The 260,492-nt window shown below is 44.7% G+C and overlaps 1 protein-coding gene and 1 long non-coding RNA gene across 4 annotated transcripts; both read right to left on the reverse strand.

The window, feature by feature from the left end:
* Positions 1-605: 605 nt before the first annotated feature.
* Positions 606-79,525, reverse strand: BACH2 (BTB domain and CNC homolog 2). Of its 3 annotated transcripts, none has more exons than XM_040550480.1 (5): positions 78,770-79,525; positions 48,565-48,819; positions 18,469-20,013; positions 9,502-9,708; positions 606-4,974 (listed from the first exon to the last, which is right to left on the reverse strand). In XM_040550480.1, exons 2-5 carry the CDS (start codon positions 48,805-48,807, stop codon positions 4,492-4,494), a joined length of 2,478 nt encoding a protein of 825 aa, XP_040406414.1. In that variant the 5' UTR covers positions 48,808-48,819; positions 78,770-79,525; the 3' UTR covers positions 606-4,491. The 3 variants fall into 3 exon arrangements, with proteins under 3 accessions (XP_040406414.1, XP_040406413.1, XP_040406412.1); XM_040550479.1 differs by lacking the exon at positions 78,770-79,525 and adding an exon at positions 76,612-77,256; XM_040550478.1 differs by lacking the exon at positions 78,770-79,525 and adding an exon at positions 76,394-76,581.
* Positions 79,526-80,478: 953 nt separating this feature from the next.
* On the reverse strand, positions 80,479-189,551 carry LOC121066802. The gene is made up of 5 exons (XR_005817963.1): positions 189,457-189,551; positions 148,556-148,642; positions 104,526-104,634; positions 85,722-85,870; positions 80,479-85,271 (listed from the first exon to the last, which is right to left on the reverse strand). It is a non-coding gene; the product is annotated as an uncharacterized LOC121066802 (long non-coding RNA).
* Between the last annotated feature and the right edge of the window lie 70,941 nt (positions 189,552-260,492).

Consider the following 260,492-nt stretch of genomic DNA (forward strand, 5'->3'; position numbering starts at 1 on the left):
CAACAGTAAAGGACAAAATGCGAGCTTGCATAAACCTGGCAAACGTTCACCTTGTCTCACTGCAAAATTCACTACAGGTCTACTCTGGAAACCCATCCCTCTCCTTTTTAACAACCACAGTAGTGGATTACATGACACAAGTGAGCCTGGCATTACAGCGCTTCATCATGCTTTCTCCTAGTGGATCAGATTTTATTTTATTACAAGATTATAGTGATTCCAGCATGCAGATTTGTTTTTTTTTTTTCCTTAGGCAATCATAAACATACATATTAAAAGATCTAACTATCTATCTAGGCATTTTAACTTCTATTTAAGCGCTCTTTAGAATACAGACTTGATGAAGTGCTGAACTCCAGATTAACGACCACACTATCAGCATTAATCATTTCTCTGGCAGCAGTTAATCCGTTTAGCAAAGTTATTTATCTAGTTCCCACTCTCCTTTTTAAAGAGAAGTAGCAGTTAGCATACTAATCACCGTGGCTTGCCTTTGCAGCACATTTTACTTCCTTGGGAAAAAATAATACAAGGATTAGATCCAAAAATATAGTGCATCTTAAAAGCAGCATATACCCTTAGAAAGACATTTAATAAATTACTTGTACAATATATAAAATAATAGTTTTATACTGCAGCATCAAACTCTGACGCCTGAGTCATCATATGTTAGGAAGTTTGTGATATAAATACTGGGATCTCCTGATAACACAGCCAACATTTTGCTTTTGCATTTTGCATGTTTTCTGTTTTGTTTTCTCTCTCTCTGTTTCTGTTTTTTTCTTTTTAATTTTTTTTGCACTACCTTTTTGTTCCAGAATCAGCTTGCAATGAGCTTTAATTGTGTTCAAGGCACCCCCAGAGAACGCAGAGAAACAAACACATTATATAGTGTAGTACTCACCTGACAAAGCATAACGAGCCTAAATGAAATGAGGTTTCCTGGCGATACAAGGATAGCAATGGCAAAGGAAGAGGAGGACTAGGTACAGCCTGGACAAAGCTTCGAGGACTCGCATGCCCATGAGAGCGCTGCAGCGCCCAGCAGGGAGACAGGGGCTCGTCACACCCTTCCCAAGCACTGCCTGGCAGGACAGATGCTGCACGTGTCCTCTTTGACAAATGCAAAGAGATTCTCACTTAAGATCATGGTGACCATTGGCCAAACTCTTCACACTAATAAATACTGCAGTCACCTTTTTTTTTTTTTTTCTTTTTGTTCTTTTCTTTCTAACGGTGTCCTTGTGGTCAGCTGTTTTGACCTCATGATGAGAGCAGCTGGGTATGCTAACTGACGTCCAGGTCTGAAACTAATTCTCCCAATGCCTTCCTTTAAAGTTAGCCCGGTAACAGTTTTGAGAGCCACGTGGTTCAGAATAGCAAAAAAAACCCTCAAGACGAAATAGAAACAAAAAACAACCACCACCACCACCAAAAAAAAAAAAAACCCACTGAAAAACCATGATACATGTAAATATAGGAAGCAATGACACAAAATCAGCCACTTCTAATGGGAAAGAATGAAATCAAACATCCAGAAAAGCTCACGGGGGAGGGAAAGAGAGCGAGAGGAGAGAAAAGGTTGAGGAAGAGACACTTATTTGAGCAGTGGTTTTAAACACCAGTTCCCAAGGTAGAGGAAATCAAGAGACCCAGCACCAGTATGAAGCCAGGTCAAACCTAAGAGCTGCAGCGCAATGGGTTGTGTGGGTGGGTTTTTTAAACCGTTGGAATGAGGTCAAGAGTACCAGTTGCACATGAGTTGTTAGTAGAGTAAATCTTCATGTCAGGAAGCAAGTTAAAACTTGGTTTTACGCTCATAAAACATTCTACCTATTGATATATATAGGAGGTCACTTAAAAATTAAAAAAAAAAGGCAACAGAAAAACATCTTTAAAATACTGTGTCAGTTGACCCTTCCCTCCCTCCGCCCCAGCCCCCCCCAAGTAGCTATGAGTCTATAATGTGATTCACATTTAGTTTTAAATTCTAGCTTTCACCATGGTCTCATAGAAACAAAACTTCTCTGCGAAGCACAGAACTGCTTTGCAACGTCAATGAATCCAAAGGAAAATCCAATCCCCCCGCAAGAGCTTCTCACTCAGTTACCTGCAAAAGGTGGCCGGGAGGGGGTTCAAATAGTTTTAGCTTAAGCTCTTGTAAAAAGAAAGGACGACTCCTCCCCCTTTTTCAACCGTGTGAACTAGGAGTTTATGGCATTCGTATACTTTTGAACATCTAAAGGTAAGGATTTTGTACAGTAATGATTAATACTTAAACATAAATATTCTCCTACATTATATACTAGATTTTCTTTGTACATGCGGGGAAAAAAAGTATTTTCAACAAACATGGCACATGCTATATGCATTTCCTCCTCGGTAGCTCGGCTACAATAGTGTGGGTGCAGAGGGTAAGAGCAAGACTTTGTGGCAAGCGCGCGACGGTCCATGAGCACAGTCTGAAGATGGAAGAAGGGGAGAGAGGGAGCTGATTCCTCCTCCAAGGTAAAGATGCTGATCTACTGGGTGCCTCAAAAAAAGCACCAGCGCACACCTCGAGTGTAAACGTTAGTGCAGAAGACCACATTATCGCCCAGTGCTTCTGAGAAGCCGCTATCCCCCCACACTCTTTTTGTCTTTTTTTTGAACAGGTGTGAACAGCTGGTCAATTTTTTCAGCAAGAACAAACAATATCAGCCAGTAAAGCACACGACAGTCGTCGCCCAGGATAAAGCCACGCAACCTGGCACACGTAGGGCAAAGAACCACAAAAGAAAAACTCAGTACACTTAGAGTAATAATAATTATTAAAAAAGCATTAGGAGGACGCTCTTCTGTCTACACTGTACATACAGCTGTTATGCTCGAAAAGCTGCTGTCTCACACAGTCATAACATGAGTCAACATCGCTTCAGATACAAATCCAATACAGTTACAACTAAGCCAATTCACTGAGTAGTCTCCTTTGAGACCGGGCTCTTTTAGCTGCGGTTTGTGCTGAGGGCAATGCTGCAGGACGAGAGGATCCTGGAACACAAGAACTGGAAGGGTAAGCGACCCGAGTGGGTGTCGACAGACGTGTGATTTGCTCTTAGAGGATACAGTGCTAACTTGACTTCTGTAGGGAAACCAAAGTCAACGGTTAGGGGTCTGATCCTGCAACTCTTCCTACCCAGGCAGGATCTCTGCCTTCGCCAGACCCACCTCTGCAGCTCGGGTCTGGCGAAGGAAACAGGTAATGTCTGAGGAAAGCTGAGGTGAGGCTACAGGGACTACTCGGAGCAGCAGTTGCTTCCATGAGTAAAGGATGCAGACCGGGGCTGGAAAAGAAGCCCCCCCGAAGTGTATTGATGTGATCTCCGTTTACTTTACTTCGTGGAACGTATGATGAACGGATCCAGTTGTCAAATACGTTTTTCTCTAAAGAGTGAAATATACTTTACCCTATAAGAATCCAAAAGCATCATTAACAGCACTTAAGCTTGGTTTGTGAAACAGAAAGAAGTCTGAATATAAAAATAATTCAAGCAGATTCTCTTTACAAATTGTATAGTGAATTCAGTATTTGGCAAGACCGTTTTTTACTACATAATGAGCTCCTGAGTGTTTGTCTATTAGCTAAAACTTTTCTATTTTCTTTAAGCCATAAAGCAAAGAAAACCATATACTCAAGTTATACTGAAGTCACGACTTCATTTATGAAAAGAGGTTTGACCAGAAACTCAGTGCAAGTGGCAAAGTTGACCATTACTGTACAGTATCTGCAAGAAAATAAAATAAATCCACATTGCTCAAGTGGCACGAAATGGCTGTGCCAAAAAAATGTCTATAATAAAATCTCAAATAAGCTTCCAACATTAAAATTTTATAAATAAGTACAAATTGAATGATATTGCTGAACTGAGAACCGAGAAAAAAAATAATCGTGTAACAAGTTACCAAACTAGTTCTAGCATTGAAGACAAAAAGGAATGTTGGAACTTGTTTATACAATGTAAATGAAAGCTTCCAGTTTGTAGGATGAGAAAAATTGAGGCATGCAGGGACTTTTGCATATGGATATATATATTTTATATATATTATATATAATATGTACAGTTTAGCTATAAAACTTTGATGTGTAAAGAAGCTGTCTTCAATGAAAAATTGAACATTCAGAGGAAATTCCTGAGTTAGGGTTTTGTGACATGGGCCACTGAGAAAAAAGCTGCGGTTGGGTCCTCAGAGGTGTTATGTCCATCCCTGTTAAGATTGAAATCAACATACAAAAACAGACAGTGTTGCCACTGTTTAGTTCCCTGCCTGAGCAAGGGATAGCACCATTGTGAAGATAACTCCTGCTTGTAGAGAGGAGGGAATACTTAAAACAGTATTGCTGCTAAGACCACTGTAGTGTGCACCAAATACGTTCTTCTAGACAACGAATGAACACTGCCACTGGCTGACTGAAGAACACCTGACCAGGTGTAACGTTAAGGTTACAAGTCACTAGGTGTAATCTTTCCTAGGCTGTTCATCTGTTGTACATTTATCAGTCATTTCCTGACAGAAGTCTACCGTGACCGTTTGGCTACTCTGCTCTCGCGGAAGCTCTCTCTCGGGGTAAGTACCTGGCTCAGCTCCATCCAAACCCCCGCCGCCGGCCGAGCAATTCTCCGAGACGTTGTTGGGCAGCCAGGGTGCTCCCAGTTGCACCGAGCCTTGCTCCGAGCAGCACTGCATGCTCTCCCCGACGCACTGGGACGGCACCAGGCTCTGCTCCACGCCGGCTGGGGAGGGGCTGATGGTGGTGGCTGTCTGCAGATCCATGGGCCTGAGAACGGGGCAGTATCGGTGGAGGGCTTGGATCTGTTCTGGGCTCTGCATGTCTCTACACACTTCTTGGGAAAGACACGAGAAGTTGTCTAGCAATTCTCCCATGCTTGCTTTCAGCTGGTTCCTTTCTGAGAGCAATTTCTCTTTCTCACACACCTGGAAAAGAAAGAAGGCACCTTAGTTTGATGACAGGCCATCCACTGGCAGCACAGTCCAGACACGCATCCAGCAGCACCCAAGCAGAACTCTAACACGTCACGGTTATTTTTACAGGGTTGAGGAAAAGCCACAAAGCCATCAGATATTGACCACCGTGAGGCCTGTGTGGACTGCAATTTGGGAAACAGCTTCAGAAAAACATTTGAGTTGGAAGAGGGTAAAGTCATAAGTTACTCCCTTAATAATTAGTTACCTTAATAGACTAAAGCTGCTGGATGTATGATATAAAAAACTCTGACAGAAACACTTTGATGGAGAAAAGCCATTATCCATCCAACCAAGAAGAAATCAGGGACTAGTTGATGAAGTTGTGTTGCAGACCACCCCCAGATGCTGGGGCAGTCAGTCAGGCTCCTTTGGCCCACGTCCCAGCTGAACACCCATTCCCACTGCAAGGCATGGTATTCAGAGGAGATGATTGGGGCCAGGGTGGGCTCTGTGGCCTGTGCCATGGTTTGTTTTTGTATGTCCTGGTGCTTACTGGCTTGGGTTGGACCTAACCAAGATATTTTTATGAAGACCTGTGTGAAAACCCTAAAAGTAGGCTTAAGGAAAGGTTGGACTTGGTGCTTAGGGACATGGTTTAGTGGGTGACATTGGTGGTAGGGTGATGGTTGGACCAGATGATCTTGGAGGTCTCTTCCAACCCTAATGATTCTATGATTCTTTCTCATGCACATGCTTGGGAGGCAAATGAGGAAGAGTCAGGCACAGAGCCAGACCCAGTCTGGGGTTACACCACTAAAAACTGGTGTTGACCCAGTGCAGAACAAGGAGGATGGTCCAGCTGCAGAGCAGCCCACCACCCGGGAAGGCAGGCACACAACTCGAGGGAGTAGATTAGATTTGGTAGAGTACAAGAGCTACTTCCAGAGCTCAGGTGGCCCTGACAGCAGCGCACCGTGTACCTCACCTAGTAACACTGCTAAACCCAAGCTGCCTCGGCATCTGAGGAGTGAAACCCCCTTGCTCCGATAATCCAGCTACGGGTGCTTGCTACAGCTGATAGTACTACACTGGGTCCAAAGCCCACACCGGAAGCGTGCAGCTGTGAGAATGAGAGCAGTGTACATGAAAAGAACCAACTGCTGAAATATTGATAAATCTATCAAGAAAACATAAAAATAATAAAAAAATAAACAGATGCTCAAGTACATCTTGAGATAATGAATTATGGAAGAGAATATGCTGTGAGTTTGCAGGGAAAAAAAAAAGTGAGTTGGTAAATGGATGAGTGAAGGAACGCAGGCAAAAACCCCCTATCTATCAAACTCAGAAGATGCAACCATGTCACTCACTGTCTGCTGCGAAACCATCTGTGTCAAGGAGATGGGTGACTTACAGGAAATAAGTGCAGTGGGAAGAAAGGGTCTTTCATTTAAAAACAACAAAACAAAACAAAAAAACAGCAGCCAAGCGAAAACCCCTTAAACCCTAGTACCACTACATAATGAAGGAGAATGGAAATTACCGGTCACAAAGCGGACAGAAGATGACAAAAGAATTTCCAGTGACCACGTATTGTGTCAGGTCAATTGGAGTTTCACTGCTGGTTTTCCTAAGAGTAGAAGTACGGCCTCAAAGCAGACAATTTGCTCGGACTGTATGTGTATGGGGAGAGGGCAGGAGTGCTGGAGAGGCACTATTAAGGTTGCATGAGTTTATTTTTGTCACTTTATACTTCTGCACACCTCATGATTGTCTTTGTTGTGAATGATCTTTTTCAAAATGATGCACCCGAGCCCATTTGCTACCTGGACTAAGTACAGTTTGCTAAATAAAAAATTTAAAATTTCTTTCAAAGACCCCTGAACCTCAAAGGGGTTTTGGTTCCTGAAATTCACCAGGGATCAAGCCCATGAGGTCACTCGTAAGCCTTTCATTCATTTCTCAGAGGTGGGCATGCTGGGGAGGGAAGGGGACTTGAAAAATGTATTTTGCCTATACATGGTTCCTTATGCTAGATAATAAAGGCTATTTCACAAGATTGCATAAACCCCAATGAACCCAAATTAATTTGCAAGTGGAGGCTACAGGTATCAAACCCAAGCCGCCCTTGGTGCTAGTCCAGCCCTTACAGCACCGCCCCAGGTGCTCACTGCTAGAGACGGGTACCCCTCTCCACCAGCAGCCCGGCGTAGAGGGACGTGTGTGTGCAGCTGAGACGGAGCCTGCCTCTCCTGACAACCTAGATTACGCACCTCCTTCTCACCCTGCAGAACCTCTGACTCATCTGCGTGCACCGTGGATTACACTCGGTGAAGGAAGCGGTTGCTCAGTATTTTGTTTATCTTTGATGTTTTGTTTGTTTTGTACCAGTCAAGCTCTACTCTTAAAAACATTTTTATTTTTTTCCCCCGCCAGGGCTTCAGCAGCGTGGCATTTGAAGGCTTCACAAGCCTTGATGATTTAAGCCTCCCAACCAGCTTGTCGGGTCAGTGTCACCTCCATCTTACAGATGGGAAGCAGGCACGCTCAGGCAGTAAGTGACTAACCCGAAGCACTGCGGCTTTGTGCCATTTGTAGGGTGGCGATAACTCAGCTTCCTCCAACAGATCCCTGCCTCTTTCACACTACGCTTGCTACAGCTTGTGCAGAGAACGGAGTACGCTAAAGGCCACCTTCAACATGCAACCTGTTACAATCAGAACAAGAAGCACCCGATTTCCCAGACCCACTGAGTTCAACCTACAGCTGAGCGTATTTCAAATGTGCACATAGGCATTTAAACCAAAAACACTAAATAACCTTTAATTTTAATGGAAACAGGGTACACAGAGAACTCTGAAGGGAAATCAGCTTCAGCTCATTTTGTTTTATTTATGTGAATGAATTAATTTATCACTTGGATATTCAAAGTTTAATGTTGGACTTCTAAATCTCTGCTGCAAAATTAAATCAAACTGCCCGGTCCTTCATGCTACACACGCTGCTTCTCATAATGGCTCAACTGGGACTCTTACCCTGCTTTTGACATCTCAGAGAGCTTTTAGGACTTTTAAGCAGATCAGGAGGTGCCAACCCATTTTGAAGTTAATGTTGCATTCCTCCCACTGAGTGATACCCTGTAGACACATCTTCCTCCCTGACTCTTGTCTTAAGCTTTTTATTTTTGGCCTGTACCTGCTTGCTTTCTCAATGGGCAGAAGGGCAGGGGAAGAAAAGCAGCCCACGTCAAAATGGACAGGAGATTTTTTAGTTAATTTTTCTATGGCTGAAATGTCTGTATCTGACATAGCTCTTCAGGTGATCTTGTTTAGTCGTGGATAGAAAAAGTCAATTCTGGGCTGTACCTCAACTCCTCTGATGCACGATGAGACAAACCAGACTTGACAGGTATCTATTTCCCTTCACCGATGATAAAGGAAAACAGGACAACTAACTCCAAAGTGGGTGTCTATAGTATAGGCATCTGTGTTTAGCCACCTAAACCACACCCGAGGCACCCACGCCATGACTGAAAGAGAGAGGAATTTCCTGAGCAGCCATTTAGCGTTGTTCCAGTCACCTCGCCTTCTTGGATTAAAAAGTGTTCCTGTTGTACGGTGACACCCTGGCACGCAGGAGACCCATCCCCAGAGTGGCCTACTGCCAGAGACACCCATCGAGGAGGGTCAGGGCAAACCAACAGCTGTCACCTAAACCCAGTGCGTGGGATGTGGGGGCTGCGTGGAGTGGGAACAGGCCTCTTGTGTTATATGGCTCTTGCAAGTGGGTTCAGTCCATGGCACAGCAGGAGGGTTAGAAGGAGGGAGGAAGAAAGCAGGAGCAAGGAGGAACATGCCCTTGCCATCCTGCTGCCCTAAACCCAGGGATGTCCACTTGTTTTTTGTTCTCCTTGCCATTTCTGCCATTTGATCAGTGAATGAAAGCACTGAAGAAAAGGCATAGCAAGCTGAAAGATCCTGAAAATACTGAGCTGCTCTCCAGAACACCAAAGAGAAAGAAAATCGTGATGTAAAGATGAAGTTGGCCCAGCCAGAGCAGAGTCTGGACCACATAAACTCTGGAGGTCCCTCCACACCCTAACCCTTTTGAGAACACTATGAATCCATGTCCAATACACTTACTAAGGCAGTGAAGCATGGATGTGGGGCTCGGACGAGGAAATGCCTTTGTGGATGCACTCTAAGTACTGAGGGTAAGTGAAACTGCAAGAAGGGAGCTGTGATACAGACTTCTCTCCCCTTCCAACTCACTCAACAACCTACTTTTGAGATATTAAAAAAAATGTATGTATTTAGGTCTAATTTCACCAGCATTTTGTGTTTTCCATACATGCTGTATATACATACATCCTAATTCACTTTTCTATATTAAATTGTTGCACTAGTGGCTTCGCTTACTTGCACACAACCTTACACACTGACTGAACCAACTAAACTCTGGGTGGGAATAGCTGTCGGTACCCTGCACGTTGCAGAGTGAGGGTGTGAGGTGCTGCGGTGAACGCGTGCCACTCACCAACTTGCGGATTTCACATTCGAGGTTCTGAATACAGTCCAGTTTTCTCTTGCGGCAGCGCTGAGCTGCAATTCGGTTCTTGCTGCGCCGGCGAACATCATGGATGAACTCGAGCTGTTCTGAGGTTAACTTGTGCATCTTTATCATCATCTGGAAATCATTCCTTGGAAGATCTGTGATTTGATCAACAGGAAAAGGAAGTTTCACCTAAAATGAACAAATGTGAGACAAAAGCAGACAAAGAGTCATATTTTGCTTGCTGAGTGCAAGCTGAACACTGAAGCAGAAGGACTATTAGCAATGCTCCCACCCCTTAAATAAACAACACACAAAGTGTTATAACGAGCAAGTATTTAACACTCCCTTGTGGCGCATTGGAGAGGTCCAGCTGGTAAGGATCAGGCTATGATGTTACTGAGATCAGCAGTATTGATGAATCCCACATAAAAATTCTACCCTTCAAAAAAGCCCTAATAACCAAACTCCTTGCGTTAAAAAAGGCTCCTTTCACTATGAGACATGGCCTTTTGGAAACAGTGGAGTGCCTCACCATTATTAATTTCAAACCAGTTTCAGGGAACAGGCTATTACTGCAGCAGGCAACCTGTCTCTGCATGGTCTGCGGGACTGAAACTTTGATTAGGTGTGAGGTTAAAAATGCAACTGGACACCTCAAATGGATGACAGACACCATACCACAATTAGGACAGGTTGTATAAGCAGCATTTCAAATGAGCAGTACAGCACAGAAGAAGAAAGGGCCAGAGAATTGGGATGCAACATATCTTACCTTCCTAAAACATATGCAATTTTAAAGAAATCGGTATATACGAAAATTCCAATACAGTGAAGAGTACCCAAGCCGCATTTCTTGGAAAAACAAAACAAAACAAAAAACAAAACAACAACAACAAAAACAAGCCAACAGTCCAAAACCTCAGCTATTTGCATTAAATAGTTTTCCTTCTGTCCACAATCTGCCATTCTGTTTGAACCACAGACCAGCGGCAGGAGCTACAGGTTGTGACTTCAGATATTCCAACCCCCTCTTGAACTCTTAGTGAACCTGGAGAAAGGCAGATGTGCTCAAAGACTTCGGTTAGATTTTCTTCAGAAACCTATCAGCTCGCTCAAATTAAAGACATCTTGGCTCCCTACAAGCCCTGCTTCACTTATCGTTTGAGATTGATAATACAACTATGCAAAACGCAATGTTTCAAGGTGTGCTGCTGTATTTGGTGGTAAAATAAGACTAAGTTCACAAATCTGAAGGAGATGACAACTTGAGTAACTGGATTGACCCTTTCTTTTTTAGTCATACCCACACTGACCAAAAGATGGCAGTAAATATTTACGTTTCTGTGCTGGTTTGGTACGCTGCAACCTCTTTCAAACAAGGGGACTATTCTTTAGACACGCCACCAAAGAAAATAGATTGAAGTTTCTCCAGCCAAGCAAAAGACTCTGGTTGAAAAGGTCCTTTGATACTTAAAACATGGTTATCGTCCTCAAATGGCGCACTTCAGTCATGTGGAGATAAATAGCAGCACAGCTTAGAAGTCTCTGCAGTTTGTGAAGGACGCTCACCCACCCACCCACCCACCCCAGCACCTCTGGCGGCAGCCAGCTCCCTGCCTTGCTTATCAGCTTGCACTTTCCAGGGCTCCCTTGTTGTTGCTCTGTGTTTCTCCAAGCCTGGGCCACGTGAAACCCGGCGCAAACACCCGCAGTATCCTTTCACACGGTTTCATGCCCTGAACATTGCCCCTCTGTCCCCACCTGTGAAACTGGGGCTCAGCCACCGCTTTGCGGCGCGTTACTTTGCAGGTCAGCTTGTGGCCCTGCCAACATCCCCCCCACGCCTGCTTGTACGCAGAAGTCGACCTTAGACATGGTGATGTGGATGCCTCGTTTACAGACTGCTGCCTAACGGCATGAAACCTCTTTGATTTCCCCGTCCTACCCTTTGGACGGTAAACACAAGCTCGGTGTCAGCTGCTTTTCTCTCAAGCTTCACCCAGGGTCTGAAAATGAAAACAGCCACTGAAAGGCACCACAGTCTCGCTGCAAAAACACTCCTTTCACATTCAGTTTTCGCTCATTTGCTCCAGTCCCAAGCTGAAAGTGATGTTAAACTTTATTCTTCCTTCCCTCTCCCTTTCAAAACATGTTTATCTGCAAGCAGGAAACGTGCCTGCATTTTGAACAGGAATGAAATGGAATTGACTTAAATCTGTCGGGTAGAAGTTGCTGAAGGGAAATGGAAAAATGGAGAGAAACATGTTCAGAAAATAAAAAATAGACTGAAAATAAAATATCTATGCAGCAGGGCAAAGGCTGCTATCAGTACAGCCAGCATAATCCCACTCCTGTCATATGCAGCACTGCACAGGATTAAAAAAGTGAAAGGGAGAGTGGAAGTGAGTCAGACCCATTTCCTTCACCATCCACATAATTTTTATTGCCTGTCTCCCTCTCCTCAATTAGCTGTCAACTGGAAAAAAAAAAAAGCCACTCTTTGGCATGGACACAATGAATAACTACACGGTGGTATTGCTGCAGTGAGAGGCTATCGGCTTTAACGTCGATGCAGGGCAGGCTTCTCAGCCGGTTTTTTATTGCAGCAGAGCCACAAGTCAGTTTACAAGAGCTGATGGCTGAGCCGCGGGTGGGATTTGGCTGAGAGCTGTCTAAAACAATGGGCTGAGACTTGCTCGTGTCCCAGTCCCTGCTGCTGGCATCACGGGCAGAGAGAGCCCCTTGGAGAGCAACGCGCCCTGCCTGGCTTCTCCTTCTCCCTGGCCACAGACGGAGCTGAGATGGGACTTAGAAAAGATGCTTTCTCTTCAGGTATCTGAGTGAGATGAGAGAAGGCTTACCTCGGCTGTCCTGAAAAGGATACTCCATCTTTTCTAAGCTGTGGAAGAAAAGCCCAGCAAGTATGTTTCCCTGTAAACTGTTCTTTCGAATAACTATGAATTATATCCAGGAAATATCTGTGTACTCGGGCTTGGACTATTTCAGAATGAGAAAAAAGTAAGCAGGATGCCCACTCCTTTCATCAGTTACTCCAGCCAGAGCTAACCGCACGGAGAATGGAGCTCTTAAATCTCCACTATCGACACAGTTACACTTTCTCTGATTTTTTACACCAGTAGCAGAGGCTGTGTTTTCACCACACCACAAACAAGCCAGCACTTTCCACTACTGCTGCAGCCTCGGCTGCCCCTGATTCTGGCTGATACACTCCGTAGAGGACAGCCAACCCACCCTGGTGAAAAATATAACTTGTTTATGATTTTGCGGCATTTTTTCCTCAGTGTACTAGTCCCTGCTGCTGTCCTTCCCCCTCTCTTTTAGTTTGGAATAAAGGACCAAGGCCCTGTATTCACTCTCACTAAGATATGAATGTCAAGTGTCAGGAATTTCCTTATCTCATGAGTTACATTAGCTTTTTCACTATTTCTTTATATCTAAATTTCAACATCGTCTTCCGTGAGCTGCCAAGTGCTAGTGGAGATACTGAACTTCCCAAGCCTGGCTTAACATCACAGTAAATAAAAGGATTCATCCAATATGCATGAGAAAAGACAATCATTATGTATCGGGCATGGCAGAACTGAGTGGAACCAACAAGACCTTTATAAATGGTTCAAAATCTTGGCCATTTGCTCTAGAGCTGTAGGAAACAAAGCTGTGCCTTAATGCTCTTGCATTGAAAGTCAGAGCTCTGGCACTAAAAATTGCCCAGCCCTTGGAAAGCTCTCAGGACCCACCCAAGCAATCGGACACAGGGGCTGAATCATAGCAATGCTTTTTTTGACATAAAAGGGGCAAACTGCTCCACAGAGAAGAGCCCAACGCATACTGGTATTTTTCCTTGTTTCTTCCTTAGCATGCAAGTCGTTCTTCCACAAACCCCAGGAAGAAATTCAGCCCAAGTCAGGAACTGAGGTGTGCCCTCCTGTGTCTTAGGGGCTTGGCTGCCTACACACTACTGGAGGCACCATTTGTGGTCCCAGAGAAAAGGGACCATAGCTGATTGAATTTGGGTGGAGACTACCTAGGCAGCACAAGGCAATGGGCCCCACTTTGTGTAACAGAGAGCACAGCCAGGATGTATGCCCACCAGTTTCCTCACCCTGCTGCTTACAGGCATAGGCAAAGCCCTCCAAGCACATCTTTTCAGGTGTCAACCACACCGGCACAGCAGAGGACTGTAAGAGGAAAACGGCGAGCCCAGGCAGAGAGGAACTAGCATTGTGTTAACAAACCAGGCCTGAAAATGCCTCAGTCGGCAGGTCCTTGGGGTCCCAGCGCCGACAGCCTGCCCTACTTGGCACGGCACGACTGGTGGCCACATGCTCACCGGGGGCAGAGTCCGGCCTCACCTCCTGAGGGCCACGAGGGGTGTCTGGGTCAGTAAATGGCTCCCGAGAAGAAAGGCACTGCTGTGCACTCAGCAGAGGCGGCCTGGGTAACCTCTGCATTTGCCACCTGCCTCAGAGAAGGGGACGGTCCCATGGCCAAGGGCTTTAACCCAAGCGTCAGGAGGCTTGGGCTGAGCTCTTGGCCTTTAGCCCATGACTTGGGCTTCTATTCAGATCCCAAACCGCTGGTGCTTAACGTGCTGGGCTGGCCTCTGCCTGGTCCCTGCTCACAGTGTCCTCAGCCTCGTCCCTATGAAGGGCAGGACAACACACCCTCCTGCCCTTCTGGGATCAGGGGTACAGACCCAACAGGGATCAGGTACAGACCTCTGACAGAAGCCACTGGTACACCTGAGAAGGGCAGAGCAGGCAGTGAAATGAAGGGAGGAAAAGTGCAGTACTTCTCTGAAAAATCTGCTTTTGCAGGAAAAAAAAATCAATGCAAAGAGCACTTCAAGAGCTCCAGCAAGGGCTTCAGCTCAGGTCATAACAGAATTGATTTTAGGCTGCGATGAAACAATATGGGGAGCTGAAAGTGTTGAAAAGGACCTTCCTGAAATTTCAGGTTAATAATCGAAAGCTCTCACTGATGTAGCGCAGTAATTCTCTGCTGCCTGCATGGGTACCACTCCTGCTGAAAAGAGGGAAAGAAACAAAACTGCCGTCAAGTTTACCTTGCAAGACTGCTGTTTGACAAGACTGCACTGAACCAGATGTTGCCAAACACAATCCCAGGGCTCTGCTGATGCTGCTGGGGGTCCTGGTCAGGAGAGCATCCACCAGACACAGCACAGGCAACTCAGCACTGCTCGGGTAGGTTTTTGGTACAGCAGCTTTGGTTTACCTTTAGTTTACTCCTCCTCCCCTGTGGCCCTGGCTTACACAGCTCTGCTAACCATCACCAGACAGAGAAAGGGCGGCTGCCTGTCACTTAACATGGACGGTTTTGGACTCTCACTAAAGGTTATTATTTGCCTACCGTACCCTCAGTGGTTCAATTGCATTAGCTCTGCCTTTCTGAAAATTTCCTTTGAAAAGTGAGTCACGAACCCAGGCGGGAAACTCTTTTGAAATATAAATGAAAGACACATTGAATGCAATTCTCTAGGCAGCAATACTTCTTGGAAAGCTCAAGTCTCTTACCTTGTCCTACCCGTGTTTATTCTTTCCCTAAGAAAACTCACTCATCAAATTAGATTGAACAGGGATTTTTTTTTTTAACTGGTTTAGTAGTATGCTATTCTTTACAAGTTTTCCAACAGGAAACAAACAAACGGAGATACTTGAGGAAAATGAATACCAAGAAAAATAGGTAGTGCTGAAATTTCTCTCCCTAACTAGGTTAACAGATTGACAGACTACTTCCTTCTCAACAATTCATTATTTCAGGACTTATTGTTTTGTTGTTGCTATTTTAAGCAGGGTTGTCAGAACCTGTTTGCAAAGCACGGAGCCTAAGTCTTCTTTTTAGTGTTACATCCCAATACTTGTTTTTTAACTGCCACTGGAGGCCTGATAAAGCTGGGTAAAAAGAGCAACACAAGCTCTTAAGCATTTCTGTAAGGTCCCAGCAGCTCAAGTAACAGTTCTGGTCCTGCACCTCTCTAACTTTGGGATTGGGACACTCCGAGTTCCACTTGCTTCTTCTATCACAAAGTGTTCAGGAAGAAAACTATCAGGCACCTCTGGGTGCCTCCTTTAATGGGAAGAAAAATAAAAGGCAAAGCCATCCAGAAGAGGATTTACCAGCGGTGTTCCAGGGGCTGCCACCCCCTCTGATACTTGTGACTGTGGTCTGCAGCACCATATGGGTCCAGGTGCACATCTGGGTCACCTTCACCCACGTTGAAGTCACACCAAGCCCTAGCATCCCTCTCCAAAGCCCATTTTTGGCACCGAATGCCTTGGGCACGTACTCCTCCATGGCACTGGTCTGGAGGAAAGCAGATTGCCCTAAAAAGCAGAGAGACCTTCTACTTACTTTCTCATACACTCAATATACTAGCAGACGATGTTTTGTGACATTAATTCTGGCACTGGCAGCACTCTGGGACCCAAATCAAGACCAACAAGGTCCAAATTCCAGGGGAACTTAGCAGCTTGGTGAGATAACCCAGGGTCAGAGTCCATCAGGGTTGCTCCCACCAAGCTGTCCCACCAAAACAAAAGCCCACCTGCTGCAGTAAGCCTGCACGTCGCTCCCACCTATCTTATCAGGTGCTTTTTGGAGAAAAACCCAGCAAACACAGCAAGGGACAAGGGACCAGTCTGGGAAGCTGTCAGGACAGCAAGGTCAAACCAACAACTTTGTGAGTGGAGATTCACACGCAGCTTTTAAAGGGAGGTGAAGGACAGAAAGCAGCATGTTTCAGAGCACACTGTGTCTCCTCATGTTTTAATGGCAACCAAGCTGTTAAAGCCAGGTAGAGTGACATATACAAGAACTTCCACAAGCTATATTTTCTCCTTACATATTTTCTACTATATGGTTAAACATATCCTTTGCTGAGGATCCCACAGCAGTGGATCTTGCAGGATCACAGGACACACACCCCAAGTTGCTGTATACCACAACAGCGTTTAATGAGGCTGTGGTGTCCTTTCATGTATTGGTAACAACCTTTAAAAATTCAGACAAATTCAGACAAAATCTGAACGGAAGCATTAATGTGATATGTTTACTTTTGGCTTGCTCTGGGTAATGCAGTACCACCTCAGAGAGCATTATTTTCCTCACCATATTTTAACTCATAGCAAATGCCTCGCAAAAGCAAGAAAAAAAAAAAAAAAGGCAAAAAAAGTGTAGCAAAACCCTCCTAGCCCGACACATGTGCCTATCATGGCGCACTGAGTCTGACTCCTGCAGCCCACTCGTTTGCTCCTTTTGTGATTGCTTCTCTTTTTTCCATGCTCTCCTGCACGCATATGCACACCACTTTTGGGAACCACCAAACACAGTCCCCTATATCCTTCTCATTTGACTCCTCTGGGGTCACCGCTGCTGCAGCATCTCCACGCAATTAGCCAATTATGACAGCTAATTAGTCATCAAACCCCAAAAGGCTAACCTCCCGCCCTCCTCACTGTACCCTGCTGTGCATTAGCCCCTGCTGAGCAAGCAGCACACATGGGTGGAAATCCAACGCCTTCCTCAATCCCACCCCCTGCTCTTTTTCACCCCTCATAAACGCAGCACTTCAGGGAGTGCCAGACTGCAAATAACCTTGGTATTTCCGAGCAGAATAGTTCTGCACGGCTGCTGTAGGGCCTCCTGAGTGAGGTCCGACGCAGAATATTCCAGACAGTCTTCCAAGGAGACTCCTCTCTCTGCTGCATGTCCCCAGCTGAGCATATAGAACGGAGAAGAACTGTCCTGCCAGAACTACTGGTGCAGCATGTTAGGGATGAAGGACACCAGAGGCTCCCCAGGCTGTTCAGCTAAGAACAGAAGAGCTAAGCAGAAAAATACCTCAATAAAGGAATGGTACATGTCTGTCTGAAAGGTATCCTCCAGAGCCTGGGAGGCAGTGGGAATAAAGACTAAAGGATAAAGCAAAGTTCCCTCTTCTCACCCCTAGCCCACAGCTAAGCCACCTGGTTCTGCGCTGGCTGCTCACTGCATGTGAACCCCCAGACTAGCTCCCACTGCTCCCTGCACTAAAGCGCAAGCTCTCAGTGAAGCATTTTAGCATTACTGGAGAAGCCAGGCACATGGTTGCACCCAGACACTCTCCAGTTCATGCAGTTTCCAATGCAACTCGATGAAAACATCCAGTCTTTTTTCAGCTTCTGTGCTCCACAACACATCTCCATGAATGAAGAGTTCCCTCACCCTAGTCACTTTACACAGCCCATATTTCCAATCCCAGGTAACTAGTCATCACCACAGGATTTCCAGCTGGCCCATCTCTGGTTTTAAAGCAGGATTCTTTCTCCTCCCTCTCTTGGGAGAGCCTTAAGGAAATTCACAGCACGTTCTTCAGTCCTGGACTGTCTTCCTGCTATTCTAACAGCCCTGTAATATCAAGGATAACTTCTCTTAGGAACCACTGATGCAACAGTTGGTGGAGCTTGCAACCCAAGTGTGGTCATGGCGGGCTGCCCAACCCTCAGTGTCAATGAAGGCACAGCTTTAGGTTGCTAAAACACAACCCCAGTGGTTGGAACCCCAGAGCTGGAACCACCTTGACAAACACTGAGGCTGAAGAACAGTGCTTTGTGTCACGCACGTGGCTAAGGGAGGGAGAACAGGACACTGCCAGAACCCCTCTGCACACAAACTCAGTCTCATCATTCAGCAGTTTGTGATTGCCCAATACTGCGATGCTGATAAGCACTGAACATCTCGGAGGTCAAACAGGCATATTTACGGGAAGTTAACCACGTGGGCTCAGCTGATGAGGGAATAAACAGAAGTTACTCTTTGCCTCTATAAACAAAGAAAGTGCTGGGAAAACGCCAAGACATTTGAGAGAATAAAGGAGCAATTAATTGGGTCACAACGACTGTCATATATGTACTTATCTTAAATCCCTACCTCATGCCCTCTGTCTTGCACAGGACATGATTCACTGTCTGCTTCTGAGAATGACCCAGACTCATCGCTGGAGTTTGTTCCATAGGATGGCTCACATTTAATCTGGGCTCGGACTGGGTTGTACAATCCATCTCCCACCACGCCGGGCTCCTGGTGCTCGGGCGCCAGGAATCGGGGGCCTTGGGAGCAGGGGGAAGAGGAGAGCTCACAAAGACGCAGACTACAGGGAGAGCCGCCGCTGCCGTCCTCTGCGTACGAGTAGGAAGAGCATGAGCTGGAGGTCCTGGTTCTGGTTTCCAAAGGAGGCGAGCGAGGGCAAACTTTAATTGGCACTGGACAGCTGGTGTTCGGCCGCATCCTTCCCGACAAGTGATCAGCTGTCAGTCCGCTGTGGGAATAGGTCTGGGAGCTGGGCAGAGACTGGCTGCCACCAGCCCACAGACCCTTTGGCACAGTCTCAGTGAGGTCTTTGTCCAAGCTGCTCACACCAGAATATGAATGCACCGAAGTGTTTACTTGGTCACAAGCGTTTGAAGAGAATATAACACTCCTCCTGTCCAGTTCCCCTTCTTGCTTACAGAGAGTTTCAAAGCCGGGCCCCCTGAGCGGCGATCCCACTGTGAAGTTGGAAGCATCCTTCTGCATGGCATGGGACTGTCCATAGTTCCCCGTGAAAGGGACATAATCAGTTTTGTGGTCACCCTGAGTTGTCCCTTTTTCAAAAGGGCATGCTGGACTCCTGCCAAAGTGCTGTTGGGAAGTGCTGGGGAAGCCAACCAAATCTATGCTTTTTGTTCTGTTGAAGAAAGACCGCAAGCAAGAAGGAGAGGACCCACTTTTCGGCCTGTCGACACAAGTGGGGCTTGGCTGTTTCCTGTCCATTTCAACATCCCCTTCTTTATCCCTGATGTCAGGTTCATCTCCAGACAGGCAAAGTGTGATGCTTTCTTCATCGTTCTCTTCATTTTGAGGCTCGCTTTTTATCTGCCCCATAGCAAGTCCTGATTTGAGGCCATTTCCAGAGCTCTCTTCGCTGAATGTGCTTGCAAAACCTGAGGTACTGATGTGTGATGTGTTGTAGACATTCTTGGTACAAGCAAGCTGGTATTTCTTGTATCTGGGGTACCGTGTTACTGCATCTTTGTCCAAATTGTCCTTGCTATCTCTCAGCATGTCAGGGTCAGGCAGCATCCCTTCTCCTTTGTCTGCTCCAGCAACAGTGGCTTCAAAATTGAAGGACTCCTGGTGCATTCTCTCTCTTGGGCAAGATATTTTTGACGTCTCCGATTCCATTGTCTCCTCCTCGTCTCCATCCGAGTTCTCTTCATCGTGCATGCGCTGACAGGTGGTATCTTTTTTGCACAGGAACAGGCCATCTTCATTGTTCAGCAGCTGTGTCTGAAGGAAGCTGAAGCAGGAGTCCTCCAGGTTGTGCATGCGCAGGAACTCAGCGCAGTGGATGACCTCCTGGATGTTTTCTCTGCTGAGTAACAGCTTCGCAGTGTAGGCAAACTGTAGCAATGGACCAAATCCCCTGACAGTGACCTGCAAAAAAAAGAGAGGGAAATTGCCAGCATTACTATCAGCTCTTGCTCTCATCCCAAATCCTCCACTGCGTAGTTAGATAACCTAACGTATCTGTCATCTGGAAATAAATACCGCATGGTACCACCTTTCTTCTGTCAGGTCAGCAATGATGCTACATGCAGTAACAAATACAACCACCTTTATTTTGCTTCTGTACATCATTGTGCAGGTTAATCACTGTTTTGCTCAAATAACTTGAAGACCTATGAACTAAGACTCTGCTGTAATAAAAGACTGAAAAAACAGGCTAGTGTGTAAGCTGCTAATTCTTGGATGGATCTTATTTTCACTTTGATGCAGCACGTTACCATCAATGTAGCAATTCAGATTTGATTCTTCTGCTCTGATGGAAGCCCTGGTGAACAACCATTTCAAACTTACGATACCATTTAAGTCCCAAAGGTGTTTTGTGAAGGAAGCATTTAATATTATAGAAAAATGCCTTTCTTTTCGTCCACATTTTTGCAAGCCACTACTTAATAAATAACAGCTAAATACTGGCTGCATAGCTCTTTCTCCATCCCATGGAGATTATTTCTTCTCATATTATTTCTGATTTTAGTGAGTTTAAGGTACAGCTGACAGGAAAGAAATCCATAGTCATAATTCAAGTAATGCAATCACTCTACGTACCACTTCAGTACATAGTTTTCCATCATTTTCTTTGTAGAAAGAGTAACAACTGTTTCCAGGCATGTATGGGTGTGAGTCATGCACCTTTACTTGTCCTTTTTTTTTTTAAATTATACCATCTACACTACATTTACATTCATGCAATATCATGTATAAAAAAAGTGCACTTTCTCCCTCCAGATTTTTTACAATGGTATCTTCACACATAATTACCAAATGATGTGCTAAGCTACGTAGTAAACTATACTTACTGTCAATTTTTACCAACTATGCATTGGCACTGACTTCTGTTGCATTTTTTTCCCAATGGGCAGGAGACAAAGGTACTAGAAAAACTCTATTCCTCATGAAGCAGTGAGAGGTTACTTAGAAAACAGGGCTCACAGTCAAGGATTAAGGTTTCTCCACAAGAAGGAGGAGACTCAGTGGTTTGGCCACTAAGTTGAGATCTGGGACACCACAACTCAATTTCCTATTGCACCAAACACCCCTCACACAACCCTGGCAAGTCACTTCAGTTCACCAAGGCACCTTCTTGCCTTGCTTGCAAGTGGAATTCACAACTCTGGGTTTCCTGTGCCTTGTACAGCGAGGAAAGGCATCGAGATGTAATTTGGAGCAGCCAGACAGCTAAACCAGGCAGCAGCAACCATGTCTGGCACCAATGTGTGTACCTGCACACCCACCTGAGGTTCGGAGGCACAGGCTGCAACCTACTTCTGGTTGCAAGTGTCTCTGGCAGGTGATTCCAGCTCAATTTATTCTTTTAAAGTGAACAAGATGGCACACGCTGCTGCTCCCTTTTTTGTAAAACAGCCTAAAGATCAGAATGCAGACCCGGAAAGTAGGAGACCAGGTCCCTTCCTCAAGCTGTGGGGATTCAAAGTCACATTTCCCAGCTCCTTGGAAGGATATCCTATCCAGCAGGTATGGGATAGCCTGAAGGTGAGCTGCTTTTCCCTGTCCTTCCAACTGAACTAACACCACTGAGCAAGGAGCAGTGTAGAGTGAGAGAAAGGTGCTGTTCAGTCACTGCTAGAGCCACTTGAAAGGAGACACTTGAGCTTCTACTCACTGCTCCTAAATGCTATTTAATGCAAAACACACACAGACTGGAATATCATATTCCCCCTCTCACTTGAAAATAATAATAATCAGTATGCTACAGGACTGCTCTGCCACCCAAAGATCCTGCAAAAGGATTTTCCTCCTTATTTCCTCCTGCAAAAGGACTTCAGGAGGAGCAACAGAGGAGAGCCTTGAGCCCAGTTGTGCCCGAGCTCGTGGCCAGCCCAAACTGAACCACCATCTCTCACCGAGGTCCACCTCCTTCTCACAGGAGATGTGTGACAGGGCTTGGGTACATACAGCCTGTTTGAGAGCTCAGTGAGACATCAGGGCATGCATTTGTGATGGTCTTATTCATGAGCAGCATAAATCTGAGTGAATAATTTGGTTCGTCCCAGTGAAAAGCCTATAAATTCCTTACACTGCCTCAGGACCAGTGGTAGAGATCATAGATCTTTACAGAAAATCCTGACTTCCAGAAACATGCCTTTGTTATTCATACATCTGTACTTGTGATGCTGAATTATGAAGATACCACAAGTGGTGCAGACTTTGATGGGGAGAAAAATATTTTAAAACACCTCTAGAATCACTCCCAATAGCTTTTCCATCCATAATATCGCTCGATCTGCTATTTTAAGGAACAGTGCCTGTTCATGCACACACACACTCGCCTGTTCCTGTTTTACAATATGCCTCTGGTACAGAACTGCCTGGATTTACAGCCGGTTATTAAACTGATCTCTGCTTTATCAGTGTCACACTTTTTGCCTATTTGTTAGATTATCAGCTCACTAAAGCCTATCTGCATTTTATCTATGCAGCATGATTAACAAAATTGCTCGGAAACTTAATGAGCTACTCACAGGCCAATGTTTTTCTTTGATAAGATCTTCAGTGTGGGGGCTCGCACGTTACTACACATCTTGTGAGCTCAGCAGCAGCGCAGGTTCCTAGGAGCAGCCATAAATACCGGCTGGGGTTTTTGGGTCCCTGGCAGGGACTTGAGCACAAACCCAGTTCTCCTGGCAGTGGTGTTCCTTAGCCACTAGGTGGAAGGACTGTGAAGCGCATTAAAAGCGTTTTCTGCGCTGGGCCAGGGTTTCTTTCACCTGCCTCCCCAGGCCCCACGCTGCAGAGGGTGACTCACAGCACTCCAGAGCAGGGCTGTCTCCCACGCTGACTCGGGTTTTCACTCCCAGTAAGCCAAAATGGCAACAAACAGCAGCGAGACCTCTCTTACAGCTGTTCTGCGCTGGGCCTGTTGGCAACGGAGCGCATGACCGTGTGGGGGCTCCCCCGCGATGCCTGGCAGATGCCTCAAGAGAAGGAGGATGAAAACACCAGTCCAAGGTGCACCTTGGCTTCATTACGGCTGATGAGATCGTATGTGGAGACACAGCTCCCCTCCCTCTCACAACAGGCAGATCCAGGGGAGGAAAGCTTCTCTGCAAGCACCAGCACTCGTCATTGCCCTCAGGGAGGAATCTCTCAAGTGCCAATGCTTGAAACTACCCAAAGGACAGCTTTGATAGCACAGGTTACTGGCAAGTGGTAAAGCTAGAGTAACTTCTGTAGCCTGAAGATGACTAAGTAGTGATTTGGCCTGCGTGGCGGGCCCACCGTCACAGCCCCCCAGCTCTGGGACTGCCCGCACCCGATCCCCCCTGACAGGACAGCGGCAGCGGAGGCGCTGGCGTGGGGCCATGGCCGCCGTGCGTTTCGAACAAGGAGGCTTCAGAGCTGGGTGCCTTACAGCTGCACATGCATCTCCGAAGGATGAGGTAAGAGCAGGCTTTTAAAATGATTTGACCTGACTGATGCATCCCAGTGAAAACAGTTAGCGAAACCAAGTTGATCTGTGTTTGTAAAAGGAAACAGATTATTTCTCCGATATAAGTCTTCATTTACATATGAAAGAGACATTTGCTGGATGGGTAAAACACGTGCCTGCAAGAATCTCTGTTTGTTTTTTTCCCCCTATCATAAATAAGATGCCAAATGTCCAGTGTTTATTTGCTTTTGAGCCTTCTTTTCCATGTATATTAATGCTTAAGTAGACAGGTCAATTCACGGGAGCTTCTGCTGTGCACCTTGTCCAAGCATGTATATGCAGTCCCCCCTTCCCTGCCCCTGACCATTTTCATTATTCCTATCTCAACCCATTTCTATTGCAGCACTTATATGAAACTGACTGGCTACAGAAAAAACAGCCATAGAAAAGATAACACGTACACACAAAACAACGCCCCACAGACAAGAAGAGATCAGAAAACATCTCAGCTCCTCAGAGGCTAGCTTCCCTTATCTTTCAAGTCAAGCCAGGAGAGGACTTCTCCTGTGCACTTAAAGCATGCCCCCTCCCCAAAAAAGTTAAGCCTAAGCAGGCATCATTTTATTTTGTCTTGCACCTGCCACTAGCTGGTCTTGTATGCAGTGGCCCTTCCCTGTACACCTAGTGCCCGGGGGACACGAATACCAGAGCGCTACCTCAGATTAGCGCTTCACCTGGGTGAGGTGAAGGACAAGAAAGACCATGCCAAGCTCTCCAGCCATTTATCTGCCAGTTGTCTTACAGACTGATCTAGATGAGCCAAGGGATGTGTTTCCTATGTCCCTCATGAGCTCATGATACTGAGGAACGGGATGGAAATAATGCAGTGATATAATCACCATCAAGAGAGTGGTTAATCAGCATTAGACATATTGAATTTACTGGCAAAATCCAGACAGCAGCCTTGTAGAAAACAAGCATACAAAACCTGTTTTAGTTCAGTCTGACACTGCTTTCTCCTTACAGAGTCCTGTGGAGTGTGATGCTCTGTTTAGTTCTAATCGATTTAAGCGACCAGACTTCCACTACTTCCTTTGGGAGATTATTGCCAGACTCTACTTAAAAACTCCCTGTGAGGAAATCTTCCTTCCCTTATTTTCCTCCATCATTTCTCATTATATGTCCTTTATGCATTCCGGGTAATGCTTCTTCCTTCTGGGGAAAAAGTTGAAGAGCTGTTACACTTTTTGCCTTCCCTTCTTCTTCGGTTGGTATTAAATAATTTAAGAAAAATTGCCTAATTCAAGGAAAATAATACCGATCACTGTCACATAGGAGAATAGGATGCTTGGATAAGAGTCAGCAATAAGAAACACTAGTAAGGATGTCGGCATTGCAGATACAAATATGGAGCACTTTTTGCACAGCATTTTTCTAGTACTGGGCATGCACCGTCCTAAAATTAGGAGGACGGTTAGCTCACTTCTACGTTAGGAATGTCATATTTTCCCAAGGGATTTCTAGGACAGAAATTCTTTTTTTAAGTGCAGTTGTATGCATGCACACCCACGCACGCCACGTGAGAGCCGCACTGCACGTGAACTCTCTTGGGCTCCCCCTTGCACCCAGTCTCCTAGATGACGGCCGATCGAGCACACCGTGAAAGCCTCTGCGTTGTTCTGAACACATGGGACACGGCCTCAGAGCACATGCAGGGCTCTGACATTTCTGCGGGTGGGCTGGACTTGCTGTGTGCTGCAGAGTTCATTAGTGCATGCTCATTAGCCGGCTGCCCAGACTGCCAGATGTCTCAAAATCCCAGACAAACAGACAAAACCCTCCAATTCTGCACAGACAACATTTCTTATGGGGAGGGGGGAGAAAAAAAAGGTTGTTTCCAAGAGAAACATGGATGTCTGGTAACTCTGCTCTGAAGGGCATTTGTATGAAATGCTACATCTGGATCAGGGAAGGTCAACCCCAGCAAAATGCCAGCAAATCTGAGTTCAATTTAAAGAGGGGAAAAGTGATTAAGGGCAAGGAAAGATCACTGTAAACACGTAGGAATGTACAACTTGGCAAGACAATATCTGAAATGGAGCACGATAATGTTTACAGTAATCTGATGCACACTAACATCGAGAACAGAGAACTGTCTGGTTTGCTATGGGATGGTATTGCTGCCTGCAGTGAGAAGAAACTGAAGAAGTGAAAATGTCGGGATCTTTTCCTGACTCTAAACCTTATAGTGAATTCAGTGGGATCTTGGAATGCTTTCCAGGAAAGAGGATGGATTCTTTACGACTGAGTAAAAGCAAAGCAAAGCTAACAAAGCACAGCCTTGTTCTTGTGAGGTGGGCTTTCACAATTTGCTATGCCTTTCCCAGCACTAGTTTCTGCGTTCGCGAGGGCATATTGCCAATGATCTTCTAGAAAACAGCATCAAAGTTGAGCAGCAAATGCACATAAAATTGCTCCTTTTAAAGTAAAGAATATTTGGGGTGCTTTCACAGAATTCTCGCTTTCAAAGAACAGGCCCATTGGTGGTGGGGCGGGAGGGCAGAGTCCTCCCCACACCTCCGGGACACAATGAGATCTGCAGAAAATGAGGTGCTAAATCCCACCAAATTGGGGTGAATTGGACGGTCAGCCCTTCAGCTGCACTGAGAATGCACAAGTCCTGACTGAGCAGCACACGCACAGATTATCATCTCTGTGCATTTGAGTCGTCTTGTTGAAATCAATAGGAATGCTTATGGGCTTTCTGCAAAGCATGCAAGCTGCTTTGTAGGATTATGGATTACATATTTAGTATTCTGATTTTCAGGTTAAATTTATCATCAGGCACCTAAAAACAGAAAACTCTCATCTTGAATCTCCAGACATCGATTTAATTATTAAGCCATTTTGTGGGGAAGGAAGAAACGAAAATTGAATCAAACCTCACATGCTGAATATCAAATCCCAAACTGAATATTAATTTAAAACAATTGGGTAGAAACATATGAGAAACGCGACCATTTCTCGTGGAAGCAGAAATCAATCAGTTAGTCACATACTGCTTTGTAGCAGGCCTGTTGTGGTGCCCGTTTTGTTAACGACTTATCGTCGCTAGTGCAGTCTAAAGACATCTGTGTAAACCGTTTAAACCCACCTCAGCCCCCAAATTTGACTAGTAAGCCTGAGGATGCAGAAAACAAACTACGAGCTGTCTCACTCGGCCAGCGTGTTCCTAACACTACAACTTATATAACCAAACACATGCTAGAAATAGGAGATAAGATTAGTGACAGTTAACTGCTGCTATTTTTTCCTTCCACAGCCTGAAGAAGGTCTCAGGGATTAAACATTAACTCTAATCTTACTTGCTAAAATTAGCGCACGCTATATTCTTTTTTCTTTTGCAGCCAATTGCAAGTATAGCACATAAGTTATTTTCAGCGTGTAATCTGATAACTAAAATCAGTCACCAAGCTGTTATTCCATTAAGAGTTAAGAGACTTCCTGGTTATTTACTTGGTTATTTTTACTTGGGATGGTGGAACCTGGCAGAGCCTGTTTTTCCTAGCTTAAGGTTATTTGGTTTCGGAGAACTGTTTGAAAGATGTAAATACATGGCTAGGCTCAAACAGGTCGGTCGCACGTGCAAAATCCATGGTGCTAGATGTCCCCTATTTGCCTCTGTATGCACACAATAAGCCTGCACACAATCAGAAATTGTTTGGAAACCGTGATCCTTTACACACTGTGGGAACGCAGAAACTTTCCTACAGCAGTGCCACGGCAGGATTTCTCTGCATTTCTCCCCTCTTCAGCTTAACAGTGCTCAAACGTGCTCTCACCAGCAGCGTCCAGATGCATTTTCCCTATCCACTCATAAAACTGGGAAGCTCCTAAAATGAGTAATCACTCTTTAAACATCAACTTGGGCAAGAAGCATCGGATGCAGGCATTTGTAGCATCTGGGCTCATAAATAAGAGAGGAATTTAAAAGTTGCTGATGGAGAAGACTGACAAAGAGAGGTCTTTGTTTCCTCTTTAAAAATACTTTTAAAATTAAGCAGATATCCTGCTGGCCCAAGTTTGACAGACTGCCACCTCAGGTAGTGCTTACAGATCTGGGGAGGACAGCGGCGCGAAGTCTGGCATCTCTCCCACCACATCCCATCACTGGGGTGGGAGGCTGGGGCACCTCCACCACAGCGGACACCTCTGGGCATGGGCGTATGCCAGGGGAAGGGATATCACAGACACAGCTCCTTGCTTTGAGAGGCTGATTTACCTTTCTTCTTTTTTTTTAGCAAAACGTCTCACTGAAGAACTAGCCACCTGGGAAGCTGCAGTGAGGCCGGAGAGCTTCAAGGCATTACTTAGCTCCCTTTAATGGCACTTTTATGAAAGGTGCCAAATTGGAAGCACTGATCCAACTTTCAATTTTGTGCTTTTGAAAAAAAAAAAAAAAAGCCCAGCTGCTCCCCCCCAGCCCTTCCGCTTGAAGTCACAGGTTTTGGCCAGGTGAGGAGTTTACACCAGAAACTTTGACTGCCTCAGTGAGAGCATCCACAAATAGATGGAGGAAAGCAGATGACTTCTTGTTTTCCTCTCTCTGGCATGATGAACACGCACAAGGGCAACCCCCCGCGACAGTTTGTGCCATCACTAGGAGCTCGCTGGGTGTCGGAGCACAAGTTTGGGAGGGTAGCTACCTCTGTGTCCCATCCTCATCTCACAAAAGCGCAGGGGAGATGAACGTGTGAGCGGGGAGGGTGATTAGAGATGGCTGTCCGGCCCGATGGCCTCCTGTGGCACGATGGACAACCAGCCTGGAGATACCACTCCCAGCGTTGGCTCCCAAGGGACTTCACTCGCTTCACCACCGGACCATGGTTTGTCATCTGGAAGATGCAGAAGCCGCACTTCCACCCCTGTGCCTCCTCCGTGCCCGCAGAGCATCACGGTGATCCTCGGTGGCGGGTGCGACAGAGCTACGTGAGCCGGGGAGGAAGGAGAGGTCACCCACTGCAGCTGTGCCCCGGGGGCAGAAACCAACGATTGTAAACTGCGTCTACGGCTCTGCGAGAAGTGCGTCAGTGCCCGGCAGCGGGGCAAGTGGTGCAGAAGATTGCCAAGAGCAAGGATGGCGTAAGCAGCAAGGGGATCGATGCTGGCGTTATTGGTTAGGTCAGCATTCGCCTATGTGCGACTCAGGGAGGGCGTGCAAGAGCTGAGGAACCCACACACCTGGGTTTTTCCAGACCAAATTCACTGTGCTAGTGGCACCAGCCTGGAAGAGCTCTCACCCAGGTCCCCGCGAACGGGGCCAATAATACCAGGTGAGCCAAAGGGGGAGACGGAATCAGAAGATGGTTTAGAAACAAAACTAAAACAATTGAAAGCAATAAAAGACAAAATAAATTAATTTCCGATCCAACTGCAGTGCTTGTTTCAATCTAAGCCTTCAATTTTTATTTCATCGTGGAGTTATTGAAGTCCAACTGAAATTATTTTGACCTTTCAAAAGTGAGATTGGTTTCAAATGAGAACAAAGAATTTACTTCTGGAAATCCTGACAGTATCCTCGGGGATGGTCAGCACCCTCCCCGTCCCCCCACATTTTCAGGGAAAATTCATTTGTTGAATTAGCCACAAGCTTCAGTCTTCCCAAATCCCGCTTTCCAGAAAACACGTGGTTTATTGAGAGGAAAGGTAGAAATCACCATGCAGAAATGTGAATACTTTGCTGCTGAGACGCTTCTGCTCAGGTAACAGGAAGCATCTCTACAGAACACATAGAAGAATACACTTGCAAAACCGAAATGCTACGGGACTGGAAGATGAGGTGCTTTTCCACAGCAGGGGGGCACTGCCTGCACCACACCTGCTCAAAGCATCCATCGGTCCCTGGCAGATGTCCCCTGGCACACCCAGCCCAAGGGCTCTGAGTTTGACTGGCCACAGCTGAGCACTGGTATATACCCTCTGGTATGTGTGGCACGGGGGGATGTTTGCCCACATGTCTGCTCCTCCGAGTCACAGCCCAGCAGATTTTATTGTAAAAACCTCGCTCCGTAACTCGTATTACAGTCACACACTGATGTGTTGAACAATGAATAGTGCCTGTAAGACAAGCTGGAGGAATGACAGCTGAAGTGCTGCTGTCTGGAGAAAATGGCCTGTTTTCACCTTAATGAACACCAGAGGAAGGAGGCAAGATTTTCCTAACTAATTATGCAGTTTGGTGCATGTTGCTGATGCTAGAGTCTGCCCAGGGCGTAGCTGGAGAACACAGAAAATTCAGCAAGTACAGCCAGGAGAGCACCTGCAGGCAGGAATAGGCGAGAAAGCCTGGAGGTGAACTTCTAGGCTGCACGTGGAGGTGTTAGAAAGAAAACCAGAGACAAGCATGTCTCAGATTACTTTCTCCAAAGGACCAACTCAGCTGTGACATGCCTGAATCAACAAAGAACACATAAAAACCAGTGGCACTAACGAGCAGTTTAAACACTCAGGCATGAAGCGGAAGACAAAGCAAAGGAAGATACAGCTCTCGTGTCTGGTGGTTTGCTGTACATTTGTTTTTCCAATGCAGCTTGCACCTTAAGAGACATGGAACGCAGTAACGAAGGAAGGCGCAGGTGAACTGCTCAGCAGAAACGTTCCCTGGATGCACACGCCATCCATGCTGAAACCAGCGGGGAGGAAACAGAACAGATTTTAATGCAAGAGCATCATCAGAAATAAAGTGAAGCTGTGATTTAAAATTCAAATCAGTGCCATATTTTTGCAAAGGGAAAACTAAACTGACCCCCAGACTAAAAAAGAAAAAAAAAAAGAGAAAGTGTTGAGCAGTGAGGAGGGCGAAGGAAGGAGTGGGAAAGCTTTCACAGAATATAAATTGTGACAGAAAAGTCTGTGAAAGATCTGTTTAGGTTCATATCATGAGCCAAACTGGGGAGGAAAAAGGAAAACAAAAGGCAGTTTGAGAACTTCTAGAATGAAAAGAGAAATTCTAGAAGCCTGCAAGTTACATCAGCAAATATCAAAATGGGAGGAAAATGAAGTTAAATGTAGACATTTGTTAATTCAGGGGGTGCTTGGAGGAGTGGTTCAGAGTTTCTGAAGCTGCAATTAATACACACGCAGACACAACAATACAAAGAAATTACAAAGACCTGCAAATGACACAAATACTCCTCTTTCCCAAGCCTGGCAGATTTTATTTATGTGAACAAACTACATAGTACAGCGTACTAAATACACAGCAATTATTTTCACAGCAAGGAATCTCCCCACAAGCCCTACTGCTGTACTTTGCATAGCGTAGGGGAGGAAGAAACAGGCAGCCCGGTGTGTAATTTGGAAAAGCACCAGGTTGCACTCTAAGGAAGGGATCTGAGACAGCAGACAAAGGAGCTGGGGCAGCAGCAGGCTCAGGAGACGGGGCTGGGTAACACCCGCTGCAGTTCACGGATGCTCTGCCGTGCTTCCCCCGGGGCTGGCAAGAGCCGGGAGCCGCTGCTGAGGAAGGCAGCGCTTCCAGCACTTCCCATGAGCACACGCCAGCATGGCACAGTGTGCAAAACCCTGGGCTTCCTCGTGCAGGGAGCAGAGCCCAGCAAGTCCCATAATGCTCTGAAGCCAGAGAGGCTTTTGCTGGGCTGTAGGAGGAACGTAACGTCAAGGGCTTTGCTATTCCGACGTAACTATGCAATTACAATTATTAATTGTAGGCTGAAACCCTGGGTAAATATCCCGGCTTCCTGCAGGCATTGCATTTTTAAAACAAAAACTGCCAAATGCTGCATTTGCTCCAGTCTTCCTTCCCCTCTTCCCCCAGCCTTTTAATTTCCGGTATTCGGACAGGCGTTTTTTTCCGTGTTCACCTTGTTTTTGCTCTTGCACTGCTGCTGACACAGCTGAGGATTATGGTGGCTTTTGTTCCCTTGCTTGGTGTTCCTGTTTCATCAGCGATGCCCGCTTAGCTCGGCTCAGCAGGTTTGTAAGGAGAACAGCCGCTGCTGAGCTGGCAAAGTTGGTCCCCTCTTGTCCTCTGCACGGAGCAGCTAATTCCTCCTGTGGTGGCCTGAAAGGCTAGCTGGGCTCCATAAATCTCACCAGAAAAAAAATCAGAGGCGTTTGCCTTTTTGCTGAGATTTATCTCTGTGAGGAGTGCGGCAGGTTGGGCCTCCAGCATCCGCTGCTGGCTCAGGGTGTTTGGAGGAAGGAGGACAACCTCGGCCACCTTGCACCTCATAGAGGCACTCACACCTGCTCAAAGCCAGCGTTGTGATGTGGCCACGGCATCCCCACAGTGCCACAACCTCGTACCGTCCCCACAACCTGATTCCCTCCTCCCCGCTTCATACATAGGATTTTGAAGACCTACACAGAAAGTGAGGCATAGAAAATGTCACCTGCCCTAAGACCCTTAGAAATGTTCTCCAAATGGAAAAGAGGCGTCATTTCCAGCCTAACTTGCAGCTTTCCTGTCCTGGGAGGGTAGGAGTCAGGACTTTAAAGCTATTTGTGCTTGTGTGTGTTGATATATGCCCACATGCACCCACACAGGATACTGTGAGAAAGAGGCAAGAGAAGGTGAACATGTATGAAAGGGAGTGAATTAGTCCCATCTGCTCTGAAAAGATCATTTTCTCCTTGGATTTCTATTACCGTTGTATTATTGCCACACTAGAGTGCTTCTAAAAGGCTACAGTTCTGGCAGCCAACATCATTACAGCTGCTCAGATTATTAACAGCATAAATAAACTCTCAGAGACACTACTAAGAAAATATTAACTACAATTATCACTGTCTGATAAAATAATGAACAGTAAAGTGTTATTCTGCTGTCTCAGTCACCAGTGCGCATTTATGTGTGCTGTGAGTAATGAAAAACAGTTTATTTGCATACTGAATCAGCCTGGAATTGGTTCTTTCTGTTTTATTTTATTTATTTTTATAAAGACACTTTAAATTAGTGTCTTTCAAGCAGCACAGGCTGAAGCTCTACGTTTGCAGAATTGGATGTACTCTGCCACCTTGCCCTGTTGCATGCAGTCCCATTAACTCTGAGGGCAGAAACCCAGGCCCCTAACCACCACACACTTCTGCCTGAGGTAGGTGGAAGCCACCAGCAGTGGAGTCACAGAAGTCAAACCTGCCTTTGTATGTGGGCAGAAACTCTAAACCCTTCCTGCAGACCTTTATTCTCGGGCCTCACTGCTTTTTACATCCCAGCTGAAGCCCATGCTGTTTGCTGAAGGGAACCTCCTCTGACCTGCCGTGCTTTTGCTTTCTGTGCTCATTTCTCCTGAAGTACCCAGTGATACTCCCAAGGTCTGCTCTTCAATGCCATCAGTGGGGAACTTGGGCTCGTTTTTTAATTAACAGAAGTTGTTATTTCCCTGCAAGCCAAGGAGGGAAAGAGTTCTTAATGACTTGGAGAGAAGGAGAGTGCCTGCAGGGTGGGAAGGGGAGCTCCTGGCTTGTTCCCTCAGCAACACCTTCCTCAGCGGTCAGGGGCGGCCTTCACCCCTTTGCTTCTTGTGGGGGTTGATTTAGGGTGCCCTCATCTGTTCATTAGCAGAGCTCATTAAAATGAAGAGAAATAAGGTCCCTCCCAGGCCCTGAAGCTGCTCACTGTGGGGCAGTCACGCTGAAGCTCCATTTTGAGGATCCTGTTCTCACACGGATGCTGCCCTGGTTCAGGAGAGGTTTCCCTCCCTGAGCCTGGCCCTGTGGATTTGTCACATCTCATTCAAAGATGTTTTCCCACAAAAGCACAAGGCAAGGACCCTGTTTTGTTCAGCTCTTGTGTACCGGGCTGCCACAACCATATCTGACCACCAGCAGGGAGGGACAACAGCGATGGCTGGCACTGACACCCTCCGGGCAGACTCCTGCCGGGGTGCAGGACCGACCTCTTCGCTTTGAGGAAAACCAGCGATGCCTGAACACAATGGATGCAAAACGGACATTTTCCCCATCAGGGCTGGCAGGGAAGCTGATGATTCAGGGTGACAGCAGGGAAACATGGTGAGCAGGAGCCATGTTATCAAGCTCTGCCATTTCTGAGTGTGCAGGCCTGGCCCTGGGTGAGGGTCTGCATCAGGCTCCTGGGAAAGGGCCACCAGCCGGGTAAGAGGAAGATAAAGAGAAAATAAAGACAGGGACAGCAGCAATAAAATGCAACTAGGAAGGTAAAAATGCAATGCTGAAAGAGCATTGAAAGAGGATTTTCTACAATAGCTTCCCTTAATCTGTGCCAGAAACACACTGCAACGTGCCTTCAGTGTTTTTATTCCACAGCCGTTTTTCTGTGTCCCCATCTCACCAGCATCTCATGTTCCCTGCCTGGTCTCTGCTACCCGCTATAAGCCTTTTGTTCCCCTGACCCCACCTTCTGCCTTCCTCCTGTCCCCAAAGAGCTACGTTTCACCCTCTGACTGGGATGCAGGCGCTCTCGCCATCCCCATCAGTACACCGCAAGGGAGACGGAGGCAGGAGGAAGCTCGCACGTAGCCTCGCCTGCCCCCATCTGTCAGCTGCAGGGGAAGGAAACCTCGGAGGAGGTGATCTGCCCCCTCCATGAAAATCAGGGCTAGGATGAACCTCTGCTCATCAGCGGGGAAGAGCCGAGCTGCAGCATTCCTCCGCATTTCCCCCGCAGCGTCCTCCCTCTCCTCCTTCGCAGCAGTTGGCCTCTTCTGGCCGCCTAAGCAGGTTAGACGTGGCTTGCCCTGAATAAGTCACCTACATTAATTTTTCCTCTTTAATTAAAGAGTACTTCTGTGAAACAATTCATGAGAGCTTCTTTGTCGAGGGAAAGAAAACGATGCACTGTTCCACACGTGTTTACAAAGGCAAACACAGAAATGAATTCTGTTCCCCAAGAAGCCCCTGTGGAAGGGAAAACACTGGGAATGGTAAAGGAATTGCTGAAGAAGAACTGAAGTTCATTTTAAATCAGTGTACCATGTACAACTACTGTCTTACAAATAGGATTATTTAATTTAAACCTTAGATCTGTCAAGTTCCATTACTTCAAATGGAGCCTGTTGTTTCTTGACTCCATTATAAATCAGGATTATATTACAATTTATGTTAGGCTAAGTCACTACTTCGATAGGAGGCAGTGAAAAAAAAATTACACAGCAGTCAGTAAATAGAGCAAAGTCATTGCACTGTTCTTGAAAGGCAAAAAGTCATCTTGCTAAATGAGGGTCCAAGCTGTCCTGTACCAAGACTGTTACTAATAAATAAAAGACCTCTGGGAAAAGTGCTGAGCATACGCTGGATCTATTTTCAGCTTGCATCAGCAGCTGCTACCCCTGGGATTGCATCTTTGCTCATACCCTACACCATATGTAATCACTCCAGTGCTGCAACCAGTAAGATAATGAAAGAGCATGGCATAAATCTATACTTGAGTGGAATGCTAAATGAGAAAAATAATGCAAAAAAGAGGGAAATAAACCACATTTTCAAGTCATTAGGAAGAAAGACTTTGACATATGAAGTGTTGCAACCATTAATAGCACTTATCATATAGAGTGGAGACAAAGAGACAAATTAATCAAACTGACAGAACTGGGACATTTTATGCTAATGCAGGCTCCTGGGTTTTAGTTTGTATTCCTCTGTGTCTGGAAAACTGATACCATTACAGGGCAGGAAATTGCATGAATAACATGCAACAGATCATAAAAATTCACACACCAAGTGCAGAAACACTGCCAAAAGCACTGTAAAAACAAGGCTAGAGACCTCAATAGAGGAACTACCAACAGCTAATGAATGCAAATAAGTACAGGAATATTTCCCATTCATGCATAACAATTAGACAGAGACTGTGACTCCACAGTCTCCAATAGCATAGTTAAAATAAAGCCTGGAGAGCTAACATGCAGATAGCTGGGGGGAACTGCTGGCCAAGCCAGTTCTGAATTTGTTTGCAGTGTTGCAGCTAGCAGTGTAAAGCCACGGGGGAACTGGCATGGCCAAGTGCTGTCTCTGTCTAAATGTATTGCTATGTTATATTTAATTTAACGTTGCAGGTAGAAGAGACAGGGTCCTGGGTGGCCATGCTTGAGCAGGGGTTGGCACCAGATGGCCTCCAGAGGTCCCTTCCTACCTCAGCCATGCTGTGCTTCTGTAAAAGAGGGGCAGGAGGACAAAAGCAGAAATAAAACAGACCCACAAAACAGCCTGTAGTCACACAAAGCAAAAATCCCCTCGCCCCAGTGCAAATCCACAGCATCCAGTAAAACCCCTTACAAGTAACGACGTCTTTAACATCGTTCGTTTGGGAAGTACAAAATGCACTTGCTGCCCCAAGCCACAGCCCTGTTGTCAGAGGCAGGAAATGGCAAGAACGACAGGAATGCTGGGCAGGGCACAGTGCAATGCAGGACCTTGCCAGGGTTACTCCACTTGCCATAAAGGCTTCTCAGCGACCTTTAAAAGAACCTGGCACATCCGACCACTGGGGAAGTGCGGAGACCTGATCAGCCATACGAACACCAAATGACAAGTACAGTCACTCGATGCACAGCCACAGCATTTCTTGTTGCCGTCTGGATTTGTTAAAAAGTGACTCTTCTCCCTTGATACCCTTAGCAATAGCTACCTAAGGCGAGGACTAACTCTTGGGGGTAAAAGGAGTAAAGCTGATACCTTTAGGAGTTGTGTAATTCCCAGCACTGCTCTCATCCTCCCCAGAATAGAACGATATGCAACTGATGGCATTGAGCATGGGTATCCAAGTGCCAATGCTACGTGCATACAGAGGTGGGGAAATGCCAGCCTGCCACGGGGTTGCTGCTTTCCTGAAGAGCGAGTAGACTTCCAGCCCTCCCCACGTTCAGTGCTGGAGGGACCCCGTGTTCAAAGGCACCAGGACAGGAGTCCCAGCACAGGGGACAGCTGGCTCCCTGCACAATGCAGAGCCCAAATCCCCCCCGTTCTGCAGCAGAACCCCTGTGGGGACTTTGGAAGGTTTTAGCCATGTGAATAAGGTCTGTCTGCCTCCCGACCCCAAAACAACTTTCTGTTCTTTCAAGCGCTACTGAAGTCACAACAGGATGCGACTGGTACTAGAAAACGGCACAGACACAAAAGCAAGCTGGTCCAGAAACATTCTGTAGACAACGATGGCGCACACCTTGTCTGTGGGGAGAAGGTAGAAACAGACAGTAACTGACTCCTGTAAATGTATATCTAGATGACAAACAGGCAAGGGTTGCAACCTGAAAACAGATCAACTTTCATCCTTCCCTTAAATAAAATAATAAAATAATAATATAAGAAAAAACAACAACACAGACAATTAGCTACAAAAAGGTCTCATGAAAAACTCTGCTGTAAGGAATTTTAATATCAGGAGGGAAACAATTTGGTCAAACAGTTATAACAATGTTGATTATTTCCACTCTTTAAAATAGCAAAGGCACCTTTAAAGTCTCTCAAGAACACGTGTGACACCTGACCCTTTCTCTTCCTCTACCTGCAATCAGAACACTTTGGGAAAGGGAAAGGCTAGTTAGAGGAAAACACCCATTCCCGAAAGTGAGTATTTAGAGGTCTTTAGTACTGCATAAATGAGGCAAACAAGAAATAGAAAGCACAATTACAAGAAATGACTGAATTCTCCCACTCCTTTAGCTATGGCGATTTCTCTTCAGAAAGCCAGTTTCAGAACCAGAGTGTAAGCTCACCAAAAAACTCAGAGTAAAACTGTATGTGAGAACAAAGCTAAGGGTCCAAGGGCAGATGATGCAAACAGTCCGGGTCCCCAAGGCTGGGAACGACTCAAAACCCTTCGAGTGTGCTGTGAAGAGCAGCTTATGGCGTACAGCATCGGTCTGCTCTGCAGACCTGCTTGGAGGAGGTCCAGAAGAGGAGGTCCAGTGGTTCCTGCTAGGGTCACCTCAGCTCTGCAGCAGCCAAAGGAAGTGTCCGAATGCGATCAAATGCTTGTCTTCAACAATTTACTTGCCTGTGTCCTCTCAATGGAGGTTTGCAATTGGAAAGTTCATGCATAATGGTGAAATAAATCCTGCAAGAGAAGGATGAGGCTCATCTTTGAAAAGGACGCAGAACCTGTGATGTGGATTTCAGGCATTTAAAACAGAGCCTTGGCTTGATGTGTCCAGTCTCCTGAAAGCTAATAATTTCAAGGAATAGACAGGAACTGCTTCATGTCCAGAAAAAAATGCCATATAGCATACAGTGTGGAACATGGTTATTTGCAGTCAGATAAAAACAAGCTAAAAAACATCGTTCAATTCAACGTGCAGATAGAATGACAGGAGAGATGCATCCACCTTAAGTCCAGTTTCCCCTACTAGAAGTAGAAATGAGCACTAGTCCTCTGTGGAAAGCAGAAGGGAAGTTGTCAGAATTTGTCTTTACCCAGCTTTTTCCTGTCTTGAAAGGTTACTGGCTCCAACCCTGTCCTTTGAAAGAAACAGGAAATAACTTGAGCTTATTCTGTTTTACTTGAACAAGAATCCCCTGACAGGGAAATTTTCTCTGAAGGCTGCCTGTGCATATGGAGAGAGAGGTGGCTACGCACGGTGTACTACAGCTGTGTGGTCAGAGATGGAAAGATATTTTGCTTTTAGAGTTGTTTAAGACTTGTTTCTTATTAGCTGCAGGCCCTTGAAACAGAGGACCACACGTTTTACTTTTAAAGGAAGAAAAACACACTTACCAGAAGCACGGGCAAAAGCTTTATACAGGCAAAAGTGTGGCCTCAGCCTGCTAGCTGACAGCCTGACAAAAATCCCAGGCTGCTTCATCAAAAGCATTTTTTGCTGAAACTGAGAACCATCCTGGCAACATCTGTGTGGACATTTTTTTTCTTTAAATGTAGTCTTTTTACCTTGAAATGCTAATACTACATCCCCACCCACTCTGGGGGTATATGCATAAAGTAGGGAATTCGGTCCTATCACAGTTCTAAAGCAAGCAAACATACAAGCGGAGTGTTGCAAAGTGTTTGATGCACAATGCACTGGATGCCTACACCCCTTTAACCCATCAGCACTGCTCAGACCCGCTGCTGGGTCGATCCATTTATTTGGATGGTCTCCTTTCTATTTTACTACCCCAGTGAACCCACTGCCTTCAGCAAGTATATCTGACACCGTGGGAGCAGAAGGAAGCACAAAGAACACAAAACCGCTGTTGAATTGATCCCGGGTCACACCTGCCAAACCGCTCTGTGCTCTTTCCAGTAAATCCATACACTTTGATTTCCCTTACTTACTTTCTGGCTCCAGCTAACTGTGCCTCCCAAATGCTGGTGAGGGGAAGAAAAATTTCCGAGGACCTGTTCTTACACAGAACAATAGCTTCAAGAAGCTTCTACCTAAAGCTGAGGTTTGCAAGGTGAGGTGCTGGTCATCCAGTAGCGCTGTCACAAGGAAATGGAGAGCTCTCAAACTGAAGGGACCAACCTGAGGTCTTCTTCTCAAACAATGAGGAGCTGCTGCAGGGAATGATGTGGACAAGGTGTCTTACCAAACCCAAATGCAATACTAAATATAGAATCACAGAATGGCTTGGGTTGGAAGGGACCTTAAAAACCATCTAGTTCCAGCCCCCTTGGCCAAGGGCAGGAATACATTCCACTAGATCAGGTTGCTCAAATATGGTTGCTTCAGCACCAAAACAAAGATGCCTGGTGTTTTGGGGGTCTTGAAAAGCCACAGCTCCCATCTACCAGGACTGAGTCCATCCATCCCCCAGGACCAATCAGACAGATAAGCAGCAGCTCCATCTTACCCCATTCTTCTTGAGAAATACTGCAACTCGTCTTCTAAGCAGAAAATCTCCTCAATGCTTCCTGCACGCTTAATAGATACAGAGGGAAGAAAATAAGACAGAAATCCTCTCTGAGGAGTGATAACCTGTAAGGTCTGGGTTCAGATACGCTGGCTGCTCTCAGAGCAGCAGCTCTGCCAGCTGTGGGTCAGCCCATACGAGGTAACATGAACAGAGAGCTTAGAGAGAGGTAAACGTATCTGAGCGGTTCACACAAGGTGATTTGATCGTCACTGACCTGATGCACAGACCTGTGCTGTAATTCCTGTCTGATGCATCAGCCTCCACCACAGCATTCGCGGAGAGGTGATGACAGTATTTTACTCATTCACAAGAGACCTCAAAAGTCTACTGCTGAAGGTTTTATCTTACCATTATTTAACTTCAGAGCTGATAGCTCTCAATTCCAGCTGTTCGGTGACACCTTGTTTATTTAATGGTTTGACTGCAAGTGCTAGTACTGTGATTCTCTGCCTTCCTCAGACCAGCTATAGCTATTTTAACTGTGGGCCCCAGGCTAGTGGCAGTCCCTGGGTCACAGCAGGAAAATCCCGCTGCCATTTCAGTTGTGAATTAACCTTCTCCACAGAGTCTTCTAAAGCCTCCGTCACTGGCTGACAGAGACTCCGGAGACTTTAGAAGACCCCATCACTGGCTGACTCTGGTGACCCAAAATATGCATCATGCCAACTTTAAGGGGAAAAAAAATAAAGAAAAATAGATTTCAGCTACTCATTTATGCAGGGAACAGACAACTACCTGTAAGCACTCTTAAGGTCAGATTAGGCAAAGTGAAGGACAGAGAGGTTTATTACCGACTCTGATCTGTGTTATCTTAGGACCTTAAATTCCACTCAGCTACATCTGCACTGAGCACCAAACTTCATCTTCAAGTGTATAAAGCATGTCCCTCACAAAGGCAATTGACCTTACTGTTAGGAAAAGATGTGGAGTCTCACATATCACTGAGCAGTTTGTTGCTAAAAACACATGCTGTATTTTCAGTTGAATTTCATCTGGCTTCAGAACAGCTGCCAGTGGCTCTCATGATAGCTTTCTCCAGTAGATTAAAGCATTCTTCCTTGAGATATGCGTGATGCCTTCTTTTTATTAAAGTCTTTAGACAACCACTCAAGCCTCCTCTCAAGCTTTAAGACAATTTAAATCTCATTTTTAAAACTGTCCAAGACTGGGCTAGAAGGATCTGTAGCTTGACCAAGTACAGCTGCTCCCCCCCCTCTTTTTTTCTTTTTTTTTTTATAACTTCTGTAAAGTAAATAAAGTGCCCAAGGACACTGCTTTTAGTAGTGTTAGACTGAGCTGGGACTTGAAGCTGTTTGCTGGTGGTCTCCCATAAAGTGGTACAGATGAAAATTCAGTGCTGCACGAAATACCTGAACTGGAATAAATCAGCCTTTTCTCTGTTCAGAGCTTGCATCGTACATGTAACAGCAAGTGTCTACTTATTCCTGTAAAAAACACCAACAGCCTGCCTATAAAATTCACAAAGAGCATGTCATTCCCAAATCCTAGTAAGGTTCAATTGCCTTCTGCTCACCTAAAGTCTGTATTTCACTTCCAAATTGAACCATACTTCCTGGTCTTCATGTTTGTTGACTGCTGCAATGCATCATTTGAATAGATGCCATATTCCACCTCGTACCGTGCTCAATTTCACTGGTAGCTGAGAAAAACAGCCTGTGTAACATTACTCACCGGGGAATCCTTGTCAGAAAGTGCTGTACAGAGATAAAACCTTATTGTCTTTGGGTCTTGGGAACACTAATGAAGCAAAACTTGGTACTAGGATCAGAAAGTACCTTACATGTTGTGGTCTCAGAAGTGGTGATGCTGAGGGGTGTCTTATCTGGGCTTATCTGCCAGTTTTTCAAATGGCAAACACTCGGTATTTCTGGACTCTTAAAAGAGCAGATACTTGGTTTTCCAACCTTTAAGGAAATCTAAGCTTATTCTGGAGGGAGAAAAGGTAAGAGAACCAAAGGTGAAGGGGGGAGGAGAGGAGGAAATCTTTCAGACCACAGGTCCAGAGCACTGCCAGCACCGAGGAATAACTCACAGTCACAGAATCACAGAATCACAGAACTGAAGGGGTTGGAAGGGACCTCGGAAGATTATCGGGTCCAACCCCCCTGCCAAAGCAGGTTCCCTAGAGCAGGCTGCCCAGGTAGGCGTCCAGACGGGCCTTGAATATCTCCAGAGAAGGAGACTCCACAGCCTCCCTGGGCAGCCTGTTCCAGTGCATGGTTAAGCCACTTCAGTTTCATTCATGCTTAAATACATACTTCAATACAGCAAAACACACCTCCCGTTAATATGCCACAGTGCATGCTTATTGCTTCTGCTTCTGCCTGTAGTGTAGTCTGCCTCTAAGATCCACTTTTTGAGACTTTTTTTGATTCACAGCCAGTCAACCAGGCAGGCTTACACCAGTCAACAGGCACAGGTCTAACAAAGGCAACGAAACTGAGCCCACTTATCACAGTGGTGAATTGGTGAATTTCATTCTGTGCATTAATCTCAATATCCCCTTTTACAGTACATTTTTATATGCTTACTTAGATAAATAAATGAATAGTACAACTACCAGCAAAGGGAGGGAAAAGAGCTATTGCAAGATTTGCTCCCCTTAACAGGCATATGTGTTGTTTTTTTGTTTATTTGTTTTTTTTTAAGCCCCACAACACAACAGAGATGTATTTTACTCTTCTCCACTAAAAAGGATCAGGGAATTATCAACAGCGAGACATGTCTCATCATAAAATAATGGGAGTTACACCGTGCAGAATGTGGCTAGTTTCCTCATCGCACTTGAGGCATGAAAAATCGGGCAGCGCTGGGAGCCCTTGCAGCATGACATGGATGGAATTTCATATTACATCGTGACGGTCTCATTTCTGCTTTATTGCTCAACTGCTAGAAACAAAATACACCATTTGTGTCTCGTACTGTGCTATATATGCAACACAAACAAAACAACATACGTTTCTGTCTCATGGTTTCCTGTGCATTAGTATCATGTCACTTAAGACCTCAAAAAGAACCAGAGTGCTCAGCTTTATCCTTAATACAGATCCACAGCCTCCAGTCACTCTGCGTGGTGTCAGCACTACAAAATCGACAGGAAATGTAACACATTCCCTAGGAGGAATTTAGGCAACCGAAGACCCAACTTCCATCCATATGGACTCACTGAAGCGGTATTGCTGGGGTGAGGCTGAAGCGTGAACGAGTTTGAGGCCTGACGGACACAACTTCTTGCCTCCGATCTACAAAAAGCCCTGCGGATAGAGGTGGGGGTGGCAGCAGAAGGCTTTTGGGTCACTGCCGCCTCCTGAGCCAAAGCAGAAGCAACCCTGACCACTGCTGCCGTCTGTGAGGAACATTGATGGCTGATGCAGGCATGCAAAGAGAAAACCACGTTAACACTCCCCCTTTGCTGAGAAGGAGCCTTAGCTATTGCTAATACTAACCGGGTCCCAAAGAAAAAGGGTCTTTCCTTGTTCCCTGCTGCTAACACCATCCCTCCAGCTGGGAAACGGAGCTGCAGGCAGTCAGTTGCTCCTTGCCCCTTTGCTCGCCTTTCCCACATTTATCACCTCCTTCACTCTGCGCTCCTGTGCAGAGCAATCCCAGCTCAGTCACCGCGTTCCTTGCTGATATTACACTTGTACTTATACACAGCGCACTGAGAGAGGAAAGAGACAAAGTAAGAGAATATTGTTTATTTCTTAGACAGATAAAAAGGAATAGTAATTGCCGTTAGCCAGCGGGGTATGTAATAGCTGACCTCCTGCATCCTGCCTTTGATTTTCCCCTGAACCCAATCATCTTCTGTTGGCTAATTCCCAGCATTTTTTTTTTCCTCAGGCTGGCAGGCTGGCATGGATGGTTAACAGCTGCCAGTATTTCTCCTCCCTGTCAGCGGTGAGCGATGCTAATGTTAGATGCCTGGCTCCGTCCCACCCAGGGTGCCGCGTGCCTTCGCCTTCCAACACTCACAGCTTTTGCCAGCCTTGAACCTGAATCTATCTCCTGTCCTGCCTCTCTCTCGCGAAGATTAACTGTGTGAGGGGGTTAGCCCCTCTCAAACGAAGACACAGATGACAGATTTCACAGGGCTGGACCTCGTGGGGAAACAGCAGGTTTCACAGCAGCCTTTGGTAAGCGGCAGAACAAGAAGGACGCAGAGCAGCTCGGCATGTGGTGTACGCCAGCGTACCTCTACTGTGAACATCAGTCTGCTAATCACAAGGAAAAGCTGTGCAGGTAACCAAAAAGGCTCCACAAGCACATCACACACCCCCTTCCTAAAGAGATGCTGCTTCCCCTTGCCCCTTGGAAGACTGGTAAGCCACAGACAACTCAATTTAATATTAAGGAAGGCATCATTCCTAGCAGACACTTCATTGCACTGAAAAAAACCACCGGTAGCCACTCTTTGAAACAGACTGAAGAAATCCGAGGGTTACATATAAAACTAACCAACCCACTTGAGAAGCATGCTGCTTTTATAATGCACATCACAGTATCGGACCAGTGCCACCGAAAGCTCGGTCAGCTCCTTCAGAAGACCCGCGTTTAATGTCACCGGAGAGAAAGGCGTGCTGGTGCTGGAATAACTGGGTGAAGGCTGTTTCCAAAGGTACACCCCCAAAGTCATGAAAATCCAAGCAAGGTCAGTAATCTCATTTGCAAGCTGCAGGAATCCCACGCAACCGGGGGGCTTTATTTGTTGTTGCCGCCCCTGTGTTTTCATCATCTCATGGCAGCCTCAGCTTTCAGAAAGCAAGGCGAGTACGGATGGTGCTTGTGGACACGGTGCTCCTCTGTCCAGCCTCCGGCTTTCAGCTCGGCCAGCCAGACTTGTTCCCCCCGCGCTCCTATTAGCGAAGCGAGGCAGGTAATAATAGCGAATAAAAAGCCTATTCTGCGGAGCACTGGCTCTTGCTCAAGTAAAGCAGAGTACCACTACAGCATGAATGACTCAATCATCTACTCAAGAGCTATTACTTGCAGCGATGAAGCAATGTTAATTGGATAATGGCCTGCTGCCAGCTAATATTGGCATGACCTACAATACCCTTGGCTGACAGCCGTGTATGCCTCTCTATCACACCTTTTTTTGTAATCTGGATGGGAAGTGGAAACCATTAAAAAAGCCTCATAAGTGCCATTTAACTTCTTATCATGAATTAAAAGCTTAATTAAGTGCCTTGTTAAAGGAAGGAAGACCAGTTTTTGTGATTAAATAAAACAAAACAACAGTTAGGGGTATGGATTGAATGAGTAACTTTACAGCTTCAAACTCGAGTCTTGGAAAATATTAATTTTAGGTTGCATTTAGCAGCAGCTGCTACATGAAAACTGCACAATTGCTGAAAAATACCAAGGTTGAAAATCACACGAGGTTCTAGTTGTTTACCAAAACTGCAGATGAAGAGGAAAGAGTAGAAGTTAAGAGCTAACAGGGTCCTTTTTTATTAGCTGTACACAGCTGCAGCTGACACACTCCATCCCTGACTCTGCTCTGAGTCCTGACACTTCACACGCCACAGCCACATCTGAGCACTTGTTATTACGTGGCTGTTTTTCCAAGCGCTTATCTACACACTAAAATATGTTGCTTTAAAAAGAGGTGTAGTACGAAATCGAATTACTGATGTCGGCATGAAAGGGTTTATGGAAACTCTTCAATCAGTGCAAAATTAGCTCCATACTGACTTAGTTTAAATAAGTTGATCAGGAAAAGGTTTGAACTGAGGCACGTTCAGTCACACTTGAACTGACAAGAAATATCTGACACAAGGTTTTACATTGATTGGAAACACGGTAAGTTCAAGTAGTCACAATTCCGCATGTGTGCAAGGTCCCACCACTGAAATGACGGGCATATCGTAAAGGCTGCACTCACATGTAATTGGATATAAACAAGAAATAATGTAAAAAAACATCTGTTCACTGTTTTGCTAGACAACAGTTAACAATGTCTGGATGCCAGATTAACAAAAAGACCCCAACACGCTATGAAGTGTAAAAAAGGTCTGCAAACCAGTCTTCAGAGGCAGATTTACTGCCTTGAATAATCAAAAAGAAGTTCTTTTGTTTTCATGTTTAGCTCCTTCATGCCAACACTACATGAGTGCAAAAGCTTTACATATGAAGCTTTGTCCAGCACCAACATGAAACCTTTGAGAAATAATAACAAATGCTTATTCTCCAAAATTGCATACTTTAGCAGTTTTCAAACCACACCAGAATTTAAAATGCAATGCTTGTATGTTTGACTTTAAAACATCTTTGTTCGTTGAGGAGTGATTGTCACCTTTTGGAAAGATTTGAACTGCAAAGACTGTATTTAAAAAACGATTTGCAATCTCTGTTTTTCTGTAACAACTGCGTGCCAATGTAAGTCGTCTCTAAGCATGAACAATGCATTGGCCCAGGACACTGGGCCAGACAAAAGTTTAACTTTTGTCTGAAATTTTTCCACTGGTGGTATAAACCCCTATGTGACAAATTAAGTCACTTTTCACAGATACCTTTAGAAATAATTCATGGGCTCCCACAGCTCTGCAGACCATGGACTAAAAAACAACAGCCCTAGGAAAAGCCATTAGCTTGTGAACTGAAAAAGACCCTGCTAACTTCTTTTAATGTAATATAAATAAGGTGGTTCTTCCCTCTGCTCTATGAGCTCTTAAAAACATGAGTGTTTCAGTTCCTTTTGTGAGCAGCTCTGACACTGTTCTTTGTCGGAGGCACTTCACATATCCAAGCACAGGCATCTACCCAACTGCACACTCTGAAGTAGAGCAACACCGGAGGCAGAGGCATGCTCCTTAACCAAGGAATCATCGAGAAGAAACAATCTGCATTTGGCAGCTCTCCTTACCCTCAGTGACTAACATCTGAGAGGAAATTATTTAACTGACCACCTCACACATAGCTATTCTAATAAATTAGTCACTGAGCAAATGAGACTCTGTGGGGTTATCAGCAATTAATTTTCACATGGAAAATATCTGTACAATTAGGCATTAGTAACTGTACATATCCTTTTTGGTAGGCCAGAAGCGTTCTTTTTCAGCATGAAAAAGGTAAAGCCTCGGTGCTCTGCAACTGATTGACGCATGTGACAAAAAAACCCTATTGTTCTCAGGTGGAGCATGACGATTTCAAAGTAATGAAAAAACCTTAGGACCTGGATTCATTGCTTCTGTGAATCCACAGTCTTCGCTGGAGCTGTAATAGCAACTGAGCTGTAACCCTAACTCACTAAGGCTTTTCAATCTTTCATTGAGATATATTCTAAAATGTAAAACCCTGATACTTCATTTATCCTAATGGGATTCACTTAAATAGAAATCATCTGTGGTTGGACTGGAAGAATGTTTTTTATATAGCATGCCATATAAAACACACATAAAGACAAATCTTTGTGTTTTAAATCCTTAGTATCATAAGAACACAGGACTGTGTTATGAAGTCCTGTCTTCTGGTCTCAAAGGCAGACGGAGCACGATCCCTCTATATCGCCCTACTCCTCTCGCTGGCCAGTGGCTCAGCACCTCACTGCTGCTGTGATTAAAAATCTGCTAATTTCCAATCTAGTTTTACTAGAAGCCAGCTGGTACAGACCAATGCAAGGAACTGTAGGTCCCTGCAGTCATCACTCCAGCAGGGTGAACCTGCCGTGGTCTTTTCTCCTCCTTTAAGCCTGTCTCCTTCTTCTGAACATCTCAATCCAAGAAATCACATATGGTAACCAAGAGGTCTCGCCAAGGCTTTGTAGAAGAGGTCTGATGCTCTCCTGTCCCTTCATACCTGTGTACCACTGGCATGTTTTGTCACCTCTCTGCTCCCACCCTTGCTTTGCAGCATGAAAGCTATGCAACACTGCCTGAGACACGATTCTTCCACTGGAAATTATTAGTGGACAGCACCGAATGATAGTGTGCATCTTAGCGTGTCCTCTGCGATATATCTGAACTCCTATGCAAAACGTCTGGGCTGAAATTTCTTCGTGAGTAATATTCAGTGTCAGGACTCATGAAGTCATGCCCGGTGACCTACTTCTTCTAATGCTCTCCACCTTGCATCGTGACGACATCACGATGCCACTGAGGTCTCCAGAGAGCTAAACCAGAGGGGGGAAAAAACGGTGTGTGACACTTCAGGACCTGTCATCACTTAAAAAGGTCCCATACTTCTTCATGGGCGTTAAGCAAATGATGCCAGAAAACCCTCTGCCTCATGCTGTACACCACAATACCTCCTCACCAAGTGACTGCCTTCCCATCCCCAGGGGACATCGCCACCCCCTGTGCCACCTGCACCAGCGGGGGACACAGGGCAGGCAGTGCCACGGCAGTGGGGGATGGCAGCCCCTGCTGGCAGGCGAGCATCTCCCTGCTTGTCACAGCAAAGCCACTGGCGTGCCCTATGGTAGCTGCGATATCGCAGCCGTGGGGCTGTGAGGAAATTACAGTGGGGGTGGAAGCCAGCCAGTGAGATTTTGTGGTAAAATAAAGTGAACTTTCCAGTGAGGTATATATTTTCTACGTCCCTTGGCTTCCTGATGTGTAAGCTGTGGTGCATGAGAAAAATCCTGCTTTGTGACAGAATGTGTTGGTGCTTTCTTAGTGGAAAACACAAGGCCCGAAGCAATTAAATCCCAAACTGCTTGTGAAGGGAAGAGAAAGGGAACAAGGCTGAATGGGATACAGGAAAGGGGGAAGAGAAGAACAAGGATATGAACTGCCAGAGAGGCGGTTCCATGATGAGCGATGAGACTCCAAACAATGTGACAGTTCACATAATTTTTCAACAATAACCTGCTGTCTAACAGCTAAGTGACCCCTTTCAAATTTCCTGTCTGGAAGAGCAGAAGAATATTCGGGTACTGATAACGCGCTGAATGAACAGATAGTAATTAAGCAACCCCTGGTTGGGTAGGACTCTTTCAGATGAAGTGTTTTAAAGCTCAGCTGCTGTAAATGTGAGGAATGTGGGTGAGGTTTGCCCTCTCAAGTGAGGAAGGTTGTGTGAACACGTTCATCCTCAGCCCACCCCAACCCCAAAACGACAGCCGCAGCCCCAAAACCTGCACCCGCCCGCCTCATCCCTGGGCGGTGAAGAGCGGGTGTGTGCTCCGTGCGGGCTGCGGGACGGCGGCAGTACTGTACCTCATCTGGCAGGCTGACAACCAGGTCATTTTCCGTCTGCCCTACCAAGGCCTGCAAGAAGTACTCGCTGCAGGCGGCCAGCACAGCCCGGTGGGCGCGGAACTCCTTCCCCTCCACGATGAGCGTCACGTCGCAGAGAATATCCTGCTTGCGCTGGTCATTTAAGCAGAGGAGAATATTGGTACAGTGCACCGTTGACTCATACACATACATGGGGGAGTCAGTCTTCTCATCCACAGACATGCCGTTCACACCCTGGAGCAGAGAAAACACAACGAGGCAGTGAGGAGCCGCGCTTGATTTAGTCAACGCAACAACATTGCATGGGGAATTTCAGAAGATTTTAGCAAAAATGGCGAGAATGACTGTCGTGTCTTCTAATAGTGAAAAAAGGGGTTTTGTCCTTGCTTCTGTTATTTTTATTCTAAGGGAAAAAACCCGCAAAACCCCAGCCTGCTCTCAGGCGGACAGAGAGCGCCGCATGGTTACACCAAAGACCTCCACTCAAGTGAAAGGCAAGGTGAGACTGTATCTGATGGGGACAAGCTGCTGCCTGTGGTGACCTCATTTCTCAGGCAGAATCAGAGAGATTTTAAGCCTTAAGGGAGAGGGAGACGTTTAGTGGCTTTAGAGGAAATCCACTTCCAGATTTTCACACATTCACTTGTGGTTCAATGTCATTTACAGAAAAGAGCAGTTCCTGAATTCCAGACCCGCAGGCGCAGGAAAATCCCCTGACCTCTGCGGAGCTCCAGCTATGGGCAGCCGGGCAGCACGTGGGCGCTGGGGCTGCTCCTGCCCGCTGACACCTCTCCCCGTGCTGACAACAGACCAGACGCCGGTAGGACGCACGACAGGCGTTACCAGCGTGTGAGTTAGGAAGTTCCCCGTCTGCCGTTCTGCGATTTCTGACGCACGTCGGGCTCACAACGCCTCTGAACACGGGGATCAGGCTTGTGGTGGAGCTGGGGGGTTCGGGTTCCCCAACGCCCGACACCACGCGAGCCTCATTAGCACTCGGACACACTGAAGTCATTTTTCTCTTACGCAAAATTTTCTACTCAGCACCAGACTGAATGCTCTTTGCAGTGTTTTCCTGTTTCAGTTTTTCTGACTAAGAAAGTGAAAACCCTGTGCTGTATCTGAACACGCTAGGTACCCCAAAACAAACTGAACACTTGTTTTAAGGCTTACGTAGGAAAAAGGATTATTTGTATGTATTAGTCTAGCTGCTGCCAAGAGTAAATTAGTGCAAACATGCAAACTTTAAGTATTTTAAGGAATAATTTATTCTCCTTATTGCAAACAACTGCCTCCTGGAAGGCACACAGTGTCAAGGGTGACAGAGCAGGGCGTTTTGGTATAATTCTGCTGCACTGCAAATATCTGACTCCTGTAGGAAGTGGAAGCAAAATTCCTCCCATGTCACTTTTTTAAAGTGGATCTTTGCAGCGTTTTCCTTTGCTAGTACAATATACAGGTAGACAAGTAGACAAAAAACGGCTTCAAACTGTTTCTCTTGCTATGTGTTCAAATAAGGACACCGTTTTCCTAAGGCACTGCTCAAAAGATACCGATAATCTAGGCAAGAACGGACTTAAGAAGACCCGCGTGCTGCTTGCAAATATATACTAGACTTCTCAATGAAATTCCATCATCCCAAGTTTACAGGATTTGTAAGTCAGCACCTATGATGGCTCTTTCTACAAAACAGGTATTTTTGCCAACATTACAGAACTCTAATACTGGAATTCTTAGAAGCTTGCAGCTTCTCTTTAGCCGGTATTTTCAACGTTTACCGCTGACTCATGCTACGTTTCTGAGTATACAGCTGAAATGCCTACACTAACAGAAAAACAAACAAACAACTCGGTACCCACCATCCTTTCACTGACTTCATATCTAGAGGAAAGACACAAATCCACTTATTTATCCGCATACAGGTACGGGAGGGAGAAATTTTTTGTTTTTCTATGCTACAGGCTGAATTTCTTAACCAGAAGAAAATCCTTTTTTTTTTTTTTTTTTTTTTTTTTTTTTCTCATACACTGGCACTACCGAGAAGAATTGACAGCAATCATTTTATTAGTACTACGTTAAGGTACAGAGAAAATGATACTTGGCTCATCCCACTCATAGCGTTCTGTGTAACTGAGCTCTGATGCTAACGATAGCGTTATAATGATGTTCTAAGTGGTCACTCTTGCGTGCTATGAAATGCAAGAGTTTACAAGAACAATCTAGTGGGAAAACCTGAGAGTTGCAAATGACAATGCGACGGGGAAAGCTTTAAATTTTTTTTCCAGGCACGTCCTCTGCCTGTAAGTCTCAGATGGTGACGAAATGTACACGAAACTTGAAACCTGGCAGGTAATGAACAGAACACCAATTACACTTTCAGTGCCTTTTTTTTAATAAAAAACACTGTTTGCCTGAAATCGCGATCCTTTTTTTACGGTAACAGTGCAATTTGTGTGAATCAAACCCTGAATTACTTGGTTACTAATTAGTAATTTCCTACTTTTTAACTACAGCTCTCATCAAGTGCTTTTTTTTTTTTTTGCCTTTTTTTTTTTCTTAGATTAGTTGTATGCCCTGTGAAGTGCTGAAAATACCATGGTGTATTTCCCCACTGATGAGGGAGCCTGCCTCCTGTGCTAGGAAACCTGACCGATGTGTGCTACTGCGATGCTGGGGCTGCACACCATAGCCTCCGCTCCAGAGGGTCCCCAGCTATGCTTGCAGGAAGGACCTCCATCCTTATACCAAACTGCTTATACCACTGCGCTTTCTGGGTGCTCTTGCTGTCCTTAAATACAGCTGTGACTCCATGAGCTCCCCTGAAGCCACGGTCTTCCCAAAAGCAGATCCATGCTGTGTGGATGCCCTGCCTGGCAGCAGCAACCTCAGTCTGGCACAAACGTCCCTGCATGGTGCATTGTGCACGGGGAAGCTGGGGCTGGGCTATGGCTCAGCACCACCTTTTTACCAGCTTTTAATCTTGCAACACAGGTGATTTACCGCCTTCCCTTTTCCATGATCTGCCTTTGACTGAATGACCCCCAGGCACGAGGTGTTTCCTATCCAAGAGGGCTTTATCCTGTAGGACAGAAGCCCTGCACTGGGAAGTGTGTCACCCATTTTCACAGAGAAAGGGTTTAGAGTGCAAAGGGAGAAGGTCACCTTAGGGTTTTGGCATGTAGTAGCAAGAAAATTAGCAGAGTTCATCATTTTTTTTCTTCCTCTCCTTGGAAGGGAAAAGCAGGGACTCAGGCTCTGAACCCTGCAGCAAGCAGCGCTGGAACCCTTTCATACACTGTTAATTCAAAATGCGTAATTTTTAGCTGAATTCAGTATTATGCTGAGTTTGCAGAGCCTTCTTCATGGAAATCATTGTCACGCACTTGCTATTCCTCCATACTAAAGACAGAATGACTTAGCAAGCCTTTCTCCAGCTCAAAAGAACATGCTGCGCATTTGTTTGCATATAGGTCACCATGCTGCCAGAAAAAGCCTCTTTGAAACAAAAGTTTCCAGAAAACAGCAAGACTATTGTGGGCAAGGAAAGCACCATTGAAACCTCACCAGAAAAAAAAAAAAAGAAAAAAAAAAGTTGCAACCTCAGTGAAGTAAACTGGAACTTTGCCTACACAGCACCTATACAGTGCCTGGTGGGAGATGGCACCGAGCCCTGCTGCAGGGGCAGCAAGGAGAGGGCAAAGGAGACCTCTGGAGTGCAAAGAAGTCACTCGTGGAACATCCGAATCCCTCTGGTTTGCAGCACGCTGTGTCTGTTCTGGCTGGCACTTGCCCTGAACTCTCCAGGAACGTACGAACAAGCCGCCTGAGCTGCTACCAAAAATACATTGTCTAACATGAAAACCAGCTCCAGTCGCACAAGAGTAGAGGGCAGGCAACGCCGTGCCTGTTTTGAAAGGGAAATGTTAGGGGAGAGAAAATCTTATCTTGAGAGACCAGAAAGTTCTGCATCAGAACTGGGCTAATTAGATGAGGAGGTACGTCTAGATCATGGCAAAGGTACAGAACACTTAACCAAGCAAATTACCATCATGACAAAGCAGCATGGCTTCTGCACGGGGAAGTCATGTCTCTGATCTGCTCTATTAGTATTCCTGAAGTGTGCCAAATTAGCAGTGAGGAACACTGGTATGTGTAATTAGTGTTGACTTTCAGAAATCCTTTGATAAAACCTTTACAAAAGGCTGCTGGAGAAGCTCGATTGTCATAAGGTGAGAAGTTGCATCAGACTGGAAATAACTTAGGTTAAACTGTATTAAACAGAGAAGGAATACACAGGCAATTTTCAGCAGGTTAACAGTGCACCATCTCCAGAAATGATACAGCATTAGCACCAGCTCACATCTGCCTATGGCCACACCACCTGCAACATGCCCGAGCTCATCTGACCTCCAAAGCTCGTCTCCAGCCTTGGAGATTTTCAAGACCGGACTGGATATAGCTTGGTCTGGTCTCAGAGCTGACCTTCACTGAGCAAGAGCTCGTGCTGGAAACATCCAGAGGTCCTCTCCAGCATGAATTATCTATCTGATGATCCTACATTGATGAGTGACCTAGAAGTCCACATATCATGACAGGGAAACCGAAAAGAGTAAAATTAGTTCAAGCGTCAAAGGTTAATACCAATAATGTTGGGAATTGCAGAAAGACAATATAAAAAAGAATTAGACACAAAGAAGGTGATGCACTAAATCCAGGGCACTCACACACAAGTGGCAATTAGAGGAAAAAAATGTATTTTCATAGAATGGTAGAGGTTGGAAGGGACCTCTAGAGATTGCCTACTCCAATGCCCCTGCTCAAAGCAGGGTGACCTAGAGCAGGACTAGGACCATGCTCAGGACTCTGTCCAGTCAGGTCGTGAGCATCAACAAGGTGGGACACCCCACAACCTCTCTGGCCAACCTGCTGCAGAGTTTGACCACCCTCACTGTAAACCAGGTACTATTTGACCTGCAATCTCTATTCCAATTTGGAGTTTCTCAGGGAAAAGACAGACTGGAGACATACAGACTGTCATCACCTAGAGGTACCTTTAAGGCTACCCAAGAAAGCTAGATGAAAAGGTAGTGTTATGAAAGAACCATTTTAATAAGGAAATGACACATTTTCTAGTCACTGCTGGTGTGATGTACTGTGATGTCTGCATCCCATTGGTGATGTTGAAAGAGGGAGAAAAGAAATCCTCTGGAGGACAATGGAAAATATTATGGGCAAAGAAGGAGAAATAGCCCTCCTCAGACGAAAACATATGATCCATTTGATAAACACTATACAAATAAAACAAAAAAAAGATAAAAGGTCACGGCAGAACTGCTCTTTATTGCTTCTGATGTTGCAAATACGAGAGGACACCCAAGTAAAAGAAGCAAGGCAAACGCAGAATCTGCAAAAAGAAAAGCTCTGCTTCCTGATCACAGACATGAACTGAAATTGTACCTCACACTCTTTAGGAGGATGCTTATTGTGTTTTTCCAAATTCCACTACAACTGCAATAAACCTCCTGTGCAGTTGGCCACTGCTGGCACGTTACTGGGCAGAGAACTCACTGGGTACGAAAAAGGATTAGTTAGACCCAATAAAAATATCCAGGGCCACATTCTGCAGGGTGCAAGCTTACATAGGATGAAAGTTCACATTGCAGTGCACTGGCCAACAACAAGCTGCTTGGGGAAAGGACTGTGCCTGCGTTATCCCCCCTTCCTGACCTACCTAGCACTGTTGCAGACAAAAATTACTTGTTGGATGGCAACAGAGATGAAAACCCAAACCTGGCACCTCCATACGTGTCTCCCAGACTCGCCCTCTGCAGCCTCAGCCCCAGGAGATGGCGATGGGCACGCTGTCGTGCTCTCCTCCCTCGGACAGGCATGGGACCAAGATGTTGAGGGCAAGCAGCAGAGAGCACCCATCCAAAGGCTACATGTGGTAGGTGTCCCTGACACCAGGGGCTCCTGCTCCTGGTGGGTTCAGGACATGAGAAACCAACAGATTTTGTTATGCCCAACTCAGGTTTCGCTTGGAAGCACAGGCTGGAGCTCGCGCTGTATCGTGCTATACAAGGTGACTTGCAGCTTCCTCCCGATCATGTTAAGAGAGGATCAATACTGAACTGTGGCTATTTTTAGTTCCACTTCACATTCTTCAGTAACAGAAAAAAAAAAAGGAAAAAAAAAAGGACACTTAGGGCTAACTAGCAGTGGTCAGCTTGACCACATCTAAGGCTCTTAGACGGTCTTGGACGGTCTGCAAAACTGATTTGCTTGTAAATGTCTGTAAGTATTTCTTTTCAATAGGATGCACAGAGTGTGAAAAAACACCCTTTTGTTCTGAGGTTTTCAATTACTCTTTTCCAATAACCGATCAAAAGGCACTAGGAAAAAAATGGGGAAAATGCTGACAAAATAATGAAAAAGTTGAGTGGAACTCGTACTTCTGACAAATGGCAGCAAAAGCACATCAGATTTGACAGTTTTTAGTGATAAACACGCACTGTTTTTAAGTGGCAAGTGGGAGGAAAATAATTTTCCAGGGCTTCCTTCCTCATCTAAAATTTTTTTCTCTGAAAAGACTCATTTTGTGCAATCAACACCTTGGTTTTAAAGAAATTTATCAATAAGTGACACTTCAGAGCTCCTAAAATGACCATCTTTATAATTGGTTATTACGATCTCTCAATTATAGATATAACAACAAAGGATATGATTATATTGTCACTGCTTTCCTTTAAAAAGAAACTATTGAAAGGCCTAATGATTAATTCACCATTTTTGAGAGCTCACTGTAATGACAGAAGACTATATACAAAGGTCTCTTCAGCGAGCCCATTATTCAATTAATAAATGCTGAATACCAAGCAGTCATAGTCATATGAAACTCCCAAGAATTGTGTGAATTTTTAACCAATTAATTATCAATTACAACATCATAAAACACCAGCACAAAAATAGAAATAATGAAATTTAATTATACATTATTCTTCTTAGTTGCTGCAAATACTATACAAGACTGATTTTGATTAATAATTCATACAGCAATAAAGTATCAGGAAAGATAATTATACTGTGCCACAATTCTCACACTGATTTCTGTAATTACAGATTACAACAGTGTTAGCAATTTAAAAAGGTTAGGGAGCAGTAGTAATTTGCTATGTCATCCTCAGCAATATTAATGCCTCCTTCTCTCAGCACCCCAGATAATTGAAAATAGACTAGCGGACCGCAAGGCTACACGGGCTTGCCTACTGCCAAGCATACTGCGGGTGCCAGGACCATTAGCACGAACATCTTCCAAAATGAGATTTTCGCATTGTTCAAGAAACGTCTGCTCTAAAGCAGAAGATACACAGCCAAGAGGAAAAGACATTATCAAGCATTCTTGGCTGGGCAGCTGATGCTGCTGGCGATGGCTGGTGCTTCTGAGCCTACCCCCTCAAAGCAAAACCTTCATTTGACCAGGAGTGGGAAGGAGGGCAGCTAAAGGAAACTCAAGAGGGGATTTCACCTTGGGCCCTCTGCGGACGCAGGTCTGGCTGGGCATACCGTAGGGCCCTGCAAGCATTTGGTTACTCTGGCCTCCCAAAGGCAAGAACTCACATCGCTGAGGAGGTTGCGCGGCCCCAACACGAGTCACATCAAGTCTTCACGGCCCGGGGGGCTGAGTATAGCTCAAAGGCCACAAACTGGCCCCCAGTTTGTGAGCTACAGCAGGGCAGTGACATGAAGCATTTACCGCCTGGGCTGGCTACAGAGCTGGGGCACGAGCTGTCTCCTTATGGCAAGCTTCATGAGTTTTCGAAGCTGTGACAAGAATATTGAGAATTCATTCCTGAGCTTACACCGACAGGAGCAGGGATGCCTCCTCAAGGCTGTGAAACATCTGCTTTGCACGGCCATACATCGTCACAGCACAGAGGCTCTGATACAGGATGCAAGACCCAGCGCCGAAGTCAGTTTCTGGCTTTGTATTGCTGCCCCTACATCCTACTGCACAACAGGACGGTGACTAGGAAAAAAGAAGGAATGCTGATGCTACACTTCTACAAAGAAGTGCTGAGTATAACTTCAGCATGTAGCATTTTGGTTACTTACAATGATTTCACTATCGGAAGATTGCACACAAGCAAAAATGTACTACGGCTTCAGTTGTGCCACGAAACAACTTTCTTGTTTTTCGCTTGTTTGCCTTTTTTTTTTTTAAGTAAGTGTCAGGATGCCCATAGACTCTGTGATTAATGTTTATTTAAACCCCGTGTGCCTACTCTAAGGAAATTGTGCTTCGGGTTGTTCAGAGATTGGTACCATAAAGAAGCAGGGATTCCCAGTGGAGGCTACTTTGAAGAGTCCAAATAGATTTATGTTCCACATACAGATAAAACCTGTTTCTTGCCTTCAGAGAGTTGTGTTGTTATTGTTTTTTTGAGAGAGTAACCCAGCTGAACAAAGTAATGATAGCTTGCGGTCTTTAGGGACTTTAGCTAACATTCAAATAATGTTTACACATGGTACATGCATAGATATATATATATATGTGTATGTTCTGTTCCATACAGGCTAAGCAAAGTATCCATATGCAGCTTGTTACAACTCAGGAAAAGTAATATAGTCATGCCAATAATTGTCCTAGGCTCAGTAGGTCAGGCTTAGTTTAATATGCATTTTCAATGTTTTTGAAATATAAATGGTGATGTTGTCGTAAGAGGGGCATAGTAAATGAGGTGTGGGAAGATATATAGTGGGTGGAAAAACTGAAGGAACAACAGAAAATCATCTTCTTATTTTTCAGAAGACACTCAACTAACATATATGTATGTGGAAAGTGAGAAACACAGAAGAACTCTTCCCTGATAAAGTCTCTTCCCACAGCTTCCACATGGCTCTTTACAGTAGCTGGCTATGGTGGAAGGGGACTGGAACCAAGTCTGCTACTCAAAATAGCTTATTCAAAGCAGAATGGGGAATGCCCAACGCTGAAACAGTGCCAGGAAACCACTAAGAAAAACAAACACCATATTATGTTTTTCTGAAGTGGTCAAAGGCTTCAAGACCTTGGGGAAAGGACACAACTTTTTGGGTTACTCTTGGTTAATCTGGCTTGCCAGATTAAAGAATCAGAGAGGAAAAAATGAAATAGTTATTTATTTTTATCTTTCCCTCCAGCTTGGTGAACTCTCTGAAAAGGCTGAAGGGGCTGAAAATCTCCTCACACAAAGGGAGCCTAGAGATTCTGGCAAGGGTCCATCAGATTTATGTCCTGCCTTCTTTGCTTTAAATGAGTACTTCAGGGTTTTGTTAAGGAGTGTTAAGCAGTGTTTTTACTCCTTTTCTAAAACTTCAAAATTATTTACATGTATCCCTATGGGCATATGTGCATATGTGTGTATGTTTCATTTTCACCACAAGGCTGACTGAGATGATGAAGTAGAACAGAACAGAACAGAATCACAGAATCATCTGGGTTGGAAAAGACCTTGAAGATCACTAAGTCCAATCATCAACCTGACCTACCAAGTCCCATCACTAAAACCATGTCCCTTAGGGCTACATCTACACAAACATAATAGAAGAGTTTCAGGTGGAAGGGACCTACAAAGACCATCGAGTCCCACTGTCAGACTTCTTTACGGCTGATCCTAAGTGAAAACGTATCATTAAGAGCATTACCCTGCTCAGCACCTTGTAGAGAGCAACGAGGTCATCCCTCAATTTCCTTTTTGCCACATTTGACAAACACGGTGTCCTCAGCCTCTCCTCATAAGACGTGCCTTCCAGCACTTCTACCAGCTTTGTTGCCCTCCCCTGGATGCATTCAAGTACCTTAACATCCTTTTTAGATCATGGAGACCAGAAGCACACACAATATTCCAAATTGCTCTAGCATAAATGGTTGGTCAAGTATCCAGGGCCACTTGCCTGTATGGCATAATACTTAGAAGTAGTAAAGAAAATGTTTCTCCTTTGAAGTCTCTTTTGCTAATATGACTATGAAAATGAAGGTCACGTCGATATTGAACCAATGCTACTATTGTTTGGAAGCTAGAAATTACGAACAACAGTGTTGTTCTGCTCCTTTTTGCAGCCTCTTCATGGGATATGACAAGTTATCTGGGTAAAAGCCAGTCATTTTCCTTATGTTTTAATCTCAAGGAAGCATATCCTTTCAAAACTCTAGTACAGTTCAATGTTGAAGCTTTGTACTTGAAATTTTTGGTTGCTATCAATATTTACAATTGAAGAGTGCCTAAAGTGAGCGTTTGTTGTGAAATTTCGGAATGGAAAAATTCCCTCTCACAATTACATTTCCTGGTTAATTTTTTCCTCACTTCTGAAGCTGTAATAATTACTCTTTTTCCAGTCTATCTGCAGAACTGGCTGAAGAGGTTTCATCTGCATGGGAAGCTATGGTCAAACCCACTGCTAAGATCTTCAACTACTCAAATTGCAATGGTTGCACAAATTACAAAAGCCTATTTTCTCCTGTTGTATTACATACTTGTTATAGGAAAAATCTGATCTTGTTTTTTTTCCCCCTAAAATGCAAGCTCTTCATCTTTGCTGCAACTTAGCAGGTGTTTAGAATATCCTTCATATTTCCTTGGGACACAAACCAGTATGTCCTTTGGAACATGCCTGTTGTGATTAATGTGTGAAGAGCAGAAACACATGCAGTAGGTCACTGGGTTAAACGTGGGACAGAATTTCTTAGGGTATAACTTCACAGCTTCTGCTCCTGGAAAGAATACAGGTGGTGTGTTCTCCTTGGAGTCTGGGCCACTATCTGCTCATGCAGTATTTTCCATAACCGAATGGATACCAGCAATTATGTTCTCCTTTGGTGGCATATGCACTGAAGGAGAAGAGTTTCCTTATCCATAAATCACAGATTTTTACTAATCTAAACATAATAATAAAAAATCTAGTGACTACTGCAGTAGGATCCTCAGATTTACAGCGTCCTTCTGAACCCTGGAAGGCCTATCAACATATGCAAATAACAACTTTCAGATGTCCTTTATAACCATCAAATGATCAGAAGTTCAGTGAAATGACCATTTACAAACTTTCAGAGCACATGCCGAGAGGATAGCAGGACTACACCAAGAGATTCCTAGAACGTTTTTGATCCTGCAAGGAACTGAGAATTGCCGTTTTATTATCAGAAGGTTTTAAGCAAGAGTTGCAAGTATTCTCATTATCTTCACAGCCCGGCATAAGCCAAGATTCCTGTTTAAATTCCCTTTATCCACGCTCCAGCCCTTATTCTGGAACTGAACTGCCTTTCCTGTTGCAGACAATAAATCATCTGACAGAGAAAGGCACATGGAAACAATCACTTATGCTGCCAACACCTAACAGGCTACAGCCGGGGTAAGCGGAGAGGATGTGAGATGGAAATGGGCATTTTGACTAAATGCAACTGCAGCCTGAAGAAGCCTGTGCAGAAAGGAAAGACTTGATGCATTGGAGTGCTGGTTCTGAGCATATGTACAGCTAATGCAGTACCTGCATCTGTGGTCTGGTTGAGGACTGTGAAGGCGGCTGAAGGTGAAGACAAGTTTTACTTCTGTAAGATGATGAGGAGCTTACAAAACTTCTCTGCCATTGTAGAAATTGGGGGATTAAAGTTGCAAACATTGCTATAAGGGGAACTTGGATTTTTTTTTCTTCATTTGAGAATACTTAGATTATTTATTGAGCTCTTCAATGCAACTTTTTGAAGTTTATTTGGTTTCTCTGCCCCACCGAACTGCAACAAACTCGATGTACTAAACACTGCAAAAGCCATCAGATCAAATCAATTAAGAGATTAACATACAAAACTCCAAACTAAGCCACACTGTATCCCAAAGAAGCAGAGCGGCTTGATTATTTCTATTTGAATTAGCACACTCTATCATGGGAATTTTAATCTCAGGGCATTCCTTCGCTGGTTCACAAACCTAAAAGGCGGAAAGGCCCACCTCTTCTAGCCTCCTAAGGGCAGTATCCACAGTTGCCCTTTTTACTCAGACTTGTTTTGTTTGAAAAGCTCTCTTTTCAGCTGTTACTGGAATTATCTATACGTTCGCATCCAAATTCTCTCTCGAGAGATCCTGAAATTGCAGTTCTGCCATTGTTACCCTGGGCCAACGTCAAGCTAATCCAGCCTGTGGTTCCCTGGGACATCCCTTTTATCTTTCTGAAATATCGGAAATACAGTTGGCAGCTCTCCGATTTTATGGAATTGCCTTTGTTTCCTAAGATTTATTACAGATTAACAGACACGTAGGAGAGCTTTTCAGCTACCTCCTTTAAGATTCCTGGATGTAAAAGTTACTAGGGCATGCTGATGTCAAAATGTTTAATCTCAAACATTCCTGCTTGTGTCAGATCCTCCTTTGCTGTAAATAGCAAACTTCTGTCCACCTCACCGTACAGGATGAATACATCCTCTTCCATTGTTTCAAATACAAAAACAATCCAGGGAACATTCCTGCCTTTTCTATTTTCTCTTTTTTTGATATTGGATTAATTAATGTTTTATCATCTCTTCTATTTCTTCATTTAACCAGAATGACTTCTCATTAGAGTAACGTTTTTTGTTATTGATGACAGTATAAAATCATAATTTTCGAGCAGCTGGCAGAAAATTCTTCAACAATTCCCAGTGCGTTCAACACTTTTTACTTTAAATGTAATGTTATGCCAACACAACAGTTTCTAACTTTGGAAAACATCTTTTTTTTTTGGTTCTGAGTACAGTGCATACATACATTTATAATCTACTGGTAGGTGCTGTACTCTGCTTGCGCAAGGTCAGTATAAGGGATTTTAAGCCATGTGATCCAAATTATTGAAGCCTGTTAACAAATAATAGTGTCTGACAAGCTGCTTTCCTACTCTCTTCATTTTCCCTGTTCTCTCTCATGCAGCAAGCTGTAAATGTTTATTTTCCAGTCTGCTCTTAAGTGAGCCATCCATTAAAATTCGATTGCATTTCCGCTCATATGTCACCCTCTCCGATGCCTCTCACATACTGCTAGGACCCCGCATAATAAAAAGTCAAACTGATTCTTGTACAGCCCTAATGGTTTAGACATGTATACCAAGAGCACCATAAGGCTGGTTTATATGGTTACTTTATAGTAAGTTTACAGCCTGCTTACCTTTGTTCATTTATCTTCAGGTAGAACGTACTATTGGCAGACAGGTCCCCAAAAGCAGACATCCCACACATACTCTGCAGACCATAGCTTGGAGACCCACAAAATCCAAAGCCATTCTCCATGTTTACCAACATGGTGACAGCAACCTGCTCCTACCTTCCATCTTCTCTCTCCTTTCACAAGGGGACAGACGCTCCGAGACACCTACCTGTCCCATATCTGAGAGTAACCTAAAACAAATCAATGATGACTTTGACCCCGTGGTGACAACCACTACTGCTACACCACGTGCAGGACCATGGCAGCCTTGCTCAGGGACAAGCTCCCAGCAGCTGTGACCTACGGAAGCTTTGCCTGGCTGATGAAATGTACCTCATACCTACAGTCTGGAAAATCTTTAAGAGATAACAGTATTTGAAATACAGGCAGGTTTTCTTCTGAGAGGAAAAAGGCTGTATGCCTTTTTCTGATGTGAACTGAGAAGCTGTATATTCTCTATAGATCTTGGAGACATGCAATTAAAGACTGTCAAATCTGCATGCACACAGGATCCAAGAGGAGGCTGAGCAGGCTATGTTGTAACATTTCTCTCTTGACTTGACAATCTAAATATTCTTTTAACAGCTTCTGTGCGTAATTTCATTACCTTAAACAAACTAAACATGCTATTGTGTAACCTGACCCTGACGCAGATCAGGAGAATGGGAACCATGAGATTTCTGCTTCCCAAATGGTGGTTGGCTGACCGTCACTGTCCTGTAACATCAACAGCCAAGCAGTCTGAAACATCACACTAAATATGGGTAGAGAGGTCAGAGCATGACTCTGCAGGTTCCCCTGGTTTGTCAGAAACCAGACTTCAGAGACAGCGATAGGCAGAAGCCACCAGTGGCACTGGGCTTTCTTTCCTGCAGTTTGTAACCTGGCTGGTTGGATGGATTTCCATGGGAATACAGCCACAGCCGTACCTGGGGCTCCAAACCCACCCTCCAGCTGCGATTTCATGTCTTTGCTCCACAGCATGGGGGCACCAGAGCTTTAGGAGAGATCAAAAAATTTAAAACATTGGCAAAATCAACACCTAATTTTAAGCTTTATTTCCCTATTCACTTGCCTGAAACGCTTTGGTAGTGGTTTTCCAGCTACAGTCCGAGAGAACATCGGAGAGAGAAAATTGTAACCCTGTGCACCCAAAGTCTACCAAATTTATTGTGGTTCAAAACATGGCTGTGTAGAGGGAAGCTTCTAACAACAGCGGCAAGATACAAGGCAGGCACTGCTACTTACAGTGCACACATACAGTACGATGCACTGGGAGGTCCACAGGCAACAGGACTCAGCTGGCACATTCCAGCAGTTATTTGGCAAGGTGTCGAGTACCTTTAATGAGATTTGAGGGAGCTCCTCAACAAGCAGGATCAATCCGTAAACGCATGAAGACAAGGAGATTAAACTACAGATTAATAATTATACGGTATAAACAATCTGGGATAAAACTATTTCGCTCCACTGGAGACTGACATGTTTATGTATAAAGTGGGGAATCTATAAAGCCCATTGATTTGTATTTCAAATGAAGCTAATCTAAAAGCATTACTTATTATTAGGTAAAATATATAATACAAATAGCAAGCTAGGAAACAATCAATACTTCTCAGTGCTCGCAACCCCCTACAGCAATTTTCATGCTACACAGGGAATAAGCTAGATGGCAAGCTCTTGTGCCTGACAGTGAGTTTGTCTCTCCATATACATCTACAAGGGAAAAGTCTGCAATCTAAAATCAAGCATATTTTTTTCTTGCTTCTCCCCCCTCAACTTTACCCTAATTGTACCTTATCTATATTGCAGGCTGTAGTTATAAATAAATGATTAAAAAAATCACCCCTCAAAACCTCCGACTACATCAATGTACTGCGTTTCTTGGGCTGTCAGAAGAATGAAAACACTGTTATGTGGGACCAAATCCAATATTTATAGATGAACTTGACCACATGGGTGACGTAGCTTCATGAAAGAAGGAGATGATTTTCCACAGTCAGACTAAATGAAAATTTTGCCATTAGCACAATTCAAGTTTTGTAGAAACTGGGTCAGTTCACTTATAACTATCAGAAGTCAAGATCAGGTAGGTGTATCTATAAATTCATGCCATTACTTGGAAGAATTTAAGTCCCAGAAAGACATACCTCAGTTATATACCCAAAGGAATAGCATTTTTTTGAATAAAATACTTGTTGCTTGATGAAATTTGGGATAATCACTACTTTGTTATGAATGACATGATGCTTTTCCATCACAGCATACTATGCTCCAGTATAGAGTCATAAAAATAGACGTGTATGTACATGTGCATATACTTATATGTGTTTATACAGCATGTGTGTGCATCCACATGCACACATAAGCACAGTGTTTAACTAATATCTTTTAGATAATGTGTATTATTGTGACTGCATGTTTCTAGTAAAGTTCATTTTGTCTGGTATGAACTTTCCAAGCATTAACAAATGAAATTAGCTCTACTAAAAGGGTCCTTGGGCCAGCTATGCAGATTTATATCACTAGGAAATACTCCTTAGACTCCGTGCCAATTAGGTGGGTCATTATTTTTTCTAGCTGTTATTCCATTTGTCGCCTGAAGTACATATGCACACAAGTGTTCCTCTCCTCTGCACGTGGCAAGAATTCTTCCAAAAGGAGCATAAACCAGAGGATAAATTAAAATCTTGAAAGAGATATTTGTGTGAATGTTTTCAGTAATAATAAAGGAGAAAAGGTGTGTAAAAAAAACCTTCTGATTAGGACTAGTCCAGAGACAATGGCTAGAAGCTGAAGGGATGGGGAAGTGCCAGGAGCAACATCCACCAGGATGCTAAAAACTGTGTTACTATGGATGAGTGGAAGGGTCCAAGACAGAAGAAAGGAAAAGAAGCAAGCCTGCCTCACAGAGAGGGGAGGCTGGGGGCTTTCACTGAAGGAAACGTGGAGAAGGGCCGGATGGACACGTTTCAAGGGAGAACGGAGGGCAGCAGGCGCTGAGGATGGCAGGAGCCCAGTCCTGCCCCACTGCCACTGGGAGGCCGGAGGGGCAGAGGTGAGGACGGAGGAGCGGAGCAGACCGTGGGAAAGGGCAGCTATTTTCAGTGTTTTCACTGAGCAGAAAGAAACTCAAGAGGCCGGAGATAAAGATAATGCATGCTACAGTGAGTACGTACAGATGCTGTGAGGAAGCAGAAAAGGGCAGGCCGGAGAGAGGCCGCGCTGCCCAGAACAGGGGGAACGGCTGCCAAGGGGTTTGAAAGAGAGGTGGGAATGGGAGCGAGACGGAGAAGAACATTTCTGGAAATTTCCTCTCCTCCAGAGGGATATAGGACAACGCTTTTTGAAAGGGAGGGGAGGGGAAGGGAAATCTCAGGCGCTGAGAGAGGCGAATAGGGAACGTGTCAGAGAAATGATGAGAGGGGAGAGGTAATTTGCTGGTGAGAGGCTGAAGAGTGGGTGAGGACGCCGTGCCAAGAGATGATAATCCAGCTGATTAGAGAATTAGGCACAAGAGATGTCAAGTGAAAGGCAGAGAGCAGAAGAGGCTACAGAGGTGGCAGTAAGAGCCTATGTGTAAAATAAAGCTGACAGCCGAGCGCCCTGAATGTGCGGGCAGCTCACGTCCCCTCTGCCTGCACCCTCTTCGCTGCGCCAGCGGGGCCGGGCGGCGTTACATGGGGCACGAACAGAGATCCAGCAGCCTGCTGGCTGGTCCTGCAGGAGCAGAAGCACAGGGAAGAGTGGAGAGAAGAGCTAGCTGACAACAGCTGTCCGTGGACAAAAAGGAAGCTTTTAGCACAGCTTTGTGGCTGTGTGTGATGGATGGCGGCTTCTCCACTCAGAGCAGAGGCACAGTGCTGCAAATGGCTTTTTAGAGAAAGCAACGTGGACAGCAGCTCCTGCACATCACAGAAGGGAAATGGCAATGTCCTGGGCTTGGCAAGGAGCTCAGGGTCCTTGCTCCATCAGCCAGCACAAGGGCATCTGCACTGTACCATCCCCACACAAGGCACTGCTACACCCAGCACTGTGAGGACAGATGCAAACAAGGCCCTAAGAGCTTTCTTAAACGAGTTTAAGCTTGACATCCCCTTGTAACAAAAAAGCTCGCTTCCTCAGGAAAATACCTACTGAATAACACAAAAATTACATTATTTGTGACAAAGAAGCCAATTTCCAAATTAAGAAACAAAACACAGTACCCTCACTGCACGGTGCGTGTTTTTGTAGATGTTATTTTCTAGTAGCAAGTAATTAATCTTGTGTGAGTCTGAAAAGTCCCTACCAGTCTTTTGAACTTGCAGACAGCTGGAAAATGCCTACTTAGGCTAGTGTGCACATCTTTGAGTCATTCCACTTGCTAATTATTCTTCCAGAAGCTGCCAACAGCTTTTCTAACATTTTGCTAACTAGGGAGGGATACCACATCACATTATCATATATCATGTGAATTAACAACAGGATGCCGTTGAAGCAATGTGATAAAAATCAGGTAGTTGAGAAAGAAATTAAAGCTAATCGATTTGCACAAAAAAAAAAAAATCTGTGGTAAACAAACAGCATTTCAGAAACAAAGGGCATGGCTGTAGAACAATGACAACAAAAAAATGAGAACGGCACTTGCAGAATTTGTCAGAGTCGATTCCTTCTCCTGGTGACAGATTGGATGAGACTGAAGCCCGGGATCCTTACAAATGTGACTTGCTAGCACTCCACTAACCCGCTGCAAGCGGAGCAGCAGTCACCTCTGCAGCGCAGCAGACGTGATTCAGACTGGCAACTGCTCGCACGTGAAGGCACGACACCTCCCACCGCTCTGCGAGGTTTCTGTAATATTCATCGCAGCAGCCCAGAGGGATTGAAGCTCCTGGAGTGCACAAAGCCCTCCAGTGCTCCTGTGCAGACACCCCACACCTGGCCCAAAGCTGGGGTGGTCAGAGGGACACCCTCAAGCTGTGTGGCCCCTGGGGCCATGTAAGGGGCTGACTTGATCTTTAAGGCCCCTTCCAAGCCAAGCCACTCTGTGATGCTGTGAATCAAAGTCTCTCTCCATGTCTCACCTTCAATCAAATGTCTGTGGTCGTCGCTTTGGAGTGCTGTTAGGCCATCTTTAGGCCTACTTAAGGCCATCTAAGGCCTACTTAAGGGAAGGCAAAGAAGTCGTATCCAGCTTTCCCTTCTCACGAGGTGCAAGGTGAAATACCAGCACCTCAGTGCAGGTGACAGAAGCCGAGGTGGGCTGGCAAGGGCCACACTCAGGCACCCGGTGAGCAGCCAGGGTTTTGGGGGCACCAGGCACTGAGCACAACCGTGCTGCCTGCCCATCATCAGCTTCCTGTTCCTGAGAGGTTTCCTTGAAATCCCTCCACAAACACGCTGCAACCCAAGTGTAAAAGAAGCCACTTTTCCAGCTCTGATTGCCCACTTGAACTTTTCAAGAAGGTTGCATTTATTTACCATCGATCTACAGCACCGCGGCGACAGCCGACTTGCTGCGAGGAGATGACAAGCGGCTCAGCCCCAGCAGGGCACATCGGGAGGCATGGCATTACCCCCATTTTGCAGACAAGCCTTGGGGCTGTACCCAAAATACCTGATTTAGGGGCTTGTGCTGCCACTGCCAGCGCTGCCGGTAATAGGGAGTGGGCTACCTTGCCCTGCAATCTGCTCCTGGCTACAAGTCAAGATTTCAAATGACTGTCAGGAGGCAATCCCCACTCTGAAAAGCTTGTGAGAAATGGAGGGGAAGTATAAACCTAGATATTTATTTTTAAAGCGTCAGTTTCCATAAGCATAAAATCACTTGAAACTACTAGCATAAAAATGTAAATACGTAGTTTTACCATTTCTAAAGATTCTCTCGAGTGCCAAATAATGTGTGGAGCAGAGAACTGGTGCAATCAGTTAAAGGACATGGCAATTTTCATTATGGTTATGGCCTAGACAGGAGCTGGAATTTGGCCCAGGCTGATTGTTCAAATGCCTCACTCTACTGGCCCCTCACACAGGGTTTATCATCGCTGCCTTCGTTATCTCTCCCTGGCTTCATCTTGCCTGTGCTATGTATACATAAGCACACATGGACCATGAAACTCATAATGAACTCTTGTAATACCGGCTGTCAGCAGCCGGCTCAGAGTCAGGAAAAACATGCTTTAGCAAGAGGTCGTATCTATAAATATGGCAAAACTAATTATCCCAAGAAGGGTTCCCCTTCCTCTTAAAATTAGCAATGTAAACAGTAGGATAACTCACTGTAAACACATCGCTCTGAATTTCACCGGCTTCACTCCTGGCTTCACTTAGCCCTTTGCCTCACTATGGAAGAAGTTTGACTCCTGTAAGAATCCTCTGCTATGACAGACACTAAATCTGACACGTGCAGAGTTTTGTTGCAGTGTTTTCGAGAGAGTGAAATAGGAGAGAAAGAACATAAAGCCTAAAACCAGACACACACCAGTATAAATGTCAAACTAGTATCTCCACAAGGAAATGGAGAAAATAGCTTTATCTCCCCCTGTGATCTAGGCAGTGGGCAATCTCCAATGAAGGGACACAGAGAGAAAAAGGACTGGTGACTGTAAGAGAGGACAAGTTGATGCCACCTTGGGTTAGAGAACAGAGAGGTTTCCTACAACAACTGCTCTACTTCAGCAACTATCTGCAACACAGAGGGCAAGAAAGACTTTTTTATTTCTTTTGCTTCATTATTTCAAGTCTGGTTTTAAGTAAATATTTCTTTAATCGTTAAATGTATCCTTAAAGCTCATCTGTGTGTCCAGTTTTTCAGAGAAAACAGTACTCCGTTTGCTCAAGTGTGGTTGCCCTTCCTACTGGAGAACGGGACGTCTCCAGCAGTGCCCAGTGTTGCTGGAGAGCTCAGCAGCAACACAGGGCCACTGAGATGCATGTGCTTTTGTATTTAACAACGCAGTCTGTACGAAAGAAATGTCTTCCAGTGACCACTGGTGGGCTGGAAAATCCTTCAGCATGAGATAGGATGGTGGAAAGAACAGCTGAATGAATCATGAGAGAGCAAAAAAGCTGTGGAACGCCCCCACACTTTTCCATCTGAGATGAGTAAAGGTCAGCCACATCCAGGTGATGCTACTGGAAGCCCCAGCCAGACAGAGAACCAGCCAAGTAGGAATCAACCAGCTCCTGTCCAAGAATCGAGCAAAATCCCACGGCACAACACAGGAAGGAGAAGTCACCACATTTACCGCAGGAATAACAAAGAAAGGTGAGGCTGGCAGCCTTCTTCTGAGCAGAGGAACGATCCAGCCCAGTCACTGGGAGGAAAGGTCAGGAAAAACACAGCCAGATTTCATAGCCATAACACAACAAAATCTTAGTTTTCCACTGGTCTCACAAAATCTCCCCGTCCCTTTGGGGGGCAAACACTGCCAGCTTCTGGGGAGGGAGCTGCCCTGCAGCCCGCGGGAATGGAGGTAGGGGACACACCGGCATCGGCCAAAATGTGCAGCAAAGGAGCAACCGGCACCTACCCTATGTCAAATGGCAGCCTCAAATGCTTGTGCAATGATGAAGCATCAGAAAAAGCCAAGTGTGAGATGAACAGAAACATGCTCTCATATCCACAGCCATCTGTCCGTATTTGCTCGTTCTTGTTGTTTCACAAATTGACCTACTGTTCCAAATCGCAGATTTCAGAAGTAGCGCTGGCTGAAGGTATTACCAGGAAAAACGATCCGCGTCAGCTACTCAGTGTCACTAAGGAATTATTTCCAGGAGTCTAATGGCATGATCACAGAAGCTGGAAAAGCAAAATCCCAGGGAGGGGGAAGCCTGGATTTGACTGTGAATGCTGTATGCAGGCCACTGACAGCAGCACATGCTGGAAAGCCCTGTCTCCAGCACGAAAGCCCACTCAGATACAGCAGCAACAAGCATCAGGACAAATATTTGACAGCGAAAGTGATGTTCGCTTTTTCCAAAAGCAAATGAGAAGTTTGGCTGCTCGTAACAAAGACCATTTCTGTTTTCAAGTACAAACGGTGCGTGTCAGCCATCCTTTCCCTGCTCTCCAGACTGGCCTCAGAGCAAACATGACCATAAAACCCAGGAGATCCCTAAAATCTATTTCTGTACCAAATAAACAGCTAATGTTCTCCCATGACCTGAAAATCTCTTCCACTGTTCCCAAAGATTTAGTCTCCCCTCCCCGTACAAGGTAATTTTAAAAATCCTAAGTCAGTCTTGTAATGGCAACCCTGTTAATTTTATATCCCCAGAAACCTTTACCATCTCTCCCTGTTGAGGTTTTCCACAAAGCACCCACATCATTTTTCAGACTTTCGAGCCCTTGATTTCCTTTAAGATAGGCGTGCCTTTGTCGGACTGGCTGGTTTCATTGCGTGCTATAACTGGTGGTCAGCAAAGAGCCCGGTCACGAGGATTTCGGGGTGGATTTCCCCAGCTCTGCCAAGGCAGCAACTTTCCACGTGTCCTCCCCCACCACAACGCTCCCTCTCCCTTTGAGATGGCGAAAAGGAAAACTAGGAAACGCAACAGATGGCCTGACATCCTCTTCCTCCGAAAATCATCGCTGCTGCAGCTAGATTAGGCAATATTTCAAATATTTCCGCGTGTGCCAATAGCGTTATTCATGACTAGGGAAGATTAGGAGAATGCTTTTGAAACTCCCCCATAGGCACGCTGTTTGCTACAGCCTATTCCCGTTGAAAGATCTCTTCTTTTCCCTACTCTAAATCCAATGAGAAAACTCGTCTTTGCCAGATTTAAAGCTGACAGGTGGTACATACATAATTAAAGATGACCTAACATGGAATGCTCTCATTCCTGGCATATTATCAGACACTTAAGCAAAGCAATTATCAGTAGGCAATCTTTTCTGTCAACAGAGATGGGGTGAAACATTTCTTCAGTCATGAAGATATGTAACGATGATACATATGTATTTGCAAATACTTATAGCACGACAACATAGTCTAACATCTCTGTTACCTCGGAGAAACGTCTTCACCCCTTACAGTGGGCTGCGGGCACCTCCCTTTGCATGTGCAGGCTCCCCTGCACTACTTCCAGGGGCTCACAGCACCCACCACATACCTTGCTGCCCCTATTTTCAGCAGCCTGACCTCTTCCCCCAATCCCCCTGCAGTCCCTACAAGCCCTCCCTTTCCTCCCCACCTATTCGTATTGTCCCTTGGTCCTTCCACCTGATCGAGCTGGTACTCAGTTGGTCTGTGCCCCAGGAAACCTTGCTCTCCTGATCTAAAAAATAAAAAATAAAAGCAAGCAAAACCCCACAGACCTTGTCCTCCCTCATTCAAAAGCAAACAAATCCCCCCACTCCTCCACCAAAACTCTACAACCAAAGCCTCCACCAACCACTCCCTCACAACCCCTCTTCTTCTCCCTCTGCAGCAGGTCAGGCGTTGGACACTACCACGCTCTGTTTTTCTCCTCTTACAACTGTGAACACCCCTGGGGAGTAGTTGTGTCTGTCACACCCCACAGCAGCCCGTGCCCGTGGCCAACAACCTCGCCTACTCTTGCATCACGTCCCATGACGGGGACGCTGTCCTCTGGGACCGCCGCGGTAGGTGGCAAGCTCAAGCCGAGATCAGTCGGGAGTTTTACGTGGAAACAACCCAAAAAGCTCTGCTAGAACTAGGAATATCTTCCCCGCTTTTTGGTTGAACAAGCAGATGGCACTGCCTCCCAAAATAGTAATGTCACCCATGCATTGAAAAAGGCAGAAACTTTTTAACCTAAACTCTTAAAATGTTTCCTTCAAACAGTGTTTTGCAATGAATCCAGAAAGTGTTCTGTGCCTTTTTTTTTTTTTTTGGCTAAAAAGGGATTTTTATAGAAGGCTCTTTTGGGGAAGAAAAACAGAGAGAGGAAAAAATAATTAGGAAAAGGGAAGCCTAAAAAACTGAGTGGTTTTCTTAATTTTGGGGAAATTATGATTGTGAGAAGTATTATAAACCGCAATTACACACACACACACGAGACTGCACTTTACCTTACGAAAGAGCTGCTCTTAGGGTATAAAATTGCTTTAATATTGCAGACAAGTGTTTTAAAAAATGGCTTATGATAATGGATTTTCAAAGCAGAAGTAAAGCTGCTTTTCCTTGAGAATAGGGCTTTATAGAAGGGAAAAACTCCACAATGCCAGTGGCGTGCATTTTGCTGCATTTCACAAGATCTCTCATTATTTAAATTCCTATGTATTTATGTCATACGTAGATAAATGACCTTATTGTTCAGAACATGTCTTTATATGAACATCTCTGCTGTTAGAAGTAGTGTTATTTTGTGCTCCCCCCCCCCCCCCCCCAAGTCAGAACAAAAGTCTCTTTTACTGCAGTTTTGGGAACTTCATGCAAATGGCAGTTTTTACACATCAATCGTCAGTTTAATAACACTAATGATAAGAGGGGAATTAACGGTAATGGGCTGGCTTTTTGGCACGTAAATCAGAGTTTGTAGAGGAGTCTCTGCTATATCAAACTTTATAGTCTTGTGTTATCAAGTGTTAGCAATGACAATTAAGACTAAACTATTGACTTCTTACCAAGCTGGGGTTACTGAACCACAACTTCCTAGCACAAAGATTGATTATTTAGAAATCCATTGTGCAAGATAGGAAGAGATAGCGATAGCCTTCTGGGCCAGCAGGGAGCCATTTACAGAGCAAAATAAGTTTGCCAGGGGATACAAATCTGTCTGAACATGCTCAATATCTCTCCCTGTTAGAGCAACGCTGGCTAGCTGCTTTCTCAGTTTTCCCTAAGGTGCAGAGTTTGGTCTTTCTTTCTTCCACCCCATCCTTGCCACAGCAGCATTTGAAGTCCAGTCCTGCACCCGCTGCTCACGAGACCCCAGAGACTTCAGAGGTGCTGTTCACAGGGGCTTGTGCTGCAGGACCAGCGAGGGAAAAGGCAAACAGCACCATACGCACAGCTAAGGCAGCGAGAGCAGGCGGCTCTTCGAAGGGTTGACGGACGAGTATGCAGAGCCACGCTCTGACAACGTGGTGAGATCACCACCGCAGGAACGGTGCTGGGTATGAGAAAAAGCCTTTGCCTTCCCAACAAGCGAAAAAGTAGATAAATCACAAATGTCAGCTTTTTGGAGTTAAGATACCACAGTAGAAGTGAACAATGGCGATTTTTTAAAAAATACACATGGACTAATGCAGAAAGAAACAGACTGCCTGGCTACAAGCACTACGGATGGGTGCTTAACCAGGCACAGAACATCTCATGGCAATGATGATCTAGGGACACGGGCATGACAAATTACATCTCTTCGATCTGAATACCTTCTGTCCAGACAGAGAGACAGACATAGTGCTACACCCTACGCCACCCTAGCCCAGTTCTAATGCGGGAAGTACTCACACCAGGCACGAATTACACTTTGCTTCCTCCCACTCATCTTTTGCTATGATCAGGACCCACCGATGAATTGCTCTGCAGCTGAATCCCCTCCCACATTGGGCACCTTCTTTTCCATGGATGCCTTACTGCTTTTTCACACGGCCTATACATTTGATGCCATGGTTTCTAGATACAGGCTGCAAAGACTGAATCCCATATCCTGAGGAAGATGGGACACTTCCATGGAGGCTAATGCAGGCTACAGGAATACAGATGGTGGACTTGCTCCTTAGGCTGCTATTATAACAAAGGGTTAAATAACGCCAGAACAGACGAACTGTGGAATCTCATTTTTTTTTTCCAATCATGAATTCTCATTTGGACCAGGTCATAAACTACTCTTACAGACATTATTGTACCACTAAAAGAAAAGACACAATTAAACTTGAAACCTATTAACTTTTCCCAAGGTTCCTGTGTGAACTGCAGCCTTCCCAGGGGAGGTACACTTCTGCTTGACCTTATTTCTTGGTTAACACAACTTGAAACAATATTTACAGGTGAAAAAGCCTACGCTGTTGCCTGCAAGTTTAACTGGACTGCTTGTTCATCATCCTGCCGTCTGCAGGGTTTGCTGCGAATCAGAAGCTCTCTGCTCCTAAGAGTTTTGGAGAGGAGAAAGGAAGCATGCTCCATAATCATGCACATTCAGTGGTAGTTTTCATGAATAGCTAAGTGGAAAAGGAAGTTTTTGAGCAGTACAAAGTCTGCTGCACTTTTACAAGAAGCCCCAGGGCAGGCAGGGCTTATTTTGTGCTGCAGGAATGAAACATAGCCTCTTTAGGTAGAAGCTGTTATATCGTAGAGTGCCCCAAAGAAGTGGCATTTTTAGAGAACCGTGGGAGCTGCACTGTCTCATCCATGATAGAACTACGAAATGACAGGAACTTTTAGGTAATGTCTGTGTGTAAGGTCAGCAGCAGAGGAGCAGGTAAGCCCAGTCTCCGGGCTACTGCCCTTGTGAGGTCACTGCAAAATAAAAAAGTGAGAAATAACTATTCCACCCAACATCTGGGGGAAGCAAGGTGGTGTTCATGGTGGGTTTCACGTGGGAAAGGGTGCGTGACGAACAAAACAGAGTGAGGAACACGTGTATGACCACCAGCGCATGGGCGCACAGGCCGACATGGATGATGTCTCTGGATTGTTGCTGTCACCGTGACATTGTGTTCCTAGCTGTCGGCATCTCTGACCTTGCCATGCTGTCCGAGTGCCTCTAAATGAGACCATAAAGCTTGCATCCCATGATCTGTTGCTGCCCACCACAATCCAGCTGGAGCTGCAGAGCCCCTGGCACTGCTAGTGAGGACGGGAACAACCTTCCTCCCTCCACAAACCTATGCCAAAGTTACCTCATAATCAAAATGCAGCTCAGAAAGCAAGTCCTCTGCCAAATGAAGAAACGCACGGAGATCACTGCCTGAGCTAGGAATACATGACTAGCTTTTTCCCAGGTCTGGAAGAGTCCCAATTCCTGCCCCAACAACAGGAGCCGTGTGTGCTGACTCCTTGCTGCAGGCTGGTATCTGCTCTGAACAACAGCTAGAAAAATACTATTGCTTCATCAACACATTTGTAATTCAACCAAAAAATTTAAAAAGCAACTGAAGAGCTTTGCATGGTAAACATCAGAAAAACACTGCCTTCCAACCCTGCAGCCAGTTGTTCTGTAATATCTCCTGCTTTGTGCTGACAACCTTTTTTCCCTCCAATCATTCAGACACAATGCCTTCAGGTCTGTCTAAGTAATGTAATTTACTGGAGTGGAATTCCCTCAGTACCTTCTGCAGCACTCAGTGACAGTATCATTTATACTCTACACTGTCATGCCATGACACTGACACATTGGCTTTCATCCCTCATTCAGCGCAGAGCGTGCAATTTCACCTTCCATTGTGCCCTTTCGCAGACTGCGCGCACAAATTTACTCCATTCATTCCTAATTACAAACCTCTGCTGAAACGCTCTCATTAGATTTGTATTCCTCCCTCCAAACGTCAATCTTTTTTTTCTGAAAATCCCACTTTTCCGGAGGATCCATCCATTAGCAGCAACCTCCCCGGCATTCCTTTAACCGAGCGCATTAAAAGTGAAACCGGCGGAGCGGAGATGCACTTAAAATGCGCCATTATGGTAAATCTCCCTCGCAAATGTTTTTTGTCTTGCTACCCGCTCGCTGCCAGGCGGTCGCCCGTGCCTGCACATCGTGGGGTAAAGCAGAGCCGGGGCGGCTGCTTCAAGGCAGCCTTTGTGCGCTGGCAGAGCGGGGCACGCCGTGCGAGAGCCCTACAAAGGGTTCGCGACGGCGGCAGAGGAGGCTGAGGGCAGGCTGGCTGCTGTGGGAAAGTTAAGAGCAAAACAAGCTCGGGGGTTCCCGAGGTAGGAGACACTCTGCCAACAGGTTGCGAGAGCTCCTCGGCTGGAAACCTCGATCAGTCGCACCGCTTCGGTCTCTCGTGGCAATCCTAACCCGTGCCTACAGGCAGGGCTGCTCGCTTCAGCCGCGCAGACAGCACAAACGTGCAGACCGCACCGAGCAGCTCCGCGAGCGGTTCGAGGCGATCAAAAAGAGAACGCGCCGTCTCTTTCGCAAAAAGGTAAACACCTTAAAAATGTCATCACCATACAAGGGAAAAAACTACCAGCCCCGCGGCGCCTACTGATGGTTGCACAAGGCGTCCCGGGTGCCACCGCTAAAAATAGGCCGCGTGGCGATCCCCCCCCGCCCCGGCGAGCCCTGCCAGCCTCATCCCGCTGGAAAGTGCCGAAGCGACGAGCGGAGCACGAGCGCCGTCGCCGCATGACACACACTCTCCTGGCCTTATCTTCGCAAGCGATCACATCTGAGCTCATCTGCGTTGGGCGCAGCAGCGTGTGTATGTGTGTGTGTGTGTGTGTGTGTGTGTGTAGAGGAGGGGGGGGGAACCACCCCTACGCCTGTGTCAAAAAGGGAAAATTCCACAGAAAAAATGACAACAAACGCTTACGCCGCTTGTCGGCAGCTGGTCACCTACGGGATTGAGATGTGCAGATAATTGTAGCAGATGTAACGTGATTCCCTGCAGAAAACACCACCACGGAAACTAATTATTTCTGAAGTTTTTCCCCGTTCCCCCCCCACCCCACCCCCTCCCCCGAAATATTTAAAACCTTGATTACCGCGTGAGCTCTCGTGCCTTTTGTGCTTTGCATCAAGGCAGGAGCCGGTCCGGCGGGCGGGCGCGCGCCGATGCGAGAGGAGAAAGGCGCATTTCAGCGAGCAGGCAGGAGCGAGGCAGCAGCCACACGACACGCGCGGCGCTCTCCTTCTACGGAGAGGGGGAGGCTCGCATTAAGGTAATTCAGAGGGATTTCGTATTGCATAATGAAAGACTCACCACCGACAGCATCAATATTCCATGGAACAAGCGCGTGTGCCTCTAAGTGCCTCCAGCACACCACATCCTCTGTGCAAGGCGGCGTTACTCAGAGTGAAAACCTATTGTCTTATGTAGCCCAATTCTCAAGTCAAACAGGAACACTTCTGCGACACCGTGAAGCCCGAAAAACCTGGAAACGTCATGAAGCGCCAAGAAAGCTGCGATGCTCGGGCTGACACACAACTGAAAACGAGTTTTGAGCCTCCCTCCGTTACCTTCGGTTCCGTAGCTCTTGAATAGATGCTCTCTCTACTCGTCCATTACACGAATTACATCAAACCGAGAAGCCCGAGATGCACAGGCACACTCATTCTCTGGAAATGCCACAACTGCTTAACGAGTGAGGCAGGGACAGCACCCAACCTTACACCACCAAGTTATGAATTTCCCTGCAGATGCTGACAACGTCTGTCTTTAATGTTTCTCTTGGCCACAAGCTGACATATCAATTAATGTGGTCATAACAGATTTAGTAGCTCAATATATTTCAACTAATTTAGCGAATTCCTAACCGGTGCAACTACCTGGAAAAGCCACTGAGACAGCAGATTTCAGTACCATCACCCTAAAATTAAACCAAAAGGATTTTACGTGTCGAAAGTTAACACTGAGAATTTGTTTCTTAGTGCTCAGCAGATTTGTACAGATTTCCTTTTTATTTTTTATTGTTTTTTCCCAGAAGATTAAGTTCTGGATGAGCAGTTCAAGTTATGCCAGAGACGTTTTGGAGGGCTGATTTTAAAGATCTTTCAGTCCTCTCTAAAGCTGTTTTTTCCAGATCACAGAACAATTCCACTTCCAAAATTCTTTCATCACCACCTCTTACTTATGCACTAAGCCCAACTCCTCTTTTTTCTTTTTAAAAAAAAAACAAAAACAAAAACCAAAAAGCTGATGAATTATAACACAGCTAGACAACACTGCAAATAAACTCTCTCTCTCATTCCAACAGACACATTTACAAGTATTCAAACACAGGACTCACCAGACAGAGATGAAGCTGCATGCAAGCCAGTCATCAGAGCTAACAGAACGATTATGCTTGCTCTACAAGTTCTGAAGCATTTGAATCTTATTTTTAGTTGTACACAAAGGGCAATAAATGGAAAATCTTATTGTAACCACTGCTTCTTCTTGGCCACCCACACTTCCAACACCTACAGCAAAAGTATATAAAAGCAAAAAACCCAGAACTCACGGCTCATCTGAACAAGGGATGCAAACTAGCTAATTGCTGTTACTTTTTTTCCAATTTGTATGTAGAGTGTCATGATATTCTGTTAACCATCACCGACAGATATTCACACGCAGCGTGTATCTCCTACGTCAGGGATCCTGTGGGATTTTCATACTTGTAATTAATTGCTTTCTCTCAGTTATCCGATAGAGTTCCTCTCTAAGTTAGCTAACCACTAATCAATTTTCAAATGAGGAAATACAGAAGATGCCTCTCTCTAACTCTCAGTTTCTCCCCCCACCCCAGCCCCAATTTAATGATGTACAAGGAGTTAATGCTTCGCTTACCTGTGAGAAATTATGCTCAATACTCTACCCAGAAACCAGCAATTAAAAAAAAATCCCTCTACACTCATAATAGTAGAAGAACTTCAAACAAATTGCTGTCAAGGATGATTTCATTATGTTTAAATCCACTTTACTTCAAGTTGCTTTGCAAATTACTTTTTAATTTTATCCATAAAACTCCTATATCTACTACAATGCTGGTTTACCCACCTCTCCTATGCCTGATTCTTTCCGTTTACCCAGCTCTGCAAGGCAACACAAGTATGAACCTAATTATCGTCTGAAAACCTGCAGAAAGCCAACCCAATTAGCTGAGTAAAAAAGAAATAAAGAGAACAGGTCTGTCTTAAGACCAGACTAAATATGAGTATAGGTGAGGCCACGTCTGGAGATGGGGCGAGCTGACAGTCTGCTGTCATTAATTATCTCGCTGTCCCTGGAAATGCACGGCATTGTGGCCAGGAAAGCATCCACTGCCACACTCGCACTTCTGAACTCTTTGCAAATGACAACAGGAAACCTGTCCCATAAGCTCGCAATATGCATTTAACCTCGTATTTTAAGACAACGTGTCAGCTGCAGGGAAATGCACCTTCACCTGCCCTTCGCCTGCTCACCGATGGCCAGCTAGAGACGTCTTCCAGCCCACCATCTTCCAGCGGCCGGCACCAAACTGGGCGTGCAGCCGGCGGCTCTGGGTGCCTGGCACTTTACGTGGCACTGCCGAAATCAGGTAACTGCCTTTCTGGCGACGATGTGGGGCGCAGGAACGCGAGATGGGCGCCGTAGAAGCGCAGGTATCTAAGTATTATGAAAATAAATGGGTCATACACCACTGAGCTAACAACCACACCACCCCCAAGCCGGGCGCGTAATGACTGTGCAGAGCTCTGCCAGAGGGAAAGGAGAGATTTAAACAGCAGTGAAAACAAAACTGATGCGGTGAGATGGATTTTACTTTTCACCGGTTTGGGTTAGAGAGAAAGTTGAGCTCACCGTCACCCTCTCGCAGTGTTTTATATTGAAAAAGCTCGGCGGCGGCAGGTAAGCTGTCCTGCGGGAGGGAGGAGAGCAGGCAGGGTGCTGCCGCCCGCGCCGGGGCTGCGGGTCGTGTCCCCTGCGGCAGGAGGAAGTGCTGGGCTGCGGGCCGTGACTCAGTGCCTCGGGCTGACACACACACACAGACACATACACACAAATGTACACGCACACGCAGCCCGCCACCTGCGGCGGCACAAAGCCAGCCCCACCGCGCCGCAATGCCGAGTCAAGAGGCGGGGGGCACCACACGCCTACACGGCGCGTCCACCTCCGGAGCCACGACCAAGGGCCAAACGGGGACAAGCGCCAAAATAATTCGTCTTCTGACAGCATATCATATTGCAGATATATTATATATATATATATATATATATATATAAAATTAACTGATGTATTAACAGCAAACGCTTATCAAAAGCAGCCTCTGGTCACCCAGGCTGGGCATCCAGGCTGCCTCAGGTCCAGTGACGCTGGCAGTGCCAAGGAGCATCTGGCTGCACCAAGGGGCTGCCGCAGTGATGGCAGCAGTCACCGGCTTTACATATTCTCAAAGGCAGGCAGTAGGAGAATCTGGTTAATTAATCAGATTAATTAGTTGAGAAGTTTTCTCCTGCATGGCAGCACTGGGTGAGTGATGAATGGAAGGAGAGCAGACTCACAGAAAAGGACCTGGGGGTGTTGGAGGATGAAAAACTGAGCATGAGCTGTCAATGTGCACCTGCAGCCCAGAAAGCCAACTGTACCTTGGGCTGAATCAAAAGCAGGTGGCCAGCAGGGTGAGGGAAGTGATTCTCCCCCTCTCCTCTGCATTCGTGAGACCCCCCTGGAGCACTGCGTTCAGCTCTGGGGCCCCCAGCACAAGAAGGACATGGACCTGTTGGAGTGAGTCCAGAGGAGGGCTACAAGGATGGCCAGAGGGCTGGAGCACCCCTCCTATGAAGAGAGGCTGAGGGAGTTGGGGTTGTTCAGCCTGGAGAAGAGCAGGCTCTGGGGAGACCTCACAGAGGCCTTCCAATATCTAAAGGGGACCTACAGGAAAGCTGGGGAGGGACTCTGTGTCAGGGAGTGTAGGGACAGGACAAGGGATGATGGTTTTAAGCTAAAAGAGGGTAGATGTAGATTAGATATTAGGAAGAAACTCTTCACTGAGGGTGGTGAGGCCCTGGCACAGGTTGCCCTGAGAAGTTGTGGGTGCCCCATCCCTGGAGGTGTTCAAGGCCAGGCTGGATGGGGCCCTGGGCAACCTGGGCTGGTGGAAGGTGTCCCTGCCCATGGCAGGGGGTTGGAACTGGATGGGCTCTGAGGTCCCTTCCAACCCACACTACTCTGTGCTTCTGTGGAAGCGCTTTTTGTTGGCTGTGAGCGCAGAGCCCGGGGGTGCTGCCAGGGACGCTGTGGAGGCCCCTGTGGTGGGATGTGCCCAGTGCCAAGCACCAGTGATGGTGCTGGCAGCATCCAGCCCTGCCTCAGGGCTGGCAGGCACAGCCCACCACCCACCATCTGCTATGCCAGCACCATCAAACAGGTAAGAAAGCTCCTTCGCCACCATAAAAATGGCATTTCCTGCTGACCGGTGTCAACCCTTGGACTTCATAACCAGCCCTCAGAAAGCCCGCAGGCAGATTCCAACCTCCAACAAGAAAACATACTATAAAAATCACGACGCCCATGTAGTAACATCACTGCTGCCACCAGTGTGATACAGAAAGCACCCTGATGTGACAGTGACACATGCCAACATGAAAATCCTCAAAACACCGGCAGCAGAGCTCGTCACAAAGAGGAGTTGCCCATCGTTACAGATGAACCCGTGGACGTGTGGCAGCCCCTGCCAGGACAAAGGCCCCATTTTCAAAATGATCTTGGATGTGCTGTGGGAACACCAGCAGTGTCCGCGTCCAGCGCTGAGTGACTGTCTCTCATCCCCATCTCCATTACGCTCCAAGTCAGACGTGGGCACTCCCAAAAAAGTGATCCTGAAAGCCCAAGCTCTGTGCTAGCACACAAAAACACAAACACCAGAGGAGAAGCGGCCTTTATTTTACAAATGATATTTTGTGGCCGATACGACCGCATCTCACACCAAAGGCCAGTGGTGACTGCTCAGTAAGATAAGAAAACCCCCGTCCTTGGCCACAGCCATACTGCCTGGGAACAGCTGGGTGGGATTTGGTGACCAGAGTTACGACTGTTTGGTGAGTAGGTTTTCACAAGTATCTGACATCATCTTCAGAAATTTGATTTCCTTCTTAATTCAATAAAGTTACCTGACCTTTCAGAGCGGATTTTAAAAAAGATAACATTTTTTCCCAGTCCCTGATGGTAGGCGGATGACACCAAAATCTGCATCTTCAAACTTTACATTATTTACATCTGCCTACAGATGGTCGCAGGACAAATTTCAAGAAATCTTTTTTAAAAAAAATTGAAATATTCTGAAGAGCTCGTACCTAGCAGATATGAATTTCATGTAGAGTTTTTCTGAGTTTGAGTTTTGGGTTGGATTTTTTTTTGAACAAAGCACTTAAAGGCCCTCACTGAATTCTCAGCACGGCATAAGTAGTACAAATTAGGACAATTTATTACGCTCAGAATGCCATTGATTGGTATGTTATTTTTGCCGCTTGTAAAGGAAAAGAAAGCTGGGTAAAACAAAGCGAGAAGTGCGAGGGTAGTGTTGAAATCGCTGTGAAGCGCTGTGCGGCTCTGCACATCTGCGGGAATGCACTGCGAGTGCCCGAGCATCTGAGCAGGGCCCTGCACGTGCAGTGCCGCTGGCGATCGCTCACGACCACGACCCAGGAGCCGTGTCTCAGCCAAGAGCACAGCTTCTCCTTAATTCCTGCACTCCCTCATTATGCACACGGTCTATCCTCGCCGTGATTAACTCCCAGGGGACCAAAAGAAATGTTTTTTTTCTTATCTTCGCACACGTACTGTAACGGCGTTTAGCAATCTGCTCTGTCAGAACAAGGGAGAAGACTTCTGCTTTAAATTAAAACATCAAGAGATATTATTTTTACAGAGATCACATCAAACAGAATCCTACTAGTATTATAAAAATGGAATAATCAATGGAAGAGGGGAAAGGTATACGTGCTTACTAAATACGCTGCACCCCGGGAAAAGCAAGAACTATATGACTGTTACAGCTAGGTCAAGCTCTCTCCAACAGGGCTAATTAACAAGGGAAAATTCGGTTGTTTTTTTTCTGTCGGAATTGCTGTAACAAGGTAATTGCTACAAGCAGAAGTTGTTATCAAAAAGCCAGACGGAGGGCTTGTGAATAACACTGGGAAACCAAGGGAGCACCTGACGGCTTGCCCTGCGCCCAGCTCCACCAGCACAGGTCTGCTCGTGCAACCGCTGTAACCCCAGCTGACAACCTACGAGGTGACACCTGCACCTCCAGGAGTTGGAGCACGTGGCATATTCCAAAGTTTTGGTGTACCTTGAGCACACGGACACAGTAAAAATAAATAAGGAAGGCACACAGTTTATGACAGCTTCTAAATCCTTCTGCTTTTCAACTTCATTTGGTTCTCAGCCATGGCTTTACTCTTGGAAATGGAGATTTCTGATTATTCACGGCATGAGAAACAGCAGGACAAAACTTCCTATGCACTTCTACCAGCTTGTTTTGGCTGTGGACAGGGAATGAGTGTTTTTCTCCATTTATGTCCATCCAGTCTCTGTCTGCTTCTTCACATCTGCTAAGAAGGATGCCATTTTTAAAGTTAGTTCCTCTGAAAGGGTTTTTATTAGGGAATTTGCAAGATGCCTCATTACAGGCTTTTCAGAAATCATGAGAAAAGCCTGCAAAATTGTGAATAAGGCTTCCAAGTCCCACGACAATGTTGCTAAGTAGGGCTAATGAACAAAGGGTTGTTTCTGCCTGCCTAGCTGTTACAACTCATATTTTTAAGTTTCCTTCCCTTAAGACAGGCACTAGGAACATGTTTCAAGCGAGATCCAAAATTCTCACACAGTCAGATGATGCCTGCTATTGGGGGTTTGTCTAATAACTGCACCATCTATTGACAAGCCCACAACGAAATGGCAAGACTCTCCCTTTTCCGGAAAACAAAATCAAAACAACACCTTCTCAGGTCTCTTTGACAGCAAATTCTGTTTCTACCAATCCTTTCTCCATTGCCTACAGTTTCACTGTTATTTTTGCTGGTAACACCAGAAAATGTTGTCTCTTCTCTTTAAAAATTGACTTCCCATAAGCATTAAAAAATCCTGCACTCCTTTTGCGATATAATTTTTTTTTGTTTGTTTGAGTGCTACTTGTAGTGTCAGATAAGCAAACAAAGTACCTCATATGAAGTATGCTTCTAACATAAATTCTTTGGTTCCAAAATACAAATTTTTTTTTGAGAAGCAATATTACGAATTGATTCCTAAGATTAAAAATGGTGTTAGCAAGCATTCAAGCAAAACTGGCCAGAACAAGTGCGGTGGCTGACTTCACTCTCCTGCCCTGATTAGTCATTAAGCTGCAGAGCATGAATTTATTACTGCAGTGAAAAAACAAGGGCAGGATGCCAGCCTTGCTGACCAGCACGTCAGTGCTTATGTCAGGAGAGAAAGAAGAAAATGTTCCTTCTTTTACTTTCAGTTGCAATCCCCCATATCCTCCTCCATCTTCCAGTGTTTTTAAAGAAATTCCCACTTCTGTCCTTTTGCCGCTCGGTAGCTGCGGCTTGGAAACCTCCAGACCCCACAGTCAGCATAACAAGATTTAAGATCTGCGCGGTCACTGGACAGCAGATGTCCTTATAGAGGCTGGGGTGAGTCCTGCGCCTCGCACCAGCGTGACCGCTCATTCCCCAGATTCCCCTGTGGTTTTTCTGGTGGTGTTATCCGACCAGCTGCCGGCTGTCACCTCTGCCCGGGCAGGCGGGAGTGCAGAGCAGGATTCAGATGCATCAAGATTAAGGAGCATCGCTGCTACTTAAAGGCAGTGTGGTGTGAGCTGAGCAGCCCCGGCTCTGAAGCTGGGCGACGGGTTTTGTGTCCGATTTCTCCTCCCCTCCATGTTTTCTCTTCTGTTTAGAGTCCTGGATTAAGGCACAACTGACGCTGGAAACTGCTAGACAGCACGACACTGTGAACCACAATTCTGAATCATCTCTGGTTCAGATGATATTTTGCCAAGCTGCTCTATGTCATCATCCAAAAGACAAAAAGCTCCCAACCACAATGGGATTTGCTTTTTATTTATAGAAAAAAAAATGCAGTTGTACTTAAGCCTTTTTCCCAGCTTGGCAGCTCTGGGGTGTCCCATCCTCTGGACTGCACAGCCCACCACATCCACGCCATCCTCGCAATGCTCCAGAGACTCCTTCCATCCACAGATCCCTCCCAGGACTGCTGACAGGTTTAAAAAGGGTCAAGCCGATTTCTCCCCTCTAGAATAGCCCACTGACCCATTCCCAGAATGACACAACATGCAGCCTCAGAGGAAGATTCAGCCATGCTGGGGGTAAATGTGTGCACGGCACCACAGCCACTCCCCATCCTGGAAGGAAACATCCACGCACATAACACACACCAGGAAATACCCACACGGGGGAGGTCGGAAGGGGTCTTCAGCCCCCTCAGCCCCTAGTAAATCTGTGCACGGCTTCCTCCACCCTACCCCAGCCTGTGCAGCCAAGCACAGTTCTTCCCGCATCAGTCACATTTTCTGCGTGCGTTCAGAGGCACGTACAAACATGCCATGCCCATGCCCTGCCCCTCCTGAGTGATGAGCATGCAGGGAGGCAGTGGGATTTCACCAACAATCGCTAACAAAGCTGCAGGCTCCCGAACCATGCTCCTGGACAGGATGACCACCCCGCGATGGCAGTGTTCTTGATGGCTGTTGCTGCTGTGTGTCAGCCCTGGCTTTTGGCGGGGCAGCCAGCTCTGTGCCCCACACGAGAAGCTCACTGGAAGGAGCTGCAGTTGGCAATGCAGGCACTGCTGATGCTTACAGAGCCTTTCAGGGCAGCAGCCTGAAAGGAGAAGCAGCACAGCGCCAGGGCTCCTCCGAGGGAACCGTTCTGGAAACCACAGCAAAGGAGGATGATACGGATTTTATGATGGGAAAAATACGGGGATGCCTACAGTCCCGCTGATGGCATCCAAACTCACACGGAGCACGTGTGCCTTCAGCCCAACACAGCAAAATAAATGCACACAAACGTATCCAGTTGTGGAGAAAACCTACACGTAATTAGGGGGATGGGGTGAAGAGAAGCTATTTTAAGTACTTTTTGCTAAGGTTTACTATGGCAGCAGAACACTTAGAAAAGCCTTCAAAATGACAATCACCATTTAGGTTAAAAAAGCAAGAAACTACTTCAATAACAATTTATTCACCACCTAATGTTTGCTGTTGAATTACAGCTTTTACTGTATTTTTCTAAAGTATGATGTTTACGGCCTCCACCTTGCCTCCCAAAACTCTTTTTTTCTCCTTTAAATAGAAAGGAATTTGAGTCATGACTTACATGTAACTTTTCTAGGTTCTGCGCTGGCTAAAATGTTCTCACGATGCAGGGAACAGGATCAATGGAGAAATTAAGAGGCTACAGCAATCCATTAAGTGGCCCTCCAAAGCTTTGTAGGGCAATGTTCTGGAAACTCAGTCGGTATCAACCTAAAATAAAATAAAGGCAGCCATTAAAAAATTCAAGCATTGACTCCTCACAAAACTCCTCCGTTTTTTCCTTCCAATTCTAAATACATTTAGTGTGGGGGCATTTTTTTAACATAGAAGGTCTTTATGTCAAACATGATAATTACATTACACCCATAACGTACCTCTTACCTTTAGACTGCAGATACCTTATAACAAAGACTATGTTTTTCTTGCATTGGTGTAGCACCAAGACAAATGAGCCCCCGAGAATTATAAAATAGATACTTCTGAGACTATTCTAGCAGATTGTACTGTAGGTATGCGCATTGCTTGTGCACATGTACTACGAGAGCTCTGCACATCACACCAGGATGGAGTTCCAACAAAAATAGCAAGTTGATCTAACGGACTTCAGATTAAATAATACTGGCTTTTGTCAAAGCTTTGGTTTTATCAAGGAATCTAAGTCATTAAGATCATAATTGTCTCTCGGTTTCTAGTCTATTGTGGGTAGCTTCAGAAAAGAAAAGCCACCAGTGCAGTTTGGCACCCCCAGGTTAATGCAACACGTGCCACGTTCCCCCAGCCGTACTGTGGGAAAGCTACTGCAAGCCTGCGTCAAAACAACCGGAGAGGGAGTACAAGGTTCACGTTCCCGCAGGCAATTCAGCGTGCTGCTGCTGATGCACAAGGGCTCGGACCCCGGGGAGGAGGCACTCGTGTCTGGGGAGGCCCGCGGGGAGCAGCGCTGGGGCTGGGAGAGGTGCAAGCACCCAGTGCCCGAGCCTCAGCATCGGAGCCCAGCCCAAATCCCACACACCGCCCGATCCCAAACGCCCCAGAAAAGGCTTCCCTCGTTTACCAAGGAAGCGGTCGTGCTCTGAAGTGGTTGGGGAGGAGGCTGGGAAGGAAATACTTGTGGAAGGAGAAGTAATTAGTTTTAAGTTACAGGGATTTTCAAGCTGAAGTTGCACCAGCGACGGTGCCCAACACTTTACTGCTTTCTTGGAAAAAAAAATGCTGGACTGCTCGAATAGTATTTACTTGACTGAAGGTGCTGATTGGGAGTGAAAAGGAAGACAATTTGCTTTTGAACAGAAGGGGACAGTAGCAGAACAAGCAGTGGCATATATGCATCTTCCCAGGATCACCCTAAGGGTTGTATCTGCAGAATTACCACCAACTCAGGCTAGATAAAAGGGGGAAGAGGCGAGGAGAAAACAAAGAAAAAAAATATGGCTTAGACTTTTTATTAAACTACTACCATTTTTTCTGTGATTTGCAAAATGAACTTTTCAGTAAAGACTTCTGGTTTCTTGAGAAATGTTTAGTGACTCTATAAGCAAGTCAAAAAATAACACAAACTGCGAAATGAAAGTTTTTTTTTTTTAATAAGTATACAGTTCTTGATAGAAAAGTTCAATACTTTCTGAATGCTGATGTGACAGCATTCTACTCCAAGCCTTGTAGAGGACTGGATCTCTTAGGAAAAGCAGGTTATTTCTTCTGGATGGCACCCCTCTAGGTGATTTACAACAGATGCTCAAAATTGTGCTACATTTAAGCATTACCTGTAAGGGCACTTGAAAAGAATCATAAGGCTACTCTAAGAAAACAACGCTTGCATCTCCTCAGTTTATATATAACTGGGCATAACATTCATTGACAGACTGTAAGAGGACAAAATATTTACTGTCACAAATATACATTATCTAAATTGCCTATAAAACTAAAAATATAAACTGCAAATCTGTTCAGTCATAAATCACCCCTAGAACAAAAATAACTGCTGTTTACTCAATAGCCAAAGGAATAAAACCAGGCAAGTGTCTGCTTTTTCAAGGACAAGTTATTTTCTGAGCTAAAATTGCACTTGCTGTGGCATATCAGAAGAGAAGGAGAATAAACAGAAGTGGGGAAGAGGGAAACAAAATAAAAGGAGGGGAGGAGGAAGACTCAGTGCCACACTTTTCTGAGAAGGTGTGATTGATGTCCACTGCTGTAAGAAAGCATGAGGCTGCATCCCAAACATTTCATTCCCTTCTGCAAATGTCTCGCTCTGTATCTCTCCCCGTGTTCCCTACATATCCTTGCCCTACACAGGATGATCCAGACAGCATCAGGTTTTACACATGATCTAAAACATGAAAGCAGGAATCTCTCGGCCGAGGGGTCAGCTTAGGGTAGAATGAAACCTAAGCCCCTGCCTACGCTCGACATGAAGGCTGCTTCATGCTTTCCATTTCATAAAAGCATTTCCTTTCTGAAACAAGCCAATTACTAAAAGCATAAAAAGAATACATGAAAATCGAGCCTATATGGAATGAGGAGCCAACAGTGCCTCTAACGAAGGGAAGTTTCAGCATTTTAGAAAGCTGGCTGGCCAGGCATGCAGCACAGGAAGAGCTGGATGTTGTGCAGGGACAAAGATGCACTCTTCACTCAAACCAGACATGCTTTTTTTTTTTTTTTTTTTTTGTAACGAACTCTTGCTTATTTTTGAACCATGTTACCTTTTCTCCCCCTTTGTTTTTTGATGGCCTGGGGTCTCAAGTTAGTATCAAAGAATGCAAATGTAAAGCAAGATGCACAAGAAAACCATGGCTGTCAGAAGGACAAAGGAGGCTGAAGGACTCTTTACTGCAAGAAAACACTATCCAGCCTGGATTTGTCTTATACAATGGGTGTGTTTCAAAGAGAGGTTGTTGTTAATGTAAAATAACAAGAGCTTTGACGCTTAGGAGGAGGAAAACTGATAAGTTCCTTGGTTTGCAATAAGCAAACCAAGAAAGATGATTTGAGAAGAATGAGATGAATGTACCTGGGTTATTACTCTGGTTAGCAGGGAAGTTTTTTCAAACCCAGAAAATAGTTCAATCACTCTCAAGAAAGCCAGCGAAGTTGGGCAGACAACGAGGAAGGGGAGCACCAACCACACAGTTGGGTTAGCATACACATGAACGCTCACAACACAGGATAAAATTAGGGCTAAGCGAAATGAACCCACGTGACAAGATGTGCTGGTGTGTTTCTTACAGGCAGGAGAAAACAGTATTTAAGGAAGGCTGCACACCAGAGAACAGGAAGAAGCAAGCACAAATGTGTAAACAGAACCCGTGTTTTCTAAAGTTATGCCGCACTTGATAGAGCACAATGTTTGCTACACAAAAGCGTGTAGAAATCAGTTCCAGTAACGTCAAGCAAGGATCCTGGTCTGTTACACACAATGCTACGAGAGATTAGCAAACATGCTTTCTTCACATTTTGTGTGTTTTCAAGTGAAGCTGAAGGATATTTCTTTCTGGTTGAGACAGCTTCATTGTAACATTTGTAGTTTGCAACTGCTTGAAGGATTGCCCGAGGCCGAGAAGGCACTCGCAATCCTCCTGACATCGAACACAGGATCTCCCCTGTAATCTGTAAATTATACCCAAGATGATCTTAATACCTATGTCAGAAAAGACGCACAACCTGCTTCACCTATCAGTGCATTTAATTTCCTCCTGACAGCCCAGGTGGTTCTTCCAGAGAGAAGCAATATGCTCATCCATTGCTCCCGCGCGTGCTCACGTGCACAACGTGGACCGAAGGGGCCGGAGCAGGGAGGTACCCACCAAGTGCGCTGTCCCCATACCTGGGCTGCTTGTGTCACCAGTCAGTGGAGACAAGATCGAGTTGTTTGTTCAGACAATGGCAAAACTGCAGAAGTCAGGCTGGCAAGAAACCACGACCAAACTCGTCAGAAGATGCAGCACGATAATCGCTGCTGACTGGATGAAGGTGAAGGCAGCTTCTGCTACCCCACACTGTAAGGAATCCTTCCACACTCTGCAGGCTGGATTTTCCCCAGCTGCACTTAACAGCACCAGCTGGGCTTAAATGGAAAACCCTCAGAGGGCCTGGGGGGGAAATTTTCCACCCCCTCCTGTCTTCTGGTTGCTGTTATCTCTGTGACACATCAGCCAGGCTGCGCTAGGAGAGGTGGGAGACAGCGGTTCACGGGTGGCAAAGCACGAACTTTTAAGCTTTTTTATGTAAAATCTGACTGACTTCAACACTGGAATATACTTGACTTAAAATAAAGCCACGACTGAAAACATTTCACCTTGGAAGTATGACCCAGCTATATGTAAAAGGAAGTTAAACCAACACATAATAAAAGTCAGTTTTTGATCAAATCCGATGAAAATGCAGGTATCTGGCATATTTCTCCTTAAAGATTTTGGTTAATAAACACGCAAACTGGATAAAATGGGATAGTTCATCAATGGGGATAAAATTGCTGTCACAGAGGCTGGAATCTCTGAAAATGATACTGGATGTGCCAGTGCTGAGTCTCCCGGGTAAGGATGCTTCCTGTGGCAGCAGTAAATGACGCAGTTCACTGGATTTACGCCCCAAAGCACGTGAACCACAAGAATTTATGCCTGCCCTGCTGAAAGGATGCTCCCGCTCAGTGCTCTGAACAATTATCACAGTCAGACTTTTACTGCTAATTTCTTTTTAAAAATGCAAAATGAGAAAACAGTTAACATGCAGAATGAAAGAACGGGCCACAGTCAACCACAAAAACTCCCCATAAGGTTCACCATGTGGGAAACAGATAAGTAAACGCTGTGAAAGATGAACAATATTTAAGTATTAACACAAATGTTTTTTTTGGGAGGGTTTATCTGGCATCTCCACCGGTTTTCCTCTGAGCTCTAATACAAAAATAACTATGTCTGACTGTGACTGGGAAACATGGCAGCAGCTCAACATTGCTTCCTTTTCTCTTTGTACTCAGGAAAAAAAACCACCAGCTCACAACTTCAGGCAAACTGATTTTCAGGTGAAGTCAGAGGAGCGTATGTCAACTCAGAAGGTTCAGGAGGTGGTCTGAACCCATTAGGGAGTGAAATGAAGACAGATGTACTTAATGCGAGGTCAGGAGAAATAAGGAGAGCCTTTCTCCAAGATGTACATCTGGTCCCGCACAGTATCGTATGGAGTGAAGGAATTATATTTTAGCTCATGGAAATGCTGAACAAAACAACTGCACATCAAACTGTCAGGTAGAAGGTGCCCAGTTTTCAAGCTCCAGCAGTGACCACTTCATGTGAGAAGACAGGTGCTACAAAAAGCCGAAAGAGAGCTTGGTTTATTGAGCTTGGATTCCTCCAGGAACCCACCTCCCTTTCAGGTCACCAACCCCACCAAGCAGAGGCCAAATACTGCTTTTCCTTCTCCTGTGGAGGGAACCAGAAGCAAAACGGGCTGCAGCATGCAGAGTGGGCCACAAGCACCTCACACACCCCTGTGCTGATGAAGGCACGTCTCCATGCGCCTGTGGAAGACGTTAGATGGAGAACAGGACGATGTGGTGCCTCACATCAAGGGCCTGCCTCTTAGCTTCCCCATCTTCATGTTCACATCAAGCAGGGGAAAGTCGAAAGGAATTAAAATGTTTTGTGGGTTATTTTCGCTTGCCGTTACAAACAGAAAGGAGAAAGGCAGAATCATATGGGAAAGAGGTTCAAAAATACATTCCCTCTCGTGTGAACTCAAGTCTGTTTAACAAGAAAAGCCAGCAAGGCCATGCACAGTAATGCTGAGAAAAAGGAAATGGTATTTCATGTTCGCCAGAGTCATAAATCTTACCAGTGAGTCTCTAACGGCAAAACGATGAGCAGGGGAATTTTTATACCCAGATAATTGGTTGCAAGTTGATATCAGGTTTACTGTGCCACGCACATGGCACACGTAGCACCAGCGGTGCGCCACCTCCTCAGTGCCCAAAGCACCGCCTGAGGTTTTGGCTGCTGCTGGCTTTGCCAGGAGATGCAAAGCCAAAACTCCCAGCCATGTTAGAAAAAAAAAAAAAAAAAAAAGTTTCAGTGAAGGTGGGTATTTCTGCTCCACAGAAATTCTTTCGTGGGGGACACAGAAATGGGCTTTCAGCAGGGAAAATGAACTACACTTACAATGCTGGCTCCTCTGCCATGTAGGATGTGGATTAAGAGGATGCAGACAGAGGACCTCATCCCACCATTAACATCCTGGTCTCTGGGGTGGGCACGGTCATGGACACTGCAGAGCAGGCAGGTTGGTCAGGGTAAAGGTCAACCCACCACAGCAGAAAAAGCAGGCATGCATGAGGAAATTCATGAGCCAGAAGACGGTGCGGAAGGGCCTCACAAGGACCAAAGTCACCAGGGCCTTCGCGCCACCTCTGGTGGGGATGAGGCAACCTGTCGCACCCCTCTACCAGCTTTCGTTCCTCGACATCTTGTTTTGCTTCAGAGTGTAGCCAGGCACTTCCACTAATGGCAGACATGAGGGAAAACTCCACCGCTTCTCTGTCAGACCCTACTTCCAGTTGAAGAAGATCCTCTTTTCGGTTTCTAGATGAGAGGATATCCAGGGGCAGCTGTGCTGGCAGCTACTTGCCGGTGAGCACCCCAGGCACTCCTGACACTACCTCCAAAGGAACCAGCTTGGTCCAGAGGAGGTCTGGGAGCATTCATCCCCAAAAGACTTCCCTGTGGGGCCCATGTTAGAGAAGGGAACGGAGAGGACAGTGACTTGCTCCTCTAAGACTGGCTGTGAGAGACGTAGCAGAGCAGGGACAGCCCACCCCTTCTGCATCATGATCTCCTTCCTGCCCATCTTCTTCACTCATTTTTTCCCCCCAACCCTTTGCAGATACACCACACTGCTTGGTCACGCTCCTTTGCTGGTTCAGAAGAGCTGGAGACCGGTAAGGCTACGGGGCAGACCAGCTCCACCATGCCCACAAGCTTCACCTGCATGGGATTGAGCAACAGCTCTCCTGTGCAAGGCTTGGTTCTCTTGCTACCATATGTTAAACCGGCAGACCGGTCTGTATTTACTGCGTTAAACTACAATTATCTTTTTTTTTTTTTTTCTTTCAATCCCTCAGCCTAATGGTATGCAGCTGCCACAGTTTTCTTTCAACATATCACTGGCTCTCTTTGAGCTGATTATTTAGATAAGGAACCATAGCCAAAAGACATGAAAAGATGGGTCCAAATTTAAAACTCTCAGCTGAGCAAAGAATTTCATTCAAAGAACTGTACAAAGGGGGAAGGGGGAGGCTCACAACACAAACAAAGGTTTTGTTTACTACTGATATAAACGGCTGAAACACTCTCTGTCACTGGGTTTAAGGATCAACGCACAACGCACTCAAAGCACTGCTGATGGGTATTACAGCTGCCACACAAATCTGTGTGAATGCCAGTATTCGTGTCATTTTTTTTCCAGATGGGAATTGAGGAAAAATCTCCCAATGAATCTAACTTTACACTGAAACAACCTCCTTGTGATGTAGAATAGCTCCAAGACAACAGCCCCTTCAATTGAACTGCTGCTGCTCAGCAGGTTTCTTTGGATAACAGTGTGGTGTGTTTTTTTTCCTCAATTCAAGACAGTTGCATGTATTTGCTTTTATTTCTAGCATAATGTTTACTATTCTAATCAGAACATTCTGTAATCTCGTCTAAATGTTTTATTATTAATTGCTACACCCCCCACCCCACCCTAATAATTATCCTCTGGAGAGGTAAACAATTCAACACAAGTTACTTTAGCTGAAGCCATGAATATGCATTATTTATTTATTTAGGTAAACAGTAATTAAGAAAAATCACCCAGACTGTCTTCTCTTTGAAATGAACACTATTTCACCAGCCTTGCCATGGGAATTGCAAGTCCCTTAAACACATATATCACTTTGTCCTCCTCCGCTGTGATTTTCATTTGAGAGCCTCAGAACACGTAACAGCAGCCAGGGAAACAGCCCCTACGTTATCTAAGGCCACACAGTGCGTCCAGAGCATCCAGACTCGCTCTCAAGGACGAGCAGTAGGTGCCCAGATGCTGGCAGAGTAGAAAGAAGCAACATTTGAGATGCAGAATGAGAACCAGAATGCAAATACTGGCTCCGTACTTACAATGGTATAAGCACAGCTCTCCCTTCTTCATGCTCTCATGCTCTTGGGATATCCATAACCCAATACACTGATTTTTAATGTTTTTTTTTTTGTTTTTTTTTTTTTTCAGCAAGGCAACCTGTATTAACACCACAATGCTGACAGTGACCCCTCTGCGCTGTCTGTGGGGAGGTACAGAGGGGTATGTCCTGGAAAACTGAGGGGCTGGCAGCACCGCTGCCTCTCAGTGCTAATGGGGTGAGTATTCAGCACCAAAATGCAACCAGCTGTGCAGAAGACAGGGCAGCATTTGACTGATGGAAACATTTCGATTTATTCATGTTGGAGAAGGGAGATACCCCCGTATGCTGCATATATAACTTATGCATTAGGCAATAAGAAGCTGAGTTGCTCCATCCAATTCCACTAGTGTGGATTTCTTCCTTAATAACACATGGCCTCAAATATTCCAACATCCTGTCCTACCTAATACTTCTACCAACTTATACTGAATGCCGTGACAGAATCAGACAGCACTACAGGCAATGAAACCATTCACGGGGAACTCATAGTTTTAAACCAAAAAATAGACATGTCAGGCAGTCCTGACATGGTTGATCATACAGCCTAAGGATCCTGATGGCAGACACTACAAGAAAGGAATCAAAATGTCTCCCAAAGACAAAGGGATTTTCGCATATCTAAAATTAATAAGTAAATAGATAAAACTGCGGTCTGGGCTTTGTTTCAGTTTTCAGAGCTAATTTCCGGCCACCGTTCAGAGAAATGCTTTGCATTTCAATTTCTGAGTCACCCACTTTAACAAGTGCACTTGCTGGAATTACTAAGCACGGGATCTGATCAAAATATTTTGCTTTCTGAATCAAAGTTCTTTTCAATTTTATTGATGTGCACGGATCTATGAACGTAATGTGGTGACTGACAACCTGGCTGTGTGTGGCTACGGTCCTGGTGTACGATGCGATCGGTCAGGGAAGCCCTCTCCCAGCGGGCGACCGACATCCCAGCGAGGCACGGGGACGCGTCCTCCGCTCCGCACGAACACTCAGCACACGTTGACGCTGGTCTCTGGGATTGTGATCACAAAATGACACACGCTTCCAGAAACATGTTTGAACATCAGGTATGAATGAAAATCATTCCTGAAAAGAATCTGTTATGAAACCGAAAATCGGAGACCGCTGCAGTGTTGTGCCTAAGTTGAGTCATCAGTTCCCTTTATAGCCTAATAATTGACACTGCCTTGATCAGAATGACTGATCCGAATGTTGCTTTGTGTTTGTGTTTTTTTTGTTGTTGTTTTCTTTTTTTTTTTTTTTAATAGATTTCCTATGTAAACAAGCTGCCTGTCATCTTGCAGAAGTGTTTACGTTTGCCAGATCACGGGAAACATCTGTCAAAAACAGATTTCACTCTCTCCAGTCAACTCGGTACAGTCTGAAACAGACTGTACTACAAAGAAACCAAAAACAGGTCTTGTTACGGAAAGAATACGCTGCCAACTCTCAGTGGAAGCACCAATTTTACTGCATTTTCTTGGCATTAAATGCTGCGAAGATGATTAGAATAGTTCCTTCCTTTCCCTGTGGGATTTCTCCCCCAAAAGAAAGTCCTGGGAATTTAAGAGCTTCTCTTTTCCCCTCTCCCTGCACTTTTCTGAAATGTGGTATCTTATAGGAAGAGACAGATATGAGAAGAATCAAGGTGCAATGAAGTTTCAGACACGGGTACTTGGATAACAGGGTGATTCCCCTTCTGATGCTTCCAGCAAACAAACACTCTCGTGTGTCTGCATTCCTCAGATCACACCTCCCCAAAATAGTCCATTAATTATTATTTATTTTTGCATCTTCTAAACAGGCAAAGATCAAGTGAGACCGCAACTGCCTCTAGTGGTGTTTTCTAAAGAAAAGGTGACATAAAACTGGGTGGTTGCTTCTACCAGGATACGGATGATGCTAGACAGCCATACTGTGTGTCACTGCCATTTAATCTGCCCTGGAACAGCAAAATCATCAGAAACAACAACAACAAAAAACAACAAAGAAACCAACTGGAGAAACAGGCGTGAGATTTCAAAAAAACCAAACAAACTAACAAACAAAACAAAACACAGGATTAGGCTACACCATCAGCATGAAAATGGAGAAGAAACAACTGGGGCAGGAGCATGAGGCTCACTGGGTACCAATCAGGTGTTACGTCTGCAACTAAACACAGACCCCTGTTAAATGGACCAGTAATTTTAGATTATGGGGACTGCTTTATTTGAAAAAATTAACAGCAGACGCATGATCTTATTAGAAATATATCCTTGGATAGGTGATAAATGAATGGCCATGTCTATATTAGCCTCTGTAGACTGAAACCACCAGTTCTATGGAGCTGACATGATGCCCAATTTTTGTGCTTTGCCCCGCGGTAACTCCAGCCTGGTGCAGTAGACTGAGTGCCCAACAGCAGCTGGAACACATCAACAGCACTGCTAGAGCACAACTTTCCGCTTTTATCAGCTATAAAAGCTGATATGGGCCAGCCCAGTATCTCACGGATTACAGAGCATGCTACTGATTCTTAAAAACAAGGCATGGAAATGGGAGAACCTCAATATACTTTGGAGAAGATGGAGGGGGACCCACCTAAACAAAGAGTACTGAGAATAATACAATGGTGGATTTTAAAACAAGAAGATGGAAAAATGCAAAGTTGTGCTGGAGAAAAAATGATGAAACAAATTGGTAAAAAGGGAAAATAAAATGGTTGACTGGCTGGAGATGATGTTAGATTTTATTTCCCTAACTGTGGTATATAGTTGGACTTGAAACTAACAATATTTGCAAAATATTGTACTCTATCTCCTTTGAATGGGGCAGAAGTGTATTTAAATAGAAGTCTTGCTTTTCAATGACAAAATAATCTTAATGCAAGCAATTTACACAGCTCTTTTGAGCTAAGAAATTACTGCATAGCTACATTTATGAAACAAAACTATGAGAATACTAAACAAGACACAATATCAACTGTGATTTAGAAATGATGTCGATAAGCATATAGTTTTAGCCGTATTCAGTACAGAAATCAAGGAGTATCATCAACTTTGCAACATATTTGGAGAATCTCGTATTCTTCTGAACAACACTTTCACCTGCATCAGCTACTTCAGAAAGAAATAGAAACACACACTCCCAAAACGTGAGGAGACATACTATATTGGCAAGATTTGAGAAGACTGCACTTAGCTAGCACTGTTTTTATCTGTCTGACCTAGAATTACACAAGCTTTCAACCACAACTTTTATCAACTCTTTGAAGTTTTATCATTCCAAGGTACAAGGGTGGCAATACTCGGAGGAAGCAGTGAAAGACTGAATGGGAATTAAAAGCACTTTGCACTCTCAAGCAAGCCAGGGAAAGAATCTTATTTAGCTTCAGGAGAGCACTGCCAATACTAACAAAACATTCGTCGTCTGGCACTACATGCCAGTAGGTAGCGTACAAACCTGCACTAGTGTTTTGACACAAGCTAAATGGGCAAAGTTTGAAGCGTCACTTGTATCTGCCATGGTAGCTTTTCAGTTCATTTTGCACCATCTCCTGAATGTCAGGGTGAAAAAAAAAAAAAGGCAGGGGGAGACAAGGCAAAACAGAAGTCAAAGCTTCAAAAAGAAAGGTAACTAAATTAGCAAATACCGTATGTTAAATATCTGTCTAGTTCTCTCTATCAGCTTAACTCAAACAGAAAACTTGGACACTACATTTATTTTTTTCTCCAGTTTCATGCCCTCTGAAAACGAAAGCTTAGTATCAGTATATTCACCATCCCAGTTAAATCTTATCACTCCAAGAAGCAGTATGAACCAACATGCGCTAATCCAGAATCAAAGCCAATTCCATAACCACTACACAGAATAATTCTTTTTGCAAGCTCCAAGCTCCCTTCTCTGCTCTTCAACTCTGGCTATGTCTGCTCCAGGGATCTTGGGCATGAGCCACACTCACAGCTCATTCCTGTAATGAAAATGTTCTCTGCTCCCAGCAACTATAACTTAACTTTGCCATGTAAAAGAGCCTCTCTTTCCAATTCTCATGGCTTTGGGAGATTTTTTTTTCTGACTCATATCACAAAGCCTGCCCATTCTGCCTTGATTATCTTGTTTTATTACTATCTGTAGCCCTGGCATTTGTTTGAAATTTTGTTAAAAATAGGCAGTTGCATAAAGAATGACTAGTACAGCAAATGCTGCACCAAGCGATGTTATATATTTTATTGCATACAAAGTTGGTATGCCAGAACCAACAATATCAATTATTTGGGTCTGAAAGCATATTTTTCCTCTCCTGCTTGCAACAGTGTAATCTTGGCAGAAATAACTGAGAAAAGCAGCATGGTGGTAGGTAAGAACTCCTAATAACATAAGATCATGATTGGATCAAGTGCTGTGCTTTGGGACACATCTCCGGGAAGAGAGAATAACAATGCTTGCGTTCTCAGCGTGTGACAAGGATACTTGGCATACTATCTGCTCGGCCATCATCCCAAATTACTAATTACCTGTGCCAGTGTCCTTGTTGCACTGAAAAAGTCTGCTTTTCCCTGAAGATCTGCAAGAGAAAAATTAAATCAAATGCTTTCCCATTTGTTCAGAGTGGCTAATGAAAAATTCATTAATGAATACTTGGGCAAAAAGGCTCTCTCTGCAATTATAGCACACGGTCATAAAAGCCAATGCATGATGGCTGGTGAATATTTCTCTGCAGAAATTGACCCAACAAAGCTTCCTACTTGGTAGTGAGAGGAAGTTCTGAATAAATATTTGTTTTCCCGTATTTATTTCTACACTGGGCGAGACAAGACAAAAGGATGTTTACATGCTGAACTCATTTCAGGTTTTGCTCTTTGTGCACAATTTGGTCTGTAAGGTTACAGGGCTTTTAATCTCACATACATTGTGGATTGTATGATCATCACCATCATAATGAAACCAGACAGAATTTACTTCCCGTTCCCCCACCCCGACACCGGGACGGCACGCTGAAATGAGAGAGTTAGTCATGTAAAACTGAGCTAAGAACGCTATGCAACATGTCAGCCACTTGGCTCCATCCCCGCCTGAAACGGTGCCACTGGACGCTGCTCCTGCCAACGCGCCACCAGGCTGAGCGGGTCAAGCAGCAGTGTAACCCAAACCAGAAAGATCAGAAGATGTGCAATTTAGCTTGTCTGCAGGAAAGACGGACGACAGTCCCTAGGTGTTTCTACAAGTCCTTTTGCTCTAGGCACAATCAGATTTTATTGAACCGTAATCCTAGATAAGTATACTGAATCTTACAGCTGAAGTCAATTACAGGGTGTTAAATGGCAGGCTTCCTGATTTGCAGGAGGGAAATCACTTCTTCGGTATAAGACCATATTAGTTCAGCAACTAGTTACTTGCCGCTTGGGCATGGTGTTGAAACAGCAGTGGACAACTAAGCATTTTGCCTTACTTTCAGGCACCAGTCTTCCCGAACTGCGAGCAGACCAAATTCCTGGGCTTACCATCTGGAGCACGACAGGCAGAGAGGGGACATCCAGTGACAGCACCACCACGTCTCAAACAGGGCCATGTTCTCTTGGGGTTGGGGACTCTGAGCTAACCAGTCTCAGAAGAGACAAGACATCACTTTTCCTGTAATTGAAGATCCTCGCACTCAGAGGCTTAGGTTAGATGCAGCAGCCAACCCTGAGCTGGTTCTTTATTCATCTAAAATGGGAGTGTCTCAACCAAAATCAACAGGGTTGTTCATGGGTCTCTCCACAAGACAGGGAAAACTAGGTGCAGTGAAATGGTGAGGAAAACAAACAGGAAAGCAACTTGACGACAGCTGAAGACGATGCAACTTGCCCAAGACAAAGACTGACTGCCATTCCGGAGTAAGGAACAAGTGGAGAAGGGAGGACCTGGGAGATGGAGGAGGGAAGAGCACACCTTGTGCCACTTCTGCATCCTACCTGATGCAAGTCATGACAGGGAAGAAACTTCTCGTGAAAGGACCAGGATAGAGAAAACTGGTGGCAGAAAGACGTCTGGGTGAGTATGGGTCTGACAGGAAGGCAGGGGAGATGTTTCTGTGGCCACAGAAAGACTGAAATATAGCAGGGATGGGAGGACAACGCAGGTCCCAGTGAGGAGGAGGATCTCTTATTAGCCCTGGCCACTCGGAGAAAGGTGAGGATCAGGTCAAAGGAAGCTTTAAGAAAACAGGGCCAAATAAAAAAAAAATGGGAAGGCAGTAAGAGGGTGGGAGCACAGGAAACAGAAAGAGCTGTTGTAGCAGAAGTAAAGAGAAAACAAAAAGTGAACATGGTCTGAATGTGAACCTATGTGTACTTTCAAGATCTCATCAATGGCTGGAAAAGAGCATTAGTAAGTGGAGAAGAAAAACAGCGTACAGGGCTCCACGCCCTCTTCCCAGAGAAATAATTCCTGTAAATGCTGAGAAAAGTTTAACTATCAACCCACAAGAGATAAAAAGGACACATCAAAAGGCATGTGACTTGTCATTTCTGATTCCTTACTCAGAATTAGTATCGGCACCATGTGAGATTCATATCAAAATCTCTTAAATGAATATTGCCTATCAGGGGCTGAGTGGAGGAGCAGAGGGACTGAAGGCCAAACGTAGTGCTGGGCTCATGGGACACCCTCAGCAGGTACAACGTACACCTTGCAAGGTGGCCAAGAAGGTGATGGCCAGCTCCCTTGTACTGCCTTCATCAACTGAGTAGTGTCACCTCTGGTAACCTCCTGAACAGGCTCAAGTGTTCTCCAGTTTCTTTCTTACACACAACCATATTTAAATGTCAAGAGATCTCTGTGTAATTCAGGAGATGACAGAAGCTGCGTTTATGATCCAGTTGGGTTTGTGTGGGTCGTGTGTGTCAAGTAGATAGGAATGACTCAAACTATGAAGAGGCAGACCGTGAGGAGAAAGGCGAGAGACAGGGAATATTCCAACTGCCTGCCGCTGCACAGGGAGAGCCAAACTACATGAGAAACAGATCTGAAAGACCCAAAAAAGGGGAAAAAAAAGCAAACAACACCTTCCTAGATCTGGAAATCAATTTCTCTACTCCTAAACAAACGAAATGCAAAAAGCATGGGTAGTTCTTCTCTGTGAGGAAGCTCATCCCACTCACGCAAGTCCCCAGGCTGGCTCTCCCCATTGCAACATCCACGTCTTTCAGAAGCACCAGTAGGCTTCACCTTCCTGACACACCTCTGGAAGGGAGGAGGATGATCTCTGTTTTAAAAATGAGGAAGTTGGTCATGGGGCAGATGAAGGAGGTTGCCTGAGAACACACAGGAAACCTGTGACTGAGGCGGGGAACTGAACCCAGACCATGAGTTCCAGTTGGGTGCCCCGTCCAAGCTGGGTGGCCAACAGACCACCTTTTCTACCAGGGCTTTGAAATTTAAGTTTGGTGTGTTTTTTAATTAATGTGTTTTTTTCATTTGTCTAGCCACTACGTTTCATTTCACTCACACTTCTGCTTTGTGGAAGCTTTTTATTCTGCTTCTTTTTATTTTGGCTTTAAAAAACCCACAAGTGAACATTAAACAGAATTTAACCTTCACTATTTGGTTTTCTCCCCTACCAACATCGGCCTCTCTCTAGGTCTCAGCATTCAGTGTCCTTTGTTTGTGCACTCTGTGCTCATAATTATGGCTTGATCAAAATGTATCAGTGATTTTCAAAAGGAGGTTTCTTATTCACAGTTTCAAAGAATTACAGCAAATGCGTACTGGGAACAGCAGTGTTGTGAGGCAACAGCCCAGACCTGGTGGGAAAACCAGAGCAAGGAGATGCACAAAAAAGGTAAGTTCCCAAGTAAATGCTCCAATGCTGCTAGGAGTTACATCAAAATGAGCAATCAGCTGAAGAAAAGCTACCAGTAAGCCAACGCATGAGACTGCCTAGAATGTTTTAACTGTTAGGCTAATGAATCACTGTGTACATGTGAGCAGTGTACTTACAGTCAGGGTACTGCAGCTAACTAGTCTCTCTGATGGGTGAGAACAGTGTCTCTTCCATTGTCATCGTGACCTATTGTTTAATTGATATTTGAAAACCTCTAAAGATCTTCTAGTGAAAGGCACATAACATACATTTCTAAGACAAAATTCAGTGGTATTATAGTATTTGCAACAAGTCAAACCCTTATTTCATGAAATAATTCACACTGGGTGAAACACAAGAAGTTTCAAGATATGGAGAAGAAAAAAATATCAAATTTCCACTTGTGTGTAATAACCCACATAGTAAGAAAGAAAAAAAGACGACAGACATTTGTGAGAAAATGCTGCAAAACCATGAACTTTCAAAAGTGCCCAGAATGCTATTTTCACCTCATGTGGATGCAGCCCAAACTATCTACAACTAACCAAGGTGCATCAGAAGAATGTCATCATTCCACTTCCACCACAGAGTGTCATTACCTTTTGCCCATTATGCGCCCAAGGCTGACAAGCCCTACAAAATAACCTAAGACTTTTATGCTTAAAGCAGCTGAGCAGCTGCAAAAATAACCCTCTAAAAATATTTAATACTTAGTCCTACTCAGCAGCTGGAAAAACAATTACTGATTGAAAAATTCAGTGCTTGATATTACTTAATAGATGGGGAAAAACTATTTCTGAATCATAATTAACATTTTTTTAACTATTTAAAAGCATGCATCTGCTGTTTGAGGCTTCACAGAGAGACAATACATGGCCTTCTGGCACCATTAAACAGACTAAAGTGGTTGAATTTGAAGGACATGAGGCAGAAAGCCACAGTGGAGTAGGGAATCCTTCAGTGACCTGGTATAACTGAGACTGCACAACTACCTCAGTAGCATGCGCCCTGGGACACCAGGTCTGAACCCGGTCTATGAAGCAAGCAGCGACTACCTCAGGGTAAATTAAATAAACGCACAGCTTCAGCTCCTGGTGCCACAGGGATTCAAACACCGTGACACACGATGAAAGAAAATACAGTGATAACAGCAATAAAATGAGGCTACCCTCAAAATGGCCACGCCACTGACAGACAGCTCTAGGGCAGTGCCTCCCCAGGGCCTGGTCGCAGCGGGACTTCCTGCTGGGAAGTGCCGTGCCACCATGTCGGAGAAGACCAGAAGCTCTTGTGACACCCAGAGGTGCCACCCAGAGGTGACACCTGCCTCCCCTGCTGGAAACACCACCAGCTTGGGTTGGGGCTTACATTCCAGAAGCAGACAGACCACGTACAGGCAGAATGCCAGCCAAAACCAAACTTTCTGTCTTCTAAATTTCTACAGAATTTTCCCCAAGCAACTCCCTGACTAACTGTCCACTAGGCACAGTAGAGGTGTCCCACCACTAGCAGCAACCATGCCCTTTCTAACTCTTGTTCACGTCCACCCATGTTGAATCAAGCCAAGCAGTGGCCCGGTAGGAATTGATGATGAAATGGCAGTCAGGGTACCTGGCAGAACTGAGTCAAGGATTTTTGTCATGCACAACCTCACCTGGAGAGTGATCCAGGTGTGCCAGCTGACTACGGTGAACAGAAATCCAGAAACAAACCTATTCCAAAAAAAGCTCTCAATTGCTTTACCATTCGGTTTCAAGGACTCAATGTTGGAATTAGCACTTTTTTTTTTTTCATTTTAAACAGGTTTATGTAAAGCAAATGTAACCTGTAGGGAATATTTTCCAAGGTGCTAAGCAGTTTGAGCAACCTGTATAATGTCCTTAACTGTAAGTGACTTGAGCCCTGAATCATTAATGTTCCTGCCCTTTTTCTCTGAAGTGCCTGTACTATCAGAGGCCATTTCAAGGGAAGTACACCTAAGTCATAAATACCTCTCATATCATGATAACCTGCATCATCAGCAGCAGAAAAACAAAGGCAATATAAAAAGAAATAAAATAGGTGTAAAATTTCATGTCACAAACACACCTAAATGGATTATACTTTCAAAAGTAACTGTATAAAAGGGCACGATGAGGTTTTCTTGTGTACTTCTTGAAGTTTTCTAGGATGATGTTACTAACTTTAAGAGTAAATGTGTTCTCAATGACATGCAGATGCACTCAATGCAAACGGCTTTTAATCTGAAATTGGGTCTTTTCATTGACATATGGTCATCACTGAGACAGACAGATGACCAAATTCACTGCCATTCACAGTACACTGAGGTTCCCTACCCATACCCACAGCATGTTGGTAGACACAACCCAGTGCTCTTTTCAGATCAGTAAGGGCACCTATCCATGACGTATCTTGAATTCAGGTAGGCAGATCACAGTTTATGCCCCAAAGCTAAAATGCTGAAGCACACAAATGCGGGCAGGGTTGAACACTAAAAAAACCATGTATGCCACAGAGTGAAATACTGCACTGGCAAATGACAAAATAGATCAATATGTACTTTGCCAGATTTGTTTCTAGACTTACAAGTAGCTGTCTATTCTTGGAAATGTTTAGGTACTGTGCTGTGGAGTTTTAAAGCAAGTCACCAAAAAGCCTTTAAAGGATTTTCGATAAATGCTTCAGGCATGGCAGTCTGAAGCTCATGTTCTCATGGGCACTGCTACTGTCTAGTAGATATTAGTAAAATTATGAAATTATAAGCAACAGTCAAAACATCCAGAAAATGCCCCCAAAATAAAGAAACCATTCTATGCTGCTTTTGCAAAAATACTTACTTACAACACAGTTCTGGAAGTGATTTCCAAGCAAGCCAACTGCTGCTTTAGACAGTTTACTGGATGGTGTGGCTCAGCTCTTTCATACAAGAAGCACCTACAGTTATATCTGGAAAAGGAAATAAAACCAAAATTCTTTGTGAGCAAATACGCAAATAAAGTCGTTTTTCTTTCTAAAACCATAATCAGGTTAAAACCAGCTTTAGCAGGACTATATGAAATTCTCATGCCAAGCTTCAAGTGTGTTGTCCATTTACAGGAACAAGCACCAAAGCACAGTCAAAGCCGACCTAGGAGGCTGGAGCTGAGAGCAACCATGCTTTGAGAACAAAAACATGCTGAACGTATCAAAGCAGTGAACAACCTGGCGCAGCTGTTTTTCTCATCTAGTTCTACTTGAAGCATTCTCAGGAAACGCAAAATGAAATACTGGCGTTAGTGTCAAAAACCTAGGTGATTTCAGCAGGGCCAAGAACTCCAGGCACCAACTTCTTTTTCTCTCTTGAGTGGGTGTTCACTTGTAAGTTTTAGACATGTTAGCAATTCAATGACTGAACGAATTAATGTTCAACTTAACAGTCATTGTTAGGCTGGGAGGTTATTACTGCTTGTTCTGTTACAGTGACAGATTAAAATAGGTTTGTATCTGAAAAGTTGTTTTCCACAATACATATTCCCTGACTTTTCGTACCAAATCATTTTCTTCCATCACGTCAACTCCTATTGTGTGAACCATCACTGCGAACTCTGCCACAACGGCTGGGATGGGCAAGGAGAAACAGCACGGCGACAGCCAAGGAAGAGATGGAGCTCAGCCCCTGTTACTTCTCTTTGGGCTGCCATCTTTTTTCCAAGTATTTTATGTCGCTTATACGAGACTTCTTGGCAAAGGAGCACACTCACATTTTCAGGCCACGTTCTACTTTTAAAGCAAGCAAACAAAAGCAAAACCCAAAAGCAAAGAAAGGGCTTGACTTTATCCAGCCACCTAGAGAACAGAGAAACCTGTTCACTATCAGGCACTATTTCCATGCACAGGATGGAAAGCTGTGACTTCCCAGACCACAGACTGGAAGGCAGGTTCTTATCAGTGGAAAAAGCAAGCACCAAATTTCAACGTTGAGCTGACTGGTATGGAAGAAGAAAAAAATACCACTACATGTCTAATTTTTGCAGACTCAGATCCATTTTGTACTAGTAAATGAGTTTTCATCCTTCCCTCCTTCATTTTTTTTTTTCTTTCAGGGTAGATAGCAAGCTGCTGACAACTCACACTGTACTAAGAGCTGTTCACACCGCACAAAGTGTTTACCACTCACAACTGATGCTAAAAATTAATTTACAGCACCACTACAGAAAGCTTTGACAAATTGTCATGTGTTGACACAGTCATAAGTTGTTGGTTAAAAAAAGTAACACTTCCCTCTTCTGCCACCTCATGTTTGAGATCAGGGATGGGCACATTATGCAAAGTTTGAGGGTTTGTAAGCTTCACAAATGTTTGGGCTTCACAAAACAAGCTAGGTTGTGAAACTTTTTTCTCTTACAGTTAGGCGTGTGTTTATTGCTAAAAAGACTCTAGTAAGAAAAAAATATCCTTTCTCATCTACCAAGATCTGTGTGTTGTGCAAAACCAGGAGAAAAGGCTGTAAAATAAATAACCCTGCACGACAGTTGTTCTTCCCATGTGAACGATAAGATCAGACCCGTGACAAATACCCAGCTACTCAGAGCTGCAGACACCACCCACCTACTGTAGAAAGGAAAAAAAAATATAGCTGCAAGTAAGAGTTTTAATTGTTCTCAGCTGTCACACAATGTTATCTTAAGTGAACGCATTTATTTCTCAATTCTTCTGTATTGCTCTATAAGAAAAAAAAAAAGCAGTGGTGTTCATCAGACGAGGTCCAATTCGATTTCCGTGTACTCAAGATAGTAACCATTAGTCAGCACTTGTGCCCGCGGCAGCTCTTAAATTTAAACTCCTCCTTTTCTTGGTCAGGGCAGGCTAAATAATCTGTCTTGTTTACACAGTAGAATTGGTAATGGACACAAAGGCAGTTTTGGCTGAAAGGAGAAGTGTTTCAATAGTACCGTGCTAACTTAAAATGTTAGCCGCACCCTGGACTAAATCATGGCTCAGAAACAAGGCTAAGGCTGGGAAGAACCAAAGCAACAGGAGATGAGCCAGGCATCCACTTGGTCAAGGTAAAATGACCCGAAGTTATCTTCATCTTTCTTTTCTCCTAAAGTTTATCTTTAAGCTGCCCAGCACTTGTGCAGAGCCATCCATGTGAACTGGGGACTTTCGTCCAGCAGCCAAGCCAAGCCGATGTACTCCGACGTCAGTAATGAGCAGGACATGAAGACTGCCAGTGCAAGAGAGAAGAAAGGGAGATAAGCTGGGCCCCACATCAGGCAGGAGTTGGAACACTAGAAATAGTTCAGGGCAGCACGACAGCACAGAGAAAGAACCATTCTCAGCCAAGTGGGCTTCATGAGGAGCACTGAAGAGCCACTTTTTCCACTACCCATCCATCCTTCCAACACTGATAGCTCTCATTAAACTCCACCACCTTCTGGAGCACACACTGCACAAGAAGGCGAAGGAAATTCATTCAGGAAATTAACTTTGCAATACAAGGAATTCATTTTCTCTCCCCCCCTCCCCAACATTCATACAAAGAGGAGATGCTTTGAGTGGTTCCTGACACCCGAAGGGAGGCAACTTTACACCTTCGCAGAGGTGATCCACTCACCCTAGCCTGTGCCTGCAGCAGTGCAAGCAGATGCCTGTAATTTCTCTACAAAACCTGAGGTACGTAATCTCAACCAAAAGGAGCTCCTGCAAAACATTAAGCGGATGAAATTTCATACAGACTCCTCGCTTGCTCACACCTCACACACCTTCTCTGAACTTTTTTTTTCTGCTAAAACGTAGAAATCTCACACCGCACTATTCGACTGGCTTTATTGCCACTGAAACAGATACAGTGTGAACTTGCTTTTGAGACCTTGATTTCATGTTAGCAGTGGACTAACACAGAGATATTTGCACAACACGCATGTAGAAAACTGGTAGCTCCCCATAGACCTACTCGGGCTAGCAGAAGAGCAGCACATGTCCCGGTACAAAATTTCTGTATGACCTGAGATGTTACTCTGAAAAACGACACATTACTCTCTGGTACATCTAATGGAAGCAGAGACATTTACGTCATTACACTCAGGATGGACATTATCTTGTGCTGCTGATTGGAATGATATCATCCATGATTAATTAGCTTAGATTGATGTACATTTAGAAAAGCAATCAAGAGGCACCTCCTGTCCCCCATCGATAAAATCTTGCAAAATCTCATGCAGGAGTACATGCCTGTTCAAACCAAGGCAGGGCCAGTGCAAGAAAATCAAGAAGGGTTCAGCAACTGGGCAATGCAGACGGGGACACTCCTGTGGCCTCCCTAATCCACACCTCTGTGCTGCCCTTCAGGTTTTGGCACACGGAGGATGGATGGCAGTGTCTTGGCCAGTCTACAACCCACTGCTGTTTGCAAGGTGTTAGAAGAAAGCCACACGATTTCAAAAGTAGAAGGGAACATATGAATCTGTCCTGCTCTCTTGATGATTAACAGTTGGACTTGATGATCTTAGAGGTCTTTTCCAACCTAAATGATTCTATGACTTCTATGACTCTGTGATGCACAAATGTTGCCGAAGGGGTAAAGTACAATAAATAAACTGAGAAATTAGTTGTATTGGCACTGCCTGCATGTGATGCAGACTGCATGACACAACATCTCTGCCTAGAAAGAAAAAAAAAGGATAGGTGCAGCTGTGTTATTCCCTGGGCACCACTGTTCCAGCCAGCGAGGACAACGCTGGGGTTTAAGACAGCCCCTCCTCTCCCAAAGCAAGAGATGTCAGTGACTACGACGTGGGTAATTTTCCTGTCTCCGCTCTGCACCCGTCTGTACATCGCTGCAAAGGTCACCGCGTCATATCTGTTACACCGAGGTCTGCCGCCCACCAGCAGACAGGGAAGCAGCTTATCTGGGCAGCCTGGCAGGACCTCCTGCAAGCACTTGGGTGAAGGGGAAAAAACCGTGCAGCTTTCTACTGTGTGGGGGCTTCAAAAATAGCTCCAGTTCTTAAGAAGGGACTGAGATGCTCAAATTACCTCGAACTGAAAGGATCTCAACCTACACCAGCTCTGCTCAGCAAAGCCCAAAGACATCATTCCCTTTCTGACTCTCCCTCCCTGGCGCGGGAGAGCGAGCTCTGGGAAGTGATAGCTCTGTTAGCATGAAATGGTGGGGAAAAGGATCAGATCTTCATTCGTGCCTCTCTGGAGCACACCTTAAGCTTCCAGACCTCTCAAGCAGAAGGAACCTGGTGGCTCTGTGAAGAGTTTAATCACGGGAAAGCCAGCATCCACGTTTCCCCTTTTGTGGGCTCCATCAAAAAGGCAAGCACCCCTCAAAGGCAGTGGGAACTGTCTGCCCCCTGCACAGAAATGTACTCAGACACATGCACACGGGCCTCCCTCTGCTCTCCCTCTCATTTTAAGTCTTTTTCTAACTGCATACATTACTGTATTTTTTCACAACTTTCTTAGCATTACATCTGTTGTATGCTGCGTAACAATCAATGCCAGCATTATCTATAGCATTAGCAAAGAAGCAAAACATGTAATTCATTGAAATAGGACTCTCTTCTTCCCCAACTTCTCATAGCCATTTTTGGCTATGTTAAATAAATCCATCTGCTTTCTTGCTTGACTTGTATCTACTGTGATCAAACCTTTACCAAAGCTAGAAGCATTTTGTTTCTAACGAATATATTCCCATGGCTGCTCCCAAGTCAAGTCTCTACTTCTGGCTTAGACAATGTCATACAACTTTTATTGTAATTCAATGCTTACAAACAAATGAACTTTAAAATTCAGTTAAATGACAACACACAGCTGAGGGACTCTGGAGGCTTAGCTATCTCAGGAGCAAAAATCACTCTTTGTACTGCTTTTGTAGAACTGACAGTAGGATTCTCTGGATGTCTCTGAGCCACCTCATGCCAGGAAAATAACTAGATAACAAAGAAAATCTAGAGATACCAAGTTTTATGAGACCTTTAGCAAAAGTGTTTAAATCAGAGCATTCTGGTTAGCACATACTGAAATCCTCAGATCTACATCACGTGGTGCCGCCTTGCATGTGCAGCCAGGTTATGAGCCAAGAGAAAGAACCAACTCCAGAGATCAGAGATTGGTCTCACCTGCCAAAATACAGCACTGCAGCTGGAAGCTTTTCCTGACCTTTCCATCCCCAGTGACTTCCACAGGAGAAAACACTGCAGGAAAGGTACCAAAGAAGTTAACTAGTAGCATATGATTCATCTTCTATCCCTGCTGATAATGACAACTCAATGAAAAGAAGAACATAAGCCCCACGTCCTCTCAGGTGTGCTCAAGGAGCAAAGTGGTCGGATGCTGCAGGGAAAACCTTTGGCACTTACCCCCAAATTACAAAAGAATCCCAATTTCAGGAGTTGCTGGCCTGCAGTGAGGACATGTTCAACGCACTGTCCGACCAGCAACGCAGCCGCTCATGTTGGTGACACAAATGTTGAAGAGGCATGTGGGTATATGTGAAAGTTTCACTCAATCCTAAATTGGTCCAGTTCCTGTCTTCCCAATGGCTTCCCTCACCATTAGAAATGCTTTGGTTTGGATTTTAGTCAAGTCTGGTTCACAGTGCTCAAATTCAGCTGTTGAAAAAAAAACCCTGCTGGAACGCCTTACTCATTACGCAGCCTTGCAAAAATTATTAGCTATGTTACAAGGCATTTCCCTTTGGGGACCAGAAAGGGTGAAGAAAGGGGATGGAGAGTGACAGTCTGTGGTTTCTAATGCAGCAGCAAGAAAATAAATAAGTAAGAGGAATACAGGATATAATGTGTTTACATTTGTCAAAACAAGTTTCCTGGAGACAGTGAGGGTTCATGCTGCTGAGCTGTCACTTCTGCTAGAAACTGCTGCCTCATGCTATCGGGAGGTCAGTCACTGACCTACTTTCTGATAGAACTGAATTAATTTGCTACTTCTGTACACAAACCTTTTTTTTTTTTTTTTTAAAGGGATACTCAACAAATTCTTTAGAAGTTGCTTTTTAAACCAACTTGGAGCTTCACCTAATGGCGTGCAAGGACATTATGCTCCCTGGCATAGGGCCCACTATGCTCGGTCTGCTTATTCTTTTGGAAAAATCCATACAGAATATTTTTAATGAGTTGACACAACAAATAATGTCTGTCCTTTTTGAACTCTTACACTACACTAACACTCAAATACTTGCGATATAACCTATTACAGACAATAACGGAGGACAGCACTCAAATAAAAAAAAAAACCTCCAGGCTGCTCCTGAAATAGATGCCTCCTTCAACAGGATTAGCTCCCCAAATAGACAGATGGATGACATGGCATATTTATAGGATTAAAACACAAAGTTATTAATAGGAAACAAAATGAGTAGGCGAAACTTATAAACTAAATACCTGTTGATCCGATCATCCCCTGCACAGAGCCACACAACAAACATCTGCACTCACCGGGAGACAGTGGTCCGTCAGGAGCTCTTATGCTACAGCATTATACTCAGAAAGTGAAGTGGCAGAAGTAGGAGCAAAAGAGGTGGCATCTACCTGCACGTTTTGCTTAACGGCTACATGGACACAGATCTAATGGCATTACACTAACCCCGTCATTAAAATAAAACCACAGCTGAGCCAAATCCTTGGACTATCAAAACACCAGAAATCATCTCTTGAAATCATCCTTAGCCATGATATAATAGAAAACTTCACAGCTTGTGTGGACGTGTCTTTCTAGCTCTCACATGGGTAACAGCACTGCTGTTCAGAAAGAGAAAAGCAGTGTGTTGCTCAGTGAAGGCCGGGCCACTCTGCATTGAGGTTATTTGGAAGATGAGGCCCCATCCACTAACACCTGCATCAGGCCTCTCAGGCAACCTGTTCTCATACTTTGGCTCCATCTTCCACCTGCAATGTGACGATAAGGATCTCCTCCAAATGCTTGGCTTGGTTAGTGCTGAGACACTGGGGTAGAGACTTGCACTTTACATTTCCCCAGGGTCCAATATAACAATAAGGGAGGTAGTACTGACTACCAGACAATTGCTAGTATCAAAACAGATTTATGATCACTCAAGTTCTTGGACTTGATGAGGCTGATGTTGCCAAAGATAACTATGCTAAAACTAGCACTTCCAACTGCAAGTGCATTTCTGTCAACCTTTTTAGCTTTCATCTCTGCATATTTACAAGCCCCAAATCTGAAGTTCAAATAAATCCAATAATTCACTCAAACCCACCAGGATTTGAAAACATTAGGGAAGTGTCAAGATGTCATCGAGCTTGTTCTGCGGAAAAGAGTACTTTATAGTTTCAGAAAGAAATAGACAAGGGAGCTATTTAACGAGATGGTGGCATATTGAAACATGGATAGATAAGTAATTAATAGCTACCTTCTCTAAGTGAAAACTCTTCTGAGTGAAAAATCAGTTTATATGAAAAACTACAAGTCAATTGCTGCCATTTTGGGTGGATAAGAACTGTCACACGTTAGCATCTCCATTACCATGAAGAGTTTTACTCCTCTGAAGCAACTCACTAAGCTCTTCACATAAAACAGCAAGTGGGAAGGCAAGGAACTAACAGAAGGAGATACCAAAGAAATGTCGAAGTTCACAACTATAATTCTAAGGAAAAATGTTGTAAGAAATCCATGAAAGTGGAGGAGATTCTCCCACAACAAGTTAAAGCTAAGGCAACAGATTCATTTTAGTCCCTCGGTGAAAGAGCAATTGCATGACTGTATAGACACCATCACTGGGATTCAGAACATTGGCCAAATAACTTCTATAGGTTGGTACCTCAAAACATTTTCCTATTAAAAGGTCCAATATTTGACTAGGATGTCATTTGATTCACAACCCTCTTCATCTTCATGTGTGGGTTTCTTTACCAAATTTCTATACAGATTCCAGTTGAACGCATGGCACCATAAAATAAACAAAAGGGGAGAGAGGAAAAATAGTCATGCTCCAAGAAATAGGAAGTATAAATTCATTAATTAAGCATTTAATTCTTTTTTATCTCTCATGTCTGCCTCCACAGTTTAAAGTCTCTCTCGGCAATCAACCAATTTTGGGATTCACTGCTGTCATGCAAATCATGGCAGTACTTTAGCTAAAAAGGCACTGTCAAACATAATGAAGTTTTCCTTCAGATTGTACCTACACTGGTGCTGCACACAGCATACACACGACTTCGGAGAACTACCTGGTGAGGTGGGACATTGGGCTTTACCCACACGAGCTCACAAAGACTGCAACTTGTCTGAAGTGGCAAGGGCACAACCGTTTCATGTAGGTCGTTGGGACCACATGCCCTAGAAACCATCCTGTAGTGTCATTTATTATGTTACCATTTATTATGTTACCATTAGCACCCAGTCAGCTTTGAAACATATTTGAGAATTTTCAGTCATTTTCTTGCATTTTTTTTTCAAACTTGCAACCACAAGTCCATCTGCATACACTTCAAAGACATACTATAAATATGGAAAAATTTTCCAGCACTTCCCTACTACGGCTCAACCTACTTGCTGAACCAGGTACCCCATTCTCTGTCCCTCAACCAGGGCTGCTGTGCGCCAAGCCCAGGAAGGACAGGCCTGAGGGATGCCAAATTGGGCACATCTCTCTATCTGGTGTTTTAACACCTTGTTTTCACACTGGTCCTACTGCAATTGGTGTTGCAGTAGGCCAAGGATAAATGAAGTAGTCCAGTACACTCGAGGAGCATTTATTATAAGGCTTTGCAATATATATAATGATAGGAATCTGCTGACTCAGGTGAAGGTGGTGCTGATGTCCTCACTATAAACTCCATTTACAATGCACATTTGGCTGCTTCCCTTGACTTCATAGAATCACAGAATGGTTTGGGTTGGAAGGGACCTTACAGACCAACCAGTTCCAAGCCCCCTGCCACGGGCGGGGACACCTCCCACCAGACCAGGTTGCTCAGAGCCCCATCCAACCTGGCCTTGAGCACTTCCAGGGATGGGGCTGGAACTTCTTACTGCTTTACCCATCCCCAGAAAGCTGTGGCCCGGTGGCCAACACTCCTGCTGAGCGAAGGAGGCCGCAGGCTCTGTGGGCATTGGCTGTCGCCCCACGTTGAGGCAGCACGGCCCACTCGGCCTCTGGGCATCGCTGCAACACAAAGGGCGATAACCCAAATGGCAAAGGGCAAACACACAGTCCTGGAACAACGGCATGCTTTAGGCTGAACACCTGGTGGCCCACAGCTCGAAATAGAAATTTGTGTGACAAAAACTGCATGACATGAAAGTCTGAAGCAAAAAGAAACCCAGCAAGCTGTGCTGCTCAGAATCTCATTTTCCAACCCCGGTGAAGTCCAAGCAGCTCAAACAAGGATCTGTAACATCGCTCTATGAGTAAAAGCTATTTTAAACTGATTTTGACAGCTACCAAAAGCTGTAACCAGGATGCCTTCCCGCATTTTTCTGAAAGTGACTGCTGGCCAGCAGCATGTCGGGACAGCCGCCGGCTCTGCCAGCGAGGTGCCAACGCCTCCTCCACCACCCAGACAACGTGCATGGGGTTCCTGCGGCCCAGAGCCTGTCCACACAGCTCCTGGGACAGAGGAAGGGTATCACCTATAAAACCTAGACTCTTCCAAGTTTGAGAAGTTCCCCTTCCTTAAAACGAGTGTTAGACAGAGAATACCTACTAATGAGCTGTAAAGTCCTTTCTTATAGGCGCTTGCTTGAGGTGACCCCCCATAACTCATCCACTTTGTCACTTCAACTTTCCAAACTTACGGCGGTAAAAAAACTTTTACAACTGCATGTGATCATGACACTTCTTAAGTATAAAAACACCTTGTGTATTTTTCCATTTTTCAACAAAAACAAACATCCCAACCCAGGCATGTGGACGGTGATATCCATTTGCCGCCATTTTCTGATCCTGGCCACTTCTGCACCAGCCCCCAGAGACACGTGAGCTCGAGGCAGCTTCCACAAATGCCAGCACACCCTGAATTTCGCTGGAGCACAACTTGCCATTTAGAAGGCCCTGAGGCAACACAAAGCTCCCATCTCAGCTTCCTACCTGAGGATGTGTGATAGGAGGACAAGGTGAAGCCTCACACCACACAGCACAGGCTAGCATGCATTAAACTAAGTATTTCAGGAAAGGTCTCAATAAGCAATAACTAAATTCCATTTTTCCAATGCACACCACAGAACACGTGTATGATCAGAAAGGAGTGGTGTAGTGCATCTGTGTTGGATGGACGGAGGGAAGGAGGTCAAGTAACACAACTTGGAAAGAAAAAGCAGGAGAATTTTACGTGGAGATGGCACTGCAGGAGGAAGTGAGGGGGTTTTGTTTTGCACAACCACAGCAAGGCCTCCGGGGACAGCCACGTGCAGGGGGGCGAGGGGGACGAGCAGGGACATTGCTTACATGGCTTTGCTGGCAGAAGATGAGGTGGAGGTCACGTCCTTCCTGAAGAAAACTTCTGCCTGCACTATCACCCAGGGCAAGAGTGGCTGTCCTACAGAAAAAGAGCAACACACTCGCTTGGTCAGCCTACGCGACCCAGGACTCAGCTTATGGAAAACAACAAATGCCAGGAAGTGAGGCTGCTCCACACAAACCGGACACAGACAGACTGCAGCAGCTGAAATACATAACCAGAGTGACATAATGTTCGAAAATATTTCTGTGCTTACTAAGACAACAACAAACTGAACCCTGATGCTGTATTTTGGGCACAATAACTAAAGCTATCTTTAGACAGGGAAATGAGAAGTATGTGCATACAGATGTTCCAGCACGCATGAAAAGCAGAGAATTGGAAAAAGCGCCGACTTCCAAGGCTCATAAAAACACTTGCTGTAAATAAGGGTGGGAACAAATACACCAGGCAATGCTGAATCAAAACCTAAAAGAGCAGGCAAGAAGCCAGCAGTTGGTCACGGACCGGTCAGGTTTAATGGCTGAACACTTCCCTCAGCTTCTCTGCTTCTGATGGATTTTTGCAGGTATTATTCCTTTCTGTCGACCCTCCCTACGTTTTACTTCTTCTGCCAGCTTTTTCATGCAGCTTTCTGACTATCTCACTTTTGCAGATCCTCTCTTGGATGCGTGATTGAAGCTATAAATTCACATCTACACATCTGTAACAAAAATAGTTTTTCTAAAAGCTATTCTTCTTCCCTATCAATGGTGACACAAATGATATAGAGTCACCAGCAATTCGGGGGTCTTGCTGAAGCTTTAAACACCGACCAAGACAGAGAGTAATGCTCTGTCTCACAAGGAAAACAGCAATAATGGAACTTTTCGCTTTTTCTTTCTTTTTTTTTTTTTTTCTTAATATAAAGCTGTTATTCTTGGAATCATTTCTATTTCTGAAGAATTGAAAAATACAAGAAATAACCTCAAAGCTCTTGCCCCATGGAACAACTATTATTTCTTAAAGCAAAACATAATTATCACCTCTCTCCAGAAAAAAATCTTGGAGTCCATTAAGAGAGGGCAGATCTAATCTACCATGACCACTGCTCAGCTTGCAGTAGTAGAAAGAAGAGGGTAGCAACAAAGTACAATTTACACATCCCTTGAAAAAAAATTTCTCTAAGTAGGACACTAAAGATAAGGATGGATGCTTCCATATTTGCTTGTGACCAGGCCCTGCTTTTAGTAGAAAAGCAGCGTAGTGGTGGCAGGGTGACAGGCAGCCTCAGAAAGGAAAACAAAAATGCACCAACAAAGAAAGTTAGCAGGGAGTGATTAAAAAGAAAAAGCAAAAGAAAAAGCAAAAGCAAAAGGGGGGAAGTGTGGCAGACGGAGAGTGCTCGTAGAGGAAGCTCGCTCATACTACATAGTATTTGGAAATTTTAAAACCAAGTCCACCCCCAGTGAGCGCCTCTGTTAGCCTTCAGGAGAGCCCAGGAGCTTCTCTCAGCCCCACTCCTCTATTTGCACCCAGCAGAACAATGCTCTGCTTGCAGCAGGTGCACGGAGCCACCACGACCACAGCGTGACAGCCAACCCGTAAAAGGATGCCCATATTTCTACTGTTGTGGGGGTATTTGCCATGATCCTTGTTAAGATTTTCATACCTAGCAAAGCCACTACTGGTTTTAATGAAATTCACACACACACACGCACGCACGGTGCTTGGAGCGAGGGGGTAAAAAAGAACATGAAATAAAAGTTCAGCTTCTTTCAAATAAATTTGTTAGCAGGTTCATCATCATTTTCTGACAGAATAATCTTTCCATGGTGAATTATTTCCACTGGAAAAAAACAGGAGACCAACAAATTGCTGGATATAATTTGTGCCTTAAATAATAAAGCAATTAATGGCATTTTAGTAGGAACACATTCTTCTCTCCAGAAATAAAATCCGTATTTCATCTCATCTAAATTGCTTGGTCAGCTTCAAATGAGTGCAATATAAATCTCCTTCCCATACTGCTCCTGTTATCTATGATAAAGAAAAGAGACAGAAGGTAATCCTGTGTTCTGTATTCACTGACACATCATTTTCATGCTACGCTACACTGTAATTTATTTCTAATGGGATAAACCTCTTGTAGTCTTCCTGCATTGTTCCGACACACATACATCCCCAACTGGCACTGAGATGGCGGGACTGGCAGGTGCAGCACCCAGGGACCATGTTCTGTGGAATTATGATGTCTGCTGCACATTTCAGCAGTGCTACAGCTGTGAAAATAAACAGATAGACTGTATAATTAAGGTATGCTTTTATTCTTTCCCACCCACTGCCTCCTGAAAGCAACACAGTCAAAGAATTTGTCAGTTTCCAGTACTTCTTGTAATTGCAAACTAAACTTTTAATTTTGCATCTAATCACTTTGAGACAATCCAAAAAGACATTTGAAGAACGTGGAAGTCAAATGAAACCGAGAAGTGCTTACAGTCTTAGCCGTAACAGAGATACCACTTAATACGAACGAAAAAACCTTTAAGCTCTTTCTGCTGTCCTGACCAAGAAGAACACAAGAAATAAGCAAACCAATGTATGAAAATCACACCGGTGCTCTGAAATGCTGTAAAGGCTATATGTATTATTTTTGTTTAGAAACATTTTCCGCAAGACTTAAGAGAAGAAAAAGGAAATAAAACCCTTTGTTTAGGTTTATAAAAGTTGTCTTTAAATTTAAAAAGTCTGGACTTTGGGCCAAATGGAGGATACCAGTTATTGTTGATGCAATCCTGAAAGAGAGCTTGGTGCAAACAGAAAGCTACCGAAGCTGCAGAAATTAATGTATTTTTAGAAAACATACATGTTCATTTTTAAAACATTTTTCCTGTCAAAATGTGCAAGACTACCACAGAATACTTAATCCGCTGGTAGTTAATAAAATATATTATCAAGCACCACAACTTGAAGAGAAAAGACTCTCAGGATTACTATGCCTTTCACCCCATCTCTCTACTTCAGCTCATCAGTATATTCACATACCCAGTGCATTTTGCAGAGTAACCTAAAATATTAGATAATTAGCCATTCACTACTTATCTAGCTAATTCTGAGGCCCCGTCGCTCCAGCAGTTTCCAACAGGATTAATCTCATGTGATTCAGATGCGATGCAGTGACTTATGGCCAAGACAACCATCTCTCCAGATCTCCTTCACAGGCGATGCAAAGTGACAGTCCCTTCCAGGGCACACTTCACAGCCGTTTCAGGTGCCTGTCCTAAAGGAGGTGAACGAACCCCTTCCCTGCCTACAGAAAGGCTGAACTGCTCTGCTGTGGCTGCATGTACCTGGACAAATCCTGCTCTAGTGCTACAGCAGTTTGGGGTTAAGCTAGGGAAGGAGAGAGGAGAGTCGGATTCGGTCTCCTGAATCCTGGTGACCCACAACAGTGGTTCAGCAGCTTGGCCAACTCCAGCTGGAGAGGGTTCCTTGGTGCACCCCGAGCCCCAGGGTAGGACGGTGGCAGCAGCAGCAGGCCTGCAGAGGAAGGCCAGCAGAAATCTAACACTGCTTCACACCGCTTCTCGGTGCACATTATGAATCTGCCCTGCTAGCTCTGGTTTACCAATAGTTCATGCTTCAAAAATTTGACAAAACACCCCAAAGGCTAACTCCTGCTGAACTCAATCCCTGCTGCCACCATCGATTTACATTACGACTTCGTTCCAGGGACGTATCTGCAACTACTTATGCGAAGGGCCTGAGTGACGTGATTGAGCCGAGCAATGCCGGCAGAGCCGCTCGCCTCTGTGCTGGGTCACGGGGGAGAGCAGCGGTCTCGAGGCGGCTGGCTACCAGTTTAACAGGGCTTCCAGCTGGGATCCGGCAAGCTGAGCTCCCTGCAGAAGCCGCCTTGCCAGATGCTGCTGTGCCTCTGTGGAGCCGGGGAAGCCCCCAGGCATCTGGAGCAGCCCCCGAGCAAGCCCCCGGGTCTCGCAGTAGGCCTGTGCTCTATCCCTCCCTCCCTACCTGCAGGGTTCAGCACCAACCCCTGATCTGATGTCAGCTCCTGTGTTCATATAGGCTCTTCTCATCCCAAACTCCCTCCTAAATGCAATCCAGATGAGCTCCTTGGCATGGGTAACGTATGCAGTGGCTGCCCTGACTACCTGAAGGCTAGTTCAGCAGGCTAGTTTAAAGAGAGAGCAGAATCATTTTAGATAAGACTGCTCTTCACCGTGGTTGGAAAGGGACTCCCTCATCACACTCCCAAGCTCGTACTCTGGTTTCTGAACTCCCCTTGCAAGGGAAGGCAGCATAACTCACACCTATGACGACGCAGGAAAATGCTGTGCTTTTATTTAGCTGCTCGTGATGCTTATCGCTTCTTGCAGGGAAAATGCATAACCTTGAACTCAGAACTTGGCCGACAAAGAAAAGAGCATACTTTGTCACCCAGCAGCTCTATGCATGAAGGATGGCTACAGGTTAGGTGCGTGGGGCTGCTCTGCACAGACTAGGAGTCACAAGGCTACAGAGAAAAACCTCTGGAGGAAGAACAAGGAGGGCTACGCCTGGCCAGCTATAGTCATAGACCAGGTGTGAGCGGTCGTAAATGCCCTCGAGGCATGTGATATTAGACCAGCAGGATGAAATGCAGAGGAAGATGTTGGGATTCTTATTGGGAACAACTCCATGCCAGGGATGTCAGGTTTAGGCACTGAAGCCATCACTCCAGGCATGGGGCTGGGGTCGCCTCACCTCAACCCTGTAAAACCAGGCTGGGTGAAAAGGCTGGTGGGGAGAGCACAAGCAGAAAATTAAATAAACCTTCTCTGTCTTAAATTTCTGACCCGGAAAAATCTGCTCGTCATCCAACAGGCCAGCGACACTGCCAGTAGGAATGGCAATTATGGCTGCTTGTACACTAGCGTAGGTGTCAGAGGAGCAGCAGGGGTGAGCTTGCACAATTGGCCCGGAAAGAGGAGTGCAAACCACTTCGGTTGTGATACACCACAAGGTGCAGAGCTGCAGTGACAGAAGCACAGAGAGCAAACAGGGTCTGATAACTTTTCTATGAAAGCAGAGCTTACGTAAAAGTAACAGTTAGAAAGGTTGAACAGCTGGAGTGCTATTTGTACAAATGAAGAAAGTCTAAATAAAAGTGTTTTATTTTCATCCCCGCATTCTACAAAGTAATCTAAAACTCGCTAACCTAGACCGTGTTTTGTTACTGTAATAACTGCCATCACTTGAAACACCAAGTGAAAAACACAAAACTGCCTTGTCAAACACGCAAGCACCCCATAACTGAGGAAGATAAGGTTTAGCTTTCGCGTCTGAAGATGGTCTGTAGCTACAGCTATATCATCTAAGGTCACTTTTAAATAAAGCTGCAAGCAACTGCTTTGCTCCCACAGCAGCCTGTGTAGCATGTGCTTTTTTCCTATTTCCACAGCAACTTGCTTCACCTACTAGTCCCTGCAGACAGCTGTGAAACCAGAAGAAGTAGTGTGCTGTCCACTGTTCCTAATTAAAATCCCACAGTCTTGTGGTCAGAGAGGTCCAGAGAATCAGTGGGGTCATGTAATTTGCTCAAGGGCAGACGAAAAGCACAAGAGACCAGAGATGACGGATCTTCTGGCTGGTGTGTGCAATGCAGCACTTCGCCACTGTGGCCAGGAAAGCAGTCACTGGGAAGCTCCAGTAACATTAAACACTCTACATTTGCAAAGGAGAAACCACGTAAGTCCTGTCCGCCCAAGTGAACCAGGAGTAGCTTTTTTCCAAATCCTTCTTGCAGCTGCAGATGTTGCTCTGGAACCAAAGACAGCTCCTCCGCTTGTGCCTATCTTTAGCCAGTCCGCGGTTTTTCTGTATCACTGGCTGCCAGTAAGTTTTCACACTCCAAGGAATATCTGGTCTGACCATTTGTGTGTTCCTCCAGCTGCTCAAGAGCCCATCTGCTCGGACAGGCTTCCTGGCTTCGTGCTCAGCACATGACCCAAGTGTTTCCATCGCTTACCCTGGGGAGCTCGGGGAGCACACTGCTGCTAAACTGACAGATCTTCGCATCTGTGACAAATCCACTCTGTCTGCTACCAAGGATTTTGCCCAGGTATTTACTTCTGGAGGCATGAGGTGTCTGCCTTCCTCTGGTGAGTTTCCAACGCTCACATCCACACGTTAAAATGGAAATAACATCTGAGTGGAAGACTCATAGTTTGGTCTTTAAATTTATATTTTCAATGACTAATTTTGTTTAAGTTGGTAAACGCAGCTGTTGCCTTGCCAGTTGGTGACATTTCCTTTTGGACTTCCCCACTGGTTCGCGTGCTTCTGCCAAGTCATGTAAATCGACTCATTCCTTGTATTCTTTTGCCTTTTTATATATGCTTCAATTGGGATTTGCAGAAGTTCTCCTGAAATTTGTTTTTGTAAGTAATTACTAGTCCTGCAATGCTAGACAGTCTTTTGGTCTTTATTTACATGTTTTCTGAATTGCCACTTAAGCATGACATGCTCGGGATGCTGTATCTAAGTGACTTCACTATATTTTATCTAGCTGTATGTTTTTTCATGGTGACTTGGTCATGTCAACATCAAGTCAACAACAATCGTAAAGAGGTGACAATGTGTATCTGTTTTACACCAGTGTTATCCACAACGAACCATTCACTCAGCTCTCCAGTTATTTCAATGGTTACGTTTGTCAAGGCTTAGCAATTATTATAAATGCATACTTGAAAGGAGTAGACTAATCTGAAAAAGGTGATAAAAATACAGACACCACCACCACCCCTAAAAAAACACAAACAACTACATCATACTGGCAGATAATCTGCCACAAGCTAAGTAACTGGAGAAACCTGCCCATTCTTTTATCTCCAGAATTGAAATGGCTGAGCTGAACCTAAAAGAGAAAAAAGTAGATTTTTTTTTTCCACAACGGTACCACTGAAAGCAACAGAACTTCTCTTCAACCGTTGCAATTGCTTGTGTCTCCTTTCTTTTTTTAACTGGAATGCAATTTTACCATCTTTTTTTTTTTTTCCGTATTCCCACATTTCTTGAAGAATTCAGCAACCACTCCTTCAATTGTAAGTTGAGACCAGTAAGCTGGTCTCTACCTGCAGCTCCTCCAAATTTTGTATGTTTTTTCCTATCTGTCGGCACGCTGTGCGCATCTCTAATTCTGCATTTTCAGTTCCTTTAGCAGTCACAGGCGCTCCTTCTGTCATTGTCCCTTTTTTGCTGTCACTGAAGTGTTTCTCCTTGTTAACCTCAGACAGGCCCATTGGGTGGTGGCAACTTACCTGTTGAGCTCATGCAGACAACAGTGAAGGAGATAGCTTTTTCAGCAACTAGGTCAGCTTCTTGGGCAAGGCTATCTGTTTTATTTCTCTTGTGGCCCTCTATTCTTGTTCTGAAATTGACTTTCCTGCTGCTTTTGCTGGCTGTATTCAAACGCCTGCTGTTGGCTTTGACATTCCCACCCTTTGAAACACACTTGCTTATTCACTATTTGGGTTTGCTTAGCTGAAAACCAGTTACATTTTTAGCAACCTAAGCTTTGTTCACTTGGTAGTAACAACAAAAGAAAAGGATTTTTTTTTTCTTTTAGGTCCTGTCAAGAAAATAACAATCACTTCTACTGCATGCTTAGATCCGATGAAGATATGCGCCAAGTTTTCCTCTAATACATTCAAACCACAACAATTCCACCGATTGCTTTAGGGACATCTGTACATAGCAATGCCCACGCACCAAGAAGAGCCTTGATAGCAGGCAGAGTTCTGCCAGATCCCATTTTATTGCTTTAGAGACAGAAGATGATGCTTGGCCACCAATTCCTCCGTTCTATCATCATCCCTAACCCCGACGAGGAAGTCTCCCCATTAGTAAGCAGATGTCAGGCTGAGGAATTTGGTCCAAATCTGCTGACAGCTCTTATCTCATCATAGTAGTTGTCTGTTGGTAACACTGTATAATTGTCATTTCACGTACTGTGTTTGAAATCTAGTTCAGAGCAATTGACTGCTAATTGGTTCCCAGTCTATAAGCTATTTTTCTGCCTTGGAAGTCATAATTAATGCTACTCCCTCTGAGTTATAATCATCTTGCTTCATGAATATATTATAGCTTTGTTTTCATTCTTAGATTGCTCTTTATCAATTCCTGGTCACAGACATTTCACTTACTCAAAGGATTTTACTTAATATATTTGGCCATCTCTTTCACCTGCACCTCGTTTGTTGCTGCAGCTTTTGTTCTAGTGTTCCAGAAACCTACTTTCTTTCTTTTTTTTTTTTTTTTTTAAACTTTCCCTGAAGAACTTCTCAGATGCTTGCCTGGCTCACAGTTTTCACCAAAGCAGGTCGTTTCATTTCACCCGAGACAGAATCTGTTACTTCCCTGGCACATGCTTTCCTGGAACAGCTATCTTGCCATCTTCCTATAATTTGCCTGTTTTCCAACGACAGATTTTTGCCTGTAGCTGAACCCCAAACACAGAATGTCTATTATTGCTTTTCATCTCAACCATGTCATTCGGCCAGTTCGGTTTGGGTCATGAGGCTACACAACTTCACCCTACTGGGTTAGGTTGCAACCTTGGTTTAGGTAATACCCATGCACTTCCAACTGCTAAGGAAACACAGCAGTTTTCCTGTCACATACATGGCAGTTGATAAGAATGCTGAGAGATTAGAAGACTGCAGAGTACTCACATTTTACAGTAGTAACAGCAGCCATTTCAATACCTGGCTTAAAAAAGAAACCACATCTTATATCTCAAAACAGCTGCCTTCTGTTTCCAGAGCTGCTGTGTACTGTTTGTGTATTCTTCAGCACGACATTTTGCATGTGTCCCTCCCTTGTTCCTTCCACACTAACAAGTTAGTAGTTATTATCACTCAAATCTTATGCAGGTTCACATTAGGACTCCCTAAATAAAACGAAACACAGAAACTTAACACCTGCCAGAGCTGGGAGAAAAAATTAAGACTTTTTTTGGCTACTGAACTAGCTCATATTCTTCTATACTTATGGTGTTATTTGGTTCAGCAGATGGAGAATGAAAAGGAAGGTCCCTTTTGCCAAAAATTTATACTACCTCACGTGAAAGATGTTATCTATGCTTAGGTCCCATGTGACAAAGTTGTTCTGAACTTGACGGTGGATAAAATGTAAGAGAAGAGCAGACTTTGCATTGGATGGTCAAAACAGAGACCTGAAGTATCAACATTCAAATGTCAGTGTTCAAGTGTGAGCCCAAACGGACTAGCAGTGCTGAAAAGCATACTAGTTCCTCACTGCAAAAAGACCAGTCCTTTAGGGAGACAGACTCCGTAGAGGGGAGAAATTTAACCCAGATTACCAGTACCTGGAACTTTTTAACTTGCTTTTTTAGAATAAAATGGTGGAGGGTATAGATTGACCAAACGAGATTTAGAAGCTAGACCAAATCAGGATGGTAATGAACTGCTATGTAAACCTGCAGGATAGCCAACAGACTAGGTCACTAGTTGAAAAATCCAGTCCACGTGACAAGTGAAAATCTGGGGGCACAAACAAGCCATCCTTTTGGCCTCTACTCACAACATCTTTGTAGAGCAAAGAACTCCTGCAGCTCACTCCTTCTACTGTATTAGTCAGAGGAACTGAACTGGCACAGGCTGCACTGTCTGTCACAGTGTCCTTCTGGACAAAACGTCCAGCATACAGCTAGAGAAGTATGCGATGCAATGGGTGAACAGTTGGCTGGCGGATCAGGCTCAAAGGGTTACAGCAAATGGGGTTAACATCAGGCTGGTGACCAGTAACTAGTGGGGTTCTGCAAGGCTCCCTTTTAGGGCCAGTTCTCTTTAATGTTTTCATAAATTACCTGGATGCAGGACTTGAATGCACTCTAAGTAAATCTGCAGCAGATATCTAAACTGGGAGGAGCTGTTGACTCCCTTGAGGGCAGAGAGGCCTTGCAGAGAGATCTTGACAAATTAGAGAGCTGGGCAATCTCCAACTGCATGAAACTTAACAAGAGCAAATGCCAGATTCTGCACCTGAGAAAGGGCAACCCTGGCTATATGTACAGACTGGGGGACAAGAGGCTGGAGAGCAGCCCTGCAGAAAGGGACTTGGGGGATCTGGTCGATGTCAAGTGGAATATGAGCCAGCAGTGTGCCCTGGTAGCCGAAAGGGCCAACCGTACCCTGGCTGCATCAGGCACAGCATTGCTAGCTGGTCGGGGGAAGGATTGTCCTGCTGTGCTCTACACTGCTCCACCTCACCTTGAATACTGTGTGCAGTTTTGGGCACCACAGTATAAGGACATAAAACTATTAGAGAGTGTCCAAAGGAGGGCTACAAAGATGGTGAAGGGTCTAGAGGGCGAGATGTATGAGGAGCAGCTGAGGTCCCTTGGTTTGTTCAGCCCAGAGCAGAGCAGGCCGAGGGGAGGCCTCATGGCGGCCTGCAGCTCCCTCACGAGGGGAGTGGAGGGGCAGGCGCTGAGCTCTGCTCTCTGGGGACAGCGACAGGACCCGAGGGAACGGCATGGAGCTGGGACAGGGGAGGGTCAGGCTGGGTGTTAGGGAAAGGTTCTGCACCCAGAGGGTGGTCGGGCACTGGGACAGGCTCCCCAGGGCAGTGGGCACGGCACCGAGCCTGCCGGAGTTCAAGGAGCGTTTGGACAATGCTCTCACACAAATGGTCTGATTTTTAGGTGGTCCTGTGTGGAGCCAGGGATTGGACTTACTGAGGGTCCCTTCCAACTCAGGATCCTATGATTCTATGATTCCACTTCTATAGCCAAAGTGAGTGATAATAGGAACAAGGATTTGAAAACAAAAGCTGTGGCATTATCTACACGGGGGTTATCATCCTTGCCACCAGTCAGATTAGTGAACGGGGCAGGAGACAAGGTGGGAAGAGGGGAGAAGGAAAAATCAGAGTTCAGAGTTAAAAGAGTCTTCTAGTTAAAAAATGAGACACAAAGTCCTATTACCTGAGATATTCTGAAATCATTGTCAGCCTTTTAATCTAATCAAATCAATAAAGAAGATACAAACATGGAAGACAAAAAGGAGACATTCAGGAGAACACAAAAATAGAGATGACTGAATGATATTCACAGGTAGCCAGCTCTTTAGTAGCACAACTACAGACTGAGCAGGTGTAACCAAAGTATAGCTTGCCTTAAAAAAGCCAAACCATTCTCATTTCAACTCTTCTTGTTAACACACTGTAACAAACGAATATTCATGTAAAGACTAAAACAAACAACAAGAGACCTGGGTTGAGTTAAAATAGTTAATACCCACTTCTTGTATAACCCTGCACAACGTCTTCGTGCCTTAGCTTACACACATGTAGAAGTTGTGCATGTTGAAACACGTGTCTGTAAGATGAGCCTGACTAAAATTTGGTGGTCAAAGTATTGTACAGGTAAAACTCTGAGAAAACTTATGTAATTTTGCCGTTTGTGGTTATTGGATCTACCATTCCTCCCTAGAAAATACTGCTATGTACAAAGAGCATAAAATGTGCCCTCCGTTTCTGAAACTGAAACACACCGGTGAATCTACTGATTCATATCAAGACTTTAAAATGCCATAAGCAACCTCTTAGATTTTCTGAAACATGGATCATTGCTTTATGGAGTTACTCTCCATTGAGAAAGAGATTAGCAAGAGGATACACACTACAGCTGATACCTGTCTGTGCTAACTCCCTATGAAGACTCAATGAGAGAGCTTTCGATGTACTTTTTTTTCTGGCAAAGAGCAGGTGTCTGAGTAAATACAGGTGTCAAAAAAAATCTGTAGCTATTAAGTCTCAAATTAAGAAAAGAGGAAGTTTAAGGAAGACTGAAATGACTATTTTGGATTCACAAGAGAACATTTAGCTTCTCTTACTCAAAGTAATTACAATACTGCTTCATTTGCTTTGATTATGAATTTTAATTTTGTGATACCTACCTTTCTTAGCTTGGCCTCATAATGGCTAGACAACAAATCTGTACATAACTCTGCAGCAGTTTCGTTTTTACATCTTGACAACTAGCCCTCTTTGACAGAGAAATGTTTAATATTATCTGTATGTCCAGATAAGTTGGGATATCGCTGAAATGCTCCATAAAGATCAGGTTTGTTGTCACAGCTTATGATTTTATTGCTTGAGAAAAAGCATGCAGATACTGAAGGGCAAGAAGCATCTGTCCAAATAGGACTTGACCTCAAATCATGTTCACATAAGCAATCACTTGAGATACTTCAACTAGTCCGCTTTTGCAGCTTTGTCACCCTCCATTACAGCAAGTGCATCACCACCACAAAGGCACAAGTTTGCATCAGTATGTACAGAACTACCAACTATTCGTGAAGTGCCTCATACTCTATTAAAGAGATGCGCAGAGACTCAGTCCTGAGAAGAGCTGTGGAACTATGCAGACAGAACAAGAAAGACTTGGGGGATGAATGCCAAGTGAAGATTTGCTTGCAGAACATTTTCCTTTCATTCTTCATTACTGGGTGGGCGACAGCCATACATACTGATGTGGGTGAGCACATGCAGGTTTTGTGGAAGACAGAGCACCAATGTTCATTGCCAGGAGGCTCAGTCTCACTTATGGGACACCCACATTCACTCTGCAATCACAACTGCACCAGCAACAATCTTGTTGGAGCCTGTGCTGGCAGGATGCTGGTTAAATATATCCCAAATCCCAACTGCACCTCCCATCATCCCAAGTCCTCTGACTACAGAATCAAACACAGGATCCATCATGCTAATGGAGAGCTCTACCAACTGTTTTACCACTACTATCATCTGCTAAGGAAGTACTTTCATTACACCTTTTAAAATATGTATTAGTCTGATATTTTAGCCTAATTACTTTTTTCTTACCAACTTCATAAAACAACAGCACTAAGAAAACCAGAGATACTGGAGCTTTTGATGTCTGCAAGTTGCCTTCAGGACCCTAGTCTAAGAGACAGCATCAATGCATCAAGAAATGTCACATCAAGGTTTCCAGTAGCTTCAGCGTTTCCCATTTCATTAAATAAAAAAGTGGGTGGAGAAAGGAGGAAAGTTTATTTCTGCTCCACTTATTTGATGAATGCGAGAAACTGCACATATAAAAGATTATCTGACACAACCCCTCTCAATCTTGCTAAGACACACAAGCAAAGCAAGATCAACCCAGGTAGCTATGATTCGCTTCCACGTTTTAGGCAAACGGTTTAAAACCAAAACTTTCTGGATACCTTGGCAGAATGTTTTCAAATAATTAGCAGCTGCACGCAAGTACATTTGCCGATAAAGAGCAGGTTTTAGAATCTGACACACACCTATGTACAAAACTTAAGTCTTTCAGCAAATGAACTCCATATGCCAACTTAGTTACAAGTCTCAGACTGGAAACATCTCCCTCCCCCTTCACCGAAATCATAGTCATAAACGCTCTGAAGGAGATTAGGGAGACACAATTTTGCAAAGCACAAAGCATTGACCTAAATGTGATCCTGTTTAAGTAGGTGAAGGTTCTAAATTTGACTGAAAGGGTAACATTCAGGCCAATGCTTTGTGTTTCTAAGATCTGTGTAAGCTTTTAAAGCCTTGCCTTTCATTTAAAGCAGATTTCAGAACCTCTAGAAATGCTTTCTGCTCTTAGCATGTAGAAAAAAGAAAGGTTTTGTGCTTCACCTGTTAGCTGTATAATATCAACAGTTGCACACAATACATAATCCACTAGCTTGTGCTAGCATTTTGATAGCAGTGCTCCAACATACAGGAGGGAGGACTACTTCACCAAACAACATCTTCTGTAAGCTTTTACGATAGACAAGGAGACATCAAAATATAGGTCAGCTGCATTTCTTATTTTCATCCATATAAAACTGTTAAATCAATGGGATTTGCATGGATTAACTAACGACAAAATTAGCCTATTTTAGTAATGGTAAAATGACATTAAGATTATGACCCATCTCACACTCCCAACACTAATTACTTCCTAACTCAATGTATCAGAAGACTCCTTCTGCCTAACAGAGTCATGTCGGATGAAAATAAAATTGTTCTCTTTTTTTCCCCTTCTTTAGCAGACATGATATATTTTAAAACTGAAGGAATTAATCACCTCATCTTCTTTAAAAGAGTGAAAAAGGAGCAGAGGCTGCCATGCTGCTTGGATAGAAAAACAGGAATAGGAGAGATCTCCCGGCTCACTGAGCACTGAGCTATGCCATTGCGGCTGACCATGACATAATTCCTAGGAGATGAAGTCCCATTATAACCAGTGAGGTTGGTGGGTTTTTCTTCCACCTAACTGCTCCTGAGATTCTCACACATGAACAACAGCGTCTGTATTTTTAACGCTGTATGGGAACACTCAGATAAAATGTCACTGAGGTTTTGAAATGATAATGAAAAAACACACTGTGGTATTAGTTCTGCTAAACATTATAAAAACTTGAATTTTAGTTTTACATTAGGCTCTGTAATGCTGAATTTCCCAGAATGAAGTAATGTGAATAAAAGCAGTTTTGTTATCCTCGTGCTAAAGCTCTGCATCCCCCCACACTGAGACACTTATGAAATGGCTGATCTGAGAGCAACTCACACGTGGGTTTGGTTTTAAGGGACACAAATACAAAGTGGGCTGAAGGATACCGAGGACGATGCAGGGACAGACGCTTTGCATGTGTCAGCACACAGCCCTGCTGCAGTCGTGTAACACGCTGCTCTGGGTGCACAGCCACTGCAGGTCAGCTCAGCTCAGCTCAGCCTAGCCTGCAGCTAAAGCAGGGCCGTTTGCTTCTAATGCATATTACTGAGGACAACAAGCTACTATCACAGAGCCCAAAGACACTCATTCAATGGCCACCTCCCCAAAGACGAGGCCTCAAGTGCAGGTAGGGACCGTAGGGACCCCAGCTGCAGCAAAGCACTGGGCAGCTCGGGCTGGGGGCGCACGATGAACAACCACACGTGGCTTAATGATGCTAAGGTGGGCAACTCCTAATGCATCATGAGTTGAACCCCAGCCTGAGCTTTGGCTCCTGGTAATGCAAAATGTGTCGCTATTTGCCATCATGCTGAAAGGAGAGTCCTGATACAGATTTCTTGAAGATGTCCACGTTTCCATGGGATGTCAGCAGAGCCCTGGCTGCCAGACGTTAAGGCTGAGGATGTTCACAGCATTTTTCCTCCGGAAGGCAGTTTGTTCTGGCCTCTTTGTTTCAGGCTGCTTGCATCCATCGTTCCAGGCTGCTTGCATCCATCATTCCTCACACCCTCAGTAAATGCTACGCTGGTTTTACAGCCTCCGTCCAAGGGACTGCACCTCAGTGGTACTGCACACATGCACTGCACTTTTAGTACTTTAAGACTGCTCAGAGAGAAATGCATAAAATGCTAATGTATTACTAGACTCCTACAATATTTTTAAATAGCATCTCTGGTATATGAAACTATTTTACAAGCAAGTCAGTGTTCTGTGACACCAAAGATTTTTATTTTATCTTTTAAAGTTTAAATATCACAGAAAAGTGGGTGTTGATAGGATCTGCCAGCAGCACAAACAAAATGTAGGAATCCAGACTAGAAGTGAAACGATCTCTCCACAATAGTGAAATTAAAGCAAAACAACAGGAAAAAAAATGATGTGCAACAGCTTAAAACTCTTGAATAAGAAAGTGGAACAAAGATTTCAAAGCATATTTGGGCATTCCCTTCTTTAGGCAGCACGTCAAAAGCACTGTTTCTCCCCTTCCCCTTGACAGACTGTCAGATTGGGCCCAAAGCCACACAACCAAGCTGTGATGCTGGCAAAGCCCATAAGGTAAATAAGGTTGGGCACAAAGCGCAACTGGATGGGAGGCATGTGAACGCTGAAGGATGAGATGTTGGCAATTCAGCAGGCAGCACAAACTGCTCTCAAACAATGCTCCAGCATGATGCCAAGAGTACTCCGGAGGTAAATGCTACATAGCCAGAGCTGTATCTACCTCCAGTTGAGGCCCTCATGTTAAAAAGGTTAAACACTTCCAGTTTCCTGGGCAAATTCCAATTCTGCTGTTTTTCCCTCAAGCCACTTAAAAAAAAAAAAAATTAAACTCAATTATTCAGTTAACATTTAGTGACTTCTGTTTTCATCCATGCTGCTAGCGAGGCATGAAGATGTAAGAGAGTGCTTCCATGCTCTTTTGCAAGACAGGACACACTTTATCGGTAGCAAAACACCTATATATGTGTGCTTTGTAAGAGCAGCTGATGCCCTCACAGATGAAAAAACACCAAGGAGATGCCAAGGCATATTATTTGGGCATTTCTTTTTGTTTTAGCACTTGTAGCGGAACCATCTGCACAAAACCCAATCGATAATCAAAACGAGCCCCAGCCAGATGACAAATCTCTCTGCTTCTGTAGGTTTAAATGTCAAATTACCAGTGCCATTAGAATCCTGGTTTGCTTTTAACTTCAGATCAAAGCTAACAGAGCTGGGAAGACAATGCTTTCTTCCCTCCACCTTCCCCCCTTCTCGCTGCTCTGAAATCATCTGTCTTCAAGCCAGAAGTCTAAATGGAGTGTACAGTGAGTTCAAAACAGAGAAGGTTGATGGGAGTCTACTGCCAATTCCACTCTGCAGTCACAGCTTGCTCCCAGAGCTCCATTAGCTGCCTGCAATCAAGGGCGGCTGACTCAGTCCTGCTTGCTGTCCAGGTTTAATAGGTTCAGCTAGTTAATGAGCAATGGCTAGATTGCATTCCAAGACTTCACATCATTCACAAAGCAATTAAGTGTACACTTCTTGGTCTCCTCCAGCAGCCTGAGAGAGTGCCTCTTTCTACTGAAAGGATAAATGCAATCCACAATTTTCGAAACTGAATAGCGCAACACAGTGGGAAACTGTCAGAATATTCACCTTCTGTAAGTATCAAGACGAATGCATCATTACTCTTCTGTAAGCCTTTGAAGAGCTCCCTTACCTGTACACTTCTGGATTACAGATTGCTCTCACCAGATGAAACCAAGAGCTGTAAACCACTGGGAAGCATCTCAGCGAGCTGCTGACAAAGCAGGCTAGGGAGCCTTCGTATTAACGAAACAAAATATATTTAACTTGAAAGCCACTGCAAAGGCAGTGGTACTTTTTACAAGGATGCTTTTTACATGTTCCCAGTAGAGGTCTGCTAGGCACCCTGCAAACAGTGAAACAACTGCCTCCAAATTTGCAAAGCACAGAAACTAAGTGACTTGAGCACTCAGGAATCCCTCACAAAACCAGGGCCACGTCCCTAGAGAATGAGGCTACCTCGAAGGACAGACCTGGGGGAAAAGCAAGCATTTTCTTTCTCACTGGCACACACCCATTCAAACTGCCCATCACCCCCCTACACTCCTAAACTTACATATTGCTGTAAATCTATGTACCATAACAGCTGCAATGCACCTTCTAAGTGTGTCTTTTTTCAAGTTCTCTCTTTCCAGGCAAAGATCCTACTGTTATGGGGTGGCAGCTTTTCTGCTGGTGCAAGAGATACAGAGCCTCAAGTGGCTGATTCACAAACGGACCAAAGCTGGGTTCCCTCCAGATGCTCTGAAGGACAACTCCTTACATGTGTGGACTGCCTTTTCCATGCTGTGCAGCTGAACCTGGTGGAGAATGGCATTCTGCTGGCAAGGAAAGGTCTTTTCTCTCTGTGAAGGGACTGAAAAGATGCACCGCTTCTATCTGACACCAAAAGGACCACGATCACTGAGCTAGTGAGTAGATGGCAGCCCCATCGAGAGAACAAGGAAAGATATGCTAGTTGCACCTTCTTCTCTCCTCCTCTCACATATAGCCATCATGTATGAGACTTACAAAACCTGAATTCTTAATGGCTTATTACATCATCATTTTAAAAAGAACAACAACAAAAAATCCCAAACACTCAAACTCCCTTCAACAGATATTTCTGTAGAACCAGGAATCAAATAAATCTATCTTGGACTAAGAGATCTTTTGAATTTTGATGAATCAGTTTACCCAATCACTAAACCCACATCAATTCTGTTTCTCTGAGTAACGATATCCACTACTTAAACTGAAGAAGAGTTTAAAAAAATACTCCTTCACTCATGTGCCAAAAACCTCATTGCTAAACTTTAAAGAACGACTAGCACAGTGACACAGACTGGTCTTTTTACTTTAAATGCAAGACTTTCATATGGAAAGGAAGCACAGCTGAAGGGTTATACATTTTTTTTCTTCTATTATTCTCTATTTCCTTAGTGCATGCCAGTCAAAACTATAAAATACTTGTGGGAGAAACGTACAAGGCACGGTTTCGCATTCCAGCAGATCTATTTCCATGTGCTGCGTAAAAGCCAGGCGACCACCCAGGAAAGTAAGGCAAACACGACTTGGCCCACCAGTGTTGCAATCGCCTCTAGCAGCCCTTCTCCATCAACACTTCTCACTGCACTTTCTATGAGATGTAACCCTACGGCTGGCCCAGGCTGCAGCCGGATCACCTCCAAACCTGCCAGTGGGCTGCACGGGCTCTGAAACAACGTGAACAAGCAGCACTGCGTTTTCTTCCTGACAAAGTGATCCCAAGCACGGGTACAGTGCTAAAATAGAATGAATAACCCCTCCATGAGAGAAAAAGAAAGTGGGCAAGCTTAACACAGGAATATTCTGCAATATGAGCAGCTCTTTACTTCTCAGACCCTTTCATCCCCTGTCCCTTTGCCCTCTATCACAATACTTTCGCCTCTGCTTTACTGAGGAGAGCAAAGTTGGGTAATCCCTAGTCTTGGGAAAGGCTACGACCTGCTATTTCCTCCCCTTAGAGCCCACATCCATGTTATTTTTTTTCATAGGTTGATCACAGAAAGTTTTGGTAACTGTTTTGGAATTAATAAAAGGGAATTGGCCCCTTGGAGGCCAAGCTGGTTGAGAAACGTTGCTGGCTGGAGCAACAGAAGTAGGCATGACTTGTCTTTAACAAAGTAGAAGGCATTTGTTTCTAGTTAACTGGGTAAAGGGCAAGAAAACTCAGCCAAGTATTTATCTATTGGACTGAACTGCCTGTAGCGAGAGGAGGGGGAGATGTGCGTAAAGTTACTGTAATCCCAACCTTGGAAGAGAGGCAAGTGGAAGCAAACTTTGGTTTAATAGTTGGGCTAAGCGCACAAAGTCTGTAGTATGTGATGTGGAATCGCTGATTTATAAAAAGGATGTTCTGGGGGGTGTGAGGGCAGAAAAGGAGAAAAAACGTCTTCACAGCTTTTCCAAGACAATACCTTTTCTACATCTGCTCGCCGTTACTTTCTGCCAGTTCAAGACGACTGAGCGCACAAGGAGGTAACAAAGTGCTAGCGAGGTTTCGGCTCGGCAAGAACGACTCTGATCGCAGCAGCGAGGAACGCTGCCTGTACGGGGCTGTCGCTGAAGCGGCCCCCAGACCTCTCCGCTCCAGCAAACATTTCCATCCTCCCAGTCACGGCAGGGCAAAGACACGGCAAGGTCTTCTGCCAGTGACAGCAATGGCACCACCTGGGGAGGGGTCGCAGGCTTGCCGGATGTGTGGCGGGGAGCAAGAAACACCAATAAAAAAGAAAAGCTGGATGACCTTGCACTGCCCAGCCTGAGCTGCCAGGCAACAGTTAACGTTGAGGAATCTTGTGATTCTGTTTATATTCTTTCACCGCAAGCAGGTGTTGGGAAGCCCAGGCTGGGAGGGGCATGTAGATAAAAAAAGAAAGAGGAACCACATTTTTTTTTTTACGTGTGTGATCTGTTCAGATGAATCTTTCTTACCGACAGCCCCTTTTCCTGGAATCAGCGCTGATGCCCTGGTGTCACCCTCCAGCCCTACCATCAGCCGGCCGCGCACCTCACACATTTGGGTTACATTACCTGGTTTTGGTGATGGATGACACGATTTCAGTGGCAGTTCTGGGGAAACCAAGTCACTTTTAACAGAGATATAATTAAAATCTCTGTGCGTTTTTCAAATTTAGATTCATTTTGTGTTTTATGATTATTATTTTGATACTATTACAGTCATGTGCTGCTGTTTACCATCTGAAAAGTGAGGAATAAAGGGAAGATCTCTATTGAAATCCAACTCTTTTTTTTTTTCCCTTGGTCACCTTGCATGCACCGGTGTCTATGATTTTTTACACCTCCACCTTTGATTTTGCACGGAGGAATGCTCTGAGCCACAGCTTTCCCCCTACCCGCTGCTCTTCCTCGACCAGCGCCCCGTCTGCCCTGCGCTCGCCGCTCCCCTGCAGCTCTTTGTTGCTGAACGTCGGGGTCAGCGGTGTCAGCGGCTGACATGATTAGTGCCGCCGACATTGCACCACTGCTCTGAAGGAAGCAGGCAGAGGGCAGGGGACAAAAAACAACAACAACAGAACCTGCAGCCATTTTAGGCAGAAGGAATCGGGCTCAAAGAGACATTTGCAACCTCACTCTTCCCAATTAAAAAGAAGGTCCTCGCACCACAACAGGCGTACCCGGTGTTTAAATGCGCTGCCCTGCTCGTAAAATCAGGACACCTCTCCTGCCCCGACACACATCCTTGTGGTGTGCTCCAGTTCTCTCAGATCGAAGGCAAAGATTAGGGAGGAGAACAAAACAAAAACGATTTTTTTAAAAAAAGTATCGCACAAGAGATAACGCCTAACCTGTGATTCAGCAGATTCAAATGCTCAGAGGTACAGCAATCTGCGCATTATTGAAAGACAGCAGCAGTCCATTACATGTATTGATTTGCAGCACTTTGTCAGCACTAATGATGTTACCTCATTAAAAGAGATAAATGCCCTACTGTTCTACCAAAAGCATCTGCTCCTTCCTCTTTCTCGCCTGTTCTCCAGCAGGGCCCTCTGCAGAAGCATATTGAAATCAAATCCAAATCCAATGCAAAATTTGCTTAGAGCGGCTTGCTAGCATTGCTTTTTTGTTGTTGTTGTTGTTATTGTTTTCTTTATTTATTATCGCTTTAAAAAAGAAATGGGTTGCTCCCTGTTTCGTACCAGGTATTTATTTCTTCTTACCACACTGAACGGACACATCAAAGGAAAACAAAGCCAAGCGCTGGTTCTAGTTAGGGAAGCGTGATCGAGCAACAGCTGCGCCCCGTGTTAACAACGTTCCCGCGGACAAAGAATTCCTCAAAAATAAACCGGTATCTGTGTCCGCAAATGCGTTTATTGCTGGGTAAAATAACAAGGGTTGAACTTTAATCAAAGCGGGTGAAGTGATAGGCAAGGTGGTGATAACTCTGTTAACACCCAACAACATGTTGCCACACAGAATGCGCTGGTTTTGTTTCAACAGATTCCTACTTACAGAAAAAGGTAGCAGTTTACCATAATGAATGTTTTATGCATAATTCCTTTGTGTATAGGGTCTCCAAAGTACACATTACTAAAGTCTATTAAACTCTCTATTTAGCAGAATTACCAACGTGCCTTTTGGGAAATTATTACAATGAAGCTGTACCGGTATTTAAATTCCAGTTGTTTAACAATCTTTTCCTAATCACCAGTCCAGGTATCTACTTTAAAGTGCAGTCAGACGCTGTTCTTCGAGACATCATAAGCCTTTCTACAAGCTCCTTATGGAAATTCACTACAAAATGACTATTTCGACCCGTTTTTCATAATTAGCATCAGACAGGTACTGCTTTTACACAATGGGAGCTCTTCCCAATCTTCTTCACCAAGCACAGCACTCCACAGTTAAACCTAGTTACAAAAACAACTATTTGCAGCCATACAATTCATTTCCATGTGTTAGTATCTGAAAGATAACAGACTTTTAAAGACAAATTATGTCCCATTCTTTATAAATGGCTTTTCTATGAGGAAAGACCTGTCCTTGGGTGAGACAATATGGCTTCATGGATGGAGTGACCTCAAAGCTGCTCAAAGTCAGCACACACCTGGGTCTCTACTCTGTTCCAGCTACTAGACTCTCTGAACTGTACGTAAAGCAACAACAGAACAGCTACTAACTTTTTGTTTTGAGCCCCTCAGACCACTTCCCCTTGAAATACCACAAACTACGGCTACAGCTACTCTCTAAATGTGCCAGTTTTCACGGCAAGGAGCCTTAAACTTGATTCCAAACTTTTAAAACTGCTCCTGCTTCTCCTGTAATAAGAACAGATATCATTCCAATTGGAAGAGTCTCGTGTTTCTCAGGGGAGAGGAAGCAAACTTCATCATACTAAAAATTACAGGATTAAGTTCCTGGGGCGGGATGGTGGAGACCTTGATCCCAACCTTTCGGATTTCCTCCATGACCTTCAATAAATCACCGTGTCCCTGCCTCCATTTCTCACCAGTATGAGGGTGATATTTCATCCTCTTTTAAATGCCCAGAAGCACTCAGGATCTATCTATGGGACAGTCAGGCTCTTCAGCAAAGACAACCAAGCAAGCACCTAAACAGATGTCTTGTCCTTGCCACTACATCATACCGACAGTTTTATAACTCCAATTCAATTCTCAGTTAACTTCAACTGCAAAAACAACACTAATATATCTGAAAAATGCAGACAATTTTTTGAAACCAATGGGCTCAAAACCAGAAAATAAGTAATAAAGAGGCATTGCTCAACAGCACTACTCATCAAATGAATATGTAGAATTTAGGCCATCGTATGACTGACTTGTTTTGCTTTGCCAGAATTCAAAGTTCATGTGCAAATACAGATAAATGGAGGACAAATATCATCACTGTTAACTGGTTCACACAGTATGAGACCCTCTGACAAGTATGAAACAAATATTGCCCATTTTTTGGCTCTAAGGTAAATTCAGTGCCCTCTGGCAGGCCTACACAACAAAGCAGCTTCCATCATGAGCAAAAGTCCTCCAGAGAACAATCCTTGAGAAAAAAAAAAAAAAAAGAGCAAATGGGTGGACCTATTTTAGCCACACACTAATTCCCTATAAATCAATGGACAAAAGTGTTTCCTTTCTCCAGTTACAAACCCTGGGCCAAATTACCTTTGCTGTAACAACCTCATTGACTCTGCTAAAGTTACACATGCACCACATTTTGTCCTTGTTTGCAATGAGGCCAAATCTCCCATAAATAAGAAAGGAAACAATCTGGTCACCTTAAGTGAAATGAGAGGAAGAGCAACCCTTTCACCTTTAAAAAGGAGATAGAAGGAAGAACACTACTAATTTCACTTCTTCAGTTTGCCTCTATGTTAGGAAAGACTCCTGTATGCTTTTAGAAAGGACATGTTTTTCAGGTTTTAAAGGTTATTTTATCCAAGTGCAGATCAAAAGTCCAAGAATATCCGATGTTGGAATAGAAGAGTATCCAGCACTCATTTTACTATCCATTAAAGAAGTACCTCTTCCATCCTGTTTGACGAGGTGGTAAGCCAAGGGGTCAGATCTACTACAACCTGAAGCCATCAAGGCCTTGCTCTTATCTCTTGCTCCTGCATGAGGCAAGATGGCCCTACTGAGCTGCCCCCAAACCATCCATGTCTTTAGTTCAGTCAGCTGTTGGCTGGATTCACCCCATTGGACATCTCATAACATGGCCTCATAAGACTCAATGCTTGTGCAAGAAGGACGGGGGGAAGTCTGGGCAAAGGACACAGTGGACAAACAAAGCGGACAAGTGGCCGCAGCTGTACCTGGGACTGCCTTAGGCTGCCCTTTAGTCCCTGATGTCTACCAGAAGACCCTGTGGAAATACAAGACACTGTGTGCAGTGCTGCACTTAACACGGGCATTACAATACATGTGTCTAATGTTCCCATCTTATGTCTCTGTGTCTATCATACCAGGTGACAGACATCACCTGGCAATACAACTTCACTCTTTATTTTCAGCGTATTGGGTATAGACATGGTGTGGCCTTCATTAATTATTGCGGCATTCATTAAGGCTACCTCAGCCAAGCTGTCACTTTGTCTCTCCTGCCACCTACTGTACTGAAAACCAAAATATGTGTCACCAACTCGCGTTGTGTCCCCACTTCTGTTTGGAAATACCAACCTTAGTTCTTCTAGAAGTACCACTGTCTGCCTGTTGGGAAGCCCCTGTTGAAGCAACTGCTGCAGTGATGCTATCCAGTACTTCTTGATGAAAGCTAAATGCAGTGTTTTGAACGATACCTAACTCATTGATGCTTCATGGTTAAAATTAGTGTTAATAACTAAAATTTCTCCACAGTTTAGGTTATGAACTATTTTCCTCTTTAACCCACAAAGTATTAATCACAGATTTATTTTAAACAGTCAATGGTGAACAATACCCCATAAACCTCTGGCCCTTTACTTGCAGTTATTTCCAATGACAACACTCAGAAGGTGCAAAACCCAGCAGAAAAACAACTTCCCATTAGGTGTGTGACTGGCAGCTCGTGGTTAGGGTTGAAACTCTTGGTTACGCACTTTAGCTGCAGAACCAAACTAGTGTCACCCAAGAACAGACCCATCAGGTGCAAGAGTCTGCTTCAGACCATGGTTTATGGTGGTCTTTTAGCACCTCACTCTCTAAAAGCCCTTCTGAGCAAGCCCGGCTGTGCCATGCCTACCTGCTGCAGCACCACGCTACCCGTGTGAGATGTCCTCTACACGGTCCCTCTGGCTCTGATGCTGTGGACTACAGAAGGGGCTTCAAAATCACACCGCTGCTTGCACCCAAGTGGTACATCCAAAGGAAAAAAGGCTACTTGATCATAACCATCTGGGTTCTGACATCAATCCAAACTTTGAAGCAAGTAATCAAAGTAGGCAACATAGAGAAGGGCAGCAACAAGTTCGAGCTGGTCCAGCACAGTCCAAGCACTCTGCAGGAGCTTCAAACCCATCCACAGTATGATGTGGAAACCAATAAGTAATCAACCCCAAAATGACTAAACAGATAGCCCTTGTTAATTATTTATGCCATCCTCCCAGAAGGCGATGGCATGACAATTTCACTTTTTAGCACTTCATTATTTATTTCGAGAAAGTATTCAAAAAGAAAACAACAAGCTGCAATTCATAAAATATTCTCATTATTTTTGAGCAAGAAGAAAACGTGCAAGTGCGGGTTTATTTTCCATATATGATGTTCCCTTTTACTTAATCAACAAGCAACGTCTTTGGAGCTATGTGACAGCAGCTATCTTTGATGAAAGGAATATTTTGATGAAGGAGAAAGACATTCAACATTAGCATGATCAAGTAAGCTATCAAATTCATTTATTTATGCTGTGACCATAGTAATCAAGAAGTAGTTAATGTGGAACTGAGCACCAGTTAAAATGCATTTTAAACCTCATTTTACACTGGTTTGCAAAAGGAGATCTTTTACTAGCAGGATGCTTTAAGGTCTTTTCAGGCTGCAATGAGAGAAGCAGATACAGAAGATAAATTGGTCTGCTCCTGCAAACAGTCTTGCTTTTACAAGAGGAGTACTAACGTAATAGTGGGCCTTTCATCTCAGCACTTAGAATTTGATCAACTGAGAAAAAAACATTAATATAATTTCACTCACTCACAGATAAACATCTTTGAAAAATGAGGCCATTTCTGTTCCTAAAACAAATCTGACAAGGCTACAACTGAAAGTATTTCTGTAGCACACACACTTTAGTATGGACACAGGAAAACTATCAAAATGAGTAACCAGAGGGTATAATACCAGCTATTTAGCCACCAAAATGCCTCAAGAGCAGTGATACATCCACTTAATGCCAAATATGGCCCACAAATATCTATTATACATGAATAAATGTATCAGTTCCCGTTAATTACACAAAGGCTACAAACAAGTGAGAGGCCTGCAACGTAGGTAAAAAGGGATCTTTTTACAGTGCATGATCAGAAACAGCATTTGCTGACACCAATTTAATTTATAATGGGATCAAGGCAAAAAAAAAAAAAAAAGCTCCTGTTAGCAGTGCTACAGGAACTGTAAGCTAAGATCTAGTGGACTGAACAGAGCCTTAAAACAACTTAGTCCTTTTAACGCAAACTTGAGAAACCTGCTACTACAGTGGCAGTATCAGGGGGTGATTCTATCCTCACTAGAAACTCCTAATAAATTTTAAAGTATCTCCAAGGATGCTACAAGGGAATAAGTAAGCCAATTTTATACATCCTGTGCTGCCTGTTGGGATTGATGTCTCACTAAACCAACAGGCAAAGTTTAATCTCTGGAAGGACTTCTACCTCTGCTGTGCTCAACCAAATGGAAGGGAAAGAAATTTAAGCTTGTTTGGTCTACAGCGGACTGTGGCTTTCTAGCAGAAGTTGGTTGAAGTTTGCTGATGAGTGGGTGATAAGCTGCTCCCAGAGTTTTGCTTGCTTTGGGAGGAGTGAAGTGGTTGGGAGATTTTCAGAGCAGATTCTCCAAGCAAGCTGTTCAGAGAAGCCACTATCCAGAAGGCTCAACAGGAGGAAGAGGAAGCAGGGAAATCACAGTTAATGGGATCTGGCCACAACCAGAAACAGCTAAGTTTCAGAATACATTATGAACACTCTTGCACTTCCCCACTGCACTAGCTCATTGCTGCATGAGAAAAATCTGTGTATATTTAATGCCTTAAAAAGCTCCATGGAAATTTAGATTAATGCATGATTAGAAAAATCTTGCCTCATCTCTGGTTTGCCCTGTAGATGCACACATCAAATAGAGGAACATCACAGAATCATTAAGGCTGGAAAAGACCTCCAAGATCATCTGGTCCAACCATCACCCTACCACCAATGTCACCCACTGAACCATGTCCCTAAGCACCAGGTCCAACCTTTCCTTGAACACCCCCAGGGATGGTGACGCCACCACCTCCCTGGGCAACCCGTTCCAATGCCTGACTACTCTTCCTGAGAAGAAATGTCACCTAATTTCCAACCTGAACTTGCCACCACTACAACATAGTTTCCATGATTTTCTGTAGGGAGAACCTGTCAGTCTAGAGATTTATTTAAGGTACATGCATGCTTGTAAATGCTGTAAACGAACACTGAGATATGAGGAGGTCACTGCCCCACTCATCTTAGAAATCACCTCTCAGCCCACTGATCCCTCCACAGAGGATTATAAAGTTTGCTCAAGTTTTCTGTGGGAGGGAATTGCTATTTGATCCTTTCTAGGGGTATAATTGGAGCTCAAAGTACAGGGTTACCTTGCTCACAGGGAGAGCAGCTCTCCTTGGCACAACTTCAGATTGAGGAAGGTTATACAATTACGGCATAGAATAAGGTCTTTGGAAGGAAATGAAGTTCTCTCAAGCCTGAAGGAAAGAAAGAAAAACTGCCTCTCTTCTGAAATAACAAGTGCTTTGGTGTGCCTTGGCAGTGTAAATTCCAGGAACCAGCTACAAGTTGTGCCACTTTGTAAAGAGCAACTAGGTCAAACCTCAGAGCAGGACCCACATCCCTTGCTGCTCTGGGTAGTGAGGCACCAAGGATCTCCTGCTCATCCTCTGACCTGGATGGATGTGGTGGCAGCCCCCGCTTTGGAGCTGGGAAACAAGTCTGTCTCTCACAGTTAAGAGAGCAGTTGCAGCTCTCAGCTTTGAAGGCTTTCTGTATTCAGCTGCTGTCGGAAAAGACAGCAATAAAGAAAATAACATAGAATCCCTGTGTGGAAATAACATGAGAAACAGAAGAGACAATCTAATGCAAGTGGCTGTAGGTGGGAGGCGAACAGTGCTCCCTGTGCGGGCAGAAAATAACTTACAGAGAGGTTGCCGCAACACCCGATTCTCTAAGACCCAACACACACCTGCCAAGGAATTTACCTTCTGAAGTGCTAGCTAGCACTGTCAGCTCAACTCTGAGAAGAGAGCTGGTTGCAATGAAAGAAAAATTACTTGAGATGCCCTCTACCTGATGCAGTCTGTGCAAACTGAAGCCAAGTGCAGGACATGACATAACATGTAAGCACTCCAAATGAATTCTTCCTTGGATCCCAAAGGAGGCAGCGCCACAGTACGTGCAACAAGGGAAGATGCCAGCAGCAGAGAAATTCCCGGTCTAATCGTGAGATAGAGGAAGCAACAGTATGACCAGAAGAATGGAAGCGATATGAGAAGCGAGATAAAAGAATTATGGAGCTGATAGCATCTTACAGACAACACGATTTTTAGAAGAAAGAGGGGAAGTTGAGCAGCTGCGAAAGAGAGGGAAGGAAGAGTAAGTCTGATTTTCCTGATAGTCAGGTCATGAACAGTTCCCAGAACCTGTCTAGTCTGGCTGGATGTCCGATATCAGAAGCAAAAAACATGTGGCAACCTCAGCGCATAGACAGGAGATATTGAGGAACAAGTTGTCTAAGTGCAATAAATTGAGATGAAGCTACAGACCTTTCAACGAACAATGAATCTGAAAAGTCAACAATCTCTGCATAATTTCCTCTGTTAATTCAGACAAAATCTTAAAAACAAAATAAAAAAAAACCTTTTGGCTTTTCACAACCTTCATTTCTGTTGGAAGTCTTACTGTAACCGATGGGAGTTTGACTTTATTAAGTGGGAATTTAACAGGAATTGCAGCTCCGTGTAAGCTATGGGAAACGTTGCTCACAGCAAGAGAAGATGTAGGATAATGAAGTATTTTGGGAAGGGAGGAAAAAAAACGTTACAGTAACTATGCAAACAGAATAACTAACAATGCCGTGCTTCTCTGGGACCTTCTGGAGGATCTCAGCTCAATCTACAGCCATTCCTCATTATGTGGCCATGGCTTATCACACAGCCTGGGTCTCCAATCTGACCGCACATCTATGCCTTACACTCTTATCCCCTTGCTGCTTCTCATCCCAGACCTCAGCTGTGAGCCGAGGGGCAAGGACCCTGTTGTGGGTTTGTGCAACAGCCAATGTGGGACCCAGACGGGACTCAGGGTGCTGCCAAGTGCTCCTTCTCCGTAATTAACAAGGGACACTGATAAAGAAACAAAAGACAAAGGGTTTCCTCCAAGCGAGAAAACTCTTAAGCAGAAAGCCAGTCTAGCCGAGAAGGCTTTCCCCATGCCAAACATGCTCAATAGCACATCGCGGCACAGGGAGCAGGCTGTGAAATCCAGTGTTCTTTCAGATAAAAGTTGGGGGGAAAAAAAGAAGAAAAAAAAAAGAAAAAAAAGAAGTGGGAGGAGAAAAAGGGAAGAAAAGGTCAAGCAGACCAGGGCAGGCTGCAAGCAAACAATCCCCTCCCGAAAGGAAAGCACCTTGACGGACACCACAGTGTAGCCTGCAGAAGATGCTGCTCTGTGGGAGAGAGGGTCAAGTTAAAATACAAAACCACACACTTGCACAGTCCTACGAATTTCTTCACTGCAGCTAAGAATTTAAGAAAATACTTTGTGTTAAAAGTTGCTTTTTGCAAGTTATTGCATATTATTGCCTATTTGCTCTACCAATTTCCAATTGCAGTTTCTGCTCCCAGTAGAAGTCATCATCAGAACAATACACTGGCATTTAGATATTGCCTTGTTAAGAAATCTAGAGTAACTGGAAGTCGTATTAATATTTAAATGCAGTACATGCCTATTTAAAGTTTGAATACATATCATTAGAAAACGGCATAAATTAACCCAACCTAATTCTCTGGGATGCACGAAGATCTAAACAACCCTAAGTCTGATGTTCTCCCCTACCACCCACTTGAATAAACAAAACAAACCCAAACACGCTGGGGTTAGTTTAGGTTGCAAACGGCAACAACATCAGCATTCAGTCCCTGGGCCTAAAAGCAGTTTACTCCCTGATGCAACGCAGATCGTGCCACAGCCCCCCGCTGCGGCCATGCACCATGCCAAGAGGCAGCCTGCCCGCCGTGTCCACCGCCCCAGCACCACAAAATGTCCCTGGGCAGGCTAGGGGACACACACCGGTGCTGCCACTGGGTCCCCTGTCAGGGCCAGTGCCTGCAGTAGCAGGGGACAAACTGCTTTTCCAGCAACCCCCCCACTGGGAGCCCCCCGATTCTGCAACCCAGCGCTGTCAACAGCGTGCCCTTTGTTGCGTGGGCGCACGGCTTGCTGGTTGTTTTGGGTCTTGGTTGTTTTATTTCAAGGAGAATTCGAGTTTTAAATGAGTAATCTGTTTTCGAGTGATTTCTCCACGCTGGCTCCACCCTGCACTGTAAACTAGACATTACCTTATACAAGAATGAATCTGCTGCATTCCTCCGTCTCGCTGCCGTGCAGCACATTTCCTACCCTCGCAGCCCAACCAACAGCAGCACACACTCCCCCACCCCTTCCCCCTCCGTTTTCTTTTTCTTTCCTTTTTTTTTTTTTCTTCACCGCCTCACTGTGTTTTTGTGTAAATGATCTCACATGACTCAACAAATCCATCTGCCTGGAGCAGGCCGAGTTTGGAGCCTTCCCAGGAGGGAGGAGAAGAATTGCTTTGTGGAAAGGACCTGGAGCTTTGCCCTTTCTCTGGCTCAAATTACCCGCCTGTCAGGCCTGACGGATTTGGCTAAAAATAAAAGGAAGCGGGCCGTGAAAAGGAGATGAATGAGCTCAGCAGTTCCTTAGATAACATGGGCCCGGTGTTGCCCAAAGCTCCCGGCGCAGGAACTTCAAATGCTGGGCATGTAAGTGCAGGGCCGCAGCCGAGGTGAACTTGGCCGCTGCGGGGAGAAAAGCAAAACCCAACCGTACGCCGCTGGAAATAACTGGATTAAAGGCACGCACGCAGAACAGGAAAGCTGCCTGCTGTAGGTTTTAGGCTTGTAAAATGCCAGATTTACGGCGTTTCCACGGCAAGCGGGGTCTGGGGGCTGTGGCGGGGGGACGCGGCGGAGCCACGTATGATGTCAGCCTGCCGGCCGTGCCAGCGCCGCGCGGAAAGTCATCTGCGCGAATGCGTGCCCAGCACCCACAGTGGGTATTAAGCACTTAGTTTGGCAATGTAATGACACACTGTAACAATCTGTAATGCGAGGCAGTCAGCAAAGCCCTGGCTCTGCGAGCTATTCCTCCTAACCATTAACCATATGTTTGGCTCCGCCGCCACCCGAGCGAGCGGGTGTTCCAGCACACCATCTGGTTTCTATCCACACAGGCAACTGCAAAGCACACAGCATTTCCCCCTGGAGCCGCATGTTCCTCCCGGCTGCCCCTCTCCCGCCTCCCTCCCCGCCCGGCCCCCCGCTCCCCATCTTCCTCCTTCGCCCATCTCAGCATCAGCCTCTCCTCCCACCATGCCACCCTGGCCCTGGTGCTCGAAACCACACGTGGCCCCACCAAAAACGCATCCGAAGAGTGGGGACACCGTGGTGTGCAGCCCCCCGTGCGCCCCGAAAACACACACTGGGATGGCATCGCCCAGCATCGATGCCTGATGCGCCATGTTACAAAACGGGCGCTCTCCTGGCCCACCTCGGAGCTGTCACGCCGCTCATCGCATCTCGCACGCACACACCGCTCAGTTTGGGTGACATCGACCCCAACCCAAAACCGCAGGTGGACATCGAGAACAAGCCCGTCAAGTGGAGGACATTAGCAACCTATCTCTTGTCCCCAGTAGGGCTTTCTATAAGCCCATCTGGTTTTGGTCACCCAGCCCACCAAATCGAGAAAAAAAAGAAAAAAGGAAGAAAGAAAGAGGAATGGAATGAGAAAGAACTGAAGAAAAAGGAATGAAAATATTTATTTTCCCTGTGGTAACTAAACAAGCTTTTTCTCTAACTATAAAAAAGCTTTCAAGTGTTGTGTTTTAGAGGACCTTGTACCATATGTTTGCTTCATGATTCTATGAATTCTAACTACTATTTATGTTTTTAAAGCACTTCCATCCTTCTGTTTATTTCTGAAGTCACCTATGGGAGATCAGCAGTAATTTTCCTCCCAGGTTGGCCAATTTAAGATTAATCATGACCTAATGCAAGTATTCAGGGATGCAAGCAATAGGATATTCAGCAAATCCCACACTTGCTCCTTTAAAATAAGTTTATACTCTGCAATGAGTCACACATACAGTGTTTATGCAAGTAACCAGTGCTACAAGAGAAAAAAAGTCCATTACATTTGCGAACACATACGCATCGCAGCTGTAAGCACACAACTGCTTACACTAGGACTCATTTCTATGACTGGATATTGATTTTTCAATAATGTGTCATTATACTGATGTTGATACAGCAACTATCTTCCTGGAGTATGCAATTTAATATTAAAAAGAAGCTGGCTCGAGGAAATATCAAATCCACACCCATTCACATACTATTTAAATGTCTTTCTTGGTCACAAATACAGCAACGCAAAGCCGCAATTGCATTTTTTCCCACCTAGCACCTAACAAGGAAAAAGGAATCATCAGTTAAAAACAGTTCAATATAAGGCAACCACCTCTGCTGATCTGCTCCTTGATAAAATAGTGCAGCACTTCTTCAGTTTGTGCTGAAAACTAAAAGCCTACATCGACAAAGATGCATGCTTTTCCATCTCCTCATACCTGTGAAAAATCAGCGTATGAAAGAGCCACTGTAAACCCTTATCCTGGAATCAAATACACATGGGAAAAACCCTTCTGCTTGTGAAAAGCCTGATGACTTCAACAGGACTGGCTAAGAAGTGTGAGAGTAGGATCCGCCTGGATGCTTTCCTGCTCAGCCTACTGTAGGAAACCTGCTTTTAGCAGGGGTTTGGACTTGGTCTCCAGAGGTCCCTTCCAACCCCTATGATTCTGCAATTTTCTGATCTGGCCACACTCACAAACTCCATCGCAATTAGCACTGTAAATGCCCCCTTCTCCAGCTTCCCCTGTCCCTCAGGAAAATAATTAAATGATTAAAAACATAAGATGCATTTTAGCTAGCAACTTACATTTTTTATAAAACCAGGTCTGAACATATCAGTAGCATTATTTAAACATCACACATTGGGATTCCTACAATTCTTCAACAAGAAATAGTCTCCATTCACACAAAACAAACAGTGGTAGTCCTCTACAGCAATGATCTAGGCATGGGTCTTTTAGCAGATAACTATCTGCTCTGATCCAGAAATCTTTTAAAATAGGGAATTCAAATGAGATAGTCATAGATTCAACATTTTACAGTCTGAAGGGCCAGATAATCATTTGACCCTTCTTCCATAAAAACAGGCCTGGAGCTTCCCTTCTACTTCTGTGCAGTTGTAAGTGGTTGAATAAGAGCCTCTCTCTCAGGGTAAAAAACAAAACAAAACAAAACACTAACACAGAAAACTAAAAAGAACAAGCTCAGTTTTAACAGCCTGACATAACAAAGGAAGATGTCCCAGCAACACTGTCCTATTCACCAATCACCCTTGCTGCCAGAACACTTACACCCGCTTGCCTGGTCGGAATTAATTTAGCAGCAGGCCACTGGGTCTCGCTATACCTTGTCACCTTCCTGTACCGTTCAGTCTCTGACAAAGGGCCACTGTCAACCTGAAATCTAGCCAGTTTTTAAAGCATAATAAAAAGTGGTGTCACATTATTACCTGAATCCACCGAGTCCTCCAGCCAACAATGATGTTTCTGCAATCACATTTTCCTGTTTTTAAAAACTTCTCTCTTGCCTCATCGCTCTGTGTGAAAACCAACACAAAAGAGAAAATTGATTAACTGCAGAAGATTATCTATTATTTGTATTACAGCTGTTAGACTTCCCAGCAGACATTTAGGTCTTTTTTTTTTTTTTTTCCCTGCTGAGTGTCATGAAGATATGAACCAAGAAAAAGTCCTTTCTCCAAAATTCCTTGTTGACCAACCATCAGCAGATTGCAGCTTGGAGGGGGCAGCCTAGAAAGGACAGCAGATCGCTTGTGGAGCTGTGCAAGGGAACTCAGCTCCCTGAGCCCAAATCCTGCGTCCCAGGATGAAAGCCCAGCAGATACTCAGTGCCACCAAAAGCAGACATATGGGGGAAGAGGGAGCTGCTTCTACATTTCTTTCAGTTTCAGCAGTAAATACGTGCCACTAATAACCACAGCAGCAATGTAAAAATAGTACTTGCAAAATTACATCAACAGTAAATTACTTAACTGTACAGTTTCCCTGAACTGTGCACCTACAACATTATCTAGGTAGCGACTTGGCTTAAAATTCTTAAAAGGGTCTTTTTGTGTCTGTACTTACTCCCTGCTTCACAGATTACTGGCTTTATGTTTCAGCGTCAAACCCTCCCACCAATACACCGATGAACCATAATGGACACTTAAGAAATTTCCATACTTAAACAAGGGAGAAAAAAAGCCATATGGTAGAAACCCAAATCAAGATACAGCCTCATAAAAAAACTACCAGCCTCTCTGAGTTGCCTGAAGACACATCATACGTGAAGAAAAAATGCGACTGGATTTTCGGTACTGGAAATGCCATTAACGTCAATATTTCACTGCTTTCTCTGAAAGCAAACAAAACAAATACCTTCACTTCAGGAAATGCAACTCAACCATCTGTACTTGATCCCTTGCCTACCTTCACAAGGACAAATGAGGTAGACACAGTCACGCAGCACAGGTGGGATACGGTTGTTATACCCCTCCTGCCGTATCAGGGGCTCGAGTGTTTGGCATACTCTGTCCATGGGCGACATGGATGTCTGCCAGAGAGAGCTTTGTTGCAAGGTTTTGGTCACAGCGGTCTGATTGAGCCATTTCAGGAAAAAAAAAAAAAAAAAAAGAAAAAAGAAAAACCAGTGTCTGGAAAAACTCAACACGTTCTGGCAACCGCTGCAACAGAGATTTTAACCCTGGGACTAGCACTGAGGAACTGGGCTTTTCCATGGAAAGTGAACTTTAGTGTCCACGACAAAAATCTGCCTGAATCTGGCCAATCTGCAAGCTTTCCAAAAAACAAAACAAAGCAAACAAACAAAAAAAGGAACAACCGCAAGTGTGAAAAGATTTGCAACTTCCCGAGCGAGGTCAGGGCTGACCCCTGTGCTTGCTCCAGGCGACCTCCCTGCCACGGCCCCGGCAGCGTGGAGCCACTGAAGCTACAGGCAAAGCAGCCAAAAGCTGGGCCAGGGGAAGGAGGAGAAAAATACACCAGAACGAGAAACTTCACTGGACAGGGATGGGAAAATGGAGGTTGGATGGGGAGAGAGCGACGAGCTGGTTAGACGCAGAGGGCTGCAGGTGGTCATGCGGTGGCTAGGAATCCTGTTTGCATTGATACAATGCCAGCTGATGCCATTTGCCATTGTTGTTTGCTTCTTGTGTTTTTTCTTTGGTGCAGCAAAGGTAGCTTGTAAGAAAGAGCATTGACGGGTGGAAGCATTGAAAAGAAGTGTTATGGGTTGCTGCTGCCTGCAGCATCTCCCTTCGTGCTTCCCCTGCCATGCTCAGTGCACTGGACACACCTGAGCCGTGCATCAGTGCTGTGGTATAAAAGCACAGGAAAATACTGGTGTTTGCTGGCAACGAAGGCAGCAGCCACCCCCTGGCTCCCTGCTATCCCTCTGGCCGCTCGGGCAGACGAGCTGTGCCCCAGAGAGCTGCCACGTGGCCGCAGCGCAGGGCACTCGAGTCATCTCAACCCAGCATCTCCCAAGTGACCGCTAACGGCGAGTTCCTAACCAACCTGAAACCCTGGCTTCTCTCAAGTAAAACTAATGAACACTCACAGCAAAAGCAAAAGTGAAGTGTATTTCCAGTATGTGAAATATTATGTGACACTGAGACGTCTCCGTGGCCAGGCTGTGAGATCCTCAAGATCCTTTGTCCTCTATTTTAGCTCTTCCCGTAAAAAAAGCAGCAACGCTTCCCAAACCATTCGTCAAACCCTTGAGCGTGACAGCGATAAACGGGAAAGTTGGTGAGGAAATTACTAACTCCTTCAGTAGGATTTGAGTGGTGTGCAATAAATAAAGCCAGGGGCCAAAGGCGGAACAGCAGGAAGAAGCCACGATGCTGAAGAGCTCGCTCGCTGCGCGCCGAGAGCTCTGCGTTCAGCGCCGAGAGAGGGACGTGATCACAAAGTCACAGGCTGACCGTGCGTTCCCGAGGCTTGCACCAGGGCTGCGCAAATCATTTTTATATCTGGGTGATTCACAACGTGACCTTACTTGTAACATTTCCATGTGTTTGTGTATGAAAATAAAATTAACAGCAGATAGCTGAAGTGGCCCTAGGTATTATGCCGGCTTAGGCATTCACAGCCTATAACACTGTGTAGCTCTACAGTCAACCCAATGCACAATGCAAGAAGACGGTTCTTAAAGGTAAATAATTCAGGGCTTGAATTCTTCAAGGTAAATAATTTAGGGCTCTAATGAACTTGCCGACTGCAAACAGGGAGCTGCACTGCTCGGAGCCCTCCAAACTGCCCTACATGCGATCCTCGGGAGTGCAGAGCAGAAACCGTCAGCAAACACATGCCTCAAATATTCCTGGCTGTAGCAACAAGGGCTCGCTCGCTCTCAAACAAAAGGAATCTCGGCTGGGAAAAGGCAGCTACGCAGATCAGTTCCCGTGCTCTGTAGCGTGTCCGCAAGCTGGTGAAAAGGAGGTGCGATTTAAGAACCATCGCTCAGGCAAGCAGTGAGGAGGTCTGTGAAGCCAGGTAGTTGACTCATGCTAGTATCCCAATGAGGCACCAAAAAAAGCCCTTCAAGGATAGCCAACATAGCAGTTTGGTCCAGAGGTGCTAAAAACACAGGTGACTATGGGTGAGGCTGTAAGCTCATAGCTAAATACGATATTCAGTAGGTTAAAGACACCAGACAAACAACCAACTCCTCCTCACTTCACAGCCTCTCTTCCTCATCCTCATACAAAATTGGCTGTCATCAACTGCTTTTGTCAACACCTGGGAATTTCTGTGCATCCATACACCAAAACACACTTCAGATGGGCAAACTCCATCAACAAACTACGGGACCAGTCCTCACCAACTCTTAAATTACCAGCCTTCATCCTCTACTACAAGGACTCATTCACCAACAGCAACAATTCTTGAGAGAAACCCTATTAAAATGGGGAAACGGCGAATTGTCAGTTACGCAGTAACTGCTGTTGCTACAAAAACTTTTGGGGATTTTTTTTTCACACGTGCAGAAAATAGCACGTAAAGAAGACCCTACAGTTCCCTCACAACCTCTGATGAGAACGGCATGAAACAAAACGTGGAGCAAGACCCCTGCGGGCCGCCTCGCTGCCAAGACAGGAGCACAGCAGGGCAACCTGCCCACAGACCAGCCATCGGGGCCGCCGCCGCTGTTCTCACTCCGTACCCAAAGGAGATGCGATCTCGGCGCCAGCAGAGATCTAGGTCACCCCACCGTAGACGAGGAAGCTGGAGTTATCCCAGCGCGATCTTCGAGGTAACGTTCCCAAAAGGGGAAGCAAATCTGTGGCGAGGTTGCCTCCGACGAGATCCTGGGTGTGAAACGAAAACAACCCCTGGCGGTTTCTTTGCTCCCTGGCGATACCATCCGACTGAAAAACCCACTGCACGATGTAAACTACTTTGCAAGAAGAGTTTGTTGTAAATACTCAGGTTTCAGCATCTCAAGAGCTGGGAAGTGCAGCTCAGCTGCCAAAGTCTACCTCCTGAATGCCAGCCTGGAAAGTACTTGTTGGCCTCTCCCCTGCTTCAACAATGAAAACCCAGACATGGAACAAGAAAGAAAGCATGAATGACAATGAGTTATTAGTTTTTAAGCCTATGTTATTTGTGAACAATAGCTGTGCTGAGCCTCTATGCAATCTGGTAGTTGATACCTATCCAGGAACAGAACTGAAAACCAAAAACAGCCTTCAAATCTCTGCTAACTGAAGTTTCTGTAATCTGTAATCTTTACGCCGTTTCCTTGTTTATGTCTCATGATACCGGAGTTCAGCTTTTGGAGCAACACAACTGAAGAACCTAGAAAGTGAAATGTGATCTTATTTACGAAATCAGAGAGCACGCCGCTAGCAAAAATTCGTACACACACACACGTCCAAATCCTGCTCCTCAGTCAAACACCCACTCTTGAAATCCTGTACCAACCAGATCAGCAAATGTGCACATGCTTGCACTCTTGCAGAAACAATAGTCTCTTTCAGTCCATACAATCTTCTAAAGAAACAGGCTAAAACGTCATGGGAAAAGTTAGGAAATATCTGCAGAAAACAGTTCACAAGATGAAAGGCAGAACGAGGCTTTTAAATTGTATGAAGTACATGACATGGAGGAGAAATTCAGCTTCGCCACCTATCCACCCTTCCAAGAGGCTTTCTTTTGTAATTTTTGCAAAATGTTCAGGATGGAAAAGGGGCCTGACAGCACTTTAGAAAATAACACACTCCAGAGGTGGGATGGCTCCCTTGTAACAGGAGCGCTTCAGGCAGCACTCACCTCGCAGAGCCATGTAGATCTTGCTGCCAATACCCGCTCCCCTCACATCTCCCACTGACATCAGGAGTTTTCAGCCCTTTTTGCAGGCAGGATGAGAGGCAGGATGAGTCCTCCTGCCCCAAGCACACAGCTCTCCTCCCATCACTCCCACCCTGCGCTGCTCTGATGCTGCGGAGGGCACAGCTCTGCTTTTTAATTAATCCGGCACAAGTTTTGAGCTGCCGTGGGGCTAAGCAACACGACGGTATGTCTTCTGTCTTGAAATGCCACAGCAGGAGAGCCTACAGAGGGGAGAGGAAAACTCCCTGCCATAAGGGTGGGGAATTGAGGACTGACAAGAAGCTGCAGCGATGCCACTCCTGACCCCTCCAAATTTTGCCTCCAGAAGACTCAAATATGAGAAAGTGAATCAGCGGGGAACTGGGGCACAGCAGCTGGCTGTCAGTAACTATGGTTGGGAACATCCCTCACAAGTCACTGTGGAGTCGTACCATCCAGCCTGTACTCCACACCGCAGGTCTCCAAAAAAGCCACCAGAACAAAACTTCCCCCACTGCCAGAAGCAGCACTCACAGATTTAAAACGAATCCAGCTCTACAAATCCTTGTTTCTCCTCTGAAAAGGAAGTGATCGCTCCCATATCGCAGCCCGTTTTCTATGCGTGCACTCACACTGCCCATTATATTTTAATCATCTGGTATGCATCTTTCTACGGGATTGCTCACGTTAAGGAAAACACCGACTCCTGTTCTGCAAAAACACCGCGAAGGGTAATAGCAGCGACTGTGGCTTGAACCTTTGCCTTGTGCGGAGCAGACAGTGTAACTGCTGCCTTTCCCAGCTCTCACACCCATCCCCTAAACTTGCTCTCACTCTCTGCAGGATTTAAGCAATTAATCTAGAACCGACTGTACATATTTTTCAAGCCGTAGGAGTAAATCAAAGTATTATTTGATGCATCTGATTATACAGACACCATATGAGAATGTGAGAGCTGATCAGACAAGCATACAAGTTGCTTTTTCATTTCACAGCTCCTAGAGTCAAAGAGGGTGTGCAGGACCCTGATATATACCAGATGTTTTAAAGTAAGGTGGAAAAACTGGTGCGGACACATTTGTCCATGGTGAAAGCTTCCTGACAGCTACCAACTGGCTGTGCCTTAGCGTGCAGCCTAGCTTTGCCTATGAAAGATTAAAAGCCTAATGGAATGGGAATAGTCACAGCTTTTATGCAGACATATAATCCTGCTCTCAATCCTGCTCGGTTTTCCTGAAAATAAATTTGACAGGTCTGTCCGTATGATGCGAGAAATCCTCAAAACAGACCTGATTTCATTAACTATATTCTTGGGACTATTGAAGACAAATGGATTATTTTAAAGAAGCAAGTTTGGGCTGAAGCTCATCTGTGGTTTTACCAAGTTCCACACTGAACCAAGGAAATGAAAGCATTTTTTCACTTGTTTTTGTAGCAAGTCTTGAGTCAGTTTCATTCAGATTATTTTTTTTTTCAGAATTTGTGTTTGGATTAAGAAAAAAGCAGCTTTCACCTCAGCTCACAGAGCCCTCAGTCACTGCCTTCCCTGCCTTCCCTGCAGTACAAGTACATGTGACGACTTCAAATCTCTGTCCTGAAAAGCCAATTTCCATCTTGTCATTACAATACTGGAGACTGGAGAATGTTTGCTTTTCTTAAAGAAAAAAAAAAGAAAGCCAAAGTTATCATAAAGAAAAAAAAAAGAAAAAACTCAAAAACAGTGCTGTTTCTCAGGAACAGGAGTACGCATGTATCTGTTACCGTGGCCCCTTGCGTGAAGCTCAACACGGAGCGCTGAAGTCTTTCCATGGCCTCTGGATGAACTCTGGAGAGTTCAAAATACTGCAAAAGGTGGACACTGATGTCCTTGACATCGAGCCGTGTGGGTGCACGAAGGGAGGACACCTGCATGAGCCACACAGCCCCATCCAGCGGCACACACCCGCGGGAGCTTTCAGACCCTGCAATGATAGGAACCACGTAAGGAGGAGCAAGACTTTGGTACCTTTCTTGTTCAAGACACTTCAGCTCCTATTTCCATAAGCCGTGCTGGTTCAAAGAACACCACGGGATGTGCGTGAAAGGAAAAGGAGCATCCTGGGCCAGGGACAAGTACATTCATACTCTGGAGGTGCAAGCTGAGAGCTCGCGTCTCGCACGTCTCCCACATCCGACCTGAAGCAAGTTCTTCACTGAGCGTTGACTCACTTCTTTTTCTACATAGTGTTTTCAATCATAAAAGGAAATTTTGGAGATTTAACTGGGGCATGAAAGGTGACAGGACACGTAGCTCACAATCCGGTTTAACAGTATTTATATCTTTTTATTTTAAGCATTTACTTGTGCACACCCTTCTTTCAGACAGTCTCAAGATCTGCACCAACATTAGTCACTCCTGCATGGTACTGTGAAAAATAACCCTTTGCAATTAAGCATACACTTTCTTCCTTACTGCTCTGGGAGGACACCAACCCATGGACCTCACTTCTTCCAAGTACCACCTTCTGCCTCCACCGAGTCCTTCAGTCACTGGTTCCAGCTGCATCTCCTTTCCCTTTGAGCCATCAGTTAAGACTGCTGGGTCTGATCTCCAAGTCCCCAGCTATCAGTGTCTTCAAGGACAAATGTTAGGATGCTATTAGCCCTATGAGAAAACATGCATTTAGTCCATACGCAAGGGCTCCTGAAACACAGCTGTTAGACACAAATCTCAGTTTCTGAAATTTTCCTTTTGTTGCCTCATTATCTTCACTACATCCATGTAGAAACCGGAGTCCCCACAGGTGTAGTCTTCTTGCTTCCAGCTGCATCTAATGCTGGCTAGTCAACCAGATGCAAGATGTTGCATCGACCTGATGTTTCACTTCAAAGTCTCAACAATTTTCTCTTACTTCTAGGACTAGGTGCTTGTGGTTTGAATTACCACTGGGGAAGTATAAACTCACAGCCAACACTTGAGATTGCTTCCCAACTCTGCTGGGCTGCCCTCAAAAGAAAAACAACCAGAAGAAGACAGACAAGAAATGGCTTAAATCGGACACCTAGAAAATACTCTGTACTAAGCAAAGAATTAAGTGAAATTAATTGAAATAAAGGCTGTTCCCCCCCACCCCAAGTCATCTTTTTAATCTTACGAGCAGGCTCTCTAAGAAATAGCTCTGACCGAGAACTCCTGGCCACTGAATTTAATCATGCAGGCACTGATTTCATGCCATTGTTATCTTCCAGTCAGCCCGTTCCAGCTAAGAAGTCTTTAATATTTCCAGCAGAATCCATAGACTGAAACTCCATTTTTTAAGTATAGTCATGCAAGGAAAAAAAACCAACAACTCACCAATGAAGAACAAAAATACCAGATCAATGTGCACACAGTCCTAGAAATACAACTCTAATCTGTCACTTGTGAAGAAATCTCAAAGAAATGTTTATGTTAAAATTTAAAGTTATGTTCAACATTAATCTTAGGGAATTTTACAACAGAACATACCAATTTAAAGAGGATTCTATAGTTTTAATGAATTCCTAGAACCCATAGACAGGAATTAAATGGGGGTGGGGGGGACCCACAGTGTTGGCTAGACATATTTCAATATTTGTTACCATAGAAACAAGCCAGCAGATTTAGGTTTTGGAGTTATCCTTGCTATAAAATATTAAACTTCTTACAGTTTTTGCATATGTATATTATGGCAAGAACACTGTCAATCCTGATAAAACCCAAAGCATCTTAATTATTTAACAGGGTTTTAGTGTGTGGTTTTTTTTTTTTTTAAGAATATCTTTTTTTTTTTTTCCTTAATAGACTGTATTTTAAAATCTTCCAGCACTTCCAGAATACCAGAGACACTTCTGGCTGACAGAATAATATACAGGAGATGCACAGGGAATAAGGACTTATTTTGCCATGATGCTGTGGAGAAGTTGTAGATAAAAGGAACAAAATCATATTCTAATAAAGAAGATTCAACAATAATGATAAAAATTATACCAATTAGCAACTCCGATAATTTTACTAGCTAAAAATACATTAAATGTTATATTACATTTGAAAAACAGTTCATACTTCAAGTTTTTTTCATTTATTTTTAAGCCCTACCAATAGAGAAATGCTAACATGCGGAATTTAAGTGATCGAGATAACATCTTGACACTTCAACGGTATCAAGCACTTCTGGCAGATGCCTGAGAAACGAAACAAATGCATTGTCCTTTCATGCCTCAAAAGAGTATCAACAGTTTTATTCATTTCAGTGTCCCCAACACGCGAAAGATCAGCAAATTCAAACCAAAAGGGGGACAGATGTTTGCTCGAGCACGCTCCTTCAAAGGGGAAGGAGAAAACCCGTGTTCAGACAACTCAGGTGGTGCTGCGGACTGACAGCTCAGCCTGCCGCCCCGATGACTCCTGACTGCCACGAGTTTGGCCGTGAGCTCAGAAGACCAACACTCGTGCAAGCCCGAGCTCAGAGCCACTGGGACTGGATGTGCATGGGTGACACTGACCCTGATTTTGCAGCCAGAAGCGGTTCTGTGTTGCAGCTCTCACTTTCGGTTTGGATTCAAGAAAATCTGTTTATTGGAGGCTCGACACGAGGCTTCCACATGAGGAAAAAAATGAAAAACTGGAGAGTAAAAGCCATAAACCACACAGTTGTTTCAATACTATATTCCTGCACGGAAGGGAACCAGGAAAAACACCAACAGAAGCAAAGCAAACCAGAACAAAGAAGAAAGCTGAGCGAGACTGAAACACCCTCTTCTTCCAAGAATTAAACAATGGTTTTTATGAAGTGTAAAGACAAGCAGTGGGACTACCATTTCCCAATACTTCTGAGGTCAGTCATCTCGCACAGGTTCTCAAATAGCTAATTAAATGTGTGCAGTGCTCATTAAGCTTTTCTACTCAAGTGCACACCAACACCTTAAAAAAGCCCAATAGCTTAAGCCTCTTAAAAAAATGGAAAAACTTATTCTTGAAGGGTTGCAAGACAACCCCTTTAACTAATGGAAAATCTTCAACACTTAGAGGAAAATGGTAAAACATCTTAATTTCAAATGAGTAAGAATTTAAATGTCACTTCCTGCATGTTACATTGATTTGAAGAACCTTGCATTTTTGTTTTCTTTGGTGTGGTTAACGGTGGAATCTTTTTAGAATACATTTCTATGGTATTTACTGTTGCATGTTTATGTTCTGCAACTGTTTTGCATAATTCTGAATACAAGAAAAGCAGAAAGAGATTTTTCTTCTGTGAAGAAAGAGAGAGATCTAGAAAGAAGCAGACGACTGGAGCTTTCAAAGAAAGAAAGACTGGGAAAAAACTATCCCAACACTCAAGGGAAAAACGCGCAATTTCCTTTCACTGACAGCTGCAGCGAGGTACAATGAATTTATTTTATCTGAGCAGTTACGTACACATGTTAAATGCAGAGCGGCATTCTGTACTATAGAGAATTTACCAACACGGGTCCACAAAGGGCACCACTATCAACGTGCAGTTGAGAGGTGGGAAGTTCTTCAGATGTCTGAGCAAGTCCTGGAATGACAGAAGATGCATGCAGCAGATGTTGTCAACGAGATGGCATGTAATACATCCATTCAAATGCAGACCTGTGGACCCCCTGGATGTCTCCTCTTATAGGCTCCCTGGGCCAGCTTTGTCACTTAGTGAACAGTACCACAAGACTCATTTTCCATTGCTATCGCAGGTATCAACAATACACATCCCCCCTCAGCATTCTCACCAAGTGTTTTTAACTCAGGGTTTGGTCTGAAGAATCACTTAAGAAACACAATGCAGCTTTTATAAAGTTTTCTGTAGAATTAATATATAAAAGTAAAATAAAGCAGCAACGATTATACATATGCATTGTAGGTATATCTTGGAACAAAGGAGCTATCATTCAATCAGATCACTCATCTGATAGATACCTCTCCAGTGCTTTGTCAAAAAACAAGAAACACATGCACAGAGTGATGGCTTTTAAATCATTTGACAAGAGCCTCGCTGACTTGAGTGACAGCTTGCACCACTGTTGCAGATGGCTTTGGTTGCCCTCCTGTGATTGCAGGCTAGCTCCTAACCAGCTCCAACTCCAGGTCCCAAAAATGAGGGGCAGGCAGCAAACCCCTCGCATCAGTGCTCCTGAGCATGAGGATGGTGCACTCCAGTTTTGGGTAACACCTGAGCATGTGTGTGCCTCTCAAATTCTCAGGGCTCTGGTTGGTCTCCTTAAAATGTATGCTTTAGGAAATACATGGGGAAGATAAAACAGGCGGTTCTGTTTCTCTGTCCCGTGACACAGGCAGAAGATTAATCTAAACCAAATAAAAATTTAATGTGCATAAAAGAAAATACTTTCTACACAACATGCAAATTACCCACTAGTAACACATCCCACTTTCTATCACGGAGGCCAAGAGTTCGGTTGGCTTCAAAAAGGGCCTGGACGAGAATTTCCTACCTCAGCAAAATTTTGAAAACGAACATAAAACATCTCATGCTTTACCCAATAATTAAGGGAGAAAGCCGAGACCATCACAGACTGTAAGGATGATGTATTCGCCCTTCAAGGTGGGGCAGGATACTGCTCTTTCCTCTGGAGCATCTCGTTGCTGGTCACCAAAATAAAGACACGAAATTGGGGTATGTGGGCAGGAATCTGAACGGCATAGCAATACGTACAACTTTTCTATTATTGGAAGATTAAAATGCAAGAGAGTTGATGAATGGGAAGAATTAAATATAGAAGGAAAAAATAAGCAAAATGATTAATTGCTAGGAAATGGAACTGCTGATTTATGGAAGAGAAAATTAGAAAGATTTAGGAAACGGGAGAGAATAAGCAGTGTCTGAGCTGCAGGGCTGGACCATCTGGAGTGCAGGAGGCACGGCAGAGCAGCATGCGCGCCCCGAAGCTTGGCTCTCTGCTTCCCCTCCTCGCGGCCCCTGTGTGTGCAGAGGCTGGAAATCACTGGCTTTAAAACAACAAGCTGCGACCAGTTGTAAATAATATCCTATAATCTAAAACAAAGGAAACTGGTCTCTTCGCTCAGCTGAACACTTCTTTGTGGTCTTTCAGTAGCCTGCTAGCAGTGTCATGCTCATATCCTGGAATTGCAGAGTTTTCAAGAAATTTCTAAAAAAGTTGGCTGTTTTCATTTATTTTAAGAAGTGATAAACAGGAAGGGGAATTGGAAACTTTTTTAGGATATTTATATTCAATTTTAGGACACAGTATTTCAACAGTACCCCATGCTTCTGGTCCTACGCGTCTTTGCTCTGCAGTCACAAAGATAATCAAACTCTTTTGCTGTTGACTTACCACCAACAGCCACCTCAAAGCAGCACAAACCCAAGCAATAATGCAGCACCTGAAACTCTATTATGATCAGCCGTTTGCTTGGTGTCTTCAATCCATTTGCTATTGTGGAGAATGATAATACATAGGAAAAAAAAAAAAGCAGATATGCTGTGAAGCTGTGAAAGCACTTCACGTTTTAGCATAACACCTGCTTGATTTTTTTTTTTAAATTGATGCCATTTTTAAATCACTTACAAAAATACTTTTTTCAGTTAAAAAAAAAAAAAAGATACAACCGACTACATCCTCTTTGGGTTACGCTCATGAATGAGCTATTGTCTGAATTAGAAACAAGCACCTGGATCAATTCATGGGTATCCAGCGAAGCCTGTTCATTTCCTTTCAAAACAATGATTTACAAGAGACCCCATCTGATCCCTGGTGTTAAACAAAATCTCCAGGGCCACGCACAAGATGCACACCCAGGGGTACGGGTGGCTGGAAGTGGCCAGAGGAGTTGACTTCTGCTGGAGCCCAAGTCCCCAACATGACACAGGGCAGGAGCCCGCTCCCTCCCCAGAGAAGGTGGTAAGACACCCAGGCAAATACTTTCATACTTTTCCGAAGGTCTGAAATACTGCACCGAAGACTCCTTAAAAGCAACTTTGTGCTATCTTTGACAGATCTGACGTTTCCTCACATGAGGCTTTATATAGGATCATCCCCACGATGGCCAAGTACTGTCTGTGGAGGGTAAACAGCAGGATCTGGATTCTCAAAGAAAGCAAATTAGGGAACAAGTAGTCTGAGGCTGTGTGGAAGCATCCGTACGCTTCTATTTGAGCACAAACTTCTTATTCAAAAACAAAACAAGCCAACAATTCAGCAGGGACACCTCCCACCTCTTCTTTCACCTCCTCTTGCTCCCACGCCTCCTAGGCAGAATTTTCCAACCCTCTGCTTCCTGAAGGACGAGCCCAGAAGAGCAGTCACGGTGTCACTCACACAGCCCGGGGAGGGTTCAAGCTCTTTGAGAAGGCTTAGACCCAATGCACCGCCATCCATGCGGCCTCCTCGTGCCTGTCATTCCAACTTCCCAGGACCTCAAACCTTCTAAATTTTCATGGTTCACTCCCCTTCTGTATTCTAGAAGGAGCCTTCTTTTAAACACAAGGACAGCCAGCACTGTGTTTCAGAGGGACTTCAGCAGCTCCTCCTGCTCCACTGAAAGAAGGTCTGCATAAACTTTAGGGTCTGGGTTTAAGCAATACATCACTTCGATACGTTTTTCTTGCTGAGCTCCACGTTTACTCACTAGCCTTCTGAAGGGCACCTTCTCATTCGTCTTGAGTAAACAGAGGATTTTTTTCCCCTCTGCAAAGGCTAAGATCTAGGGGAATGGGACAGGTCATCCGCTGTGAGAAAATGCCGCATGAAGAGCAATAATATCTTTTGAGAATCTAATATATATAATAAACAACAAGAAATGAACCATGCTCAGTGTAATGCTGTGGGCTACAACACAGTATGTTTTCCACTGCATAGTGCCATACAGTCTTCCTATAAGCTAAATGAACTCCTGTATTTGATTTAATGGGAATCTGTTGTTCTAAGCAAAATACATACGGCTAGGTTTACTTAAGCTACCAAGCATTTAACTGAAACTGAGAAGAAAAATCAGAACAGGCATAACACATTTCAGAAAAGGGCAGCTATAACAATAATTAAGCTAAAGTGGCCAAGAGAAAACTGGAATCACTTAACATATAATATTAAAAAAAAAATAATTAAGTCCATACTGAAAATTCAACACAGCGTTCACACAAAAGGATGTGGTGATGAAAAGCTGGTATTTTGCATGATCAGCAACAAGATATTTCAAACTCAGACATCCAAGCACAGGAGGCTGGAAATGCCATATTGCAAGGAGCTGCTTGCAGAACGGCAGCACTGGTGGTGTAGACGGGGGGGGACAGGGCACAGGTGCCCGTGCATCACCTGCACCACCAGGGGAGGAGGTAACATCTACACACAGGCCTTGAACACCACCCAGGAGGCAAGAACGTCTGCTTGCTGCCATCCTGATGGGTATGTACGGCCTTGGTACTAACAGGCTTATTTCAGACACATCCATCCCCCTAAAGAAACACGTGTTGGTAAAAGCAGGAGGGCCACAATCTGCACGACCAGCAGAACCCCAGTGCCTCACCAGTGCTCACCGGGAAACCCTGGTTGTGCTGGGGAGTCAACTTCACCCCTTTAGGCTTGGTTTGTCCCAAGTAGGCACCAACGCTAGCCTCTGTCCTGGCACCCTGAGGTCACCCTCCCTGCTGGCACAATTCAAAATGGGGCATCACGGTCCAGTTCCCCTCTGTCCCCATACCAGTGCCATCCTCCCAGGCTCCCAGTGGGCTTAGGCACACGCTCAGCCAGAATTCAGCCCTAATTCCAGGTCTACCAGTTTACTTCTTCCAGGGCACACAGGAACAAATCAGATGTATGGATGGGTTTTACGTGGGCTCTAGAAACCAACCTTTACTTGGGCAAGTACCAGACATGCGTATAGCCAGAAAAAACAGCAGTTGCCTACATACTCTGTCCTTTCTTTCACCTGATGCAGAGCAGGATACAGTAGGTACTCTTGGACACTAGCAGTCCACAAAAACTGGGCTTATCTTCTACACTGGGGATTGCTGCCTGACCTTCACACCCTACCTCTTACTGCAACAAGCCCCTGGGCCCAAAGGAGCCTGTTTGCTACAGAAGCACACCCACAGTTCCTCTCTGGATTGACCCAATTGCTGACACGTGCTCCCAGACTATCTCCAAATTGGAGCTTAAAAGGTGTAACATCTGCCCTGATTCATCTGAAGGAAACAGCATTACTCCCTGTAGACACATACAGCCACCCTGGCTTCCAACGCTCTTTCCCCAAAAGGGCTTCCAGTTGAAAAATTCCCTTCCATCAGCAAGGACCCTGCTACGACACCCTTGGACATAGCAGCCCCATGGTAACAAACAGTTGTCTACCTAGCTGTAAGGCATCAACCTCCTTTCAGCAGAGCTGTGCCCTGGCCTGAACCCTGCCTCTTCACAGACAGTGAGAGGAAATTCTCAGTTTGTGTTAAAAGGGGAAGAAGTAAGGAGTTTGCCAAGCACATTCAAAGGAGACAGTAAGAAGCCTGATGATAACGAAATGCCAGGATTTTGCGTCTCAACTTTAGGTGCAGCTTCAAGGTGACAAAGATATCATCCGCTCCATCAGAGATGTAGATGCTGAGAGAGCCTATTCCTTTGTTTTTCTCCTATATTAATATTTTAAGAGGACGATTTTTGTTTTTAAAATGAATTATCATGGGCTTTGAAGTACCACCACACTTAGTGCGGAGACCTGGCAAACTCCAGTGAAAATGGTTGATGAATTCCACATTTTTCTTTCGTTGTTCTTGTGTTTGATGTTCACACTTTGAGACCTGAAAATGTTGGAATGTGACTGCTGTTCTTGCATGATAAAGGCTTTTTCTATTGCAGCCCTGAAATACCGCACGGGTTATACACAACATGCACAGCTCTATTATTTTATTACATCTAGCCCACAAAGTTGTTACTTGTAGAAAATCAATTCCCACATGCTAGTTATTACAGAACATTATTTTAATTTGCACAAAGGAAAAGTGTATTCTCCCTGGACTTACAAAATTATATTTTAATATTACAGCCTTTCGTCTTCTTTGGAGGGATAAGGAATGTCAAAAAAATAAAAAAATAAGCAGGCGACCGGGACTAACAGGAAGGTAACTAAGCCCTTGAGGAAAGAAACGTGCTCAGCAAAGTGGAAAGAGGCAGGGGAGCATTTACACTACTAATTCTGCAAAGTGATAATAGTCTGTCCCGAACAAGGTTTTGAATTCACCCAGAAGCAGGCACTAACGAATTTTGGGCTGATCACAATAAGCAGCGAGGCTTTCCCTTCCTGGCAGGCTTTTTAGAAGATGCCCGGGCCACCGGGGCATCGAAGGAAGGACACGAAGCCGTGTGTATACCTACACCAGTGCTCGCCTTGCAAGCCTGACGTGCAGATCGCAGATGCAGTTCGTTTCTTGTAAGCTGATTAAAGCCCACAGGTTAGTGCCCATATTTACTGAGACGCCCTGGGTACCTCACCTCCGCCTGTTTGGCTCTGTTTGCTTTTAGGAGCAGGCTGCGACCACCTCAAAAGAGCCAGCCAGGCCTCCCCAGCTCCAGTGCCCCTGTGGCTGCTGCTGGGCTTCCCTCCACCTCCACAGCCCCACGCAGGCCCTCCTGGCCCTTCCCTCGCTGGGTGTGAGGCTTTCTCTCTCCAGAAGTACTGAAGTGCCTCCTCCCTTCCCACCTTCACCATAGCAGTTGCACATCACACCGCCCTGTACATTGCCTCTCCTCTCCGAGGCTATCTGCAGGAGCAACTAACTAAGCCTTTCTAAGCCCCGGGAAGGCCTGTAGCCTCAATTCACACGTACAGAAGGGGTAAAGAAGTTCAGCCCGTTTCTTTCAGGAGATCCCAAAAGATTGCGCCCAGTGTTGGTGTGCATTTTGCATATGCTCTTGGGCAATACGGGGTAACCCATCAAATAAACATTCAGTGCCTGCTTGTTAGGTTTATGATGTGTTTGTTTATGTGACACACAAAAAATGTACTCTGGGCAATATCTCTTGGTATGTTCATTGCTCAGCATGCTTGTGTGTGCACGCTTGTGGCTGTATTCTCTAATCTTAAAATTCATTTCAAAGAACTGACTGGAGGCAAGAGAAGCAATACATGCAGCCTTGTTAAGCTTCCTTTAGAAATGTTTGCGTGGACTGTATGGAGCCACACTTCACAGCCTCTCAGCCTTACTGCTACACAAAAAACAGAAGAGAAGAGAAGCTTGAGAACACCATTTGTGGCCAAGAGGAGGCAGCTGGCTGCAGAGCCCTACTGCCTGGCCCAGACCTCTCCTGGGCACGAGCTGCCTAGTCCATCGCCAGCGTCACCGCTGGACATCCCATGGATTACTCGCCCTTGGGGCTTTTAACGCGCATGGTCATTATGTAAGCTCATATGATCCAACACGTGTATTCCTAGAAATGATGGGCTCCCTGGACTTAATCCAGAGGATCAGCGAGAGCTTTGACTGAATGCTGCTGCTCGTTTGGCCGTATCCTGTTTGGGTGCTTAGCAGGGATGACCCTGCTCTTCTAGGAGGCCCGAGAGCTCAATGGAATCGATTAATTAACACAGTCATTGCTGACTACACCTGCATTGCTGTTGCGGGAGAATAATCTCCATTACCAACACTGGTAGATATTATCCAGATGGAATATAAAAAGTTACTTTAAAAAGACACAAACCTTTTAAAACTACTTCATAATGTTAAGATTCTAAAGTGACTGAAATAAATGCTATCTGCTAACAACAACACCGAAAGTGGGTGGCAATCCTGGTTCTAGCACACTTAAGCTTCGCATCAGAACAAAACTATCATAAATTGGTTAAAAACCACAGCGATATGCAGTTGACACCCACGTATGCTATCCCGGTGCCCAAGAACAAACGATATGTGTATAATATATCTCAGTATGCACAATAAATTATCCCTGTTAAGAATAATGCAAAATACTTAAAATCTAAAAAAAAAAAAAAGTCTAATGCATTTGAAAAAAAAAAGCTGTAAGCCTCTGTTGGACACATACTCATTCCTCTACATTCTTTATAAAATTGGTATTGTTTAATAAAACATTCTTTGGATATATAGCAAAAGATCAACAAGAGATCATCAAATGAGAATATAAATGAAAGCATATTTATAACTATGATGTCCTCCAGTTCTTTTCCCTGTATTCTTATTGCAATACATATGCTGAAAAAGGAAACAAACATTACTTATAAATACGATACATGGACACACAAATACCACCTGAAACACAAACTATTAAGCTGCCATATATGGACTCCGAGTAACAGTGATTCCTCTGGGTATTCCCAGTAACTGCAGTAACAGGAAGCTAACCAAACAATCACCTTGTTCGGTAGCAACTATGCTCAAAGGCAATAAATAATACTACAATGAAAGAGTGGCACTTTATAGAAATTTTCCCTCTTGTTTTTGGCAAAGAACGAAGTGCCATCTGACTCCTTCACTGTAGCTTCAGAATACACTTATTCTATCTGACAAACTAATCTGATTTCCAATCTGAAGTTTGCTTTACCATGGTCTGCAGAACTGTGCAGATGCGTCTCCCGTGAAAAATGAAATCCATCTCGCTGTTGACAGTTAGCTAGTAATCCCAAAAGCGAGAACTGCAGACCCTCTGCAGTTTAGAAAATTATGCTTTCCTGCTAAAACCCAAATATCAAGTCTGACAAAGCCCTACATGAAAACATACACCTTTCCTTCAGAACGAAAGCTCTGCAGGCTCTACCCAGCACACACACCAGAGCAGCCTCCCACCTGCTGAGAAAGGGAATCTGCTCTCACCTGTACCACGGATTTGCAGTGCATCAGTTCCTTCCATTAGTAGTGATGAAGGACCCTTCAGCAGAAGGTGCAAACAAACTAACAGCCCGCCCTCCTTCATTATCTGCTTTACTTCTGTAAAACATACTCTAGCAGGTGATGCTGCCACTAAATTTCTCAGCATTTTAACAACCTGGAAACACACCAGCATAATAAATGGAGGTGAAATGCCATTTCAAAATGTCAGTTTCCCTGGGGTTATTTCTGCCACAGAGGAAAACTTCACTACGTAAAAAATAATACTCCACTTCAGTGTTTGGAACTAAACACTTGGACTAAACAGTGGAAATAAACTTGGACAGGAAAAAACGAATCTTCCAGTGTATGAAGGGAATTGATTATTGGCTTGTGTACTCCCAAATTCTCCTCTGGTTAAACAAGGCATTCGAGACAGAACATAGACAAAAAACAGACACATACTGGGACAAAGAAGCAAAAGAAATAAAAAGGAAGCTTTTAAAGAGACTGTATTAAATGCACATACAAACCCTTTTCTCAAAGCCTAACTACTATGGTATGATATTTCCTAGAAAATGCCATACAATGTATTTTTTACAGATAGCTCGAAAGTTGCTAATATACTTGCAAATCCATTTGCCTGCATTAATTTTCTCACATTTAGCAGATAATTTCCATAACATCCTTGAAAAGACAAGAATTCTAGACATTATTAACGATCACATAATATATTTCCTACCTATAATCATCTGAGGCTGAACTTCCCATAGTAAACACTGCATTCTGCAGGCTGACAAGCCAGCTTTCAGATAAACATGCTTGCTTAAATATCAAGTATTAACACCCTATGGCAATCCGAGTCCATGAACAGTGACTCAACGCAATTATTCTGAGTGTAACAATAAGTGGGCAGTCATGCAGATCTGTAAGTTATTGGTTTAAGCATGAAATTAAACAAGCAAGAAAAATTAATCAAAACTATTCAATTTTAGACCAGACTGGGCACAAAATATGAGTAAGTATTATAAACATAAGATAATCTCATTTAAAGAGACTGTGTAACACATAGGTTTTACAAATATTTACAGACATTAATCTTGTTAAGTTGATTTCCAGAGTTTTATTCAGTAACACGATTGATTGGCTGGAGAAACAGAGGCTCCTACAAAAAAATAGCTGAAAGCTCTATTTTTGTCACAATGATGGATTCTTTTCTTAAGTAACTTGTTTTGTTGCCTTTTGTTCCAAGACTATAAACATTATTAGCAGTTCTCCAACTGGCAAGACAGGCTGAGATGTTTCACGTTCACCATTCTGGATTGCTTTTTGTTTTCTAACACAATCCAAGAGTCAGAGAAAAGGCAACAGCTTCAATTTCCCTTCTATGTATTCTGTCCTAGACTCTCTTTCTTTTGCCCACGTTGGATGTGGCCTCTGAAACAATGCATACACATCTGCTCCGTGGGCTCATGCTTACTCTGGTAAGGAATGAGTCGTGGATCCCAAGCAGCAGAACTACTACAATCCACATGAGTTTACGCATCTGACACAACCAACATTAACTTCTTGTTCCCTGTTGTTTATTTGCTTCTCATCATCGCTGACTTCCAACAGCCGAGCCTCCGTACGGCTTTCATGTGGCCACAGTTATTTCTGGTTGCACTGAGAGGTCATTTCGTACACTGCATGTATAAGGGATAGGGCTTTCTTCTGTGACTTCAGGCAGCTTTTAGGAAACACAGATTTCCTGCCCCCTTTCCAACTAAAGGCAAAGGTCAGCGAGTCTAACAATGAAGCACAGTGTTTGCAGCTCAATATTTTAGCGCTAGAAAATTTACCCACAAATGCAGAGAAGACAATTGCAATGTAAAATTCCATGCACAGTGCCCAACACATGTCCTGTCCAAAACACGTGCTTGTAACCCAAGTAGGGATTTGTGCCCACTAAAACAATCCTAGTAGGCACAGGTTTTCCCCTAAAGATAAGAGGGTCCGAAACAAAGGTGCTAAACAAAGGTCCAGTGCATTAAAAATAGTACATCTTTTTTGTAAGAAATGAAAAGTAGGGTATGTATATAAACAACACACATCTAAACAACACAGGGTATATTCCTTGCTGTATTCAACAGCTAATGGTCACCTTCACACTTTACTTCCATCTTATGATCTGCCCCCACCTCTCTGCCTTCCCCTTGACCTATAAAAAGCATTACACCGAATGGCTGATTTTTCTACATCGACATCGCTAGCCCCATTATCTCTTCCTTTTCACCAACAGTGTTACATCTGAGGTGCTATTCTACCTGTTATTTCTCATATTCAGGATCCACTCCTAGAACAGCTTTGCCTTAAGTTTTTCAGAGCAGTACAACGCTGTTCAGAGCACCAAGACCTCACTACATACTTATGAGCAACTGTTTTTTAAACAGCGCTGTTCCCATGCAAGGAGAATAATTATGAAAAAATGCATTGAAAATTGTTTCGTAAGTTGGTTCAGAGTTTGAGAGCATGGTCCTAGCTTTCCCATATGTTAGCTTTTGTGCTAATGTTTACTGTAGCTCTTCTAATCCATTTGGAGGAGATGGGGCTTCAAATCTGCAGAGGTCAATGCAGTGTATCCATGACCACCTCAATGGCAAGCCCCTTTTTGATTTCACTTCATGCAGCCTAGTGGCCTGCTAGTTGTAATATCCCACCTTTAGTTTTGCTAATTTTGATTTCTATAGAAGATAAGCGCTCCCCACAAAGTGGTACTTTGATTTACACGCTTTTCTATATCACTTCCAAATATATCATCCACAGGAAAAACTGGCAACTTTTAATTGCAACTGCATGATGGTGGTTTTTTCTGTACACAAGAAAATGCCTTTCCAGATTACACTTGCAGTTCACCCCATCATCAGCTTCAGGCAGCAGAGCTATACAGAGGCTTCAGGGCAAGGCGCAAAATATCTAACGCTGTTCAAACACAGGAAAACTTACCCCATCCTGTCTTTTCTGTTCCCCTTACTGCTGGAAAGCAACTTTTTAGGAGGTCGCTTATGCCCGACAGGGCTGTCATTGACCTTCTCCAATAACGTTGGTTCCAGAAGGCCCCACTCCTTTGGGTTACTAGCCAAGGCTCCTGCAAACCTTTGAGGCTTTTTCCATAAAAATTAAGCTGAGCCACTATCTCTGCCCCATGTTTGGGCACGCTTCATTCTGCAGACTCCATGATGAGCACCTAGCCACTCACGCACGTGACAAACTCGCCACGTCAGGTGCTCATCACAGCGCTCCATAAACCAGTCAAGCGTGGGGTGGAATAAGGACGTATGCAGAACAGAAATCCAGCTGCTTTTCCTGAATGGCTTTAGTGAAATTAAAACCCTCCATCTACTCAGTGACTTCCTCCATTGAAGCACAATTAGTTAAATGACATGCATCACTGTAGAAAACAGGTGTGTTGTAACCAGGGGTCAGAGAAAGACAAAAAAATATTTACTATAGAGATAGGCTGCCTGCACATGAGGAAAACAGACTGGTATAGACTGAACTTGCTCGGGCATCAAAAGACAAAAAGGACGAGTTAGGAATGAATGGGGAAACTTTTACGGTTGCCTCTTCAGCAAGGAAAAAGAATGAAGAAGGGCCTGCAGCAGGTGGATCGGACGACTTCTGTTTTTCTCTCTGACTGTCCTCCAAATAAGAAGAGAGGCAGGCAAGGAGGCATAAGCCCTACTGCCAAAAGCATGCCCTATTCACGCTCCAGTTCCCGGCTAGCTGTGCCCATCTGCAGCACACCGCTGTTTTTCAGTTGTTCCCAATCCCCCTGTTGGTGGCAGAGACATCGGGTCATGCTCCAACTCTCTGTCCCCGTGTTTCTTCCCCAGCCGTTTCGCAGCCTGTTCGAAGCGGCAGAGGACACAACACAGCTGGTTGTGTAGCGACGTGAATAGAGTCATAAAGTGTCTAAAACTTCTACATTAGGACTTGCCAACTGGGAGTCCGTCCCTCTTTCAGCTCAGGTGGGTGACCGCAGAGTCGTGGAACAGGTCTCCACCGTCCCTGAAGTGCCAGCGGGCCTGCCAAGCTAAGCCTCTGCTCTAATATGGCCCAAGGGAAATATTTTCCCCCACACCGATTCACTGATTCGCAGCTGGTTAACTACTCCCCTCTGCCCGCTCGGTGAGCGCACACACAGGAGCACATGGTCTGCAGCTGCAGGGAGAAACCCCAAGGGAGGCAGATCTATTGATGTGCCATACAGGGCCTGCCACCAGTTGAGACAGCTCCCATCTGAGGGGATAAAACGCTTATCTTCAGTATCAGATGTTCTTCTCCTTGTTCTGGATGAAGGATCGGTCCCATGTCCTAAGCCAAACCCCGCCCTATCCATAAAAATCACTCCGATCCATAAAACCAGTTCAAAAGGAGAAAAAAAACCCTCTGATTGCAATGCTGGGATCCCCTGGGTTCCCTACAGCACTCTTCCCCCCCCTTGCTGCCTTCCACATACATGTGGTGCATGCCAGGAACCATTTGTTCTAATCCTGGGTTTCTTTTTTTTTTTTGAGAACAAAGAAAGAAAGCTGAGGAGCACTTCCTATGGCCCTTATTTCGCCTTTGGCTTCATCTACACTGCTCTCAGGGCAGCCTCGGTGGCCAGGACCACCGGAGAGCCCAGCACGGGGGCCAGCAGGGGTTGCAAACCTGACTCGCACCAAGCTACAGGCACAGTAGCTCAACTCCTACCGTACCCAAAATAACCTGTTTTCAGTTAGGCTGGCGATTTCAGGGTAACACTGCTCCCCATCTTCAGCTGGTCCTATTTTCGAGCGAGGATGACAGTTTTATGTGTTGTAGGAGCTCTTCTGCGCCAAAGCAGAGGACAAAAAGATCTGACGGTGGAAACAGGACAGAAACACTAACCTACTTGGCTGGCGGAGTCAAAGGGACAGAAACCAGCTCTCACCCTCACGGCCGAGATCTTCTGGTTGAGGATGGGTTCCTGCATCTCAGGAGACAACTAATGAGAATGCCAACGAGAGAAAAATGAAATAAAAAGCTAGGTCACTGAGACTACTAAATGCCAAGAGGCATGAAAAACATATGCAGAAAGGCTCATTAATCATAAAATACCCTCGCTGCTCCCTCCAGCTCCTTGCATTGGGGATCCAAGATAAACACCGGAGTTTTAATCTATTTTCAAGAAATTAAACCAAACGACATGAATTCTTGATTTCTCCATGTTTGGGTTTCCAGGCAATAAGACTTTATTATAACTCTATCCTATGCCAGGTACTGGTTTTAAAATGGAAGTCAGACCTCAACATCTGATGGTGGGAGGTCTGAGAGCCATGTACATTACCAAATAAGTCTATTTCTCTGAAGACGCTGTGGGATTCCCCCCCCCCCCAACTTATATGAGAAGCGGCTGCTTCTTGTTGTTGTTGTTGGTTGTGTTTTTAATGTAAATGCATTTCCCCTTCTCCAGAAAATGTTCCCAGGGTATCGCAGCACCCTGAGAGTAAGCCTTGCATGAATGGAAAAAAAAAATTCCTAAAGAGAACTGAGGAGGAGGAGAATCTACTGCCAGGGTCCCAGAGAAGACCAGCAACATGCTCCAGGGGGAGCACAGAGCCTAGGAGCTCAGGACCAACCTCAGGATTTTCAGCCCTCCTACCTTATAAAAACTTCTGTGCAAGTACAATAAAGATCTGCAAGTATGAGATATAAAAATAAAGTCCATTCAGTTAAATGCTAAAGCTGTGATAAAAATCTAAAAAGGAGGCCCTAACTACCTAAGGTTTTTGGCTGACTGCTCAAAGCGGGCAGTTCCTTACCTAAGGCCTAACTTTAAGGTACAACCATCAAAAGAGGACATCAGAACATTTTCTCTCTTGCTTTTGTCCTTAATGGAGACTCCGTGTAGAAGACCATTTTCATCAGTCACTGTGGACTAGAAAGAGAAAACAACACCTAAGGGTACAGGCCCTACTGGATCTACCTGCAGCAACACCACTTCAAATCATCTCCATTTTCCCTTGCTTGATCCCATTTATCCTCTACCACAATTTACTGCCCCCTTAGTTTTTCCACTTGAAATTTCTGTTGGCTTTCTTAGGAGCAACACAGTGAAATGACAGTCTGAAACAAGTTTAAAAGAAGGTTCTTTTTTTTAAACCTGTTTTCTTGATAGGGGTTTCATTAATAGCTATTCTGGTGCAAGTCAATGCATAGTAAATGGTTGCAGAGAGGAGAGGATGAAACAAGAGCCTGGAAATGGAAAACATCTCAGTCTACTGCAGAAGTCCCACACCAACCCACACTCTCAGCTTAAGTTACCAGATACAGGTAACTGCAGAGCCATTAGATGTTGGTTTATCCAGCACAAATACGACTGCCCTGCCCATGGCAGCAGCAAGTTCAATGAAGACCCACCAATACAAGGTATATCAAGGTGCCACCAGAAGAGCAGGGTGTGTGATGCTCGTACCCCTGGCTGCTGCCCACGGTAAGGCTGGGACCAGCTTCTCCTGACCAAAGAGGCAAAGATCCTGAGCTGCCAGGAGAGCTCAGACCCCGCAATCCAGCAAGCATCACCACCCAACAGCCATCTGGTGAAAAGTTATGTGGAAACTCTGCTCGCCCACTGAAGATGTCTGAGGGGTTACACTTCTGGCTCTGGGTGCCCTGTGTCAGACAGGGCAAAGGGGTTAACTATTATTTCAGTGACTACCTTGATTATTGATACATGTATGTTCTCCATATCATGAGACCTCTGTGTTCGCTGAGCCCAACTGGGAGGGGAAGAAGTAAAGGGAGGAAGATATTCTGCATTTATGTTTCCATTAATTCATCAAGAGAAATAGATCAAACATTCATTTATTCTGTGTTCCAGGACACTTCTCCTAGATACTATATATAGTTTCTCAGATACCAGTGTCTCCCTCACCTACATATTCACACTAATCCATATAAAACTATGAGTCATTACATAAAGTTCCATCCAGAAGAGTAAGCCATTCATCCTTTGGGGGAGGAGGAGGAGAGGGGAAATTAAAAGCTGTTTCCAATTTAATTGGCAGACTTTACATTTTTGTTCTGCTTCCACTGGAAAGTGTGGTGCTAATTTTTCTGCCACAGCTTGCAACCACGGTGAGATCTCGATCTGCTTAATTTATGTCTACAAGTAGGGTCTCTAAAATACAAAATAAATTAGAAGCGTATTTGCCATGTGCCTCTGACCCAAATGCAAGTTCTATGTGCTGGACTAAATACGTGGACTGCTTTGGGGATTTACATGTTTTACAATTTCCTACCACCATTAGGTCCCTTTTTTTGCTTTCTTTTAAACAAATGGATGGCAAAATGGCAGAGTTTAAATGGCATGCTGTAGCTGTCATACCAACTACCCAAGCCTCACTGTCGTACCTTGAGAGCATAATACCTTCTGAATCCATTTCAAAAAGAGAAGTAACATATTCACTTACGATCCCCTGCGGCATCCCCTCTCCTTTTGCTTTCATACAATAAAGGACACATATGCCCCACCCTGTCTTTTTACTGTATGTTCTAGTCAAAAACATAGTTTCCTGTATGCAAGCAGCTCTTTTTTTAGGTAGAGTTAATTTTGAAATGAGGCTGCAGAGAAAGCAGCAACTTGGAGCAGGTATGTGTTTTAATTCTTACATCACCTACTTCGACACGGGAGTTTTAATTACATGTTCCCCCTTTCCAATGTCACAGAGGACAGGGCTTTGATTTTCTTCCCATCTTTTTGCTCTTTGTGTAATTTCTGATTATTTTTTTTCAGCTACTTCTTGGCTTTGCACCACCTTCTCCCTCTTTTTCCCATCCAACGACTCAAATTTGGCAGCTGCACACAACATTTACGGTTATTTCAGCTACCCCCCCATCTTTTTCTTTTTTTTTTTTCCCCCTCCAAACAGTCATTAAACCAGAGGGTGGCCAGTCTTTGTTTCCTGAGCAATTCACAGCAGTTCCCATAGACAGCCTCATGAGAGAGGCTCGATCTGTCCCTGGGCTCTTGTGACACTCAAGGAGGAGCACCTGGAAGATCAAACCTAGAGGAGGATTTTGGAGAGCAGGCTGCAGGGACTGGCCACCTCAGGTCAAGAGCAAATGATGCACGAGAAAGAAAAGCAAGGCAGTCTTTCTGCAAATGAACTTGAGCCAAAGAGCTACAAGACTGTCAACACCATTTCCCCAATTAAATTACTTTAATTCCATATTACTCTGCTAATGATTAGCATATCTTGCTACATCTTCGTGGGGCATTAGACTTCCCTGCAGTTATTCCTTTTTGAAGCGTGTATCATGCTTTAACAATTCCACAATAGTCGCGTGTCATTGTTTTCAAGTGCCAAATACACTATCCAGAAGGACCGGTGGGCCCTTTTCTTGAAGTCCCGATTAACAGCAAGACAAAGGTGGTACAAGTATCAGAGAGAACGCTCTACACCTCTGCTCGGTGCTCAATAACTATGTTTGACAGCTCAACTTGCATGGGACCCCCTGAAGCAGAGCATTTGGAACTGGTGTCCACCATGAGCTGACGCCAGGTATTCAAGGCTCCTTCGTGGTGGAAATGCCCTCTTCTTTCCTAGGAAGAGGAGCAGGCCAATTCTAGCCCATTCTGCGGCAGAACAAGACATGAACTGAAGAAAACGTCACCAATAGGAACCAAAGCTGTACAATCTGCTACAAAGGAAGGGCATTACAACAATCAGATCTACGTGTAGCCATACGTCCATTCCCTTCCCTCCCACCTCCTCCCCAAGCTGGCAAGTGTAAGTTTTTCTTCAACATTAATACGAAGGCAGCATGGTCCACAAGGCTGTAATGTTTCATCTAAAATATACCTGAACATAAGCACACGTGCAGTACACCCAACAAATATCCAAGACATTAAACAGCACGGGAAGAGTTAAGACAAATTACAGGCCCTCAAGTAAAGGCTGAAAAATTGCAAGGAAACAAATCTGTACTTGCAAACGCTAACACGAAGCTTCTTGGGGTACAGCTGCAGAAGAAAGGCATCTCACCTGAAAAAAAAAAAAAAAAATACAGGCTCTCCACAACGCCTAGGTATTTAAGCTTTCTTTTTATTTCGCTTCAAGGTTCACCAACACTTTGCATTGGATATTTAAACCTTAAGGGCTGTTATTTAATCTCAAACTCTCTCAGAGGCAAAGAATTCATAATTGTAGCTGACCAGTAAAGACCAGGGAAAACGTTTTCTTTCTTTTTAAATAATGTTATACTTCTAGGCTTCTAAAAGCCGCGGAAATTTCTAAAAGGTAGAAAAGGCAATGGCAAAAAAAAAAAGGGAAGAAATGCAACACTAGATAATTTTAAAACACTTTGCAACACCTAAAAAGGGCATATTAAACCACAACCTTAGTCATAAACCTTGCAGCAGCAAATCAGCGAGGGCCGGGGCGAGCCGCCGCCAGCAAGGCCTGCGGCCACGCGCACGCCGCCGCCGCCAGCAGCGGGTCCCAGCACCGTGCGATATATCCGCCCGAGGAAGTGGGCGTCCTACCTCGCCCCCTGCCTCTCCTCCTCCGTCCCCCTCCCGCATCTGACCACCTGTGGATGTCTCAGAGGAAGCCGACGGGCTCCCACATACTTTCCAGCTACCCCGCGCCCGCGGCGCGTGTGTAAAAACACATACGTGCGCGTGGAGTACCGGCGTCGAGACTTTTGGCAATGATTAACCTACTTTGAAGCTCGCTGGTCTTTCTTTTTCTCTCCTTTTCAATTTAAAGAGAGAACAAACACCTCTGTCCTGTCCTTTCCCCTGCCCTTTCCCTTTCTCCCCCACGTACGCCCCTACCCGCGCCCACGCGGCGCTGGAAAAAGCCCGTAAGCAGGGTATCACCGCTGCGGCGTCCTGGGCGCCGGGAGCTGTGGTTTTGAGATTGAACACACAGCAAAAGAAGTTTTGCCCTTTCGACCAGAATTTTCCATTAGTGATTGAACACGAGTTAGGGGGGAAAAAAAAAATAAATAAAGAGAGAAATGTCTGTGTTTCCTCTCATGCTCAGATGCCACAGTACGGCTGAGATAACTTCTCTGCGATAAACTAAACCCCGGGGAAAAGGGCATACGTCGACTGTCAGACAGGAGGTGCCCATCGGGGGGGGCTGCCAGCAGCTGGACCTGGTACAGGTGCTCTCCTCAGACATCAGGAGGACACCTTGCCTCTGCAGCCTTTGGATACGTCACTGTCTGCCTCAGCCCTTAAAAAACAGAGTAACCCCCCAAAAACAGCAGCCACACACAAAAAAATTGGGATAAGTCTCAAAATTTAAAAAAAAAAAAAGGAATTAAGGGGAACGCGCGTTTGCTGGAACTCAGGCAAGGGATCATCACTGTTGCGCTGCAAGCAATTTTCTGAGGGTCCTCTGGAAACTATTTGCCCGATTTGCATCTTCTGCAACAACGATTTTCCCCTCCCTGAGCTGCTTCAAGGGGGAGGGGCCTGTGGGTGGGGAAAGAGTTAAAAATAAAAACAAACACTGAAAAGCTATTTGTAAACTGCCTCGCTTCAACTCGTGGTTTCTTCAACCGAACAGGGAGTGCACCTGCAGAGCAAACCAGTGAGGGAGACACCTGCTCTATAAATACAGGGGAGAGCCCTCGCAAGGCTGCCCGTGCTCGCTCGCCTCGGGAGGAGGATGCTGATGTACTCATCCTCACGGGAATGTCCCAAACTTCAGGGTGTGGGAGCAAATGGAAAGCAGGGGGTGGAGGGAATGTATTTTTTTCCTCAAGGAGAACGTGCTGAGTATGATTTCAGCTTTACAACAGCCGCCGCTCAGTCACTGCCCTTACCTGGGTATTTGCACAGTTTCAATAAATGCAAGGTCTTAGGCACTTGGTCACCACCAGCTTACCCCACGGCCTCTTGACCAAGCACATACCCGTGCTGTAAGCCACGCAGCCACCCTGCCACCTCTGGGTAACCTGAAAGCAGCAGTGCTGGAGACAGAAATAAAGCAATCCCCAAAGCAGCACATGCTCCCGCAAAAGGTGTCTCACGCCCCCATCTCTATTCCCTAACCCAGCGCTAACCACCGAGGCTCAGGAGGAAAGGACTGGAAACAAACGTGTTCCTCGCAGTTTTATTGTGCTCTGGTTCATAATCCAATGAAATGACACAAACTTCTCAAAATTACAAATTACTGCCTTAATGAGAAGAAAAAAAGCTAAATTATGGTGGTGAATCAACCATTACCTGAGTCACACACAGAGCATGCTGAATCAAACTGATAGCTGCAGCACAGACATCAGCCTTTGTTCATGTCCCCCACCCCAAAATAGCAAGGACAAGTTTCTGAGTAATGCCCTGAAGGTTTAAATCAGAAACCTAAAAGCAAGGCTGGTGTGGGATTTGGCAACAGAGCGCCCACTGCACCTCCCTTCCCTCCCTGCTCCGCCCTCTGCACGGCCTGAAGCACAGCTGCCAGCAATTTCATTAATTTCTCATCCTACAGGGATTCTTGGGCAGTTCTGGTACAGCTTTTGGGTCCCTCCATACGCAATCCTATCCCGTTCCATTTTTTTGTCTGAAATAAGGCACCTGTGCAGGTTGGCTCCTGTATGCCTTTCCGACAAATGCAGGTCGGAGGTGAGCAGGCACAGTCAAGAAAGGTCCAAATTCTAGCCCAGCATCAGTCCTGAAAAGTAAAGCTCAAGAGCTGAAAACAAGCCTGACCCAGAAACGAATTGCTTCTGAAACAAGACAGTTGCAATCAGTCTAGAGAGGCAAGTGCAATAACTACCACCACTGCTGCCTGAAAACATGCAGGTAATCGGGATGGGCAGGGTCTCCACGGCTGGTGTTCAAATAAGCATCCCCAAAATGGCTGTTTGCCCAAAGCTTAACTGACCTATTCAAACTCGCTGGTGCGCAACATCAGATGGAAAGGAAACCTTTCAAAAACTGTAATCCTTCACGCTGCAAGTAAAGGTGGATATCCAGATGTTTCAGGTGTTTACACAGGCTGGAATTTGAGTCTAGAAATGAGGAAATGGATCTTTCCCTACCCTTCCCTCAAGACCAAATCCGTTTTTTGCTTACTGCAGCAGCAACAGAACGCAACGTATTTCTGCTGTGACACCACCATCCCGAGACAGAAGGCGGCAAGGGCTCACCAGAGCCTGCAAAGAAAGGCTGCTCCTTACCACCTGCCTGCTTCTGCATCCTCTCCTTACAGGACTGCATTGTCAAAAAGCGGGGACATCACACAAAAGGGCTGCACCACCTGGTGATTATTGAGGGGTATGAAGATGTCACATAGAGGGATGATGACATCACTGCCAGAAATGAAGTTGGGTGGGGAATAAATAGATGCCTGCAAAGGAAGGAACAAAGGAAGCATCTGGCCAGGCGAAGCACCTCTGGTATCAGTGTTTACCACCCCCAGCTCACGCCGCCCCCCGCGGGATGAAAGTCTCCTTCGCTTTGAATTCCTCTGCTGCTGAGCACTGCAGCCAGACCTTTCATGTTATTTTAGAGCAGACTGTAAAGACTTCGTTCCTATAAAGTTCTCCTGTGACGTTACTGACCTTGTTACTCTTTACACTACTCCAGTTTCCATGAGAAAGAGAAAAAAAAAAGTTAAATTCTGCAAGTGATTCAAACAAGTACTGTGTTCATCTTCAGAAATGACTGGCATCACCTTGAGATCAAAATATCTACCCGATCTCTATAGGAAGGCTTTATAGCTTCAAGTTCTGTATAGTTAACATTTCAACAGTACCGTCATTTTTCTCCACAAAAAAAAGGAAGATGAAAAAGCAACAGAAATATTTGCAGCAGCCAGCTAATACCAATCCCAGTCTTCCTTGCAAGACCAAGCTACTGTCACTAAATTAGCCTTGATAGCATCACAGTTTGTTGAGGTAGGCAACAACATAAATTAAGAGAGTCGGAGCAGTCAGTGGAGGAGGGAAATAAGGAGGCATTATTTATCTGTTGAACGTAGGAGCTGCGAAGAAAAACAAGAAGAAAAACACTGATTAAGAAACACAAGTCATACACAGGCTGGTGTACAACAGAACTGGCCCACTACATTTGCAACCGTCAGTTTTACTTTAACAAGCAGGGCTAGACACAACAATTAGGCACCACACAGCACGCCAGGTCTTCCTTGCTTTGATCTTACAGAATGGTAAAAAAAAATAAAAATTTTAAAGAGAAAGTTTGGAGATGATTTGAATGATGTTCACAGCTTTTTAAGCTTGGAATTTGGTGGTTAGTGCATTAAGCATTACTCACTTTATGAACAAAGTGGAAAGTTAACACAAATTGGCAGATGACTAACTGTCCAAGAAACAGATTACTGAATGAATCACCCACTCTACTTTTAGCCTAATAATAAGACAAATGAAGAGGAACAAGAAGGGGAAAAAGACAAACAAAAAATTTCCTTGCCGAGTGCTTATATTTGCACTGCCTGTGAACTTCCAGCTATGACAAACTGCGTAACAATTTTATCATTTACCACCCGTTTTACATTCAGGTGAGCTCACTGACTTCTCCCACCACCGCTTCTTGCTGTCAGCTCACCAGGGTTTCCACACGAGGCACTGAGCACCACGTCTCCCACAGCACACGTGGAGGAACAGCTGTGGGAATCAACGAGGGGCTTGGAAGTGAAGTTGAACCCCTGAGTGGAGCCAGAAGCGCTTGGTGGGTTATGGGCTCAATGTGCACCAGTACCTCGGGCACAGCAGATGCCTGCAGTTGAGCTGACACAGAATTTAGGTTTCGCAGTTCGAGAGCAGAACCTGACCCAATGTCTGCACGCACTTGCAGTTTCACTAGTGAAGTTCTTGGAGTACGTTTACCTAATACTCATGGGCAGCATCCAGCTTTTCAAACAGCCACCACTGCTTTTGTTCAAGGACACACGGATGGCAGCTGACCGGTGGCCAGGCCACGTGCGATGGTTTGAGCAGAGCCAGGCTGATCACTGCTCTCCGAAGGCCACGGCCCTGCTCCCCGGGCCTTACCCAGCTGGTGACTGCACCCTCTCGCCATGAAGGACAGGGTTTGACTCCCTCCTTCACCTGAGGAAACACAAACCAACCAGGGCTGCTCTGATCATCTGCTGGATCCCCTCCTCAATGCCTCCAAGGGCACATGCTTGCCATCGTGCCCACGGTGGTAGAAGTGTGCTAGGAAGACCTGAGGGAGCTGGGTTCAGGGTGGGCTGCAGCCACTTGGTCCAACAAGCTCTCTCCACAGCCACCAGGCCCCCTCTCACCTCCTGAGTTTAAAATCTAAATTCCCAAGAGCTTGTCACAGACAGGTGACATGGCCAGGTCACATCAGGCCAGGAGGGACCAGAATCAGGGGGGCAGTAACAAGTCATGTGTGTATTTGTGAAAGGTGGTACACTTTTGCAATTTGTTAACGTAGTAGGGAAAGGAAGGCTTGCTTGATTGAGTTCTGTTTTCGTCTAACGTTTCTTGCAATTGTCTGTTGCAAAGCCAAAATTAAACAGCCCAAGTCTGAACCCAAGCCTCTCATGCCTTGGCAGCAAGCCCTTACCACCAAGCTGCAGGGTAGATGGGGAACAGGCGGCTCACGGTTTCCTGCAGTACCGCCACACTGCAAAAACACGACAGCAGTGACCTTCAGGAGACAGGACATGACACTGCGATACTCGTTGCACTTTGCTGCAGCCCTAGGACTGCTGAACAAATTTGGATTTCCTTTGGAACCGTCCCACTCTCTCTCTTACCCAGGTACCTGCCAGACCCTGCAGTAAACTCAACCAGCAGAAAACTAATTCTACACACAAAATGAATAATCGTCTGCCGATTTAGCTCTCAGAGTTAGCCCACTGTGGGATGAGATGGGTGCCAGGGCGAGCACAAGGAAAGGAGAGGAGATGATGCAGAGCACAATCACAGCCTCAAAATCCAGGCAGTGGTAGTGTCTGCTCCCCTTTGCAGATCCAGCCATCGATGATTTCAGATGCAAGTCCCATTTCCAAGTCAGCCAAGTAGAGAACATGGATGAGATTTAGAAGGGCTATTCATTCACCACAACCCTACCCTCACGACACTTCTGATGGCACGGTTTTGTAAAGATATTCTGAAAGCAGCTCACCAAATCGACGTCCTTTTGAACTCTGAATAACCACCGATGCCATATTTTGCACTCCTTACAGAATATTATTCTGGGAACTTCAGTAAGAACTGTCCATAAATAAACTCCTTAAGTTGGAAGTTGGCCTTTTCTTCTATACTGATCTGAAAATAGTAAAATCTCTCTCTTATTGTTGCCATGTAACAAACAAATGGATTTTCACATGTTTCAAAGTTATATTTCCACAGGCTTCTGCACCTCTATTTTTAGCGTGCTTTTCCCAGTAAGAAGCAACCAAAGATTCTCCATCTCAGCCTGGTTATACAAGAAACCAACAACCATACCCAAGGCATTTCAGCAAAATCCAGGTTAAGTATATACATGTATTTAAACATTAAGTAGTAAAAGCTGCCCACCAACGCTGAGGGAGCTGGGGTAGCTCTAGATTTCCTGAGGATCTGCCCCAGAATGGATTTTTTTTAAAAAGCGCGCCCTGCTTTTCAAATACAGTGAGAAACAAAAGAACCATCCCATCCTTTTAAGGAATAACTTACTAGTATAAATATTGCACCAGAAGACAAAGTAAACATAGAGGTTTCACAAACGCAGGAATTCTCACTAACATGGAAGAAGAGGTGAGCTCTCCCTCACTTACAGTCTTCAAATCTTGCAACAACGCAGACGACTTGAAAGCAGGCAGCATCACTATAAATTAATGCAGCAGGTCAGAACACAGTGACTGGACGACAACTAAATGTAGAATACCTTGCATAAAAGAATTAAAATTTAATATAGTGTAGCAGCAGGGAGGGCACGCTCTACTTGTATGAGAACGAACTGACCTGCCATTCTACAAGCTCCAATTTCAAACAAAGTGCAATGTGCAGCAGGGGGTTGCTTTGTTGCACTGGACAGACAGCATAAAAGATTTCAGCCTTCCAGGTAAACAGCTAAAAGGATGCCAGCACATTTGAAAGCTATCACTTGAGGGGAAAAAAAAAAGAATTTAATAGATCACTTTCTGATTCGCCTTTTTTTCAGTATCACTTTCAGTACTGGAAGACGTGCGTTTCCTCCTAGATAATGACACACGCGCATCCTGCAGGTTACTGTTGATCCTCCCAAGCCTTACTTTCTATTTACCTTCCCCTCCGGATGCTGTGACCCCAGTTCAACCAGCAATGCGGGTCGCCCAGCAATATTACCATCCTCTCTTCATCGGGGTGGGATAGAGGTGGAGACCAACAGCTCGGCAGGATGAGGTAATGTGCCAAGCCTACCCCCCTCTCAACATAAACAGATCATATTCTCCAGATGCACATCTCAGACATCGAGGCTAAATGTCAGCAGCGCCGACCGCAGTGGAAGGCAGAGCACTGAGACAGGAGAGGGGAAGATTTTCGCATCGTAATCAGTGGTACGATTAGTTTTTTGGTTTTTGTTTTTTTTCAGAGGGTATGAGATCTTTTGCTGTGGTGCAGCAAATCATTAAAGCTTCCATAATTAAAAAAAAAAAAAAAAAGAGCTTGAAGTAATATTTTCCAACCTTTCACTAAGAGCAGGGGCCAAAACCACACGTTTTAAAGGTCTTCCACAGTTTTATTATTAGAAGTAGAAACCCTACTGATTCTGATGAGTCATTTGTATTGGCGGAAACCAAGAACACCCATTTTCTTCATGTGATACAAAGCTCTCAATGCGGTTTTCTATTCATTACTGGTCAAAGCAGTTGACTAAAAACAAAACAAGCGACAAGAACTCACCTTTTTGTTATTAAAGCCTGCTTTATACCAGCTGATTTTGTTTATCACACTTTTAGAGTCACTTATATTTTGCCCTGTTTAAAAAAAAAAAAAAAAAGAAAAGAAAAACACAAAAGATGACTGAGGATTTAAACTCAGTAAATCCAGAACTGCAGGAGGATAATTCGCTCCGCTTCTGTAAGGGCTTTTGTGATAAGACTGAGAAAGGAAAAGAAAGGAGGAAAGAAAAAAAAAAAAGCACAACAAAAAGATCAGTTAAAAATCCTCAGTCAGCAGAAGCTATCGTTTTAGGATCCTTATGAGTAATCGGAACAGAGTCTGTAAATAAAGAAACAGTTGTACAAGAGTGCAAGTTTTCATCTCCATGCAAATGAAGGAATCCTTTCATGCTCGTGGCCAGGGTTACTGCTGCACGGGGTACGCGCTAGACTCTAAGACATGGCAAAATTCTGAAAATTAAAGACAGCTAAAATCAGGTTTCTAAAGTCTAATCAGAATTCTGTGCTGGCTTTAAAGAAGATTTCTGCCACAAAAAGGGGTGGAGGGTAGGAGACTACACGGCTAGTAATTCCCAAGGGAGAATATTACTTGCGTGCAGGACTCACTGTATCCAAACTGGGAACAATGTTCCAGGGGATTTTTTATTTTTGGTAAATCAGATGTCCCGTTCCCCCAAAAAAAGAAAAAGCCCAGAGGTTCGGTCCTGCTGAACACACGTAGCACCCAGACGTGCTTCAAGCGCAACCTCTGCAGAGGCGCAACGCGTTCCCACCCCGCGGCGTGCACCCAGCGAAACAGCAGCCTGTCCGACTGACGGCGTGTTTTGGTGTTACGGGGGAAGAAACCACAGCAAAAGCAGTGACCAGAGAACTGAAAATAACCTCCGAACAACGGATCGGCGCTGACATCCTGCATGCCCGCGCCTCCTATTGTGGATAGTTTACAGCGAGGGGAGCGCCAAGCTGCACCAGACACGTGAGTCAGCAAGAGCAGCTCGTAGGAAACTGCTGACATGTTGAATTGCTCTCACATACACTGAGCACACCTACCCACTAAATAAAAAACAGGCTGCATGCAAATCGGGGTAAAGGAACACCTCCACACTTACAGTTCCTGTTTTCCTAGTCCAGGCTTAAATTTTGAAGCGATCACTAATGAAGGAGGGGAAAAAAAAAAAACAACAACCCGCAATGGTATCAGCTATAATAAGTAGCAGTGATGAAGTCTCAGGGGTCATTTTGTTTTAGCTACTTTTATTTAAATAGACATAACTGCTTTGTCTCTTTTCGGAAAGGAAAATTGCTGCTCTACAGCCTGGACGAAGTGCACGGTGACAGGCAGCAAACAGCTCCTGTTCTTCTGAGAGGGGAGACTCCTGAACCCATGCACCAAAACCCATCCGCCCATCCCAGCCTGCCTGCATGTTTCCAAACCTCAGGACCAAAAAGCAAGCTTCCAGCTTCTGTTCTAACTCCCACTAGGGCCAAACGGGCAAATTCCCAAGTTTTTCTGTCCCTGACAGCTCCTCAAGCATCTTTTCTGTTGACGTAACAGCAGGGAAGGTTATCATTCAAGCTTTAGGCTAATTCTGGAAGCAAACCTCAGAGGAGCTGACCCTTTCCTTGTGAAAGGTGACCAAGAAAAGCACTCCTGGGGTCCTGGTGACTCTTGCCATCACCTCCCTCCCCATCCCCTTAACACCATCAGCTGAGACCCCAGGACAGCACAGCCGGTCTTCTTCAGGCTGCCTCTCTGGCTCTCCCCGCACGACGATCAATGCGAACAGCTTCCAAGCCCGATTTTTGCCGGGCGGAAGTTCTGTCATGCATGTAAACTCACAGCATAAAGAGGTTTTCCAGAACTTATTCCCTTGATCCTTTTTATTTACCTGTTCTGGACACGCGGTTGTTCTTTGATCAATATTATTACTTCTGGTAACTCGGGAGCTTCGAGTCCATCAGCGGCCACAAAGAAATTTGTATGCATTCCACTGCCTGCCTGCTTTAAAATTATAATTCATAGCCCAGCAGAGGCACAGTAAGTAGCACTCTTTTCAGTACACTACAAAGATGTTTCTGCCTAACTATAAAGCAAAATGAACACATTGCAACTCAGCTGGCTGTATTCATACATTTTACATCTTCTTGATGCGAGCTTCAAATGAATGCGTAATATTCAGGCAGCTGCCAAGGTTAATGTCTTTTGGCTGAATTTAAAGAAACGATGACCATTTTTTTTGTAAAGAGCCGAGTAAGCATTTTGAGCGCTATTCTGGAAAACCTTTGGAAATTATCGGGGGTGGAAATCTACTGTCCATTCAGCCGCTACAACAAAACCATTTAGGAGCCTCTTCAAACGTCAGTAAAGAACGACGATGACAGACACTACAAAGGCTCTGCTCCACGTTCCCTTAAAGAGTTTGTAGTCAGGAGGAGCCCTGAAAGCAGCAGGAGTAACCTGGACTGACAGCTGATATTTCAGCTTGAATTCGAATTTCCTTCAACACATTAATGGAACGACTGGTGTGTTTCTCCCAACGTGCTTCCACCCAGAAACCACTAATATACAGCCATCACACCCCAAACGAGCAGAGATGGAAATTCAGACCCAGAGGTGAAAGATGGGAAGCGTGCATGCCTTCAAACCCAAGTCAGGCTTGCTGAACACTGCAGGTATGTTCATGCCACTTGTAAACTAAGCAGCCATTCAGCGAGCATTCCTTTGAGTGAAAAGGCACATAGGTTTTGATATGAATATAGATCCTGTGCTCATGCTACCAAAACTGAAATTGCAAGGGACTGTTCACAAGTCACGCAATAAATGCTACTCAGCTTACACCAATAGCCTGTTACACAAAAATGTCATTAGCACCCAAATTATTACTTTGCATATATTGGTCACACATCTCATTTTCAGCTTAGTGCCACAGACATACACTAGCTACACTCTAAGAGGTCTCTTATTTAATCTAAGCGTGTGTGAAGTCCTATCCAAGAAGGACATCGAGGCGCACAATGAGAAACCAGCTTTCAAGAATTCCCATGAAAAAGCTGCGATTGTTGATTTTTATTTTTTCCCCCCATGGCTGGCAATTATTTTTAGAGAATACCTCCAGGAAAACAACAGGAGATCAAACTGCAGCCTTGCTAAGAAAGGCTGCTTCTGCACTTCAGAACAGAAAAATCACACAATGAAAGTTTTAAAATACGCCAGAGCGAGCAACCTGTCACATACTCCGCAATACACATCATCTATACGGAGTTTTATTTTCAGCTCTCCTTGTTGCTAACTGCACACGCACAGAAAGTAATACGCAAGATTGCTAGACGGTATGGGAATTTTGTTAAATTCATCAGTTCCGATGAGTCTCCGATGCCTTCTTTGATGCCAAAGACTTACCAGAACTTCCTCACGCAGGGAGCCTGCAGTCAGCGCCTATTTCTTGGCGCTGGGGCCGTCACTCCGAGCTGGCCACCCGTGTGCTATCGCTAGCCCCGCTTCGTGCCCAGCTCAGGAGGGAGAGCTGCCGATCCTCATCCTGCAAAACAACCTCCCGAAAGCAAAGCAGGGAGGAGAGGAGGGCGTCCCACCCACATCGCCAGCGCATCATCCTGCAAGCCTGCATGGCATTAACACCAACAGATGTTCCAGATGTGCCTCCGGGTCAGGAAAGGACTACCAATACCTGTCCCGGCACTCCCGTCCTGACGTGAGGTACCTGATGATGGACCCGTCGGGATCCGTCAGCACGCGTGCATCGCTCGTGCATCTGCTGCCGGCACCTCTGCCATCCGACCCTCCCTACCGTGAAAGTTTCCACGAAAGGCGGCTGTCTGAGCACCAGCTGCACAGCAGAGCTGCCCAGCATCGCCCTCCGGGAGTGCAGCCTTTCTGCCTAGCAGCTCCGACCATCCACCCCGACGACTGCCCTCTCTTTGAGAATGCCTGCTCTGGCATCACGGAGCCAGCTAGCAGGAAAACCAAACCCGCGATCCCGATTTTCAGTCCTCCCAGCTGGTCCTCCCGCAGCTTTCCTTCCACCTCTCGCCTCGCAGCGCCTTCCCAACAGCCTCTGGAGCCTGACAGCCAAACATGAGGGGGCTCGGCACCGGTCCCCTTCCCCACTCCAGCACCCGGACCCCCAGGCGGGTGCATGAGGGTGCCAGAGGGGGAATTTTATTTCTGCCTGTCAGACGTCAAGGCTCGTACCGCAACGGTTTAAGGCTGTTGCCACGACGGCCCTGCGGACAGCAGCTGAACACACAACCTTATCATTTCACTCTAGCCACCACAACCATCTCCAGTCCCGGCACTCACGTACCTGGAGCAGTCCCCGTCCCCGAGCACCACCACCCTCTCCCAGCTGCAGAGCACGCCACCGCGATGGCAGAACCTCAGTCAGCTCCCAGCCCCCCAAAAAATTCCTCGCTCGAGGCTTCGAACGCCGGATTAAAACACGCACAAGTTCAGCGGCAGTCCCAAAGTCTCAGAAAAAAACGGGATTTCGCTGCGAAAACACCGACACATCTTCAACTAGAGCGAACGGCAACGCTGCAATTTCGCAATCCTCCCGACATCCCGAAGCGCAGTTCTAATAAGCTGTCACTCCTGCCTCACGTTTGTTATCGCCACCTCAGAGGAGGAGAGACGCGGCTTTACCCCGGAGCTGCCGGGGCTCCGGCAGCAAGGGCAGAGCGATCCGGAGGCACCTCCGGCGCCTGAAGCCCGGCACCCGCCGCCTTACAAAAATAGCCTGCTCCACAAAAGGCGAGGCATGATTTCACACTTAGCCTCGCTCACGACAGCCAGCGTCTTCGCAGCTCGCCGCCTTGCCTACACGCTACGTTTTAATGATCCAAGAAACTGCTAGCGGAGTTAACATCTCTCTCTCCGAACCTATAAAAAATAAAATAAAATAAAAGCTGGGGGGGGGGGGGGGGAAAGGGAGGGGGGGGGCCACGCTCCCAGCTCCGCGTGTGCCCCGTGCTGCAGGTGGAGGGAGCGACGGGGCTGGGTGTCCCACACGCATAATATATACCCATGGGTACCCACACGTATATACACATACCCACACATATCTATACGTCCACAGGCACATATATACCTACAGATCGTACACACGCACACTTGCGCACCGCCCGTTACGCAACGCGCGCTCCCCTCTTCCAAACCCCAGCGCCCCCCCACCGCAGCCCCCCAAGAGCAGGGGGGAGGAAGAGCAAAGGGGGACACACACACACAGGCCCCCCCGCTCCCCCTTTTTGCGGCCTCCCCCCAAATTTACCCCCTCCTCCCGTCTCCCCCCCCCCACCCCCCCAGGCGGGGACGGGCGCACTCACCTCGCCTCCGCGCAACTTTCGGGGGTCCCCGCTCGCTGCAGCCGGGTTTTTAATTATTTTTTTTTTTTTTTTTTTGGGGGGGGGGGGTGGATTTTGGGGGCGGGGGGGGATTTTAGGGGCGGGGGGGCTGTTGTGGCTGGGGGGGGGGGGGGTTGTTGCAGCTGCTGTTGTTGTCGTTTCGGGGATTCTCGTTAATACTGCCGTGCGCTCACCGACCTACAGCCTCCGGCCGCCCCCCCCCCTCCCTCCCCCCCCAAAAAAATAATAAAATAAAGGAGGGGGGAAGCAAAAAAAAAAAAAAAAAAAAAAAAAAAATCCCCGAGCCAGGCGCTCATCACATGGCGATTGCTTTGAACCAGCTGCTCGCGGAGCCCGAGCCGTGCGGAGAAAAATAAAGGGGGGAAGGGAAGGAGGGAGGGAAGGAGAGGGAGGGAAGGGAAGGAGGGAAGGAGAAGGGGAGGGGGGGAGGCAGAAGGGACCGGGGGGGGGGGGGAGCGGCGGCGGCGGCGGCCGCGGCTGCCGGAGCGGCACCGGGGGCCGGCGGCAGCGCGGAGGCGGAGGCTGTCGGTGAGGAGGAGGAAGAGGAGGAAGAAGAGGAGGAGGAGGAGGAGGAGGAGGAGGAGGAGGAGGAAGGCGGCGCTGCTGCTGCTGCTGCTGCTGCCGCGGCCGCTGCCGCCCCGCTCTGCCCGCGCCCCGCCGCCGCCGCCGCCGCCGCCGCCGCCGCCGCCGCGCGCTCCCCGTCCCGGCGCCGCCCCCGCCCCGGCCCCGGCCCCTCTCAATCGCCGCATTGTTGACATTCGCGGGCTGACGTCACCGCCGCCCCGCCCCGGCTCTCCCATTCACAACAACGCTTACGCCAGCGGCGCAGCGCCCGCCCCGCCCCGCCCCGCTCCTTTCCCCACCGCTACGCACCGCGGGCTGCGCGCGGACGCTCCGCGAATAGCGGCCGGCCGGGACGCCCCGCCTCAACCCTCCCCCCTCCCCTCCTGGCGGAGGCGCATGCGCGGTGCGCCCTGCCCACCCCCCCCCCCATCGCCTTTCAGTGTGGGTGTGTGTGTGTGTCTGCCGCCGGACCCCGCGCTGGGGGCTGCCGCGGGGGGCTCTGGGAGTTGTAGTCCGCCGCGGGGCCCCGCCGGCCGCCATGGCGGCGCGGCCCCCTCCCCACCCGGCCCGAGGGGCGCTGCCGTGGTGGAAAACAAACCCAAAGGGGCACGAAACCCACCCCGGCCGGCGGGAGGTGCCCCCTGCAGCCCCCTCCCATCGCCAGGGCCCGCAGATCCCCTCAGGGCAGGACCCCCAGTGGGAAATGAGCGCGGACACCCCGAGCTTGAGGTGGCCGGGCAGCCCGGAGGGCTGCTGGTAAACACGGGGGTTTAAAAAAATAAGTGGTTTGCAACAGAGGTCACCTCTGGAGACATCTCTCGTTAAAGGGCGTTGGGTAACGAAAGAGTTACATTAGCCTGGGTCTTGAAGAAGAAGCTGCAGTTGCAGCCAGTGAAGGATGATGGTGACCTGCTCAGGAATTAACATGTGCATGCCTTATTTTTTCCTGTGTTTATGTCAGCTCTCACCGTACATTTTCATCCCGTTTCCCCCTTTCATACACAGACAGATGACACGTAATGTTTTCTGTATCTTCTCTGAGGGAGGAGCAGTTCCTGTGGCGTTTGTTGCGCTGATGCCTCCAGAAATTGCAGCTACCTGCCCGAGACTACCTGTGTTCTTCAAAGTCTACCTAATTACAGAAAAGTATGCAAAGACTGCGTCAACACAAAATCAACTCTTCATATGTCCCGTCAAATGCGTTGTAGCATCAAATACTTTTCAAAAGTATTTTCTTCAGCTTTTCAAAAGCATAGATCTCCCCCGGCTTGCATTTTACACGGCTGTCCACTTGTGTAAAGTGAAAAGCGTTCTAGTTTGGTAGCGTTTTACCCCTACTTTTCCTAGCTACACAGGGCTGCAGAACAGCACCCTGCTGCAGACTTTGGCTCATAAACTTAAATGTCCTTTTCCAAGTGACGTTCGTATAAAGCATTGCTCGCAAGAGCCAATTAGGTTCTGGTTCTGCAGACGTATGTAGTGTTTAGACACGTGAAAAGCCCCACAGTGTACTTGTCGTGTGTTTAAGCGCTAGCAAGGCTGAGTCTCCTTGTTGCCTTGTTTTTCCTAGAGACACAAAAATAGCTTTGTATTGGCATGAGAGATAAAAATACTATATTCAGAAAGGCTCAGATAAAAATAAGTCATGCAGCATTTGTAATGCTTTAGCTAGTGCTTTACATGCCCATTATGTCACCGCATTCAAAGTGCACACGCTCTGGTATTTACAACACACTACACGGGGTCCAGCTCCAGGTAAGTCAAAGCTGGTCAAACAGAAAACTCAGCAAAAAAAAAAAAAAAGCATAAACCTCTGCCCATAGCACACATTCCTGAAAAACACAATAATCGCCATTTATCTTCCTGGCTGTCATTTTGAAATGAATGTTACTGTTTGACTTAAAATGAGCTTAAAGTGGAAACTTGTCCCTTTTAGATCTTACAGTTCTTTTTACTCTGTGATATAATTTCCAGTTTTTTCAGTGTGAACCAGATCAGGCTTCTGCAGGACGGAAATCGGCATAGAGGAAACAAAGCAAGAGCCAAATAGGAATTGGGCAAATCAGCATTTTGAAATCTCACCAAGCACCTGTATATAGCTTTTGATACATAAGCACTGTTAATAATTTTGTGACCGTTTCTTAATGGAAGACACCATTCAGATTCCTGCGCATCATTCAGAGCGTGATTTTATTATACAGTCTGTTGGGTCTGTAGGTCTTATACTAGAGAACTGAGGAAGAACTGACAGTTGATTTTCAAAGATAAAAGGAACTTTACACTAACTGAACAAGACCTACCATTTAAAAATGCTATTCTTATATCCTGCGTGTTAAGATTTCATGCATTTGCTTCCTAATACACCCCCAAACTGCTTATATTCCAGTAACACATCCAGTCTGATCGTGTTTCAGTTGCAATCAGCTACCTTCGCACCTCAATTTTTGTATATGTAACTATTTCTGGACCATTTTTCTTGAAGAACAGCCAAACATATTCCAGACAAAGATGAGTTTTTTGAAGAGATGTCTTATATGATCTCTCAAAATGATCACCAATTTGTTGAGCAACAATGACAAAATGAGGTGAGAGTAAATGTAGAGAAGTGCAACATAGAAGTTATCCCATGAAGACTTCGGGGAAAATTCACCCAGAATGCCGCAATGCCATCCTCAAGAGAAGGCTGCCTTGATACATTTTACAACCGGCTTCAGCTCAACTTTATGGATGTAGTTCCTTACTATGTATTACCTTTACCAATGTCTTAATTAGGCGGTTTCCCCACAGCTCCATGACCTCATCCCTTTAGAGAGGACTGCCTGGCTGAGCTTGTGGCACTTGACCTACTTTTCAGTATTTTCTTTGTGGATAACACTACACTTTCCAGAATATTTAAATTATGAATGCCTATTTCAGTCATATTTCATATGTCTATTTAAAAGATTTTAAATGAATACAATATTGTAAAACATGTCCCAACATCCCTTTCTGAGATCTCATTTGCATATCAGTCTTGTAACTTGAGTAGTCTTAATAGTGCCACTTGTTGGAGAGCTCTGTGTATTGCAAGATATTTCAATCACGTATTTTTAAAACGAATTGCTTTTTCCTGGTAACAAGTAATTCTTAATTTAAAGTGCTACAGGAAGAGATGAAAATGCTGCGCAGAACAACTTTTGTTGCAGTCTCATCTTCAACCACAGTGACCTGAAGACTCTATGAATGAGCAACACATTAGTAGGCTCAAAATCTTATGCAACTCCATCTTTATAGTGGTAATGAAAGAGTGAAAAAGGAAAATAAGGACGGATTTTGTGGTTTTTAATTGAGGAAACTGTCATTTCCTTCCACGGTATTATCACCCTGCAGCAGTTGGGTGAAAAGGATGAGCTTTCCTGGATAAGCCCTGGTCCTGCACACAGATCTAAGTCATTATTCATAATTATGCACATATTCTCCTGGGTTATGCAGGTAGAATTCATGAAATTGCATCATTCTCTTTGCAGTGATTAAGAAATTCACAGTTGATTACTGATTATGCTACAGGCACCATATGTCTTTTCGCAACCAGATTCTAACACACCCCAGGTAGATTGCATTTCCAGGAGCACTGACAGTACGAACAGCACACACTGAGTCAGTGACTGCGACAGCTAAGAAGGAGACATTGTCATGGTGCATGATATCAAAGATTCACAATGTAATGTCTCCACAGCATGGCTTGACATAACATCAAAAGCTCCACAAAAGAACATTTGCCATGCACAGAGCATCAGATCTCTGGTATGATATTTTGAGGAGCCAGTGAGATATCATATTTGAAATATATTGAAGTATTAACAAAGCATTGTTGCCAAGACTAAAATTTCAGTGTCAGGAGGCAAGGCAGGAAAAAAAGACAGGCGCTGACCTTTAAAAAATAGATGTGGATAACATAATATAAAGGGACTTTTAAGGAGCTGGTGACTTCGCATGTCAAGAAATTGAGGGTCAAGAATCATTGGGGTTTATACGTTATGTCCAAAACCCTTTGTATGGTCACTAAGTCAAATGTTAGGCTCTTCTCTTGTGTTTTCCTTATTCAAAAAAGATCAGTAAACAACTCAGATCGCCTTCTTGCTATGGTTGCCAGACTTTGGTTTAGCATACAGTAATTTGGGAAAAGTAATTGCAACACCTATGTTAGACAAATGGGATGAACGGCTTAAAGATTATTCTTTTGATTGTTTCAAAGGGAGATCTGAATTTGTTGGCCGCAGAGCAGCACAATGCTAACAGCCTTCTGTTGTCTTGGAGTGAAATGCTGTGACCGGCAGTCCAAATACAGCCCACAGTGAGTCCTGGAGATAGCCAGTGGGGTTAAGGCTTAACCTTTTCCATTTTATCTTTGAATCAGTGCTGCCTTCCAAGATTTTTATGAGATCTAACATTGCTTTCATTTTTTTTACTTAGTTTGTTCTTTGTGATATTTCAGAATCTACCTTTATGATTGTATTTTAAAATACAAAACTGCATTGTATTTTAGCATTCCAGAGGTCCAGCCTTTTAAATCCCCTGATTCTGCAGGCTTGGATGATCCCAGAGCCTACTTCCAAGAACAGGGGCATCTATAATGACATATTTAAACTTCAGTTCATTTAAACTTAAGAACTGACACAGGTGAATCAGCTTCAAAAGCCATTTGAGAGCAATTGTGGACAAAGCTCAACCTTGTTTTAGCTGAACTTGCTCAAAAGGCCTGCAAACATCCTCCCCCCACCCACCCCCCCTTTTTTTTTTTCCCCAACAACCTTTCCTCTTTCTTAATAATTATCCAGAAAAGAAAATATCTGCAGCAAACCTTGAGAGCACAGACCATGGAAGTCTATCGTACTGCAAATGAAGAAATGAATAAACAAGAGGTTGGGAGGAAGGTCCTCTCTGTTGAGCACTGCTCAGAGAGGGAAAACTTTTAGGACTGGAGAACAAGGAAGGCATGCAGAGATTAATCCAGATGTGATGGATGGGCATTTGTGCTCTGGACACCAAATATTAGGCAGGAGACTTTTTTTGTTCAAAGCCTCATTCAAGAGCACAAAGATATTTCTGAGCAATCTCAGTGCCAACTCTGACATGTCACAAGACACCAGTAGTCTGGCAAGACTTAATTCAAAGTCACAATTTTGGGAAGGAACAGAAAATGGGTAAGAAAAAAAAATCCCTGGTGAGAAATTACAATTTTTAAGGAGTTTTTTACTTTACATAGTCTTGAACATCAATGAGAGTTTATGCACATGCACCAGCGGCTGAGAAGACCTGAATCCATTAATTAGAGTAAAAGCCTTGAGGTAGTTGTTGCTCACAAACAAAAACATGGGACTAGTAACAGCTCTGAATCCTTAGCATGTGTAGTTCTGCTTTCACTGGATAACTGTAACAGAGGCTCCGTGTAAATAAATTCCTTTCCTTTCAGGCTGGACTGCGCAGCCACAATGCAGGACATGTTGCCATCATCGTCGGGATGTCGCAAGGACTTTCTTCGGAACTGGAAAGGGCATTGAAACACCTGACTAGGTGCCCAGCTGCCCCTCGCAATTCCTCCTGCAGTCCTTAGCACCTCTGGGGCAGCTGTATGCTCCCCGTGCTGCTGAAGGAGATGTTTGTTCTCTGCTGAGCAAGCCATCGCCTCGGCATGAGGAGGGGTCCCTGTTGTGCCCTGGTGATGAGTCACGCAGGATGGAGCAGCCGGCAGAAAATGCCAAGCCACGAAGATGCTGAAATACGAGCAGGACTGACGGAGGGGATGGGAGCGCTCATGGTGGGCTGTGGTGGACCAGGGAAGCAGGGGCACATCAATCGCTTTTGCCTGTTTTCAAAAAAAGGGTGTGGGATATCCTTGCACTTTAAGCACAGGACTGAGACAGAAAATATATTTCTGAAAGGGTGGAGATGGCTTTTTACATGCAGAAGGATTTATAAGCTGTACTCATATGTTTTTTGATTAATGGACAGTGTTGCTGAAGTGTTAGCACTTAAGGCAGGGGTCAAGTCCCGGTTATTTTTCTGTCTTGGAGGTGAATGCAGACTGCGTCGGCTTGCAGTGTATCTGCGATTTTTTTTGTAGCCAAGGAAAATAATTGCGACCCCTGATTATGTGAGTGATTTAAAACTGCTGTTTGCTGTATTAACTTGAAGTTGTGAACTCTAAAGGTCTGCTGTGAATAGCCTGTGAATAGAAAAGGGACTCTGCTGGAACTCTCCATTATGTTTAAGTTTGTAGAAACCAGAGATTGAAAAGACCCACAAGTTCACTGAATTCGCTGCACAGACAAGTCTGAAACTACTTGCACAGTGATACCCTTCCTACATGTCTCAAAAAAAAAAATAGAAAAGAAGAAAAAAAAAACATTGAGATGTTTCTGGAGAAAATGCTTTGACACAATGCAGTCCATTAGGATGTCTACATTTTGACCCGGTCTTCCATCAGGGTAATTTCTGAATCAAATTTTCAGTGTCAGTTGCAGAATGACTAAAACATTAAACCCTCATGGAGAACAAAGATGATTTATTATATATTTCTCATTCTTACACTGCAAGGAAATATTATAGTCCACAGCTGTTGAAGTTCTGGTGTTCTGTTCTTTGAAGAATTATCAGCTTAGTCTAAATTTAAATGTTGTGAAAATACATCAAAGGTTGATAAGATATATTTTTTTACTTTAAAAAAAAAAAAGATGGCAACCTGCAATGTCTGAAATTCAGACAATGATTTGAGTAAAAGCTTGAAGGCAGTCTGTACAGAAACAAACAAACAAAATTGTGATATTTGGTGATTATCCCAAGAGAAAAGAAAAAAAGCAAACAAATGTTGCAAACAGTGATAAGCAAATTCCAGGAGAAAAAATTTCAATTGTCTAATAGTTGAACTCAATTTGATTTAACTAGATGCACAGGCCAAGAAACCTTTTTTCTTTTTTTTATGGACTTTCATGGGAAGTTGACGGAGCTCCTCAAAGGAATAGACTTGCTAGCTGCAATTTATGTGTGGTACAGCCTATTTTTGTCTTTAGCTTATGAAATTTGGTCTAGTTTGTCATGACTACTTTCTTTGTTAAAAGGTAAAATGCACATTGGGCAAATGTTCTATGGCAATTTGCATAAAAAGTGATGACAAAGAGCAATTAATTCCTCATTATTATGCAGTGAAATGCTACTTTGCTCCTAAGTGACTGTAGAGTAGGGTTTTTTCTCTGTGTGTAAATCTGTTGCAGCATTATTCTAAAAATAGTACTTAAGAGCCCTCTGCACTCTTTATAAATCAGGGTCTCTGACACTCCATTCGATTCTCCATGGAGAGATTTTTCTCACACGTTCTTAACACTACAAGTATCACCCAAAATGTTCAGCACAATAATAAGCATCAGAATTTTGTTAGATAAAGCAAGATAGAGGAATTTAATATTTTGTCAAATTAGATCTCTATCCTTTTTATCTTGAGATCAGTATTCAAAGTACACTCAGATCACACACAAATAGAAACATATTCCTACCACACACAGCTAGTCTGTACAGAACAAAGAGTCAAGATATCGTTTTCTGTGAAGGCTTGATTCTGAGTACAGATTTCATTACTGGCTCACCATAGGATAATGAAATTCCTTCAGGGCGAAGATGAGGTACATCAAAGAAGCAGCGTGGAGAGGCAGACTTTGTTAGTGCATGCTCTGTCACCTGCATTACTGGTCCTTGCCTGCCTTTAATTTGTAAGGAAATGCTAGTAATTCAAAACCTTTTATTGGACCAACTTATATTTATATATATACATTCATATATATGTGTATACACACACACGCACGTAGTAATATATATTTTTCAAAATACAAAACCTTCTGGAAGTTGTGTGATTTCTCTGCAACTGAAGTGGAATACGGAGAATAATTAGTTTCTTACTAGCAAAAATGACCCATGCAGATGCTAAAAGCATCTTAACATTTAGTAAATAAATGCCGTCTGCACCATGTAGATAATAAATAACACTTCGTGCAACTTTCCCTTTTTACTTCTGTAGCGATTCAGAGTGACTTTGGTGCTTATGGAAATGAGAGGCAAATGTTCAGCAAGACCAGGAGCTGCGGAAGGTATGAATCACTAAGGCTTTCCCACAAAGCTTTGCCAATATGGGAACAAAAGGGCTGCCCTACAGAAACACATCATGGCTCTATCTAGTCCAGCATCCCGCCTCTGGCAGCGTCCAGTAACTGATGCTTCAGAGCAAATCAAAACCACAGCAAGCACCTAGCTAATTATGAGATGCTATGCGTAGAGGAAAAAAGGTTGATCCTGACTCACAAGAGAGCAGTTTATGCCCTGAAGCGTGAGGTTTGATTTCCCTTGTATCCGTTTGCTTAACTCACACAGTTGCAAATACGATTTATGCTTAAAAGAGTTTCTAATCCTCTCTTGGATCCTAATCAACAATCTGCCGCCATAACCTGAGTTACCAGGAAGTTCTTCGGGCTGAGCACACTGAGCATGGAAGCCTTTTGCTTTGCTACTTTAGGGAAAGTTTTCCAGCCTTGGCCTAACACCCAGAGCCCCGAGGATCAGCCCTAATTGTCTCGATGAAAATACCCGAGCTACCACTCCCTTCCCCTTGAGTCCTCCGTAACTGAATCAGTTCATTCTTCCCCAGCCCCCACCTGCAATGCTGTGCCTTTGGGTGGGTTTCCTTCACCGGCACGGGGAAGCGGCTCCCACTTTCTGTCCCAGGGGCTTTGGGCAGGTTGTGCATCCCCCCTCGGTGCAGGAGAGGTCTGCCTGGGGGCAGAGGCTGAGGCCTGGCCCTGCTGCCTCCCCTGGCTGGGACAGGCCGAGGAGCCAGGCCTTGAAGCTCAGGGGAGGCAGCAGCAATGCCAGCCCCTTGCTTCTGCTCCTCTAATGTTTTCTCACGAAGTAGCCACAGCTCCACTTGGGCTGCTCTGTGGAGGCACTCAGTTGCCGTAAGGCTACCTCTCCTTTGCAGCCAGCTCTGCATTTTCTGCTGTCCCAGGGAAGAATGCAGGCGGCGTTTCCAACTCTGCCCTTTGAAGACCTTGAATAACCTTGAGCTTGGCACTGCCAGCTGATCCTGGCTCATTGCAGCAGAGTGGTAATCTTCTCTGTGCTCTCCCCACCGAGCATGGGTTTTTCCTGTGTACGTCTCAAAATGGTTATTTAGGTCCAGCACAGGGCCTCACCAGCAGTACCAGAAGGGTGGATCCAAAAAAAAGGTTTAAATACTCCCCGTGGGCCTTAAGTGCTTAAGCCTAAAGATGTGACCCTGGACTCCTAAACAGAGTTGCCTCCGAAACAAAGAGGTGCCCAAACTCAACAGGACTGAGAGATTTTCATCTCAAAGCTTCTCCTTTGTGGCCAGATGTTGTCATTGGCATGCATGTGTAGACCAGCCTCAGTTTTGGTGGTGCTGAGCAGACTGGTGCCTAAGGGTGTGCTTCCAAGACAGCTCAAAACAGCCCTCATCAGTCCCGCTGCAATCCTGTTCTCACCTCTGGCTGTGTTTTCCTGCCTCTCCCCCCTTGGGCAGGCACTGGTGTTTGTTTGACCTTGCAGTAAGCTGTTTCAGGAGCTAAAGTGGCTGCACATTTCTTTGTAGGATTAGTTTTCTGCCAGCTTAACTTCCTGAACCAGTTGACCCTGGAGTTCAGAGGAGACGAGGGCTGGTGCTGAGGAAGGAGTGGGAACAAAAGGCTGGGGACAGGGCAGGACAACCGGGACTTGCAGGGACCCACAGCCTCAAGAGTCCAGCCAGGAGGCACTCCTCAGCCTGATAACCCCACAACAAGGTGCTCTTCACGCTTGATGTTCCTCAGAGCAGAGGTTCACCAGCATCAGGTGAGAGGCAGAGAGCCAGCAGCATCACTGTGTTTTAGCAGGAGGCAGGCTTCAAGTCCAGGGAAGAACTGCAGGTGGGTGGAGTGGAGAAGGGAGGATGCAGGGAAAGGGGTCTGTGTGCCACACTCGGACTTGGAAGAAGAAATGATGAGTCTGGTGGTTCACCACGGGAAGCTCTTGAGACCCGTGAGCCCCTTGTGTGCAAGGCGGAGGCACCAAGTGAGCTGTGAGCACAGTGAGGGCCGGGACCAAGCAGCCTGTACGAGAAATGAGGATGGACATATACGCAGGTTTTACTGGAACCAGCCTGTTTCCTTTCATGCTTTCACCGTACCTAATGTCACCCATCCCTCTATTTCCATTAGCTTTCCCAGGATCTCTTCAGCTGTAGCCCTAGCTATGTCAAGCAACAGAGCAAAAAACCAAACGAGAGGCATTGTTTCTCAGTGACCTCCGCACAGAGGACAGAGCCCGTCAAATACAAAGCTCTGAGACAGAGAGTGGTGTGTCCATCCGATTATCTAGAGTGGCTCGTGTTATTTTATTTGCTTAAGTGTCAGTCACTGGGATAGTGAGAGGGATGTCTTCAATGAATTTTACTTCAATGAAAATGATGAATTTTCTTGGAACAACTACGTGAAGAGAATGCCAATTTCATACAAAGAAACACTGATTTTGCCTACACACACGTGGTATGTTGTACTCTTCAGACTACATTTTACATGCCTGGGGTGTATGCGTGTGATCTACTCAAATCACTTGCCATCTTCCATAATTTATGCTGCCCTTCAGTCTTAGCAGCGTGCATAAACTTCAGCAGTGCATTGTCACTCCTCTCTAAATCACTGTGAAAGATCACCCAAAGAGCAGTTCTGGACCTGGGGTGTTCTGTGTCTCACCTGCTCTGCTGCTGAGAGAGCAGGCTCTGAGGTGGCAGGATGACATGGCAGAAGAGAAATCACAGTCGGCAAGGTGTGAAGTACCATCCTTCACAGTAAGAAATTAGAATAGGTAACGTGCTGGCAGTTGGCACAGCTGTTCAACCCCGTGGTAGCGTCCTGGGGGTAGTGGCGTCAAGGAGAACCCAGCTTTCCTGGAGGCAAACGTTCCCCCTTTTGTTCAGGCAGCTTTTTGTTTCAGAGCCACACTGTGAGCAAACAGATATAATGGCAATGGGAAGGCATGAGGGTTAACCTTTAATTCGCCAGGGGTTTAGCATTTACTCTTGTCATGTAGCCCTGTACTGAGATTATTTGTTTCCTATTGCTTAATCCACTTATAACACAGGATACTAATCCACAATTTGTAATTTGACCTATTGCTCTGCTACCAGGAGCTTTCTCAAAAGCACTTTTGAAAACCCACTGACACTTACCACTTCCTTAATTTGCTGGGACTTTTTGCAGGTTTGAGGGGAAAGAGCTGCAGCACAGCTGCAGAGCCCTGTTGGCTTGATTCTGCACAGCAAAATTAACTTGTCCTTGGTTGCACACAGTGTGTATCCTCAGCCCTGAGGTCTGCATTACCTGCGTTCATTTCTGACTCCTATTTTGGAACAGGGAAGTTCTCTTGTCTTGGGAAACACCCTTGTTTTTTACAGTTGTGTTGCATGCTTTTGCCAGTAGGTCTGTTCTGAAGTTCAGCTTCTTCTGAACACCCCTGGGATTCTTTTAACTTCATGAACTCAGTTTTCTCAACTTGCTCCAATACCTCTTCTTCAGAAATGTTTATCTTTATAATATTACACTCATAATTTCCATAAACTTCCAAATCCCCCACTACAGTGAAGACAAATGCAAATAATAAATTCAGCTTCTTGAAAATGTCTTAATCCTTGTTAATTGCCTCCTTAATTCCTTAGTGACCTGGAGGGCCTACAGAGACATACACGCAGCTTTATTTATGTTTAGTCTATTTGAATAATTATGGATTGTTTATCTTAATATCTTTGGCTATTTGCTCTCTCTCCTCCCTCTGAATTACTATATATTTACGGTTTACTCGCATCTTGTGCGGAGCTGGTTTGGGCAGAATTTCTAACATGTCTGTGTGAAAGCTCCTCTGGTGTTGTCCTGGAGGCAACGTCTCTGAAGTTCACAGCACTGCGCTCTTCTTTCAGTACAGAAACTCCTGCCTTGCAAGATCCTTTAAGGCTCTGGAATTTCATACAAAGGCTCCTCTTGCTTCGGTCCAACGTAATAATACACCTTCCAATTCACGGAGGCATGTGATTTTTTAAATATTAACAAAGATATTAGCCAGGAGAGCAGCTTAAACTTAGGGTTGTTAGATACCATGCCCAGTTTTAGCCATTGCAGATGGTTTCTTTTATGAGCTGTGTCAAGCTCATCTATTAAAATTGGTTTTATTTTATTTATTTATTTATTTATTTAAGAAGGGCAGTGGGGGATTTAGGATATTGTCTGGAAGGTGAGGAGGAGGTGAGAGCCTTCGTCAGTGAAGAGCCTGCAGGAAACCCTGAGCCTGCTGACCCAAGGACTAGAGCCCAAACGAGGCACCCACTCCCAGCAGCCTCTCTCAGCTGCCCATTCTGGGGACTTGTAGCATGCCCTCATGCAGCTTGTGATTTGTACAGTTAATGAGGATCAGAACGAGACCACAGGATCAATTTATATGTGTGATGTGAACTAGAACTGAGCCAAGCTCGTAAAGGTTCAAGGCTGGTTCGCTATCTTACCCAGCCTCTGATTCCAAGCAATTTTAATTTTAACTTGTCATAGAGGAAGTCACGAGAGAAAAACCTTTTGACGAGGTTATCTTTGTCTTCTTTTTATTGCTTTGGTACAAAATGCATTAATTAGAAAGGAGAGAAAAGTAATCTTTTCTCTCATCGTAAGAACCACATGTGCTGTGTAAAATAGAGAGAAAAAGAAGTAAGTGCTGTAAGTACTGGATTATTTTACGTACTTCATGGGAAAATATTAGCCACCTCATTTCAAAGCAAACTATGCCTACAGTACTTTAAAGGGAAGTAGGAGGAAATAATAATAATTATATCTGAATTGGCTTAGGGCTAAATTCTGTAAATGAATGTGGGCGTGACTGGACAAAATGTTGTCTCGATGTTAACCAGAAGGAAAAACGAACCCATCGAAATCAGACTTAATTGCAGAAAATGTTGTGTGTGTTACTGTAAATCCACGTGAGGATATTCGATTCTTCATTTGCTTAGCTGAGTATGCAAATTAGCCTACTCCTTACTAGCCTTTACTGGAGCATATTCATATGAAAAATTATGACAATTTAATTTCAGTATTTCTGTTTTCAAGATCCAAAATAGCCAATGGAAATGTTAGCAGAGAAAAAAAATATATTGATGGGTGTTTGTGGGTTTTGCTCTAAAGTAGATAGGTGAGTAACGAAGGGCCAAGGGAAGGAATGAATAGTAAATTTATATTTAACTATGCAGGTAGTGATATCTTTGGGGCAGAAAAGATTATATTATTGATTAATGCCAGTAGCTGGGGTCATAAAAAGTGATAAATAACAAATTTATTAAAGGGAGCTTATCATAGGAAAACTTAGATAAGTGGGTCATTATAGACATATCTAGGAAAGACTAAAAGGTAAAGAAAATACAGCCCTGTGTAGTGGAAGAGAGCTCTGCCCTAGCCATCTCTGCTCTGTTTGCCTGAATTGCTGTCCAAAATGACCAAAGATACTGAGTTGTCCTGGACAAAGCGTCTCCCTGCCTGTCTCTGTCTCCAAGAAAATCTCTCTGGGGAGGTAGGCTCTGTTGTGAGACATCACCGAGACTTTGCATTGGGGATTTCCTCTTCTAGACCATCCCGCTGGATGGAAACCATGTGGGTTTACCTTGCCACCCTGTGTCCCATGCCGATTGTCTCTCTCAGTGTAGTGTCCTCCAGGCTGTCAGGAAGGTGCCCACAGCCCTGGGGTGTCCCATCACGCCCACCACCTCCTGCCCCTGTCTCCAGCAGGGCCAGTTGCACTCTTGTCCCTCCTGGTGGGCAGAAGCAGGGCAAGGACTGCCCTGCTCAAGAGATGGCTTGTGTGGTTACAGACTTCTCCTAATGAAAAGGGGTTTTTCTAGTAAAGAGAAAGTAGCCTGAGCTTTCTCAGGGCCATGAAGCAGTGCGGTCCCAGCAGCAGAGCTCTTCACCTCCATTGATCAGCCATGCAGAAAGAAAAGTGAGATCTTGCAAAGGCACTGAATAAAAAATAAAATAAAACTAAAAAAAAAAAAAAAAGGCAAGAATATGCTTCATGATCTGGTGACACGCAGAAGTAATTTTTTCAGCATCCAGAAATGTATGAGTTAAAAATTCTTTCTCAACTGACAAGAGCTCAGCTAAACAGATCAAAAAGAAAAAGGAAACCAAAACAACAAGCTCAGAAGTTGCCTTTGCCTTGTACTGGGAGTCAGAAAGTGTCAAAAGATGTGTCATACCTTACAAGGCTAAATGAAAAGTTATAGTTCCTTAGTACACGAAGAAAGAAAAGCTTTATTGAAATAGTTTCTTTGTCACATTCTATAAAAATATTATGAGGACAGCATGTATAAAACAGAAAAGCAGAGGTTACTGGAAATTCATGTAAAGGCGAGTATCTCTGTTTTATAGCATAATGAGGAAGAACAATCGCTCCCAATGCTAGAGTTTCTAATTATGTGGGATTTTTATTTTTTTTGGTTATTGTTTCTAGACTTTTCTTCTAAAATACTAAAGCACTTCCTGAAAACAGACTTCACCAGAGTATTTGGGCAACTGTCCAATCTTTCCTAACTCAGACTGACAAATGAGCAAATTCATTTTCTCTGGAAACAAGGAAATTAATATTCTCTGGAAATACATTCTCCAAAGTCAAGGACCGTGTTTTCTCATGGAGGTTTTGACAGAGCATCCAAGAGAGGTGGCTTGCCAGCCTGGCTGCTCCTCCAGAGGCACTGTGCGTGCAAGCACCATCCCATGCCCTGTGATGTGGTTGTGGCTGCCGAGCTGCAGGGGTGCTCATCTTTGCTGTGGCTGCCACTGTTGGTCCTGGACCCAGTTTTCTGTCATGCCAGACCTTGAAAAAGGCTGGAGAAAATGTGTTTGCTCCAGGATTTTCTGGCATTTGGAGGTCCTTGAGACTCCTTCTGCCAGGTGCAAAAGGCTGAAATTTCAGTAGTTCCAGCAGTTTGTCTTTCTGTCCCACTCCCTGTGCTGATTTCTGCTGGATGCCAGGTCTGGATGAAAATGGTTGACAGAGCTGGCAAGTAATCTCTTCTGTAAATCCTGGAGATTTTCTTACTCTACTCCTTGCCCTGAAGCCTGCTGGAAGTACGCGAGTAAGGCTGAAGGAGCTGAATGAAACTGCCTTCAGTGCCTTTTTGGTGGCAGGCACTGAAATATCCTCTGCTGAGACACAAGTTACAGGCGTAGGCTAGAACATCAACAGCAAAAAAGTTACCTTTGGATGATTTGAAACTTAATGAAACTTGGCATGTGCAGTAAATCTAGGCAAGGTAAGAGAGAACCATTTCATCCTAAATATCCCAGATGAGTCCATACCTTATTTCAATGGGGTTCTGGAGGCTATTGGTGGTGGCACATGTTGCTGAAGAGCCATGGTATTTGCCCTGAACGTCATGGTGAAATATAAACTACCCAAAGTGAAGGGGTGCACTTGTGAACTTCACAAAGTGAAGGTCCTCTTCTGAGCCTGCTCAGGGCTGTACCAGCCCTGGTAAGGAGAACGTCCTTGATCTTTGTGCACAGTGCAGCAGCCTCTCCCTCTGCCAGGAGCCTCTGCAGCAAAGCTGTGTCTCAGAGCTGGGTGCGTGAGAAGACGCACGGTGTGTCTTAGGAAGGCCCCAAGACTGCTATTAGAAGGGTACGCAGAACTTGTAAGCTTCATCAACCTAAATTCAGATTGAATACAAGCATGGTAAGGATTCTAGGGAGGTAGGGCATGGTCACCTTCAAGAATGCCAGGACTGACCAGCTCAGATAGAGGACAGATCATTTTCCTGACCTATGGCTACGCTACCAGGTTGACTCCGTTCAGTTAGGGAGAAATACTGCCTTCAGATGGATAAGATTAACTTTCTTGGGGTGAATTCTTCGTGGCTTTTCACATGGTTTACTCACAGATACCAGTGCAAATTGGGCGTAAGTCACTTCTGAAATGCGAATGATTTGTCCCAGCCATGTACCAGGGAAATGCCTTTACTTGGAGCAGCCCACTGGAGACCCTGCTCCATCCCTTTCACTTGGGAGTTATATGACTGCAACTGAGACTTACTGACTCCAGACAGGCTGAGGGACACCACCCATTTACCCCACTGGCTACTATGCTTTATTGCTTTTTGTAGGGAGAGTAAAAAATGGGATAGGTGTCTATAAAGCTGTATCCAAAATACGGTGTTTCTCCTCCTTGTCTAAGCACCACAAGCTCTCATTCTCTTCTTCTTCCCAGCCAAGGAAATACTTCCAGAATGCAAAACTGAAACCAGGTATTTCTGCTATTTTTATTCTACAGATAGGTACTCAGGGAATAATTGCTACGTCCTTGTCCCAGTTGAAAACCAAGTAGAAGAAAACCTTAACCATAATACTTGTAAATAACTAGCTATGATTTCTGTTATCAAAGCTTTTTGCACACACAGTGGAGAAGCAGCAGACTGGGAGTGTTGTTAGCAATATATTGTATTCTCACTATTGTTATAGTGGCACATCATCTCCTCATTTTATTTCTTCCATCTGTTTCCTGTGGGGTTTGCTGTAATGCTACTTTGAGAATACTGCGATCATTTGTTTGTATTGATATCAGAAACAAATTTAAAATGTTTCTGAAGGCACCATAAGGATGGAGAGTTTGATGGGATTATGGTAAAAGCAAGCAAGCTGTGAGCAGAGACAGAGACTGCTGCAAGACACAGAATCCAGGGAAGAAATGAGTTAGAGGTTATTAAGGCAGAAGGAGAAAAAAGATGTTCTTGTGGCTAAGGCACTGGTCTGATACTAAAGAGATCTGGCCTTTATTCCTGGGTGCACTATTGGATTCCTTTGCAACCTGTGACAAGTCACTTAATCTCTCATTGCCTCAGTTCTTCACCAGTAAAATGGAAGTAAATAAAATTTCTTTACTTCACTGATCTACTTCAGAGATAAATCCATTCAGAAGTTATGAAATGCTCAGTTGTTAGAGTGATGAGCACAGGGGAAAATGAGTAAATCAATGAATTCTAACTCTCTGCCTGCAATGAGTTTAGCGAGTCATTTCTCTGGCCAGTGAACCTAGTATGAAGACAAATACTGGCTTTCTCCTAGTCAGAGAAACATGACCAGTGTTTTGTGGGGAGCTGTAATGAGGTCTGAGATACTTTTAATGATAATATGTCTATAAAAAAAAAGGAAAAAGAAAAAAAAAGAAAAAGATGGGAAAGCCTTTTTTTCTTATTACATCAAGGAAGAAAAGACCCAAGAGAGGGAATGATAGATGTCCTAACTGCAGAAAATGAAAGCCTGGATAGAGGAAATGTACAGCTTTTCTATCACTGGGAAACTTTTAAAGATTAAAACATGTATGAGCTTGACTTTTTACTGCCATGTACCTTGCACAGTAAATTGCATCCATGAACAGTGAGAATAAAATGCTTCACATTTAGCTGGTTGCACTTTGTAGTCCCCTTGCACCTGTATAAACAACCACACAAGGCAGTAGGCATGGAGAGTCCTTTTCCCATACATTTCCAGCATATCCCAACCTGAGGATGTTGCTTTATTCTTTGGTACAATGTTCGTCACCAAAGCTACAGAGATATGATGTAAATCAGTGAATCACACCCAGAAAGCTTCCTAATCCTAGATAACTCCTGTGAGATGCTGTATGTGTTTGGAACTGATAAGGAAATCTTTTAAATTTTCTATTATCTTTGATTAGATATGGGTTTTGATTTTGATTTAGTGTTAGGCACCTACTGTGAGCAACAAAGGAGGTGTCACGGAGAGCAGGGAGATAATTGTTTTAAAAAATGAAATCCCTTAGAGAATAAAAAGCAGGTTGTTGAATTTCATCTCATTTTATTGATTATCCTTTCATTACGATTATCCATCTGTAGGAACATATGCTTTCAAAAAAAGTTAATCTTATCCGCGAGATGACTAGCATGCATCTAAATTTTCCACTGTCGCGTATTAGTGACATGTCTTTAAAACAGGCCTTTCTCCAGAATGTGTCAAACACTAGTGACACTCTTCCTTTAGGATGAGGACAAGCAGTTTCCTTTGAATCATTGTGTTCTTCCTTCATGGCTCACATGTGGTTGAAAATTATTTGCAGGCAGATGCTGACAATTTCCTGAAGAAACTTCATGGTTCATTACCTCCCTTTATGATAGCAGCAAAATAAATTGCTGTAAAGGCAGTTAATGTGATAGAAAATGTTCAAATTTCCAATAATAATAATAATAAAATCTCAATCCTGCTTTCTAAACTCTTCCAAAGTGCTTTCCCAATCGCCTCCCCTTCTGCATTTACACACAGAGACTGCATATTACTTTCTGCTAAGTAGAACAAAGGTTGCCTCCGCAATGCAAATACTGCTGTTTTATGGAAGCTGCTTAGAGAGATTCTTCAGGAAAAACATAATGTGTGAAAGTCAGTGCAGCTGTTACATGAGCAGGGAGAAACAACGAATGGGGCTTGTTGCTTCTGTTGTGCATTGCTTGCTAGGTCCCTCACGTGTAAGCATTACAGTACACCACAGAATATTGGTTAAACGTGCTCACATATTTCCCTAGAGAGGGGTGGACATATATGATAAGTATCATGTCACTACCATGTATATTCTAGCGATCATAAAATGAGTAAAGGCAGCGCAGTAAGCAAGGAAGAGCAGACAATCAGGAATTTCCAAAGTCTGGTGTCTTTGCTGTGCTTGATATTAGCCGCGTGCAGAAATAGCCGTGCTGTTTCAGATTTTGCTGAATGGCCTGGCGACCAGGTTTTCAAAGAGGCTTTAACTGAGCTGGCTCTCGTGTCCCCTGGGAAATGACAACATGGGTGCTTTGGGGCTCTCTCCTGCCAATCAGCAGGGAGATTTTCTCTGCGACTAAGCTGGGATTCTGGGACCATGTTGGCACAGCCCCTGGGTATTACCACGGCACACGGCTCTCCAAAGGGTGAGATGCAACAAGGTGAACAAAAATAGGAAGCTGCGAGTGGGGGGCTAATTAAAGTGGATTCTCTTGATCCGCGCAGGAGATGCTCTGCAAATAAAAGGGAGAAGGTGGTGTCGCCAAACGCGTCCTGCCCAGAGACAGGAAAAGTGCTTTTGAATACCCGTGCTAAAGGACTTGCTTGGGAGTCAAACAAATGATATCCCTTTGTTTCAAATGATAAAGCAGCAGATTCCATAAGTAACAGTGCCTGCGCCCAGGGTGAAGGGGTGGTTAAAACCTCGGTAATGTATGTGTGCGTCGATAAAGCATGCAGGTAGCAAATGATAATCTCATAGCAAGCAAATCATTCTAAAGAAGAGATTTGCATCTTAAAAGCGTGCCCTAAGCCAGAAGATCTTCCAAAGCCTGTATTTACCACATGTAGCACATGTTTAACTCTGGGTGATGTGATTTCTCTTACAGTTGAAGCTAATGCCACAGCTCAAACTTCAGGGGTATGCAGGGATGAGCTGTGTTCAAAAGTGTGCGGCACTGGGCAGACTAACCATTTCCAATGGAAGAATGAAATAGGGTTTCCAGGGACTGGGTGAAACCAGGGGTTGGGCTGTATCCTGTTTCTTATTTTCCCATTAAGCCTGAACAGTCAGTAAAGGAACAGAATCGAAATGCAGACCTGTAAGTTCATCGCTGAGATGAAAGAAGACACTCAGCATGAAGGCACAAAGCCACAAGGAAGAAAGGCAGGGAAGTAAAAGAGGGAGCAAAAGGGAAAACTTCAGTAGAAAAATCCAAAGCATCGGAATGGCTGATTTCATCTTCAGAGAGTCGCCCTGAGCATACATTAAACTGGGTTCAGCTGCTCTATGTACCATCAAATATTTCATATTAATAATTAACAAGTCACTGGCTGTCAGAGCAAGATTCAAATGGATGGAAGGGGAGTTTGGGTCACCTTTCCTAGGATTGAGAGTCTTAATGAAGCGATAGCTTTACTGCACTGTTGAGGAATGATGATATACTACACAGAAGGATTAAGGGATATACATCTTGAAGGCTCCCTCCATGCTCACTCCCCCATAGGAGAGTATTTCATTTCCTCTTTTTATTCTTCTCCTTGATACACTGCCGTGATGTACACATGAAGGGCTTGATCTTGCCTGCCTCTGTGCGATGCACCCCAGTGTACATCCCTGCAAAATTAGCTAGTGCATATGCAAACTCAGCTGCAAAGGTGCTATGTATCAGGGACATGACTTCATCCAATGACTGCTATAAATCAGAGTGCTCGGTGTGTCTTTGCTGGACACATTCTCATTTATCAAGGTGATTTTTAAACCTGTGCCTAATTCCCATTTGTGAGAAATGGGAATTCACTGAAATCTCTTGCAATGGCTCATTCTGGCTTTAGATTTTCTTCCTAACACTCCTGTTCACCTTCAAACTTACTTGACCGTAAACCTAAATGCTATATGGTATGGCACTGGGTTTACTGCATTCCCGTTGACCACTGATGGGCTGTTTCAGCTCATGCCATTATGTGAAGAGCTCAAAATGGCACAGTCAGACCCCAAGCTTTACTTGCTACTCCCATGAAGTGAAGGACTAAAACAGTAGGAGTTTGAGGAGGTACCAGAAGGCCTGAGCAGACTTGGCTGTGGGACCACTGGTCACTGAAGCTAAAAAGAATAGCCCTACAGAAAGTGGTGAGCAAGCAGGATTTAAGACAGAAAATGAGGAAAAAACAGTCCCTCCAAGATCAACTGGAAATGTTTATGAAGTCAAGCTGCCATTTGAGTCTCTGGATTGGGATGAAAAGCAAGCATAAAAGCTGTGCAGAATTGCATTTGTTCTAGTCACACAGAAGGACAGACAGACACACTGACAAACTCTGAAAGCCCAGAGAAAAAAGTGGCACATTACAAAGAGCTAATTACAATTTCTTTCCCTTGGAGATTAATCCACTGAGTGTAATTAAGCTCCTTCTATTTTTTGAGATCTTGGCAAGATCTAAGAAAAGAGTGAGCAAGCGAGACTGCCCTTGCTAGCCAAGCAGATTTTTTACTAAGCTCTATCAGCCCTAATTAATAGACCTTTGTGTAAGACCAACAAGAAATCAGATTTCCAATGGCGCTGAATCAAATGGCCTTGGCTACCTCTGCACACATGCTTGTTTGGAGCCAGGCCACAGCCAGGATTTACACTTGCTGAGGATGAAAGGGAGGCACCGGGGGGGGGGTGGGCAGGATGAACAAGCTTTCCTCCCCTAACTCCTGCTTCTCCTTTTCTACTGCTTTGTTCTGTCTGTAATCCTACCAGATGGCTGAGGCAGCCTAGAGAAGAGATTGCCTGAAACAGGCAGGTGATGAGGCCAGCAGCAGGGACTCTGGCAGCGATTGAAGAAACTGATACAGCTCTCTAGCCCTTGCTGCTAGCAAAGTGCTTTGTTATTCTTCTTTTGCTTGTGGCTACCTTGCATTTTGTGCTTTTCTGATGGCCAAGAAGGATGCCATAAGCCAGATCCTCGGCAGGCACAAGTGAGGATAGTGTTGCTAGCATCTCTAGTGTTGCTGATCTGCACTAGCTGTGGATTCAGTCCTTCATTTCTGCACACCCCAGCTCTGCTCTCCTCCTTATGGCTTCTCCTATGAGCATGTGGGCATGCTCTGCTCAGAGCAGGGAGGACCTAGCCCTTTCCCACAGCTGTACCTGGCAGACAGCATGTTTTTCTTTCCACCCACATCGGGGTAATGCTAGGGGCAAACAATGGTGCAACAGAGACAAATTCAGGTCACAGAGAGGGTTCAGAGATCCCCAGAAATCTCTAGAGAGAATAAATATCAACTATGCCAACATCACCCTCAAGAGCAGACTTGACTGCTTTCCATACTGCAAGTAAGTGCAGCCCCTGCCTCTCTGCAACAGCAGCTGCAGGGACCACGCTTGCCTGAGCTTGCTCCGTAGGTTAGGATGCTCCCAGGTGCATGCAAACAGGCCAAGGGCAAGCTATTTGCCAGGCAGCTGTATGGTCTGAAAGTGGGTGGGATGTGGGGCAAGAAACGCTCATGGCCACTCTGGGGCTAGTTTTCAAGCCACAAGGTCCGTTCATGTTCAGTGGTCCTTGGTAATCCAGATCAGAAAGGTGGAACTGCCAGGAAGGGTTGAAGAAGCTCATCCTCTGCTTCATTGCAGCTCCCAGCAAGTCCGTGTGAACTTAGCCCTTTAAGAAAAAAAAAATCTGTCAGGTATTTAATTCCACGCAATATATAATATGACCCTTCTCTCATAAAAGTCAATAACAAAAGTCCTGTTGAATTGAATGGGAGCAGAGCTGGGTCTTATTACTGCACTGATGAAACTGTAATGGTAGAACAATGCTCACAACAGTTTCTAATTATTGTACAGTATGATGCTCCTGACAAAGACCCAGCTTTGTCAATTCGCTAATAATATCTTAGTTTGTGTATTGTAACAACATAAATTAAAGTATATTTTAAGTCCTAGCATTCACCCACAATCATCTAAACAACAATAGAAAGCTTGTCTTTGTAGTTAAAAAAATAAACTGAAAGCTGCAGAACAAAAGATGAAATACCATGAAAATAAGGTAGGCATATTTTTCGTAGCTAAGCTTATATGCAGTATAAATATCTTTTGTCAGATTTCTTTTTCTTTTTCTTTTTTTTTTTTTTCCTGGAGAGTTAAGCACTGAATAAAAACATAGAAAGAAAAAATATTCCAGTATTTTTTCCCTTAATCCTTATTATAATTATCTGCTGATTATAATTTAATCCTTTTAAAAACTTTTTTGGACTAGGACCTTAACATTATCAATTTCTCACTGTATCCATATCATTGTCAAACACTGTTAAGACATTTTGTATATCTTTCAAATTTGAAAGCACTTGTACTAGAAAAGTAGAACTCTTTAGTTAGTTTTATTTGAATTGATAACTCTTGAAAAAGGATAAAGTTTGCACACAGACATCTCATGTAGGAGATTTTTTTTTTCTGGAAGTTTGAGAGCTCTCATCTAGAAATGCAGCAATTGGGGCGGGAAGAGCCTTACCAGTTACCTTGACCTGTACCACATGCCGTATTTGCTTCTTAGCTGAACGAAGGTGCAGAGGGTCTCCATGAGGCGGGAGCACCAGAATTCCTACCAAAGGAGGTCAAACGTCTTAAGCAAAAGCTGACTGTCTTCTAAAACGCCACAAATAAGAAAGCTTTTCTGAAAGATTTCCTTAATTTGCCAGCATTATGGCCGATCTTTTGAGCTTTGGCAGTGGAGTTAAGTTGGTGAGGGAACATGAGAAACAAAGAAAGAGGCTGGCAATTTGTCATGACCAGAAGCAGAAGAACCGGAGTGTTATCTTCACATCTGGAGGTATCAAATCACCACCAGGTGCTGAATCAGACATCTGAAGTGAGGAACCTGCAAGAACCAACTGGAAGAGAAGACACACAGGTGGCGGAGTAGGAAAGTGAGAAATGCAGCTCGTCTCAAACCAGGCAAACCTCAAAAAAGCCCATAAGGGCCTCCCAGCTGGTCCTAATCAAGACAGACGATGCAGAAGGTCCTCTCTGCAATGCCAACCAGGAGGGGCCTGCAATGCATCTGGCTCTTGGAGGCACAGGTGGATCCCATGGCAGTTCTCTGCTTTCCAGAAGCAGGGCTGAAGGGCATCGTCACAAACGAAGGACACTCATGTGCAGGAGCCCAGACTGGTGCATTTGGTGGAGATCTATGCTGATGACATCAGTTTCACCCAAGGCACTGTACATTAAGGGCATTGCTACTTTCTAGGCAGTTATAGATCATTACCAGGCTCTCTGAAAGGTCATAGGTTACACTTTCAAGTGGTGAGTTAAAGAGGTGTTGGTGTTGGCGAGCATTCGTTAAAGTGCATCTCACCTTACTTGCCCTTAATCTTCCTATACAATGTGCTGTAAAACTGTATTATCATGTACACCTTTCTCTTGGGATGCACTGGCTAGACTTCTCTGGCCAATGGCAACATTTCCTGAGTTTCCAGAAATGACGGATGATTTCTTAATGCAGAAGTGCCGTGGCTTTACTGCAGTCACAAAAGCAGATTAAATTAGTATTGACCTCCATGCTGCAGTAGCTGTGTGGGTATCAGTAGAACATATGACAACTCCGCATACTGGTTCGCATTCTGCTTGTCAAAGATGAGATCATCACTGACCTAAAAATTGGCAGCTGCCCCTACACCAGGGAAATCAGCCTAGTTTCACTGACCTTGTGAAGAAAGTACCAACATCTATCGTGTGCATTTGGAACTTCAAAAGGGAGAATTTTCCAAAACCTCAATCTTTTTGCTGACATAACTGATTTGTAATGTGGGAAGCATTACATCAAACTGAGAACTGTTCAATGCTATCCTACCGGTGTGCTTCAGCCTTGCTTCTGCAGTCACATGGAAAAGTTGAGCTGCTGGAAAAATTTCCAGGCTAAAAGAATGGAAGGACAGTGAAGCTAACAACTGTAAATAAAGTACAGGGATGTGGAGAGCTAAAGAGAAATCATTCACACAGCTTTGGATTTAACAGCTAAAGGCAGCAAGAAGATATTTTTATCATACCAGAAATCAAAAAGTCCTTGGTCAAGTAAGGGCCCACTGCTGCTTTCAACAGGTAAATGTGTAAATAGGATCTAGAAAAGGCAGCCATTTTCAGGGATTTCTGTGCTGTAGGTGGAGTGGAGCAGAAGAATACAGCTAGCTTAGATGAAATTATAACCAGAAGCAGAAACCTCTCCTGTACAGAAAAATGTGCACGATGCAGCATCTGCAAAAGATCAGAAATTTCAAATGAACCTATTCAGATTACTCATAGCCAAGAGACTGAAAGGAGCGAGTCAGGGTGCTCAGATCTTTAAAAATCTTGGATACTTAGTCAAAGAGTGAGTGGTGTAATTCAGGGAAGTATAAGACCCTGGTAGAGATCTTGGTCAACAATAGAACAGTGAATTCAGGACTCAATGAAGACTAAACTAAGCTCTAGCTACAGCTAAAATTATAAGAAATGTCAGTCAGCATGGTTTCAGGGATGGTATGTCCCATCACACAACCCTGTTGCCTTTTTTTGACAGGATTACTTGCTCACAGATCTGCAGCAATACATACACTTACACTTCTCAAAGCCATTTGACTTAATACCACGTTACCTTTTGATTGAAAAACTTGCACAGAATGAGGAACACTCTTCGAAAGTGGTACTGAACAGAAGGACACAGGGGTCATTGCAAATAATTACCCAACCACAAGCACTTAATGCAATGCTGTGGGAAAAACTGGCCGATGCAACACATAGAAGAATAATAAGGGAATATGAAGTAAAAGAAGGAAAGTGATTTTGAATTAATGACTGCTATTATGATACTTTGTCCACTTCTCACTTTCATGCTTCAAGAAAGATGTGAAATACTGCAGAGAACTCAAAGGAGAGCTACAAAAATGCCCCAAGGGCTGGAAAGCAAACCCCAAAGAGAAGGCTTACGCAGGCTGAGAGGTGACTTGATCTGTGTTTATAGATATTTACCCAGAAGAAGGATATCTGGGGCAATGTTTTAATGTCATGTAAAAGAATGTAACAAGATCTAATATCTATTAGCTGAAGTTAAATGAATTCAGCCTTGAAAGAAAACCAGTTTCCTAGCAGTGGTGGTAAATGAGTATTCAAATAGTTTACCTTGTGCTGGTGGGCTTGACGTTGCTTCATGTCTTTAGGATTAAACCAGTTGCCTTTCTGAGTGATATGCCTTTATCCCACTACTGTCAGAAAGCCTACGGAGATATGGCCACTTCTGGCTTTAGGAACAAGGAGCCTGAAGCCCACCATTCACAAAGCCCTTCATAGACCAGCAGCAGAAATGCAGAACTGACCACCTTGACCTTAGGTGCTTACATACTTGCAGGTCCCTGAAATAGCTAAATTATCGACGCCAAATTTTAGAAAAGAAAAGGCAAATATTAGAAACTTGAATTACTGCATACAAGCATCATAGAATCATAGAATCATTCAGGTTGGAAAAGACCTCTAAGATCATCTAGTCCAACCTTTAACCTAATACTAAGGTCAACCACTAAACCATGCTACTAAAGTTCCAAATCTACACATTTCTTGAAGGCTTCCAGGGATGGTGACTCAACCACTTTCCTGGACAGCCTATTCCAAGGCCACACAGCCCTTTCAGTAAAGAAATTTCTCCTAATATCCAACCTAAACCTCCCCTGACGCAACCTGAGGCCATTTCCCCTTGTCTTATCACTGGGTGCTTAGGAGAAGAGCTGAATCCCCACCCCGCTACAACCTCCTTTAAGGTAATTGTAGAGTGGGGTAATGTCTCCCCTGAGCCTCCTTTTCTCCAGGCTAAACAACCCCAGTTCCCTCAGCCGCTCCTTGTAAGACTTTTCTAGACACTTCATCATGGTATAATAATTCAAAAAGCATTAAAATAGACATTAAAATTAACAATAACACTCTTTTTGCTCAGTAACCAACTTCAGAATTGGTCACCTCTGAACAATTCATATAAAACATTTTTTTCCTCTGTTCAAAGTGTGTGTGTGTTTTGATCATAGGTGCGCATATAGATTAGGTCAAGAGAGGACCTAATATTGCTATCAGCTATATACGCTATTAGACATATCCACAGTTGGATCTGCTTTGTTTGTCAGCAGTACCTATATACATAAATGCACAAAGACATTTTTTTCGATTGGGATCATAAATTTATATTAGAGTACTTTTATTATAGTCTATTTTTCTTGGCTTGAAAATATCAGAGTATAATTTAACCCTCCCCACTTGCTACCTCTCTTTTTCTGTTCTTCCCCTGAAGAAAAAGAGTTTGCAGTAGGTGGTGGGCAGAAGATGCCTCAAGGAAAACACAATCCCCCATAAATAGGAAATGAAACAGAAAGCTGCAATCATGAAAGAAGGGGCTATGAAAGACTTTAATAACATTCTTCAAAAGGTGTCTTGTGAGCGTTCACCACCATTTAATCCTCAAACGATTAAGTGTTCCTGAAACATACATATTCTAAAGGGAAAAAAATATCATTCTTCTTCAGTGTTTCTAAGCCCCATCATTTTTCAGCAGTACATTGTCTTGTACAACAAGTGTATGAAAAAGGGAAAGCAGTCCAATCGCCTTGCTAAAGCAGGTACAGCTGGGTATGGCTGGGTTTTGGTGCGGTTTGCCACTGTCCCGTGCTGCTGGCGGGTGGTTGCTGCTAGTGCTGCCTTTCTGGAGGCGGCCAACACAGCCCTTGGGCACCAGCTGCTCCTCTCCGAAGGGCTGGCTGGGAGACTTCTTTCCCTTCAGCTGCTGTTACATGGCAAATGTTGCAGGTCTGGCTGTTTTACAACTTGCTGGTAAAGCTGCACATCCGCACTTTGCCTCCAGATATGACCGGACTTGCTGAGTAAAGGCTTGCTGTCTGAAAAATTACCTTCTAACCCTGAGCTTGGTGCTTCCTCAAGGACAGCACACACTGGCTTTGAGCTGAGGGAGGGCAGTGGACCTTTCCCAGCCCCAAAACAACCATGGTTTTGCATTGGGAATCACCTTGAGATATGGACACTGCAGCTCTGCTACTCTGGACACTGCAGGACAGAAAAACGCTGCAGGGGAGGCGTACAGTGAAATATCTGACTGCAGAAAGCCACTCTGAAGTGCAGGAAGCAAGCATGTACTGGTCAAGGAATTAGATTACTTAAGGCGGTGACTCACCCAATAACTATTCAGCGTTTGCGGTTAAAAGAGAAACCTTTGCCAGAGAATGACTAAAATCCATTGGCACGGGCTTTAAAGGAATCATGACTGGGCCTAAACGGCTGTATACGCAAATGAATTATTTTTCCGCCCCTTTCCACCGAAGTGATGATAAAGAAAATACACCGTCCCTGTGTGCGTAGGTTATTGCTGGGCTGGAGCAGCCCCGGGGCCTTTCCTGCAGCTGCTCTCCACGGGGCCAGGCCCAGGCCTACATTTCCCTGTCGAGGCCAGGCTGTGACTTTGTGCTGTTTTAAAGGCTCGCGCTGGCAGTGTGCAGCTAGCTCCAGGGCACTCATTCCTGCTTGGTTGAAGGGTGGGTAGGAGGAGAAAGAGTGAATTCCAGGATCTGGCAATTTGTCCCCAGAAATGAAGCAAAAAGAGTGACTTTGGCTTGTGCGTGTTGCGCTGGGGTAACCTGGGCTGGATGTTGGCTCCTTCACTGCTGGGTCTGGCAGTGGCTGTCACTCAGCAGCTGGCAGGATCACAGGACCACAAAATCATCTAGGCTGGAAAAGACCTTCAGGATCACCAAGTCCAACCATCAGCCTGACCTACAGAGTCCCATCACTAAACCAAGCCCCTTAAGTGCCACGTCCACACATCTCTTAAATACCTCCAGGGATGGAGACTCCACCACTGTCCCGAGCAGCCCGTTACAATGCTTGACCACCCTCTCTGTAAGAAATTCCTCCTAATATCCAGTGTGGCACAACTTGAGACCATTTCCTTGTGTATCCGATCACTTGCAACTTGAGAAAACGACACCCAGCTAGTGGTAGAGAGCAATAAGGTCTCCCCCTCAGCTTCCTCTCCTCCAGACTAAGCAACCCCAGTTCCCTCAGTCGCTCCACATAAGTCTTGCTTTCTTCACCAAAGTCTCTTCACCAAAGTCATCTCGAGTAACTCAGAGAAAGTGCTACTAATGTATGCAAAAAGCAGGAAGGACGCAGCGTCATTGTTAGACAAACAAGATGCTTGGTTTTGTTCCCACTGGCCTCCCAAGTTGTTTTTACACGACCATTTGCTTTACTTTACTTTTACTTGCTTAATTCTGATATCTTCAGTGCCCCGTTTTTGTTTTGTTTTTGTTTGTTTGTTTTGTTTCCTAGCAAGCCACCCTTACTGACTTTGTCGAAGGTCAGTGAAATATTCCAGTGGTACAGGCTGCCAGCAAAAATGCTCAGAAGATCTTGAGAATATTTAGTTACCTTTGTCAGGTTTCTGTGGCTGGAAGGGAGCTATGCAGTAAGGCAATAGCCTGGCATGCACAGATGTGTATTTCCCTCCAGTAAAGGTTAAAGCACAGCCCTGGCATCATTCAGAAAAGCCTTCCCACACCTGCTTTTCATTTCCTCTTGCTATTTCTGGTAATGAAAATTGGAACTGTTGCTATAGATTTGAGGCGTAGAAGGCCTTATACACATTTTCTTTTTTCTTAAAAGCAAGCCTGGGATTATATGAATGTCTAAGACCCAAAAAGATGAAACCAGAGAATTTCTGGAAGGAGGAGAAGAAAAGGAAAAAGCTTGCTCTTGGTTATTATTTTTTTTTTTACTACCTATCCAGCTGGGAAGCTCAAGTTGCCTTTCGTCCTTTTCAAACCACTGTTTCTGCACCAGAGGATCTGCTGCTTGCTGGAGCAGCCCCTTTTTAGGACTTAACATGGAAACAGCAGAATCTCAGTCTGTTTTACGGCAAGCCACTGAGCTTCCTGTAGAAATAAATTCCTTTCCAGCACTTTCTTCCCCTTCTTGCCAGTCAGCCTTTTGTTCTCTGCCTTTGCAAAGCTTGGCTGTGCTCAAGGAAAGGTGTTTTTGTAGCCAAATGCAATTTTATTTTGGTTTTCCCTCCACCCAAGTACTACTGAGACACCACCAGAGTCCAGCTCCCCCAGCAGATGCTGGCAGCAATTGGTGTGCTCCAAATCCTCCGGGATATCCTTGTTCATGTCTTATCCTCCATTTTCATTATTTGGCTTCACTGTGACCTTTGGGTGTATTCTTTTTCTGGATGGGGTTTCTCAAGCCCCCTAAGGAAGCTGCAGTACCAAATTCCCACCAGCCCTGGCAAAAGAAACTGCTACCTTAATATCTCTGTAAACAGTACAGACAAAACTCTTGGAGCAGCACTGTAAATTCATATGCCACCAAGTTCAGAGTATTTCCCCATGGCACACACAGCCCAGGCTTTACTATTGCTGCTTCACTTGGAGAAATCACTTTGAGTGCTTGCCTCCCTCAGACTCCTCTCCCTGTGGGCCACAACAGCTGGAATATCCCTAATGGAAGAGATTAAGAGAGGCTCATCCAAGGTGGTCATAGTTTGGCAGTGAGGACAGCCTCTGTACATAGTGGGAGTCCTTGATGCATAAGCTGCTCCCATCAGATCTGCGGGGCTGTGAGCACAGCTGCTCTCCCCAGCTGGTGCGCTGTTTACATGCTAATGGGTGTACAAAGCTCGGATGGAGCAGGAAAACTCTTTGCCTCATGTAAGAAATGCCTGGGCAAGTTTTGGCAGCCAGCTCCAGGCAAGAAGCCCAAAGGACTTAGCTATCTTGGAGGGGCTTTGCCTCGTATGCTCTCAGCTCTAATGGTAACCTGCTTTCACATGGCCGGTAGCTCGCTCGCCTCTCACTTTGCCAGCTTTTCAAAACACCACTGTTCGGCTTCTGATCCTCTGCAGGCAGCATGTGGAGAATGTGGGTTTCTGCCCTGGGGCTATGTTTCCTACTGGTCTGAACCCCTAAGTCATGGAGCAACTGAGTCACCGTGGAGATTTAGCCCTGGGTGCTCCAACCCCCTTAGGCATGTTTGCACATCTCACCCTATGACTGCAACCTCTTCTTTTCCTGACAATGCTCCTTCAGGAGGTTTGGTCAAATGATAAGGATGTTGTTAGGTTGTTAGTGCCTGTTAGGGCCATTTTGAGTATATGGGAATGTGCAGATTCAAGTGTTTCATTTTGAGATATGGACGAGACTATCTCCACAGGTCCCTACCTCAGTGACTGTGGGATTCGGTGTGTGTGATCTTGTACACAGAACAACATTCCTGCCCTTCCCACTCTCCCAAATTTCAAATCCCCTTTGGAGCCTCTCCCTGCTTTTGCATTCCATTAAGGTAATTAGCAGATACTTAGGAAGAGTATAGTTTGGCCTACCCACTCTGAAAGCATCTCATCTAAGTGGGAGCTTTATAGGCAAGTTTCAAACCCTGCAGGTCAGTTGAGTGTTTTCCGTACATTGTACATTCCCTTTTAGCGTTCATCAAGTAGACCGACTCCATCACTTTATCGCAATGCTCAGGAAGGGAATCATTCTGCTTGCTGATATCCACATTTTAGCACACAGGACAGAATCCCAATTGCAATATACAAAGAATCAAACTGAAGATGATGGACCTTGAAAAAATGAGCAGGATCTGCATCTGAGTGAAGTGCAGCACTGTTCTTATCTCCAGGGAAAACAGGAAGGATGCAAAAGAGCAATCTCCAGTAAGGCATTCCTTTACTATATGTTTTGTATCTCATCGTTATTCTCTATCAGAGTTTTCTCCATGTTCTTTAAACCACAGTGGATCAAGTGTGCCCCTTAGAAAAAAAGATGCAATTGTTATTTGGTGCACACTATGCATAAAGTAATGTAATAGCTGAAGCTTTTCACTTTGGCAGTATCAAATTTTGCTGATTTACCTATCGTCTCTATTTTTATTTTTATTTTTTATTAATACATGCTGAAAGTGCTCCAACATCCCCCATCACCTTAAAGATTCCTACTTAAAACAACGATCTTATCCTTTCTGTCCTTGTCATTATTTGCTGATTAACCATCTCCTGCCAGCAAAGTCCTGGTGAAGAAATGAGTGTGTGGCCACAGGGGTCACTGAGCAGGCAGTGTTTGGCAATACCAAAACACGGAAATACCAGAAACAACATCCCTGGAAAGACCAGCATCCCACCCTGTGTACCACAGGCCGAGCAGAAGCACCTGAACTACACATGCTGCAAATGAGCTCTCATGAGCATCACCACCACAGTCAGCCTCGGCCGGGCTTTGCAGATGAAACATTTTCCTCACTGTGGGGTGCCCTATGCGATTAGTCTTGCTTTCGTTTAAATCTCCTCACGTATTACAAGGGTATCACATCGGCTTCTGTATTCTGCCTTTCAAATAAAAAACATTTGCAGGAAATAATTGCTATGAATAAAAATGATGTGCTATCTGCCTTAAATTTTTAGGAAGAGAGACGAGTGAACAATCAGGAAGGGCTACTTGGTCAAGAGCACTCATTTGTGTAAACAAAGCAGCAGAAGTGCCATGTTTGAAAGAGAGCTGACCTTCTGCAACACAGTGTTACTGCTCATTTGCTTCAGGTGCTTGTTGGTTTTCATCTGCCGTGGAGCTCTTAACTCATTATTTTCTACAAGGAAATAGCTGCCATTCAACATAGTGGTGCTGGTCTAGACATAATAACAGCAAAAAATCCATCACATCGGAATAATACGTTGCATAAAGACTATCAGAAGAGACCCTAAAAATCAGATTAAACTTACTCTTTTTTTTTCTTTTTTTTTTTTCTGATTATGTACCATGCACTCAACTTCTAAGTGGGGTTCTTTGAATGCAGATATGAGGCAGGGGCTTATGCGTTGGCCCACGAGCATGAAGGAGGGATGCTGGTCCCCCTGAAGGGCCTGGCTCTGTGCCCCTTTGGCAGCGTGCAGAGGATACCAGCTCCTCGTCACTCTGGGCAGGCAATGACTTCTTTTTTTTTTTGCCCCGCTTGCACAGTAAGAACATGGGTAGGGCTTGGTGTGGTGGATTCCCCCTGATGCCTGTTGCCCTTCCTGCTGCAGGGTTATGTAGGATTCAGACAGCCCATTTAAACATCCGTATTTCAAGACCCAAAGCCCTAAGCCACTTCCCGTGTGAGGCTCACCATGGATGCAGCTGGCTTTGGACTGAACTGTAGGAGCAATGCCAGGATGTGCTGAAAAGTCATGTAACAAACTGAGACAGGGAAGGGACACCTGCCCCCACCTGAAAGCAGAGTTCCTACTGAGGGAACTCTAGGAAAAGAGTCTTTGTGCTTGGAAATCTGACTGGGGCACAGCATTTAAACCACCTACCGTAAGGGTATCTGGTGCCATTCTTTTAGTTCCTGGTTAACTCTTAGCAAAATGTTCCATTTGGATCTCTAACTGAACCTCCCCTCTGCTCCCCAAAACATGAAAACAGGAAGCATAACAAACCAGCAAAACAAAACCAACCTGAACAGGTGGAGGAACAGCAAAAGAAATCTCCATGAAGCTGTTAGCTAGAGACGGATCCCCAGAACACACGATGTGATGGCAAAAACTCAATGCACGCCCTGGATCTGCAGAAGCAGACTCACAAATTTTAAACAATCCTCCAGTGTCCTCAGTGCTTCTACCTGAGATTGGTGCTTTATTTCACAATCTGGTTAAAAGCTGTGTTTCTAGGCACGGCTGGGTGATATTACAGAAGCCAAGCAATGGAGACAGCTCCTACATTGCTATACACAATAGTTATTACCATTAAGGGATAAAGGGACACAACAATTACCCTTAATTTAGAAACAAATAGCAGAGGGATGCCTGGCAGCTGCGGGAGTCGTACATGCACGTGCTGTAACAGAGAGTCTATACCGCGGGAGCAAGAGGATGTATTTTCAAGATGACATGGAAAGAGCCCACTTTGAAGTTCCCAGGCTGAGTAAAATCAATATCTAAACGCTTCAGTGAAATGTGTTTGATGTTGTCTACATGTAGAAACCCAATAGAAGCCACTTATTATTGAATAGTACTAGACTGAGCAAAGTAGGTCATATTACAGCTTTGTTTGGGAAGCAGCATTGTACCTGCCAGAACAGCATCCCTAACGCATGGTATATGGCACTGGAAAAAAGGTAGATATGCACCCGAACCACCTGCAGGAGTGAGTACACAGACAAACAGATCTCATCGATGATTATTCTCTGAAATGATCATTGGTTAAATTGCCAAGTTCTGTCAAGTGGCTACTTGAACCCGTCTCGCATGCCAGGCATTTTGCAAAGGCTATTTATAGAGTAACTGTGACTGCGGTGGTGCTGAAGGCCTGTCAGCATTTCCATTACAGGCTCCTGCAACTTGGCAGTGTGGTATCAGGCTAGACCCTGATGTGAAGGGAAGATTTTGTTTTAAAACAAACAATATGTCTCCTTGCTTTTGGGTTCCTTCCCCTAAAAGCATTAAAAAAGGCAGGTACTTAATACTTTTTTTGAGTTCCTGTTGCATTAAAAAAGGCAGGTACTTAATACTTTTTTTGAGTTCCTGTTGCTTTAAAAAAAAGTATTAATTGTCATGAGTTTTTCAAACTTTTTTTTTTTTTTTTATGGCTAAAGATCAAGCTATATTTTGCTGTAGGAAAAACAAAGATATCTAGAGAATTGGAAATGGCAAGTAGCTGCTCCTGTGTATTATTAACAATATTGTTGGCCAATGGCTGTATGTGATTTTAGCCACAGGGTTGTTGTGCTCCTGGGGAACGCGTGTAACACACTCCTCTAGCCACGAAGAGGTCCCTCAGGTGTTCCTCACAAGACAGGGAGAGCTGCTGTGCTTGACACCATCTGACCCCATCACATGTCTCCAGACACAGCTGCTCACACACACGTGGCTCAGCCCACACCTGCTGCTGGGCACCACCCGCGTGCACGTGGACACCAGTGTTTCTGGGGTCAAGGAAAGAGCTTGCCATTGCTCCTATCATGGCTTAAGGCCCTTTTGGATCCCAACGAGCAGAGCCTGGGAAGAAGACGACCCAGCTTGCTCGGTGGCTTTGCGCTTGGACGGCTCCACCCACGCGCTGCCCAAATTGTGCATGACCCCAGCTGTGGCTTGGGCGCTGTACTCATGAGCAGGGTGGAAACATCCTACGCCCACACATTTGGCAGCTGCTCTGCGCGTGTTTCTGTAGGTGACGCGTAGTAAAGGCACCTTCTTTGCAACTGGGGCTCCCTGCAATGGGAGCTCATCTCCAACGGGAGGTGGGCTTGCAGGGCAGAGGGTGTGCAATGCCCGCGGCACTGCCGTCCTCCACCATTGCCTGTGGGCACGGGAGGAGCAATTTCTTCAATGTGCCCTTCCTCGCCCTCCTCCTCACTCCCATCCTGCTCTCACAGTGTGGTCCAGGAGGAATCGCAGTGCCTGGCAGGCTCAGCTCCTCACCCACTCTAATACAGAGTCTGGACGTGCATTGATTTTTCGGTTTTTCTCAGACGGCAATCATCTGTCATTTTATATTACTGGAGATACCATTAGCAATAAAATAAAGGATGAAAGGTACAGAACCCATTAGAGTGCTTACTTCATGTGTATGAGAGAGTGAGTGAAACAATTAAAAGCACATCAGCTTATAAACATGCTGATACAGTTATTAGCACAGTGAATAACATTCAGAGTATGATACCAAGGGATAGAGATGAAATCTCCCCTTTCCTTTCTCCTTCTCTTCCCAGGAAGCAGAGTGAGGGATATGATATTTCATAATAGTGCTGAATGTATGTAGCCATAGATATTGTACATGAGGAAGATGAAAAGAAGATTAAATAATAAAATCAAGGAACGTTGCACAACAGACATTCTGCAGTTGGCTTATAAGTGGGTGAATTTCAGCCCCACAATGGTAAAACCAGAGTGACTGGAAGGTTAAATATAAAAGGAGAGCAGTGCAGTCCTGGAACTAGTTTATAGTAAGCTGGGAAAAAACAGAATCACTTCAGCGCAGGAAAAGAACAAGTCTGATTATTCCCATCCATACAATGATTTAGCCAAAATCCTTCTGATAACTTGATACCCTGTGAGAATGAAGTGAATACGAATAAAATAAGTATAAATATTAGATGATAAGCAGACACTCATCCACCTTCCTGAACACTCCAGTGTCTTTTGCAAAGAAAAATATCTGCTGTGTGTGTTTTGCAGCTTTTGTTTTTATTGTTTGCCTTTTTCCCTCAGCAAACTCAGCTGATGTGCCTGGCATGTGGAGCCCCAGGTAACTTCACCCCATCAGTAGGCATGAGCATACCTTGCTGGTGACATTAGGTCTCCTCCTGCAGATTTTAGACCCACTTACTCCAAAAGTTAGTGCGTTTGGTGCTCTGTGAGCTACTGGTTCCCACTGCAGATGGCCCTCTGGCTTTTGCAGGCAGTGTCCCAGGAGAAGAGCTCCTCCTGCTCTACTGGCTAGCCCCAGGCAGTCACCTCATCTTCTATCAGAGAAAAAAATAGTGACAGGTCTCTGGGGATGCTAAAGCCCAGCACTTGGGTATTGGATGAAGAGGCCATGGCAGGATGGAGGTGGCTCTAGTTTATCTCCCTCTGGCAGGTGAAGGAATCGTGAGGGGCTGTGTTTCGCAGGAGCTGCATTCCCTAGTGAAGTACTTTGCTCACAGGAAGGCAGAGGGAAACGAAGAGAAAGAGGATGAAAGAAGTGATCTCCTCATAAGCACAGGCAGTTCTCCTATGCCATGCAATTAATCTAGAACTTAGAATAATTTACATCTGTTTAAGAGAGGCTCAGACTACACGTAACAGCAAGGGTGGTGTACCTTGCCCTTGGACATCTTTGCCCTTATGGGACTCTTCTGTCTTCCCCGGTATCAGAAAATCACTGTCATGATACACGACTCCTGACAGAGGAAGATAACGTCCCAAAGTGGGGTGGGTGAGTCAGACATGATGAGGATGCAGAGGTGACAGAGGTAGCCCAGCTGACAGCACTACATGGTGGGTGAACCACGCTGCAGCTTCACCCTGGGCTTGCATGGTTTCCCTGCCACGAGGCCTGCTCGCCTTGGTCACCACATGGTCCTTGGTCCTGTCGGTCACTGTTGCTACATGCTTGTGGCCGAGGGCTCAGGAGACCCAGTCGTCCAGCTGAACCCAGTGAAGTGCAACCCAACAGTGTCCATGAAGTGCTCGCTGGGGCAGCCACGCTCCTTCTTTCTAGAAAATGGTTCCTATCAATGCAGATCTTAACTCTGTGGAAAGGCTGTTGCTAGAGGTCAGCTGCACTGTGCAAGAAGTTAGGGAGTTTGTCCACACCCACACCTCCACTAGTTTAATTGTATCAGGGCAGATCTCCGGGCTGATTTAGGATGTGGCTACCTACACACACTGACCTTGCTGTACCTGTAGGAGCTTAAGTCCTCTAAATAATACTCACATACAAAAAAATCTACCCCAGGTTCAGTGACCAAACGTATTCACCCTGATCAAAATCTGCTTGATATCTTACCTATAAGCTAAATGAAAACAACAGCGTGGCTTACATCAGGCTTAATAGTTCCCTATGGAGCAAAGCTGTGGTGCTGTGATGCATGAGTTCAGTCATGTTTGTGCTTGACAAGGATACAGATGTCTGAAGCTGAAGGTGAAATAAAAGAGAACAAAGAATGCCCTCAAACAAAATTATTAGTTTGGTAAAAAGGGATCAGCGTGGGGAAAAAAAAAAAAAAGAGGAAATGGAAGTGATCTTATTACTTTTTTTTTTTTTTTTCCTGTGTAGTGTTTTAATCTTGCTTTGAACAACAAACACTGCAGTACTTGAGCCTCTGATTCAACACCGGGTTTAGAGCTGAGGTAAGAAAAGGCGAGATTGGATCCTGCGAGCCCGAGCACGTTGCGAGGAGACGAACAGTGTCAGGACATTTCCATGGCTGGGGGGCAGATGGCAGGGCTGCAGCACACGTAGGCACAGGTGGTGTGAAGAAGGCTTTCTCCTTCCCTCCTTCCCTGGTGGGCAGGAGGTAAGTGTGCACGGGGAGGGCTGAGCGCAGCGCTGTCACACACACCTCGGTTCCTGTCGTGGGATCAGGAAGGAAATGCTGACTAACAGAAGAGCTCTCAACCGTTTTGTTGTTGTTGTTGTTGTTAGTTTTCTTTTTTCTCTTTTTTTTTTTTTTTTTTTTGCCACTGATCCCCTAGCATTAAGCAACAGTGACTTTGCATTGACTCATTTCAGATACCCAAACTATGGAAAAATAACTGAAAGATCCCAAACCTGTCACAAACCTTGTTTTGATTTGGGTATTTATTTGCCTACCCAAATGTTTAACTAGATCACGTCGGAACAGTCACATACCCCTTTCTGATGCCTCAGCTTGTGTTGTGAGGGAAACTGCCAGATGAGATTACGATTTCTCTTTCTTCTGTAAAGCACCCGTGCCCAAACTTTTTAGGTCGATGGGCTACTTGACTCACTGTAGGAGCGGGCAAAGCTGTGCCATGCGATGCCTCTGGCCTAGTGCAGCCCAGGAGAGCTCCTGGAGGCTTCTGGTGGCCCAGGGAGCAGCATCTCATGTAGCTGGACTTGCACCTTCCCCAGGGGAGCACCCAGGCAGTGGGGCAAGCTGGATGATTTCAGGGGGAAAATGCCTGTCTTGTTCTGGGGAGGTTTGACCCATGGGAGAAGTGGGTATCAGGAGCTGGCTGCTGTTGTTGCTGCTGGATTCGGACCACCCCTTTGGGTTTCTGGAAAGAGAGTGGCTAGGCTATGGGATGCATGATGAGACTGTGGCCTGTCACCTGCTGCCAAGTGGACTGGGCAGTGAGCAACCCACAGGTCTGGTTAAAGTGAATTCTCAGGCAGAGATCCTCAGAGGGGATTTTTGTGGTGCCTAACTCCTAAGGTTGGAAGACCTTTTTTAACTGGGAAGATCCTTTATTTACATTATTTTCTTCTTCTTCAACACAAATAAGATTGTTGGAAATAGAAAACTTACAAAGAAAAGTCTTTCTGAGTGTGAAAATACAGAATAAGAAACAACTAGAAGAGAAGTATGATAATAAACCAAAGCCACTCAGCTCCTTGCTTTGCCACAACTATTTCCTGACCTGTTTATTGCAGTAAGTGCCTATTAATGGATTGACTTGAGCTCTCAGATATGTGAGCTCCTACCCCGATAGCTATGTCATGGTAAAAAACAAAACACTAACAACAACAACCCCAAGCCCTCCACAACCAGTTCTTGGCATTGAAAGTGTTAGCAAGAGCTAATGTAGTAATTAAATGTACCCAGTGCTTTCTGACTTCACAGATGACAGTCTGTGGTTTGCCTGCCCACCCAAAATGTGTGGGAGGGCAAACCCAAGTCTTAGAGCTCTAGCTGCACCGAGTGTCTCATCACTTTCCTTATCAAGATTTTCACAGTCACTGGGAAAGGGTTGCACCCATCAGCATGAGACATTCCAACGCAGGAGATGAGATGACTTTCCTACAATTCAAGTTGCACAGGATTCCTGCATAATCGTACTCCGTATCTCATCTCCCTCTGCTGTGCACCTTTTCCCTTCTGTGAAATTTTGCGTCTCTTCTTCATCTGAATATGAACGAAACTCACAGGAGAAAGCAGGAGCTTAAAGCAAAAACAAATAAACAAACAAACAAATGAGAAAACAAAACAAAACATTGCCATTCCCCAGAGGTCTTAGAGGCATGGCCAAGGTTATTCTGCAGTGACCCAGGCAATTCTGAGCACCTGGCCTTTCAGGAAGCCTTTGACAAAATACCTGACAAAAATCCCCGACAAAAAGCTAATAGAGCAAATAGCCACAGGAAGAGAAGGGAGACGCATCTGAGGGCTGAGAAACAAGGGCAGCAGTAGGCTGGCAGTTCTCAGCATCGTTAAGTGCTAACAAGGAGCAACTCCAAGCACCTTATCTAGAGCAAGTGTTTGAAATATGTCAGGCTGGAAAGGAGGGGAAACCACTGCGGCCACAAAGCCGTACACAACCCGTAATTGGTTCATGAGTCAAGAGAGGACTGTGAAGAGCAACAAAGAGACCTAACAAGATGGAGTGAGCTGGCAGGAGGGAAACTGCTGTTGTCAAGGGTGGTGCAACACTTGGAGGCTTGGGTCTGCTGCCCTTGTGAGGTGTTTGCTTGACATCTACACGGGGAGGTGAACCTTCCTTCTGTGTGCCCTTAGCTTTTAGGGGTCAGATGGTTAAACAGTATTTCTGGCTTTGGAGTTACAGGCATTCACTCTCGCCAATGTTTAGGTACCTACATTTTGAAACAGATGCCCCATCACAAAACTTTTCCTTTCTTTTTCCCAGAAGTCCTCTGTTGGGTTGGTGCTTCTGATAGATACCATCACATTCCTCTTCTCCCCTCTCCTTCCTCCTCTTGCTCTTGTTACTGACCAGGACCCTCACCCTCTCTCTGGCCCCCACTACATTGCTTGTGTGGCCAACGGTGGACTTGATCCAGCTGCCTGATCTGTCAGAAAATGTCCTGTTCTCCTGAGGTCCATTTTCCACTGGTTTCATGAGCTGCATCAGCTCAGTGAGATATCTATGAAGCACTGGTGCTGGAGAATGAGAATCAGCACAGCCACATGGCCAGAGGGGCAGAGGGCTGCCTTCCAGCAGCAGGCTGGGAATGAGGTTCAGGTTGCCAAGTGCTGTACAACTCTAGCTCAAACTGGGATTTTCCAGAAGAACTGGAAGGATTTGTGAGTGTCTTTGTAAATGGCAAGCATCAATGTACTACGCAACACACCACAGCTATTAGAAAATAAGCAAGATGTTTTGGACAAAGAAATAATGAGCAGGAGGATGGTATTTACATCTGCAGAGGCATTGTAAGGTAATACGTCATGTTCACTTCAGTAGTATGCCACTCTAAAGAGGATACAGAAACCTGATGGTAAAACAGCTAAAGTGATGGGGGGTTTCTCAGTTGGAAGTCAGGAAAAAGACTGGGCTTGCTCATTTAGATAAGAGGCGAATAAAAGGGGACACAGAAGAGCATCCTATGGCACACAAACAACGAATATAGCACTGTTTGGGTGAAAAATGAAGTGAAACTGAAAGGTAACTATTTCCAGTAAATGGTAAATACTTTTTCAACAATCTGACAAATTCATTTCCACAAGATATGAAAAAAAGTCAAGGCAATGATAGGCTTTTAGACATTTAAATCAATAAAATAATATTGTTGTTATCCTATGTGGGATAACCAGAACATCTAAGGGGTAAATACTTACATCACAGGTGGTAAACCGGTTTCTTTTTCTGGTGCAGGTAAACTGGAAGCTGTTTTGGAGATCACACTCCTCCACAATTACTTAACAAGATCTTGGCACCTTTTTCAGAAACATCTAGAGTTGGCCAGCCTCAGGCAGGACACAAAATGCTTTATCCTTCTATGGAAATCCTCTTACGCTTAGCACAATAAAGAAATCCCATGTGAACATAAGTGCAGTGGATGTCGGGAGCTCATTTTTTTCTGACACTAAGAATCAGGAATGTTTGAAGGAATGGGTAATGGTGTGACCCCATGTGCCCATCTCTGTCTCCAAAAATGGCTATTGCAGGGTGCAGCGGCAGCCACTGAACAGCCATATAAAGGCGTCCAGGGCAGAGAGCAAGACCCATCCCTTCCTTTTTTCAGTTTTGACCCAAGAAATATTGAGCAAATTGTGTAACCCAGCACTGTGACAGATTGTCTCAGCAAATGGCACCACAGGCCTGTGTGAAGAGAGGATCTTCTGGAGTGTATTGCCATGGAGGATAAGAGAAGAACAGCACCTACCCATGAACAGCGTGAGCCACAAAATTGGAATTAAGCAGCCTGTTTCATGTTAGATTAACAGACCCTAATGGCTTTTTGATCTGTCATTCTGTATGAATTCATAGGAAAGAAACTGACTTGTTTTGTATCCATAAGTAATTATAAAGAAATGTTGGACCAGATAATCTTGCTCCTCCACATAGAGGAGGATTTTGCAAACTGTTCAGAAACATCACGTCTTGTTGCATTTGGGTACAGAAATTAAAGTTGCCTTGAGGCAGCTTTAACTTGTGTGACCGACACTTACAAAGCGAATCACAGTAGGTTTTACTGACCTTGGCAAAATCAGAGGTCATATTTTCACAGATATAAGCCCTTTTAGACATATTCCCCTGATGTATTCGCTGCAAAAAGGTTTCTTTCTGTACCTCTACAGAATGTAATGCATGTCCTCACCTTCATTCTTCTCTCTTCAAAGTATTACTGAGGCTATCGAGAAGGAAATTAAGTTCCTCTTAGAACATTTCAGTACAATTATTCAGGGCAGGATTTTCTGCCATGCTCCTGGGTATTTTTATATTTATGAGTTCTCTTTAAGGCTTTAATGGGGCAGCAGCTGGAGCAAGATGAACCAAACAGAACTCTTTAAGAGAGACTTGGTACATTAGGGGCAGATTCTTGGTCTCATTAGCCTTATAATTTTTAATCCTTGAGGCAGCTGCAGTGATTACACTGTGACTAGTGTTTGAGTGAGGTACAATGCAGGGTGAATCCAGTTGTCAGAGCATGACCCTTCCTTATTCCAGTAGAAAAGCTCCAACCAAATGGCAGTCCTTTCCTACTGAAGAACAGCTGATGGATGGGGAAGGTTATAAAATCAGCATATCTTCATTTTCCCAGTAAAGGAAGTACCACAGATGACATTTCAGGCAAAATAAAGGAAAAGAATAAGGTCCAGAGGGTTTGCAAAAGCCTCGGACCAAGTATTCTGCTTCTCTTCATGCATTCTGTGAGTCGTCTCTTCTATTTCAAAGCAAAAGAGCATGGAGTGCCAGGGAGGGATGGAGTGGCACCGTAGCTGTGTGGGGGCTATTATAAATTTATGGGAGATCTGAAGCAGCTGATGTAGATTAGCTTTCAGTGAAAAACATACCTCACATGTAGCACAGCCTGAGATCAGTTCTTGTGGCTCAAATGATGCGGTATGAGAGGATGCTGACCACCCAGACCAAAGGCCCAGCTACCTCAGTACCCTGTCTCTAACAGTGACCAACAGCAGATAGGAAACAGCAGCAGGATGACGGTGCTGCAGGTATATTCACAGATCCTGGCAATCTCTTATCTAGAAACTTCCTGAGCCAGAGGTGGTATCTTTGTGCATAACAGCTCATGACGATATTTTCCTATGACTTTGTCTTATCATGTTTTGGAACCCACGTAAACTTTTGGGGCTTACAGCATCCTGTGGCAACTGCTCAGTGTAATCTTTGCTTTGCAAAAAAAAAAAAAAAAAAATGACACCATTGTTATGAAGCTACCTTCTGGTAGGTTCAGAATTTGATGCTGTGTACTTCCTGGAGTGTAGGAAGAGTGAATAATCATTCCTTCTCCAACTCCTCCATGGTCTTCAAGGTTTCCTAGATGCCTGTCAACTCACTCTTCAGTCATCTCTCTCTAGGAGAAAGACTTGTTGTCTGAAAGGTTGTTTATGTGCTTCCTGAGTCTTTTTTCCAGACTTGTAAGCACTGATTTTGAATGCTTTTGTCATTCCCTGTAATTGTAGTGCTTTATTTATTTATTTTAAAGATGGGAGTACTGGAGCTCCACAGAGGATTCAGGGCATGGGGACAACAAGTATTATTATTTTTCTGAGGGGTAAGAGATATGTCAAAGCCCACCCCTGTGTCTCTGAAGTTAGCCTTCCCCTGCATGCACAAATATTGTGTCAGATTGAATTTTGTCTGAGATCTTTTTGCTCTCTTTCTTTGTACTATAGCACTGCTTTCTGATTCTGCACAGACATCATTCATTTTTACAACTTCAATAGCTTAATATCATCAATAAACCTCATCAGCTTATTCTCCATTGCCTTTTCTAGGTGGTTAATGAATACGCTTAACAACAGAGAAGCAGAACAGACCTCCATGGGACCTTAAGATTTATTTCTCTCCTTTGTTTCCTTTAACTTTAATCCATGAGAGAACTTTTCCCCTAGTTTAGCATTTTTAAGAGCCCTTGGTAAGGGATATTGTGAAAGCCTGTTGAATATCCACTCCTACTTTATCAACCAAATGAACTACATCTGCATGCTCATTGTCTCCTCTAGAAAACTGGTCAATTTGTGATACAGCTTCCCTGTCCGACAGCTATTACGAGTCTTATCCATTAAATCATTTTTTCCCCGTGTGTTTACTTGTCTTATGCTTTTAAAAAAAGTTTCTATTGGTTTGTCCAGTACGGCTGTCAGCCTTACAGGCAGGGCAGCTGCCTGTTTTCCCTGTCCTGACCTCATGAAGCCACATGCCAACCGGCGGTGTCCAACCTGCAGGAAGAGAAGCCTGCGAGGCAGAGCATTTCTGAAATGTCCAAGGGATGCAACGACTGCTACACAGACATTTTCAGGCCTCCTTCCTGGAACTGCCATCTGCTAGCAGATATGTGAGCATCAGTTGCTATGGCAGCACACAGAATACTTTGTCCAAACCCTGGAAACACGGAGTATAGGTCTGGAGCTGGGCTATGGACCAAGAATCTCGGCAAGGACTGGAGGATGAGAGTTTTATCCCCTTCCTGGCCCATGCAAAGAAATCTTTCTACAATTTCTGTTGTACAGACTCAGGGCTGACTCGGCTTCAATGGCAGACGGACCTCCTGTTTGGGTGTGACAATGTGCGGAGCTTCTTGCAGAACAAGCCTTACCTTTGTCTTACAAATCTCCCAGTGGAGAGGCCCGTGTTGAGCTGCACTGAGACCTTGGGCGACTGTTCCCCAGTGAACTCATGCAGCATCCATTGTGCTTGTGCAGCCTGTTGCAAAAAAATGGATGCCACCCCCCGAATGTCGGCTGAATGTTGATTTTGTGAATGGGGGTGGGGGGAAAGGGAAAGAAATAAAAGGCCATTGTAGCCGGTATTGCATATAAATAGCTGGGAGGTTAATTTATGTGATTTATGGAAATCTGGAATACTGGGAATGCTCTAATGCTTATTCCGGCTAGACTATTAGTGTTGTTCAAGTTCTTATATGCATGCATCACCATGTTATCTGAATGTCTCTAAGCCCTCTTTAGAAGCAGTCAGGCAAGCCTTTAAAGAGACTAGAAAGGGGATTGTAAAAGAAAGTATCATTTCTGTAACTATTTATAATCCTAAAGGATGCATGCAGCATGAGTGAATGTAAGAAATGTTTTTATTTACGAAACACTAGAGAAGAGCTACAATAAAAGGAGAAAAAAAAAAGAACCATTCCCCAAAAGAACAACATTTCAGGGTGATTTAAAAACAAAACAAATGAAAAAAAAAACGTATTTATATATAGTTCTTTCCTTTTTTGTTCCTTCCAGGATACACACATGACTAACAGAATCTCTCTTAACCAGAGAAAACACTTCGGGACAATTTACGTTCAGCATGAATTTACCTTATGACCTCATACAAAACACACACTCATCATCCACTTGAGAATGTGGACTAGCACGAAATAAGAAAAGAAAAAGAACACACACCGGTGCACGTCTCATCTTTTACAGGGATGGCAGCCGCAACACTTTTACGAGGGGCACCGTGATTTGCTCCCAAGCCTTCTGTTTTAATGGCTTGGGAGAAAGGTGTGACAAGGAGATCCAACGGCAAAAGGGCTGCGTTACACCAGCTAAAAATACTCCTGTGGTCAAAGCACAGAGCGGATGAGAGTGTGCCAGAGGTAGGGAGGGAGGCGAGCCTGCGGCGTGTACAAACAAATGCCCCAGCGACAGCGGGAATGTACACACAGCCATTGTCTGAGATTTCCTACACCTTCAGGGGCTCATTCTTCTGCTGAGATGCACAAACATAGATGCTTTTTTTTTTTTTTTTTTTTTTTTGACAGTGTATCTCAAGGAGTGTAAAAGCAAAAGCCACCGCTAAATATAGCAGGCTGTCACATGCTGCGTTTAGTCACATTGCGATTCATTGTAAACTGCAGCATGCATCGCACCACAGCTCCCTCAGCCTTGCCTGTGTGTTTTGAGGCTTTTTTTTTTTTTTTTTTTTGCTTGTGAACGTCCCGCTCCCCTCCCTCCAATTCAGAAGCGCAAATGCAGCTGAGCAGTCAACAAGCAGGCAGTTTTGATGGTCCTGCTGAGCTCTAAAATGTACAGGCATGTCTGAAACAACATGGAAAGTGCTGGTGAGAGGGGGGTGAGCGGATGAGTCACTTTTAAAGCAAAGCAGGCAAACTGAAAAAAAAAAAAAAAAAGAGAGAGGGAGAGATCTGTGTCTTGACTCAGTTCCCAAAATCTTCAGCTGATGCTTCACTGCAGACTCTGAAGTTCAGCTTATTTTTCCTCTCATTTGTTCTCTTATTTTTATGTCTTACATAATGGAGCTTTGATTCATAGAAATCTATTTATATAGTCTAGGATTTGGGCCAAACTCTGAAGTCCTAACTCTGCCTTTACTCAGGCAAGACGGCCATTGTTGTTAGCGATATGAATGAGGTTTGCTGACCCTGTTTGTTCGGGGCTGGATTCCTGGGGGCTACGCTGGATAACACTGCAATTTCTTATATCCTTGACAGGGGAGTGATTTAGTGCAAGGAAACCTAGCCTGGGCTGCAGCTGCAGGACAAAATACACCCTTTGCTCGGGGTGGCTGGGTGTAAGCGGGGCACCACGCACGCCAGGTCCGTCTAAGGAGCTGGTGGAGCCAGCTGACCTTTTATCTGCCGAGCTGGCAGAGAGGGGACGGCTGCCAGAGAGAGAGCTCCCCGCTGACATCAGAGTTATTCCTGGGGCTAGCTGGAAAACAGCACGAGAGAATGCTCTTTGCTGCAGCGCTGAGGCTGACTGCAAATGCTTCCCATGAAAAGAGCAGCCCAAGCCCAGCTAAGTAGGTTAGAGGGGCAGAACTGAGGGAGGCTGCTTGCCTGTGCACTGGGACCAGAGGCTGGGGGGTGTGCTCCCTGATAAGGGGGGAACCCCAAAGGAAGCCCCTCTGGGGGCTGGACGTGCCCAGGTCTATTCTTGGCAGTCTGCTAATGCCTCAGCTCACCAGCCCGTGTTTATTTCAGTGAAAATGCTCTTATAATCCTGTTTTTCATGGCTGCTTGTGAGAATGTGGCATCTTTGATTCTGCTGCCTCTTGGTCATGTTCGATGACACCATGGTCATATTTTTAGCCGGGCTAAAAGGGATTGCTGTAATGATTCAGGGAGAACCAGGGAAAATGCTTTCAGTTTATACTAAAACATGTGCACACACACATATCTATCTATCTGTCTGTCTGTCTATCTATCTGTCTATCTATCCATCTATCTATATTTGTCTCCTTGCTAATTTCTCACAGTTAAGAACGCAAGCACTGTAGATAAGGTGCTCCAGTTTTTGGCAATACCAGAGTAATGAAATAGCCAAACAAGCACTCCTTCGCCCTTCCCTCCCTCAGCTATTATTCCGTGAATGTCGGAGATAAATGTCATTTGTAAATCCCACTCATTGCTAACATTAGTGCTATGCATATGTACTTCCTTTGACAAGTAACCCTACCAGTGAAATCTGTAAGGCAGCAAACTTTAAGCAGTTTTCTTTTAAGCATGGATAATCAGTAATTGGGGGCATCTGTCTCTGCTGAACACCCACACTCGCTCTTCTTTAAGGTGTTCCAGGTTGGTGACTTACAGTCAAGGTAAAAGAGCCTTGAAACGTTTGATATCCTTTCTCCTAATTACAAACTCCATTATCAACCTTCTCCCTGCTGGAGTGGCTTTTCCTTTCTCTCTCTTTCTCCTTCATTTTCCAGAGCTAACCTGTGCATAACACAGGCTGCAGCCAAGCATGCACTCTGCCAAGTGCATTAACTCCTGTGATGAGGGGCTGCCACACCATCCCTACAGCTGGAGAGCTACACACTCAGCTTCTGCTCCTTTTCACATGCACCCCAGCAATGTGGGGAAACAGAGCTGGCCCCCAGGGGAAGGGACAGCCCTGAAGGATGTCAGTCCTGAGGCTCAGCCCTCCTGCAGCCACTGCTTGTCTCCCACCAGCTCCCCAGGAGCACTGGCAGAGCAGAGCACTGGCATGAGGCAGAGAGCAGTGCTGCTCTTGTAATGGTGCTGCCCTGTACCAGGAAATCTGAGGACCTCACTTATGGGACAAAACGTCCCCTTTTTATGGGAAATATGCTGTTCCTTGGCAGCCTGTTTCATCCAGGTTCAGATCTGTGTCTGGTTGTGGTGCCACAGGAGGCATCATGATGGGTACAGCCTGTGGAAACAGGTCACCCAGCCTGGTGGGCAGAGCTACTCTTTCCCCCAGTGCGGGGAGGAGAGCATTTTCTCCCACTGCTTCTCTCCCAGGCTATTAACAAGAGGGAGGGTGATGTCATTAAAATTAGAAAGCTGGTGCCCCTTGGCTCCTGTTGTGCTGGAGAGCAAGGGCTCCAGGAGGCTCTCCAGAGCTGAAGCCTGTTAAGGTCCCACCTTCTGGAGGTGCCTCTTTCTCCTTGGACTCCAGGCGGGCCCTAGGGAAACTTGGGTCCAAAGTCAGACCTGGGAGGTGGTAAAACTTTCCTTCCATCTCATCCAGGTATCTTGAAACCTCGAAGCCACTGAGAGTGAAAAAAGGACCGAACAGAAATCCTAAAAGATAAAAACAAAACAAAACAAAACCCTCTTTGCTTAAAATAAGCCATTTTGTGAAGTTATTTTTCAAAGTATGATGATGATGATGATACTAAACCTCTGGATTTAGGAAATTAATATGCTTCCAGGCTGAGATATCTGCAAGCCAACCTTAAAACCCTTGCAAATACTGCCATGATTGCGCAGCTATAAACTTCTAAGACCAGAAGTTAATAACAGAGGCACTGTCGCTAATAGACATTTAACTGCAACAACACTGGTAGGTGATACAGCAATAATGAAAATAATGGTCCCATGCAAATAAAGGACGGGTAATGTCTTTCCATGATAGCCCTGCACCACGCTGAGCACGCGGCGCAGTCACGGCTCCTGCACGTTCCCGTGGTTTTACGAGGAGCAGGCTGCAACCCACTGCCTCTCCCCATTGCGCATGGCTTTCTGTGTGGAGGTTGCAAGGGATTCAGGTGCACCTAAACTGAGGTAACCCGGGAGAAAACTGGGCTTCCTTGAGTTGCCTCTTGCTGTAATAATTTTTCTTCTTAACAAGCATTCGGCTATGTGAGAAATGGGGCATGCACGTAACAGCCCAGCACCAGGGACTGGCGCCTTGGCCAGGGGGTTCCCCCCCCCTTGCCCCAGACACTGAACTCCCCACAGCCCTGTCAGCCTCCACGGTGGGGAACACAGGGTCACTGCAGTGCTTCACATGGGACCCCCCTTGTCCCAAGAGCCTTGCATGCCCCACAACGGCCCCTACTGGGCTCTTTCCAAAGCTCTTTGCAAGCATTGCAGCACCAGCACAGCCCATCCCTGCAGCTGATTCCTCCCTCCCAGTCCTCTGGCAGAAAGAGTTTATCTCATCCTAAAAATGGATGGAAGGAGAGAAATCTCCAAGAAAATGGAGTTTCCAGAGTTAAGCCAGGAGGAGAGAGCAGGTAAGCTGCAGCGGGCTCCCCTCTGCTGCTGCATCCTGTGAGAGCACGCCTGGCCCCAACAGTGACCCACATGCACAGTGAATGCATACTCGCAAGGTGGATATGATTAAAACAAATAAATAGAAAATTATTTTCTCCCTTTCAGACCTGCCACTTCAGTGCTTGAGTAAAATTGCCTCTTAATCTGTAATTTGCCGATTATTTGCATCCTTCAGACTTGGTGGGACCTGCAAGCAACAACATATGTCTGCCGTGGCTGCCTCCTTCACCCCAAAGCGTGGCAGTTGTTACAGGCAATTTTACTTTTGCTGTTAGCTAATGAGTTTGGTCCGATGGGGTGCTGCGACTGGATGCTTCTTTAAGAGCTCTTAGTGGGAGCACAAGCTTGGGAAAAAAACAATATTCCTGAAATGGAGATTTCCTTGTGAAGTGGTGACCTAAGTTTTCTTTCGGTATGCTTGGACGATATTGTTAAAATGTGGCCACACAGCTTGGTGGAAGGCGAAACCAACAGGAATGTAAATACGGCTTACAGCTATCTGTTCTAAAATGTATACCTAATAACCACAGATCACTTTGCAACTTTCTCCTCTAGTCCTAAATAAATGCTCACGGACATCAGCAGAGCGAGTTCAGGCCTCATAAAACCCTACAGCCATGTACGTACTTAGCTGTGCCTTCCCCTTTATCCTCCATTGCTGTTGTATTTTTGTTTTACCCTATAGCAGTCACCACAATCTCATCTGTGGTCCTAGTATATGTATTTTTTTCCTAACAGGGAGGAGTCTGTTGGTGCTTCCAGGAGGAGAGTGAGTGTTATGTAGCTTTTGGGGATGGTAGGGGAATCCCTGCTGGGTATTTAACCTACATTTGTTTTCAGTTTACAGGAGTGTTCAGTTCTAAGTCTGCTGTTAAAGATGAAAAGGAAGGAACTCAAGTAATTCAATAGGATTTATCTGAATTGCTGAAAGAGCTACAGGAATAATCTTTGTAGTGTCTTTTCACTGAAACCACAAAGTCTTGAAACGGGGAGGAGATTACTGGACAAGTTAAATTCCCTTAGAGCTGACAGCCTTACCTTTCCCCAGTTAGCAACTCATTTTAATTGTAAAAGAAGATGTTCTCTGTCCTAAGCTCAGCATTTGACTGACAAATTCAACACCATGAGGGCAACACTAGCCCCTGGCAGCCCTCAGCAGGTTGACGAGAGAAGCAAATTCTGCGAAAGAGGGAAACAAAGGCGAGCAGCAAGCCACACAATGCATTTTTGTCTGCACGTATGTGAAGTTCATTGTCAGAAGCCATCCTTTCCTCCAACCGCTGCAGAAGGCTGTGATTGTGGATATTGCCAGCAATGGTTTTGAAGTAAGGGGGGCTCTGGCACATCTAGGCAGCTGTGCTGGATGTTCAAAGGACAAAAGGGAAGGCCCCCTGAAGCCCAAGAAACTGGAGCAAGGCGGGGGAAGGGGAAATGCACATTTCTCTTTATAACAGCAGCTACTGTGTGGCTGTGCTTTCCCTTGTAAAAACTCTGCTGTGAGATCTGCTGCATCCTAAATTCAATATTCAGTGCTGCATCTCAGGACAAGGAATTGGTTAAGCACTGGGCAGCATTTTACAATCCTGCTGAAGTGTTTTTTTTCCCCCAGAAATTGTCTGCTTAGGAGCATTTTTGCATGTTACAGTCCTGTCTGTGCTTTCAGCGTGTCTGCAGTTTCACATACAGAACATCTGTAGGGCGTGTGTAAGCAGTGAAGCTGGCAGTGGGCAAAGTAATTGCTTTGGTGAATCAGGTAACTGCTGGGCAAGTCACCCCAAAGAAAAGCCGACCTCTTTCTCTCGACAAAAGCAAAGCAGTCCTTGTGGCATAAGGATTTTCAGATGTTAATGCAAGGATTTTTTTTTTTTTTTCTGGTGACCGAACTAGTCGGTATTTTCTCTTTAAGTAAACATGCCCACTTTATGCCTTGCAGATCTCTTGTTTGTACTGCATTGACGTGTAACCTTTCCAGGCTGCCTGCATAGCTTCTTAGCGCCCAGCAGCTTAACGTTTTTATTGCAGCAGGAGATTTGCTGCAATGGTCATTTCCTTCTCCCATCGCTTGGATTACTCCATCATCACTTTTTTCGCTGCCAGCTCCTTTCTCTCTTTGTTGATCACATCCCTGTGCTGGCTCTCGCCTCTGTGATATCAGGCAGAAATAATTTCTCTTCACTTGCAAGCTCTATTAGAGCCTATCCCCACCCTGCCCATAAACCTTCATTCACTGTCAGGAGGTTGACTTCCACCTTCATCAGCCATAAGCAAGCACCTCTGCTATTTTCTCCCCAGGCTTGGGAGGAACTCCTCATTAAAAAAATTGCAATGCTCTCTCTCTTTCTTCCAGCCCTTGTTTTAAGAAAGACTTTCTTTTGTGCAGGGCAGGCCCAAATCTTGCCATTGTTTTGCTTGACCTGCTGCCCACCAGGATGGCTAAAATTGCCCTGTGCTCTCTCATGCGCTCTGTTTCTGGGTCCAGTTTTTCACATTTGGGTGGAAAGCAAGGACTGTGTTTTCATGCGCTGAGCAATACAATGGGGATCCCAAGCCTGTGACAACCACCCGTGACTCATTGTATTGGAGCGTGCTTGGGCAGAAGGAGAGGAAGGGAGGGGAAGGTACATAGAGTTTTTAAGAAGCTCCTTTCCCTCCCTTTAAACACTTTCTTTGATACACCTCAGCACCGTCCCTCCAGGGGAACGCAGTGTAAACCTCCCGGACCTTTGCCTCAACCTCCAGCTGCCATTTGAAGGGGTGTGCTCCAGCCTGGCTTTCTCCAGGAATGCAGGGAACTACACAAGATGCTTTCATATATTGCATTACAGTCTAAAACCGAGGGAGTGCTTTTGAGTGGAAAACCCAAGTCAGCCTCAAAGAATTGGGAATTTGGTTGATATCCAGCTCCTTCTGTGCAGCTCTGCTTTTCACATTGTCCTGCCGTCTCTTTTCCTCTAGGCTGAGTTGTGGGGAAAGTTTGGTTCTTGCTTTCTCCAAGAGCTTTACTATTCTGAACAGCGCCGTGTTTTGCTGTTGGATGTGTCCTCCCTTCTTTATGTGATTATCCATAGGCGGAGAAGCGTCACACGCAGGAGAGAAAAGAGTGCTGTAAAGGACAGCTTATAAATGACTTCAGTGAGGCAGAGTGATGTGTCATTCTGGCAGAGAGCCCATTAAAGAGGAAGCATTGCTCTTGAATACATTCAGCTGGGGTTTCTGAGAACTCCTTTATACCCACTCATTATCCATTTCACATTCTGGAAGTGGATGGTTATGTTTGCCTATGTGACGCAGATCTTAATAGTTTTCTGCAGTACTACATCATTTAGCTCTCAGCTAATCCAAAACCAAGCTAGTAATTAACATTAAATGCTGAGAAATGGATCTGATGTGATGAACACTCAGCACATAATGAGAACACAGAGATTTCTTACTTGGAAGCTGTAGTGGTCTTACAACATAACCAGTGGTTACGGATACCCAAACAGAGCTGGGATTACCAATAGGAGATGGTAACACTTGCAAACCTAATTGTTGCTGGTCTGGTAGAAGTGGCACTCTTGGGCTCCACTTCGATGGATAACAGCTCTGGCATCTTTTGTCATTTCATAATGGTGTAATGCTATTTATCCCACAGAAATCCCAGCTGAGCCATGAATCACACGCAGATCAGGCACACCACTGAAAATGCAGCTGTGTCTGGGGACGAAGCTTGCAAGCAACTGCTCTGCAAGGCCAACTCGTACACTATGGAGCGGGACAATGCAAGTCAACCAAAATAATTAATAATAACAAAATGATTTGTTAGGACAGTGATTAAGGGGCCACGAGAACTGGAAGCTGAGTGTGCCAGACCCTGCAAAACCAGCAGCTGGGTCCTGCTGGACAAAGAGACAGACATACACAAAGAAATGTTTAGGAAAGGAGGATAGTGTGGTGGTTCCTGTCGACAAAATGTCTTCACCTAGCTCTGGACTTGGGCACAATGGGATGCAATGCTCAAGTACAGAAGAAAATGGGATGGCAGCAAATACAAGACATGCATGTTTCTTTGTGTGATTTATGTTTTGATTTGTGTGTTTTTTTGGGGGGGGGTGAGGGTGTCTTTTGTAGGGTTGTATCTCCAGTTAGGAAGACACAATTCAAGTGGAAATAAAAGACGAGCAGGAGGATGAGGTAAGGAATGAGAATAGGGGAGAAATAGGCGAGGAGAAAAGCACAGAGCGAAACCAAGGTGAAGAGATCACAAATGATTTACATAGATTTGAAACAAAGCCGATCGACCCAGGGCAGAGAAAATGCAGCCTGTACTGTGGAAAAATTTGAGTGCACCGTATCCGACTTTAGCCTCTCTCTGGCAAAAAAGTTCCACATCCATATCAGGCAGATAATAACAAAAGTTCCTATAAAAGTTCACGCACAGTAGCAGCTTGGAAAATACAGTGCTATGAATCCTAAAAGTATATATAAAAAAAAAGATAGAGCACTGTCTGGTATTGACTAGATTTACCTTGGAAAAATTAAGCGTTATGCAGATTCTACTAAAATTTGAACTCGTCTCAGACCTGAAGGTTGGATCACAAATGTGCATCCCTGGCACGTGCACAGCTCTTCCTTGCAAATGGTCATTAACCTGTGGCTTGCCATGAGATATTTTATTTCGCCTTTTCTGATAGAAGTATGTTTTTAAAACTACCATTAATAGAGCTGAACAGAAATTTTTCTACTAAAACAGGATGTTCAGCATTGGGCTTATTACTTCATGTCCATCTCCCTTGGGCTTATGCCTTTTCTTTGTGTATTTTTAAGATCTTATGTTGCTTAGAATAGCCTGCAGTTGAAACAGCAGGCATTATCGACAGTCACCTCCTTGACTAAATTACTCCCAAATGACACAAAGAGAGGGGCTCAAGGGGGAATTCTTCATGTAACTTTCAGCAAGTCCTTCTTTTTCCTCTGCTTTTATTTATTTATTTTAGTGTAAAAATGTCACAGTAATGATCTGTCTTGTTTGCGTGCTGGTAATTTCATTTCCCAGCTTTGTTCAGTTCACCCTAAGTGCTTGGATCCAAAATTCACAAAGGGAAAACAAAAATATTTGAGTCTAGTTGGGTAGGATCAGCTTTGGGCCTAGAGTAGGAATGAGGAAAGGTAATCTCTGGGAATGTGTCTTCATGCACATTCTGCAATGGCATACATTAATTTTTAATCTATTAATTTTCTAAATTATTCATGTCAGAGAAGTAGAATAGAGAGGAAAAGGAATGGCAGTTGGTACCTAAAAATGGTGTTCCTGCGCATCTAATGGTCTTTTTCCTCATTTTGTGTGCTCTAATTCTTTTTCTCTCCACCCTGGTTCTCTTGCAGGCACAGCTGTTAATGTGTGTGAGTTACCTGGCAGCATCAGAGAGGCCCACAGTGATGCTCCTGAGGCTGAGCTTCGCCGACATCCCAGTGCTGGTGTCAGTGCCAGCTTCAGGAGTCTCTGCTGGTCTTTCCTCCAGGTAGGACTTCTTCCCTGAGAGCACTGATTGTGGCTCCACACTGAAAATTGGATCAGGCATCTCTTCTGTCTGCAAAAAAAGAAGAAGTAAATTTGGGGGTTTCAAAGGTCCAGAAGAAGACTTGGTCCACAAGCATTTGTGCTGACAGATGTGAGGAGAGGGCATGCTGTGGCTTGAAGGTGGCAATAAAATCAATTTTATTCTTCACTGTTAGCTTCATTGCTATTGAAGCCTCTGCACTGTGGCATCATGGCCTGAGTCCACCCCATCATGAAAGGTACAAAGCACCTGGGCTCGGGGGGGGAAGCAGGCTTCAAGAGGGGCAGCTTTCCTACATACTCTGCAGTAGCTGGCTTATGGCTCAGATGAAACAGTCACAGTGACCACAGGACATGTTACATGTATATATGTGCAAAGAGTGGACTGAGGATTTTGAGAATCAGTTCGGACACCAGCCACAATTCAGCTGGAAGTACTCCAGAATGGACACAACGCATGAACAAGTGTATGATTTGGTGAATCAGATCAAGTTTTTATTTGACAGCCCCTTGTTTTACTAGTGTCAGTACTGCACATGCCTGCAGGTAACACCAGGCAGACCTGGTCTCTGGCTTCTTCAGCCTCTGCTCTGACTGTCACGTGAAAACTGCTGTTACCTCAGGACGCTACACAAATCAAAAGCAGCTCGTTAAATATGCCTGCAGATTTTCAGACCTGTATCTCTCTGTGTATTTGGGTGACACACAGCACAACTGACGCTGATCTTGATTGCACCTTTTTTGCATTACCGTCAAACAAACAATGAAAGAGCTCTAAGCAGCATCCTCTAAGGTATTGCTGTCTGCATGCTGTCTCCCCGCTTGATTTCCTCAGGTCGGTAAGTCTGTAGGAGCAATCCTCTGCAGTAGCTTTTGTTTTAAATTAAAGATGCTACAAGACTATTATGTCACGAGGCATCAGGAAAAATACTCTTTCAGGAGATCAGATTGACACTTCGACCCTGTAAGTGCACAGTGCAGCAGCTACACATATTGCTGATGTTTGTGTAGGCACTGCATGAGGTCCTGGAGGGCAAGCAGGGACGCACCGCTTTGTTCTCTCACCTGCACTGAGTAAAGGCTGTTGTTATCGGTGCTCCGATAAATCCTGCCACAGAGTCTTGTTACGCTTGGAAGGAAGATAATACGATGTGTTACAAAGCTTGGTAGCTGATAAGGAAAGAAAAAAGGTTGCTTCCTTTGTTTTAAATAGGGGTTGTTTTGTGCACAGGCATCTGTGTAAGGGGATGCAACAGCAGTGAGGTTGGTCTGGTGGGGAGTTTAAAACCATGGCATTTAGAGGCCTGAATTCCAATGCCCTGCTCTTCCACTTCAATGTAGTCTTTATATAAACACCACCGAACTAATAGCACATTGCTGGCAAGTTCAAGGCCACTCTTCTTCATTGCCCAGGAGCCCAGCTGTCAAAGCAAGATCCAGCAAGCACTTCAGCTGGTATCTCTGGGGCTGAGACTTATAAGCAACCTGTCCTTATGTTAGCTTCCACAGCATCTACTCTTGGAAAGATGGACAGTGCTCTGCAACACCTTATTCTGAATTTGCTATGAGTTTTGCTCCCACACACAGTCATGAAGCCATGAGGAAACTATGTGACGAGACTGATCACAGCCTCACGCACTGTCTTGTAGTTTGCCTCCACAAAACCACTGAGGCATGGACAGAAGGTATATCCATATGACCTGGCTGGAGTCCTGTGTTCTCCTTTCCGTACTGAAAGAAGTGTCAGATCACTGCTTTGGAAAAGCCACCTGCAACAGCCACTGATGTAGGGAGATTGCTGCTGAATGGGAAATGGGGTTAAGGGCATGCCACAACCGGTGCCACAGGAAAAGGGAAAAGCTGAGGACAGCTTACTCCCAGGCTGGAGATGGGAACAGCCACGGGAATGAGGTGATGACGTGGGGAGGTAACTCTGCCTCAGGTGTGAGGTGCTCCAGACAGCAGCAAGGCCTGGGAGGGGTGAGTGGCACAGCTGGCTCTTCTGCAGGGTTGTAGCCCTTCTCCTGACACAGCCACACCACCACCCCAGGCAGTGACCTCCACCAGACAGAGCCAAGCCTCTACCTTGTCTAGGCTGCCTATTTGTCAAGAACAAGATGCCTTCTGACTATTTTTCAAAGGTCAGGTGCTCTGCACAGAGTAAAAAACATCCTGGCTGTTGCTGAAAGGAGTTTCATTTGGAAGAGATCTCCTGAAAGTCAAACATTTTAGCAATGGGCTGCGTCTGGACCATTAATGTGCTCAGGAGGACCCTGAGGAACAGCAGCCTAGGCAGTCCTGAGGACTCTCAGGAGACAGATCCTGACTGCCAGACCTTAGCTCTGCACTTCCCTGTGCAAAACCATGTGTGCATAGCCACAGTTGGTCCCCTACCTCCTCAGCATGTCAGAGAGGGGTTATACAGGCTGGTCGCCTCTTTACGTAGAAAATGGATGGATAGTTCATAATCTGGATTTGAGGCCTGACACTCTAAGTCAGAAAGGCCTGGTGGCTCTAATTTTTTATTTGTTGCACTTTTGCAGACCCCAAGTAACTACTAACAGGACAGACTGTACTTCTTGCTTATCTTTAAGGTTTTGGCCACATTGTGCTTTTATGCTTTCTGTTTTTCTGTAGTAATATATTCCAGCCATAAACCTGCAATGGTCAGGGCACATTTAATCTAAGGGGATTCCAGATGGCTCTAGCAATAGAGTGACCAGCCTTTCAGTGTGTGGTCTGTGCTTAATTTGGGCCACTGTGAGCTGGCCTAAATAAGGAAGCAATATGAAAATACCTCTATATCTGTGGATTCTTCAGTGAGGAAGTCTGGAACTTTTGTAAATGTTTTGCTTTATTTTTAGTCATTAATGTCACAGAGCTATTAAATGTGGTCTGGCTTTCAGGTTTACCCTTTGCCAGTAGCCTTTCTGCAGGAAACCATTACAATTTTCTTGTGTAGGAGACCAGAAAAAGTCCTTGCATTTGGCAATTGCAAAATATTTTTGCACTTTACAACATCTGTTTGTTATTTTGGTTTAGGGCCTTGGGCAAATTCTTAGTTCACTGTCTGTCTTCCATCTCATATGTGCAAAAAGCAAGTAAAGTTCATGATAGGTGCCCTGAACTTAACAGGTCTGAGCTTGATGGAAGCAGCCTCTGGAGATTTTCAGAGCTTTAGGTACAGAGGAGAGCAGTCTGCCTATGGCTGTAAGCTAACCATAGCACTAACCATAGCAGGCTCTCTGGGATGAACCAGGTGTGTCTGATCACAACACAGGTGGTGTTATCACCATTTTTTTTTTCCTGAAAGATCCCTTTCTGCTTACACTTATCAGCCTACCACAGAATGAAGATGAAGGGGAAATCGAAGGCTGCAGGGGTTGGACTCCTGACTTGTCTGCATTGCTTACATCCTCCAATCTCCCTCAATAAAGGGCTTGGGACCAGAGGGTATAAGCAGTGCAGACAAGCCAGATATGGGGCAAGTGTGGGAAGCACCCTTTGAGGTGGGTTGTTTGGTCAGCCATACCCCTGGGCTGATGGCAGCTGGCATGTCCGAGGGGCTTGCATTGTGGTGGTGACCTTCAGGAGTGATCTCACCAAACTGTGCACGCTGTTTTTATCTCCTGGGGCCCAGTACTCTGAGCACAATGGAACAATGCTTTTGTGTTTGTAAGGTTTTCTACAATGGCAGATATGTAATTATCTAAGTAAGGGAAACTAAGTACCTGAAATAAGTAGATGAATTTTCTCATTTGCTTTGCCTCATCTCTAGCTGGACTGACTCCAATCTCCAATCGCAATTCCCCTTCTCCTTAAAAAATCAATACTCCACTAAATCATTGTCTTTTTCAACTCCAAACATGAACATTTTATTGCACAATGACATCTATCTCAGATCCAGGCAATCATTCACCCTGAATGCCCATGAATTTTAGGGGCCAATTTTTGATGATGTAGAAAAAAGCATAAATGAGTTACCTTAGATATTTTGGTGTACAGGTTCTGAAAAACACCGATAAACTTGAACAAAATATTTTGTCATATACAGCAGGGAGTATACACTGACATGACATAAACACACCATCTACTCTCACTGGAAATTCAACATGACAATTACTAGTCTAGCATAAGATCTCTTCATATAACCGGTCAGTCTGCACCATATGGGAGTCACCTGCCTGTATCTTAATTACATCTTATAGTCTGGCACCAAGGCCACCCTCAGCGTGCGTCAGTAAGCAACCCATTTTCTAGTGTTGTCAGACCTTATCTATAGAAAGGAGAGGAAGTGGTGGAAAGCACATGTTATGTTCTGGCAAAAAATGCCAGAAAGCAGCGATGGGGACTTGTGGGATTGTTGCTGGCAGGCTTGCAGGCTCAAGGTGAACATGCCTAGTTAAGCTCCAAACATGCCACAGGTTGGGGCAGGGTGAGCAACCAGGTCACTGGTGTGAGAATCAGAACTTCACTGAGACTTGCAAGCTTGAATTGGATTGTCAGCCTCCCCTGTGTGAGCACCATGGCTAGTGCAGAGTGATCTGGGAGTCTCTTAGGGGCCACTCATGACTAAAGGCTTCAACTTAGACTAGTTATTTGGACTGCCCTGATTGCTGCCAGCTTTGGCCCAATGGCCCGGTTACATTCTGAATCAAGTGTCTTTGCCATAAGCTATGTGACATGTCAGGACAATGCTTGTTTGCATTTTAATCAGTTTCTTTACTCAAAGATGAAAAGTTTATTGAGTCAAACTGTGAAGCTTTTGTTCAGAGTAGTGTCTCCACTTGACTTGAGGGGAGCTTTGCTGGAATAGATCCTGAATGAAAAAGGAGGAAGGGCTTCAGGTTTTGACAGTGTCTTTTTCCTGACTTTTTAAGTTGAAGCACATTTGCGAGAGAACTATGACTGAAGGAAAGTTTTTGTGGTAAACATTGCAATTTGAGATTCAAACGAAATTGTAGAATTGTTGCCACGTGTGCTGGATTCTATCCCCTGGTGGAAGCCTTTAGCTAGACTTTGAATAGTAGAGTTGGTGAAATTAGTAATGATTTGAGTAATATATATAATTGAAATATTTTTGTGGAGTTTCTGCACTTCCTACAGATGTCTCAGTTGGACTTTTAGCAGTGGTGTCTTGCAATTTTGAACACATGATTGTAAGTGCATAAACTTAAAACAAGCATGTAATACTTTTTCATGCTCTTCACCCATTACTAGGCATCCAGAATAATAAAAGCTGATCAGGGCACAAAGGCCTTCTTTCATAAGTTCTCCTGTGCAAATATCTTATGAAAATAAAGGCATAATGAAGGTACTATTATTTTCTCCTCACACCATTTACACATGCTACAGAGACAGAAAGGATGAAAATTTACCAAATAAGGAGGAATAGGAAAGTTTTTAAGTAGGTCTCAAGTGGGCTTCTTTTCCAAATGGAGCTTATTTGTCAGTGCATTAACGCAGAAAGAGAGAGCAAAGGTGGGACACGGGGCAGCCTCTGGGCACATCTCCAGTTAGAACTGCCACATTGCATCTTCGTTGCTATGTGTGCAGTGGCAGGGGTGGAGGACGTGGCACCTGCAAAGGCTCATCCTGAAAAGATGAGGAGAAAGCTCAATGCAATGCCCACGGATGGCCCACTCTGCAGCATCACTTCTGTGCTCTGGGACTCCTGCTTGTTGTGCTGCTCACAGAAACTGTCACAACCTCATGCATGTGTTGTATTCACCTCCTATTTCCCATTAGATGCTTACGATCTTTGAAAGAGGGTTGTTTTTTATCTCTGTTACACGGGTGTAGTGTCTCATCATGTTATGCTGCGGTTCTCACTACTCCTTACAAATCCAATTGCAGTATGAGTAAATCTTCCTGCTGCTGTAACATAAAAGCTCCAGCAGTGAATCTAGGGTCAAAAAGGTAAAGGCTAGATGTGGGCCACTTAAACAACATCTCAGACATCAGGAAAGATCTAGAGGAATGAAGCCTCCTGCATCCCTGTGAGAAAGCCCTTGTCCCTTCCCGTCCTCCCCGTGTCCTGGAGAGGAGGGGAACCTGACAAGACCACAAGAAAGAGCTCAGTGAAAGTGAAACATCATTAAAATTATCCAATGGACCTCAGTAAAAATGTACTGAGCTGTCCTGGCTGAGAGAGACATTTTTCACACTGTAATGGCCACACAGCTCCCTAAGTGGAAGAAGGAAGGTCATTTACTTCACAGGAAAAAAAGAGTCTATGAGATCATTTATAACATTACTCACAACCATTATCTATCCCAAATCATTCTTATGCCTTGTCTGTGATATTGGCTGCCTTGCAGTGCTTTGAGTCTCTCTTAACATAAAATCCTTTCTTATTCCTTAATGGCATACCAGCTGAAATATTTAAAGCATTTGCAGACAAATGTACCTAATTGTAGCCTAGATGCACGAAGGCCCCAGGGAACACTAACTGCTGCCACAGTCACATTTATCTGCCCTCGGGGAGTCTGTTGTTTCAGTAAAACCCTGTCAAATACAGGTTGGTTAATAAGAAAATGCTTTTCCACAAATAGAGCATATTTGGGCTCACATCCTGCACTGACTCATTCTTCCACCTGATAAAAGCTTCCTGACCTCTCCCACAAACTGCGAGCTTGCTACACCCCAATTAAAGGGCTGCGCTGGCTGGAGGGCTGGCAGGGCCTGGCTGTCCCACACCTGCAGCCGTGGTCCTCATTTGCCTGAAGAAAGGCCCTGTTTTCACCTTCACAACCGGCCCCAAGCATGTGGTTACATTCAGGTGCAGAAAGGCAGACCTAAAGTCGGTCAGGAAGGTTAGGCAAGGAAAGAAGAACACATTCTCATTGGCCTTGAGCCATGCAGTGTCTTGTTTGAGTTAGCCTGAAGGCCCATATCCCAGCCCCAAGTGTGTGGCAATGGCTTTTCATGCGTGACCCTCACAGAAATCACCAGGTTCCAGCTTGCCATGATCTAGTGAACATCTTGACTAGTTTCTTCTCTGCATATGGTTTTCAGTGGTTTGACTAACAACTGCAGTGTGATGCCCAGTCCACCGCATGAGGGGCTGGTAAGGATCATTCAGGTTCTCCTGAATATTTGTTTTACTCACAGCCTTTATGCAAATGGGAGTCCTACCCTGCACTTTCTGAAAACATTTGTTTTTGCTTCTGAGTTCGTGCTGCAGAGCATGACTGATGCATTGCAGAGCCCTGTGGAAGCATTTGGGGCCTCCTGCAGGATCATCATCGTGTTTTGTTTACTTCAAGGATCTGGCGCAGTTGTTTCCTCCGACTGGGGCTAGCGAGTGGGTCCTGTTTACTCTTGCCAGAAATGCAAGAAAAGATGATGTGCTTTTGTGGGCTAGGGTGTCCAAGAAGAAAAAACACTCCTTCGTGTGTCCCACCACTGAAGAAACTACAGCTATTGCTCAGGATCTCTGCAAGCAGCCTGTGAGCCCTGCTTGTTCCTTAGCATATTCAAAATGACCACTGTGTTAGCAAGACATTATTTGAATAGCAGACAACTGTGGAAACATTTGGCAAGAAAACATGTGAGAGATAACAAAGCAATTGCAATCTTTGGCTGCCACAAAGTGGATTGTTTGAAAATCCTGCCCAGAAAGTTCTGAGGGGAAAATGTTACGTGTGGTGCCCCAGATTATTTTATACGAGACATTAACATTTTTGCTGGTTATGACTATCACTTTTCCCATGCTACTGACAGTGCCCTGAACCGATACAAGGGCAAAAATAAATTGTTTTGCCCAGACCTTATAACTGTGAAAAAGCACACCCTATTCCCTGAAGCAAAAGCAGTTGAACGATCTACTCTAAGAAACATGACTCCAAGTATTTAGTGGCAGCCATCTCAGATCACTGTTGTGCAGCCTCAATAAAAATTTGAGAGGTGGGTGGAGAGCAGCTGAGAGCACTATGAATGAGAATGGTTAGTCCTAGACCTGTGTTAAGGCTAACAGCCAAAGAATAAAGGAGCTGGTGAGGGGGAACATGTTGTTCTCATTATCTGCCAGTGGTTGCACATCTGCACTAAAAGACAACAAAAGGGCATTTTTTGTACAATTGTACATTGTGTAATAAGATAAGAATAAAACTAATTCACATTTATCTAGAATTTCTCAGAATGGTTGTAGTCCCTGTAGACATAGCTGACTATAAAATGTGAAAGTCTGAGTCACACCAGCAGATTGTACGTGGCAGAGAAACTAATCTGATGTAATAGAAATGTTTACAAGCTCAGTGACCCTTCTCCCTCCACCCTCCTCCACTTTAAAAAGCCACGTAAGGCCATGGATCAAAGCAATGAAGTGGCAGCATGCTGAACACTGAAACAATAACAGCCCTGACTTCCTCAGACATCAATAGTGCAAGTTACTGGAGGATTTTTGCATTCACTGAAGAAGGTAATATAATCATATGCATCAAAGACTGAAAGTGGAGCTGTAATGCCACCAACTCTTATCACTAAAATATTGCTAAACATGATTAAACATGGTTCAGTGGAAATATCAGAAGCTGACTACCCAGTGGGATCAAAAAAACAGCAAACAGTTCAGAAATGTGTACTCAGTTAATGCTTACCAGATGCAATCAATTTAGAGTAATAGTCAGTTCCAGTCTTTAATTCATATCTTTATGAAATGAGTACAGATACACTCCTCTTATGTCTAACAGATTTCCTGCCTCTGTTTTTTTTTTTTTGGTCTTTTCCAAGCAACACACCACCTTCTGCTACTTGAACTCTTTGTCCCTCCCTAAGAAAGCTGGAGGTCCCTTACAGATAACAAAGCTGCTATTGCTTCCTGAGCAGATCTCAAGTTTGGTAAGGGTAAATGTGATGACACTATGCATTTAGGGTTTTGTAAGACACGTGACTTCACTGCGCATGACACTGTGAAAATAAATGATAAATGCAAAGTCAAAAGAGCTCATAATGAACAGATTAAATGTTGCTTGTAAATGAGATTTTATCACCCTGGGGGATGTTCCTTGCAGTGTCCCACAGGATTCCTTTCTGGTCTTTGTGGAAAGTCTGCAGAAAAACAGAAAAAAATGTTGAAGAAGTGTGAGGGATAGGTTAGCTAGAAAAAATGATCTGGATTACTTGTTAAAGGAAGGTCAGTTAAATAGTATTCATTTTGACAGCCAAATGAAAATCCGTGAAGCTAGGGACAAATAAAAGCAGCTTTCCTACAGGAATGGGGGCTCTGTTTCAGAAAGTGGTGGTTTAGCAAAGGATTTAGGTGAATTGGCTAGTAATCAATCCTATAGGCACTCTCAGGATATCTCATAGCATAAAGGCCAATTTGGATCTCAAAGAAGAGCAGTGATATATTTAGCTGCCCTACTCAAGTGCTGGAGAAAGCTCAGACGAAAGCAACAAGACTGATCGGAAGTTTAGAAAATGTCAAGTTGGGGGGAAAAACTGAACCATGAGAATGTGTCTAGTCTGAAAAAGACAAGACAACAACTTTCAAACACATAAAAGGTAGTGGCAACAGAGACTGTAACAAAGTCTTGTCCATACCTTCTGGTGATAATACAAGAAGTACCGAGCTTAAATTGCACCAAGGAAGATTTATGCTATCCTTCAGGAACATTTTCTAATGACAGACAACTGAGCACTGGAACATATTGCAGGTTACCATAGGATTAAGAACTGTTTGGGCCAGTGGTTTCCAATCTTTCTTTTGTACCTAATCTCAACTCAGAAAACCAGCAGTGTTCTGCCTCCCATTGTTAAGTGGTAAAATTGTTTTGTCTTAAAACAAAGAGCCTTAAAGGCTTTGGCGTACTGGAAATAATAGTGATGATGATGATGACACACACAAAAGACATTGCATGGGGAATTCACCAGCATGATTAAAAACAAATGGAAAGTTATCTTGGGATGTAGCCACATTTCAGAATGGCCTTTAAGAGCAGGAAAATACTCGAAAGCTGGCTGGGGTGTACAGGAGCAGACGTGGTGGTAGAGACTGTGGGGCTGTGCAAGAGGAGTCATTGCAGACAGCTGCAATGAATCAGTCTTAAAGTAAGCAAGACATAACTGGGTTTGGGGATGAGTGGAAATGAAAGGAAACTGAGGACTCGGGGGGGTGCCCATGGGGTTACTGGCAGGCCACAGGGCTGGGAATGGAGAGGGCCAAGGTGAGGGACACAAGATAAGAATAAGGCAGAGGGCACAGACTGGGGCATGACTGACCCAGCTTTAGGTACTCCAGCAGATCTTTTTATGACTGCAAATACCTACTGAGCAATCTTTGTCAGATATACTGCACTTGCCAGCCAAAAAGTGATGCAGAGCTGCTGACAAAAAAAAAGGGGGACACCTTTCTCTTTTCTGTTTGTGTTGCTTAAACTGTCTGAAGCCTAAGAAAATGTACACTGAAGTAGATACGCTCATGAAATCAGGGAGACCCTGCTCAGCTGACCAGCGAGGGGTTGTGTGGATGGTGCCCTCAGGTATTCATTTCTCAGGAGCCGAAGGATGTGCCCTCAGGCTGTGTCACTCATACCACCCCATCTGGAATCCCTCATTTCTCATGTTTGGGAGCTAGAGTCACGATCTCAAATGTTGTCGCATTAGCTGGGTAGAGAACTGCCAGGCCTCCCACTATGTATGTGTGGGCAGCCCTTTTTATTCGATTAGTTCAGAATACTTTCCAACTGAAGTTAACCTTCACGACATGCTCGGCGTTATCCTCTATGTTACTGCTTGAGCCTGGAAAAAAGTGTGTTATTTCTTTCTCCCCCAATATGTTGCTCTAACCATTAAAACACACTGCTAGGTATAGGGAAGAAGCCAATCGGAAATACAGTTCCTAAACAGTCTCTGTACATTTTAGAAGGCCTTACTGATACCATAAGTCCTGCCTGGATGGATCCCTACATCCTCTCTCACAGTTCCTGGACTGGCGGGGACTTGAAATGAATGTCTGGCTGAAGTCACAAGCACTGCTCCAGCGCTGTATATACCAAAACTCCTCTTGGAGGGAGTCCCAGCCCACGCTCAGCACTCTGAGATTAAGAAATGTACAGAACTGTAAAAACACAAATCACAAACAAGCTCGGTGAATTTTGAAGAGCAGTTTTTGAACACCCCAGTGTGGACGGTAAACCACAACAACAGTAACAGGAAAAGCAGCACCACAAACGAAAACCCAGTACTCCATTTGAAACTAAATTCATTTAATAAACTAGAAGAAATTGCTCAGCAATGAAAAACTCCAGCACCACCACCCTGACCACATAAGATACATGAGAATAAACAGACTTGTGGGCACACCTCAAGCAAGCTTAAAACAGAAGCCTGCTCCAAAACAGTCTCCACACTAGCAAGGTGATCTCACTGTCTGGTAGAAATAACGCTCATCGGCCAACTGTAATCAATCAATTTCACAGGACTGCTTACTATATATAAAAATTGAGGTTGGTAAAAATGTACAGGACGTTTGTTCCAGACCACTGTCTTCTGACCTCGATGAGCAAACAAACTGAAAATATTTCTCACGGAAACTGGTTTTGGGTTACAGGTCAGGTAATCACTTGGGAACTTCAGCAAAGGACAAACAGCAGCTCAGCAAAGCCTTCAGAGGACATTTGCGGTGATGCTTTTGATTTGCAAGTGAAACCCCACTTGGGATCTGGTTTTCCAGAGGGGTCCAGGAAATGAGTTTTATTCTTGCTGATGCCTGGGCAAAACAACTTTGGAAGCTGAGTGACTCGTGCTGGAGAGGCAGGTTGTGGAGGGAGTGAAGGAAGGACAGCTTGCTGCAGTGGATAGCAGGTAACCAAGAGCTTCCTGATGCTCGGGCACAGGACTGGTTGATTGAGCAGGGAAAAAATCTGACTTCTCCATCACAAACAAGACCGTATGTATAGACAAACACATATTCTGTGTCAGCAAATGGTATATTACAACTTTTCTTATTCCCAATGTGAAAGCTCATTTTTCCATGATTTGTGTCAAACAACTGTTGGGTGGATGTGGAAAGTCAATTAAAAGTATACAAATCATATCTTTTATCACAATTTTCTAATAATAATAATAACAATAATAATAATAACCACCTGTTTCAAATATGTTCAGTGTTTTGTGGGGAAGGTTGGATAGAAGATACATCAAAACAGGTTTTGTACTTACATCTAACGGACATATTAAATAAGGGAAGTAGCAAATGTAGTTAATGAGCGGACAGGATGCTTCTGGTCACTGTGAACTCTATATTCAAAGAAATAAAGTCTCATAAAGATAGAGAAAAGTGCTCTGTGGTGTTTCCCATAGCATCGCCCTGCTACTTGCTATGGAAATCGGTGAGTCGTGCGAAGTGGGAACGGTACCTGCTTGAGCGGTTTGGAAAATCTCACCCCACTTCCTTCACATTTCTAAAATGAGTGTATCTTGACCTTGCCCACCTGTTTCTATTCACAGGCTGGAAGAGGAAATGAGCTTTGATGCTTCTTCCACTCCCGACTGATTTTTTTAACTGTGAATGAACTTAGTCCAAATGAAGAAAGTGCGCTCTTCACATCCATTAGCTAAACTGAAACCAAAAGTCAGTACTTGAAACACTTTTCTGCATAACAGAAACCAAAACTCTTTGCATTTAAAGAGGGTAAATACCCACCAGAAAAATATATATATACACAAATAACTGCATGATGTTTCAAACCAGTCTTAAGGGTTAATATCGTTTTCTCTTTTTCCTGTGACTTTACAGCTTGCCTTGAAAGTCGCCGTTATCAGACTGGCAAATCAAGGGCAGCAACTGCTGGAGCTGAAGAGGAAGGTATGTCTCAAAGTGAGAAATCTCTGACTTCACTGTGTGACCTCTTCTGCTGGGCAGGTCAGCCGGTCTCCACCCGAAAGCAGGGCTCGATGGCATTAGGTCTTCTCTGTACATACAAGAAGTAACGGAGAGTGCAGATGGAAAGGACAAAAGGAGAGGGAATGGAGAAAAAGAAGGATTCATGAGGTGCTGGCAGGTTAGGTGCCTTGTCCAGGGCCACACAAAAAATTCATGGCAGGCAGGTGAACCAGCTGCTGGCACCAAGAAGGGTATGTGATGGGTTAAGTGCTTCTTCCTCGAGAAGCTGCTAAGGAAACAATATGTGGATTATCAGCTGTCACCCAAGTGTTACTTCATAGTAATATTGCCATTCGTCAACTCCTGAGATAAATAGGACAGATGGCATGAACTGCCCTATGGAGATGCCTGCTGCTCTCCTCTCAGTATAGAGAGCCCTGGGAGACCAGCTTGGACTTACTTAGCCACCTTCTCAGTGAGGAGACATAAATCCTCCCCCTGCTTTCATGGGCATACTTTGCACCATATCTGGCCCTGGGATGGAGGAGTGAGAGGTTCCTTGGGACCAGCAGAGGTAACTTGGGCTCTGCTGGACGCTGTGTGCAAAGGAGAGCTGTTCACCACAGCTCAGTCCATGTTCCTCTCTCTCTGCATGGAAAAGCTTACCCAACTGAGAATATCAGCAAGGAAGATATGGTCTTTTATGCTAATTGATGTTCTGTTGTATTTTACACAATGCAGGAGGTACCAGAACTTCTAGCAAAAACTGGAACAACTGGAAGTCACCTAGTCACATCAAGCCATGTTCGAGACCTAGCCATAACCATTCCTCTCCAATTATTGACCAATTCATCCCAAACCAGGCACATGCAAGCTGCCAGACTTGATCAGAATTTGCAAGATTGGTGCTTAATGTGGTAGACAACTTAGCCTTTATCGTGGCAATCATTTGGCAGAAGATGCTGTAAATTACTGTATCTTGTGGTAGCTGCATAGGAAGGATTCTCTGCATTGACAGCAACTCTGCTATCAGGAGAGGACGCTATGAATCTTAGTGTAAGCAAAGACTACAACAAGTAAATAGACCTAAATAAGTTTTAAGATACACAGAATACTTGTAAGCATAACTACTCTGGGGCAGTTGTTATCATCAGGTGGGGAAAATGAGGCAGAGAGTTACCTGGCTCTGCTAAGGACGTGAATGTAGCACTGAACAGACGCCTGATCTTGTTCACAGAGATCCCCTGGGTTTCTTTATATCTTCCCCACACAGACTCCACAGCATCCTATAGGTGAACTTTGCAAAACAGTGAGCATCAGGCATTATTTTAGTGCTATCAGTGTTGAAGAAGGGAAACAGAGAGTGAAAGAAAACGCAGTATCTTTTTCCCCAGAGAGGTAGGGCAGTGCTTACCAATGGAAAATAGTGGGTTTCCTTTTGCAACGTGCATAAATCTGGACTTCCTTCCCTCCTGGGAGCTTATGCTGCATTGTAGCTCCCTTGACATGTCCCTCTGAGCAGTGTGAGGCTTTCAGCCACGGTGTTTCTAGCTCTCTTTGGAATACAAACTTTGGGCTTCATTCAAGAAAGCACTTAGGCATGTGTAATTCCTTAAATTTCAATGTGACTATTCATGAGCATAGAGTTAGCACATATTTAATTGCCTTCCTGAATATGGGCCAAAATAAAGAGTATCCCAGGAGTGTTTGGGAAAGAGACTTAGTTTTCATTACTTTAATAAAGATAGCTGCTCCACTTCGAAATATTTCACAAATGGTTTGGAAAGGTTTGGGACTTCTTGCTAGCACATCTCTAGGGGGTGAGGCAGGCAACCAACCCTGCTGCAAATGAGATGAGGATTGTCTGTGCTTGCACCACCCCAAGGGAGAGGACCCACCTGAGAATTAATCTTTTCATGTTAATTTTTCCTAAATGGCTGCCCAGCAAGTGCTCAGATCCAATGTTCTCCACATCCATTTGTGAAAGTATCAGTTTTTATTACCATCATTTGGGAAAGAGCACTGGATTTAGAATATTCAACCGTGCAGGTAAAAATTACAGCGAAAACTCTTTAGTGTCTCATTTTCTAGAATCTGCTTTCCATTTTAAAAATGAGTGCAAGATGATAAGCAGAAAAACATGCTTTTTATGTTAGCTCTGATATGGTAACAAACTGAAGGTACAACACCAGTAAAGATGGTACATTTCATTAGTCTAATTAAAATTGCCACTCGGATTCCACAGACCACAGCATTCATCCAAAATTGTTACTGAATGTGAAAAGCACCTAAATCTTCAGTATTTACAACCATTTCTTGACCAAGTAGTGCAGATACCCTCTTTATTTTTCAAAACCAGCTTTAAAACTTGATGTGGGTTGTGAGCGAGTATCGGCAGATTTCATTTATCTTTTCAGTTGTAAACAGTCAACATCTGAAATTGCTGGAATTTCAAAATTGAAGCATTTTGCCCAAGACCTATATTCATTTATCCTCTTGCAGGTAATAACAGTGGAGGCCTCCGCATTTGCGATGAGACTCATCTCACCTTAAAATAGATGTCTTTCTAAAAGAAGGGAAAGAAGTGTGTATTTCTTTTTCCATTGCCCAGAGAACTTTTAGCTGGTGAGCTCAGATGTGCGCATCCACACTTCTGACACCTCTACAGAGGTGAGATGAGTCCTACCTCACACTGCTGATTTCTCCACTGACCTAATAACAGGTGATGGACACAACAGAGCCTATAGAGCTGCAGTGCAAGAGTACAGATAGAGGTTTCTTTTCTTTTCCTCCTGCAAACAACCTTGTTATTTTTTGGCTTGAGCATAACTATGGATGGGGAGAAGGCAG

This window comes from Cygnus olor, chromosome 3, assembly GCF_009769625.2.
Source record: "Cygnus olor isolate bCygOlo1 chromosome 3, bCygOlo1.pri.v2, whole genome shotgun sequence".
Lineage (NCBI taxonomy): Eukaryota > Metazoa > Chordata > Aves > Anseriformes > Anatidae > Cygnus > Cygnus olor.

Bases quoted from the DNA above. Each gene is read 5' to 3' on its own strand.
- BACH2 (XM_040550478.1), bottom strand. From the start codon at position 76,426: ATGCAAAGCACAAAAGGCACGAGAGCTCACGCG. The intron at 48,820-76,393 runs GTAATCAAGGTT...TCTCTGCTCCAG, and splicing joins AAGGCACGAGAGCTCACGCG to GGTGTGAACGGCATGTCTGT. The intron at 20,014-48,564 runs GTACAGTACTGC...TTTTTTTTGCAG, and splicing joins TTGTCAGCCTGCCAGATGAG to GTCACTGTCAGGGGATTTGG.